This window comes from Magnolia sinica, chromosome 11 (genome assembly GCF_029962835.1).
Source record: "Magnolia sinica isolate HGM2019 chromosome 11, MsV1, whole genome shotgun sequence".
Lineage (NCBI taxonomy): Eukaryota > Viridiplantae > Streptophyta > Magnoliopsida > Magnoliales > Magnoliaceae > Magnolia > Magnolia sinica.
The window spans coordinates 5669540-5940054 of record NC_080583.1 but is presented as its reverse complement, the minus strand read 5'-3'; the positions used below and the strand labels follow the sequence as shown (position 1 = coordinate 5940054).

The 270515-nt window shown below is 40.8% G+C and overlaps 16 protein-coding genes and 1 pseudogene across 23 annotated transcripts; 10 read left to right on the top strand and 7 right to left on the bottom strand.

The window, feature by feature from the left end:
• Window positions 1-1404: 1404 nt before the first annotated feature.
• Window positions 1405-25425, bottom strand: LOC131218663 (ankyrin repeat protein SKIP35-like). The gene is made up of 6 exons (XM_058213336.1): window positions 25331-25425; window positions 14834-14892; window positions 13986-14642; window positions 5994-6426; window positions 4422-5021; window positions 1405-2567 (listed from the first exon to the last, which is right to left on the bottom strand). The coding sequence occupies exons 3-6, from the start codon at window positions 14564-14566 to the stop codon at window positions 2364-2366; spliced, it is 1818 nt and encodes a 605-aa protein (XP_058069319.1). The 5' UTR covers window positions 14567-14642; window positions 14834-14892; window positions 25331-25425; the 3' UTR covers window positions 1405-2363.
• An 11565-nt stretch (window positions 25426-36990) lies between these two features.
• LOC131218250 (la-related protein 6C) lies at window positions 36991-42645 on the bottom strand. Its single transcript, XM_058212927.1, has 10 exons — window positions 41822-42645; window positions 40467-40548; window positions 39597-39691; window positions 39085-39156; window positions 38888-38967; window positions 38729-38810; window positions 38317-38364; window positions 38153-38221; window positions 37618-37761; window positions 36991-37533 (listed from the first exon to the last, which is right to left on the bottom strand). Exons 1-10 carry the CDS (start codon window positions 42137-42139, stop codon window positions 37285-37287), a joined length of 1239 nt encoding a protein of 412 aa, XP_058068910.1. The 5' UTR covers window positions 42140-42645; the 3' UTR covers window positions 36991-37284.
• Window positions 42646-52437: 9792 nt separating this feature from the next.
• LOC131218661 (serpin-ZX-like) lies at window positions 52438-81691 on the top strand. 2 transcript variants are annotated; one of them, XM_058213334.1, is made up of 2 exons: window positions 52438-53105; window positions 80364-81691. In XM_058213334.1, the coding sequence occupies exons 1-2, from the start codon at window positions 52710-52712 to the stop codon at window positions 81153-81155; spliced, it is 1188 nt and encodes a 395-aa protein (XP_058069317.1). In that variant the 5' UTR covers window positions 52438-52709; the 3' UTR covers window positions 81156-81691. The 2 variants fall into 2 exon arrangements, with proteins under 2 accessions (XP_058069317.1, XP_058069316.1); XM_058213333.1 differs by lacking the exon at window positions 80364-81691 and adding an exon at window positions 54105-55266 and having other exon boundaries at window positions 52458-53105.
• LOC131218659 (serpin-ZX-like) lies at window positions 61420-64235 on the top strand. The gene is made up of 2 exons (XM_058213330.1): window positions 61420-62264; window positions 63305-64235. The coding sequence occupies exons 1-2, from the start codon at window positions 61827-61829 to the stop codon at window positions 64085-64087; spliced, it is 1221 nt and encodes a 406-aa protein (XP_058069313.1). The 5' UTR covers window positions 61420-61826; the 3' UTR covers window positions 64088-64235.
• Window positions 72903-73842, bottom strand: LOC131218662 (uncharacterized). Its single transcript, XM_058213335.1, has 2 exons — window positions 73465-73842; window positions 72903-73162 (listed from the first exon to the last, which is right to left on the bottom strand). The coding sequence occupies exons 1-2, from the start codon at window positions 73829-73831 to the stop codon at window positions 73128-73130; spliced, it is 402 nt and encodes a 133-aa protein (XP_058069318.1). The 5' UTR covers window positions 73832-73842; the 3' UTR covers window positions 72903-73127.
• On the top strand, window positions 75347-79080 carry LOC131218658 (serpin-ZX-like). Its single transcript, XM_058213329.1, has 2 exons — window positions 75347-77218; window positions 78226-79080. The coding sequence occupies exons 1-2, from the start codon at window positions 76781-76783 to the stop codon at window positions 79018-79020; spliced, it is 1233 nt and encodes a 410-aa protein (XP_058069312.1). The 5' UTR covers window positions 75347-76780; the 3' UTR covers window positions 79021-79080.
• A 3690-nt stretch (window positions 81692-85381) lies between the features above and the next one.
• On the top strand, window positions 85382-88259 carry LOC131218660 (serpin-ZX-like). The gene is made up of 2 exons (XM_058213332.1): window positions 85382-86165; window positions 87306-88259. Exons 1-2 carry the CDS (start codon window positions 85728-85730, stop codon window positions 88086-88088), a joined length of 1221 nt encoding a protein of 406 aa, XP_058069315.1. The 5' UTR covers window positions 85382-85727; the 3' UTR covers window positions 88089-88259.
• Window positions 88260-89103: 844 nt separating this feature from the next.
• On the top strand, window positions 89104-89688 carry LOC131219132 (serpin-ZXA-like). Its single transcript, XM_058214133.1, has 2 exons — window positions 89104-89317; window positions 89435-89688. Exons 1-2 carry the CDS (start codon window positions 89104-89106, stop codon window positions 89686-89688), a joined length of 468 nt encoding a protein of 155 aa, XP_058070116.1.
• A 300-nt stretch (window positions 89689-89988) lies between these two features.
• On the bottom strand, window positions 89989-91999 carry LOC131218654 (uncharacterized). Its single transcript, XM_058213326.1, has 4 exons — window positions 91325-91999; window positions 91059-91190; window positions 90772-90945; window positions 89989-90348 (listed from the first exon to the last, which is right to left on the bottom strand). Exons 1-4 carry the CDS (start codon window positions 91331-91333, stop codon window positions 90160-90162), a joined length of 504 nt encoding a protein of 167 aa, XP_058069309.1. The 5' UTR covers window positions 91334-91999; the 3' UTR covers window positions 89989-90159.
• Window positions 92000-125038: 33039 nt separating this feature from the next.
• LOC131218653 (serpin-ZXA-like) lies at window positions 125039-154903 on the top strand (annotated as a pseudogene).
• Window positions 154904-160247: 5344 nt separating this feature from the next.
• Window positions 160248-169269, top strand: LOC131218652 (serpin-ZX-like). The gene is made up of 2 exons (XM_058213325.1): window positions 160248-160887; window positions 168257-169269. The coding sequence occupies exons 1-2, from the start codon at window positions 160492-160494 to the stop codon at window positions 169037-169039; spliced, it is 1179 nt and encodes a 392-aa protein (XP_058069308.1). The 5' UTR covers window positions 160248-160491; the 3' UTR covers window positions 169040-169269.
• A 9286-nt stretch (window positions 169270-178555) lies between these two features.
• On the top strand, window positions 178556-182094 carry LOC131219131 (serpin-ZX-like). Its single transcript, XM_058214132.1, has 2 exons — window positions 178556-179172; window positions 181796-182094. The coding sequence occupies exons 1-2, from the start codon at window positions 178677-178679 to the stop codon at window positions 182092-182094; spliced, it is 795 nt and encodes a 264-aa protein (XP_058070115.1). The 5' UTR covers window positions 178556-178676.
• A 128-nt stretch (window positions 182095-182222) lies between these two features.
• Window positions 182223-209770, bottom strand: LOC131218651 (uncharacterized). Of its 5 annotated transcripts, XM_058213320.1 has the most exons (18): window positions 209466-209764; window positions 199048-199121; window positions 196345-196460; window positions 195580-195843; window positions 195392-195489; window positions 193471-193633; window positions 193271-193381; window positions 190009-191265; window positions 189457-189609; window positions 189274-189373; window positions 188717-188811; window positions 188446-188629; window positions 188308-188366; window positions 187672-187743; window positions 183795-183893; window positions 183529-183660; window positions 183248-183421; window positions 182223-182825 (listed from the first exon to the last, which is right to left on the bottom strand). In XM_058213320.1, the coding sequence occupies exons 2-18, from the start codon at window positions 199067-199069 to the stop codon at window positions 182655-182657; spliced, it is 3270 nt and encodes a 1089-aa protein (XP_058069303.1). In that variant the 5' UTR covers window positions 199070-199121; window positions 209466-209764; the 3' UTR covers window positions 182223-182654. The 5 variants fall into 5 exon arrangements, 4 of the variants coding, with proteins under 4 accessions (XP_058069303.1, XP_058069306.1, XP_058069305.1 ...); XM_058213323.1 differs by lacking the exon at window positions 189457-189609 and having other exon boundaries at window positions 209466-209766; XM_058213322.1 differs by lacking the exons at window positions 199048-199121; window positions 209466-209764 and adding an exon at window positions 198732-198954.
• LOC131218657 (large ribosomal subunit protein eL20-like) lies at window positions 191728-193082 on the top strand. The gene is made up of 2 exons (XM_058213328.1): window positions 191728-192098; window positions 192652-193082. Exons 1-2 carry the CDS (start codon window positions 191801-191803, stop codon window positions 192888-192890), a joined length of 537 nt encoding a protein of 178 aa, XP_058069311.1. The 5' UTR covers window positions 191728-191800; the 3' UTR covers window positions 192891-193082.
• Window positions 205768-206210, top strand: LOC131218655 (mitochondrial protein PET191-like). Its single transcript, XM_058213327.1, has one exon. It carries the CDS (start codon window positions 205803-205805, stop codon window positions 206016-206018), a length of 216 nt encoding a protein of 71 aa, XP_058069310.1. The 5' UTR covers window positions 205768-205802; the 3' UTR covers window positions 206019-206210.
• A 2860-nt stretch (window positions 209771-212630) lies between the features above and the next one.
• On the bottom strand, window positions 212631-244462 carry LOC131218650 (uncharacterized). 3 transcript variants are annotated; one of them, XM_058213317.1, is made up of 11 exons: window positions 244304-244444; window positions 242060-242158; window positions 239760-239835; window positions 233924-234025; window positions 231678-231723; window positions 219823-219901; window positions 219338-219698; window positions 217641-217890; window positions 215702-215944; window positions 215505-215624; window positions 212631-213275 (listed from the first exon to the last, which is right to left on the bottom strand). In XM_058213317.1, the coding sequence occupies exons 2-11, from the start codon at window positions 242065-242067 to the stop codon at window positions 212827-212829; spliced, it is 1734 nt and encodes a 577-aa protein (XP_058069300.1). In that variant the 5' UTR covers window positions 242068-242158; window positions 244304-244444; the 3' UTR covers window positions 212631-212826. The 3 variants fall into 3 exon arrangements, with proteins under 3 accessions (XP_058069300.1, XP_058069301.1, XP_058069302.1); XM_058213318.1 differs by lacking the exon at window positions 242060-242158 and having other exon boundaries at window positions 244304-244462; XM_058213319.1 differs by lacking the exons at window positions 242060-242158; window positions 244304-244444 and adding an exon at window positions 243084-243102.
• Window positions 244463-258645: 14183 nt separating this feature from the next.
• Window positions 258646-261241, bottom strand: LOC131218648 (transcription factor HHO2-like). The gene is made up of 5 exons (XM_058213316.1): window positions 261005-261241; window positions 260425-260669; window positions 259984-260344; window positions 259406-259482; window positions 258646-259263 (listed from the first exon to the last, which is right to left on the bottom strand). The coding sequence occupies exons 1-5, from the start codon at window positions 261213-261215 to the stop codon at window positions 258982-258984; spliced, it is 1176 nt and encodes a 391-aa protein (XP_058069299.1). The 5' UTR covers window positions 261216-261241; the 3' UTR covers window positions 258646-258981.
• Window positions 261242-270515: the final 9274 nt, after the last annotated feature.

Sequence of the window (270515 nt, the reverse complement as noted above, 5' to 3'; positions counted from 1 at the left end):
TGTCATTTTGCATTCGATTACCGTTTCAAACTGTACACTCTTATCAAACAGGTCTTAAGTGAGTTCATAGAAAACTAGAGAATCAAAGTCTTAACTGACTTTGATGGATGCATCCAGCTATATCCACTTTGTTGGCCACATGATAACCTTATAAAGCAAACTAAAAGTTAAAGTACTTATAATTAAGACTTCGATACCCACACATCTTTAGGTGTATTGTTCGGATTGTTTTTGTATTGTTCCACATCCTCACTCACATTCATATTCACATTTAGATCCATCTATAGTTTAATACTTAAGAAATCAATTTATATTAAATCATCCGCAATAATAATAATCAACGTTTAAATCATCATTCAACAATAATCAATTCTAGTAAATAGATTTTTCCTAGTTTACTTGGGCATCAAACCTTTTTTCCCACTAACCTTTCCATAGCAAGATCACTGATCGTGTGAGTAGGATTCTTCATTAGAGCTAACCAGAAGGACAGTTTTAAGCATCCAGCCAATCAGCCATCCAATCCATTTATCAATTGGGATCCTGAAGATATGATCTTCCAGTGCAGGCCCACCTTACTTTCAAACGAATGCAACATTGATAACTGAATCGCCCTCAATTTCTAAATCGGTCAGCTCCACAGTCACCACGTGGATAAAAATAATTCGTATTGGTTTTCATACTGTCAGTGTTCTAGCCACTCTTTTGTTGAATGGGAGACATGAGATGGATGTTTGCAAAGTGCATTAAACACACTAGGTCAACTGCTGTATGAACAAAACATCATTTAGGCCTCAAACAACCATTCGAAAGTTGCGTTCAAACAGGCCCTACACAACTTGATGGTGGTCCCCACTTGATATATATTTTATGATAGAAAGAAATTTTTAAAGGACAAGACAATCAAGCTGTTTGGACATTCAGTTTCCATACCTTAGTTATTACTCTTATCCAATAGTTAAGATTCTCTAGCACAAGAAACACGGTGATTGTTGTTTAATGAATTTTACAATTCCATTTACATTCCAAACAAAACCCTATTCATAGAATCCATGTTTCCATGGAACACCGTCTGTCAATGCCAAAGATGGACCCTGACCATTACCAATGCAACAAGACAATCCATCCTCTACGACCACGCTTCCATACAGGAGAAGAATTCGCTGCAGATCTCAACCATGGTCTACTTGGGTTCCCTAGTTCGCAACCGGGCCAGACCGATCCCATGAGTCAACCCCAACTTGGGCAAGTTGGGCCAATTTGATCGAGCCGCTGAGTCAATTGGAACCATTGTGTCATTGGTTCAAGCATATCCCACCATTACAGCCTGCAAATGGATGGGTAAGATGAAGCTGATAACAAAGGAACTGGTTCCAAGCTAACGAAAAAAAAAAAAAGAAGCCAAAGATAAATGGCTGGGATCGTTCAATCAACACAAGTGTTGTGGGTCATTTACAAGATTAACGGTCCAACTAAAGAAAAATTCTAGCTGCAATGTAATGTAGGACAACTCTTGGTCCGTCATAATGGATCTCCTTGAAACTGAAACTAAGAGTATCAGCGGCTAGGATGCACCGGTCACAAGTGCCATCCCCCAACCACCAAAAAAAAAAAAAAAAATTTAAGAAAAAGAAAAAGAAATGCAAAGGCCAACTCTCCCAAAGCAGGATCAGCATCCCATTCTCAGGCACGCCAAAGTGGCACACTTGCAAATGATCTGGGCCACACGGTCTATGCATTGTAGGCCATAAATTATGACAAGCCGGTCATCAGTTGGGCCATGCTTGGATGTTGAATGCAGACCATTGATTAAACTCTGTTGGAGGCATTGACCAGACAATACAATGCCGGGGTGAACTTTTGTAAAGCATAGTGAAGGTTTTCAGTTTCCTCAAGTGGGGCCCACATGGTTCAAAAACAGTTGATAGCATGGGCCTCACCTTGGATGGTCCATATCTATGGGAGATCCTACTTCTTTGAATATCTGGCTTCTTTCTTACTTGAATGTGAACCATTGATGTATTTTCTTTCTTAACCATTTGTTCCTTGGCCACCCGTGTATCCACAATAGAGCCCATGATATCAACGGTTCAGATCACTTTAACTGCAGTACCCACTTATAAAATCTAAAAAAACCCATCCATTGCAGTACAAACTTTCAGCCAAAGCATTGTATGGTACCTCTCTTTCCACCATCTATTTTATTTTTTTTTTGCTGTACACGTCACGCCTGATGAGCAGGCCAGCCAGATTTTTCAGCCAAAAAGCATATGAGGCAGGACCACCTATTGAACAGCTTGGATCGCGACCACATGTGGCCGCTCCGGCACATGTGACAAAGGAAACAAAGTTGCACCCAACTGCTACAGCAAGAACACTGGGATATGACACTCCAGAACTGCGAGGAGATCATTTCTGGTCCGCCAGATGACTTGCTCAATGTTGTCGAAAGATCCTTTTCCGAGCCTCCAAGCAGCCTCCACCAGCTGACCCCGCAACCATTGAGAAAGCAGTGGCCCGCCAGCTTCTATGCATTCTCTGTACAGAGGCAAATATGCGATTGCTACCTGCAAATGCTCAAATAAAAAGCACCATTCACTGATATTGATAAAGAGATGCATGATCACGTATGTGAACAAGCCATGTGGGGCCCACCTGTGATGTGCATGTAGAATCCAAACCATGCATCCGGTGAGCCTACTTATGGGCAATGTACATCCCAGGAACCACCCCTATAAAAAAATCAGGTGGGCATGTCTAAAAGTGTCCCTGTTGTTCCCTTCGTGTGCTTTGACATGTCCCTTCATCCTGGTGGGGAACACCTGATGACTAGGTTGGATGACATAGGCACAACAAGGTGGACCCCACATCCCATCAGAAGCTTCTATCACGGGCGCCGCCTTCCCCCAATGTCCCCATTGTACCCTTTGGTGCATCTGAGATACAGATCAGGCTGGATTTTGGAGATCTACACCCAACATTACGGGAAGAATATAATGGGACAGGTTGGATATCACTAGCACATCATGGGCCCCACAAAGCTCAAACATATGGTTATTACTATACGAATGAATCTATGTGATAATTCCCCTACAAGAAAAGGAGACTAGGCGCTATAGGGTCATCTATATGCTTTGGTGATCCAGATTGTTGATCTGAGGTGTCCCTTTCAGTTGGAACAGTCCTAGCCCTTGATAAAATGTGGACCATTAATATATTTGCTTCTTAACTGTCTATTGGTAAGCCACTGATTAAAGGCTTAGAATCTTCCAATCTAGAAGTTTGGGGCATCCTCAATCCACCATGTTGCCCATCAGATCACGGTCTGGATGACCGGCCCATGTGCCACATATGCAGGGTGTCGAAGCTCGGACCTCTCTAATTCCTCTGTAGAAAATTTGCAGCGAAATTTTCAAAGAGCTCCATCTAATTTGGTTTAACAGATCCTTGATATTTACATAGAATACTTCAACCTCAGTTTGCATCACTCCTCAGTTTGCACAAGTGATGCACATGGTTCAGTGATCACGACCGTTTGTTTGTTGGGCTGCGCTGTAGACAGACTTTCCCCAAAAATCTCCTCCACAGGACAATCCCAACCTTTCAACTTGTGGCTGTAAACAGACTTAAAAAGAATAGAAATGCAGCAAGGGTGCAAATCGACTGAAAACGGGCCCAAGATCGGTGGATAGGATATTCCCATCTGGAAATTTTTTGGAGAATGGTCTCTTCCACGTCGGCTCACATCTGCCAGACAATCTGGCCTGCTGAACCACGGGCCCACTTGTCCAAACTGAAGACCAGTGTATACTGTGTGAATCCTCAGGCTGAGGTTCAGGTAAAAGTGAGGACGCATTCGGGGCAGGGCTGCTTCAGGAGGGGAGAAATCCATTTGTGACTTGGGAAATTTTCTAAATGGTTAGAAATGAATTGATTTCAACAGATATGGTTTTTTATGTTGTTTGTATTATAAAAAATAGCAGTAGAAATCAATTGTCGTTTATTAATGTTTTTCTCAGAAAATGAGTGGATTGATTTTGTCCAAAAAACCATGCGCATTTCCTCTTTTTATTGGTGACACCATCTGACCTTTAAGGGCTCTTTTCGGTTTTCCAGGATAAAAAGTTCTATCCAAACAATGGCAGAGGGAAAACAAATCAATTTCCATGGAAAATATAGCTGCAAATAAACAGTGGATGGATACTTTTTCCCACTTCTCCACGGTTTTAGTTTTCCATGGAGGTTTTCCACATCCGCGCTTTGGAATCTTCCTATCCAAACAGGTGGAATTTCCAAAAATCGTGAAATGGGTCTCTTTTATGTTGTACTGGAAAGAGGGCTGTCTCTTGAAATGAGTTATTTTCTTGCACCCCGAGCCGAATGCAGCTAAGGTAAACATAAAGAGAAGAACACTTTGTTACCTGCAATGACAATGGTAGATCTTGAAGACTCAAAGGCGACAATCCCCGTTTCACAACTCTCATCACGTTCGCATAGTGGTCTTGACCAAACCTCCGCCCACGCAGGAACGCATCCTCAGACCACGTATCATGGAAAAAGGCTCTCAACTCTGGAGAGATGGTTTCATCCTCCGATTTCGCCACACAATCTGCAGCTGCATAAGTCGCTTCCGGATCACGCAAGAAATTCGATCTCATTAGATATCCAATGCCAACAAACGAATCGCTGCTCTGTTCTCCGGCCGCTTTGATCAGCTCTATACACAAAGTAGAAAGGACATGGTGGGGCACGTTGGGTAACAAGTAGTCTATCACCTCAATTCTACTACTTGAAGCTGCTGCCGTGAGTGTCAGGCAAAGATCCATATCAGTGCAGCCCCTCTCGACAAACCATTTGACTACTTGAATGCAGCCCTTCCCCGCTGCTCTCATGAGAGGGCCCAAGAAGTCAGTCGCATTCCCTTCCACCACCAAGCACTCGATCGTGCTAATCTTGCAAAAGCGGGACGCAAAGGCCAGAGCAAGATCCACATCGACATCCAAGTTGTTGCGCTGGGATATCTGAAATCAAGACAGATACAATGAAATCCCAAAGTAACTCTCATTCCACAGAGAAAACATGCAGAAAATGAGAACTAACAAAACCCAAAAGAGGTTTGATAGAATACATCTGGATGTACTACAATATGATAAGTTGGGACTTAGCCTTTGGACCTAAGTCATCTTTCAATGATCTAAACTGTTTACATGGTGGACCACATCTTGAATGGGGCATAGGTAGAGAATATACACTCTTATATTGGAATATTTCAATCCTTATAATATGGACGGTCTTCTAAACTTTTGAATAATAAAAAAGTTGAAATTATCTCAATTTGAGGTCTTTTTTGGGTATACCCCACCCATGGTGAGGACTATCATCTAAATGGTTTGGGTCATTGAAAAGACCCTGATCCAATGGCTGAAGTCCCGGTGTACCCTTTGCAATACGTTGGAATGTATTCTAGCAACCTCAACCCAATATGCACTGATGCATGAAAAATGAGAGTTTTCCGTTGCCAGAAAGAGAGTCCATAGCATAGTTGCGAATGGAGTCCTGCCATGGCTGCTTGTAAGAGTAGGATTTCAAATCCTACTCACATGCTATTTTGGCACATCAGTGTGAGATCCAGGTAGTTCATCAGCTAGGCCCTGCCATGCATGTGCCATGACCTGAAAATCATGCTGGTCCCATCACTGGAGGAGACGTGCATGTTGAATATGGACTGTTGGTTTTTCTTTTACTGTATGACTGGCCGACCTCAATTAGTTGGTATAAGGCTATGATGACGACGATACGAGTGGGAAACCTAATGAACTGATTGTCCTAATTCTCAGGTCACGATAAATACAAACAGCAGACCTGATGAACCCTGATCTCACAAACACATACCCATGTGGGGAGAGAAGCATTCAAAATCCAGCCATTGTATTTGTCATGTGCATGCATCTCTCCTAGTAGCAAGTAAAAAGCTAGTCATGTGCTCTCTTTACCTGCAAGAGAATGCGAACCAGCTCGGTACTACCGAAGCAAGAAGCTTGAAGAACCCAACGGTTAAAATCGTCTGCGCCCCACTCCAACAATATTTCTAGGAAGCCTTGGATTGCACTCGACGTGATTCCAGACACCCGACCAGGATCGATCGCACTGAAGAAGAGTGTGAGAGCAAAGCATGCAGCGTCAAAGGCCTCAGTGAAATCCTTCACCGTGAGGTGGACGCCTATGAGATCCAAAAGTTCTCTGAATGCAGAAAGCTGGAGTTGAAGCTCAATGACCCAGCTGTTCATTACCCTGTCATTGTTTCCCTTGAAATAGGAGTAGAAACCAACACAATTCAAAGCCCATTCCGTAAATCCCTGAATTTTGGCAGCAGCTCCAGACTTCAGAACTGCATTGCCCTCGCGTTCTTCAAGACGCTCGCTTAGCCTACCAGCAAACAGCAATGCAATTAGTGCTTGATTAATCTGCTGGTGCTAGGTCTGATGATTGCACGTGTGTAGATCCCCACCCCTCTATACGGCGCCATGTGTGCCAGGGCAGAATGTCTGTGGAACATCTGTACCGCTCATCACGTGTGCCCCACCTTGTAGATGCCAGGCCCAAAAAATACACCTGCCCATCCACCAGGTGGACATAGTTTCTGAAACAAATGGACCCAGCTTTTTTAGCTGTTCATTTGTCATGTACACTGGCCCATCTGACGAGTGTACCAGGCTGATTTTTGGGGTTTTCAGGTGAGGGTATTTATGTGGTTGAGATCACAATGGACAATTTGGATCTTGCATATGTGTGCGACATTGGCACATGTCATGGCATGTAGAGGGGCTGGAATCTACCCATCCATGGTATTAGCAAACCATAGGTGCTATAAGACATGACTCATGGTCATGGCAATAGTTAATTAATGATAAATGCGTGCATCTGAATATACCATTGCGCCTATCCAATAAAACAGGACATGAGCTTCAAACATGAAGGTGTTGATGGGTTGGCCAGCCCGTTGATCTTCAGGCCTAGCCCATTAGGGACAGGGCTCAGGTATAGACTCACAGGTTTTGTGGGGCCGATTGGACCCAAAAGTTCAGGCATGATTAGCAATTGGGTCAAGTGGGACCAGATAAGACCTGAGGGCCATGATAATAACAACAGATATTACTCCTATATATTTTTATAACATACCATTAATATATATGTTTGTACATATGCATATATTTGTGTGCACACAGCTTCTGTTGACCTACATACACTATTCTTGAACTATGGTAGGCCACAAATTTGAAATTTAGTCACAAAATACGATTATGCATGTTTGATATGGCATAGAATAGGTACAGGTAGGGGTGTCAATGGGTATCCGATGGACCCGATCCGATTGAAACAGGTCCAGGTCCACTTTTTTTGGGCCCATCAAGTAATCAGGTCTGGTTTGGATCTCAGCTCTTGGGGCCCGGTTAAATTTGGGTCCAGTTGGGTTCATGTTGAGCCCGTGAACTAGGACCCAGTTAAAATTGGTCGGATCCAGTTAGTTTTAATGGTGATACTATATATGATATACTTGTTTATTCTAGCAGCAGAATAAGGTTTCCCAAGCCATAGACATGTAAAGTAGTCCATTTACACACCACATGTGTCAAAGTGGCACATGTGTGTGATCTAAAGCCATCCATCAACCGCACCCATGTTAATGTTCTTCTTTGACCCAAACCAACTAGAAACCTAGATCTAAAGACCCAATAGGTAACCGATGGGTACCCAGACCCGATTGGATCTGGGTCTGGATCTCATTCAAGACTCGAACCTAGCTATCCTGGGTTTGATATTATAGAACCTGGCCCATATCTGACCTGCTGACAGCCCTGAAGATGGGGTTGCATTGCATATGGCTCAAGCGCTCAAATATTCTATGTTGAAAAATAAACAGAACAAAACACCATATTATATTCATGAATAATGCAAAATTACTTCAAAACAAAAACAAAAAAACAAAAAACAAAACAAAAAGAAAACCCTAATACTTTAAGTAGATTTGTTTTTGTACACTGATATTCAGGAGTCGAATAACTTTGGCACCCCAAAAAAAACCTAATATTCGAAGTAGATTTATTTTTTATTTTTTATTTTTACAATGATATTCGGGAGTCAAAGAACTTTGGCACCCATACCTGTACTTGTACCTGAGTGACACAGGGAAGAGGTGCTTTCAGGCTGCAAACAATAACTTTCTATAGTGATGTAGGGCCTCATTCACCAATAAACTGGAAAACATCCAGAAAACTTCATGGGCGATGGTGGGTTCACAAGGACCATGGATGAGATTTGTAACCCTTTTTTCTTTTTCTTTTTTCCTTTTTTTGATGAATAATCCACAACCCATCTTTGCAAATAGAAATCTTTGCTTTTTCAAGCTTTCAACATGGCTCCTTTAAGGAGATGGTAGTCAAGAAATTACAAGCAAGTCTCAATACTGCTTCGACATTTGAAGAAAAGAAAAATGAGAAGAGGCCAATTTTTTCATGGAGGCAAGAAGACTCACATGTCTGCAATATTGAAGGAATGGAAATCGACCTTCGATTCTTTTGCATCTAATTTAAGGTCAAGAATCAATGAATTTATACACACACACACACACACACACACACACACACACACATGGAAGACATGTGGACAAGGGTGCCCCAACCTCGTAGATATTCCACTCTATATAGAAGAGTGTCAATTGGTGGTTGTATAGTTCCATAGTAGAGGTCTGATTAGGGTTTTTAACAGTAGGATGTTGACAGGTGCAACTTGTATCCTAGGTCTTCAATGCAAACAACTTTCTTTCTTCTTTTTTCCTTCCAAACCCAATCGAGTCATAAGGGAATAAGTGATACTATCAAAAGGTGCCAGTGGAGTTCTTTGGTAAAGTACCCGTGGAAAGAATTGTAGTATAGTTGCGCAATGCATGAAGGGAAGCGGCAGCAGGTTCGAGTCTGGGAACAGATAAGTGTCTATTTAAAAATGTTTGCCAGTATAAATGGCTAGGAAGCAGGAGAAGGAGAGCGTGTTCAAATTGCAAGTTTGAAGCAGGAGCGGCACCTGATGGAAGGTTCTTGCAACTAAGATTTGGAGCTTGAGCCCCCCCTCTTGCTCCCTTGTCTTCACACGGCTGATTTAGCTCCATAACTTGGACTTGGACATGGAGTCATGGACATGTGAGTCAGCATCAGACACTAACACGATGTGTCAGACACGGGGACCCTGAAAAACTCAATATGCTGACACACGTAGATACAGATACATAATGATATAGGAAAGGTAGTTACTTTATACGCTGACAGCTTATGACCCCTGATAGTTGATACGTAGGCCCTCAGTAATTGTACATGTCGCATACATCAATTCAAATTAAACTGACTGCATTGGGAATGCCACTGTTGTGTTACAGTTCCTAAATCAGATTAGTGGACAAATCCTAACCTTAGTTGCAAATCTTTCTAATTAGGTGTGGCTCTCACTTCGAATCGTGCTTTGGATTTGCGCTCCCACTTCCTATCTATTTATACTTGGAAAACATTTGAAATAAACGCTTCCACACTCTCACACCCAAATCTGTTGCTGCTTCGCTTCACAGTTCATGAAACTATAATCCTAACCTTTAAGTCATCGACACTTGGTTGTCGAAAAATCACCATTGAATATTTCCATTTTTAACCTTCCAATAAATGTCCAACATCCAATAGTCAAATTATCAAATAAGCTTAATGCTTGGTTCATGATGCATTTAAAGTGGGACCCACAATTTGGACAGTTTAATTTGAATTACTTGCGTGCCATGTATGCAATTCTAAGTAATTTCTAGATGCCCATGTATCATCCATCAAACTCTATCAGAGTATCAAAGTTTCACTCTATTGGAAAATGTACTGTTATTATATACGTTTTACCTTGCATACATGAAATTGAAAAATGTATTATCATTAGCATCATAGTCTTGTCCCAGCTAATATAGAAAAATGTACTTATATAACTGAATATAGATTTTCTTATGAACTATACAGGAAAGATATAAATATTTCTAAAAATACAAAAAAGAAAGGATATTTTTTTATCGATAAGAAAGGATGAAAATTTGGTAATGATGAAAATTTTGACTTAATGCAGAATCGGAAAGCACTCGGTGTTTAGTTTTGTTTGTTAACACGGAACATGGAAAGCACTCCGTGTATTTTGGCTGAATTTTTTAAGCAATGATGGTCTAGCTTAATGATGAATGGAGAATGCACTCCGTGTATTCTTTTTAAAAATTTCAAAATTGCCCTGCACTTTCTCCTTTGCATAAAACATAACCCAACTTTTAACATGTGGCACTTCTCTGTGCCCACTATGATTTGTGTTAGATCCACACCGCCCATCAACTTTTTTATATCGTCTTAGATCATGATCCCAAAAAATGAGGCACATCCAAATCTCAAGTCGACCACACCATAGAAAGCAGTGGGAATAGAATGACTACCGTTAAAACCTTCTTAGGGTCCACTGTGAAGTTAATTTGCCATCTAACCTCTTCATAAGGTCACACAAACCTATATGAAGGGAAAACACAAAAATCAGCTTGATCAGAGGCTTATGTGGCCCCAAGAAATTTTTTATGGTAGGCACCCAACTCCCACTATTTCTTGTAGTGTGGCCCACTTAAGCCTTAGACCTGGCTTGTTTCTTGTTCCCTATAATGACATGGAAAAATGAATGGACGGTGTGCATAAAACATATACATCATGGTACGCCCCATAGAGCCCTTTGACAGGACCGTCCATCTCTAGCTAGACCGAGTGGGGGTAGTGCGCAATCCCACCCGCATTTGGGGGGAGCAGATCAGGTGAGACCCGGATCCACCGAGGTGGTGGGACCCCTGACTATGGGCCCACTGTTATGTATGTGACTACAACCACATCGTCCATCCATATTTGATTGTCCATTAAAAACTTCTTGTGGGCCACAAAAGTCTTGGATCAAAATGATATTTGTGTGGTCTCTTCATCTAGGTGTTTGTGTCCTTATCAACAGGTTGGATGGCAAATAAACATTTTGGTGGAATCCATGAAGTTTTTAATGGTGAGGATTAAATCACGACTGTTTCCTATGGTGTGGTCCATATAAAATTTGTGTCAGCTTCATTTTTGGGGCAATGCCTTAAAATAAACTTTCAAAATGGCTGGATGGTGTGGATTTAAGGTATACACATCATTGTGAGCCCCACAGTCAGGGGTCCCACCCACGGTGGTGGATCCGAGATCTCACCTAATTTGCTCTCGAATTATGGGGGTTTAGCGGATTGCATGTTGTGCCACATGCCACCAACCTTGGTCCTAACCATGGGGCCCACCTTGATGTATGTATTATATATCCACTTTGTCCATCCGTTTTTTCAAATCATTTTGAGGCATTATGCAAAAAATGAAGCAAATCCAATTATCAAGTGGATCATACCGGAGGAAATAGTGGTGAATGACCATTAATGGGCCAAGAAAGTTCTAGGCCACATGAGATTTGGATCATCCTCATTTTTGGGATCAATCCCTAAAATGATTTGGAAAAATGGATGGACGGCGTGGATAAAACACATACATTACGATGGGGGCCACACAATACCGTCCAATAGCTAGGGGCTACTGACGTCGTTAGTATGCAATCTGGATCTCCCGAGGTGGGTGGGACCCTAACTGTGAGGCCCACTGTGACGTATGTGACTACGTTCGTGCTATCCATCCATACTGAAAGCTCATTTTTGGGCATGAGCCAAAAAATGAAGCAGATCCAAATCTCTGATGGGCCATAGTACAAGAAAAAGTGGTAAATGACCATTAAAAATTTCTTACGAGCTACAAAAGCTTTGGATTAAGATGATATTTGTGTGGTCTCTTCATCTGGGTGTTTTTTACCTTATCAACATGTTGGTAAATAAACATTTTGATTGAATCCATGAAGATTTCAATGGTAGGGATTCAATCATGATTGTTTCATAAGGGCAAATGTGTCAAATTAACATATTCCAAACAATTCAGACGTTAATTAACAAACAGGTTGTTCTAGATTCAATAATAGTTTTTCGACTTCAGATTCAGACTTTATATTCAAATTTCAGATTCAGACTTCGAACTTCAGATTTGTTTTACCCAATAGAAGTGTCCACACGTGTCAGCATGTATGTCTGACGGGTTGCCAAACACAGCAATTTCTGTCAGACAAGATCGATCTTTCATGAGGTATGTCAAGCTATTGCCTCTTTCATGGGACCAACTAGATCCATGATAACAAATGAAGTGGCCATTCCTGCCGTTGAACCAAAAATCATACACATGCTGAAATTTCCAAGGTCGATGGCAAGGATTGTGGGACTCCCTGAAACTCCATGAGATAGTTCAAGGTAGGGATGCAACTCAGGCGTGTTTGGTTTGGGTTAAACTGAGCCTGACCTGACCTCAAGAGGACCCAACCTGCAATCCAACCCAACCCAAGGTGACTAACCCAAACCCGACTTCCTCTATACTCAACCCTAAACTGACCCAACTAACCCATCCCATCCCGATCCAACACAAATACATATGACTATTCCCTACCCGACCTGAATTTGCTCAACCTGAACCCAACTGGATTTTAAACTGGGTTAGAGTTTTCCAACCCTGAATGAACTCAGGTTGGGTCAGTTGGGTTCAGGTCAACCTAAACCCAATCTGCAGCTCTTAGCCCCCCAACAAAACCACCCCCCCCCCCCCCTTGCGGAAATATTGCTCCATTGTAACAGTACCACCATAAACTTATGGCAGTACTGAGCTTATGGGGCCCACATGTATAAATGACATCCAATATTTGTGATCTCGGCCAATATTATCGATATTGCACCCGCAGGAAGTTGCAGGACTTTTGGATATCGACGATATTATTGCATTATATCGATGATGTATCGACAATAGTATCATCAATACATCAATACCAACAGCACCACTTGGTCTTTTCCCAGAAAAAAATTAAAATTTGATGGGAAAAAAAAAAAAAAAAAAACTTACAAAATCTCATTTTTTGTCAAATCTTTCACTTCTAATCCATTTCTTAGATTTATAAATGATATGAATTAATTTTGAATATAGATGCATCACTTCTATCAAATGATGCATAGTTTAAGACCTTATACAAAGGAAACTTATTATGTGCACTTGTTTTGTGATCTTTTGATTTCGAAGTATGTAATAATGTCTTTTTTAACACCCCCTGAAGTTCCATTGAAAAATTCAACCAAATTCCCAATGTTTCCCAAAAACAGTGAAACATTAAGCGATACATCTGATCCCAAGTGATAACCAATATGTTTCCATATCCCGAGGGTGTGCGATACATTCGTTGACACTGATATTGAAAACATTAATGACATGCAACCCTCCATTAGATGTGCCACCTCAACTTAACCCCAGGGCCCAAAAATCAACTCCAGACATGAATCAGGTGACCCAGAGAACAGGAAATAGGTTGGGAGGGGACCCCACCACCTTGATTTTCACCAGAGCCCACCTGTTGCAAAAATACCTGACTTTTGGACTGAAACTTTATCGAGGCCAGACGAAGGGTCTGAACGAACTGTATTTCATATAAGCAACACGGTAGGCCCCCCAGCAATATTAACAGTTGGCATCCCTACTCAAAGTATTCCTTGGGGTGTGGCCCTCTTGAGTTTTCAATAGGCCCAATTTTTGGGCCTTGGGTTAAAATAAGGTGGATTGGACGCAGTGCACACATCACATGGACCCCGCCATGAGCCTGTATCACTGTTGCAAATGGTGGTGCCGTTGCCACTGGAGCGTGTACCATAAAAGAATAGCTGATTCTGATAGTCCGAGACAATTAGCACACAAATAGAAATTTCAATTGACAACATACTAGCATTTAGCAATACCCAGTTTGATTGACACTCTAGTGGGAAAAAGACTCAAACAACAGGAACTAGAACATACCTTTTGGCCATGATATTGACAGTATCCTGTAAGCTCATTGTCCGGCACCTACAAACCAAGACACATGAAGCAAGAAAGGAGGTCCTAAGCATTGCTCCTCTATAGTCAGTAGCACCACAAGCGATAAGCTTCTTGATTAACTCTAACACACCCTTAAGTTCACGCTCCGTCCGCAGAAGCCAAATGGCATCCAAAGCAACACCCAAAAAGTCATTCAGACCCTGCCTATCTGTAAATGGAATCAGAATTTCCGCAACAAACCAATCACAAGAGCTAACTGCAATCTGAAACCTTCTCCCCAATCCAACACGATCACATTGACCGAGTTTTGTGCCGTCCTGACTGATGACCATTTTCTCTTTCTCACTGCTGCTGAAACCACCAGAAAGTTCAGCACTGTTACAAGAACAGGGCATTTCTGTCGTACAAGTGCTGCTGCTGGATTCCCCTATTTCCAAAACCAGGCACGATGATTTTGGGGGTGCTTCATCATCGATGCAACTATGTGTAAATGAATCTGGAAATGCGTCTGCGGCTAATTCTTGAATCCCGTCTTCCTCCAAAGAAACAATGTCCTCCATTTCCAAATCTATTGCTAGTTTCCCAATTCAAAAGAGCTGCCTGGTAGACAAGCCAGCATAAAGACTATAGCTCTATCTGCATCAAAATAAAAGCTCTTCTTAATACCCATACAACCTCTCTTTTCAACAGGTTATAACCATGAATGAAAAAACCTTCATCAACAATCTTCTTGCAAGGGTCCTAAGTAAATTTTTTTTTAACTCCAAATTTTCTAGTAAGCAGAAAGTTTCTCTCTAACAATCTTCAATTGCACATAATAATCATACCATGGAGAACAACAGAAGAATCCAGTCATCTCAAAACCGTGGTCTGACTGCTTAAAATCCTAAATCAGAAACACTAAATGTTAGAATCCAACAAAAAGAGTATTGAAATCCAAAACAGAATTAAAAAGAAAAGAAAAACCCCAAAAACTTTCCTTGCTAAAGAACATCAAAATCCCCAGCCTTAAACAAATTTTTTTTTATGTAACCGCTCGAAAAGCTCTATATCAGAAACCCCAACAAAGGGGGTCAAAGAAATAAATACAAAAAACAGAAGAAAAAATAATAATAATAATAATAAATACTTTCTATGAAAAAATACAAGCAAAGCCTAAATTCAAGAAATGAATAAAAAATAACTGCGATCAAATACTTCATATTTCAATTACCCTTACAAGGGGCAAAAAAAAATTTCAAAAGATTAAGGCCTGTTTGGGTTCCATTGAGAAGGTATTTCATGAGAAGAACAATTTCTGATGGGTTCTAATCATTACATGCCACATCATATGTTTCTCAGATGAAGAATTGGAAAACTGCAATGAAGAAACAAAAAAAAAGTACAACATTTCATTAGATGGTATATATTCATCTGACTTGGAAAGTAATTGACACAATCCATCATAATTGCTATTCTCACGATATATCTTTTTAATAAAACCAAACAGACTATAAAACATGAAGGAAAAAAATGCGACCAAATAAGTAGGTCCAAGAAAAAAAAAAATGTTTCAGAAAATCTACAGAAACCAACCCAAAATTCCTATTCCATTTGAAAACAGGCAAAACCCAAAACCAATAACAGGAAAAGGAAAAAAAAAATCAACCAAATCACGTCTCTTTAAGCTATCCCTACTGTTGGTGTCAAATTTTAAGTAGGCTCATTTTAGTTTGCTAATAATCCCACCAGTGGGAGTATCGCGCTCTCATTGCCGGTCCAAAGCCCAAATAAAGAAGAGTGGGAGTTTCTCATGAATCCTAACAATCTGACATTTTGACAATAGAGTGGAATGACGGAACAAGATTTGTGTAGCCTACAACTACCCCAATTAGTTGGGATGAGGCTTAGATGACGACAACGATTACGATGATGTGTTAGTTTATTAATATTAAGATGTCACAAGGGTATTTTTGTCATTTCCTATAATGTCTTCAGTACTTTCGGCCCATGAGGCTTATAGGTGGTCCCTACAAAACTATCTCCAAAATTTTGGCTGGCTCAAAGACTGAGACAGGTGATTTCTAAGGTCGTCTCCCCCTTCCAATTTGCTTTTATTGAGGGTAGACATTCCTTATTGCTAATGAATGTTTGGACTCTTGTGCTAGGGAGAAGAGATCGGGCATTCTATGCAAACTCGATCTCCAGAAAGCTTATGACCATGTTGACTGGTCTTTCCTGGATTATATGCTTCAAAAATTGAGTTTTGGTTTTTCTTTTTTTTCTTTTTTTGAAAGATAACTTGTATTAAAGAAGAAACAGGAAGAACAAGAGAGAGAAAACTGCTGAGATAGCAGAAGCTAACTAAGCCTCGAGGAAGGCTAGATCTACATTAAGCCCATCCATATGGGAAACCCATTCAGCAATTAGACATTTAACGGAGGAAGCCACTAAGTGAGAAGGCTTCGATTTGTTGCGGAAACATCGATTGTTTCTTTCTGTCCAAATAGCCCACCAAATTGCCAGAATCGCCATCCGTCATAGCCGAGATTTCAATTTGCCTATTCTTACACAGTGCCAAGCCTTGAGAAGCATATCCACATCTCTAGGGAAACACCAACTGACCTTGAAACAGGAGAGGATGTCTGTCCAAATGGAGCAGGCAAACGGACAGTGGATCAGCAAATGGTCCACTGTTTCTTCCGATTTCAGGCAGCATATGCAAACATTAGTTAAAATCATACCTTTTTTTTAAAAGATGATCTAGAGTAAGAATTTTTCTGTTCCCAGCCAACCACCTGAACACATGCAATTTTGGAGGAACAGCATACTTCCAAATGAAATGAGGGCCCTTAGGAGAGGTGTTGTCGTTAATGATGGAGAGCTGCTTGAAGAGGGATCTGACCGTGAAGACTGAGGACTTGTCTGCTTTCCAAATTAGACAGTCCTTAAACGCCTGATTAGGAGAAGCGTGCTGAACACAATCCAACAGCTCCACAAACTCGTTGATTTCCCAGTCGTCCAAATTCCTTCACCATTGAATAATCCAGACCACTTTGTCTGCCTCGATGGAGTAATTTTCAGCAATGAAACTATTTTTCTTCGCAGCCAGCCGGAATATGTTAGGGAATTTATCTTTTAACGAGATGTCTCCCAGCCAGGTATCCGTCCAGAAGCTAATGCAATCTCCTTTGCCAACTTCAAAGCCTATCTGTTGGAGGACCTCTTCTTTCATACGATAAATGCCTTTCTAGATTGCGGAGGCCCTATACGAGGAAGACTCTTTCGTCCAACACCCTCCTTCCGAGCTCCCATATTTGCCTTTAATGATTTTATTCCACAAGCTATCATTTTATGTACCAAGTCTCCAAATCCATTTCCCTAAGAGAGCCTGATTCATCGTTTTTAAGTCCTTTATGCCAGCTCCTCCGTCTTTAATCTGCTTACAAACCTGTCTCCAATCCATGAGATTGAACCTCTTCTTGTCGTCCCTACCACGCCAGAGAAAATTACGCCTGAGGGAGTCAATGGACTTAAGGACCGCAGCAGGACAACAAAACAAAGACATGAAGTAGGTTGGGAGATTGGAAAGCGCTGGTTTTATCAGCGTGAGCCGACCACCAATAGACGGGTAACGACATTCCACACAGCCAGATGGTGATGGAATCTCTAGATAACCTTGTCCCATTGATGTTTTTAGGCAGGCTGATGCATAAAGGGAGACCCACGTATGTAGCCGGGAAGGTCCCCAAGGAACACCCCATTAGATCGGCCAACTCACTAACCTCCTGATTGTCCAGATTGACCCCATAAATTTTGGATTTGAGCATGTTCACCTTCAGACCCACGACCACTTCAAAACATCTAATAACTGTTCGCAAATTAGAAATTGTTTCACTACTTGCTTTAGAAAAAATAAGGATGTCATCGGCAAACTGCACGTGAGATTGGATCTTGTATCCCTTTCACTTGGACTCCCTTAAGAATACCTTCCATCTGGCCTTTATGGAGCATCAAAGATAAGGCCTCACCGGCTCACCGACAATGAGAAAAAGAAAAGGGGATAGAGGGTCTCCTTGCCTAAGGCCGCGCGAGCTTCTAAAAAATCCTTTCGGCGATCCGTTCAAGAGAATAGAAAACTGCGCTGAGCTGATGCATTCCTTAATCCATCTCCTCCAAGTCTCACCAAAACCCATACGCTTCAGCAAATAAAGAAGAAAGTCCCATTCAACGTGATCGTAGGCCTTTTTCAAGTCCAAGTTGCAGAAAATAAATTTCTTCTTAGAACGATGGCTGGGAATCAAGGCATTCATTTGCAATGAGGGCTCCGTCTATTATCTGTCTACCCAGGATGAAAGCGCACTGGTTGGGAGCGATGATCGAACAAATAACTTTCTGCAACCGATTAGCAAGGACCTTTGCCAAGATTTTATACAGACTTCCAATGAGGCTGATAGGTCCAAACTCTTTAAATTCCGAAGCTCTCGAACACTTGGGAATCAGCGCGATAAAGGTCGCCCCAATGTTTTTAGAGAGTCTCCCTCTTACGTAAATTCATTGAGAAAGGCCATCACCTCTTCTTGAACGAGATCCCAGAAGACTTGGAAGAACTAAATAGGATAACCATCAGGGCTGGGGGCTTTGTCTCCTCATAAGGCAAACACAGCCTTTTTGACTTCTTCCAAGGAGAACGGCAATTCCAAAAAGCCAGCACCTTCTTCACTAATACTCTGGAACGAGAGGTTATCCAGCCGAGGTCTGGACCATCCCTCATTGTGGAGGAGCCCTTGAAAGTAGGAGATAGCTTCGCGAGTGATCGTCTCTCTGTCCTCAATTCAATTGTCGTTTATCACTATGTTGTTGATGCGATTGACCCTTGCATGCATACTAGCAATACTGTGGAAGTTCTTCGTATTCTTGTCTCCTTCCTTGATCCATTTTGATCGAGCTTTTTGCTTCCACGAAATTTCGCCTTCCAAGACTTTGGCTGAGAGGGATTGGATGAGCTGGATTCTCTTCGCTAGGGATTCTTTCGTCATTGGACTGCTTTCGGCATGGATGTCAATCTGTTGTATCTCCAATAGGATCGAATCCATCTCCACTTCAGATTTTCTTCATTCCTCCTTGTTCCACTACCTGAGTTTTTCTTTCAACATCTTAAGTTTGGAGCACAGTCTATGGCCTGCAAATCCATGAGTCTGCAGTTCCTTCCACCACTCAGCCACCATGGACTTAAATCCCGCAACATGAAGCCAAGAAATGTCAAATCGGAAAGGCTTAGGACCTCAGTCTACCTCCTCAGCAGATAAAAGAAGGGGCCAATGATCTGAAGTAGTCCTGGGAAGGACAGACTGAGAGGAGAAAGGCAGAAAGTCCAGCCAATCAGGAGATAGGATAAAACGGTCCAGCCTTGACATAATCGGGGGAGAACCTCCCGTTCGTCCAGGTGAATTGAGAGCCGATTAAAGGAAGATCAACCAAACCGTTACTGTCAATCCAGTCGAAAAAGGCGACCATGTGAGGCTTCATCTTATGCCCAGACGATTTCAATCCCGCGAACCTGATGGAGTTGAAATCTCCTGCGAAGCACACTAGACCATCGAAACCTTGTCGGACAAGAATCAGTTCTTCCCAGAAGTCGTCCCTTAAAGCGTTGTTTGTACGGCCATAAACTGAGCAGATGAGAGAGATCGCAGCCGTAGCATTGTTTCTCAGAATAGCTTAAGTCGAGAAGTTACCTACTATACTCTTTAAGAGAGTCCAAAACACAAATCTCCATGCGAGAAGAATACCCCCTGAACTGCCCGACACATCTTTAGCCACCCATTCAGCGTCCGTCGCCTTCCAAAGCGTTCTCATCAACCGTTCATCAAACGCTTTCACTTTGGTCTCCTGAAGGCAAATGATCTAGGGATTGCATTTGCTACAAGAACTCTTGATAAGTCTTCTTTTTTTGTTTCGACCCCACAACTCGCACATTCCATGAGACTATCTTCATGAGAGAACTACACTTCCCCACAATCCCTTTATTCCTTCTTCAAACCTGAGATTAGATTTGCTTGTTGAGGTGATGACTATCCGCTTCATCTCCCTATTTCTGCCTACCCTTGGAGTACGTTTTTGAGGAGTTCTGTTAGGGTCCAGAGGTCTGCCTCTAGTTTCGACACACTGGAATAGGGCGAGGAAATCCTCCAGGCAATCACCGAACGACAGACCAAGAAGTCTCCCAATGTGTCCCATAGCATCGCGAATCCATTTCTTCCTACGAATCGTCTTGACTAAGGAAGCTCTCTGATCTTTCTCTATTAGCTTTACTGCAGAATTCCCGCTTCTGATATGGAGGGGCTCCGCAATGATCACCTCTGCGCCTGATGGATCTTGGAAAAGAGTTCTGGTTTTTCTTAAAGAGCTTGGATAAGAATTTGTTTGTCTTCTCCCAAATATTTTGTCCTAATCAATGGATCCCCTTTCGGTTATTTCAAAGCATCTAGAGGCCTTCGTCAGGGGGACCCCCTATTCCCTTTTCTTTTTGTTCTAGTGATTGGAGCCCTTAGTGGTATGTCGACCAAGGGCTAGGAGATGGGGCTGTATAGAGGGTTCTCTATTAGAAATCTCCCTTTTCACATTAACCATCTCCAGTTTGTCGACGATACCTTGCTGTTTTGTGATGAAGAGGAGAGAATGGTGACCTTTCCTTAGTATGTCTATTTGCTGGTTCCAAGTAGTCTCGGTTTGAAGGTCAACATGTCGAAATCTGAACTCTTTTGCATTAATCTCTCAACAGAGGTGTGTAATTCCTTTGTGGATTCCTTTGGGTGTAAGGTAGGCTCCCTCCCTACTCTCTATCTTGGTCTTCCTCTGAGCATAGGTAAGCCCCCACTCTTCTTATGACAACATCTTGGAAAGAAGGGAGAGAAAACTTTCATCCTAGAAGTTAAATGTGTTATCTCTAGGGGGCAGAATTAACTCATCTCTTTCGAGGATGCCCATCTTCTTTTTGTCCTTGTTTCAATGCCCCAAATCAATTATTTCCAAAATTGATAGTATACACAGGAAATTTATGTGGCAAGGGAGTAGTGAATCTTTCAAGTTCCCTTTGCATGGAGAAGTATCTCACTCTAATACAAATATACAATCTCTCTCTCTCTCTCTCTCTCTCTCTCTCTCTCTCTCTCTCTCTCTCTCTCTCTCTCTCTCTCTAATATTCTCATTCTTTCCTAGATCTCTTACTCTTATCTCTCATTCTATCTAGCACTCCAAGTCTACAAGGCCAAGTAGACCCAAGTGTTTGTGAAACATGGTTTTCCAAAGATGCATAACAGATTACTTGCTGTCAGTGAAAATGGGAGAGAAGGGCACCACAATCCTACCAATCTATATCGATGCAATTGTTCTCACAGGGGTTGATGAAGAATCAATTAGGAAGTTAAAATCAGGGACGGAATTTGATATTAAAGATTTTGTTCCCTTGACTTACTTTATAGGGACTGAAGTTGCTTGCCCAAAAAAAGGAGATTTTCATATCCAAAAGAAAGTATGCTTTAGAGCTTTCAAAAGATACTGGAAAGCTAGTGGTAAGTCCAATTGGTTCCCCAATGGAAGGCAATAGTGATCATTAGTCCTACCATTTTTTTAAAAGACAACAGGAACTTTCATTGAAAAAGCGCTGAGATAGTGCAAAGAGGAAGCAAGAAAGACAAAAGAAAAAAGGGAAAGAAGGAACCAAAATCACAACAATCAACCCTTGGTGGCAACCCACTCCATAGCAATATCCAAAACATGAGAAGAGACCCAATCCACACTACGAAAAATATTATTGAAACATCTACCATTCCTCTCAGCCCAAATAGCCCATAAACCAACAAGGAGTGAGAAAACTCATTCAATTTCTCGGCCCAGAATTTTCTTGGGAGATTTTCAAATTTTGAGGTTTTTCTTGACATATTATCGGGAAAATCTCACCAAAATAAAATTGATTAAAAATATTTATTGTAAATTAATAAGCAAATTTTAAAGTTAAATAATATTTATATAACAAATTCAATACAACAATAAAAATGTGATATCTTAAAAACCGATATTTTGAAAATATCGCGACAATATCATTAGGTGTATTTTGCATGATCTTAACACGATATTTTCAAAATCTCGATGATATTCGTCACACTACCAGTGGCAAGGTATTCAATAATGGTAATTGTGGCCATAACGACAATAATCGTTACTGTTACAGCCAAAATCTAAAAAACATAATGTAATGAACCATTAAAGGACTGTAATGGCCCATTATGGGCCATTTTTCCATAATGGTTGTTACGGCCCCATAACGTGTAACAATAACCAATGTTACCGGCTGTTGCGACTGTTATGTAACCGTTTTTGGATACCATAGCCTGTGAAGAAGTTGATATGCTTAACGACCCTATTATTTATCATTCTATAGGGGTTATTAGTCAATTCATGCATTCCCCAAGGAAGCTTCACATGGAAGTTGTTCAAAGGATCCTTTGATGCCTCAAGTCCTCTCCTCAAAAGGGCATCTTGTTTTCTGAGCATGATGAACTTGATGTATGGGCTTATTCCAATGCTGATGGGGCCAGCTCCAAGAGATAGGAGATCTACCAGAGGTTATTGCACTTACATTGGACGTAATATAGTCACATAGAAAAGTAAGAAGCAGAATGTTGTGGCGTGATCAAGTCCACAGGCTGAATATCATGCTATGTTACGCATCGTTTGTGAGCTTGTTTGGTTGAAGAACTTTATGAACGAACTTGGTTTCCCCGCTTAGAAGCCTACGGAAGTATTGTGTTGACAACAAAGATGTTATTCATATCCTCTCCAACCATGTGTTTCTTGAATGGACCAAGCATATGTAAATGGACTGCTATTTTGTTAGGGAGAAGGGAGCTAATAAGAAAATAAGTACTCCATTTGGGAAGTCAGAACATCAACTTGCCAATACTTTCATCAAGTCTTTGAGAAGAGATTGCCAAAGAGTTGTAAGCATACCCTACACATGTAAGCTCAAGCTTGGGGATAAGTGTTGGTGTTGTAAATTAATTAGCCTCATTCAATGTTTTAAATATCGACGATATAGGCCGATATATCCCACAATATATTTTGTATCCCACCTGCATGATACAAAACGCATAGGTAGTGCCGATATATCCCACATGTTTGATCCGATGAGCATTTTCAATTTCCAATCCTTTTTTTATTGAAATTATGTTAAGTTAGTGTCAAATGGTTATAAATCCATTGGTTCTTTATGTTTTGCATGAAAAATCATGGAGTTGGAGCTTTAATTTCGATATTCATAGGCTCTTCATGTTCTCCATGTTTTTTCTTTTCGAAATTTTCCTTCAACCAGTCGTCAATTGAGACTAATTTCAAAGTATTTAGGAGTATTTGATGAAATGATCATCACATACACTATAATTTCAAATTTTGGGTGTAGGCGGTTCGATTTTGGAGAAAATTCAAAATTTTCCTAATTTCTCCGAAAATGTTTGCAATGTTGCACTTCAAACATGAAATCAAGCATGTATGAGGGCTGATCTATTGATTTGTTAAGTCCTTGTCAATTTTCAAAAAATAAAAATCATTTTTAATTAAAATTTAATATAAATTTATTAAAATATTTTTTTTTCAAAATTTCCCTTTAACCAGCTATCAATTGAGACTAATTTCAAAGTATTTACGAGTATTCGATGAAATGATCATCACATATACTTCAAATGTTATGCATTTAATTTGAATGTAGTTGCATTAGTTCAGTCAGACAATGCATAACTTAGGACCCTAGACAAAGGAAACTTATTATGTGCACTCCTTTTTTAAGATGTTATGAATTAAAAATGTGTATTAAGGCCTTTTTTAACAATCCTTGAAGTTTCATTGAAAATTTCAACCATTTTCCCGATGTTTCCCAAAAAGTGCGATAAATTACCCAATACAAATTATATATCCCGTGTGATAACCGATGCGTATCTGTATCCCACGGAAGCAATATGTAACGCAATACCGATATTTCAAACACTAGCCTCATGTTAGTTTGGTGATATAAAGATATCTAAAGGTAATATAAAACTCTCGGTTGCAAGAGGGTTTGGTGTTTTTTTCTCAAAAACTTACCTTTTCCCACTTTTTCTTCTCCTCCTCAATACACACAGAAGAAAAGAAAAGAAGAAAAAAAAAACAAATTCAAAGGCGTGAAGAAAAATTAACCCAGTGTTTGATACAAAATACCCAACCCCAAAACTTGCTGATTTGTATGCAAATAAATACAATCAAATAGCATCTATCCATACTTTCAACACAAGAAGAAGAAGAGCAACCAAATTCAGTCAAATTAAAAAATAAAAAATAATAATAATAATTTTTTTTTTAAAAAAAAACATAAATCCATAGTAAACCAACAAGTGGGTCTTAGAAATAAATTCATTCGATACACAAGCCCAAAGAGACTAACTCAAAATTCCTACTCTACATATAAAATACAAGAAAACCCCAAATGAAGTAACAAGAAAATAACACCAGATTCAATAACATGTAATAAATACATCCAATAAATAAAAACAACTATTAAAAATTTCAAACTATCTATAGAAGAACCAAAATTAAAATTTAAAATTTTAAAAATTGACTACAAATGAATTGGCTAAAAAAATTTATAAAAAATAAAATTAAAATTAAAATTTTAAAAAAAAAAACAGCAAGGAATTGGCATAAATCAATGCATGCAAAATCCCAAATCCAAAACTCCTACACATGTCAATATGGGCAAAATCAAAGTCAATAAGATCAACTTAAAAAATCCATTAAGAAAATTTTAAAAGGGGAAAAAATCAAGTTCTATTAACTAAAAAACACATAAGAATCCACAATAACCCACTAAATAAATGCATTATGATAGAAAATCTCCTACTCATGCAAATTTAAGAATAACCCAAATTCAATAAGAAAACAAAGAAAATCTATTCAAAACAAAGGAAAAAAAAAAAAAAAAAGTCCAATCTATTAAAATACACATAAATAAGAAAAAAAAAATACACCCAAAAATGCATTTGATACACAATCCCAAGGAAACCCAAAATTCGAAAACAGGAAATTACAGGAAAAAATCCAACCAATCGCCATGGATTTCAAACTATTAATCGAAACTAACAAAACCCAAATGCAATACCAGGAAAAAAAAAAAAATCAAATCACAGAGCATTGATTCGAACTATTCATTGAAACTAACAAACGCAATCAAATCATTAAAAAAAACCAACAAATTGAAGTAGAAAATGGAAGAACAAAAAAATACCTCCGAATGCATGAAAAGAGCAGTCACTCACCGAAGGAAGAAATCCTTTTTTTGAGAATTTCGGTAGTAGAGAGCCTGCGAGGAAGTACGACTCCGCTGGTGTGGAATGGGAGTTTTTTTATTTTTTTTAATTTTTTGGGGTGTATAATACCGCTCTGAACACATGGGGCCCACTTTCATCAAATCAAACGGTTGATGTTGTTTGACCATCTTCGGATGGAGTTTTAGTAAAAACACCTCAGATTGGATAATCAAAACCGTTAGATATGCAGTCAATACATAGACGGTTAGGAGAAAATATAGATTTGGGTACTGTTCATTCAAAAATAGAGGCCAAATATCATACACTTGGGTCTTCCGATCTTGGAGATAATTTGGTTCCTGGGCCATCCATGATGAGGCCCATCTTATCAATGGTTTAGATCATTTGATAGTGATATAAAATTTTAAAAATGAGAACTGAAAATCCGCACGTTGCTGTACAACTTTTCGGCTTGAGGTTTATTAGAGAGCAGATTCGGTAGGCCGGGGAAGCACCAGCTTCGGTGAAGCGGTGACCGTGGGTCCCACCTTGATGTATTTTTTTGTATATCCACACCGTAAATCTGTTTTTTGATATAATTTTACAATATAATACCGAAATTAATTCAGATAAAACTCCGTGGTGGACCACACCTTGGAAACAGTGGGAATTAAATACTTACCATTAAAAACTTCTTGTGGGCCACGAAAGTTTTGTATCAAGGTGATATTTGTATTTTCCATTAATCCATGTCTTTTTAACCTAATAAACATTTTGGATGGAAAATAAACATTAGAGTGGGCCTTAGAAATTTTTTTAACGGTGGCTTTTCAATCAACATTGTTTCTTGTTTTATGGTCCACATGATATTTGAATCTACCTTAATTTTTGTGTCATGCCATAAAATGATCTGGAAAAATGGATTGGACGGAGTGGATAAAACACATAAATCATGGGGGAGCCCACACAGCACCGAACAGCACCGACGCGAATTAGAGGGCTCAGTACCGAATCCGAGTCCCTCGACATTTATTAATCGTAGACGCGTGTGGAGACCGTCAAATCTACACGCAACAAACACGTATCATTAAGGAATACGTGTGAATGATCAGAGATCTTATCGGACGGATACATATATAAAACCTTGTGGATAAAATATAAAGGCCCTTTCTTACATGTCATTTAAGCTAAAAATGTACAAAAGAGACGGACGGTTGAGACGCATCTATTCGTGTTGAACACGGTGGACCACCTTAGGAATAAAAAAAAGTTGATTCTAGTCCATTAGATCTCAAAAATTATATCAGATGAACAGATCGGATTTCTCAAATGTTTGATTTATTAGCACGTGTTATTGCACGTACATGGAAGGTGTCTGCGCGCGTGTTTCTGCCGGATCTTCCTAGATACGGACAGAAGAGTCCGTTTTACCTCTGTCGCGACTAGGTGTTCAGCATGTGTCTCTCCCCATGGAGCCCACATTCTGTGATAAATTATGATTTCAACCGTCCATATACTCAGGAGTATAATAAATAACATATTTATAAAAAATCAGTGCACAATGATGTTAATGATATTTGATATTCAGAGTTAAATGTAACCCATTGAAAAATATGTTTCTAAACTTTTCAAATCGTATTTTCAGATTAATTTTAAATTTTAGCATTTCTAGCTTATTATAAGTAAAATTTACGGTTTAGATCACCGGATCAACTCATCACGTGGGCCCAATGAGGAGACATACTAGCATCTTGAATCGCGACATAGACAAAAACGCACTCGAGTGCGTGCGTTTTCCGCACAACCGTGAGAAGGGCGATTCGCGCGGGTAAAGATTAAGATGGGATACGCGGCACACACGTGTGGTAGTTCCACGTCATTTTCTTTGGGCGGGGATTGGGGTACCATCCCTACAGGACCTAGATAGCCACGGACGGTCCTGTCCGGGGATCTTTGGGCCCACAGTAATGTCTGTGTTTTATCTACACCGTCCATCCATTTTTTAAAAATCATTTTATACGATGAAACCAAAAATGAGGGAGATCAAATGCTCAAGTTGACCACACTACAGTACAGGATACAGTGAGGATTGAATGCCCACCGTTGAAACCTATTTAGGGCCACCGAAGTTTTTTATGTTTTCCTTTCATACAGATTAAAGTAGCCTTACCCACAGGTTGGATGACAAATAAACATTACGAATGTTTCAAACGGGGGTGGTCACTGTCACCACTGCTTTCCGTAGTATGGTCCACTCCATCTTTCTATCTGCCTTGTTTTTGGGATCATTCACTAGAATGATCTTTCAAAACGGATGTATGGCTTAGATTAAACACGTATATAATAATGGGCCCCACAGTACCTCAGGACATCCGTTTCTAGTTAGGTCTTGGTGGGAAACGGATTGGCTACTCCCCCTGCCACCAGCCAATCGCTGGTGGTCGGTGCTCTGTGAGTCCCACCATGATGTATGTGTTTCATCCATGCCGTCCATCTAATTTTATAGATCATTTTAGTGTATGAGACCAAAAATGACTATTTCCCAATTTCAAGTGGACCACATTACAGGAAAAAGTGTTGAATGAACGTCAACTATTAAAAACTTTTTGAGGCCATAAAAGTTTTGGATCAAGCTAATCTTTGTTTTTTCACTTCATCTATGTATGTATGATCTAATCAACAGATTGGATGTCAAATAAACAGCACAATGGGCCTTAAGAGGATTTTAACCGTGGATATCCAATCACTATTGTTTTCCTGTGGTGTGGTCCACCTGAGATTATATTCATGTAATTTTTTCGAATCAAGTCATAAAATGATCTGTAAAAATGGATGAACAGCACGAATGAAATACATTATGGTGGAGACCACTGAGCACCGACCACCAGCCACCGAGCTAGTGGCAGGGGAGTAGCCAATTCGTTTCCATACCCAGTTAGTGCCATTTGTTTTGCTCGGGGAATACGACTGAAACGGCCCGTCTTTCTAACCCACTCATTATGTGGACCACATTGTAAATAAATATTGATCCAAGCCTGTTTTAATAGCTCATTTTAAGGCATGATATCAAAATTGAAGTATATCCAAAGCTTATAAAATTACAACACGATGAAGAGTGGAAATTCACGATAAAGAGTAGAAATTAAATGTCTACCTAGGGGTGTACATTAGTTGAACCCATTCGAGCTTGGTACAACTCGACTCGGCTTGGCCACTCGCTAACCCCAACTTGAACTCGGCTTGGCTCGGCTCGATCCACGAGCCTGACTGGCCAGCTTGGCTCAATTCAGTCAGCAGTTCGGGCCAATTCAAGCCTTTGCGGTATCTTCTCGAATACGTGAAGTGCACTTTCAATTTCTCATGAAATGTAAAGCGACAACATCAGTATACAAGTATTTCATCAAACACTCAGTAGACAACATAAAAATCAAGATACAAAGGTATATGTTTCATATCCACATCTTCCTTGCCACTAGTTAACACTTCGTTGAGTCATTTCATCAAACACTTGTTGAGCAACATCAATATTAAAATAACTGAGTCATCGAATTAGTTCGATTTGAGTTCGATTTGAGTTGGGGTTCGATCTGAGTCGAGTTGAGCTTGGGCAAGCTCGAACTCGGCTCGAAATTTTTTCGAGCTCAACAAATCAGATCGACTCAGCTCAAACTCAGTTTCGAACTAAGTCAACTCGAGCTTTTTCAAGTCGGGTTGAGCAAGCTAACTGAGCTAACTTGGTTCATGTACACCCCTGTGCCTACCATTGAAATTTTATGAAGGCTATGGAAGTATTGGGTCAAGTTGATATTTATGTTTTCCATTCATCTCTGTTTTTGTGACCTCCCGAACAGAGTGGATGACAAATAAGGGAGTGGAATAGTCGTTATCCCAGTTAACACCTTAGTGGGTATTACTCTAACCGTGGGGCCCACCTTAATGTATTTGTTCTATATTTACTCTATTCAACTGTTTTACATCTCATTTTAGGACGTGATCCCAAACCTTAAGAAGATCCAAATGTTAAGTGGACCAGACCAATAGAATCGGTGATGAATGATCATTGAAAACTCTTTGTAGGCCACAAAAGTTTTGGATCAAGTTGATCTTTGTATTTTTCCTTTGTCTAAGATTACTTGCAATTACTAATAAGTTGGATGGTAAATGAATGTTATTAAAACCTTATAATGGGCCTTTTGGAATTTTTAATAGTGAGGCACTAAATCACCACAATTTCTTCTGGTGTGGTCCACTTGAGATTTCGATCTGCTTAATTTTTTGGACCACATCCTAAAATATCAATAGAAACGGATGGACAGCGTGGATATACAACACATCATAAATGTGGGCCCCACTGTCCCTCGCAGTTGCTTTAGTTCTTTTATATATAATATATTTTACATTTTAAAAATTATAGCCTATTAGCTCAGTTGGTTAGAGCGTGGTGCTAATAATGCCAAGGTCACAGGTTCGAGACCTATATGGGCCATTATTAATATAATATTTTTAAAAATAAATTTTCTATCTTTTCTAAAATTAAAATAATAAAATACTATATTTTAGAAAGATATTTAGGCACCTCTTCCTTCAAATCCCATCTTTTATGCTATTTCCAAATAAGGGCCAGATATTTAGGCACCCCATTGTTTCTTTTTCTTCATTTTTTTCCCTTTTTTTTTTTTTTTCTAAAAATAAAATAACAATTACTATAATTTAGATGTTTTTCCATTTAAACCCCTATTTTGAGCCTTCTCTGCTCAAATTCCATCTTTTATGATATTTCCAAATAAGGGCCTGACATTTCGGAAAGGGTTAAAAGGATTATCCCTTTAACTTTGACTAATGCAAAAGTGATGGAAAGGGTTGTCGGCTACCAAATGACTATTTTGCTCTAAGGAGATCAACAGATAGGAAGTGGATGGGGATGGTCAATTTTGCCTTTGTCATTGATTTTTTTATATTTTTATTCTTTTCTAGTAATAAATGATAATATTATATTTTAGGGATATTTTCATACAAACCCCTATCCTTAGTCAAATTCCTTCTTAGTCCCATCTTTTATAGTATTTTCAAATAAGAGCCTAATTATTACAGTAGGTTATCATCATGGTGGGGCCCAAAATTTTCTATTGGTTCATATAGACCACGCCTGCATTAGGAGGAAAAAAAATGGGGCCACGTGCAACCGGTTGTAGGCATCATGACTCGAATTTTGAGTACCGAACGCACATTCTAGACCTGAGTTCCGTGTTGTGGCTTGTACACCACGTGTACTTAATCAATTGAATATGTTTAACCAGAGGCATCATTCACACACATTACACTGCAACTAATTTTTATTCAAATTCATCTTTAAGAAAGCTACAAGGACACCCATTTAGAGTCTTATTCACATGTCTAAAAATAATAATTAATTTGAATAATTGTAATATCGTATCCAATGTCGTAAATAAAATCAATACCATCATTTCAAGCAAATCATAACTAATCATAAGTAGTCACAAAAGAATAACGAGTGAGGACTAAAATGAATAATTAAGACCAGTCCAAGGTAGTCAATTCTTCTTCTATCAAGTAAGGTTACATGTCCCATGGATCATTCATTGGCTCGGCCACATTTTCTTGTCCTTGTGTCAATGATTCAATCTCGATTATATCTTATGGTTTTTCATCAGTAAAAGATAAGCTAGCCAGGCCTAGTGAGAATTTTCATCATGGTTCATCACATTAAAATTAAAATAGTACAGTAATAAAAATACACAAAATAGCCTTCAAGCAATGCGGATGCATGAATTGAATAAATGTGTTAATGTCATGCAAATGTGTAAATGTATTAATGCATCAAGTGGGATAATTGTCCACTTGTTTTAGTTGGATGACCGTCAACCCACGTCTGCCACTTGGCAAGCATCTACCAGTTTAGAAGGTGTGGCCCAAGCCCACATTCACCTCTTGGGTGCGCTTCCACCAGTATGGTTTGCATGGGCAAGGCCTACATCTAGAGAGATCCCCTATGAAGACATGACCCGTAGCGCGCATGCAAGAGCTCAATGTTTAATTTCAATTATGTAGTTATAAACAAATTTATCACACACACATATATTTAATATTATAGAATAGAAACAACTCAAATTACAAGTAAATTGATGAAATCATCGACTAAATAATTCTTAAATGAGACAAATTAATTCATAATTTAATAACTTGTAACTCAAATAGTTTTAAATTAATTAAACACACAATATTAAAATGAATTAAGAAATTGAATTTATCAGAACATGAACGCTATATTAATTATAACAGAGAGAAACATGTCGAGATCACTCACTTACAATTCGATGATGATGATTCCAAATACTAATCGAAGTAGAAGGAATTAAAAGTCCATAATACAATCATATAAATGAAATCACGTTGTTGATCGTCTTACTTCATATGGTGAGGCCCCCTAATCTAATCAAAGTGGCTGACCACCATCCAACGATATTTAAATAATCTGGACATGCATAGTTACTTAAATCTATAAGTAATGGATCAAATCGGCTCGAATCAACAACCTGTCAATTGAATCGACTTGAATAGAAATTTGAACTATCAATCTTTAGATAATTTTTAACTATGCCGATTAAAATGATACAAATTGAAAGTCGAACCGACAACCTCTAGACTCGATCTGTTTTTTACGAACCGAATCAAAATTTTGTGAATTTTTCTTAATCTCATTTTTAAAGTCTAATAGTTCATGTTGGTTAGATCCAAACTGACCATTGTCCCTCTTGCGATCGATTCTGCGAGTGGTCCATTGATCAATCCGATCTGAAACCTCTATAGTCCACTTTATTCAAAACTACACAATTTTTGCGGCCCACCAGATGGTCAAATCGATCTGATATTCGAAGCTCCAATGTAGTTTGATCGAAGAAATCGAATGTTTTGTGTAGATCTAATCCCACATATGAAGGTGACCCAACACGATTTGTGTAGATCTAATCCCCAATGTAGTTCTCTACTCCAAGTTGCGAAGGTACCTTAGTAGATAATTATGTAATTGTATTGAATATTCCAGACACATTAATACAATGAGCGTTTGACTAATCTAAATCATTCATTCTATTGATTAAGGGAAATAAAATAAATTAAAAAAAAAAGATACATAAAAGGAAAAATAATAAGTTCACCGTAGATTAGTACAGTCCATCAGATGTTCAGATAAGCTCGTTTTATTGAGGTCTTTGCATATTTCAACCTCGGTACCGAATCATATATGTTCATAAGGCCGGAAATAATTCCCCACACAAAAAGCCATTTGACTCTTTGTGCTTTTTTTTTTTTCTATTTTCACTTCGTGCATTAGGGTTTTTTGTTTGTTTAATGTAGGATTTCTTATCTTTCCTCCCCTGTGAAGTAAGATGCATTAGAAATGAGGGAGATAAAATAAGGGAGATAAGACAGTAATCTCTGTCAAATTTAAATAATTTAAATTTGAATAAATTCTATTTTATTACAAAAGTTACGGTAGTTACGGTAAGTGCTCGAAATTAGGTTCATTCCAAAATGTCCAATTTGCCCTTATTGCAATTATATATCTAAAACTATCCAAATCACATGGTTTTGGTGGGTGGTTACCTCCCTTTTAAACAAAAGAAGAAAGAGAAACATGTGAATCTTCAAAGCCTTCCCTGACAAGACTCTTACCTACCCTTTAATACAAATACTGATCAATCACTCAATCTCTACACACGTAGCGCACTTGCACAAGATCTGGACCGTTCATATGTTGGGCACTACTATTGATGGGCCATATGCAAAAAAATCACACCATTCGCATGATTTTGGTTACCATGTAGCTGAAAATCACCAATTTAATATTAATGGTCGCAAATTTTCCTAATTGATTTATTTTAAATTCTGTGGAAGTTGTTTAATTGGTGGATGTGAGCTTACCATCATCCATGGTAGGGCCTAATGAACGAAAGGTCCAGATTCCATGGAAAGATCAATGTTGTATTAGGAGCAGTCAATGATGCTGGCATACAGGTGGGAAGAGAGGGAGAGAAGGAGAGACAGAAGAGGAAATAAATATGGGCATTTTGGTCATATTCAAAATACGTTATACAATCCGTATGCAATTCGTATGGCTAGCTAACGGTAAGAATTTATTTTTACTAACGGCCAAATGTTAGGTGCTTATTTGGAAATACTACAAAGGGTGGGCTTTAGGAGGAATTTGACCAAAGTATAAGGTTTTATATGGGAAAAACCCTATATTTTATATTTTTAAGTTTTTAAAATAAAATTAACACTATCATGTTTTATATTTGTTGGTTTTATGAATTATGATATTTGATTAGTATAAATAAAATAACAGTATAATATTTTTTTTATATATTTTTTATTATTTGTAAGTTTTTTAAATAAAAGTAATACTAATAATGTTTTATTTTTTGTTAGATTTCTAATATTTTGATTAGTTGTATAGTTTGGGGTTTTTATGATAAAATTCATCATTAATTAGGATTTACTAAATAATGCCCCAAGGAATCAGAATTTTCAGGTGATGCTTTTTGAGGGGTGCAATTACTAAATGCTTTGTTTGCACTTTTTCTTTAAAATGTGATAAAGTTGGGAACTATAGGCCAGCGTATTTTTATGACATCCAACCCTCCAACATAATCCCACCACTATGACCACACCAGCAAAAATATGGCTGATTAAATCATCATATAGGGAGAACATGATTTTTGGTGCATTTGTGTGTATGTGTGTGTATTAATGGCGTGGGATGCGCATGCACTTATGGTCGATGCAAATTCATTATACTTGAAGTAACTATATTATGTGAGAATGCAAATACCTATGAATATTATGTTTAGAAATTTTACTTGAAAGAATTTTATTAAATGTTCCAATATGATTTTTAAAAGTTTTGTTTAAGAATACAATGTGTGTGTTAGCTTTTATTTAAGGTGAAAATAAAATATTATGAAAGAAATTGTTTAACAAGGCTGTAAGATTAAAGAATATTTCAAAGGAATGGAGGAAAAGTATCATGATACTTATTTACAGGAATAAAGGAGACATGGAGCTGCACTAAAGGCTTGTTTGGCAGCATGGGTTCTAAAGGATTTGTTGAATTCCTACATCAAGGTTGATTTGCAAAATTTACTCGATATCACTGGTCACAAAATTAATTGGATTTCACAAGACTTAAAATTCACGTTGCCAAACAAGCGCTAACTATCATGGGATTAAACTTATAAGTCATACTACAAAACTTTTGTTAGCCTAATTTGTGAAATAATAGATCATCATATGCAACAAACATATACATATAGGGAACTATTCACATACCCTAATGGTAGTAGTTTCTTTAGAGTGAGCAATTGAATAAAGGTTAATGTGTGAGACGAATATATTAGAAAATCAGTTTCGATTTATGCCAGTGTGGACGTTGGATCACTCTCACGCTGATGGCAGTCTTTGAAGGGTGTTTGTGAGTGTGATTGTAAAGAGGTTTCGTTTGACTAGAATCGCCACTAGCCAGTTAATCAGATTTCACAGTTGGCTAGATCATGTAGAAACGTTAAGATGAAGAATCCGAGGATTCCTTGTCCTAAGCTGACTCCTTGATTTGCAGTTGGAGATTCTAAATAAGGAACTACGGTTACAAAAAAGGAAGATGTTAGGCACCTACTCTGCCCATACAAGCGTACGGTCTATAATGACCTTAGAGATGTGCCTCTTGAGTTTTATGTGATTGTCACGTACCAATCGAATTAATTGAAATTTTTAGCTGATAGCTATAAAGGTAGCCATGCTTTATGGGATTGGATGTTGGTAAGTTAAAGAACAACATGCTCATACGATGAACGTAGTTGAAATGAGGATGTTGAGATGGATGAGTTGCAAGACCATGAAAGATAGAATCAGAAATAAATGCAATTAAGGGAATTAGGAGTAGCAACAGTAAGTACCAATGAGGGAAAGTAATATTAGATGGTTTGGACCTGGTCAAGGAGACCAGGAACTGCAGCTATACATTCTGGTGCAGGTCAATCTTGGCTAGCTTAGGTTTGGGACATGACAATGGTAAAAAAATGTGATATCTTTTTAATAGTATGATTTAGTTGATGAAGGAGAAGAAATGAAGAAAAAGTTGCAGTGATGACACCTTGTGGTAGATATTCCTATTGTAATTTATTTTGTATCCTATTACCAAATAAATCTTAACGGCATCGACAAATCAAGCAAGCTTGTTGGGCTAGCAATAGCTACAAGATTGCGTTCAAAATATGAGGGTGAGTTTCGTGTTGCTTACGAACAACAAATGTCCCTGTTATGTAAGTGTGGGGCCTACAATTGGTTTATCCAAGCTATTGATTTGATATCCCCCATCATGGATGAACCATTCCCAAAAAAATCTCTCAAATTGAAGATCCTAACTAGCAAATCTTTCGTCATTTCTCCATAGAATGTGACTGTTGGTGTCTTTCTACTTAACAATGTATGTGCCAACAATGGAAGGTTAGAGTTGATCAAATGAAGAGATCTTTTGGGCATGGTTCATCCATGATGGGGGCCATCAGATCAATGAATTAGATAAATCAACCATGGGTCCCACATTTACGGATGAGCTACCACAAAGGGAAGCTTGGCCTCTGAATATTTTACTTTCATTTCAAATAACTGAATTGATGCCTTGGGATAGTCTCCCATTCAACTGAATTGCAATTATTAAACTAACAGAGTGAAAGTGACCAAATTGCAGTTTCCTTAGCATTCAAATCCATGATCTGGAGTTCACAATTCAATTCAACTTTGAACTGAGATTTGAGGTCTACTTCTACTCTATGAATTCAGGGAAACATCTTTAGTTCTTCCATTTCTCTTGATTAAATGGATGTTCGCAATTCAATTCACTTTTGCATCCAAACAGAATGCAACCATACATACACACTCCCTTCTGCCATGACTCAGCTGACTCAACTCGACTCGAGTGAGCTGGTTCAACTCATATTACTGATTTTTTTCAAAACTATGCCACTCGAACTAAAGCAACCCACTGGCACTGCACAAAAGCAATAGACGTTTAAATCGGATATGCTGATGGCCTTATTCAATATAAAGCATGCGGCCCTCCCAATGGCTAGATCAGCCCGATTTCTATGCCTGGTGATATTAATGGTGGGACCCACCATTTGCTAGGTTGGATGGTAACATGCTGTTCAGTTTTATTTATGTAATAATTCCTCTACATATGACTATATTTCAAGACTGTATTATTTAAACAGAGCCAATTCTCCCAGCCGAACCCGAACCAGCCAGTCATTGAGTCAACTCAGTTGACAACAACAAAAATGAATTCAATAAAATTTTAAAAATCCGAAGGCTGTATTTGGATGCGACATTCAATCAAACTGCAATAATCAGCTCAATTTAGTGGTTTTGATCAAATTGCAATTATATGTCCTAGTATTCATATCAAGGAACTAGGCTCCGTATTGCAATTGCATTATTTTCAAGTTGCCTTGAAAGAGGAATACTTCCACATTATGAAATCAAAGGAAGGTAACTGCATTTGGGTCATCTCCACTTAATTGAACTGATAAGTGCAGTTCCATTAGACGTGCATCCAAATGCGGCCTAAAGCACAATTCAGCGGAACAAAAAGAAACAGTGATTGATGAATGAAAAATCTTTATTGTGTACATGAGTGTGAGAAATTGTACATCTCACCTTATTAATAGCAAAAAAGAAGAAAGAAGAATAACTCAAAAATAAGTTATTAGCTAGATTTTAATTGGCCAAAGAAGATTTTGAAAAAGAAAATAGTGATCAAGGGACCAAAATTTGTCTCGAACATCTACATAGATAGTATACATCTAGAATTACTTATAGATTCGATGGCCTGATAGCCATTACGAAGTTGCTGTCTGAAGAACCGATTTTGAAGCATCTGGACCCCATCAGTCTACAGGTGAATGAGATAAAGCAGGGCCCACCGGCTTCCCGCGGCCCATGGTGAAACCACGTGTCCCATCTGGCATTCTTGGCCCCCTGGTTGTCTGCTTGCTTGATGCTTCCAACTGGATGAGGTTGCTTGGTTGAGGGGATGAAGCGAGGAGCCCACGGCCATTGTGATTCTGGCCACGCCCGCGGGACTTACCACGGCCTCGAGCCCACCCTCTTTTTGAACTGCTTGTGCTATCATCGGCCTAGGAAGACATGATCAATAACATTATATTTATAAGGCTGTGCTATTACTACGCGAGTTTATATAATATTGCAAAATCACTTACATTGTTCTCAGATGATGGTTGTTCGTTGGTTTGGCGTGGGGTGTCCTCCAATGCTTCGGATGGCAGTGGAGGTACCTCATCGTCTTCAGAATGCCCATCGAAATGGTCGTATTCTGACTTTCTGTTCCTTATAACGGACCTCGGCTGTACATTCGAAGATGGTTTTGAAAATAAATGATTTAAAGTGTACGATGTAAATAAATGGTGGGACGATCAATCAATAAATAAAAGGGCTATTGAATTGGAAATCTTCCATTTGGATGTCGACTGAATCGAACCACAATTTTTTTTTAAAGACCCAAGTCACAAAAAATGAGGAACACATCTCAAATTGCGATTACAGTCACTTCGAGTCCAACCAGAATTGCACGGGCACGAGATTGGGGTTTTGGTTGTCATTACGAATAGAAATGACGCCAGTTCACTATGGCCATTTCCTCCACAATGAATTGAATGAATTGTGATTCAGTTCGGTTGAGCATCCAAACGCACCCAGCAGCCAATGATCGTAATCATGGGCTAGTAAGTAGAATACCGAGCGTCTAAGCAGCAGTCTAACACGGAGGCCTTTCCGCCAGTTCCGTTCGTCATTAAGCTTTTCAACCTGATCAATGTTCAAATACTCTCAAAATCATATAAATATGGAAGAAGCTAGAAAAAGGGCTATTCGATGTTCTAGCAATGCGAGGCAACACTTACCGCTTTCTCCGCCTGCTCGATTGTCTCATACTCCACAAGAGCGTGCAACTTAATTCGAAAAATGGATGCCAATTCAAGAAGATGCAAAGAGTCAGAGAAATCCATGAAACACCAAAACCACGGAACATCTTGATTGGACACATCACTTGTACATTGTATCGGGACAATAGATTTGGTGGGCCACCACAGGGCAAGGCACCAGAATGCACATAAGAAGGGGCGATCATCTCAAAAGAAGGAGAGTCCACATCCAGCAGGAAAAACTCACAACAATCAGATGGTTAGAGTTGTCCAATCACCAAAAACTTTGGCCCGCATGGTGGCTAGCTGATCAATGGTCCCAATTATGCAGGCCGCAATAACATTTCTTTACATATTACAGTAAATTTATTGGATGTGATTGATGCAATACCTTGTTACTGATAAGCACATCGCCTTTAGACGATCTTGAAGCATTGGATTCCTGAGGATGGCATATTCGGATGGTCTTCACGCTGTTCGTAACAAGAGAGCTTCTTGAAATGGATCCAAAACCCATAAATCTAAGCATGAAACAGAGAGAAAATGTGACCTTCCAATGACGCCGAATATTTTTTCAATGTTTTGGTGAGAATAGTCCTCGGGCAAGTTTTCAACCACAACGATACGAGACTGCAATGCACGAAAATTATTTAAATCGCACAGAAGTATTTCAATGAAGTTATGCATGCAAATTACACAATTGCATGTATGCATTGTGCTTTTGGAGGTTTATCACATTAGAATAACCTGCAATTCTTCTTTATCTCTATCAGTGAAGAGGTTTTTCCGTCTTACTTTCTTCCCGTCATCACTCACGACCTACAAGAGAGGATGGTGTTGAAATAAGCCCTTCTGATGCTGCTTGCGAGACTAGGATTTTGAGTCCTACTGTCCCGCATGCGCCGTTGTGTCACATTTATGCGTGATCAAGTACCTCGTTGGGTGGGCCCCACCATTCAAATTTGTTGTGGTCATCAGGTGGGAAACGAGTGTAGACTGATTGCAGACCTTTGAGCTGTTTTAGTTGTCCATCTTTTATAATATACACATGGCTTACCTGATGACCCGACAATGGAAGATACTGGCGAGGTCCACCTGATGAACAACCAGACACATGCAGGAAAGTAGGATTGAAATCTCATGATATTTTCCACCAAATTGAATTGCTTAATGATGAAATGTTGTGAAATTTCATTATATTTGGTGCAACCAAACACACCCCGAAAAAAATGCTCAAGAATTTGAAGAAATCAGCTTACAAGCTTCGAAGATCCCCGAAGTGCTGTTGCCAACATCTGATTGTTACTGATGAGGGACTTCATTTTCTTTGAAGATGCAATGAATGATATGGGAACTGTTACATTATGCATAATAAATCGGTTTGTTATAATTTAGATTCAGACCATAATAATTCCCAAGCAGTTTCCATCATACAAAACACAAGGTCTCAAAAACCACTATTTTGGGGCATAATTGCAGTAATGTTGCATTCAAGACAGAAGAGATGACCAAGGTGGGGTGGACAAACAGACCCCTGATTGCAAATCCATGTGTTTGTGATGGCTCTGAATGATCAAAATTTCAATCTCACTTCAGTCATTTCCACTTTGTTAGAATTGGAATATTACAATTCAATTTAGTTGAGCATCCAAACACAGCTTAAACTACACAACATGCAAAATCTCATAGTTCTGTTCCACAAATGTACATACGTGCCTATGTGTATATAAGATGCTAATCTCACTTTGGTCATTTCTGCTTTGTTGGAATTGAAATATTGCAATTCAATTCAATTGAGCATCCAAACATGACTTAAACTCCAGAATGTGCAAAATTTCACGGTTCTGCTTCTAAATACGTACATATGTACATATTCGGGTATGGATGTGGATATAGGATGCTAATCTCACTTTGGTCATTTCCACTTCGTTTGAATTGAATTATTGCAATTTAATTCAATCAAGCATCCAAACACAGCTTAGACTACAGAACACACAATATCTTATGGTTCTGCTTCTACATGTTTGCATATGCGCAAAGGATGCTGTTTTCTAAGAGGAAATTCTCAATGGAGTAGAAAAGAAGATCCATTTTCTTCAATGGATATCTTGTATACAAATGGTACTCACCGTAGCCTTCGGCATCTTTGTTTATAAGCTTTGTCACTGACTCATTTGCAATCAAACTCGCATCGCTGAATTGATATTCTGCCTGTTACATTCACCATCTTTAGGAAAAAAAAAAAACTGAGAGGAAATGCCAAGGCAAGCAATTACTGCCAGGATAGATTAAAGAGGCAATTTCCAGCGTTACATGCAAATGTAGCACTTGTGCACGAGATCCTAGCCATTCACCAGGAGTAGCCACCATGAAAATGCTTGGCACCAGGCCAGTTCAGTCATCAAGTGGGCCGAACACGGACAGTTGGAAAACGCCCACATGTCTATATCTAATGAACACATGGCCTACCTGATGAGTGGACAAGCCTAATTCGTGGGCCAAGGCTTGTTTGTGGAATGACCCACCTGACGGATGGCCCAGATCTCGCATCACATGTGACAGGTTGGCATACATGTGCCACTCACTCTATCCTACCATAAATTTCTGTAGCATTTCTCCAAAAAAAAAAAAAAAACTCGCTGGTGGTGATATCATGAATGATGGGCTGAAGAAAACCTATGCTTCATAGATTGTGAGATCTGATTTTCCCTTCATGGTTAAATTCATTAACATCCATATTTGAATTTTTGCAGCGATTATATGCACGCCGATATTTTGAATTCGTTCTCTCTCATACAAACAGAGACACCAACAGAGCTCATCAAGAGTCAGAATCTAAGAAAGCTTGATAGGCTAATCACCCCTTCTAAAGCTCCAATACGAGCATTCACCCACTTAATTATATCAATTGATTCATGCGAAGATAGTTTCAGATGACTTCGATGGGAGGACAGAACCCAAGAAAACCAATTCTCATCCCATGAAAATAGAACAGGAAAAAACCAAAGGAAACTCAATTCACAAACTCTTTAATGAGATCTTAAACCAGTGTTTTTTTTTTTTTTTCCATTTGGTTCAGTAATCTGTACGGCAAGGCCACCTTTTGGCGATCGAAATAATCCAATTGATCGATTGGCTGTGGACGATTAAGTAAATCTTATTTTCCTCCACCCATTTTCAGGCCAGTGGTGAGATGGCAAGGATTTTTGGAAAGGCGCATCTCTTTGCAGCATCCGTCCATGGTGAGGTCCAGATCCAAATGTTCTGGACCACTGAAAGGTGGGCCACACATGCACAAGATGGCCACTGTGTCATACCAACCATCATACATTTCCTCATCATTTTTTAAAAAGAAATAAACTGAAAGAAACAGAGAAACTAAGTTCGAAGATTTATAGTAAGAGCTAAGGAAAGTGTCAATAATTCATAAGAAAAACTGAAAAAGAAATGATACCCAATACTGGTTGGGAAGAAACATCGATACCTGTTTTATAATCTTCTGCTTTAGATCGTTGCTGAGGAAATTCTTTGAAGATTGGGGTTCCCCGATGCTCGAATTGGCAATCAGCTGGACAGGTTCTTGCTCCCCGACATAAAACCAATCTGATCCGCCGCCGATGAAATGGAAGCATGGATAGAAGTAGCCCGAAATGGGCATCTGGGTCTGTGTCCTCGGGACAAATTCCGGCGCCTGGGCATTGAATTTGAACGAGACTGTCGTCATCGAGGAAGTGCTCGTCGTAGATTTCATCTCGTTTTCTTTGGATTCCTGAATCTCTTCTTCTCGGTTTGCATGTGCCATCTCTCTCTCTCTCTCTCTCTCTCTCTCTCTCTCTTGTATTTTTTTGTTTTTTTGTGGTGGGAGTGACAGTTATTTTGTAACTGTTTTTTGAGATTGAATCCACGTTTCCCGCCAAAATCTGAGGGAAGACTACATCAGCTTCTCTCTCTATTACACATTACCGTTTGCAATGTGGGGGTTTGACCGGATTTTACAAGGTTGGATTTTGATGAGGGTATTTTGGTCATTTGAGGTTATTGAGGTTTATATTAGTCTTTTTCTCATTCTTCAAGCCCTAAACACACGCAACCCTTACGTGCCAACGTGGCGTATGCATGTCTGATCGGAGACGTTCACCGAGTGGGCCATGTTGTGAATGTTTGTTAGATCTGAATCCAGATAATATACTTATCAGGAAAGTTTTCTAATTTCACAAGCGTGTAGAGCCATACACATCCTCAGGTTGGCACACGAGCAAATATGAAAAGCGTGTGTAAGATCTGAGATTTCATACTGTTGGAAATAACGTTTGGATCTGATATATTAAAAAACATACAAGTTTAGGTGGGCCACAACGTGTAAATTAAATTGATGGTTAAAATATTTTCTAGCCATTCATTAGTTTTGGAATGCTGTGGTTCACCTCAAGTGTAAAATGGCCTGATTTTTTTGTCAGAGGATCTAGACAGTGTACCTCACCTATTGGAAAGCTCAGATCTCACACGTGTCACAATGGGACACATTCGCCCTTGTGTGGATGTGTTTGGCACCGGTGCGCGCGTGGATTAGCTAACCTCTTTCTCAGGTGGGATCCACGTGACCTAACGGGACGGGAAGCGGATTGGCTGGCGTACCACACACCAGCTATATAGCTGATACGGGTACGTGTCGTGCGAATACAACCGCTAATGATACTCGAGATACGAGTTCAAAGGAGATCAAAGTTACATGGGCTCAAAATGATGTATTTATTATATCCACACCGTTTTCGAGATCATTTTAGAGCATAATACAAAAGAATGAATCATATCCAAAGCTCAACTGGACCACACCACAAATAACAGATGGGATAATATTTTTACTGTTAAAATATTACTAGGGCCACCATAATGTTTATTTTCCATCCAATCTGTTCATAAGGTTACAAAGACCCGGATGAAGAGGAAAAACAAATATCATATTGATCCAAAACTTCTATTACCCTAAAAGGATTTTAATGATAGATGTTGAATCTCCCACTAATTTTTGCAGCATGGTCCCACTAATTTTTGCAGCATGGTCTACTTGATTTTTATATTTGTCTTATTTTTCAGGTCTAAGCCTTAATAATTGTCTTATTCTTCAGGTCTAAGCCTTTATAAGAACTCTGACTGGTGTACCACACACCAGCTATATAGCTGCTGTAGGTAAGTGTCTTGCAAAGATGTGCAAAGACGAGTACTGACGCTCAGTACACCTTGAGCTTGGGTTATACTAACAGTTCGAAGGAGATTGTAGTTACGTGGGTCCCATAGTGATGTATTTATTATATCTATATTGTTTATCTATTTTCAGAGATCATTTTAAAATATTATCCACAAAATGAATCATATCCAAAGATTATCTGGACCACACCATAAATAGTAGCGGAGATAATGATTTTTACATTAAACAATTCGCAGTGCCCACCCTAAGGTTTATTTTACATCCAATCTCTGGTCATAAGGTAAGAAAAACCTTAATAAAGAAGAAAAACAAATGTCATATTGATCCAAAACTTCTATAACCACAAAAAAGAATTCAATGGTAGACGTTTAATCCTCAAATGCTTTTTGCAGTGTGTCTACTTGATATTTAGATATGTATTATTTTTAGTGAAAAGGCTTAAGACGAGCTCGCCAAATGGATGGACAGTTTGGATACAACATATACCTCATGATCAAACCCACATAACTTGCCGACGTGAATGCATCAGCTATATAACTGGCATGAGGTACAGCCAATCCGCTTCCTAAAATAATATGAAAAAAATTAATGGACGGTGCAGATAAAACCTGTACTTCATGGTGGGCCCTCAAAGCCCTGCCTGTCCCGAGCTCGGGACCCCAAGCGGATCGGTACTACTTGGCCGTTTCTGGGTAGGAACGGAAAGGGGCTCTGAGGTGCCACCCTGATGTATGGATTTTATCCACACCGTCCATTAAATTTTCCATATCATTTTAAGGGTATAAGACTAAAAATGAGGCAGTTAAAGGCTCATGTGGATCACACAGTAGGGATTAAACACATATCGTTGAAAATTTTTTGAGGGCCAAAGAAGTTTTGGACCAAGCTAATATTTATGTTTCCAATTCATCCAGGTCTATGTGACCTGATGAACAGGTTAGATGGAAATTAACCGTCACGGTGGGTCCTAGGAAGGTTTCAACGGTGTGTTTCATTTGGCAAAATGGATGGATGGTGTGGATAAAACCTATACAACACGGTGGCTTCTCAAAGCCCCAGTCTATTCGTAGCCAGGGTCAGGCGGGGTGTAGCCAATCCGCGTCCATCGTTTTGGTAGAGGGTTATATCGGTCTTTTACTAGTCAAGAGTAATCAAATTCTATACGCATCTTCAAGCGCCAGAAACAAACGCACCCCACGTGATAACCTGGCACATGTATATCAGATCTGAGATGCTCGAGGAAGGTTTCCACGCTCAAAGATCCTTACCTTAACTGAATACATCCGTTCCTTTATGCAGGTGGACCACACATGAAGGAAAGAAATGGATACTTTAAGAAAGATTATAACGAACGGTCTAGATTCAATGTAGATACGTTACTTTCCTGGAGAATTTTCCGAAATGATTTTCTGCGATGGCATACATTTCTATAGGTACCATCTAATGAACGTCTTGGATTTCACATGCATGATCCAGTTTGGTACGTGAGGTGCGTTTGTATTTAGTGCTTGAGGATGGTGGATTATTATCATTCATCTTCAGAGCCGGTTTCACGTTTTCAGTTGGTTGCCCCAAGATCCGCACCGTTCATTCGGTGTGGCCCTCCATGAAATTTAAAATGAATATCTTAGATGGGATCTACGTGGAAGTATAATACAATGCTCCAGCTGAGATTTTGTACAGAAATTTCAGGTTTTCTATTTGTACAAGATGGCCCATTGCTTACTGATCCAAACCGTTGAGATGATAGGTCTCACCTTGATGGCCCATTCCCCAAAAGTCTCCCATACTGAGATTCTAGATGTGTGATAATTAGCCTTTGTCGAATTTGAACTGTTGCTGCATTTTTTTCAACCGTCTATCTGTACGGCCACCTATTGAAGGGGTAAGAATTTTTTCATTTGAGAAAATTTTGATGCATCCGCCGTCCAAATTAGGTCCTATCGTATCATCGGTTTGGATTACTAAAACATGGCCCGGCTTGGAAGAACTGAAAGCCCCAACGGGGGTGGTGTTGTACAAACTACGCAGGTGGCCAAACCCATTGACATGATGGGCTCACCATGGATGGCCCATGCATGGACGGCTTGGATTTCATACCTTGTCCAAATGCAAGGTCTTGGTGAAGGTTTCCAAGCCCCCACGCTCATCCTATGTGCCAACGTGGCACATGCATGCAAGATTGGACCTGTCCATGAGATGAGTCCGGCCTCATAGAGGCCATCGATCAAAAATCAAAGTGACCCGCTGATAAATTGAGTTACGGTTTATAAAATGTTTTCTTAAGACCTCCTTTAAAGGCCGTTTTCTTAAAATGGATTATGACGTCTTGAATAGGCATTTGAGATTATGTTATGGAATAGTGACGCATGAAGGACTAGAGGTCGAGCACCGGAAACCGTTCCGAATCCGAATCCACGTGACTTCCCTAGACTCCCCATGTATATTCATGAATTCACAAAGAGAGGATAAGAGAATAGAAAAATAAATTCTATAGAATTCAAAATTGATCAATGAATTGACTAATTTACACATGCCTTTTATTTCATTTATCTAGAAAAAAATTAAAATTTGTAACGATAAAACATAACGAATTTCTAACTCTAATAAAAATTCTAATTTTATTAAAATTCTTCTAAAACCTAATTTCTAAAAATAAAAATTTCAAATAAACTTTTGTTAGAAGAGTCCTAGCATAATTACGAGTTATTTCTAAAAATGAAGAAAATTTAAAACTCTAAAAATAAAAAAATATTAAAAATTTTGAAATTACTAAAAATAGTAATTTTTTCCTAAAAATTTGTTTTTGAGCTGAAAATACTCGTTTTCTGATGAAACGGACAGATGTGACCCACGATGTAGGTCGATTTACCTCGGATGACTTATTTCAGTAAAGATTAATAGGTTGTGCGCCATGTAACGATACCTGGACCAAAAGTTACGATCAATTTATGGTCCACATTCTTTGGCCCAACCATGCTACGAACGTATCTGTGACACATTTTACATCAACTAGTTATTTTATTAATATCTATCAAATATTTCTTAAAGGAAATTAAAATGGATGGTGATACATCTGAGAAATGTAAGAGTATATAAGATTAATGATAGCACATATAGCATTTATGATGCATGTGCATATTAACACATGTAACACATGAAGTTTTTGAAGATTGATAATGGTACACATAACTAGAGCTCTACATGAGTCAAGTTAGCTCAATCGACTCACTTGACTCAACTCGAAAAAGCTTAACTCGCCTCGACTTGAAATTGGATTTGCTCAGATCAAACCTCAACTTGAATCGACTCGGATCGAATTAGCTCGATGACTAGGTTATTTTGATATTGATGCTGCTCGCCAAGTGTTTGATGAAATGACTCAACAAAATATGACTGCCCTCATATCTTAATTTTGATGTTGCCTGCTGAGTATTTTATGAAATACCTGTAAAGTGTTGTTATTGTTTTACATTTTATGAGAAATTGAATATGCATTCTACATGTTTGAGAAAATGTTGCACATGCTTGAACTTAGCTTGAATTGGCCTGATTTGCTAACTGAACCGAACCGAGCTAGCCAGACAGGCTCGAGGATCGAGTTGAGCTGAGTTCGAGCTAGGGTTATCTACTAGCTGAGTCGAGCCAAGTTGTGCCAAGCTCAATTCGGTTGTACAACTCTGCCCATAACACATGAGAATGCTTAAGCATAGATGATAGCAAATGTGGTGTATTTTGTGATGATTTAGAAGAGCTATTCATGTTTTATCATTGCCATTTTGTTGGCGATGATGCTGCTTCCAAAGTTGGAGCACAAATTTGGCATTCCAATCCAATGGAGAGATAACATTGAGGTGTTATGGATCCTGTTGATGCAGAAATCTGGTTAGCCTTCCCTAAATTTGCAAAGCTGTACAAGAGACAGACATAGAAGACCTTGGCTCATGTAGGGGACCCTCCGATGCCTAAGTCAGAACTTGGGCCTAGTTGAGTAGTGAGGGTTTGGGGCTAGAGATTGTAAGTACCTTTCACCATTAGAGGCACCTTATTTATAGGTGAGGAGAGGCGGTGTCATAGATGGCTCTCATCCCCATTTGATAGTAATTTGATTATAATAGGATTCAGATTGCTTGTGCAGCGGATCTTTTTAGATCATTGGTTAGAATTTCGGGGTGATCCATGTGAAAGTCGGTTTCCGTGATCTTCGATCAAAAATGCGGACAGAGCTGATTGAGGTCAGGATGGGTTCAACTATCCTGAAGTAGTCCAAGCTAGGTCACAGCCGAAGTTGGTGCTGTATTCATCTAAGGATGAGTCTCGCCGACCTAAGGTGAGCTTGTTTCACATTGCAGTTGAATAGCGAAGGTCTCGTCCTTGTGTTTAGAGGTCGAGCTTGGCCTTTCCCCGTACTTATTCAAGGAGGTCGAGCTCGACCTTTCTCCAGTATTGGTCAAGGAGACGAAGGTTTAGCCACAGGATCACATCGATTACTTGTTTGAATTGTTGATCTGGCCCGTCTATAGTATAGGTCGGTCTATTTCCCCATAATAGTCTCTTTGAATGAAATGATTCTAGAGCTTGAATGTGTCTTACTACTTAAGACCGACGTGGTCGAAATTATTATCATATTACAAATAATAATAAAGATTGAAATCATATAAAATTATAACTTATGTGGTAAATTATAATAAAAAAATATAAGGTTTTTTTTCAAAAAAAATAAAATAATAATAAGCCCTCAATCATCCATTTCCCATCCATATGTACCAAGTAATACTACCATATCATAATAATGTTAGTGAATTCTTGTAAAATCTTTTAATAATTTTTGTATTTTTAATTTCTTTTAGTGTACAATCATGTTAGAAAAGTGGCATTTAATTATATAAACCAATAAAAATTTAATTATGTTGGAGCTTCCCATGAGGTCCAGTTGTGTAGGCCCCACAGTGATGTGTATCGGACATACACAGTGCATTTGGTGGATCCCCTTCGGTTATGGGAAACTGTAAAATCATGAATAAAACATCCAAAAGCACTTGTTGGGGCCCACTTGAGTTTTGGATATGGCTGAAACTTGGTGTCACCTCTCATCCAAGTGGGACACATTCAATGAATGGGATGGATTTCTAAACCACGTCTCTGTGAGCCCTATAAACAATCATGAAGATTTTAATGAGTGGATATTCACTCTCAACTATTGTCTATGGTGTGGCCCACTTAAGTCATGAATTAGCCTGATTTTTAGGCCACATTGCCACCATGAAATAAATCATTTGAGTGATGGGGTGGATGTCTGTCATGCATAACAATGGGCCCACAGAGCTCGACCTTAAGGGAGCTTCCCACGAGGTTGTCCTTATACCTTTTGCATGTAAAGAAGGCCAATTGGTTAGACCACAGTTTACAGTCCACTCAGTGGATTACATCCAGCTTCTAAATTGCTTGCGAAATCCAATCCTCCTAATAGGTTGGCCCCACCACAAGGATTGCCTAGTGCAGAAAAAAGACCTATCTAATCATCAATTGATCTGCATTATAGAAAACAATGTGTAACCATTGATAAATAGCAAAATACAAGTATGGTCCACTTGATGGTGGGCCTCTGGCTTAAAAATCAAGTCAATCCATGACTTGTGTGGGCCACACCACATACAAAAGTTGAGAGGGGTTGCCCTTCCATTAAAACATTCATAATCATTTGTTGGGCCCAACGAGATGTGGTTTACAAATCCAACCCATCCATTATGTGTGTCCCACTTGGATGAGGGGTCAGGCCAAGTTTCAGATGCATCCAAATTTTAGGTGGGCCCCACTAAGTGCTTTTATATGTTTTAGGAATGTCATCACATGGTTTTATATGGTATGGCCCACCTAAGTTCGGTATACGGTTGATTTTTGGGATATCCCATAATTTAAAGGGGACCCATCAAATGCATGGTGTTGATGTTCGACACACATTATGGTGGGGCCCACACAGCTACCACACTGAACCATTTCCATATATATATATATATATATATATATATATATGAATGGTAATATATGAATGTAATTTCTTATAAAGAATAAAATAAAATAACTAACCTCTTTTGAAATGATTCTTAGAACTTTCACCGATTTAAAAACATAAAATAAAATCTAAGTAAAAGTTAAAATATAAAAAAATAAGTGTAATTTCAATGGACTAATAAATCATAGGATTTAAATCATAGAATCGAGGATTCATTTGCAAAAAGTTTCAAGGTGGGATTAAAATCATTTCGCTTAAGATTCAACCCAAATCATAAAATCGTAAATGGGGCATTGCCAAATTGGCATATACTATATGCATGATTCTATACTGTTTTTCCAGGGCATTGCTTCTGTTGATGTTCAAATCTGTTCGATTATGCATCATCTCTTACGAGCTGCTGAGTACTTATAATTTAATAGAGAACAAGAAAAGATACTGGGGGCACTGATTAAGGTCGGAGACCCTCCGATGCCTAAGTCAGGTGTATCAACTCACATGGTAGAATCGGGATAGTTGTCTATATCTTTTACCCATGGCAGGGAATGTATCTATAGGCTTCCTAGATGGTTGCAAATATGAGTTGATTTGCTAGAGGGGCTGTATTTTGAAGTCGGACTTTAATTTCAAGAATATATTCGACTTTACCTCGATTGACGTGATTTTCGGTGAAGATGTCGGGAGGTAATTCTACCCGTATACGGAGAGGATTCTTCTTTCTATTCTGAGGTCGGGGTCGATACCCGATGTCAGGGTCGGTATCTGAGGTCCAGGTCGGTACTTGAGGTAGAGATTGGTACATGAGGTCAGGTCGGGGCCCAAAGTGACAACTGAGGCCAAGGTAGAAAGTAGCCCACACCAAAAGTCGGAATAATTGTCCGACCCTCAAGCAATATATAAAGTCACCGCGTCTCGCTGCTCGGCTCATCTGTCTCGTGCATTTGTTTAGCTCCATTTCACTCATGACAGCTTCCGTGAATTTTGTATTTCTTTGGCACCTGATCTTTGTAGGGGTTGGCATGAACTTCCATCCTCATGCAATTGGGTTCTTGTCTTGTCTGTTTGGTTGAGATGAATAGACTCATTCTCAATTCTATGGAACTGAGGGGCACAGGATTTGTACATGTGGGTCCCATTTTTTTGTTATCCAGAAAGAACCTACCAGACTGGAGAATGCCAACCGTTGGATCATTCATCTTTGGCCCCTTTTATTTCCTCTTTCGAATGCAATCCCGACCCCACATTTGCAGGCCACAGATCGAAGTGTGGGGTCCTCCAATCCAGGGGAAGTATCCATGGAACCCAATCTACAGTGGGCCCCATCAAATCAACGGTGTGGACCAGCAAACCAAACGTTTTCTCAGCTTGCTTTTTTAATTCTTGTATTTGGTTTTGTAGCAGTAGATACAATGCTGATATAGTTAATTAACATTTGGCGTGGATTACAACACATCCTAAAATGGCTATCAAACAGTCTTAAAAGCTGTTGGCCGTTACCTGAATTTCATATTGAAAGAATGTAATCCGACCCTCTATCCTGCAGGCCTCACCTTGGATAAACCACTGCCCAGCAATCACGATGTTCGGATGGTCCTAGCCATCCAATCATTTCCAAGGTGTCTATCGGACTTTGGGGGTCCTCTAGTCAGTACCCACATGTGTTGATGTAGGCCTATGGGGTTCACTTGTTAGCAATCTGGCGTAGGGATGAACGTGATGAGGTCGATCACCGTCTTCCTCAAGGATAACTACTCCGAATCCACAGAGCTTCTTTAGACTCCTCACAAAAACTTCTTGAATCCATGAGGAAAGAAAGCAAGAAAATAGAAAAAATTCTAATAAATTTGTAAATTGATTGATGAATGAATTAAACGAGTTCACAACCCTTTAATTAGAGATACCAAGCAATGAGAGAGAAATCAGAATCAAACTACATCTAAAACTCCTAGAATTCACAACTTACTATAAATAGTAAACTTACTATTTATAGACGGTTGTAATGTCTACTAGTGTACAAGGTTTTTGGCCAAAAATAGTAAGTGTATGATGGGCACAACTCCTAAAGCCCAACGGATAAAGATTTATAATCAAACTAAAACTTACTATTTATAGTAAAAACAAAATTAAAATAGGGAAACGACTGTCGATCTGGTGATATTTCGCAAATCTGGCTTGCGCAACCCGGCATAGTGGGTCAAGTGGCTAAAGTAGCTTGTTCTATCCCAAAACAATATATTTTTCTTCCGATAACTCATTCCGGATTGTGAGATACGTCCTATTTTAAGGTCCGACGGTCCGGATCACTTGTCATCGACCGGGCCTTTTCTAATCCATCTTGGCCATGAAACTGTCTGCGACCTGCTGTACATCACAATCACTATTGGGTGGGTCTCATGTGTTTTTCCCTTCATAATCCCTCTTTCCTCCCATACACACGTCGTTATCTATTATCCATTGGGCTTACCTCTAGATGATTTAAACCAGTGATCTAATTCGGGGCTATTTGAGTAGCAGTTACCACTGAACAAACTACAACTGATTTAATGAGCCATTCACAGTTTTACAGTTCGAATTAGTTCATACTTACACACGCATAGCTTAATCTTTGAGACAAGCATATACCTATTAATAGGATTAACCAGGTAGCAGCGCTTCGCGATGCCCACACAGCCACCATCCCGACTTGAGGTCAGGCAGCGGAACAAGCCATCCTTTGCTTGGAGCGATGGAAGGAAGAGGCGGGGCCGGAGCCCAGCCGATAGCATCCTCCACATCCGAAAGCACACAAGGGTGCTGTTGGTCGATAGAGCCATGGACACACAACCACCACTTCAGGGTCATCTTAACCATAGAATCAAAGGGGTGATCAGATCTCTCCCCTCCAATAGTGGTTTGGCAAACTGCTAGACGTAGATTGTTCATCTTCAGCTTTGTGCTAAGGTCCTAAGATTGTACTGATACCATTAAATCCTATGGGCCCACCCATCTAGGCATGATCAATTTCAAGCAAAACTAAGGGCATTTTATAAGGATTTCCCTATTCATTAGTAGTAAGCCGGCCAACTCCCACTGTCTTATTATCTGGTAATTCAGCTTCTGAAAGTTTCATCTCTCTACCAAAACAAGCCTCTGGACAAAGCTCAAACTTCTCCAATGGCTTCTCCTCAGCCAGCCAGCATTCTCAACACTGATTTCTGCCTGCAAATAGCAAAACACGTTGGCCTCAAGGAGATTGAAAAAGGGTTGAATTTCGGGTTCTCTCCGCTATCTGTCCATGTCGTCTTGAGCATGATCGCCACTGGATCGAAAGGACATACATTAGAACAGATGCTTCAGTTCCTGAAATCTGAAAGCATTGAGGAACTCAACTCGCTCTCTTCTCGACTTGTTCATCTCATATCCGCCGATGGAGCTGGCATCGGAGGACCTCATCTATCCTTTACTAATGGCATTTGGGTTGAGCAATCATTTCCTTTGAAACCTGCCTTCAGAGATATTGTAAATTCCATTTACAAAGCAGAAGCGAGGGCGATTGATTTTCGAATGCAGGTGTATAATTTTCACTTCTGTTTTACTGATTTTCCATTTCACATGATCAACTGCTTTCTGAATCATGTTTCTCAAAGATGATGCAGTGTTAGACGCCCTACTAATTTCAAAATATTCGAGTACAATCAATGTTAGAATAGATTAAGATATATCCTTATTTGTTAAAGATGTGTATTTGAGATCTTAACAGATCTCCCATCTTTGTTAACCTCACTGAAATAAACAAGTTACAGTTTCCACAATGTAGTCTCTTATGATTTAGCGATCAAACAGCTGAGCAAGGGGGCCCATTTCCTCGAATTTTAAGAAGGTGAAAGGATTAAGTGGGACCCACTTCCGATGGCTGATCAATCTTTGATTTATTCTGATAGAATTCTCATTCTGGATCATTTCTTGCAATGTAGGTGAACAATCTGGTATTAGAAACTTGTGACCATGGTGGACCCCATGACATGCATCCTACCCATGAGGCATCCCTGACGGCACCATATCAATTGGTGCATGATATGCGGTCCAAAATACAATTTGACCAAGATCACCGTCCATGTCGAATGAACAGCTATTCATCTTCCATCTTCTGTTTTCTGAATTTTACACCACCAGTCAGTACCATACTTAAAAAACTTGAAAATCCGACTCGATATCCAGCTAGCTTGGTCAAGGCCGTAAGTTCGAATCACACCATCAACACTTTTTTTAATTTGAATCTTGACTCGAGTGACTCGGTTCGAGTCATGGCAGGTCGTGTTGAGTCAACTGAGCAGGCAGCCGACTCAACAAGTTAAGCAGATCAAGTCAGACTTCTCAGCAAGTTTCATAGTGACTTGTCTCAATTTCCAGTTGAGTTGAGTTGGCTCAGTTGAGTTCAACTCAAGTCACCAAGTTTTAGAACTATGGTTAGAACAAAGAATTTTCGCACACTGAGAAAACCAGGTGTGCGAAAATCAGTGCCATCCATGATGATAATGATGATGAATGAGTATTATGATGTTGATGAAGGGTGATGAAGTGAGAAAGGAAGTGAACAAATGGGCCGAAGACGCGACCCGTGGGCTTATTGCAGAGCTTCTTCCATCTGGGTCTATTGATGATTCCACCATACTTGTTCTTGCAAATGCACTTTACTTCAAGGGAGCTTGGAACAAGAAGTTCAAAGCATCAAAAACCATTCAAAGGGAATTCTACCTCCTTGATGGAAATAGTGTCCAAGTAGCCTTCATGACCAGCAAGATGAAGCAATTTGTATGCTCGTTTGACGGATTCAAAGTCCTTAAACTCCCTTACCAGAGAGGCCAAGACGAGAGGCAGTTCGCAATGTATTTATTCCTCCCCGATGAGAGGGATGGGCTGAAAGATCTAGTACAAAATTTGAGCTTGGACCCCAAGTTCTTGGATCTGTATACAAGGCTCAGGGAAGTCGAAGTCGGTGAGTTTAGAGTCCCGAGGTTCAAGATCTCATTTGGGTTTGAAGCATCGGAGATCATGAAGGAAATGGGACTGGTTTTACCCTTCTCGGATCGAGGGGAGCTTGATGAGATGGTAGAATACGTGCAGAATTATGAAGTGATCTGCGTCTCCGATGTGTTCCACAAGGCTTGCATCGAGGTTACTGAGGAAGGGACCGAAGCCACTGCGGCGACAGCAGGCCAGCTAAGGAAGTTGTGTTTGTCTATAGATTTGAGGCCCATCGACTTTGTAGCGGATCACCCGTTCATGTTCATGATCAGAGAAGAGGTTAGTGGGGCCATATTGTTCATCGGGAACATGATAAATCCGTCATTGGTTGCATCCTAACCGATCATTAGGAACATTTCTATATATCAGGAGGCTGGAAATAAATAAAGATTCAAGCACTATATGCAATCTCAAGAACTGTGATTTTGTCATTGATCTGTAAGTCAATCAAAGTGTTTCTAATGATGATCAGACCAACTGCAATTCCATGCAATTCAAGCTGGATCGAAGCGATATTTGATTTGAATTTCATGGGCAAATGCAATTCAATTCAATTGAATGCCCAAACATGGCCTTAGCTCAGAAAAGTTGAATGTAGGCAAGAGCATTTGAGGTACACATTTTCATTTGGATTGTGGATTTTAAAGAGTTAAAAGAAAACTTTGAGTTCTGGTTTTGCAATATCAGATTGGTTTGGATGTAATGGGGTGGGCCTCATGTTTAGAGGCTTTTTTTTGTAATGAAATCTTTCTCCTTTGTCTTGGGTTTCAGTGCTGTAATTCACCATAGATCTCCTACTTTGCCTTTTAAAAAAAAAAAAAAAAAAAAAAAAAATTCGAATAAAATATCATACCTTTGTAAAAAACAAACAGACAAACAAACAAACAAAGAAATTCAGATTGTTCCCTTAAAATGCATTAAAAAATGTTCGAAGATGGAGAGGCTGTGATTGTTCCAAACTTGGGGATATCAATTACTTACTCAAAGAATTGGATTTCAGTGGATTAAGAGAATTGTTGAAAAAATGATTGTTTTAAACTTGCCTTTCATATGAAAAATGATTTTTTTGACCCTGTTTCAATTTTTGAAGGCGTTTTATTCTCATCTTCGCTGAAGAACTCATACTATCATATTTCAATGATCCAACTGCTCTCCGAATGCACATGCTCTATACTAGTAATGGTGGAGATGGTGACGATCAAGGTGTGGCCCATCGCAATGTGATCATGGCAACAACATAAATTACAATGTATACTGACCCTTAAAACACTGCTACATGATTTGTATACTACACTAATCATATAACATAATTCAAGAAGACAATTTTCTAAACATCTCAGATCTCACCCACTCAGAAGAATAAGGACCTTTCATCCATTGGATCCCACTATGGACATGTCATAGCCTAAAAATCACAGACTCCAATGTGGACCGTCGCTGACCATTTTCAGTCATCCATTAGGCGATCAGTGATCAGATGTTAAAACCTTCTCAGGATTCGAAACTTTTGGTGATGCCACATCCCTAGAAGGGCCCACCTGACGGTCCAGATCATGTTCACATCCCAAACATGGATAATCAAGGCAAATATCCTAACCTGCAGAAGATCATTCATGCTTCTGTACAACAGTAATGCAGTTCTTTTCATCGATGTTGAGGTTTATGGTTGTGATTAGTAGGCCGATAAAGTGGACGGCCAAGTGAATTCATGGATCGAAAGCTCAACAAACGGCCTAATCAAAGAGCTTCTTCCATCTGGATCTCCCGATAGGTCTACCAAGCTTGTTCTTGCAAATGCAATCAAATTCAAAGGTGCCTGGAGTACGGTGTTTGATGTGTCAAAGACCCAAGACAGAGATTTCTACCTCCTCGACGGAAGCATCAGCCGAGCGGCCTTCATGGCAAGCAACAAGAAGAAGCACTTCCTCCACTCTTTCGACGGATTCAAAGTCCTCAAACTCCCTTACCAACATGCAAACACTGACAGACTATTCTCCATGTATTTCATTCTCCCACACAAGAGAGACGGATTGCCAAACCTCATAAAGAATTTTGATCTCAACTCCGGCTTCTTGGGTCATCATCTTAAGCTCTGGGAAGTTGAAGCAGGCCGGGTTCAGCTCCCACCATTCAAGATCTCATTTGGGTTCGAAGCTTCAGGGATTATAAAGGAATTGGGATTGTATTCACCTTTCTCAGAACAAGGCGAGCTTACAGAGATGGTAGACTATCAAGAACTCTGTCTCAAAGATATTCCACAAGTCATTTGTTGAAGTTCATAAGGAAGGGACTGAAGCCGCTGCTGCCACCGCCGCTCTTGTGGCATACAATTGTAGCAATTCACGTCTACACCAACTGGACTTTGTAGCCGATCACCCGTTCATGTTCATGATCAAAGAAGAGGTTAGTGGGGTTGTGTTATTCATTGGGAATGTGCTCAACTCCTCTATAAGTTCTTGATTTGTTGATGCATCTTTTACATGATGAAATGAAAACTTTCTGAAGTTATCCATTTTGTTCAAAAAAACAAAAAACAAAAAAGAAGCCATAAAGTAAGAGGTGTTGAAAAATTGTATGGGAAATAACCTCAAATGAAAAATAAAAGAAAACTGGAACCTCACACCTGATCAATGCATAAGAAGAAGATTTTGAATCTTTGCTGGGGTGAGGCATGAACATAGTCGCTTGGAAATACACAGAGTTATAGAACCAAAATTGTGATGAAATGACCCAAGCAAAGACATTTTATAGATTTTAATCATGAATGGTCAAAAAATATCTGAGATATCCAAATTATTCATGACAGTTGGTTTCCAGTCTAGTTTTTCTACTGGGCCGGGCTTGCGCGCATATGAACTCGGGTATAGCTTAGCACATTCATGAAATATATATTAGTGGATTCTTATACATACACAAAGAAACAAAAATCACTACACAAAAGACAAAAACCACAGATTCTTCTCCTCTTTTTTTTCCAAAAATTTCTTTATTTTATTTGAAATATTTTCAACAGGAAGCCACTAAATTCTGGTCTTACTAGCACCCTACAAACAATCTTAGACATTATTTTCCTTCTTAAAGCAACACAACTCGGTCATAGATCCCGATACCAATTGGATGCAGATGGGTGAGAAGTCTCGAACACGAGACCTCCCGCTCTGATACCAATTGGATGCAGGACAATTAACCACATGCTCTAAAAGCTCGAATTGTTAGAGCATGGTGAATTAATCCTTTTATCTCATAGCCCAGGCCCCACATCTCATGGGTTAGGACCTCGGCCGAACCCCCCTCGTGGGCCCTAAATCACATGGGTACCGCCTCACCTGGGCCGCTCACCTCGAGTGTGTCCCCGCATCCCACAGGCTACCCCACTCGAGCCCGGTGTGAAATGCGCATTAATCACCCCCGGTGAGAAGTCTCAAACACGAGACCTCACCCTTGGGCCCCGCCCACCCCGAGTGTGCCCTTGCATCCAATAGGTAACCCCACTCAAGACTGGTGTGAAAATGCCCTTGCATTACCAGATCAGAGGCTTAGGTTACAAGAAGGTTGGTTCCTCTAGTAGCATTTCTGGTTGAGAAAAATAAAAATAAAAATAAAAATCCACCATCTGCATGCCCTAAACTTATTCACCTACAAGTAAATGCTATTCAACTATTTGTATGGGTCTATGTGTGTATGCCATCCAACCTATGCATCAAGTGAGTCCCACCATGATAATGATATCCCAAAAAAAATCACATCTATACAATCATTAGGTGGGTCGCACCATAGCAGACAACCAACATGAGGGTTGGGTCGTTCCACTTTCTTGGTGGGGTGACCCTTCTAGATGAGTTGGATTCCACACAACAATCTGTGGCCCCCACAAAATAGAGTTGTATAATAAGCTTATTCTACAATGTTGTAGAGGATCTAGCCAGGCAGTATTATGCGAAGCAATCAAGCGCACAATGTCCATACATGAGGCATATACAATTACATGTATGAGATCTGAACTGTCCATCTATTGTGCCCTACCATGGATAATCTAGAAATCAATGGAAGGATCTGTGCATTGAACTTTGACCCTATTTAGGCTGTTTTTCTTCCATCCACCCATTTGTAATCCTCAAGATTAGTCCGATCAGTAGCCAGGATCACCCGACTGGTGTGATTTTTGGGGAAAGCTCCATCCATTTCAGGGCCCAATAGGTGAAAGGTTAAGATCTCATAGATACATACCAAGTCATGAATGTTTGATAACTAACTTAAAGATGGTATTCATAGAGAATTGAATCCCTCTACAAAGAAATCAATAGTTTTACCTGGCTTGAAACTCAGCTGTCTCAACTCAACTCAGTGAGATTCTGAGTCAAGTCAATTACAAATTCACACTTTGAAACTCGACAAGACTCATCGAGTCAGATAGCTGATGGGATTGACTAAAACCAGATAAATCAATTCAATGGATGTGTTGAGAGATTCCAGTAAATCAAAGATCCAATCAAGTTCTTAAATCGAACTAACCCAACTGGACACGAAATTCATTTGAGCTATAGATGGTGCGAGTAGAAGGAAACACAGGTAAGCATTTCTTATGAGTTGGGTCTTTGATAGGAAGGTTTTTCCCAGCTTAGAACTTGTAGTATCTGAGCTGGGGATGGTTAACAAGTTGCCATTATCAGACATGTAGAAATAATTGTAGTTGATCCTAATAACTAATTAAGTCTGATACATGAAGGAAGTGCCCCACATAGAGCTTGAATGATAGGAACTACATTCATAAGAATTAGTTATCTAATGGTGTGATATGAACCAGTGGAAACTGTTCAATTGGCGCACATGCCTGTAGCTCCTGACCATCCAATTGTTGGGCCACAAACCAAAGTCACATTGACCGAATGATCCTAGCCATTTGATCAGTGGACCTTCTACCATAAACTCATAAACTCTCCTTACTGTCCAATAACAGCTCATTAACCAGATAGGAAGGACAGTCCATGAGGGAAGGCACAATTTGATGGACTTGAATTGCAGTGTAGCACATAGCATCAAGGTCATTACTGTGTGCTGTTGGAAAAGCTTTATTGAACCCACCATGATGTATGTCTTTTATCCACACTGTCCATTTTGCCAACTCATTTTAGGGCATGAGCTCAAAAATGAGTCAGATCAAAATCTCAGGTGGACCACACCACAGGAAACAGTGGTGATTGAATGCCCACTAGTAAAAACTATTCCTAGAACCCAATGTAATGTGTTGGATCAAGTTGATGTTTGTGTTTTTCCTTCATCTAGGTCTGTGTGATCTAATTAATAGGTTGGATGGCAAATAAACATCACAGTGGATCGTAGGAAGTTTTTAATGATGGGCATTCAGATTCGATGGCTAATGCAAAAGGCTAGAGTTTACTTAATGACTTGAGAGAGTGCGTGCAATTGAATGGTTAGGTGGTAGTGGCATGCTCCAAGACGTTCAGTTCAATTCAAGCTGCATTTGGCTTTGGCATGCCCGGCACGTACACATCACACGAATGACCGAATTTGAGCCAAACACTTATGGTGTGGTCCACCTTAGATTTGGATCTATCTCATTTTTGAGTTCATGCCCTAGAAGTAGGTAAAATGGATGAACGGTGTGAACAAAACACGTCATGGGGGGGCCTACAGAGCTTTTCCAGCAACACAGATTACCGATGCCAGTGTTGTGTGCTACACCATGCAATCCGAGTCCATTCAATTGGATAGTCCAGATAGATTGGCATGGACACTAGTTGGAGGCAGTCCCTTTTTTAGGTTATCTAGACAGGATCTCTTAGACCGGAAGGAGATTCGAATTGTTCTTTGGCTTTCTCTCTCTTGAATGCAATCCTTGAATATCCGAATGGCACTAAAGTCTATGCGGAAGAGTGGGCCTTTAGATCTGACGGTCTACACCATATGGGACCTCCACCAAGCCAAGGATGAACGGTCCAGTTCTAGCAGTCCATGTAACTACTACTAGAATAGATGGGTCTAATCACCCTTCTAATTCTACAGTATAAATGGCCTCAAATTATGATCTACGGCTTAGATTGTTTAAGGGACAAGCTAGATAGACAATATTATTCTCTCAATTGAGAGTTTGGATGAGACCAGAGATTATCCCATCTTATCCTTATCTCCTCATCTGAACCTTGTGGGACCCACCCACTAATGATTCCCCACAAGTGGGCCCCACGGGCCTATGTCCAACAATCCCGACCCCACATTTGCAGGCCATTGATCAAAGAGTAGGATCCTTCAATCTGGGGAAGTATCCAGGGAAGCCAATCTATGGTGGGGCCCATCATATCAATGGTTTGAACCAGCAAACCAAACCTTTGCTCAGCTTGCATTTTAAATTCTTTTTATTTGGCTTTGAAGCCGTAGATAGAAACAATGCTGATATTGTTAATTAAAATTTGGCGTGAATTACAATACATCCACATCCTAAAATGGGTATCAAACACTCTTAAAACTTCGATCACATCACCTGAATTTCATATTGGTTGTTGGTGACATAAATTACAGAATGTAATCCCACCGTCCATCCTGCAGGCTCCACCTTGGATAAATCACTGCTCGATGATTATGCTGTTCAGATGATCCTAACCGTCCAATCATTTCCAAGGCAATTTTCGGATTGTTGGGGTCATTCGGTTAGTGCTGATAGGTGTTGGATATGGACCCATGGGGCCCACTTGTGAGCAACCACTACTGGGTGGGTCCATTTGATTTTTTTCCCTTAGTAATCTCTCTTTCCTCTCATATCCTCTTGATTCCTCCCTTTATAAAATAGAAGACGTATTCCCTTGTAACTTAATCTAAATGGAGAGAATATCCAAAAAGAATAAGAAGGAAAAATACATATTGCTAATTAGGCCAGCCTTTAGATGATCTAAACCATTAATTTTAGTCTGTGGGCCATCTTAACCATATAATCAGACTAGTGATCAAATCCTCCCTGCTCCCTTAGTGGTTAGGCGGACCGTTGGACATTGACCGTCCATCTTCAGCTTTGTGCGAAGGTCCCAAGATCATGCGGATACCATCAAATCCGGTGGGCCCACCCATCTAGGCCGATCAATAATAGAACTGCTATGATAATTTCGGGCAAAACCAAGGGCAGTTTGTAAGGCTTCCTCTGTTCATTAGGCACTGTAAGCCGGCCAACTTCTGTCTTATTAGCCGGCAATTCAGCTTCTGAAAATTTCATCTCTCTACCAAAAAAAGCCCCTGGACAGTGCTCAAACTTCTCCAATGGCTTCTCCTCACCCTCTGTTCATAGCTCAAACTTCTCTAATGGCTTCTCCTCAGCCAGCCAGCATTCTCAACACTGATTTCTGTCTGCAAATAGCAAAATGTGTCGGACTCAAGGAGATTGAAAAAGGGTTGAATTTCGTGTTCTCTCCCCTATCTGTCCATGTCGTCTTGAGCATGATCGCCGCTGGATCGAAAGGACATACATTAGAACTGATGCTTCAGTTCCTGAATTCTGAAAGCATTGAGGAACTCAACTCACTTTCTTCCCGACTTGTTCATCTCATATCTGCTGAAGGAGCTGGGATCAGTGGACCCCGTCTATCCTTTGCTAATAGCGTATGGGTCGAGCAATCATTTTCTTTGAAACCCGCCTTCAGAGATATTGTAAATTCCATTCACAAAGCAGAAGCAAGGGCGGTCAAATTTCAAATGAAGGTGCGTAATTTTCACTTCTGTTTTACTGCTTTTCCATTTCACATTATTAACTGCTCTTGTGAATCCTGCTTCTCAAAGATGATGCAGTGCCAAATACTCTACTAGAATTTCAAAATATCTGAGTACAATCAATGTTAGAGTCGATCAGGTAATCGTATTACATTGTAATATTTCCTTATTTGTTAAAGATGTGTATTTGTTAAGATCTATTTCATCTTTTCTATATTTCTATTATTCTCAATGAAATAAACAAGTTACAGTTTTCACAACGTAGTCTGTTATGCTTTAACAATCAAACAGTTGAGCAAGTGAGTTTCACTTTCTCAAATTCTAAGAAGTTGAAAGGATTAAGTGAGACCTACTTCCAATGGCTAATTGATCTTTGATCTACTCTGATTGGATACACATAGTGGATTATTTCTTGCAATGTAGATGAACAATCTGGTGTTAGAAACTTGTGAATTGTGACCATGGTGGACCCCAAGACATGCATCCTACCCATGAGGTATCTCTGATGGCAGCATATCAATCGGTGCATGATATGCTGTCCAAAATACCATTCGGTATATGCCATGCTTCTTCATTATGCCTAACTGGTTCAATCCATGATCACCATCCATGTCGAATGAATTCATCTTCCGTCTTCTGAATTCTGAATTTTACACCAACGGTCAGTGCCGTAGTTTAAAAACTTGAAAATCCAATTCAACTTGATATCCAGCCAGCTTGGTTGAGGTCATGAGTTCGAATCAATCATCAGCACTTCAAAAAAAGTGTCTCGACTCGAGTCAACCAACTAGGCAAGCCGACTCGATGAGTCAAGTAGACCGAGTCAGACTCCTCAGCAATTTTCATAGTGACTAGACTAGATTTGTAGTCGAGTTGACTCGGTGGAGTTCAACTCAAGTCACTGAGTTTTAGAACTGTGGTTGTAACAGAGAATTTTCACACACTGAGAAAACCAAGGTGGTTTGCTAGTGTGCGAAAATCGGTGCCATCCGTAATGATGATAATGAATAAGTATTATAATGTTGATGAAGGGTGATGAAGCGATAAAGGAAGTGAACGCATGGGCCAAAAACGCGACTCATGGGCTTATCACAGAGATTCTTCCTTCGGGGCCTACGTATGAATCCACCGTACTTGTTCTTGCAAATGCACTCTACTTCAAGGGAGCTTGGAACGAGAAGTTCAACGCATCAGAAACCATTCAAAGGGAATTCTACCTGCTCGACGGAAATAGTGTCCAAGTAGCCTTCATTACCAGCAAGATGAAGCAATTCGTATGCTCGTTCGACGGATTCAAAGTCCTTAAACTCCCTTACCAGAGAGGCCAAGACAAGAGGCAGTTCGCAATGTATTTCTTCCTCTCTGATGAGAGGGACGGGCTGCAAGATCTAGTACAAAATTTGACTTTGGACCCCAAGTTCTTGGATCAATATACAAGGCTCTATGAAGTCAAAGTCGGCGAGTTTAGAGTGCCGAGGTTCAAGATCTCATTTGGGTTCGAAGCGTCGGAGATCATGAAGGAAATGGGACTGGTTTTACCCTTCTCAGATCAAGCTGAGATTGATGAGATGGTAGAATACGTGCAGAATCATGGTGTCATCAGAGTCTCTGAGATCTTCCACAAGGCTTGCGTGGAGGTTAATGAGGAAGGGACTGAAGCTGCTGCAGTGACAGCAGCCCGGATGGAGTGGTGTAAGGCTATGACGCCCATCGACTTTGTAGCGGATCACCCATTCATGTTCATGATCAGAGAAGAGGTTAGTGGGGCTGTATTGTTCTGCGGGAACATGATAAATCCATCATTGATAGCTTGATTATCTCTGAACCGATCATTAGGAGCATTTCCATGTATAGTTCTGCTGGAAATAAATATAGATTCGAGCACTATATGCAAGCTCAAGAACTGTTACTTTGTCATTGATCTGTAAGTCAATGAAAGCAGGGCGATGCCATTTATTTCAACGGATGATCAGACCAACTGCAATTCAAGTTGGATCAAAGCGATATTTGATTCGAATTTTGTGGGAAATGCAATTCAATTCAATTCAATAGAACGTGGCCCTAGTTCAGAAAAGTTGAATATAGGCAAGAGCATTTGGGGCACACTTTTACATTTGGATTGTGAATTTTAAAGAGTTGAAAGATAATTTTGAGTTCTGGTTTTGCAATATCAGATTGGTCCCAGTTGGATGTAATGGGTTAGGCCTCATGTTTGGAGGCTTTTGTGTAATGTAATCTTTCCCCTTTGTATTGGGTTTCAATGATGTAATTTGTAATAGATCTCCTTCTTTGGTTTTCTTTCTAATAAAATATCATCACCTTTCAACCAAAATAATAAATAAATCAGATCGGTCCCTTAAAATGGATTACAAAAAAATGTTTGAAGATGGAGAGGCTGTGATTGTTCCAATCTTGTGGACATGAATTACTTGCTCAAGTATTGGATTTCAATGGATTAAGAGAACTGTCGAATAAATGATTGTTTTATACTCGTTTTTCATATGAAAAATGATTTTTTTCAATCATGATTCAAAATTTGAAGCTGTTTCATTCTCTTCTTCGTCGAAGAACTCGTTTCAACGATCCAACTGCACTTTGAATGCGCATGCACTATGCTAGTAATAGCGGAGAGGGTGAGGATCAATGCAAGCTTCCTAATTTGCGGAAGATCATTGGTGCTTCTCTACAACAGCAATGCAATTCTCTTCATTGATGTTGATGATGATGGTCATGATCGCTAGGCTTATGAAGCAGCCCACCAAGTGAATTCGTGGATTGAAAGCTCAACAAACAGCCTGATCAAAGAGCTTCTTCCATCTCAATCTCTTAATAGCTTTACCATGCTTGTTCTTGCAAATGCAATCTACTTCAAAGGTGCCTGGAGTTAGGCATTTTATGTGTCAAAGACCCATGACAGTGCATTCTACCTCCTCGATGTAAGCATCGGCTGAGTGGCCTTCATGACGAGCAGCAAGAACAAGCACTTCCTCCGCTGCTTTGATGGATTCAAAGTCCTCAAACTCCCTTACCAACAAGGAAACACCGGCACTCCCTTACCAACAAGGAAACACCGACCGTCAATTCTCTGTGTATTTCATCCTTTCGCATGAGAGACAGATTGCCAAATCTCATAAAAAATTTTGATTTCGACTCCAGCTTCTTGGGTCATCATATCAAGCTCTGGGAATTTGAAGCCGGCAGGGTTCAGCTCCCACAGTTCAAGATCTCATTTGGGTTCGAAGCTTCAGGGATTATGAAGGAATTGGGGTTATATTCACCTTACTCAGAAGAAGGCGGGCTTACAGAGATGGTAGACTATCACGAACTGTCTCAAAGATATTCCACAAGTCATTTGTTGCAGTTAGTGAGGAAGGGACTGAAGCCGTTGCTTCCACCTTGCTCGTGTGATATACAGTCGTAGCAGTTCACATCAATGGTAGATGGATTTTGTAGCAGACCACCCATTGACAGGGACATCACACGCACATGCACACGTATGCCACCCCGCTACGCACATACGCATGAAGGAGGGCCCCACCGTCGATCTGGATCGATGACGACATCCAGGGATGGGCCCCTAGCCAGAAGATGGAGTTTTAGTTACTTGAAGTGAGCCCGATAATCAAGTAAAACCCATCATGGGAACTCATGATCGAGGCCCAGTAGTCGGATTAAGTTCATATTTTAAGTTTTGATTATTTATATTATTTAGAATATCATGAACGCTTTAGATTTCTTTGGTTAGTTTTTGTTTTGGTTTACTTCATCACCAAGTAATAGGTTGCACACATGGCGTGAGTTTTGAGGCATAGAGTTTTCCCTATAAATAGGCACCCCTTGTAGTTCTTATGATTCATTGAAGTTTAATAAAAATTTCTGCAAGTTTTTTTCTACTATCTGAGTTTTTGAGTTGTGGAAAAATTCAAGCGGATGCGAAGCCCTCCCTTTTCGAAGGGCTAACTACCGTGGTGCGAAGCCACATCTATCTCCATCCGCCCCTACCCTTTTCCATCCATATATCTCACCTTCTACAACTATCCTCGCTTCAAATCCATCAGTTTTGCAGGGGTTTTTTTTTCCCTACAATTAGTTTTTAGAAACTGGCCCTGCAGGAGGGCTGAAACTTCGGCCGAGCACCGCGCATAGCCCGAAGCTCGGAACGCCTTGAAACTTTGGGAGTTTAGAGCCCACCCTTGGACAACCAGGGCCAAGGAATCGGTTTCCGGGTGTGGAACCTGCTCGAACGTGCGCCAGGCCCTGGCCTGTTGTCCGCTCGCAAGAATTCTCCCGGTTCAGGTTTTCTCTTATTTTTCCTTTTTCATACCTATTTTCATAAACCCTAACCCTAGATTGTATTATCCTTAATTTATTTACCTTTTTTCCCACCCTAGGGTTCCTTGAGTTGAAATTAGTGAATCCCTTGGATTAGGGATTGATTACTGTGCATGTGTGGATGATTATTTTTTATCTTTGAGTATTGTTTGGTTCATAATTTTTATTGATCCAGCCCTAACATGTGTAGGCCTGGACCTGCATAGATTCCCCTTAATTGAATGTTTGGATTTTCATGTGGGATATGGAATTTGTGTAATTGTTTCTGAACTAACGTGAACTTAAGCCTGGAATCTTGCACATCAAATTCGAATTTCATGTCCTGCATCACCCATTCATGTTCATGATCAAAGAAGAGGTTAGTGGGATAGTGCCATTCATTGGGAATGGGCTCAACCCCTTGATGAGTTGCTTGACTTGTTAATGCATCTTTTACATGTTGTATGAAAAACCTTTCTACAATTATCCATTTCTTAAACACACACACACACACACATTTTATTCCAAAAAAGAAGCCGTAAAGTAAGAGGAGTTGAAAATTTGTATGGGAAATAACATCAAATGAAAAGTAAAAGAAAATTGGAACCTCAAACCTGATCAATGCATCTGCAGAAGGACGAAGATTTTGAATCTCTACTAGGGTGAGGCATGAACATAGTCACTTGGAAATACGCAAAGTTATAGAGTCGAATTTGTGTTGAAATGACCCAAGCAAAGACATTTTTATAGACTTTATTCACGAATGGTCAAAAAATGTCTGATTGTTTCTAGTCTGGCAATGAAGGGCTGGCCATTAGTAGATATCCGGTCGGGCTTGCGTGCGCATATGAACTTGGGTATAGCTTAGCACATTCATGAAGGATATATGAGTGTATTCTTATACACAAACATTCTTTTCTCCATTCCCATCCAATGTGGGACGTACTTTTTTCACAAAGAAACAACAATCACCACACAAAAAGACTAAAACCACAGATTCTTTTCTCCTCTTTTTTTTATTTTTCAAAAAATTCTTTATTTTATTTGAAATATTTTCAACAGGAAGCCACTGAATTCTGGTATTACTAGCACCCTACAAACAATCTTAGACATTGTTTTCCTCCTCAAAGCAACACAACTCAGTCATAGATCCTGTTGTTCCTCTTCCAAATCCCCCAAAGAATCCCAAAGAAAACAAGGGTCAAGAGAGTGCCAATCCAACCTTTAAAAGGACTGTTGAACCATTCAAGCAGTATTGATCAAATCAAAGCATTACCATCTGATTTTGCCTCCCAATAAATGTGAACAATTGCTTCTAGCTGTGCTGGGAGCATCAGATGGGAGAGCTATTGGGGCATTTCCATCCCTAGATGGGGTCCACCAGATCAGAGGTTAGGTTACAGGAAGGTTGGTCCCTCTGGGATCATTTCTGGTTGACAAAAATAAAAATAAAAATCCACCATCTGCATGCCCTAAACTTATTCACCTGCAAGTAAATGCTATTCAACTGTTTGTGTGGGTCTATGTGTGTATGCCATCCAACCTGCGCCATGATAATGATATCCCTAAAAAATCACATCTATACAATCATTAGGTGGGTCGCACCATAGCAGACAACCAACATGAGGGTTGGGTCATTCCACTTTCTTGGTGGGTTGACCCTTCTAGATGAGTTGGATTCCACACAACAATATGTGGCCCCCACAAAATAGAGTTGTATAATAAGCTTATTCTACAATGTTGTAGAGGATCTAGCCAGGCAGTATTATGCGAAACAATCAAGTGCACAATGTCCATACATGAGGCATATACAATTACATGTATGAGATCTGAACTGTCCATCTATTGTGCACTACCATGGATAATCTAGAAATCAATGGGAGGATCTGTGCATTGAACTTTGACCCTATTTAGGCTGTTTTTCTTCCATCCACCCATTTGTAATCCTCAAGATTAGTCCGATCAGTTGCCAGGATCACCCGACTGGTGTGATTTTTGGGGAAAGCTCCATCCATTTCAGGGCTTAATAGGTGAAAGGTTAAGATCTCATAGATGCATACCAAGTCATGAATGTTTGATAACTAACTTAAAGATGGTATTGGTAGAGAATTGAATCCCTCTACAAAGAAATCAATAGTTTTACCTGGCTTGAAACTCAGCTGTCTCAACTCAACTCAGTGAGATTCTGAATCAAGTCAATTACAAATTCACACTTTCAAACTTGACGAGACTCATCGAGTCGGTTAGCTGATAGGATCGACTAAAACCAGATAAATCAATTCAATGGATGTGTTGAGAGATTCCAGTAAATCAAAGATTCAATCAAGTTCTTACATCGAACTAACCCAACTGGACACGAAGTTCATTTGAGCTATAGACGGTGCGAGTAGAAAGAAACACAAGTAATCAACTAACATTCGAAGCATTTCTTATGAGTTGGGTCTTTGATAGGAAGGTTTTTCCCAGCTTAGAAGTTGCAGTCTGAGCTGGGGATGGTTAGCAAGTTGCCATTATCAGACATGTAGAAATAATTTTAGTTGATCCTAATAACCAAATCTGCTACATGAAGGAAGTGCCTCACATTGAGCTTGAATGATAGAAAGAATTAGTTATTTAATGGTGTGATATGAACCAGTGGAAACTGTTCAATTGGCGCACATGCCCGTAGCTCCTGACCATCCAATTGATGGGCCACTAACCAAAGTCACGTTGACTGAATGATCCTAGCCATTTGATCAGTGGACCTTCTACCATAAACTCATAAACTCTCCTTACTGTCCAAAACCAGGCCATTAACCAGACAGGAAGGACAGTCCAGGAGGGAAGGCACAATTGGATGGACTTGAATTGCATAGTGTAGCACATAGCACCATGGTCATTACTGTGTGCTGTTGGAAATGCTCTATTGAATCCACCATCATGTATGTCTTTTATCCACGCTGTCCATTTTGTCAGCTCATTTTAGGGCATGAGCTCAAAAATGAGGCAGATCGAAATCTCAGGTGGACCACACCACAGGAAACAGTGGTGATTGAATGCCCACTAGTAAAAACTATTCCTAGAACCCAATGTAATGTTTTGGATCAAGTTGATGCTTGTGTTTTTCCTTCATCTAGGTCTGTGCGACCTAATTAATAGGTTGGATGGCAAATAAACATCACAGTGGACCGTAGGAAATTTTTAATGATGGGCATTCACTCACCACTATTTCATGTTGTTTACACCTGACCTAACATCGTCAGATCTGATGGCCAATGCAAAAGGCCATAGTCTACGTAATGACTTGAGAGAGTGCATGCGATTGAATGGTTAGGTGGTAGTGGCATGCTCCAAGACGTTCAGTTCAATTCAAGCTGCATTTGGCTTTGGCATGCCCGGCATGTACACATCACATGAATGACTGAATTTGAGCCAAACACCTATGGTATGGTCCACCTTAGATTTGGATCTGCCTCATTTTTGAGTTCATGCCCTAGAAGGAGTAGGTAAAATGGATGAGCGGTGTGAACAAAACACGTCACGGGGGGGCCTGCAGAGCTTTACCAGCAGCACACATTACCGACGCCAGTGCTGTGTGCTATGAAAACTGAGAGATGCAGAAGATTTTCTGTGTATTTGAGACAACCCAATGGGGTTGAATATATAAAGATTACAACCATCTATACAAGGAAAGAAGTAAACGCAGTATCTCCTATCTATAGAAATAAGATATACAAGGTAACAAGATATACAAGGTATGTGAGGTGTCTAACATCCCCCCTCAAACTAATGCTGGTCATCGACAAGTAATAGTTTGCCAACAAGAAACGAGTGACGTGCAGACGTGAGGGATTTGGTGAGAATGTCAGCAATCTGATCACGGGATGCCACATGTAGAAGAGAAATGAGCCCAGACTGAAATTTCTCACGAATAAAGTGACAGTCAACCTCAATATGCTTCGTTCGTTCATGAAAAACTGGGTTAGAGGTAATCTGAATGGCACTGAGATTATCGACATGGAGTGGAGTAGGATTCGATAGAGGAATGCTCAAGTCTGAAATAAGTCCACGTAACCAGACAAGCTCACTACACGCAGCGGACATCGCCCGATACTCGGCTTCTGTACTCGATTTGGAAATAGTGGGCTGCTTCTTACACTTCCAAGAGATGAGAGAAGTGCCGAGAAAAACACAGTAGCCAGTGATAGATCTTCGCGTGAGAGCGCATCTGGCCCAATCAGCATCCGAATAAGCACGAAGGTCTAAAGTCGCCGTGGAGGAGAAGAACAGAGGTCGATCTAGAGTTCCACGAAGGTACCGTAGGATGCGCAACACCGCAGTCATATGAAGAGTCCGAGGAGCAGAAACAAACTGACTGACGACTTGGACAGCGTAGGCAATATCAGGGCGAGTCATAGTTAAGTAAACCAGACTCCCAACCAAACGACGGTATAAATCGGGCTGTGTAAGTAGATCACCATCATCACGACCATAGTGAACGTTAAGTTCTAAAGGAGTCTGAACCATCTTTTGATCCGTCAGTGATGCTAAGGTGAGAAGATCCTTAATATATTTACGCTGGCTGACCAAAATCTCACGGTTGGAACGTGAAAATTCAAGTCCAAGAAAATATGTAAGATGGCCGAGGTCTTTCATCTTGAATGATGATTGCAGAACTTCCTTTAAAGCCGAAATGCCTGTAGCATCGCTACCAGTCAGTAGGAGGTCATCAACATAAACCAGAACAATAACAATCCCATGAGCAGTGGTGCGCAAAAATAAGGATGGGTCATGACCACTTTGAGTAAAGCCAGCACCCGTAACCACATTGTGAAAGCGTTGGAACCATGCCCGCAGTGCCTGTTTGAGGCCGTACAAGGCTTTCTTTAGGCGGCATACCTTATTGTCAGGAATTAAAGAGCCAGGAGGAGGTTTCAAATATACGGTTTCTTGGAGGTCTCCATGAAGAAAGGCATTTTTCACATCCATCTGAGAGAGTGGCCATGAGCGAACAGAAGATATAGCCAGAAGAGTACGAACAGTTTTCATCTTGGCCGCAGGAGCGAAAGTCTCATCGTAATCAATTTCGTATTCCTGTTTGTATCCCTGAGCGACAAGTCGAGCCTTGTATCGATTCAATGATCCATCAGATTTGAGCTTTACAGAATAAATCCATTTGCTACCAATTAGCTGTTGGTCAGTGGGTCGAGGGACAACCTCCCACGTATGGTTATCATCCAATGCCACAAGTTCTTCTACCATAGCCTTCTTCCAACAATCATGAGTGGCTGCCTGAGAATATGAAGTAGGAATAGAGACGGTATCCAGAGTAGAATTCATGGCAGACATAGAGCATATCAAGCGATCAGGCGCTCGATGTTCACGAGCAGAACGACGTATCGAGGTAGGTTCAGGATCCGCAACAGGTATAGTAGGTTCGGGTTGAGTAATAGGTGGTGGATCTGTACGTGGTCGACGTGAGTATACCTGCAATGGACGAGGGAGAGTACTCGAGGCAAACGGAATTTCAGGAAAGGTGGTTAGACCAGAAGAGTTGAGAGTGTGCGGAGGAGGAAGAGATGAATGAAAGGCAAAATGTTCAAGAAAAACAACATGTCGTGAAACCCAAACACGACGAGAAACATGATCATAACATCGAAAACCTTTTTGAGTTTCCCCAAATCCCAAGTACATACATTTGACCGATTTTGGAGATAGTTTATTACGTTCACGTGAAGCCAGGTGAACATAACAAATACAACCAAACACACGGAGTGTGGAATATGCAGGAGGTAAGCCGGTGAGAACAAAGTAGGGAGATTTACCAATCAGAACTTTGGTTGGCATCCGGTTAATTAAGTAGATTGAATGTAACATGGCTTTCGCCCAGAAAGAACGAGGAACACTCAAAGCTGTCATCAGAGTGTTGGCAGTTTCAACAATATGACGATTTTTCCGTTCAGCCACCCCATTTTGTTGTGGAGTATCAGAACAGGCGGTCTGATGAATAATCCCATGACCTTGAAGAAAGGTACGAAAATCGGTTGAGAGATATTCCCCCCTGAGTCAGAGCGGAGAGTTTAAACTGGAACCCGAAACTGAGTTTCCACTATAGAGTGAAATAACTTGAATTTTTCAAAAACCTGTGACTTTGATTGCAGAAAGTAAATCCAAGTGTACCGTGTAAAATCATCAATGAATATAACATAGTATCGTAACCCAGAGAGGGACATAATTGGTGATGGACCTCAGACATCTGTATGCACAAGTTCAAACATAGAAGATGTTTTCGTAGTACTTAAAGAAAAGGGAATACACTTACTTTTTGAAAGACAACAGGAAGAACAAGAATAATCCAAATCATTTTTATTAAAAGAAATATTCCCTAACATGCCAGATGAAATTAACTGAAGTAACCGATCCGAATGTGGATGACCCAGGCGAAAGTGCCACAGTTTCCATATTTTATTTGCTGAAGTAATATCTGATGAAGATGGAGAAAAGAAACAACGAGCCGGGGTGACAGAAGGATCAAAATCAAGCACGTACAGACGACCATGCCGCCTACCCTTCCCAAGTACCTTCCCCGTTGCCAGATCCTGCACAAAGCAACAGTTGGGAAGAAATATGACTAAGCAGTTATTGGAAGTGAGTTGACCAACTGAAATTAAATTGGAGGAGATGTTAGGGACATGAAACACATCACGAAGAGTGAACTGGCGATGGGCAGAAGGAGAGAAAGTCAATGATCCAATGGACTGAATAGGTAATCTAGTGCCATCTGCAGTAGAAATAGCCTGATTGCCGGTATAGGGACGAATGTCACGAAGATGGGATACATCACCGGTCATATGATTGGAAGCACCCGAATCGAAGAACCATGTAAAAGATGGGGATATACCTGACATACCGGCGGCAGAAAGGGCCTGAACAATTTGTTGGAGCATCGCAGGAGTCAATGGAGATGAAAGACCTTTAGCAGAAGTAGTAGATGCAGACTCACTAACAGATGTCTCGGAAGAAATAGTGGCAGCCGTAGTAGAAAGAGCACGACCACAGCCACGACCACGGCCACCACGTCCATGGCCGAAAGAAGATGCATAAGCTCGCGTATGGCAGTCCTGAATACCATGACCAGTCCGTCGACAATAAGCACACCATTCCTTGCATTGAGCGACAACATGTCCCACCTTGTTGCACCCGCGACAAGTCAAGGGAGAGGAACCAGAACCACGTGTTGGTGGAGTTGTGGACACAGCAAGCACCATATCAGATGAGCCCGGAGTTGAGAGAACTTTCAGTCATTGTTCCTCAGTCAATAAATCATTAATAACCGAATTCAATGAAAGAGTAGTGCTACGGTTCAAGAGAGCATCCCGACAATGCTCAAATTTCGGACGTAGCTTCATAAGGAATTGACGAACTTGCGCACTCTCGCGCATAGTTTGGAATATTTTAAAGTCATAAGGAAATATTGGATCCATCATAGTCATCTCTGTCCAGATTGTGACAATTTTGGAGTAAAATGTTGAATACTGTCGTTACCCTGAGTAAGGGTAACAAGATCCTGTTCCAGACGGTATAACCGGGCCGCATTACTTTATTGATAAATCGACTGGAGATGTTCCCACATCGCCTTAGCAGTGCGATGAGGCGTGAGTCCAACAGCAATGGATCGAATCGAGAATTCAGGTAATAATCCGTCCATTGTTTATTTCCCAATTATCTAATTTGGCGGCATCTGTGGGGATAGTAACAGATTCATCCAGTAGTCCCCACAAACCACGACCTTTGAGGAAGTTCTTAAAATGGATGGCCCATAGAGAATAGTTGGTACCATCAAAACTACAACGTGGGGCTTCTGTACGTGATGAGTCCTTATCCATTGATTGATCTAAAGTAATGGAATACACAGAAGGGTTCAGAGAAAGTTTTAGATGTACCGTATAGCAAGGGATCTGGATCTGGATAGCAAGGGATCTGGATATAGATAAGCAGAGGTTGAATCTGGCCGAACAGGATCTGGACGAGCAGAGTGCGTTGGATCTGAACCTGGATTTGGACGAGCAGAGGCCGAGCAGGGGCTGCCGGACAAGCAAGGGCTGGTCGGACGAGCAGGGATGAGCAGAGGAGCACAGGGACAGAGGCGCAGAGGTGAGCAGAGGCGAGTGGGGACGACCGGACGACGCAGCAGCGTCGGACGAGCAGATCTGAAGCAGAAGGGTCGCAGGATGATACAATAGGGACAGCCGGACGACATAGGGGAGGTCGGATGAGCAGGAATAATGTCCGAACGCAGCAGGGATGGTCGGACGATGCCGCAGGGACGGTCGGACGGTGTGGTTTGGGCGGCCGGACGACGCAGGGGCGGTCGGATGAGCAGAGGCACTTGCCAGACGCAGCAGAGGTGATGAACAGACGACGCAGGGACAGTTTCGGATCAACCTGGCTCTGATACCATGAAAACTGAGAGATGCAGAAGATTTTCTGTGTATTTGAGACAACCCAATGGGGTTGAATATATAGAGATTACAACCATCTATACAAGGAAAGAAGTAAACGCAGTATCTCCTATCTATAGAAACAAGATATACAAGGTAACAAGATATACAAGGTATGTGAGGTGTCTAACATGCTACACCATGCAATCCGAGTCCATCTAGTGGGATAGTCCAGATAGATTGGCATGGACACTAGTTGGAGGCAATCCCTTTTTTAGGTTATCTAGACAGGATCTCCTAGACCGGAAGGAGATTCGAACTGTTGGATCTTTCATCTTTGGCTTTCTCTCTTGAATGCAATCCTTGAATATCCAAATGGCACTGAAAGTCTATGCGGAAGAGTGGGACCTTAGGATCTGACAGTCTACACGATATGGGACCTCCACAAAGCCAAGGATGAACGGTCCAGGTATAGCAGTCTACGTAACCACTACTAGAATAGATGGGTCTAATCACCCCTCTAATTCTATAGTATAAATGGCTGCGAATTATGATTTATGGCTTAGATTGTTTAAGAGACAAGCTAGATGGACAATATTATTATCTCAATTGGGAGTTTGGATGAAATCAGAGATTATCTCGTCTTATCCTTATCTCCTCATCTAAACCTTGTGGAACCCACCCACTAATAATTGCCCACAAGTGGGCCCCACAGGTCTATGTCCAACAAACCCAACCCCACATTTGCAGGCCATTGATCAAAGAGTAGGATCCTTCAATCTAGGGAAGTATCCAGGGAAGCCAATCTATGGTGGGGCCCATCATGTCAATGGTCTGAACCAGCAAACCAAACATTTGCTCAGCTTGCATTTTAAATTCTTTTTATTTGGCTTTGAAGCCGTAGATAGAAACAATGCTGATATTGTTAATTAACATTTGGCGTGAATAACAATACATCCACATCCTAAAATGGGTATCAAACACTCTTAAAACTTCGATCACATCACCTGAATTTCATACCAGTCATTGGTGACATAAATTAGAGAATGTAATCCCACCGTTCATCCTGCAGGCCCCACCTTGGATGAACCACTGCCCGAAGATCATGCTGTTCGGATGATCCTAACCATCCAATCATTTACAAGGTGTTTATCAGATTATTGGGGTCGTCCAGTCAGTGCTGACAGGTAATGGATATGGACCCGTCGGGCCCACTCGTGAGCAACCACTATTGTGTGGGTCCCATATGATTTTTTCCTTAAAGTAATCTCTCTTTCCTACCATATCCTCTTGATTCCTTCCATTATAAAATAGGAGACATTCCTCCTAACTTAATCTAAATGGGGAGAATATCCAAAAAGAATAAAAAGGAAAAATACCTATTGCTAATTAGTCCAGCCTTTAGATGATCAAAATCATTGATTGTAGTCCGTGGGCCATCTTAACCATATAATCAGACTGGTGATCAAATCCTCCCCACTCCCTTGGTGGTTAGGCGGACCATTGGACGTTGACCGCCCATCTTCAGCTTTGTGCGAAGGTCCCAAGATCATGTAGATACCATCAAATCCCGCGGGCCCACCCATCTAGGCCGATCAATAAGAGAACTGCTATGATAAATTCAGGCAAAACCAAGGGCAGTTTGTAAGGCTTCCCCTATTCATTAGGAACTGTAAGCCGGCCAACTCCCAACTGTCTTATTAGCTGGTAATTCAGCTTCTGAAAATTTCATCTCTCTACCAAAATAAGCCTCTGGACAGAGCTCAAACTTCTCCCATGGCTTCTCCTCAGCCTCTGTTCATAGCTCAAACTTCTCTAATGGCTTCTCCTCAGCCAGCCAGCAATCTCAACACTGATTTCTGTCTGCAAATTGCAAAACGTGTCGGACTCAAGGAGATTGAAAAAGGGTTGAATTATGTGTTCTCTCCACTATCTGTCCATGTCGTCTTGAGCATGATCGCCGCTGGCTCGAAAGGACATACATTGGAACAGATGCTTCAATTCCTGAAATCTGAAAGCATTGAGGAACTCAACTCGCTGTCTTCTCGACTTGTTCATCTCATATCCGCCGAAGGAGCTGGCATCGGTGGACCCCATCTATCCTTTGCTAATAGCGTATGGGTCGAGCAATCATTTTCTTTGAAACCCGCCTTCAGAGATATTGTTAATTCCATTCACAAAGCGGAAGCAAGGGCGGTTGATTTTCAAACGAAGGTGCGTAATTTTCACTTCTGTTTTACTGCTTTTCCATTTCACATGATCAACTGCTTTCTGAATCATGTTTCTCAATGATGATGCAGTGCTAGATGCCCCACTAGAATTTCAAAATATCTTAGTACAATCAATGTTAGAATAGATTAAGATATTTCCTTACTTGTTAAAGATGTGTATATGAGATCTTAACAGATATCCCATCTTTTTTAACCTCAGTGAAATAAATAAGTTACAGTTTCCACAATTTAGTCTCTTATGATTTAATGATCAAACAGCTGGGAAAAGGGGGCCCATTTCCTTGAATTCTAAGAAGGTGAAAGGATTAAGTGGGACCCACTTCTAATGGCCGATTGATCTTTGATTTATTCTGATAGAATTCTTATTCTGGATCATTTCTTGCAATGTAGGTGAACAATCTCGTATTAGAAACTTGTGACCATGGTGGATCCCATGACATGCATCCTACCCATGAGGCATCCCTGATGGCACAATATCAATTGGTGCATGATATGCGGTCCAAAATACAATTCGACCATGATCACCATCCATGTCGAATGAACAGCTATTCATCTTCCATCTTCTGTTTTCTGAATTTTACACCACCAGTCAGTACCATCCTTGAAAAACTTGAAAATCCGACTCAATATCCAGCTAGCTTGGTTGAGGCCATGAGTTCGAATCACACCATCAACACTTTTTTTAATTTGAATCTTGATTTGAGTGACTCGGTTCAAGTTATGGCAGGTCCTGTTGAGTCAACCGAGTAGGCAGCTGACTCAACGAGTTAAGCAGATCAAGTCAAACTCCTCAGCAAGTTTCATAGTGACTTGGATCGATTTCCAATTGAGTTGAGTTGAGTTGGCTCAGTTGAGTTCAACTCAAGTCACCAAGTTTTAGAACTATGGTTAGAACAAAGAATTTTCGCACACTGAGAAAACAGAGTTTGTGAAAATTAGTGCCATCCATGATGATACTGATGATGAATGAGTATTATGATGTTGATGAAGGGTGATGAAGTGAGAAAGGAAGTGAACGCATGGGCTGAAGAGGCGACCCGTGGGCTTATCGCAGAGCTTCTTCCATCTGGGTCTATTGATGATTCCACCATACTTGTTCTTGCAAATGCACTCTACTTCAAGGGAGCTTGGAACAAGAAGTTCAAAGCATCAAAAACCATTCAAAGGGAATTCTACCTCCTTGACGGAAATAGTGTCCAAGTAGCCTTCATGACCAGCAAGATGAAGCAATTTGTATGCTTGTTTGACGGATTCAAAGTCCTTAAACTCCCTTACCAGAGAGGCCAAGACGAGAGGCAGTTCGCAATGTATTTCTTCCTCCCCGATGAGAGGAATGGGCTGAAAGATCTAGTACAAAATTTGAGCTTGGACCCCAAGTTCTTGGATCTGTATACAAGGCTCAGGGAAGTCGAAGTCCGTGAGTTTAGAGTCCCGAGGTTCAAGATCTCATTTGGGTTTGAAGCATCGGAGATCATGAAGGAAATGGGACTGGTTTTACCCTTCTCGGATCGAGGGGAGCTTGATGAGATGGTAGAATACGTGCAGAATTATGAAGTGATCTGCGTCTCCAATGTGTTCCACAAGGCTTGCATCGAGGTTACTGAGGAAGGGACCGAAGCCACTGCAGCGACAGCAGGCCAGCTAAGGAAGTCGTGTTTGTCTATAGATTTGAGGCCCATCGACTTTGTAGCGGATCACCCGTTCATGTTCATGATCAGAGAAGAGGTTAGTGGGGCCATATTGTTCATCGGGAACGTGATAAATCCGTCATTGGTTGCATCCTAACCGATCATTAGGAACATTTCTATATATCAGGAGGCTGGAAATAAATAAAGATTCGAGCACCATACGCAATCTCAAGAACTGTGATTTTGTCATTGATCTGTAAGTCAATCAAAGTGTTTCTAATGATGATCAGACCAACTGCAATTCCATGCAATTCAAGCTGGATCGAAGCGATATTTGATTTGAATTTCGTGGGCAAATGCAATTCAATTCAACTGAATGCCCGAACATGGCCTTAGCTCAGAAAAGTTGAATGTAGGCAAGAGCATTTGAGGTACACATTTTCATTTGGATTGTGGATTTTAAAGAGTTAAAAGATAACTTTGAGTTCTGGTTTTGCAATTGGTTTGGATGTAATGGGGTGGGCCTCATGTTTAGAGGCTTTTTTTATTTTGTAATGAAATCTTTTTCCTTTGTCTTGGGTTTCAATGTTGTAATTCACCATAGATCTCCTACTTTGCCTTTTTTTTTTTATTATTTTATTTTAAATTTTAATTTTTAAATTAGAATAAAATATCATTACCTTCATAAAAAAACAAACAAACAAAGAAATTCAGATTGTTCCCTTAAAATGCATTAAAAAATGTTCGAAGATGGAGAGGCTGTGATTGTTCCAAACTTGTGGATATCAATTACTTACTCGAGGAGTTGGATTTCAGTGGATTAAGAGAATTTTCAAAAAAAATGATTGTTTTAAACTTGCCTTTCATATGAAAAATCATTTTTTCAACCCTGTTTCAATTTTTGAAGGTGTTTTATTCTCATCTTCGCTGAAGAACTCATACTATCATATTTCAATGATCCAACTGCTCTCCGAATGCACATGCTCTATACTAGTAATGGTGGAGATGGTGACGATCAAGGTGTGGCCCATCGCAATGTGATCATGGCAACAACATAAATTACAATGTATGCTGACCCTTAAAACACCGCTACATGATTTGTATACTACACTAATCGTATAACATAATTCAAGAAGACAATTTTCTAAACATCTCAGATCTCACCCACTCAGAAGAATAAGGACCTTTCATCCATTGGATCCCACTATGGACATGTCATAGCCTAAAAATCAAAGACTCCAATGTGGACCATCGCAGACCATTTTCAGTCATCCATTACGCGATCAGTGATCAGATGTTAAAACCTTCTTAGGATTAGAAACTTTTGGTGATGCCACATCCCTAGAAAGGCCCACCTGACAGTTGGTCCAGACCATGTTCACATCCCAAACATTGATAATCAAGGCAAATTTCCTGACCTGCAGAAGATCATTCATGCTTCTCTACAACAGTAATGCAGTTCTTTTCATTGATGTTGAGGTTGATGGTTGTGATTATTAGGCTGATAAAGTGGCCCACCAAGTGAATTCATGGATCAAAAGCTCAACAAACGGCCTAATCAAAGAGCTTCTTCCATCTGGATCTCTTGATAGGTCTACCATGCTTGTTCTTGCAAATGCAATCTACTTCAAAGGTGCCTGGAGTACGATGTTTGATGGGTCAAAGACCCAAGACAGAGATTTCTTCCTCCTCGATGGAAGCATCAGCCGAGCGGCCTTCATGGCAAGCAACAAGAAGAAGCACTTCCTCCACTCTTTCGACGGATTCAAAGTCCTCAAACTCCCTTACCAACATGGAAACACTGACAGACGATTCTCCATGTATTTCATTCTCCCACACAAGAGATACGGATTGCCAAACCTCATAAAGAATTTTGATCTCAACTCCGGCTTCTTGGGTCATCATCTTAAGCTCTGGGAAGTTGAAGCTGGCCGAGTTCAGCTCCCACGGTTCAAGATCTCATTTGGGTTGGAAGCTTCAGGGATTATAAAGGAATTGGGATTGTATTCACCTTTCTCAAAACAAGGCGGGCTTACAGAGATGGTAGACTATCAGGAACTCTTCGTCTCAAAGATATTCCACAAGTCATTTGTTGGAGTTAATGAGGAAGGGACTGAAGCCGCTGCTGCCACTGCCGCTCTTGTGGCATACAATTGTAGCAGTTCACGTCTACACCAGATGGACTTTGTAGCCGATCACCCATTCATGTTCATGATCAAAGAAGAGGTTAGTGGGGTTGTGTTATTCATTGGGAATGTGCTCAACCCCTCTTATAAGTTCTTGATTTGTTGATGCATCTTTTGCATGATGAAATGAAAACTTTCTGAAGTTATCCATTTTATTCAAAAAAACAAAAAACAAAAAAGAAGCCGTAAAGTAAGAGGTGTTGAAAAATTGTATGGGAAATAACCTCGAATGGAAAATAAAAGAAAACTGGAACCTCACACATGATCAATGCATCTGCAGAAGGAAGAAGATTTTGAATCTCTGCTGGGGTGAGGCATGAACAATGTCTGATCGTTTCTAGTCGGGCAATGATGGGCTGCTGGCCATTAGTAGATATCTGGTCGGGCTTGCGCGCACATATGAACTTGGATATAGCTTAGCACATTCATGAAGGATATATGAGTGGATTCTTATACATACACATTCTTTTCTCCATTCCCATCCAATGTGAGACTTACTTTTTTCACAAAGAAACAACAATCACTACACAAAAGACTAAAACCACAGATTTTTTTCTCCTCTTTTTTTTTTTTTTCAAAATTTTCTTTATTTTATTTGAAAAATTTTCAACAGGAAGCCACTGAATTCTAGTCTTACTAGCACCCTACAAACAATCTTAGACATTATTTTCCTCCTCAAAGCAAAACAACTCAATCATAGATCTTGTTGTTCCTCTTCCAAATCCCCCAAAGAATCCCAAAGAAAACAAGGGTCAAGATAGTGCCAATCCAACCTTTAAAAGGACTGGTGAACCATTCAAGCAGTTTGATCAAATCAAAGCATTACCCTGTCTGATTTTGCCTCCCGATACATGCGGACAATGCTTCTAGTTGTCCATTTCTATTGGATGGCTGGGAGCATCAGATGGGAAAGCTATTGGGGCATTTCCATCCTAAGATGGGGTCCACCAGATCAGAGGCTTAGGTTACAGGAAGGTTGGTCCCTCTGGTAGCATTTCTGGTTGAGAAAAATAAAAATAAAAATAAAAATCCACCATCTGCATGCCCTAAACTTATTCACCTACAAGTAAATGCCATTCAACTGTTTGTGTGGGTCCATGTGTGTATGCCATCCAACCTGCACATCCAGTGAGTCCCACCATGATAATGATATCCCTAAAAAATCACATCTATACAATCATTAGGTGGGTCGCACCATAGCAGACAGCCCACACGAGGGTTGGGTCATTCCACTTTCTTGGTGGGGTGACCCTTCTAGATGAGTTGGATTCCATACAACAATCTACGGCCCCCACAAAATAGAGTTGTAGAATAAGCTTATTCTACAATGTTGTAGAGGATCCAGCCAGGCAGTATTATGCAAAGCAATCAAGCACACAATGTCCATACATGAGGCATATACAATTACATGTATGAGATCTGAACTGTCCATCTATTGTCCCCTACATGGATAATCTAGAAATCAATGGGAGGATGTGCATTGAACTTTGAACCTATTTAGGCTGTTTTTCTTCCATCCACCCATTTGTAATCTTCAAGATTAGTCCGATCAGTAGCCAGGATCACCCGACCGGTGTGATTTTTGGGGAAAGCTCCATCCATTTCAGGGCCCAATAGGTGAAAGGTTAAGATCTCATAGATACATACCAAGTCATGAATGTTTGATAACTAACTTAAAGATGGTATTGGTAGAGAATTGAATCCCTCTACAAAGAAATCAATAGTTTTACCTGGCTTGAAACTCAGCTGTCTCAACTCAACTCAGTGAGATTCTGAATCAAGTCAATTACAAATTCACACTTTCAAACTCAACGAGACTCATCGAGTCGGTTAGCTGATGGGATCGACTAAAACCAGATAAATCAATTCAATGGATGTGTTGAGAGATTCCAGTAAATCAAAGATTCAATCAAGTTCTTACATCGAACTAACCCAACTGGACGTGAAGTTCATTTGAGCTATAGACGGTGCGAGTAGAAGGAAACACAAGTAATCAACTAACATTCGAAGCATTTCTTATGAGGTGGGTCTTTGATAGGAAGGTTTTTCCCAGCTTAGAAGTTGCAGTATCTTAGCTGGGGATGGTTAGCAAGTTGCCATTATCAGACATGTAGAAATAATTTTAGTTGATCCTAATAACCAAATCTGCTACATGAAGGAAGTGCCTCCCATTGAGCTTGAATGATAGGAAGAATTAGTTATCTAATGGTGTGATATGAACCAGTGGAAACTGTTCAATTGGTGCACATGCCCGTAGCTCCTGACCATCCAATTGATGGGCCACTAACCAAAGTCACATTGACTGGATGATCCTGGCCATTTGATCAGTGGACCTTCTACCATAAACTCATAAACTCTCCTTACTGTCCAATATCAGCTCATTAACCAGACAGGAAGGACAGTCCATGAGGGAAGGCACAATTCGATGGACTTGAATTGCAGTGTAGCACATAGCACCAAGGTCATTACTGTGTGCTGTTGGAAAAGCTTTATTGAACCCGCCATGATGTATGTCTTTTATCCACGCTGTCCATTTTGCCAGCTCATTTTAGGGCGTATGCTCAAAAATGAGGCAGATCGAAATCTCAGGTGGACCACACCACAGGAAACAGTGGTGATTGAATGCCCACTAGTAAAAACTATTCCTAGAACCCAATGTAATGTTTTGGATCAAGTTGATGCTTGTGTTTTTCCTTCATCTAGGTCTGCACGACCTAATTAATAGGTTGGATGGCAAACAAACATCACAGTGGACCGTAGGAAGTTTTTAATGATGGGCATTCACTCACCACTATTTCATGTTGTTTACACCTGACCTGACATCATCAGATCCAATGGCTAATGCAAAAGGCCGTAGTTTACGTAATGACATGAGAGAGGGTGCGATTGAATGGTTAGGTGGTAGTGGCATGCTCCAAGATGCTCAGTTCAATTCAAGCTGCATTTGGCTTTGGCATACTTGGCACGTACACATCACACGAATGACCAAATTTTAGCCAAACACCTATGGTGTGGTCCACCTTAGATTTGGATCTGCCTCATTTTTGAGTTCATGCCCTAGAAGGAGTAGGTAAAATGGATGGACGGTGTAAACAAAACACGTCATGGTGGGGGATATAGAGCTTTTCCAGCAGCACACATTACCGACACCAGTGCTGTGTGCTACACCATGCAATTCGAGTCCATCCAATTAGATAGTCCGGATAGATTGGCATGGACACTAGTTGGAGGCAGTCCCTTTTTTAGGTTATCTAGACAGGATCTCCTAGACCGGAAGGAGATTCGAACTATTGGATCTTTCGTCTTTGGCTTTCTCTCTCTTGAATGCAATCCTTGAATATCCTAATGGCGCTGAAAGTCTATGCGGAAGAGTGGGCCCCTAGGATCTGACGGTGTACATGATATGGGACCTCCACAAAGCCAAGGATGAATGGTCCAGGTCTAGCAATCCACGTAACTACTACTAGAATAGATGGGTCTAATCACCCTTCTAATTCTACAGTATAAATGGCATCAAATTATAATCTATGGCTTAGATTGTTTAAGGGACAAGCTAGATAGACAATATTATTCTCTCAATTGGGAGTTTTGGATGAGACCAGAGATTATCCCATCTTATCCTTATCTCCTCATCTAAACCTTGTGGGACCCACCCACTAATGATTGCCCACAAGTGGGCCCCACGGGCCTATGTCCAACAATCCCGACCCCACATTTGCAGGCCATTGATCAAAGAGTAGGATCCTTCAATCTGGGGAAGTATCCAGGGAAGCCAATCTATGGTGGGGTCCATCATATCAATGGTCTGAACCAGCAAACCAAACCTTTTCTCAGCTTGCATTTTAAATTCTTTTTATTTGGCTTTGAAGCCGTAGATAGAAACAATGCTGATATTGTTAATTAAAATTCGGCGTGAATTACAATACATCCACATCCTAAAATGGGTATCAAACACTCTTAAAACTTCGATCACATCACCTGAATTTCATAGTGGTCATTGGTGACATATATTACACAATGTAATCCCACCATTCATCCTGCAGGCCCCACCTTGGATGAACCACTACCGACGATTTTGTTGTTCAGATGATCCTAACCATCCAATCATTTACAAGGCGTTTTTCGGATTGTTGGGGTTGCTCAGTCAGTGCTGACAGTGTTGGATATGGACCCGTAGGGCCCACTTGTGAGCAACCACTAATATGTGGTCCCATATGATTTTTTCCTTAAGTAATCTCTCTTTCCTCCCATATCCTCGAGAAAGAATAAGAAGGAAAAATACCTATTGCCCATTAGGACAGCCTTTAGATGATCTAAACCATTGATTGCGGTCCGTGGGCCATCTGAACCATATAATCAGGCTGGTGATCAAATCCTCCCCACTCCCTTAGTGGTTAGGCAGACTGTTGGACGTTGACCGTCCATCTTCAGCTTTGTGCGAAGGTCCCAGATCATGCAGATACCATCAAATCCTGTGGGCCCACCCATATAGGCCGATCAATAAGAGAACTGCTATGATAATTTCAGGCAAAGCCAAGGGCAGTTTGTAAGGCTTCCTCTATTCATTAGGAAATGTAAGCCGGCCAACTCCCATCTGTCTTATTAGCTGGTAATTCAGCTTCTGAAAATTTCATCTCTCTACCAAAATAAGCCTCTGGACAGAGCTCAAACTTCTCCAATGGCTTCTCCTCACCCTCTGTTCATAGCTCAAACTTCTCTAATGGCTTCTCCTCAGCCAGCCAGCAATCTCAACACTGATTTCTGTCTGCAAATAGCAAAACGTGTCGGACTCAAGGAGATTAAAAAAGGGTTGAATTTCGTGTTCTCTCCGCTATCTGTCCATGTTGTCTTGAGCATGATCGCCGCTGGATCGAAAGGACATACATTAGAACAGATGCTTCAGTTCCTGAAATCTGAAAGCATTGAGGAAGTCAACTCACTCTCTTCTCGACTTGTTCATCTCATATCCGCAGAAGGAGCTGGCATCGGTGGACCCCGTCTATCCTTTGCTAATAGCGTATGGATCGAGCAATCATTTTCTTTGAAACCCGCCTTCAGAGATATTGTAAATTCCATTTACAAAGCAGAAGCAAGGGCGGTCAATTTTCGAATGAAGGTGCGTAATTTTCACTTCTGTTTTACTGCCTTTCGATTTCACATTATTAACTGCTCTTGTGAATCCTGCTTCTCAAAGATGATGCAGTGCCAAATACACTACTAGAATTTCAAAATATCTGAGTACAATCAATGTTAGAGTAGATCAGGTAATCGTATTACATTGTAATATTTCCTTATTTGTTAAAGATGTGTATCTGCTAAGATCTATTTCATCTTTTCTATATTTCTGTTATTCTCAATGAAATAAACAAGTTACAATTTTCACAATGTAGTCTGTTATGCTTTAACAATCAAACAGTTGAGCAAGTGAGTTTCACTTTCTCAAATTCTAAGAAGTTGAAAGGATTAAGTGAGACCTACTTCCAATGGCTGATTGATCTTTGATCTACTCTGATTGGATACACATACTGGATCATTTCTTGCAATGTAGATGAACAATCTGGTGTTAGAAACTTGTGAATTGTGACCATGGTGGACCCCATGACATGCATCCTACCCATGAGGTATCTCTGATGGCAGTATATCAATCGGTGCATGATATACGGTCCAAAATACCATTCGGTATATGCCATGCTTCTTCATTATGCCTAACTGGTTCAATCCATGATCACCATCCATGTCGAATGAACAGCTTTCATCTTCCATCTTCTGTTTTCTGAATTTTACACCAACGGTCAGTGCCGTAGTTTAAAAACTTGAAAATCCAATTCAACTTGATATCCAGCCAGCTTGGTTGAGGTCATGAGTTCAAATCAATCATCAGCACTTCAAAAAAAGTGTCTCGACTCGAGTCAACCAACTAGGCAAGCCAACTCAATGAGTCAAGCAGACCGAGTCAGACTCAGCAAGTTTCATAGTGACGAGGCTAGATTTCTAGTCGAGTTGACTCGGTTGAGTTCAACTCAAGTCACTGAGTTTTAGAACTGTGTTTGTAACAGAGAATTTTCGCACACTGAGAAAACCAAGGCAGTTTGCTAGTGTGTGAAAATCGGCGCCAGGTCCTTTTTTCCTCGGAAGACCCGAAATGTGAGTTTTGTTTAGAATGATATATATGATTCTTGGTTTTAAAAAAAATAAAAATAAAAATTGGTGCCGTCTGTGATGATGATAATGAATAAGTATTATGATGTTGAAGAAGGGTGATGAAGCAATAAAGGAAGTGAACACATGGGCCGAAAATGTGACTCATGGGCTTATCACAGAGATTCTTCCTTCGGGGCCTACTTATGAATCCACCGTACTTGTTCTTGCAAATGCACTCTACTTCAAAGGAGCTTGGAACGAGAAGTTCAACGCATCAGAAACTATTCAAAGGGAATTCTACCTGCTCGACGGAAATAGCGTCCAAGTAGACTTCATGACCAGCAAGATGAAGCAATTCGTATGCTCGTTCGACGGATTCAAAGTCCTTAAACTCCCTTACCAGAGAGGCCAAGACAAGAGGCAGTTTGCAATGTATTTCTTCCTCCCCGATGAGAGGGACGGGCTGCAAGATCTAGTACAAAATTTGAGTTTGGACCCCCAGTTCTTCGATCGGTATACAATGCTCTATGAAGTCAAAGTCGACGAGTTTAGAGTGCCGAGGTTCAAGATCTCATTTGGGTTCGAAGCGTCGGAGATCATGAAGGAAATGGGACTGGTTTTACCCTTCTCAGATCAAGCTGAGCTTGATGAGATGGTGGAATACGTGCAGAATCATGATGTGATCAGCGTCTCCGAGATCTTCCACAGGGCTTGCGTGGAGGTTAATGAGGAAGGGACTGAAGCTGCTGCAGCGACAGCAGCCCGGAAGGAGTTGCGTATGGCTATGACGCCCATCGACTTTGTAGCGGATCACCCATTCATGTTCATGATCAGAGAAGAGGTTAGTGGGGCCATATTGTTCAGCGGGAACATGATAAATCCCTCATTGATCGCTTGATTATCTCTGAACTGATCATTAGGAGCATTTCCATATATAGTTAGGCTGGAAATAAATATAGATTCGAGCACTATATGCAAGCTCAAGAACTGTTCTTTTGTCATTGATTTGTAAGTCAATGAAAGCAGGGTGACGCCATTTATTTCAAATGATGATCAGACCAACTACAATTCAAGTTGGATCGAAGTGATATTTGATTCAAATTTTGTGGGAAATGCAATTCAATTCAATTCAATTGAACTTCCAAACATGGCCCTAGTTCAGAAAAGTTGAATGTAGGCAAGAGCATTTGGGGTACACTTTTACATTTGTATTGTGAATTTTAAAGAGTTGAAAGATAATTTTGAGTTCTGGTTTTGCAATATCAGATTGGTCCCAGTTGGATGTAATGGGTTAGGCCTCATGTTTAGTGGCTTTTGTGTAATGTAATCTTTCCGCTTTGTATTGGGTTTCAATGATGTAATTTGCAATAGATCTCCTTCTTTGGCTTTCTTTCTAATAAAATATCATCACCTTTCAACCAAAATAAAAAATAAAAAATCAAATTGGTCCCTTAAAATAGATTACAAAAAATGTTTGAAGATGGAGAGGCTGTGATCTTCAAGTATTGGATTTCTATGGATTAAGAGAACTGTAGAAAAAATGATTGTTTTATACTCATTTTCCATATGAAAAATGATTTTTTTCAATCATGATTCAAAATTTGAAGCCATTTCACTCTTCTTTGTGGAAGAACTCTGAGCATTATGTTTCAACAATCCAACTGCACTCTGAATGCGCATGCACTATGCTAGTAATAGTGGAGAGGGTGAGGATCAATGCAAGCCTCCTAATCTGTGGAAGATCATTGGTGCTTCTCTACAACAGCAATGCAATTCTTTTCATTGATGTTGATGATGATGGTCATGATCACTAGGCTTATGAAGCAGCCCACCAAGTGAATTCATGGATTGAAAGCTCAACAAACAGCCTGATCAAAGAGCTTCTTCCATCTCAATCTCTTAATAGCTTTACCATGCTTGTTCTTGCAAATGCAATCTACTTCAAAGGTGCCTGGAGTTCGGCATTTGATGTGTCAAAGACCCAAGACAGTGCATTCTACCTCCTCGATGTAAGCATCGGCCGAGTGGCCTTCATGATGAGCAACAAGAAGAAGCACTTCCTCCACTGCGTCGATGGATTCAAAGTCCTCAAACTCCCTTACCAAGAAGGAAACACCAACAGTCAAAGTCCTCAAACTCCCTTACCAACAAGGAAGCACCGACAGTCAATTCTCCGTGTATTTCATCCTCCCACATTAGAGACGGATTGCCAAATCTCATAAAGAATTTTGATTTCGACTCCAGCTTCTTGGGTCATCATATCAAGCTCTGGGAAGTTGAAGCCCGGCAGGGTTCAACTCCCACGGTTCAAGATCTCATTTCGTTTCAAAGCTTCAGGGATTATGAAGGAATTGGGGTTATATTCACCTTACTCGGAACAAGGTGGGCTTACAGAGATGGTAGACTATCACGAACTGTCTCAGAGATATTCCACTAGTCATTTGTTGCAGTTAGTGAGGAAGGGACTGAAGCCGCTGCTTCCACCGCTGCTCGTGTGATATACAGTTGTAGCCGTTCACATCAACGTCAGTTGGATTTTGTAGCAGACCACCCATTCATTTTCATGATCAAAGAAGAGATTAGTGGGGTAGTGCTGTTCATTGTGAGTGTGCTGTAATTATCCATTTCTTAAACACACACACACACACACACACACACACACACACACACACACACAAAGACACAGAGAAGCCACAAAGCAGGAGACATTCTCTCTCGCTGCAGCGCTACAAAAGCTAAGAAAAGGGAACAAGAGAAGGCAAGCCACACGAGCCAAGGATGACCAAAATCCCCCCTTCAACATCTCCATTGAAATTGAAAATGAGTGGCCGCTGAATTCTAGTCTTGCTAGCACCCTTCTAACAATCTTAGACATGATTTTCCTCCTCACAGCAACACCACTGTGTCATACATCATGTTGTTCCCCTTCCAAATCCCATATGAATCCCGAAGAAAACACAAGTCATCGACTAACATACCAAGCATTCCTTATGAGTCGGGTCTTGACGGAAGGCTTTTCCCAGCTTAGAAGTTGTATCTGAGCCGGGGATGGTTAGCAAGTTGCCATTATCAGACATGTAGAAATAATTGTAGTTGATTCTAGTAACCAAGTCTGCCAAATGAGGGAAGTGCCCCACATTGAGCTTGAATGATAGTACCTACATATATTCACAATAAAAACCAGTTATCTAATGGTGTGATATGAGCCAGTAAACACTGTCCAATTGTCACACATGACCATAGCTCCTGCCTCTTGACCATCCAATTGATGGCCCGTAAGCCAAAGATCACACCGACTGAATGATCCTAACCATTTGATCCATGGACCTTCTGCCATAAACTCTCCTTACCGTCCAAAAACAGGCCATTAACTAGATAGGGAGGACCTTCCAGGAGGTAGCCCACAATTGGATGGTCCAGATAGATTGGCATGGACACCAGTTGTAGGTAGAGATGGGTCTGAATCTGATTTCTGTATGAATGCGTGTAAATATGTATGCATTGATTGTATGCATATTGAGTACCGCATGCACTGAAACAGATAACGAATACAGGAAAGATGATAAGGGATAGATGAATACTCTGAGTAGAAAGGAGATGCAATCGTCGAACTGTTTCTCGATCCGATCCACTTCCATTTCACATCTCGTCTTGATAGCAGGAACAGCACCACCACTGCACAGCGTCTGCTGTATGGAGTAGAAATCAAGAGCCAACCCAAGAATGCTCTTGATCCGGCTTGCAATCAATGCCCACTGCAAATAGACGACAAACGTCACTTTACATCTTTTCGCACTTCAATCACATCAACAATGGAAACAAAAACTCAAAACAATCCAAATGCCTATTAGCAGTAAAAGACAATTACCAACTTATCAGGAGCCACGAAGCACTGCCGTTGGATAGACAAGACGTAGGCCTCGAGCACTTCTATGACTTCATCAAGAGAGCCTGCAGATGCCATACCTTTGCAGAGTTCAAGCCATGCACTGTGGAACACCTGCTTATTTTATTGTGATCAGCTCAGCTACAAAGAATTCCAATTCTACTTTTGATATGATTTGAGAGGTGAAAATCTTTCAAAAAATTTAAAAAAAATAAAAAAGAGTTGAGACGCGAAATGTTTACATTTACCCTATCCATGACATACTGATGGAATGCATCCACAAAATGGAGAAGCTTCTGCTTAACCAGCAAGCGATGCTTATGGTTGATCCTTGTGGTCCCTCCACCCTGAGAAGGCACAGAACATGCAGTTTCAGGTACTATATGGATCGGCTAGTGAGAAATTGCATGGTGCGGGTGCAAAACACATGCACCCCTTGAAATTGTGTAATTTTCAAGTCGTTTAAGATGTGGACCCTGCTCATTGGCTAAAAAATAAGCAAGGCTGGAAATCATGCAGGCATTGGTCTCACGTGTATTGTCTTGAAGTGTGTGCCTACTCAAGTACCTTGTTTGAGTATTTCATCAAATTACTGAAATTCCAAGCGGTCATTCACACATCCTCAAGGGAAAGGAGAGCGGTGAAAAAGGGGGAGAGAAAATTGGAATGAGCTGGGGAGAGGAGTGCCACATAAACAGCCCTCTGTCTGAACGTTCAATATGAGGCATTCGTTACTAAATCTTGCTCCAGAGTTTTTTTTTTTTTGAAATTATTTGCAGAGGAAATTTAAACCGTGACCGAAGTTAGGAAGTCGACTGCAGCATATTCAAAAGAATTATCGGGTCATGACGCATCAAAACGTGAATAGAGTTCTGATGCACCTGTTCTATATGAGTTGGGCCGATGGTTTCACGATCCAGGCCATTCATTTGACTGGCCCATGTTGGTGTGGGATGCCTAGAAAACCTTCCAGAATGGAAAAAACGACAAATTAACAGTTGAAAGAAAATACAGAATCGGCCTGGAATAAAGGCCAAAGATTGGATCTCTAGTGACTACTCACTGGGGCCATCAGGTCGATGTCTGGAGTCTGGACCGCCAAACCAATGGCCCACTTCTACGGGATCGGCACATCAGGGCATTAATTACATCTTGATGCATCGGGACCTAATAATTATTCTCCTTATTGCATGGTCTTTTTTTAGGTGATTAGTTCTCCTTGGGCTTGCCTTAGAGTACTTTTCTGGGTGGCTAGTTCTCCTTGGACGACCTCGTTGAATGGTCTTTTTCGATTAGTTAGTTCTCCTTGGGTGTACCTTTGAGTACTTTTCCGGGTGGCTAGTTTTCCTTGGGCGACCTCGTTACATAGTCTTTTCCGGGTGACTAGTTCTTCTTGGGCATACCTTTGAGTACTTTTCCAAGTAGCTAGTTCTCCTTAGACGACTTTCTATCAACTGGATGTGCATCCCCAAGTCTGTGAGCATATGCATGCATCCATGCATTTAAATAAGATTATCTTGTGTGATTTATTTAATAAATGCGTATATGATAAATTTATCTGATTTCCATGATAATCATTGTGTAATATTTGTTATACACTGTTCCTAATAACTATGCTTAATTATCTTTATGATATGATAAATCTTGAGGGCTATACCTCTCTGGATAGCCATTGACGCTATCAAACCCTACACTGTGCATGAGACGCAGATGACGCGCATGCTAGTATTCATATGGAATAGGAGGAGCTAGATGATGCGAATCTCTATTCCTTATTTCATTTATATTTAATTTACACTGTTATGTATCTTAAAAACTTAAGACATTGATTTGTATAAGTTTTTGGATAATCACTTGAAATCTTTGTAATGTATATTTGGACTCCCTCTTATACTTGATTTAATTATATTCCGCTAGTTTACTAACTCTGATAAAGTAAAAAAATGTATGTGAAATTTGAGTTACAATTAAAGGTTAATGCTCGGGTTTTTGGAACACGAGTAATGTACTCGGGTTTCAGGAATCGGAGTGTTACAAGATGGTATCAGAGAGAGTCTAGACAAACCTTGCCTTTGGGAAACAAACTTATATAGACCTTAAATGTCTTAAGTTAGGCATTTAGAATAACAAACTTCAACCTAAGTGAATTTCCCCCTAACTTAGAAAAGTTTGAGTGTGTAGAGACTCGAACATAAGTCTCTATTATGAACTATCAGGGAAATTGTCTGGACTCAGAAACCAAACCTAAGTCCCCCTAGGAAACTATTAGGAAAGTCATTTAAATTTATTTAGAATTCCCTTAGAGTTAGGGAAAATTGTGAGCACAGAGACGCAAAATTTTAGGCTCCTTTGAAATTCCTAGATTTAGCTATTTAAATTTTAGAAACTAAATTTAGATACCATGAGAGAATAAACAAACCACTACGGTGTATATTAGATCAACAAGAATATTCCTTAAATTAGATATCCAATGAACACTTGTAGAAATCTAGGATCTAAAATTTTCACATGATGTTCCTTTGTTGAAATATATTGTCACAACACTCAGTGAGTGGAACCAACTTAGGCATCGTAGGAAAATCTTAACCCATCACATTGTGCATTAGATCAAAGTTAAGCAGTCTCTTGACTCAGGGAAACATACTAGGAATTACAATTCAAATTCCAACACGTATCTCTAGTTAGAGATAATGTTCCTTACCAATTCTAGCACTTAAAGTAATTAGAGATAGGATTATAGAATGTTGAGTGAATTTTCAACCTTAGACTGGGCATACGGGGGGCAGGATTTGAAAAACTAGATGAATTTAACAAAATTTCAAATTTAGATTTCATGTAGAAATTCTAGTCCTGAAGTTTTTTAGGTAATGCGTTACATAACTTGAATGCACGATGAAAGAGCGAAGGTCATCTAGGTCTATTTCACATAGATGTCGTGTACTCCTATTGTAGAAATAGAAAATTTCATGATATCCCTCAGGAGTCGGAATTAATTAGGACCACAAACTGATGGAGTCATATTTTAAGCAAAGCATAGGCAGTTTGATCCAAATTCTATATCCTAGAAAATTTTCAATGATCTCAATGCCTTGATCAAGTAGAAGATAAAAAATTATCAGGATTAGGAAATGATACTGGCAATTCCACTGTTTTGTGCAAGCAGAGGATTGACGTATCGGGCTCAAACTTAGTACAACAATCAATTCGTGTTAGCCTAAACACTGAAAATAGAAAATCATATTGTACCTTTAGGATAACCTTACCACTTATACTGTAGTAATTGGGATGTGCACCATCGAATCTCGAGAGCAAGATTCTTCTTTAAGGGGGGTAAATTGTAACGACCCCAGTTCTGGTAGCTAGTGGTATATGGTTGTACACACAAACAACCTTTGTAGGAAAATAATGAATGCTTAAAATCACCATAAATTATATTATCATCATCCCTAATCATGGTAGAAGTACTAAATTTCAGGTACAGAATTCTTTTTAAGGGGGTAGATTGTAACACCCTGTGCTTTTGAGTACTCGGGTGTTACAAAATATAAGCCAATCCAACCCTTGGATTGTTTGAATGGTTAGGATGCCGGGAGTTAGTAATTAGACGTTCATGCGGTGTAACCCACTTAAAAGTTAAAATTTCTTTAAGATTTAGGTACATGACTTATAGAGATTACTCCATCGCAAGGAAGAACCTGTTTTGAAAGTAGGTCCTACCATTTTAACTTAAGGCAATAGTAATAATAATAAATAAATAAATAAATTACAATATGGAAAACGTTGTAATAACCACAATTCATAGAATAAGTGGTCCGACCATTTGAACGACTCCCAAGACAATTGAGATCCAAGCTAGAATTAATTTGACTACCGCATCAATATAAACCAGCAAAATAAGACAAAATCGCTTGGGGTGACCTGCCAAAGCTTCAAATCTGCCTCACTTTTATCCTAATACCTTAAAATGATTTATTAAAACATATAGATGGAGTGGATTAATCAAATACATCACAGTGGACCCCACAAAGTGAATGGTGTACACCAAGGGTAGTGCTCCCGCAGCACACGTCAACACGGTCAATCCGTGTTGACCTGATGAAAACCAAAAAAAGGAGAATTCTCTCATTCATTTTCCCGCCAACGACGAATTTGAAATCGGGCCCACCAATTGAGTTCGGAGCAGTGATCTGAACCGTTCATCATGTAATTCATGAAATTTTGATCAGATCCTAAAATTTATATAAATTTTTACCCATGTATGAGAGTACAACGTTGAGCACAAGGGTCCGACACACGCACAGGCATCCTAACGGGCAGCGTGCATTCAATCTAGGTTTGGCCCACTGTCTGGACTCATTATAGAAATCCAAACCGTTCATCTTATAGCTGGATCAACTCTGATCAAACCCATATAGTTCGGACTTCGGATCACATGTGGGTGCTCACAGGTGTGGCGTGCAGCACACTTCCGAAAATAGAAATCCGTTTTCCTTCTTAGCTGGCAGCCCATGTGCGAGATTCTCCTTCAATCGTAACCCTCAGTGCAAGTCAATCCTAGCCATCCATCCCTCTCCGCACTTTAGGCTTTCATCTCTTTACAAGAGTCGCTGCAACCTATAGTCTTGGAAGCCACCAAGAAATGGTGGTCATTCGTCCTAATGGTGGATCCCACAAGGTCTTTGAGACCCATCTGAACCATCCACAGGTATCGCACCACCGGTTTAGCCATCGAACAAAGATCCACCATTGGTGACTAGATCATCTTCCTCGTTAAGCTGAAGAAACCCATCATCTTGTAGTGGTCCTCTTTGTCTGATCCAAGCTCTCCATTAGGTGGCCCAGTGCCCCAGAAGTCGATCCATGCAGTCCGATCACAACCATGCTATTAGAATACAATAAAATCATCTCATATCTTGTTGGCTTATACAACTAAACCTAAAACTAATCTACCGATTAGTTGGATAGAAGCCTATAAAATAGGATTAGAAAAGCCTTATAAAAGGCTGCCTTTTAGGGCATCCTTTCCGAAAATGGAAAGGATAGAGAGAGAGGAAAGAAAGCGCCGCTTTTCCTGCCACATTGGGTTGGGTTGCGACTCGGAGTGAGTCATGCGTTCGGACTGAGTCTGGGCCGAGTCTAGGGCTCCTCCTGGTCATTCCAATAGAGAAAGATCAAAGAAAAGCAGGAAGAATGGAAGAAGGAAAAGAAGAAGGGAAGAAAACGTGAAAGAGAGAGGAGAAGCGTGGTCCAGGTTGCTGCCGAGTCAAGTAAATCCAACTCACAGTAATCGAGCCCAGCACTGCTTCTGGTCTCCTTAACAGAGCAAGAAAAGAGAGGGAGAAGAAGAAGATGGGGAAAAAGAAAACGAGAGAGAGAGAGAGAGAGGAGGGGGGGGGATCGAGTCAGGGTTGCCGCACCAGGTGACTCGGACCGGATCTGGTCGGGTTTTCCTCCGAGTCTGCTAGTCGGGCCAAGTCCAGGGAGCTGGCATATCGGTTGGGAAAGAAGAGACAAAGAAAGGAAGAAGAGAGAGATAGAATAGAAGAAAAGAAAGGAAGAGAGAGCCAGGGGCTACCGCGTCGGGTTGACTCGCCTGAGTCATTGGTCGAGTCAGACTGGGTTGAGTTGTGGGCTGAGTGCTGTTTGAGTCTGGTTCGCGATAGAGGTGCGGCTGGACATTCCAGTAAGGTAGGATGAAGAGGAAAAGAAAATGAAGAAGAAAGGAAGGGAATAATGAGTTGCCGAGTCAGATTCGGGTTGAGCTGAGTCAACTCAGTAACTGCTGAATCTGACCCATTCCTGGGGCATTACCCATCCAATAAACAAGGTTAGGAGTTGAGCTCAGGTTCAGTAGAATCGGCGTTTCAGCATACGGGCTTAGTTCGAATTCAGGCTACGTCGGGTTGTTACTGAGTTATCTCGGTGAGACCCAATGAGTTAGCCTCTAAAGGATATTTTGGGTCTGCCTCTGTCCACGTACGGGGCTGGACGTGCAGTAAGGAAACAACAAAGGGAGATGAAGGAAGGGAGGAAGAATGGTGAGTCGAGTTGACTCAACCGAGTCAACGCAGGTGAGCTGTTTTCATTCTCTTCATAAATCAGATTTTTTGTCATTAATTACTTTCATTATTAAAATCATTTAAAATAAGAGATTAATATCTATTACTATTGTCGAATATTATAATTGATGTTATAAATTTATATTAGATAGTTATACTAAGTAGTGTTATTATCATCATCAATTATAACCTCTACTACTCATTTTCATCCGTTGCACAGCTTAGATTTTAGAATTCCTAAAATGGCTAACCTTAAACGTAGGTTTGAGATCAAAACTTGAGGTTAGATCTTAACCATGGATGTGGATGGAACTTAGATCTAACCCATTCGATTTGGATTCATGCATTGGGGCATTCATGCCGCGACCATTTAATTTAAAGGTAAGGATCACCCTTCAAGCTTTTCTACATCTTGATAGTTAGCATAGCTCGTTTATTTCATCTCTTGCCTAATATAATACTCAGTGAAATTGATGGTTTCTATTTGAGTAATTCTTTATAATGTTTGATGGTTAGATTTATATTCAAATATGAACATGTGATAGGTCTCAAATATTCAACTGTATATGTGTAATTACTTTTGATAATGTGCTTGACTTGTTTTGCCACTTGCTGTTATTTAATGGTGTTTGTGGAAGTCCTTGATCTAGTGACCTTTCTGCCAAATAGATTAAATGGAATTTTCTTGTCGTGGACTTACCATCTTATGGATTATTTATGCATTTGTGGCTTTGATTGGTTATTTGCCCTCTGCGGCTTTGATAGGTTATTTGCCCGTTATGGCTTTGATTGGTTATTTGACTTATGCGGCTTTGATGAATTATTATTAAATAACCTTTTGATGGTAAGTTCCACTCGCCAAACTGTGATTGGCTACTAGTTGTGTAGGTCACTTTTAAACATCATATTTGTTAATCTCATGAGTCAGGGATGGTGGAATGAGACACTATGCCTGAGCAGTCAGCCTATGCTGGGTGACAAACTCCCCATAGTGACCTTTGTGCTTTCTTAAAATGATTGTTTGAAATTGGAATGATAATGGTTGGGCTAATCATGCATTTTCATGGCATATGGTCTTTTTCGAGTAGCTAGTTCTCCTTGGGCGTACCTTTGAGTACTTCTTCGGGTGACTAGTTCTCATTGGGCGACCTCCTTGCATGGTCTTTTCTGGGTTACTAGTTCTCGTTGGGCGTACTTTTGAGTACTTTTTCGGGTGGCTAGTTTTCCTTAGGCGACCTCGTTGAATGGTCTTTTTCAGGTAGCTAGTTCTCCTTGGACGTACCTTTAAGTACTTTTTCAGGTGGCTAGTTCTCATTGGGTGACCTCGTTGCATAGTCTTTTCTGGGTGACTAGTTCTCCTTGGGCGTACCTTTGAGTACTTTTCTGGGTGGCTAGTTCTCCTCGTGCTACTTTTTACCAGCTGGATATGCATCCCCAGGTCTGTGAGCATATGCATGCATCCATGCATTTAAACAAGATTATCTTATATAATTTATTTAATGAATGCGTATCTGATGAACCTTATCTGATTTTCATGATAATCATTGTGTAATATTTGTTACACATTGTTCCTAATAACTATGCTTAATTATCTTGATGATATGATAAATATTGGGGGTTATATGTTAAGGGTCAAATATTGCATATTAGACCTCAGTTATTGCATGGTTTTACGAACATGATAATGTCTAACGTTCTATTTTAATCCTGTTTGTATTGCAAGGTGCATTTAGGAGCTTGGATTGAAAAAGGGTACTTAAAGCATGGAGTTAACGCCTAGAAATCACCAAGGTAAGGGATAGACCCCAGGGGACTGAGATCGAAAAATGTACACACCAATATCCGAGAAAATCAAGTCATGATTGCGTCCAAAGGGGTTTGAAAGTAGTCCTGAATGCAAGATCACAGGGTTCTCACCATACATTTGGCTCAAAACTTTATATCTAGCCCGAGAACCCTAAATTAACTATACATGTCGAATTTCAGCCCTTGGATCCCTGTGGAAGTGGCCCAACGGTCAGATCAGCCCATGAATTATCGATCTGGGGCTCACCTGATATGTGGATATACTTCAATTTTGGTCTCAACCTGTCATGCCCCAAATCCGGAGATCGGATTCACAGGAATTCCGATCGCCAAATCTGGTGCCAACAGCTTCCGTAGTACCTCATTCTCGGCCCCCAATACCCATACACCAGATTTCGATCCTGGGATCCTACAAGAAGGATTTTCCAACGTACATTTATCTCGTAAGAAGCATAACCATAAGTTTACCCAAATCACAAAGGCAACATCATCATCACATATCAACTAATATAATCATTTGAATACAATATTGAAAGGGAAATACGTATATTTAAAATCAAAGCTCCAGAGGTCCGCTGCATTCTCCAAGCTTAACGCTACTGTAACCTAGTGTCACCTGCAAGAATCTATCGTGTATAAGCTTATAGAAAACTTAATGGGTGGTGAAAGTGTGTGCGCAAGGCAAGTGTCAAGTAAGAATATTAGAGTAAGCAGAAATACTGACAAGCCCATAAATCATACAATATCAGAATAATGCGAAACATGCTGATAGGCCCATAAATACCATCATCCTTATTCAGGCTATGCGATGCAAAAATATAACAAACCAATATCATATACTGAGTAAGCAATGTAGATCAACTATGCAAATGAGGAGTCATAAGGAGCTATATATATCAGATGCCAAGAATACAATGCAATATGCAATCCCTGATGAGTTCACAAATATCGTCAGCCATATCTAGGCTATGCAGAAACATAATAACTTAAAATGCCATATGCCGCAGATGTAATGCAATATGTGGTACGAATGGAATGAACATGCTGGAGTGTAAAGTTGGGGTGATAGTACATAGTATCACAGGCTACGGGGTCTACTACAAAGGACTTCTATCCAAACTAGTCTCATACCTAAATTTGGATAGTCAAACTCAAAGTGGTAAACTCCTGATCTCAGGTTAGTCACGCGCCTCAACCAAAATCCTAACCATTGCGAAGGTACATGTAACAAATAGTTGCGCACCACCAGCCCGAGTGGATAGTGACTGAATGAATGAATATGTAACTCCTGCTCAATAAGTCTACATATCAGTATGGTTCCTCTCTGGGATCATCACTGGGGTTTAGTACACTCCAAACTGGCTACCGCCCTTGCAGGCAGCGCAGCCCAACGAGTGAAAAAGACCTCACTACCCGCCTGCCAGCAGTATACCAATGCCTACCCGGCTCGTCAATAGCGGACCCATTTAGGAGCTGGTCAAACTCAGCCTAGCTTATAGCCCCCTCACTCGGGCGGATAAGGCCACACCCCCTCCCAACCGACCACGACACAGTGTGAGACGCGGCCTACTGGTATACGGCCCTCATGCGCTCATATATATCCACTCGGTTTCGATGTTGGGGCGTCCTCTGGTACCAAGAGGGTTTAGGAATTTTCACCCAAGGCCATTTATGGCAGCCCGATACTAATAACAAATTTTCGGTGTCCCATCTGACTATACACGTTATGCCTTTGGTGGCTACGACCTTGATGTCACTAGGGCGTACAGTAATCACAACATACAATGTAAGATGCATGAGTCATACAATCCAGTCATGCATCAATCATGCACATACTGTGCGCTCATGTGAGATAACCTCCGCCTATCAGGGAGTCTCATAACAACCTGCCCAATGACGTATGTAATGGTCAACCATATCTCATAACAAACATACAGATGATGCGTATGGGCATGTATCATGATGTTATACTATCACATACTCATAATCGGTATCAATAACCGACATCAATAATCGGCCTCGACAATGTGGACATTTAACCAATATTGCCCTTAATGAATGACCCACATAAAGCCTAACATATAGTGGACCCATGGCCTCACATAAGGACCTAATATACAACACAACGGGCCTCACTCAAGAGCTAAATACACATCACGATGGGCCTCTCACATGGGCCTCATATACATCACAATGGATTCCATCGCCTGGCCCTCAAATGCATCACAATGGGCCTCATCACATAGACCTCATATTCATCACTTAGGCCTTAAACACGGGCTACATATACATGACACAGGTCGAATACACACCACAATGAGCCTCAGCTTTGAGTTACATATACATCACATTGGGCCTCGACAATCGGCCTTGATATCTGACCTCGACAATCGGCCTATACAATCGGTCTCAACAATCGGAATCGGCAATCGGCCATAACAATCGGAATCGATCGATAATCGAAATCGACAATCGGTCACGATAATCAGCCTCAATCGCTAATTGGCAATCGACCACGACAATTGAAATCAATCGATAATCAGAATTGGCAATCGGCCACGATAATCGGAATCGATCAATAATCGGCCTCGATGATCGGAATCGGCCACAACAATCGGAATCGGCCTCGATAATTGGAATCGGCAATCAGCCACAAAAATCAGAATCGGCCTCTATAATTGGAATCGACAATCGACCATAACAATCGGAATCGGCCTCGATACTCTACCTCGACAATCAGAATCGGCCTATACAATCGGCCTCGACAAATTGGAATTGGCCTCGATACTTGACCTCGATAATCAGAATCGACCTATACAATCAGCCTCGACAAATCAGAATCGGCCTTGATACTCGACGTCGACAATCGGAATCGGCCTATACAATCGGCCTCGACAAATCAGAATCGGCCTCGATACTCAACCTCGACAATCAGAATCGGCTTATACATTCGGCCTCGACAATCGGAATCGACCTATACAATTGGCCTCAACAAATTAAAATTGGCCTCGATACTCGGCCTCGACAAATTAAAATCGGCCTCGATACTCGGCCTCGACAATTGGAATCGGCCTATACAATCGGCATCAACAATCGGAATCGGTCTATATAATCAGCCTCGACAAATTGGAATCAGACTATACAATCGGGCTCGACAAATCGGAATCAACCTTGATAATTGGAATTGGCCTTGACAATTGGCCGAACAAGGCCTAAAGGAAGGTCACAATGTAGACATTAAACCATCATTGCTTATTAATGTGGCCATTTAACCAACATTGCTCCCAAAGAGTGGCCCACATAGAGCAAAACATAAAATGGGCCCATGGCCTCACACAAGGACCTAATATACATCATAATGGGCCTCATACAAAGGCTACATATACATCACTATGGTCCACATCATATGGTCCTAATACACGTCACGGTGAGCCGCATCACATGGGCCTTGAATACATCACAAAGGGTGTCACTCACGGGCCTCATACACAACACGTGGGCCCTGCTCCTGGGCCGTAAATACACAACATGTGGGTCCTACACGTGAGTCTTGTATGCATCAAATGGGCCACGTATTTGGATCTCGAATACATCAAATGGGCCACGCGTCATGGGCCTAATACACATCACAATGGGCCGCACGATAAGGGCCTAATACACATCATAATGTCCCTCGTGTTCATCAAGTCGGGCCTCATCATATGGGCCTCATACATATCAAATGGGCCATATCACATGGACCGCACTAGTAGGCCTCATATACATCAAGTCGGCCACACCATCGCTAAAAATTGAATCCTATCGCAAGATCATCTGGACCATACTACAAATAGCAATGGTAATAATGATTGCCACAATTAAATACCAATGGGCCACCATAGTTTTTATTTTCCATCCAGTCTAGCGTAAGATTGCAAAGACCTAAATATAGAGGAAAAACAAATATCATATAGGTCCAGAACCTTAAAAAAAATCTCAAAGGTTTTCAATGGTGGGCGTTCATTTCACTGTTTTCTGCAGTGTGGTCCACTTGATATAGATCTGGCTTATTTTTAGTCTCAGGCCCAAGGACTAGCTCACCAAATGCATGGACGGTTTGGATAAAACACATGCGGCATGGTGGGTCCACGTCCAATCTGATGGACGGCTGCATATAGAATACATGGATCAAAAGGGGCCCACCGTCCCACCATATGGACGGTGTGGATAAGACCCATACATCACGTGTGGCCCCTCAAAATTGGATGGATGGTAAGGATATAGCACACGCATCATGGTGGGACCGTGCATGGCACGTTAGATGGATGAACGGTAGGGATACAACACACGCATCATGGTGGGGCTGCTCCAATGGATGGACGGTTTGGATGCAATGCACCCATTGGTGGTGGGGTGCTGACCGTCCAGCAGATGGATGGTCCTGAATCCACCAAATGGATGGACAGTGTGGATATAATCATACATCACGGTGGGTTCCACCTGTCGAGATTGCTAGACGGTGTGGATGAGACCCACACATATGGTGCGGCCCATCCATCACCGTCCAAAAATGGACGGCTGTAATGCAACACATTGCCAGCGGTGGGTCCCGGCGATCTGGTGTATAGTGTATTTGACCTCTGTGATATATATATATATATATATATATATATATATATATATATATATATATATATACTATATATATAATGCATATATGTATGCGTGGGTGTGTGAAACTATGTGGGTGGCAGCATCCAGCGTCCTTGGGCGCTGGACTGCCTGGATAAAGGAAGTACACCCCACTTGTGGGCCCCACATGGATGTTTTGGATGGCCCTACGAAATATGTCGGCCCCACGTCAGGTGGGCCACACTCTTGGATCAAGCTGATATTTGTGTTTTTCCTTCATTTGGGCCTGTCCAAATGGATTGCCATGTGGGCCACTCAATGGATGGCATGGATAAAATACATATTTCATGGTGGGCCACACACACACACACCATCCATACAAGAGAGAGAGAGAGAGAGAGAGAGAGAGAGAGAGGAACCCTGCCACTATGGGCCCATCTCTACATTGCATACATTAAGATGGGTCCCACATATGTGGGCCCTCAAATCACAAAATCAACAAGTAAAAGCACCTACCTTTGATCTCCTCTTCCTTCTTCCGCCTATAGCCTTTAGAGATCCAAGGGAACGATTTCAACAATCTATATGATCTTTGGATGATGGAGATGGGAGATAGAAAGTGGGCCACAAAAAGCTCTCTCCCATGGAGCTTGTTTGGACATGGGTTGCTCCCATGGGAGTTACTTGGAATGAGAGAGAAATGAGAGAGAGAGGAGTGGTGAGGTGGAGTGATGGGATGAGAGTGAGTGATGGAGTGATGGGAAGTGATGGATGGGTATACTTGTATAAGGGAAAGAGTTGACTTCAGGTAAGGTTGTGTAAGAGAGGGATGGGTTGGGTTGCTTGTACTTGATTGATGAATTGATGTGACTTTTCGTAGAGATTCTCTCGGAATTGCAGTGTGCAGTGTTTTCCTCAAACTGAACGTGGGCCCACATCTCCTGGCTCGAGTATCGTCTCGGCGTGCGAGAAACAGTGCCGGAACCGCGGCGACGGCGCGGTCGTATTGGTACAAGTCTTGGGTTGAGCTGACTCTGGAATACGGGATACGACTCAGGGTCGCGTTCAACTACCGATTACAGGTCGTGAGTCGCCAGAATTCGACCAGGAGGACCACAAAGGCCTATGGAACGGTATGGGCTAGGATATGAGTTTTACACAACCCATTAAATGAGGTGGCAAAACGGATGGACAGAGCAGATTTATCATCTACATCACAAGTGGACCCAACTGGCAGTGCCAGTGCACTTAACGTGCATTGGACCGGATCGCTCGGTCAAAGTCGGTTTGACCGACTTTCCAAAGCTGGGAGAGAATCTCTCTCTCTTTCTCTCTCTCTCTCTCTCTCTCTCCTCCTTTTGTCCGTTTGAGCGATCTTCCGCTGGGAAGATGTGTGGCCCACCTTCATCATCCGGACAGATGATCTAAGCCATTCAACGTGCTCGGGAGGCAAAATCGACCAAACCCATGCCAATCATGTGGACCCATGCACATGTACAAACTCACAAAGTCGTGTAAATATGCACTATGTCGGTTAGTAATGTGGCCCACCAAGAACTCAGATCTAATGCAAATCTTCAACAATGGCCTAAACCGACCCTACGGAGCTAATGGACGACTCTGATGAGATGGAAAATCACTGTAAGTGGGCCCCACTAACACCACCGACTCCAATATCGAACGGCGTCCGGACGCTACCCGATTTTTGCGGTCGTTGTATGACCATGGCAATGATCAGATGGCCGATCTGGATCGTCCATCGTTTAGGCCATCCAAATACGTCCCAGGGGACGTTCTTGCTTTGGAAAGAAAGCAAGGAAAGTGGGGCTATCTTGATTGTTTTCTTAACTGCGTAAACAACCTTGTGCATAAAGAGCTGCGTAAGCTTTCACCCATTGCCTATCGTGCGTGCGTAAAGACTCCGGCACCACCCTTGCTATGCAGAGTCGGTTCTCCACCGACCTTCCATTGCTATAAGAAGAGAGGGAGAGAGGGTGTGGAGATCAAATCATTCCTAAGACGTGAAGCGTGGACGTGTGGAAAGAGAGAGAAGTGGCCGGCAACACCATCATTCTTCCCTTGTTTTGTTTCTTTTCTTACATGTATTTCTTTAGTTTGATCATCACTATGATCAGCTAAACCTCTTAGCTAAGGCTAAGAGGTGAAGCTTGTAGCATGATGGGTAGTTTTCTACGACTTTAATTTATGTTTATGAACAGATTTTGATTCTAGTTTGATTATAAGAAATGCTTTTAGTTTTTAATGGTTTATTGTGACTTAAATTATAATAGATCTACGATAGCTTTGAGTATTTCCTTTTCATTATTTTGATTGTGAAGTTAGGAAGCCCTGTTGTTCACCATTGCCCCTTGGACATGGTTGGATGATGGAATCCTTCTTAACATTCATACATCTCTTAGATTGGATGTGGATTAGTTTAATTCTATTGTTTACTTTGTCTCATGGGCATGGTTTTGTGATGGAATCAATTCTAATTCTCATACCTTTCATCTCTTGAAAACTAGATCAAAAGAAGTTTAGATTGAGTTTTAATAGATTATCTTCCAACTGGATGAAGACGGGACTCTAAGTCCAGTTGAGTTCATGAATCAAGCGTAGATCTCCCCGATCTCTACAAGTAGATCTTTAGCACCCTAATTTCCCACCTTTAAATTTTACAAGTTTTAATTTAATCATTCACCATTATTCTCTTTAATCCTTCTGATTTAGATTTCATCTTATTCTAGTTCTAGTTTTAGTTACTTTCAGATTACGTACAAAGTTCAGTCCCTGTGGATTCGACCTCGGTCTTACCAAGATTATTACTACATCGCAACCCTATACTTGGGGTGTGAACATTATACCTCATTGGATAGCCATTGACGCTATCAAACCGTACTCAGTGTGCAGGAGATGCAGATGACGCACATGCTAGTGTTCATATGGAATAGAAGGACCCAGATGATCTTGCAACTCTCTATTATTGATTTCATTTGTATTTAATTTATACTGTTATGTATCTTAAAAACTTAAGACATTGATTTGTATAAGTTTTTGGATTACCACTTGAAATCTTGGTAATGTATATTTGGACTCCCTCTTATACTTGATTTAATTATATTCCACTAGTTTACTAACTCTGATAAAAAAAAAAAAATACACGTAAAATTTGAGTTATAGTTAAAGGTTAACACTCAGGTTTTTGGAACACGAGTAGTGTACTCGAGTTTTGGGAACCGGGGTGTTACAACTCAATTTCCAGTTTGCCTCGCTCAAGTTCATGTTAGCCTCGCTCAATTTTCAGTTTGCCTCACTCAATTTCGAGTTTGCCTCACTCAATTTCAAGTTTGTCTCGCTTAATTTCGAGTTTGCCTTGCTGAATTTCCAGCTCCGTAGATTCGGAGTAGTTATCCCTTTGGGACGTGTTTGGTCCACGGATTTGAATGGTATTTAATTGTATTAGAAAGGATTAACACCATTATTGCTCAATGATTGCATGTTTAGAAATACTATGGTATTGTAGCCATCCAACCCATGTTTGGGATAAAAAAAATTGCTACTGGAAAACATTGGATCAAGTAAAATCATGTTTGGTGGACCACGAAATTGCAATCAACGGACCAAATTCACAGCAGATGTTGTTCACATGTACACACATATAACTAAAATGTCACATATAAACGGTGTATATGGATGAAGGACATGGATAAATGCATGCATCAATGTGGGGCTCACATGTGTAATGGATTTCAAAATCCACGGAAATCCTACATGGACCAAATGCAATTCCATGGGACTAAATGTAATTCCATCCCAACTAATCCCAACCTTTCCCATCCTCTCCAAATGATGGATGGAATTGCATGGGACAAAATGCAATTCTATCCCACTTAACCCTATTTAATACCTTGCGAAACACCCCCTTGAGCAAGACAGGTTTAGGGAATGAGAGGTTTTGAGGGATTTGGGTTTCAAAGGAAGAATTTTGGTAAATAGAAGGCCTAAAGATTAAAAGTATTTAGGGAAATGGGGTTTGGTAGGGAGGATTGGATGCAGGGAATGGGCTTAGAGGGAGGTTTTTGGGTTTTAAGGAAGAGGGATTGGGAAAATTTAAAAATGGGAGTGTTTGGAAGCTTAAAAAAGGGCTAAAAGTGCTAAAAGGGGCCCCACAAAACTCAGGTCCCGTCCGGGTCGCGTTGAGTTAGAGGTGGCCTCGCTGCTTACCATGCTACGGTTATAATCCGTAGCAATAAGCAAACAATTTCTCCACCGATGACTTTCAAAAGCAGGGGTATTTTCGTCCTCTGTCTATCCGTACGTAAAAGATTTACACTGAGAATGTAAGCTTGAATGGCTCAGAAAAAACGCTGGGTAAAAGGTGGCATCCACAGTGGTCAATTTCTCAATCTTTTAATAATTTTTGTTTTTTTAATCCTTTTTTAGTGTACAATCATATTAGAAAAGTGGCATTTAATTATATAAACCAATAATAAGTTAATTATGTTGTAGCTTCCCATGAAGTCGAGTTGTGTGGGCCCCACAGTGATGTGCATCGGACATACACAGTGCATTTGGTGGATCCCCTTCTGTTATGGGAAATTGTAAAATCATGAATAAAACATCCAAAAGCACTTCTTGGGCCCACTTGAGTTTTGGATACGGCTGAAACTTGGTGTCACATCTCATCCAAGTGGGATTTCTAAACCACGTCTTTGTGAGCCATATAAACGATCATGAAGATTTTAATGGGTGGATATTCTCTCTGAACTGTTGTCTATGGTGTGGCCCACATAAATCATGAATTAGCCTGATTTTTAGGCGATATGGCCCACTATGAAATGGTGCATTTGAGTGATGGGGTGGATGTCTGTCACGCATAACAATGGGCCCACAGAGCTCGACCTTAAGGGAAGCTTCCCATGAGGTCGTCCTTATACCTTTTGCATGTAAAAAGTCCAATTGGTTAGACGGTTAGACCACAGTTTACAGTCCACTCAGTGGATTACATCCACCTTGTAAATTGCTTGTGATATCCAATCCTCCTAATAGGTTGGCCCCACTACAAGGATTGCCTAGTGCAGAAATAAGCCCTATCTAATCATCAAGTGATTTGCAATATAGAAAACAATGTATAGCCATTGATATATAGCAAAATACAAGTATGGTCTACTTGATCAGTGAATGGGATTGATTTTTGCATGAAGTGTTCCTCATGGTGGGGCCAATCTATTGAACAGATAGTGTTCCTCATGCACTCAGCAACTTAGAAGTTATCCACCGGGTGGACCTTAACCTATGGTTCAACCGACTGAACTTAAGACTATATATATATATATATATAATTTCTTATAAAGAATAAAATAAAATCTAGCTAAAAGTTAAAATATTTAAAAAATAAGTGTAATTTCAATTGAATCATAAATCATAGGATTTAAATCATAGAATCAAAGGATTCATTTTGAAAAAGAGTTTCTAAGGGGGGATTAAAATCATTTTGCTTAAGATTCAACCCAAATCATAAAATGGCAAATGGGGCATTGCCCAACTCGCATACACTCTCATACGTATGATTCTATACTGTTTTTCAGCTCATTGTTTCTATTGATGCTCAAATCTGGTCGAACTTGCCTCACCTCTTACGATGTCATGCCCCAGACTCGGTAACCGGATTCACAAGGAACCAGATGGCCGGTTCTGGCCGCAACAGCCTCCGTAGTACCCCATTCTCGGCTCCTGAAGCAGGTTCCGATCCTGGGATCCTACAAGGAGGATTTCCATAACAATATAACCATTTCCAATACGAGCATACCCAAGATCACAATAAGTAAATCTGAGAATAAAAAAGGCACTTATCACAAAATCCACTAAGAATTTGAACTTTTACAAGTTTACATGAGGTCCAAAAGGACATACATAAGATAATAGAAGAAAGAAAGGAAGGATGCAATACTGGGTCCTCAAGCTCAGCTCTAATCCAAACTCTGCCACTGCAACACCTGCCTAGGATCTCCTGCATGCATCAATCGTGCATAAGCTTATAGAAGCTTAGAGGGTGGTGTAAGTGTGTGATAATAGTGCACAGAAGAATAATAGGAGATACAGGAAGGAGACATGCTCAATGAGAATATCACTAGCCTTACCAAGGCTTATCATGAATATGATGCAATGAGTACTGGACACCATACCAAGGCAATGCATGAAGGGGCTTACATAACCAATACTAATGCGATGCAAGTAATGCCAGTGCTCATAACCAAACTGTATGTCAAGTATATTTCCAATCATAAGGAAATCACCGGGGTCCATTACACTGCTGGATGACTGCCGCTCTACAGACCCCGCACAGTCAAACGAGCGTAAGAGACCTCACTACCCGCCTGTGGACAACCAATCACTAGCAAGGCCTGACGGTAGCGGACCCATTCACGAGCTGGTCAGACTCAGCCTAGCAATGCCCTCTTACATCAGGCGAGTAAGGCCACACCCCTATCCAACCGACTACACGACAGTGGGAGTCGCGGCCTAATAGTATAAGGCCCTCGTGCGCTCATATATTCCACTCGGTCACGGCGTTGGAGCAGATCCTTGGTACCATGGAAGTTTTGAGAATTTCACCCATGGGCATCCTATGCACCCAGTATGCTCAAGTAACATTTTCGGTGTCCAAACATGGCCATCCATGATGTATCTATGGAGGCTACAACCCTGATGAAGCAAGGGTGATAATGCTCATATTATGCAATGCCAGATACATGAATCACACAATCAACTATGCATCAATTCCAAGCATGCAACATGCTCAAGAGGGAATATTACGTCCCTCGGGAAGACAGCATGCAATGCCCAATGGCACAATCATAACCACACACACAGTGTCATCCAAGCATACAATGATGCACATAGGTCATGAAGATGGGTCTAGGCGCATCATGCGGCGATATACAAAGTAAATTACATTCCTCCTATCCAAGAAGGAACCAAGACTAGGTACTTAGACAATATCCATAAGGAATCCCACCTCTAGTGGGGGCCCATTTACCTGGGGTAGCCCATAAGACTAAGCATACAACTACGGGTCTAAGTAATACAGAAAATGAGCCTAGCAACTGTCTAAGATAAGTATCCAATCACTTTTAAATACAACCAGACCTAGAGGGGTCCATAATGGGGACATTTAACCACCATTCCCCAAAAAGGCATATCTACCATGAACTATATGGATAAAAGGCCCAAGGCCTACATTTAAGATAAAAATAAAAGTAACCACATACATATATTCCTCATAATAGGCCATAAAAAGATATAATACCACTTTTAACAACATGGGCTCTAAGAGGAGAATTAAGGCCCAAGGCCCAATTCCCAATGGCCATAGAATCCATGCATTAAGTTGGACTTGGTGGGCAGCCCGCGTACACAATATACGGCCCAAAAATAGGTTTAAGTTTGGATGAAATGGGCCCCACTACATCAGCCCAATAATTAGTAATTTAAGTAGGCAACCGAGGGCCCAATACTATCCTTACCTCAGCCCACAAGTCCATCAAAATGGTGGAAGTCGGCCCAATGTATGGTTGGGCCAAGCTGGGATGTCCCTGCCCAATCTGGGCTCACTAGATGTCCCAAAATTCTGATCTTAAGATGGTGGTCCTCATAAGATCACTAAAAGTGACCCAAAAGAATGCACTGATTAAGCCCAAGGATTATAAGAAAGCATAAGCATGTAACACGTACACAAGTTCTCAATATGGTGAGCCCCACAGCCAAATAAAGTTGTAACCATAAAATTGTACATCGAAGGCTCTTTGATAAACTTTTGGCTCATTTGACTTCCTGGGCCTGCTAAGGTCCAGAAATTAGTTGAGTATGTGGAAATAATCTCATGAAGGCCAACTATACTCACCGGGGGACCCTACCAGATGGAGAGTGTGTATATATCATGAAAAGATCAAGTGGGCCTGCTACTGGATTGTGAGTCCAACAGCAACCCAAGGCAGAGAGTGCTTCCACAATCGGGCAATCGAAGGCTTGGACGGCCTGGACCAAACATGCATTAAGGTAGATTCCACATACATGCACATTGAGCCTTAAATAAATGACCTAAAGTCTATGGTGGGCCTTTAACCACCCATAGAGAAACCTATGAGCTTAACTTAGGATCACCCAAGAGGACATCCAACCTCAACTGGTTTCCAAGAGGTAGCTCACCACTACCCATATAATGAAAGATCTAAGGCCTAAGCAAGGTGTGGACTAGTAGGCCATACACCAAGCCCAACTCATAAGCCATATAGTGGGCCCTCAAGTAAGGTTTGGGCCCAACCACAAAGGTCATAATTCTACATATTGTGGTGGGCTTCATGGGCAGCCCAATAATTCATTTACATGGGCAAGTTTCACATTTAACACAAGCGAGTTGGGCCTCACTTTTGGCCTAAGTACAAGGTCAGTTTAGTGGGCAGCCAAGGGCCTGACTTCTTGTGTATCATTGCCCCTAAGCCCATCACAATAGATAGGAGAGTATAGGCCCAAGATCAATGGGCCTATCCAAAAGAACTGAGTCCACAAGGCCTACTTGCTAACACAAACATGCATATACTATATCACATAATGGGCCCTAAAGAAATGGCCCAAAACAAAAGTCATCCAATTCATACATTATGGTGGGCTTGAGGGCAGCCCATAAACCCAAGAATACACATAGGCAAGGCCTATACTGACAGTGTGGGCCTTGCCACATCAGCCCAAAGACTTAGCAAGGCCCTCCACACTATACATTTATGTGGGCCTCGCAAGTCAGCCCATAATTAAGCATTTCATGAGGGCATCACGGCTAATAAATACACACGGTCAGCCTGTAGACGGCTCGTTGGGCCCGTGAAACAATAAGGTCAGGCCCTACACGATCTTGGGCTCAAGAAATAGGTTTCCAGCCCATTGGGTCTATAAACTTTCAAAAATCTGGTTAAGGCTAACCCCCAACATCACCACAAAGGTGAGCCTTAAGAGCCACTAATTACGGCCAAAAATATCTAAGGAAATAAGGCAAGGAGTGTGTGCAATACTCCCTTAAATCTGGTGGGCCACAACAACTCCAAAACAATCCACTATGGAGCAAATTTGGGCCCCTTGTTGGAATTCCAGCCCACCCACTTCCTGGGCCTGCTGGAATCCAGAAATTTATTTAATTCAGATGGGTTACTGGCCCATGGTGACCCACACATATCACAGTGGGTCCCACCAGATGAGAGGGGAATACACAACACACATTAGAAGTGGGCCATGCCGCTGGAATACAGGCCCAGCAACCGCCCAAGGTAGGGGCTTCCCGTGGTGGGTAGTCCTACGGGCCTGAGTATCTGGCCCAAAACTGACCCAAGTTTGCAGCCCCACCACGATCAGTACAGGGGCCCGATGGCCATGAAAATTTACAAGATGGTCCTCCCATAGGTGGACCACGAATCCTCAAAATTTTGTGATTTTTGGACGATCATAAGTATTTTAATTAATTTAAATAAATCAGACCATTAAGAAAATCTGGTGAATCGGGACACCTAGACGTGGTGAGCCATTCCAGCACTTGTCACGGTGTACACAGGGCTCCATTGGCCCCAAAAATTTGTAGGTGAGTCCCACCATGGGTGGACCACCTCTCTGTAAATTTTCATGATTTTAGGATACTCAGAAGTATTTAAATTAATTTAAAGAATACAATCTATCCAGGGTGAAATATTGCTGGAATATAACTGTCCTGAATTTGGGCCATCCAATGGGTGGGTTCTGGGCCTCCAAAATTCCTGAAATTTGAACCCAAGGTCCCTCATCAAGCCTAAAACAAGTTGGCATCCAGAAATATGGCCCACCTTCTTAGAAATTATTTTTTTAATATTATTTTTATGGGACTATGCTGCTGGACTGCACAAACAGAAATTTCTGGCAGTCCAGTATGTTGGCCCACCCTTTTGGGTGCCCAAATAGGATTCCTTGGCCCTGAAATTTTGTGGATAGGTCCTACTATGGGTGGGACACCTCCCTACAAAAATTTAGGATTTTTGGGATAGTAAAAATATTTTATTTAACTCATGCAATTTATGGACAGCAAGGTCCAGATTTTTATTTTCCTGCTGCAGCAATGCTGTTGTCCCTGACTTTAGCACCCCATTTGAGTGGGCCCAGGTCTATGTAAGTTTGGAAAAATACAAGGCCAACCTTCCTATACAAGTATACATTAAGGTGGGGTCCACAAAGGTGGCCCAGCATTTCAAAATCAGGTTGATATTTATGAGTTTCCAGCAAACAGTGTAGCTGGACAGTCCAGAAAAATCTGGACCGTCCACCCTCCTTGGCCCACCCTTTTGGGTGATCAAATAGGGACATTTGAAGCTGAGGTTTAGCATACTTTTAGGTGGGGTCCATACCTCAAAGAGAAGTCTAAGAAATCAGGAAAAATGAGACCACAAACAAGGCCTACAACACATACATTACAGCATAAAAAAAATTCCAGCAATCTGGACAGCAACATGTTGCTGTCTAGATCAGCCCAAAAATTTAATAAATGGGAAATAAATCATAGATTCCATAAGGTGGGGTCCACCCTGATGTGTCACACAACTCCTAGGCCCAGCACCTCCCCAAGAAAATCCATAAAATCAGGCCCAAAGGCTTTCCAAATCAAGCAGCAAAACTAGGCAGCAGTGTTGGGCCTGGGTGTCCAACAACTTGGGCCTGGATGTCCCAAAATTTAAAAATTCTGGTTGCATGGCACATCAGGTGGGCCACATAATCATTACATCCAAACCATAGAAAGTGGAGAAGAGAGGAATAAAGGAAATCTCATCAAGATGGGGTCCATGGAGAATGGCCCCATCAAGATCACATGCATGCAAGTGATGGCTAAAAAGACCTTATCCAAGGAGTGGTGGACCTTCACCATTGATGTGGTGAGTCCTACACTCTCCATATGAAGCAACAAAAGATCTATGACAATAAGAATCATGCAATCTATCCTACATGCTCACCCACTTTTTGGATCTTCAAGATTCTTCAACCACCATGCTCCTTAAGCTTCAAGGAAAGAGGTTCAATGGTGATGATGGATCTTTGATGGTTAGATCTAGGGGAGAAGAAGAGGATAGAGGGCTGGAAAAATTCAGCAATGGAGGACATTTGCAAAGAGGAGAAGAGAGAAATGAAGAAAGAGAGAGGGAGATGAGAGAGTTTCTAAGGTTGAAATGATTGCTTTCTTAGAAAAAGATGAATTTTTGAAAAGAGAAATAATCATTGCTCATGGGATAAGGTGGCTCATCATTGCCTAGAGAAGCTAATCTCATCATGGTTTTCTTGAGAAAAGAAGCCATCATTGCTAGGCTAAAGGTGGCTTACATGGGGAATAGTGCACATGGAGAAATGTGCAATCAGGTGGGTCCCACCAAAAATGCAATCAACGGTCCAAATAATGCGCGGCCCATAACTTTTGATGGACATGCCGGATTTACGCATGAGACACGACGCTGGAACCGCGGCGATGATGCGGTCGCAATAGCATAGGTCTTGGGTCAATCCGAGTCGGGTCTACGTGACTAAACTCGAGGGTGACCGCAATCACTATCCGAAGGTCGCGGGTCGCCGAAATTTGATCAGTAGGACCGCGGGACCAAAATACACGAGATGCATACTCACACACACACATGCGAACTCGGGTCAGGTCTCACAATCCTCCCCACCAACAAAGAAATTTCGTCCTCGAAATTGATAAAATTGAGACAATAAAATGCATAAGCATCCTCATATATATCAATCGTCAATCAAAAGAAGGAAATGCAAGAAATACAAGCAATCAATCATCAAACAAATAAGGATAACGCTCTTTAATCTCAGCCCAATAACTAGGAGATCTGCACGGTCTACCATAACGTGCCTCAAAAGGAGCCATGCAGTCTCACTATCTCCTCAATAAACACCTTGCAAGCCGATCCATAGACCAAGAAGCACACACTGGAATGAAATGAGCCAACTTCGTTAAACGATCAACGATAACCTAGATGGTATCGTGCCCGTGCTGAGTCCTCGACAAACCTGCGATGAAATCCATCAATATGTGCTCCCATTTCCATTCTGAAACACTCAACAGCTGCAAGGGACTAGGGGTCTCAGATGATCGGCCTTAACACGCTGGCAAGCATCACACTCGGCCACAAAACTAGCGACTAGGAAAAAAAAAATACTGCTTGACAACAAAACAAGCCAACAAGCTCAACATCGGCAATACAAAACTATTCAGCGGGCAAGAACATCTCACTAACCAAAATGGAACACGATAATATCATCGGCCTAACACAGCGATCTTTCCAAAAAATGATACCGAGAATCCTCTACGGCAGACTCTAATAGCAATCTGATCGAACAAAAACCCTTGGATACAAAAGGGGTACGATGCACCAAAACACAGGACATACATACGGAGACAAAAAAAATACCCATAACGACTCCCCTAATAACTAAGGGTCCTTCGAAGTCGCCCAAAATCAAGCTTGAGGTGGCTAGGGAGGTGTCTGTCCCCTCTGCATCTGCGGTCTCTGCTGTTGTGGAGGTCTACACTGCAGTCTCGGCTGCTGTCGAGGTCTCGGTGGTGGGAGCTACTGTCGCTGCTGCAAGGGAAGATGGCACTCGCGCCTCTGATGCCCTGTCTGCCCACATCCATAGCAAATGCCAGTAAATGCCCTAGAAGAAGAAGCTGCTGCATGCGATGCTGATGCTCTGGCGGCTCGATAGGCTACGCACCTCTGCTGCTGTCGACGCTGCCGAGAGCTACCGGAGGGGGCCTGCCTCTTCCGGCCTCTCCTCTGATCACGATCCCTCTGCGAACTGGTCCACTTGGCCTCGCCCTGAAGTAGAAATATCGCTAACGGAGCTTGCTGCAGAGTCGAATCTCGCAAAAGGGGACTCGCACGCTCCTGTTCTGCCTGACCAGGCATCTCAGGAACGGGTTGACGAGTCTGAAGAACATCAGAGACGACCTGCATCAACTGCTGGAGATGCTCAGCTCCTACAGGAATCGTCAGATAAGCGAGGGTAGCATTGGCCTCTGGCGGATGCACAGGTATGGCGGGAGCCTCAGGAATAAGTACAATGGGCTCTAGAGGGGAAACAGGAATCTCAGGTGGTGGAGTAAAAGTCACTCGGACCGCCGGAGCAGAAAGAGAACCATGTCCATGGGCACCACGGCCACGGGCGTCACAATCATGGGCACCTCGACTAGACGACATGGTCTACAGAAAGAACAAAGGTAATGGAAACCTAGGAATTAGAATCCTTGAAGGCTCAAACGGAATGAGGGAAATGCACTCGGGACACTACTTATCCTAAGATTGCAGCAGATATGTGATGTTATCCTTAGTTATTCCAAAATTACTTGCTATGCTCTGATACCAACTCCTGTCACGCCCCAGACTCGGTAACCGGATTCACAAGGAACCCGATGGCCGATTCTGGCCGCAACAGCCTCCGTAGTACCCCATTCTCGGCTCCTGAAGCAGGTTCCGATCCTGGGATCCTACAAGGAGGATTTCCATAACAATATAACCATTTCCAATACGAGCATACCCAAGATCACAATAAGTAAATCTGAGAATAAAAAAGGCACTTATCACAAAATCCACTAAGAATTTGAACTTTTACAAGTTTACATGAGGTCCAAAAGGACATACATAAGATAATAGAAGAAAGAAAGGAAGGATGCAATACTGGGTCCTCAAGCTCAGCTCTAATCCAAACTCTGCCACCTACCTAGAGTCTCCTGCATGCATCAATCGTGCATAAGCTTATAGAAGCTTAGAGGGCGGTGAAAGTGTGGGTCATTGATGCACAAAAGAATAGCAGGAGGTACGAGGAAAGAACATGCTCAATGAGAATATTACTATCCTTACCAAGGCTTATCATGAATACCATGCAATGAGTACTGGGAGCCATACCAAGGCAATGCATGAAGGGGCTTGCACGACCAATGCTAATGCGATGCAAGTAATGCCAGTGCTCATAACCAAACCATATGTCAAGTATATTTCCAATCATAAGGAAATCACCGGGGTCCATTACACTACTAAATGAATGCCGCTCTACAGACCTCGCACAGTCAAACGAGCATAAGGGACCTCACTACCCGCCTGTGGACAGCCAATCACCAACAAGTCCTGAAGGTAGCAGACCCATTTATGAACTGGTCAGACTCATCTTAGCAATGCCTCTTCACACCAGGTAGGTAAAGCCACACCCCTATCCAACCGACTACACGACAGTGGGAGTCGCGGCCTAAAAGTATAAGGCCCTCATGCGCTCATAGTTTTTACTCGGTCATGGTGTTGGAGCAGATCCTTGGTACCATGGAAGTTTTGGGAATTTCACCCATTGGCATCCTATGCACCCGGTATGCTTAAGTAATATTTCTGGTGTCCACTCATACGGTCATCCACGAATATTCTTGTGGAGGCGAGACCCTGATGAAGCAAGGGTGATAATGCTCATATTATGCAATGCCGATACATGAATCACACAATCAACTATGCATCAATTCCAAGCATGCAACATGCTCAAGAGGGAATATTACGTCCCTCGGGAAGACAACAGCATGCAATGCCCAATGGCACAATCATAACCACACACACCGTGTCATCCAAGCATACAATGATGCACATAGGTCATGAAGATGGGTCTAGGCGCATCATGCGGCGATATACAAAGTAAATTACATTCCTCCTATCCAAGAAGGAACCAAGACTAGGTACTTAGACAATATCCATAAGGAATCCCACCTCTAGTGGGGGCCCATTTACAGGGTAGCCCATAAGACTAAGCATACAACTACGGGTCTAAGTAATATAGAAATGAGCTTAGCAATTGTCTAAGATAAGTATCCAATCACTTTTAAATACAACCGGACCTAGAGGGGTCCATAATGGGGACATTTAACCACCATTCCCCAAAAAGGCATATCTACCATGAACTATATGGATAAAAGGCCCAAGGCCTACATTTAAGATAAAAATAAAAGTAACCACATACATATATTCCTCATAATAGGCCATAAAAAGATATAATACCACTTTTAACAACATGGGCTCTAAGAGGAGAATTAAGGCCCAAGGCCCAATTCCCAATGGCCATAGAATCCATGCATTAAGTTGGACTTGGTGGGCAGCCCGCGTACACAATATACGGCCCAAAAATAGGTTTAAGTTTGGATGAAATGGGCCCCACTACATCAGCCCAATAATTAGTAATTTAAGTAAGCAACCGAGGGCCCAATACTATCCTTACCTCAGCCCACAAGTCCATCAAAATGGTGGAAGTCGGCCCAATGTATGGTTGGGCCAAGCTGGGATGTCCCTGCCCAATCTGGGCTCACTAGATGTCCCAAAATTCTGATCTTAAGATGGTGGTCCTCATAAGATCACTAAAAGTGACCCAAAAGAATGCACTGATTAAGCCCAAGGATTATAAGAAAGCATAAGCATGTAACACGTACACAAGTTCTCAATATGGTGAGCCCCACAGCCAAATAAAGTTGTAACCATAAAATTATACATCGAAGGCCCTTTGATAAACTTTTGGCTCATTTGACTTCCTGGGCCTGCTAAGGTCCAGAAATTAGTTGAGTATGTGGAAATAATCTCATGAAGGCCAACTATACTCACCGGGGGACCCTACCAGATGGAGAGTGTGTATATATTATGAAAAGATCAAGTGGGCCTGCTACTGGATTGTGAGTCCAACAGCAACCCAAGGCAGAGAGTGCTTCCACAATCGGGCAATCGAAGGCTTGGACGGCCTGGACCAAACATGCATTAAGGTAGATTCCACATACATGCACATTGAGCCTTAAATAAATGACCTAAAGTCTATGGTGGGCCTTTAACCACCCATAGAGAAACCTATGAGCTTACCTTAGGATCACCCAGGAGGACATCCAACCTCAACTGGTTTCCAGGAGGTAGCTCACCACTACCCATATAATGAAAGATCTAAGGCCTAAGCAAGGTGTGGACTAGTAGGCCATACACCAAGCCCAACTCATAAGCCATATAGTGGGCCCTCAAGTAAGGTTTGGGCCCAACCACAAAGGTCATAATTCTACATATTGTGGTGGGCTTCATGCGCAGCCCAATAATTCATTTACATGGGCAAGTTTCACATTTAACACAAGCGAGTTGGGCCTCACTTTTGGCCTAAGTACAAGGTCAGTTTAGTGGGCAGCCAAGGGCCTGACTTCTTGTGTATCATTGCCCCTAAGCCCATCACAATAGATAGGAGAGTATAGGCCCAAGATCAATGGGCCTATCCAAAAGAACTGAGTCCACAAGGCCTACTTGCTAACACAAACATGCATATACTATATCACATAATGGGCCCTAAAGAAATGGCCCAAAACAAAAGTCATCCAATTCATACATTATGGTGGGCTTGAGGGCAGCCCATAAACCCAAGAATACACATAGGCAAGGCCTATACTGACAGTGTGGGCCTTGCCACATCAGCCCAAAGACTTAGCAAGGCCCTCCACACTATACATTTATGTGGGCCTCGCAAGTCAGCCCATAATTAAGCATTTCATGAGGGCATCACGGCTAATAAATACACACGGTCAGCCTGTAGACGGCTCGTTGGGCCCGTGAAACAATAAGGTCAGGCCCTACACGATCTTGGGCTCAAGAAATAGGTTTCCAGCCCATTGGGTCTATAAACTTTCAAAAATCTGGTTAAGGCTAACCCCCAACATCACCACAAAGGTGAGCCTTAAGAGCCACTAATTACGGCCAAAAATATCTAAGGAAATAAGGCAAGGAGTGTGTGCAATACTCCCTTAAATCTGGTGGGCCACAACAACTCCAAAACAATCCACTATGGAGCAAATTTGGGCCCCTTGTTGGAATTCCAGCCCACCCACTTCCCTGGGCCTGCTGGAATCCAGAAATTTATTTAATTCAGATGGGTTACTGGCCCATGGTGACCCACACATATCACAGTGGGTCCCACCAGATGAGAGGGGAATACACAACACACATTAGAAGTGGGCCATGCCGCTGGAATACAGGCCCAGCAACCGCCCAAGGTAGGGGCTTCCCGTGGTGGGTAGTCCTACGGGCCTGAGTATCTGGCCCAAAACTGACCCAAGTTTGCAGCCCCACCACGATCAGTACAGGGGCCCGATGGCCATGAAAATTTACAAGATGGTCCTCCCATAGGTGGACCACGAATCCTCAAAATTTTGTGATTTTTGGACGATCATAAGTATTTTAATTAATTTAAATAAATCAGACCATTAAGAAAATCTGGTGAATCGGGACACCTAGACGTGGTGAGCCATTCCAGCACTTGTCACGGTGTACACAGGGCTCCATTGGCCCCAAAAATTTGTAGGTGAGTCCCACCATGGGTGGACCACCTCTCTGTAAATTTTCATGATTTTAAGATACTCAGAAGTATTTAAATTAATTTAAAGAATACAATCTATCCAGGGTGAAATATTGCTGGAATATAACTGTCCTGAATTTGGGCCATCCAATGGGTGGGTTCTGGGCCTCCAAAATTCCTGAAATTTGAACCCAAGGTCCCTCATCAAGCCTAAAACAAGTTGGCATCCAGAAATATGGCCCACCTTCTTAGAAATTATTTTTTTAATATTATTTTTATGGGACTATGCTGCTGGACTGCACAACAGAAATTTCTGGCAGTCCAGTATGTTGGCCCACCCTTTTGGGTGCCCAAATAGGATTCCTTGGCCCTGAAATTTTGTGGATAGGTCCTACTATGGGTGGGACACCTCCCTACAAAAATTTAGGATTTTTGGGATAGTAAAAATATTTTATTTAACTCATGCAATTTATGGACAGCAAGGTCCAGATTTTTATTTTCCTGCTGCAGCAATGCTGTTGTCCCTGACTTTAGCACCCCATTTGAGTGGGCCCAGGTCTATGTAAGTTTGGAAAAATACAAGGCCAACCTTCCTATACAAGTATACATTAAGGTGGGGTCCACAAAGGTGGCCCAGCATTTCAAAATCAGGTTGATATTTATGAGTTTCCAGCAAACAGTGTAGCTGGACAGTCCAGAAAAATCTGGACCGTCCACCCTCCTTGGCCCACCCTTTTGGGTGATCAAATAGGGACATTTGAAGCTGAGGTTTAGCATACTTTTAGGTGGGGTCCATACCTCAAAGAGAAGTCTAAGAAATCAGGAAAAATGAGACCACAAACAAGGCCTACAACACATACATTACAGCATAAAAAATTCCAGCAATCTGGACAGCAACATGTTGCTGTCTAGATCAGCCCAAAAATTTAATAAATGGGAAATAAATCATAGATTCCATAAGGTGGGGTCCACCCTGATGTGTCACACAACTCCTAGGCCCAGCACCTCCCCAAGAAAATCCATAAAATCAGGCCCAAAGGCTTTCCAAATCAAGCAGCAAAACTAGGCAGCACAGTTGGGCCTGGGTGTCCAACAACTTGGGCCTGGATGTCCCAAAATTTAAAAATTCTGGTTGCATGGCACATCAGGTGGGCCACATAATCATTACATCCAAACCATAGAAAGTGGAGAAGAGAGGAATAAAGGAAATCTCATCAAGATGGGGTCCATGGAGAATGGCCCCATCAAGATCACATGCATGCAAGTGATGGCTAAAAAGACCTTATCCAAGGAGTGGTGGACCTTCACCATTGATGTGGTGAGTCCTACACTCTCCATATGAAGCAACAAAAGATCTATGACAATAAGAATCATGCAATCTATCCTACATGCTCACCCACTTTTTGGATCTTCAAGATTCTTCAACCACCATGCTCCTTAAGCTTCAAGGAAAGAGGTTCAATGGTGATGATGGATCTTTGATGGTTAGATCTAGGGGAGAAGAAGAGGATAGAGGGCTGGAAAAATTCAGCAATGGAGGACATTTGCAAAGAGGAGAAGAGAGAAATGAAGAAAGAGAGAGGGAGATGAGAGAGTTTCTAAGGTTGAAATGATTGCTTTCTTAGAAAAAGATGAATTTTTGAAAAGAGAAATAATCATTGCTCATGGGATAAGGTGGCTCATCATTGCCTAGAGAAGCTAATCTCATCATGGTTTTCTTGAGAAAAGAAGCCATCATTGCTAGGCTAAAGGTGGCTTACATGGGGAATAGTGCACATGGAGAAATGTGCAATCAGGTGGGTCCCACCAAAAATGCAATCAACGGTCCAAATAATGCGCGGCCCATAACTTTTGATGGACATGCCGGATTTACGCATGAGACACGACGCTGGAACCGCGGCGATGATGCGGTCGCAATAGCATAGGTCTTGGGTCAATCCGAGTCGGGTCTACGTGACTAAACTCGAGGGTGACCGCAATCACTATCCGAAGGTCGCGGGTCGCCGAAATTTGATCAGTAGGACCGCGGGACCAAAATACACGAGATGCATACTTACACACACACATGCGAACTCGGGTCAGGTCTCACATACGAGTCGCTGAGTACCTGCAATTTAATGGAGAACAAGAGAAGACGGTAAGGGCGTTGATTAAGGCCGGGGACACTCCGATGCCTAAGTCAGGCATATGGATTCGTGTAGTAGAATCTGGATAGTTGATTGTACCTTTTACCCATGACAGGAGATGTATTTATAGGCTTTACAGGTGGTTTGCATATTTGAGTTGATTTGCTTGAGAGGCTGTATTTTGGAGTTGGACTCTAATTTCAAGAATACATCTGACTTTAATTCAATCGACCTGATTTTCGACGGAGATCTCGAGAGGTAATCCTACCCGTATATGGAGAAAATTCTTCTTTCTATTCCGAGGCCGAGGTCAGTACCTGGGGTCGAGGTCAGTACCTCAAGTAGAGATTGGTACCCGGTACTTGAGGTCGAGGTCAGTACCTCAGGTCGGGTCGGTACCTTAGGTCGGGTCGGAGACCAAAGTGACAACGGACGCTGAGGTAGAAAGTTGCCGACACAAGAGGTTGGAGTGATTTTCCGGCCCTCAAGCAATATATAAAGTCACCGAGTCTTACCGCTCGACTCATCTGTCTTATGCATTCGTTTAGCTCCATTTCACCCGTAACAGCTTACATGAATTTTGTATTTCTTTGGCACGTGATCTTTGTAGGGGTTGGCATGAACTTCCATCCTCATACAATTGCGTTCTGTCTTGTCTGTTTGGTTGAGATGAATAGACTCATTCTCAATTCTATGGAATTGAGGGGCACCGGATTTGTACATGTGGATCCCATTTTTTGGTTATCCAGAGAAAACCTACCAGACTGGAGAATGCTAACCCTTGGATCTTTTATCTTTGGCCCATTTTTTTTCGAATGCAATCCCGACCCACGTTTGCAGGCCACTGATCGACGTTGGGGGTCCTCTAATCAGGGGGAAGTATCCGTGGAACCCAATCTACAGTGGGGCCCATCAAATCAATGGTGTGGACCGGCAAACCAAACATTTGCTCTCCTTGCATTTTTATTTCCTGTATTTGGTTTTGTAGCAGTAGATCTATACAATGCTGATATAGTTAATTAACATTTGGCGTGGATTACAACACATCCTAAAATGGATATCAAACAGTCTTAAAAGCTGTTGACCGTTACCTGAATTTCATATTGACAGAATGTAATCCGACTCTCTATCTAGCACGCCCCACCTTGGATAAACCACTGCCCAGCAATCATGATGTTCTGATGGTCCTAACCATCCAATCATTTCGAAGGTGTCTATCGGATTGTTGGGGTCCTCTAGTCAGTACCCACATGTTGATATAGGCCCGTGGAAATCACTTGTGAGCAATCACTATTGGGTGGGTCTCATGTGTTTTTCCCTTCGTAATCCCTCTTTCCTCCCATATACTCGTTGTTATCTATTATCCATTGGGCATACCTCTAGATGATTTAAACCATTGATCTAATTTGGAGTTATTCGAGTAGCAGTTACCATCGAACAAACTATAACTGATTTCATGCGGAATTCGCAGTTTCACAGTTTGAATTAGTTCATACTTACACACGCATAGCTTAATCTTTGAGACGAGCGTATGACTACTAATAGGATCAACTAGGTAGCAGCCCTTCGCGATGCCCACATGGCTGCTGTCCCGACTCGAGGTCAGGCAACAGAACAAGCCGTTCTTCGCTCGGAGCAACGGAAGGAAGAGACGGTAGCCGGAGCCCGGCCGATAGCATCCTCCACATCCGAAAGCACACACGGGTGCTGTTGGTCGATAGAGCCATGGACACACAACCACCGCTTTATGGTCATCTTAACCATAGAATTAAAGGGGTGATTAGATCTCTCCCCTCCAATAGTGGTTAGTCAAACTGCTAGACATAGATTGTACTGATACCATTAAATCCTATGGGCCCACCCATCTAGGCATGATCAATTTCAAGCAAAACTACAGGCAATTTATAAGGATTTCCCTATTCATTAGTAGTAAGCCGGCCAACTCCCCGTCTTATTATCTGGTAATTCAGCTTCTGAAATTTTCATCTCTCTACTAAAACAAGCCTCTGGACAAAGCTCAAACTTCTCCAATGGCTTCTCCTCAGCCAGCCAGCATTCTCAACACTGATTTCTGTCTGCAAATAGCAAAACACGTTGGCCTCAAGGAGATTGAAAAAGGGTTGAATTTCGTGTTCTCTCCGCTATCTGTCCATGTCGTCTTGAGCATGATCGCCACTGGATCAAAAGGACATACATTAAAACATATGCTTCAGTTCCTGAAATCTAAAAGCATTGAGGAACTCAACTCGCTCTCTTCTCGACTTGTTCATCTCATATCCGCCGATGGAGATGGCATCGGAGGACCTCGTCTATCTTTTGCTAATGGCGTTTGGGTCGAGCAATCATTTCCTTTGAAACCTGCCTTCAGAGATATTGTAAATTCCATTTACACAGCGGAAGCGAGGGCGACCAATTTTCGAATGCAGGTGTGTAATTTTCACTTCTGTTTTACTGATTTTCCATTTCACATGATCAACTGCTTTCTGAATCATGTTTCTCAAAGATGATGCAGTGCTAGACGCTCTACTAGAATTTCAAAATATTCGAGTACAATCAATGTTAGAATAGATTAAGATATTTCCTTATTTGTTAAAAATGTGTATTTGAGATCTTAACAGATCTCCCATCTTTGTTAACCTCACTGAAATAAACAAGTTACAGTTTCCACAATGTAGCGATCAAACAGCTGAGTAAGTGGGCCCATTTCCTCGAATTTTAAGAAGGTGAAAGGATTAAGTGGGACCCACTTCCGATGGCCGATCAATCTTTGATTCATTCTTATAGAATTCTCATTCTGGATCATTTCTTGCAATGTAGGTGAACAATCTGGTATTAGAAACTTGTGACCATGGTGGACCCCATGACATGCATCCTACCCATGAGGCATCCCTGATGGCACCATATCAATTGGTGCATGATATGCGGTCAAAAATACAATTTGACCATGATCACCATCCATGTCGAATGAACAGCTATTCATCTTCCATCTTCTGTTTTCTGAATTTTACACCACCAGTCAGTACCATACTTAATAAACTTGAAAATCCGACTCGATATCCAGCTAGCTTGGTTGAGGCCATAAGTTCGAATCACACCATCAACACTTTTTTTAATTTGAATCTTGACTCGAGTTACTCGGTTCGAGTCATGGCAGGTCGTGTTGAGTCAACCGAGTAGGCAGCCGACTCAACAAGTTAAGCAGATCAAGTCAGACTTCTCAGCAAGTTTCATAGTGACTTGGCTCGATTTCCAGTTGAGTTGGCTCAGTTGAGTTCAACTCAAGTCACCAAGTTTTAGAACTGTGGTTAGAACAAAGAATTTTCGCACACTGAGAAAACCAAATGTGCAAAAATCGGTGCCATCCATGATGATAATGATGATGAATGAGTATTATGATGTTGATGAAGGGTGATGAAGTGAGGAAGTGAACACACGGGCCGAAGACGCGACCCGTGGGCTTATCGCAGAGCTTCTTCCATCTGGGTCTATTGATGATTCTACCATACTTGTTCTTGCAAATGCAATCTACTTCAAGGGAGCTTGGAACAAGTAGTTCAAAGCATCGAAAACCATTCAAAGGGAATTCTACCTCCTTAATGGAAATAGCGTCCAAGTAGCCTTCATGACCAGTAAGATGAAGCAATTTGTATGCTCGTTTGATGGATTCGAAGTCCTTAAACTCCCTTACCAGAGAGGCCAAGAGGAGAGGCAGTTCACAATGTATTTATTCCTCCCTGATGAGAGGGACGGGCTGAAAGATCTAGTACAAAATTTGACCTTGGACTCCAAGTTCTTGGATCTGTATACAAGGCTCGGGGAAGTCGAAGTCGGTGAGTTTAGAGTCCCGAGGTTCAAGATCTCATTTGCGTTTGAAGCATCGAAGATCATGAAGGAAATGGGACTGGTTTTACCCTTCTCGGATCGAGGGGAGCTTGATGAGATGGTAGAATACGTGCAGAATTATGAAGTGATCTGCGTCTCCGATGTGTTCCACAAGGCTTGCATCGAGGTTACTGAGGAAGGGACGGAAGCCACTGCGGTGACGGCAGGCCAGCTAAGGAAGTTGTGTTTGTCCATAGATTTGAGGCCCATCGACTTTGTAGCGGATCACCCGTTCATGTTCATGATCAGAGAAGAGGTTAGTGGGGCTATATTGTGTTGGACGTAGGCCGGTGGGGCCCACTGGTGAGCAATCACTAGTGGGTGGGTCCCATAAGTGTAGGCATCTTCCGGCCTTTTTCCTTTTCTGTTATATTTCAAATTCAAAATTGAATTTGATTTATGATAGGAGATAGGGATAAGACCGGATGATATGGTCTCATCCAAACTCCCCTCATTTCCTATAAAAAGGCATGCGCTCTCTCTCGCATAAACCTACGGAGATATACAAAATACTGAGAGTATACGGAGAGAGAAACATTGTGCACGAGAGTCTGTCCATCTTAGCTTGTCCTTGGGACGATCTGATCCATAGATCGCAATCCGGGACCACTATATACCGTAGGATCAGAGGTGTGAATAGTTCCATCTGCTTCAGTAGTAGATAGGCGGGCCGTTGGAGCACCGTTCTTCTGCTTTATAAAGGTTCCAAACATCGTGTAGACCGTCAGATCTTGAGGGCTCACCTTACGCGCTTCCCAACAGTGGTATCAGAGCAAATTTAACGGCGGATCTCCGATTATATTCATCTAAAAAGGTAAGTGACCCAACCTTTTTTTTTTTTGGATTGGAATCTATGACTTACGAATGGTATTGGATCAGTGTATGTATGGTGGATTAGATTTTGGAAACACGCATGAGGATACATGTAGTATATGCATGTATCCTGGCTTTAAAATCTAATCGGCATAAATGTATACACGTATGCCATATGCCTGTAAGCCCGATTAAGTTTCCATACACATTATGCATCATACCACATGCGTGTACATCACAGTCATACCACATGCGTGTACATCAAAATAAAATACAGCAATAGTTGTTGTTGTTGTATTGAACTATCCCACTCAATATAGAGCCGGTGATGTACCTCACCATACATGAATGATTGGTTGATGTACATACACCTGTGTTGGCTTCTGTACATATACGTGTCACGTGTGTTGGCTGACGTGTCACATGTGATGGCTGATGTACATGTACGTGTGTTGGCTCATGTGCACGTATAACACATGTGATTGGCTGGTGTACCGCTTGCCATAAATGATAGCACACTTGGGAATCAGATTGGCTAGTGTACATCAGTGACGTACACAACTAAGACACGTTATGTGTTTTATTTACGTTGATAGAAATAGAAGTTGTATTCACATGGGTTACTTGATATGTACCATGATATGTACTGTATCCAATCTGACCATCCAATTAGAACCACAACATCATGTTGGTGGTCCACTGAATAAGATGGCCCATTCACGTTAATATGTGCATTGAAGTGCATTCACAAGTGCATGTGAATGTGGGCCCTATGGACCATGATCATAGCACATTAACGTGTTCTTTTTTGAGTCTTTAAAGGAAACATATATATTATTGCATGGACCATGATCAGACCGACAGGATACAAAAGCATAGCTATTGCGGATTGGCTGATGTGAATAAAACCAGCCATTTAGTTGTTGTATTCAAATACACTGCCAGAAATATAGCTGCCGTATGAAGAAGAAACAGTTTGGCTGCTGTTCAATCACACCAGCTATATTAACGTCAGCAACATATGTAGGTCTGATCACATGGTATAAGTTGTATCAAAACGGTCAAAAGATACACATGTTATTCTATATACATGTTGTTTTATACACATGGTACACATGTTGGCTGTAGATGTAATAGTACATGCAATAGCTAATCTGTACACACGGTAAACATGTTGGCTGTACAAGCATTAGCTACTGTACACGTGTTAGCTACCGTACACGTGTGTACACGTGTTGGCTAATCTGAAAGTACATGTGTTAGCTACTGTACACGTGTGTACAAGTGTTGGCTAATATGCAAGTACACGTGTTAGCTACTGTAAACGTGTATGTACGTGTTGGCTAATCTGCAAGTGTACACATATTATATTGGGTCATAGCTTCTGCTATACACATGTGTACACGTGTTGTACACGTGTTGACTGATGTACCAGTGTTTAGCAGAAGTTACCATGGCTTTTGTACACATGGCTTTTGTACACATGTTAACACGTATACATATGTGCAGATCTGTTGAAGGATGATGGACTCATATCAAAAGAATGTTGTTTCTTTTATTATTTTCTTCTTCACTATTGATCTAGAGCTCATTAGTGAACGAAACGATCATCAACTATGATGATCAATGTTGATGAAAGGATCCATCATCAACAATGATCATTATCGATAATGATCAGATCCATCACTAATAGTCATGATCACAGGTGAAGATTGTACTCTCTCGATATCTTAGCACTTCATTTTTCCTTCTGATGATGATGTTTATATATGAGAAAATATTTGGCTTGATGTGTTTAGATCTAAGCCCCATATTATTTATTTTGTTTTCATTGGAAATTGTAAAACTTAGTGCTTAGATACTCCCTATACACAAATAAATGTTGTGCATAACCTGAGTGGGAGTTTATTCTCCTACACCAAATGATGCATGCAACCATGTAATGGAAGGTTGCACGTTATATAAATTTATTCTTATAAAAGCATTAAATCTCATCTTAATTAGAGAACTTGATTGTTCTACACTGCCCATATGGGTATGTGGACTTTCAGATCTCATTAAGATGTGTTAACTGTTTTTATACTTTGAAATTTTATATAACACGTAGAAATGCTGATGATTAGTGTCAATACCTTAGATCATAGCTAAGTAGTGATACTCATGCAATGTAGAGATGGCCACCAAAACGTTAATCGCTGAACAACTAAAAGGACAACATTTCGACGGCAACAACTACGAAGACTGGTCCCGAGCAGTGCGATGCCTTCTGGACGAGGACGACATATCTCACACACTCGATGTAGTTCAAAAGGAACCCATCCTGGCTGAAAATGGAAATTTACAAGAACATAGGGTTGCGATGACTCGCTATAATAAGTGGCGAAAACAAAATCGTTCAGCCCGTAATGTCCTTCTTAGCACTATGCACAAAGAACTCATACCTACGTATGAAGTGCATGAAACCGCTAAGGGAATCTGGGAAGCACTGACAGATGCCTATGCGCAGAAGTCAGATGCGAGAATTAGGGCAATGGAATTGGAATTCCAGGAGTACAGGATGCCTATCGGCTGTCCCATCAAAGATTATATTCGTAAGATGGAGCAAATGATAGGTGCCCTTAGGAATGTTGGGTGCAAATTGACTGAAAATCAGAAGATTATAGCCATACACCGTTCCTTGCCTGAATCTTGGGCCCAAATCAAAAGAATTCTGAACCATACTGATTCTATCACAACGTTCAAAGGCTTTTGTGGCCACTTAGTACGTGAGGTTGAAATGAATGCAATTCAGCCAGGTTCGGCCAAGGCCTTTGCAGCAGAGACCCATAAGCGAAAAGCTAATAATAAACGGTTCAAAGCTCGCAAGAAGGCGAAGAAGAATAATCAAGAACAGAAGACCACAACACCTCCTTCAAATCTCAAGAAGGGGAATGGAAAGAAGAAGCAGAAAAAGACAAAAATAATCTGCTTTGTCTGTGGAAATTTCGGCCATTATGCTCGGCAGTGTGCCCACATTTCTCAGTTACAAGAGACTTTGTATGTGGGCGTTTGTTCTGAAATCTTTTCCGTTGATACTATATCTAACAAATGGATTTTAGATTCAGGCGCAACAAAGCACGTGACACAGAGTCGTCGAGGACTCGAGGAATTCCAGCCTGTAGCTAAAGGAAGTTACAAGCTGTACATGGGCAATAACGCTGTTGAAGACGTACTAGGGATTGGCGTTCTCCATCTCCGTACACGCATAGGGCAAACAATAATCCTTCGTGATACTCTTTTTGCACCGGGGATGCGTCGGAATTTAATTTCTGTTTCTAGATTATTATTTGATGGTTTTGATATTCGATTTTCTGGGACTAGAGTTTCTTTGAGACTGAATAACCTCATCTTTGCATGGGGAAATTTAATTTCAGATTTATTTATTCTAGACGTAGATTGTGATAATGCCCATATTGCTTTATCTGCTATGTCGAATAAAAATGTAGAATCTGAATCTCAAAAATGGTACGCGAGGTTAGGTCACATCGGAAAGGATCGTATGACAAGACTAGTACGATCTGGTCTGTTAGACTCCTTATCCAAAGTTAATTTGCCATTTTGTGAACATTGTGTGTCCGGGAAGACATCGAAGAAACCATTTCCCAAAGCGGCTAGGTCTAAGGGCACACTAGAGATAATCCATTCAGATATCTGTGGACCATTTAATGTACATGCCAGAAACGGATGTCAATACTTTGTCACTTTCATTGACGATTACTCGCGCTATGGATATATGTATCTCATCTCACACAAATCTGAGGCTTTTGATTGTTTTCTTAAATATAAAGCTGAGGTGGAAAATCAGCTTGAGAAAAAGATTAAAACCCTTCGATCTGATAGAGGTGGCGAGTATACATCTGAAACGTTTAAATCATATTGTGAAAACGTTGGAATTGTTCGGCAGTACACAATGGCTTACACTCCACAACAAAATGGTGTTGCAGAGAGAAGGAATAGGACACTATTGGACATGGTTAGATCGATGATGGCACAAGCCAATCTCTCTACCACATTCTGGGGAGACGCACTGTTAACAGCCGTCTACGTCCTTAATAGAGTCCCATCCAAATCCATTCCTAAGACTCCATATGAGATGTGGTCTAGGAGGCCTCTTTCTTTAACCCACCTACGCCCTTGGGGATCATTGGCATATGTTTTGCTACCTAGTCAACATAGAGGTAAACTTGATAGTAAAACCATTGAATGCGTGTTCATTAGGTACCCTATGCATTCAAAGGGATACGTTCTAGTTTATGAGGACCATGGACGATGGATTGAGATAGAATCCCGAGACGTGACCTTCGTTGAAGATAGATACCCAAGCTGAATGAAGCAAAAGGTTCCAATAGAACTTTTTGAAATACCCGATGTATCTCAGGAGAGTGGGAGTTCTGCTCCTCAAGATGAAGATGCTCCTATAGTTCACCAGGACAGTGGGAGGACATCTCAGCAGGCTCCTGAGTTACGTCGAAGCGAAAGAGGATTGATTCCCCGAAGATACTTCGATATTGAGGGGCAAACATTCTCTTGCATTGCAGTTGATGATGATGAACCTGATTTGTATCAGGATGCATTATTATTTTCTAACTCGGCTGATTGAGTGAATGCTATGGATGAAGAAATCGCTTCTATGGAGAAGAATAAAGTCTGAAAACTTATTGATCCGCCTTCCAATCGCAAAGCGATAGGTAATAAATGGGTACTTAAGATCAAAAGAAAGGCAGATGGTACATTGGACAAGTATAAAGCACGATTAGTTGCTAAAGGTTTTACACAACAAGAAGGCATTGATTACGAGGAGACCTTTTCACCTGTTACAAAGTTCTCCTCAATCCGCATGATCTTGTCCATTGTCGCAAGCTTAAACTTAGAGTTATATCAAATGGATATAAAGACCGCTTTCTTAAATGGTGACTTGGATGAAGAGATATATATGCAACAGCCCATGGGTTATGTGGACAAAAAACATCCAAAGAAAGTCTGCAAGTTGTTAAAATCTATCTATGGGCTGAAGCAATCTTCAAGACAGTGGTACATGAGGTTCCACTTGGCCATCACCACTTTTGGATTCACGATGAGTGAAGAAGATCATTGTGTATACATAAAACGGTTTGGAAGATCTTTTCTGATACTATCTCTATATGTAGACGATATCCTGTTAGCTGGTAATGACATGCAATTGTTAATATTGACTAAAGATTGGCTATTCTCGAACTTTGAGATGAAAGACCTCGGTGAAGCCAACTTTATTCTTGGGGTAAAAATCATCAGGGATCGCCCTAAGAAATTTTTAGGCTTGTCTCAAGCAACCTATATACAAAAGATCTTAGGGCGGTTCAGGATGAAAAATTCAAAAGCTGTTGAAACCCCTATGGATAAAGCTACCAAGCTAGACAGGAAATCGTGTCCCCAGACTGAAGCCGAGAAATTGGCTATGTCCTCAGTACCTTATGCGAGTGCAGTAGGGAGCTTAATGTATGCTATGCTTTGCACTAGACCGGATATTAGCTATGCAGTTGGCATAGTCAGCCGTTATTAGAGTAACCAGGGACAGTCTCATTGGCAAGCCATCAAACGTATATTCTGCTATCTCAGAGGAACAAAAGACCTACTGTTGTGTTATGAAGGCACAAGCCTCGAGCTAAAAGGATATTCAGATGCTGCTTGGGGTAATGACGCCGACTAGGGAAAGTCTACTTCAGGATACGTATTCTTACTCGGAGGAGGAGCTATCTCATGGTCGAGTAAGAAACAGACATCCACAACTCTTTCATCTATGGAGGCCGAGTACATTGCATGTTGTGCTGCAGTTCAGGAGTGTGTATGGGTTCGCAGATTTCTATTGAGTCTGGGTGTTGTACCGAGTGTTCGTCAGCCTATATCGCTGAAGATAGACAATACTTCTGCCATTGACTTGGCAAAGGACCCTAAACACCACCAGAAATCTAAGCACATTGAGATCAAGTATCATTACGTCCGTGATCAAGTGAGAGATAAGAAGGTCGCCCTCAGCTACATTCCTACTAAGGAGATGATGGCTGATCCCATGATGAAACCTATAGCTAGAGATCTATTTCAGGTTCACGTCAGGCAGATGGGATTGAGGAAAGCTTGACTGATGTACTTGTTTTGTAGTACCTTTGATCTTTCATTAATAAATATTATATCCCTTTTATTCAGTATTGAACACTAATATAACTAGGTATGAAGATCATCAGCATTTACCTTGAAATCATGTAGGATTTCTATTTTTTATCGGCAGGCCGGTCACCCACTCGCACGAGTTGACCAACCTTGAATGTACAAGAGAGGTACATTTGGGGCTATGTTTATACATTGAGGTATGAACTTCCCTTTATTGTGAATAATAAAGGATGAGGATATGAGTGAGTCGTATCCGCCTACAATCTTATAAAGATTGAAGATGAGACTGATAAAGTCGAATAACATAATCGCACCATTCCGTTACATGCGATCAATGTTATGGCCTGAAATTAAAGCCAGGTTATGAGGTTATGAGATGAGTCGTACCTTATGTAGAATAACCTGCGTATTGTAGACCCGACATTCACCTAGTATTGTCTACTTTACGACGTGGATTGTAGCCACGTGCTGGGACCTATTACCTACAGATTGCTTTGATTCGATCCAATCATTGCAACGTGCGACTAGCCAGTCCCATATGTGACTCTTTGTGTCCTTAGCTACCCTCCTCTTGTGTATATGAGGATGAGATTAAGTGTTGCTACTTTAGTGTACGATGACGAAAGGTCCTTGATTGGCCAGACTCAGTTACGCTAGGAAAGCAGCTTGATTAATTCCAAATTACACATCTGCGTGGGGAAGATCCCGTGACAGCTACACCATGTTTCTAGAACTATAAATACGCACTTGAAGACTTATCCGCCGGCAGTATCGAGTTGTTTTTTATTAGACTTTTGCAAACATTATTTTTCTTAAAAAGCATATATATAAGTATTGCTTTGAATTAGTTTTATTCGAAGTTTGTGAAAAATCAAGTCTTCATAATAACTCGATAAGTTGGATAAGTGCGTATGTTGGCCGAGTACTCCAGTTCGGGAGTTAACTCCATCCGGTGTGGTCATGCGGACTAGGACAGGCATTGCAAAGCTTGGGTTATTGAGTACTAGTCAGGTGGTCACTTAGTACTTAAACACCTGTGAGAAGATTATGGTGATCCAGCTGGTCCCACGCCTCTGATTCTTTTGATCGCGATGTTTGATCTTTGATTGTTATTAGGCGAGTTAAATGGACAAATTTATGTGCCTATCCCACAATGTGATTGAGTGGGAGATGTTGGACGTAGGCCGGTGGGGCCCACTGGTGAGCAATCACTAGTGGGTGGGTCCCATAAGTGTAGGCATCTTCCAGCCTTTTTCCTTTTCTGTTATATTTCAAATTCAAAATTGAATTTGATTTATGATAGGAGATAGGGATAAAACCGGGTGATATGGTCTCATCCAAACTCCCCTCCTTTCCTATAAAAAGGCATGCGCTCTCTCTCGCATAAACCTACGGAGATATACAAAATACTGAGAGTATACGGAGAGAGAAACATTGTGCTTGAGAGTCTGTCCATCTTAGCTTGTCCTTGGGACGATCTGATCCATATATCGCAATCCGGGACCACTATATACCGTAGGATCAGAGGTGTGAATAGTTCCATCTGCTCCAGTAGTAGATAGGCGGGCCGTTGGAGCACCGTTCTTCTGCTTTGTAAAGGTTCCAAACATCGTGTAGACCGTCAGATCTTGAGGGCTCACCTTCCGCGCTTCCCAACATATTGTTCATCGGGAACGTGATAAATCCGTCATTGGTTGCATCCTAACCGATCATTAGGAACATTTCTATATATCAGGAGGCTGGAAATAAATAAAGATTCGAGCACTATACGCAATCTCAAGAACTGTGATTTTGTCATTGATCTGTTAGTCAATCAAAGTGTTTCTAATGATGATTAGACCAACTGCAATTCCATGCAATTCAAGCTGGATCGAAGCGATATTTGATTTGAATTTCGTGGGCAAATGCAATTCAATTCAACTGAATGCCCAAACATGGCCTTAGCTCAGAAAAGTTGAATGTAGGCAAGAGCATTTGAGGTACACATTTTCATTTGGATTGTGGATTTTAAAGAGTTAAAAGATAACTTTGAGTTCTGGTTTTGCAATATCAGATTGGTTTGGATGTAATGGGGTGGGCCTCATGTTTAGAGGCTTTTTTTTTGTAATGAAATCTTTCTCCTTTGTCTTGGGTTTCAATATTGTAATTCACCATAGATCTCCTACTTTGCCTCTTTTTTTTCTTCTTTATATATATATATATATATATATATATATATATATATATATATATATATATATATATATAAATTGAATAAAATATCATTACCTTCATAAAAAACAAACAAACAAACAAACAAAGAAATTCAGATTGTTCCCTTAAAATGCATTAAAAAATGTTCGAAGATGGAGAGGCTGTCATTGTTCCAAACTTGTGGATATCAATTACTTACTCGAAGAATTGGATTTCAGTGGATTAAGAGAATTGTCGAAAAAATGATTGTTTTAAACTTGCCTTTCATATGAAAAATGATTTTTTCAACCCTGTTTCAATTTTTGAAGGCGTTTTATTCTCATCTTCGCTGAAGAACTCATACTATCATATTTCAATGATCCAACTGCTCTCCGAATGCACATGCTCTATACCAGTAATGGTGGAGATGGTGACGATCAAGGTGTGGCCCATCGCAATATGATCATGGCAACAACATAAATTACAATGTATACTGACCCTTAAAACACCGCTACATGATTTGTATACTACACTAATCATATAACATAATTCAAGAAGACAATTTTCTATACATCTCAGATCTCACCCACTCAGAGGAATAAGGACCTTTCATCCATTGGATCCCACTATGGACATGTCATAGCCTAAAAATCACATACTCCAATGTGGACCATCGTCGACCATTTTCAGTCATCCATTAGGCAATCAGTGATCAGATGTTAAAAGCTTCTTAGGATTAGAAACTTTTGGTGATGCCACATGTCACACCCCAAACTCAGAAATCGGGCTCACAAAATTTTTGATCGCCGAATCCGGCGCCGACTGCCTCCGTAATGCCTCATTCTCGGCTCCCAATACTCATACGCCAGATTCTGATCGTGGGATTCTAGAAGGAGGATTTTCAGTATGAATTTTTTTTTGTAATGGAGCATAACCGCAAGCATAACCAAGTCACAAAACGACATCACCACATATCCACTATATCAAAAACTTTTGAGTACAATGTGGAAAGGGAAATACAAGGTGATCAAAAGCTCCAAAATAATCCGATACACACTCCTGCCTCAGCGCTGCTGTGATCCAACGACACCTGTACGTAACGGTCGTGCATAAGCTTACAAAAACTTAGAGGGTGGTATAAGTGTGTGCGCAAGGCAAGTACTAAGTATACAAAATCAGAGTACTGCGTAAATATGCGGGTAACTCCATGAATAGAATCAGTCGTACCAAGGCTATGTGATGCAAGGCATGAATGCTATCAACCATACAAAGACCATGCGATGCAAGACCTATGTAGCCAAATGTCATATGCGAGATGCAAAGCAAGCATGTCAGTCCTCATCAAGTACACAAATCAGTACAGTTTCTCTCTGGGATATCACCGGGGTCTAATACAATTCACACGGACTGCCGCCTCCCTAGCCGCATAGCCCAATAAGTGGAATAGACCACACTATCAGCCTGACCAGTAGTCTGCCAATACCTACCCGGCTCGTCAATAGCGGACTCATTTGCGAGCTGGTCAAACTCAACCTAGCTTACAACCCCCTCACTCGGGCAGATAAGGCCATATCATCTTCCAACCGACCAAGACACAGTGGGAGACGCGGCCTACTAGTATTCGACACTCCTGCGCTCGTGTATCTACTTAGTCTAGACATTGGAGCATCTCCTTGCACCAAAAAGGAACTTTCACCTAAGGACATCCTAAGTGCCCACAGTGCTAGAACCAAGTATTTTCGGTATCCGATACGGCCATCCACGATGTGCCTGTGGAGGCCATGGCCCTGATGTCGCTAGGGCGTACAATGATCATGACACATAAATGTGAGATGCATGAATCACGCTATCCAGTCATGCAACAATTCTGCGCGTACCACGCACTTATGTGGGTAACTCGTATTAGTGAGTCCCATAAATAATTTGCCCAATGGCATATGTTATAATCAGTCACTATTCATATCAAGCATACATATGATGTGTATGACATGAGTCATGGAATTATACTAAGCATGTTATAAAGTGATGAACTATCCTCACAATGAAGATGGGCCTAGATGGCCTACACACAACAAGTATGGGTCTATCAATAGGCCCTAGGGAGAATTATAATGCGGACGTTTAACTAACATTATTCTTACAATGTGGACGTCAAACCATCATTGCTCCTAAGGCACGGCCCGTCATAAACATCATTACACAAACCATGGTGGAATCACACATTGCAAAGGGCCTTATATACGTCCCATTGGGCCTCGACCCATGGGCCCCAAATACATTAAATAGGCCGCATCACATGGGCCTCATGTAATCAAGGTGGGCCTCAACAACGGGCCTCATACATCACATCGGGCCTAATCAAATGGACCGAAGCAATGGGCTGAATCAAATGGGCCAAGTCGAATGGGCTGAGTTGAATGGGCCGAGTCGAATGGGCTGAACACAATTCATCTATTTTTAGAAATCAATATATATATGTGTGTGTGTGTGTGTGTGTGTGTGTGTGTGTGTGTGTGTGTAAAAAAATGAATCATATCAAAATATCAACTGGAACATACCATATATAATCGTAGTGATAATGATTTCCACAGTTAAATTTCAGTGGGCCCCATCATAGGGTTTATTTCCCATCCAGTCTATTCATAAAGTTACAAAGACCTGGATTTAGAGGAAAAATAAATATCATATTAGTCCAAACCTTGTAGCGTAAGGGTTTCAATGGTGGACGTTCAAATCCACCGTTTTCTACAATGTGGTCCACTTGATCCTAGATCTGTCTTATTTTTAACCTCAAGCCTTAAGACGAGCTTGCCAAAGGGTTAGATGGTTTGGATGCAACACATGCATCATGGTGGGTCCCATAGGGATGGACAGCATGGATAAAGCACATACCTCATGGTGGGGGCCACACTAATGAAAGGTGTGGAACACATACATCCATGGGTCCCACGTGGGGCCCACCATAATGTTTATTTTCCATATAATCTGTTGATAAGGTCACCAGACCCAGATGAAGAGGAAAAACAAATTTCATAATGATTCAAAACTTCGGTGACCCAACAGGGTCTCAATGGTAGACGTTCAATCATCACTGTTTCCTGTGACGTGGGCCACCTGAGCATTAGTACGGCTAGATTTTTAGGGTGGGGCTCACAGCTAAAAGGGGCCCACCATATGCATGGTGTGATGTTCAACACACATCACGTGGGGCCCACAGCTGGGACCACATCCCTGCCACATCACGTGGGGCCCACAGCTGGGACCACATCCCTGCCTCCAGGGAGCCGCAGCAGCGGAGGACGCTGCTGCAGCGTCCTCTGGACGTCAGCAGCAGCAGCCCTACTGCATACTTTTTTTTTCCTCAGGTGTTTCCGTGGTACAGCCCGCATCCAGAGAATCCGACCCAGCCGTTACATTCTATGGCTCAAGACTGCCTGAATGAGCCCAATATTCGATGTATTTTGGTGCATAGAAACATCAGAGCAGGCCCTTAATGGATTTAAACAGTAACAATCATTGTTTTCTAAGCTATGGCCCGCCAGAAAATTAGATTGGCTTCATTTTTTAGCTCAATGCCTAAAATGAGCTAGGGAATGGGATAGACGGTGTGGATTAAATCCATACATCAAGGTGGGGCCTGTATGAGCGGTCCACCCAAGTCTTGTAATCAAACTGATATTTTTGTTTCACTAGACAATACACCACACCTTCAATTCGCACTTCAGTAACGTCCAGCATCCAGGGAAGCTGGATGGTTTTGGATAAAACACATAGTAAGGTGGGCCCCACCATCAGATGTGCTATCCAGGTGGGCCACCATATGCATGAATGGTGTGGATAAGACATACACCAAGGTGGGGTACATCCGAGTAGGCCACACAGCCACATCATCACATGAAAAAAAATGAAAAAGAGAGGGAGAGAGAGACACACACGTGCGATGGAGGGACCCCAACACTATGTGCAATCCCTTCCATGCATTCAATCGTACATGAAGTGGGGTCCCATTACATGTGAGCCCACCGATCAAAATCAACGGTGGAGATCCTTTCTCCACCAAAATACAATGGTCTAGATGACCCTATTCATGCAAGGAAAATAAACATCATGATGGGGTACATGGAGAATGGCCCCATCATGGAATGATCATGAGAATTAAGGTGGGCCATCGACCACACCTAGGGTCCAAAGTGAGATCCATATCATCAATCGGTAGGCCTCACTTGGCCCATCATCAAAGCATTAAATCTAGGCCTACAAAGCACCCACTGTTCGATCTTCTTGGTCCGATGGAACGCCACTCTTCCTATGTCTTACTTTAATGGAAGGTGATAAGAGCTAAAGGTCTAGGATGATGGATTTTTGGGATAGGAAGTGGGCCACACAACTCACTCTTTTCTCTCCTTAGAGTGCTTAGACGTGCACTCCTTTGCTTGCTTAGAAAATGTGAAGAAAAAGAGAGATAGAAGGGGTAGTTGTAAGAGAGGTGATGGATGTGAGGTGATAGTTGTACTTGACATATACAAGTATATAAGAGAGAGGGTGAGAGAGAGTTAACTTTGGGGTTGCTCTTGTACTTGACATGAGGTGATTGATTGATTGATTGAGTGATTGATTGATGGGACATGTTGTAGAGATTCTCTTAGGATAGCAAAACGCATGGTGTTTTCTTCCAACTAATCACGAGCCCACATCTCCTGCCCAGGGTATCGAATCGGTGTGCAAAACACGGCGTTGGAACCACAGCGACGGTGCGGTCGCAATGGTATAAGTCTCGGATTAAGCCGACTCAAATCTATAGGATATGACTTAGGATCACGCGCAAACATCGATTATATGTCACGGGTTGTCGGAATTCGACAAGAAGGATCGTGGGAGTCAACGGAATAGTACGGACTACAATACAGGTCTTATAACTGTCCCTACCTAATAAAAATTTCGTTCTCAAAATTTACACTACCATCGCAACTAAACATAACTCACAAGGGAATAGAAAACATAATATCATATATAATCAAAATACAATACAATATATACTCAGCGCTCTCAAATCTCAGCCTCGCGCTCCCAAGATACCTCATCCATACTATGATGGCCCAACTGCACCTTCACCAAGAGAATGACCTTGGTCCGGAGGACCTGCTCCTTCCGATTGAGGATACTAGCTGGCTACTCAACGTAAGAAGCGTCCTCACGAACCTCTAACGGCTATCAATCAATAACGGGAACGATGTTTGACCCACACTTCCTCAACATAGAGACATGGAAAATATTGTAGACGACAGACAACTGAGGTGACAAGTCAAGCCGATAGGCCACGTGTCACGCCCCAAACTCGGAAACCGAGCTCACAAAATTCTCGATCGTCGAATCCGGCGCCGACAGCCTCCGTAGAACCACATTCTCGGCTCCCAACGCCCATTCGCCAGGTTCCGATCCTGGGATGATACAAGGAGGATTTTCAACATCAGTTTGATTCGTAATAAGCATAACCAAAGGCATAACCCACATACAACAACCAAAAACTCCATCACATTTCCACTATGATCAAAAAATTTATAAGTACAATAAGCATAAAGGGAAATACAATGAAGATAGACCAAAAGCTCCAAAATGATCTGCTAAGTGCTCCTGCCTCAGCGCTGCTGCGATCCAACGTCACCTGCACGCAACGGTCGTGTATAAGCTTATAGAAAGCTTAGAAGGTGGTGAAAGTGTATGCTCAGGGTGGTAATGCAGTTATGCAATATCAGAGTAATGCAGAACATGCTGATGAATGCCAAGAATACCATTAGCCGTACCAAGGCCATGCGGTGCAAAGAATGATGTCGGCCATACCAAGGCCATGCAATGTAAAATGCAATTCAAGCATACAAATCATCATCTAAGTCCACATATCAATACAGCTCAAAATCTGGAATATCACCGGGGTCTAGTACACTCCAAGCCAGATTGCCGCCCCATCGCATGCAATAAGGTGTGTGGAAAAGACCTCACTATCCGCCTGTCAATATCGGGCTCAGCTCGTCAATAGCGGAGCCATTCCTCGAGCTGGTTAGACTTAGCCTAGCATTGCCCCTTACTCTCGGGCAGGTAAGGCCGCACCCCCTTCCAACTGACCACGACACAATGGAAAGCTCAACCGTCTGGTAATCGGCACTCAGCGCTCATGGACCCACTCGGTCTAGACGTTAGAGCAACCTCTTGGTACCATAAGGGTTTAAGGACTTTCACCCAGGGATATCTTTCACACCCCATGTAGAACAGTATTTTCGGTATCCAATCCTGCCAACCACGATATGTCTGTAAAGGCTACGACCCTGATGTTGCTAGGGCGTACAGTAACCATATCACACAATGTGAATGCATGAATCACACTATCCAGTCATGCAACAATCCTGCGCGTATCGTGCGCTCATGTAAGGCAACACCCCCTGTACGGGAGCCCCTAAATAATCTGCCCGAAGGCATATGCTATGATCGGTCATTTCTCATATCAAGCATATATATGATGCATATGATCATGAATCATGGAACTAAACATGTTATATGGGATGGATGATGTTCATAACAAAGATGGGCCTAGACGACCTACACATAACACGTACGGCCTATAATGAGCCCTAGGGTGAGTCATAATGTGGACATTTAACCAACACTATACTTGCAATATAGACGTCAAACCACCATTGCTCCCAAGGCATAGCCCAACGTAAACATCATTACATAACCCGTGTTGGGATCACACATTGCAATGGACCTTAGGTACATCCCATTGGGCCATAAATACATCAAATGGGCCAAATCACATGGGCCTTATATTCATTAAGTGGGCCATATCAATGGACCGCACCAATGGGCCTTATGTACATTGCAATGGGTTATAACCCTGGGCCTTAGAGTGCATCAAATGGGCCTACTCACATGGGCTTTATATGTATCAAATGGGCCTTGCCAATTGGGCCCTATACGTGCATCAAATAGGCCTCAACCCATTGGCCCCATTACATCTTAATGGGCCTCGACCCATGGGCCCCTAATGCATCAAATGGGCCTCGACCCATGGGCCTTACATATAAATCAAAGTGGGCCTTAACCATGGGCCACAAGTACTGAGATAAGCCGCCCACCACCATTATATTATATATGATATAATATATAATATATATACAGTACATATAATATTATATATAATATAATATTATATATATATACACACACGCACACACCACACACGCACGCACTCAATAGGCCCACCATCCCTGGACGGTGCGGATAAAACACTTACATCACTGCTGGCTACATCACTGTGGGCTCCATGTGGGGCCCACCATAATGTTGAGATACCATCCAACCCGTTGGTAAGGTCAAGTAGGCATAGATGAAGGGTGAAAACAAATTTCACCCTGATCCAAAACTTCTGTGGGCCCAAAAAGGGTTTCAAAGGTAGAGGTTCAATCCCACTATTTCATACGGTGTGGGCCACCTGAGTCTTGGATGGCGTTGGAATTTGGAGGGGGCCCACTTCTGGGAATGGCCCACCTCATGAACGGGTTGGATGACAAATAACATCAAGGTGGGGCCCATAGCTACAGCCGTGGGTGGCTGGCGGTCTGTCCGCTGGACGCTGGCGCGCAGGCAGCGCCTGCTGCCCTTTCTGACACAGCAGCATTGCTGCTGTGTTAAGATTTTATTATTATTATTTTTTTTATTTCAGTTTTCCCGCGGTTTTCGCAGGTGGGGTCCATATTTTGACAATCCACTCCGTCCAATGGCCTTCCATGGCTCAACACGAGCAAAACAAGTCCAATATTGGACATATTTTGGCATATAATAATTTCAGGGAAGGCTTCAATGGTGAAAACCACCATTTGATATGGTGTGGCCTGCCAGAACCTCGGATTGACTCTGTATTTCGGTTCAACGCCTAAAATGGGATTGAGAAGGGAATGGACGGCGTGGATTGAATACATGCATCAAGGTGGGGCCTACATGAGTGGACCATCCTCATTGGCTTGGAACCAAGCTATTTTGGTTTCTTTCCAGCAAACGTCCAGCGTCCCTGGACGCTGGACTTACCATATTCGTTGGAGGTGGGCCCTGCTTAGGTGGGCCACCAAGTGATGGATGGCATGGGTACTACACATATAAGGTGGGCCCCACTTAAAAATGGTTTGGGTAAAATACCTACCTCATGGTGGGATCCATTCAAGTGGGCCACACAACCTCATTATCATCACAAAAATAAAATAAAATAAAAGAGAGATAGATAGAGAGTGAGACCCGCGTGATGGAGGGACCCCGGCACTATGGGCCCTCCCTTACACTAAATCATACATCAGGTTGGTCCCATTACATGTGGGTCCATGAAATCGAAATCCAACGGTGGAGATCCCTTCTCCACTAAAATAGACGGTCTAGATGACCTTAAGTATGCAAGAAAATAAACATCATGATGGGGTCCATGGATAATGGCCCCATCATGGAATGATCATGATGATCCAAGTGGGCCATCGGCCACATCTTAGGGTCCAAAGTGAGATCCAAACCATTGATCGGTTGGCCTCACTTGGCCCATCTTAAAAATATCAAAAACTACCCTATCAAGGCACCCACCGCTTGATCTTCTTGATTCCTTGGCTTCCTTAACTCCTTGTGCTCCTCTTTGATGGAGGAAGATGAGAAATGGATGGTTGAGATGAGAGATCTAAGGATGGAAAGATGGGCCACACTTGCATTTTCTCACCATTGGAGGGCTCATACGTAAGGGATTTTCTTGCTTATGGGAGAGTTGGAAAATGAGAGAGACTTATAAAGGGAGAGAGAGAGAGAGGGAGTGATGGGTGATGGAGTGATGGATGTGGTGGTGATGGGTGTAAGAAGCTTTTTTGACTTTTTTGGAAAAAGTTGTAAGAGAGGTATGGGTTTGTGTAAGAACTTTTTGACTTTGGGGCTTGCTTGGAAAGGGTGAAAGGTGATGTGTACTTAACATGATGGGATTGATGGGATTGATTGATTGATGTGACACCTTGTAGAGATTCTCTCAGAATTCGCACGCGCGGCGTTTTCCTCGCACCGAACGCTGGCCCACATCTCCCAACCAAGGTATCGCCTCGGCGTGCAAGTCGCGGCATCGGAACCGCGGCGACGATGCGGTCACTAAGGTATAAGTCTTGGGTTAAGCCGACTCGGGTTGACGGCATGAGGATCAGGGTCGCGCGCAAATACCGGATAAGGGTCGAAGGTTGCCTGAATTCGACCGGGAAGACCGCGGAAGCCTATGGAACGGTACGGTCTAGGATACGGGGCTTACACCACGGCGCCAACGAGCCCGGTGATCTCGAAAGGTCTTATGAATCTCGGGGCAAACTTGCCCTTCGTTCCAAATCGAACCACACCCTTCATGGGTGAGACCTTGAGATACACATAGTCCCCAACGGTAAACTCCAAGGGACGACATCGATAATCAGCAAAACTCTTCTACCAGCTTTGAGCTGTGCGCATCCTCTGCCTGATGACATCGATAGCCTCTGACGTCTGCTGCATAAGCTCGGGACCTAGGAGACGCCACTCTCCAACCTTGGTCCAATAACTCAAAGATCTGCACGGCCTGCCGTATAATGCCTCAAAAGGAGTCATGCCAATGGTCGCCTGATAACTATTGTTGTATGCAAACTCAGCCAATCGCAGGTGCTCGTTCCAACTACCCAAAAAGTTGATCGCACATGCTCTGAGCATATCCTCAAAGATCTGGTTGACTCTCTCAGTCTGGTCATCGGTCTACGGACGGTACATAGTGCTGAGCTGCAAATCAGTCCCCATTGCTCTCTGGAAGCTCTCCCAAAACTGAGAAGTGAACTTCGGGTCTTTGTTTGAAACGATCGACACAGGAACACCGTACAATCTCACGATATCATCAACAAACAGGTTGGCGAGCCGATCTACAAGTCAGGTCTCACAAATCATAAGAAAATATGCCGACTTCGTCAGACGGTCCATGACAACCCAGATGGTGTCATGACCGCACTGTGTCCTTGGCAAGCCCATAATAAAATCTGTCGACACGTGTTCCCACTTTCACATCAGGACACTCAACGGCTGCAATAGACCAGAGGGTCTCTGATGATCGGCCTTGACATTCTGGTACGTGTCACACTCAGCCACAAACCTGGTGATCTGGTGCTTCATCCCTGCCCAAAAATACTGACGCCTTACATCGCGATACATCTTCGTCGAGCCAGGGTGAATAGAGAACCACGATCGATGTGCCTCGGTCATAAGATATCTGCGTAACTCAGGAATATCCAGGACACATAATCGTCCTCTGAAGCAAAGTCTACCATCAGAACCAATCTGTCAGTCTGACTGACTCTCAGATGCTGCCTCTACCCGATAACTCTGTACCGACTATCTGCCTGCCGAGCCTCGATCACCCTTGCGACAAGACAGGGTTGAATCGACAGGCTTGATAACTGCACAATAGAAGACTGCAAGCTGATCTCGAAGTCAAAAGCCGACACATCCTTAAGCATCCTCCACTCCTTAATTATCATGTGCGCCACCAGGCCTCGTGGCTGACGGCTGAGGCATCTGCCACCACGTTCTCCTTGTCCGGGTGGTACTGGAGATCAAAATCATAGTCCTTCAGGAGCTTCATTCAACGCCTCTGCCTCATGTTTAGCTCAGTCTGAGAGAATAGATACTTCAAGCACTTGTGGTCGGAGAAGAGCTCGAACCTCACCCTATAGAGATAGTGCCTCCACACCTTCAATACGAAAACAACTACTGTCAGCTCCAAATCATGCATGGGGTAGTTCAGCTCATGGACCTTGTGTTGGCGAGACGCATAAGCCACCGGCTTCCCGTGCTGCATCAGGACAGCACCCAAGCTAACTCGTGAGGCATCTGTAAATACAACAAATCCATCACTCCCAGAGGGAAGAGTGAGGACAGGAGCAGACGTGAGGCGGTCCTTCAGCTCCATAAATGCCTACTCACAAGCATCACTCTAAATGAACTCGGCACCCTTCCGGGTCAACCTGGTTAACGAGGTTGCAATACGAGAGAATCCCTCAATGAAACGTCGGTAGTAACCCGTCAAACCAAGAAAATTGCGGATCTCAGATACGTTCGTGGGTTAGCCCCACTGACGCACAGCATCAATCTTCGAGGGGTCCATGGCAACACCCTGCCTTATCACCACATGACCAAGGAACTTCACTTTCTCCTGCCAGAACTCGCACTTCTCCAGCTTCGCGTAAAGCTGGTGTGCATGGAGGGTCTACAAGGTAATCTCCAGATGCCGCTCATGCTCCTCACGGGTCCTCGAATATATCAGAATGTCATCGATGAACACCACAACAAACTGGTCGAGATATGGACGAAAGACCTCGTTCATCAACTGCATGAATACTGCGGGTGCATTGGTCAATCTAAAGGACATGACCTGAAACTCAAAATGACCATAGCGCGTCCTAAAGGCTGTCTTTTGGATATCCTCATCTCGGACCCGAACCTGATGATAACCGGACCACAAGTTTATCTTCGAAAAGAACTGCGCCTCCTGCAACTGATCAAACAAATCATTGATCCTCGGAAGTGGGTACTTCTTGATCGTGACATTGTTGAACTCGTCGTAATCTACGCAAAGCCTCAACGAGCCATCCTTCTTCTTCACGAAGAGTACCGATGCTCTCCACGGCTAATTGCTCGGACAGATAAAGCCTAAATCACGTAACTCGTCCAACTGCTTCTGCAGTTCCCGTAACTCCAACAGTACCATACGATATGGGGCCTTCGAAATAGGCGTGGTATCGGGCACGAGATCAATCTGGAACTCGGTGTGCCGATGAGGTGGTAACCCCAAAATCTCCTGGAACACATCAAAAAAACCCCAAATGACCAGTAACTGGTCGATACTCAAAGCAACTAACTCCTCAATGCCACACGATAACATGCAGGAAAGCTGCTCTCCTCTGGGCTCGGCAACAAACTGGAACTCTGGCACGCCGGGTATACAGAACGTGACTGTCCTCGCTGAACAGTCCAATATAGCGTGGTACTCGGTGAGCTAATTCATGCCCAAGATGACATCAAACTCAGACATCGGCAATTCGAACAGATCGACAGGCAAAAAGATATCCCCAATCAGAATAGGGCAAGACGAGCAAAATCGGTCTATCACTGCAGTCTTCCCTAAGGGCGTCGACACCGACAAACCCTCGCAGGCAGACTCCATCGGCAAACCGGTCGATCGGCGAAAAACATCAGCCACAAAGGAATGCGATGCAGAATCAAACAATACACGTGCAATGCATGGGAAAACAGGAAGAGTACCCTCGACGACCCCTCTTGATGACTGAGGGTCCTGCTAAGTGACATAAAATCTGCCCTCGGGAGGTGTCGATCCCCTCTGAGGTCTCTACTGCTGCTGCTGCCGCTGTGGCGGCCTGATCTGCTGCCTTTGCAGCTGCGAGGGAGGTCCCGGAGGCTAGTGTTGCGGTCGCTGCTACTATTGTGGGGGCTGTCGCGAAGGCTGATACGGTGCCCTCGGCTGCTGCTCATGCGGATGGGGACACTCGTGCCTACGATGTCTTGTCTTACTGCACCCAAAGCAAGTACTTGAAAATGGTCCCGGTGGTGGTGCGGGGGGTGCCACTAGTGCTCGGAATGCTGGGCGGGTCATGCGTCGCTGCTGTGGATGATATTGTTGCTGCTGCGAGCTACCAGATGACGCCTTCCTCTTCTGATCTCCTCTCTAGTTACGGGCCCTCTGCAAACCGACCCAATTTACCTCCTAGATTTGGGCCCTCTCCATAATCTGCTCAAATGTCGGAAGCATATGTCCGACCACACCGCTCCTGAGGTAGGACGCAAGCAGTTCTCAAAACAGCGAGCCTTCCGCCCCTCATCATCAACAAGGTACATCGCGAATCTCGATAGCATGACGAAACGTGCCTCATATTAGGACGTAGTCATATCCCCCTGGACCAGAGTCCCAAACTCTAATGCGCTCTGTTGTCGCGCATGCTCGAGAAAGAACTTCCGGTCAAACCGGTCTACAATGTCCTCCCAAGTCCACTTGAAATCGGCTGCTGCCGCTCAGGCGACAGATGCCCACCAATGCTGGGCCTCTCCCTAGAGAAGAAATACGGTTAATGGGACTCGTTGCTGGGTCGTACATCTTATGGTGTCGAATATCTTCTTCACCTCCAAGCACCATATCTCTGCTACAATAGGGTCTGGCTCGCCCCGAAAACGCGAGGGATCGTGTTGTTGGAAGTCTTTGAGAAGGGCGCTCGCACGCTCCTGCTCTGCCTCAGCTAGCTTAACAGTAGGACGCCTACTCTGCCCCTGAAAAATAACGGTCATCGCCTGTAGCATCTGCTGCAGCTGGGTGGCACTCACAAGTACGGTCGGATCCGCACCGGTCTCAGGTAGAGGAGTGGCATCCTCAGGCTAGAAAGCAGGAATATCCGGTGGTGGAGTAGGAATCGCAAGTGGTAGAGCGGGAGTCGCAAGTGGTGGAGCGTGATTCGCTCGGGTCGCTCTTCTAGGCAGCATGTCCTATAGGAAGGAACAAGGGCCTATCAGCCTTGAGAATTCTCGAAGGCATAAACGTTAAGGGTCTATATCGAAAAATCCTAAGTTATTCAAACTCAGAACCTATTCATTCTAAGTTCATAGTAGATATGTGATGTGATCCTCAGGTATTCCCAAGTTATGCTCTGATACCAACTTCTATCACGCCCCAAACTCAGAAATCGGGCTCACAAAATTTTCGATCGTCGAATCTGGCATCGACAGCCTCTGTAGTGGCCCATTCTCGGATCCCAGCACTCATATGACAGATTCCGATCCTGAGATCCTAAAAGGAGGATTTTCAGCATGATTTTTTTTGTAATGCAACATAACCGCAAGCATAACTAAGTCACAAAACAACATTACCACATATCCACTATATCAAAAACTTTTGAGTATAATGCAGAAAGGAAAATATAAGGTGATCAAAAGCTCCAAAATAATTTAATATGCACTCCTACCTCAGCGTTGCGGTGATCCAACGACACATGCACACAACGGTCGTGCATAAGCTTACAAAAGCTTAGAGGGTAGTGTAAGTGCATATGCAAGGCAAGTGCCAAGTATACAAAATCAGAGTAATGCTAAAATATGCAAGTAAGTTCATGAATACAATCAGTCATATCAAGGCTATGTGATGCTAGGCATGAATGCTATCGGCCATACCAAGATCATGCGATACAAGGCCTATGTAGCCAAATGTCATATGCGAGATGCAAAGCAAGCATGCCAGTCCTCATCAAGTACAGTACAGTTTCTCTCTGAGATATCACCAGGGTCTAATACACTTCACAGTGATTGCCGCCTTCCCAGCCACATAGCCCAGTAAGTGGAATAATTCATACTATCCGCCTGACCAGTAGTCTGTCAATATCTACCTGGCTCGTCGATAGCAAACTCATTTGTGAGCTGGTCAAACTTAGCCTATCTTACAACTCCCTCACTAGGGCAGATAAAGTCACACCCCCTTCCAACCCACCATAACACAGTGGGAGATGCGGCTTACTGGTATTCAGCACTCCTGCGCTCATGTATCCACTCGGTCTAGACGTTGGAGCATCTCCTGGTACCAAAAAGGTTCTGAGACTTTCACCTAAGGACATCCTAAGTGCCCACAGTTCTAGAACTAAGTATTTTCGGCATCCGATACGGCCATCCACGATGTGCCTATGGAGGCCATGGCCCTGATGTCACTAAGGCGTACAATGATCACGACACACAAATGTGAGATGCATGAATCACGTTATCCAGTCATGCAACAATCCTGCATGTACCATGCGCTCATGTGGGTAACTCCTATCAGTGAATCCCATAAATAATCTACCCAATGGCATACGCTATGATCAGTCACTATTCATATCAAGCATACATATGATTCGTATGGCATGAGTTATAGAATTATACTAAGCATGTTATAAAGTGATGAACTATCCTCACAACGAAGATGGGCCTAGATGGCCTACACACAACATGTATGAGCCTATTAATAGGCCCTAGGGAGAATTATAATACGGACGTTTAACCAACATTATTCTTACAATGTGGACGTCAAACCATCATTGCTCCCAAGGCACGGCCCGTCATAAACGTCATTACACAAACTATGGTGAAATCACATATTGCAAAGGGCCTTATATACATCCCATTGGGCCTTGACCCATGGGCCCCAAATACATCACATGGGCCGCATCACATGGGCCTCATGTATATCAAGGTGGGCCTCAACAATGGGCCTCATACATTGGGCCTAATCAAATGAATCGAAGCAATGGGCCGAATCAAATGGGCCAAGTCGAATGGGCCGAGTTGAATGGGCCGAATACAATTCATCTATTTTTAGAAATCAATATGTATATGTATAAAGAAATGAATCATATCAAAAGATCAACTGGACGATACCATATATAACCGTAGTGATAATGATTTCCACAGTTAAATTTCAATGGGCCCTATCATAGGGTTTATTTCCCATCCAGTCTATTCATAAAGTTACAAAGACCTGGATTTAAAGGAAAAAGAAATATCATATTAGTCCAAACCCTGCAGCCCAAGGGTTTCAATGGTGGACGTTCAAACCCACTGTTTTCTACAATGTGGTCCACTTGATCCTAGATCTGTCTTATTTTTAACCTCAAGCCTTAAGACGAGCTTGCCAAAGGGTTGGACAGTTTGGATGCAACACATGCATCATGGTGGGTCCCATAGGGATGGACAACATGGATAAAGCACATACCTCATGGTGGGGGCCACACTAATGGAAGGTGTGGAACACATACATCAATGGGTCCCACGTGGGGCCCACCATAATATTTATTTTCCATATAATCTGTTGATAAGGTCACCAGACCCGGATGAAGAGGAAAAACAAATTTCATAATGATTCAAAACTTCGGTGACCCAACAGGGTCTCAATGGTAGACGTTCAATCATCACTGTTTCCTGTGACGTGGACCATCTGAGCATTGAGTACGGCTAGATTTTTGGGGTGGGGCTCACAACTAAAAGGGGCCCACCATATGCACGGTGTGATGTTCAACACACATCACGTAGGGCCCACGGCTGGGACCACGTCCCTACCTCCAAGGAGCCGCAACAATAGCTCTGGACGTCAGCAGTAGTAGCCCTGCTGCATACTTTTTTTTCTCAGGTGTTTCCGTGGTACAGCCCGCATCCGGACAATCCGACCCAACCGTTACATTCTATGGCTCAAGACAGCCTAAATGAGCCCAATATTTATGTTTTTTGGTATAGAAACATCAGAGTAGACCCTTAACGGATTTAAATGGTAACAATCATTATTTTCTAAGCTATGGCCCACCAGAAAATTGGATTGCCTTCATTTTTCAGCTCAACGCGTAAAATGAGCTAGGGAATGGGATGGATGGTGTGGATTAAATCCATACATCAAGGTGGGGCATGTATGAGCGGTCCACCCAAGTCTTGTAATCAAACTGATATTTTTGTTTCACTGGACGGTACACCACACCGTCAGTTCGCACTTCACTGACGTCCAGCATCCAGGGACACTAGACGGTTTTGGATACAACACATATTGAGGTGGGCCCAACCTTCAGACATGCTGTCCAGGTGGGCCACCATATGCATGGATGGTGTGGATAAGACATACACCAAGGTGGGGTCTATTCGAGTGGGCCACACAGCCACATCATCACGTGAAAAAAATGAAAAACAGAGGGAGAGAGAGACACACACACACACGTGCGATGAAGGGACCCCGACACTATGGGCCCTCCCTCATTCAATCGTACATTCAGTGGGTCCCATTACATGTGGGCCCACCGATTAAAATCAACAGTGGAGATCCTTTCTCCACCAAAATGCAATGGTCTAGATGACCATATTCATGCAAGGAAAATAAACAACATGATGGGATATATGGAGAATGGCCTCATCATGGAATGATCATGAGAATCAAGGTGGGTCATCGACCACACCTAGGGTGCAAAGTGAGATTCATACCATCAATCGGTAGGCCTCACTTGGCCCATCATCAAAGCATTAAATCTAGGCCTATAAAGCACCTACCGTTCGATCTTCTTGGTCCGATGAAACGTCAATCTTCTTGTGTCTCACTTTGATGGAAGGTGATGAGAGTTGAAGGGCTAGGATGATGGATTTTTGGGATAGGAAGTGGGCCACACAACTAACTCTTTTGTCTCCTTAGAGTGCTTGGACGTGCACTCCTTTGCTTGCTTGGAAAATGTGAAAAGAAAGAGAGAGAGAATGGGTGGTTGTAAGAGAGGTAATGAATGTAAGGTGATAGTTGTACTTGACATATATGGGTGTGTAGGAGAGAGTTGACTTTAGGGTTGCTCTTGTACTTAACATGAGGTGATTGATTGATTGATTAGGTAATTGATTGATAGGACATGTTGTAGAGATTCTCTTGAGATAGCAAACGGGCGGTGTTTTCCTCGAACTGAACGCGGGCCCACATCTCCTGGCCAGGGTATCGATTCAATGTGCAAGACACGGCGTTGGAACCGTGGCAATGGTGCGGTCTCAATGGTACAAGTATCGGATTAAGCCAACTCAAATCTACAGGATATGACTTAGGATCGCGCGTAAACATCGATTATAAGTGGCGGGTTGCCGGAATTCGACGGGAAGGATCGCGGGAGTCGACGGAACAGTACAGATTAGGATATAGGTCTTACACCACATCCTTAAAAGGGCCCACCTGACTATTGGTCCAAACCATGTTCACATCCCAAACATGGATAATCAAGGCAAATTTCCTAACCTGCAGAAGATCATTCATGCTTCTCTACAACAGTAATGCAGTTCTTTTCATTGATGTTGAGGTTGATGGTTGTGATTATTAGGCTAATAAAGTGGCCCGCCAAGTGAATTCATGGATCGAAAGCTCAAAAAACGGCCTAATCAAAGAGCTTCTTCCATCTGGATCTCTTGATAGGTCTACCATGCTTGTTCTTGCAAATGCAATCTACTTCAAAGGTGCCTGGAGTACGATGTTTGACGGGTCAAAGACCCAAGACAGAGATTTCTACCTCCTCGATGGAAGCATCCGCCGAGCGGCCTTCATGGCAAGCAACAATAAGAAGCACTTCCTCCGCTCTTTCGACGGATTCAAAGTCCTCAAACTCCCATACCAACATGGAAACACTGACAGACGATTCTCCATGTATTTCATCCTCCCACACGAGAGACGGATTGCCAAACCTCATAAAGAATTTTGATCTCAACTCCAGCTTCTTGGGTCATCATCTTAAGCTCTGGGAAGTTGAAGCTGGCCGGGTTCAGCTCCCACGGTTCAAGATCTCATTTGGGTTGGAAGCTTTAGGGATTATAAAGGAATTGGGATTGTATTCACCTTTCTCAAAACAAGGCGGGCTTACAAAGATGGTAGACTATCAAGAACTCTTCGTCTCCAAGATATTCCACAAGTCATTTGTTGGAGTTGATGAGGAAGGGACTGAAGCTGCTGCTGCCACCGCCGCTATTGTGGCATACAATTGTAGCAGTTCACGTCTACGTACATGGACTTTGTAGCCGATCACCCGTTCATGTTCATGATCAAAGAAGAGGCTAGTGGGGTTGTGTTATTCATTGGGAATGTGCTCAACCCCTCTATAAGTTCTTGATTTGTTGATGCATCTTTTACATGATGAAATGAAAACTTTCTGAAGTTATCCATTTTATTCAAAAAAACAAAAAACAAAAAAGAAGCGATATAGTAAGAGGTGTAGAAAAATTGTATGGGAAATAACCTCGAATGGAAAATAAAAGAAAACTGGAACCTCACACATGATCAATGCATCCGAAGAAGGAAGAAGATTTTGAATCTCTGCGGGGGTGAGGCATGAACAACGTCTGATCATTTCTAGTCTGGCAATGACGGGCTGCTGGCCATTAGCAGATATCTGGTCGGGCTTGCGCGCACATATGAACTTGGATATAGCTTAGCACATTCATGAAGGATATATGAGTGGATTCTTATACATACATATTCTTTTCTCCATTCCCATCCAATGTGGGACTTACTTTTTTCACAAAGAAACAACAAACACTACACAAAAGACTAAAACCACAGATTCTTTTCTCCCCTTTTTTTTTTTTTCCAAAATTTTCTTTATTTTATTTGAAATATTTTCAACAGGAAGCCACTGAATTCTGGTCTTACTAGCACCCTACAAACAATCTTAGACATTATTTTCCTCCTCAAAGCAACACAACTCAATCATAGATCCTGTTGTTCCTCTTCCAAATCCCCCTAAGAATCCCAAAGAAAACAAGGATCAAGATAGTGCCAATCCAACCTTTAAAAGGACTGTTGAACCATTCAAGCAGTATTGATCAAATCAAAGCATTACCCTGTCTGATTTTGCCTCCCGATACATGTGGACAATTGCTTCTAGTTGTCCATTTCCATTGGATGGCTGGGAGCATCAGATGGGAAAGCTATTGGGGCATTTCCATCCTAAGATGGGGTCCACCAGATCAGAGGCTTAGGTTACAGGAAGGTTGGTCCCTCTGGTAGCATTTCTGGTTGAGAAAAATAAAAATCCACCATCTGCATGCCCTAAACTTATTCACCTACAAGTAAATGCCATTCAACTGTTTGTGTGGGTCCATGTGTGTATGCCATCCAACCTGCACATCAAGTGAGTCCCACCATGATAATGATATCCCTAAAAAATTACATCTATACAATCATTAGGTGGGTCGCACCATAGCAGACAACCCACATGAGGGTTGGGTCATTCCACTTTCTTGGTGGGGTGACCCTTCTAGATGAGTTGGATTCCATGCAACAATCTGTGGCCCCCCACAAAATAGAGTTGTAGAATAAGCTTATCCTACAATCTTGTAGAGGATCCAGCCAGGCAGTATCATGCGAAGCAATCAAGCACACAATGTCCATACATGAGGCATATACAATTACATGTATGAGATCTGAACTGTCCATCTATTGTCCCCTACATGGATAATCTAGAAATCAATGGGAGGATCTGTGCATTGAACTTTGACCCTATTTAGGTTGTTTTTCTTCCATCCATCCATTTGTAATCCTCAAGATTAGTCCGACCAGTATCCAGGATCACCCGACTGGTGTGATTTTTGGGGAAAGCTCCATCCATTTCAGGGCCCAATAGGTGAAAGTTTAAGATCTCATAGATACATAACAAGTCATGAATGTTTGATAACTAACTTAAAGATGGTATTGGTAGAGAATTGAATCCCTCTACAAAGAAATCAATAGTTTTACCTGGCTTGAAACTCAGCTGTCTCAACTCAACTCAGTGAGATTCTGAGTCAAGTCAATTACAAATTCACAGTTTGAAACTCGACAAGACTCATCGAGTCGGTTAGCTGATGGGATTGACTAAAGCCAGATAAATCAATTCAATGGATGTGTTGACAGATTCCAGTAAATCAAAGATTCAATCAAGTCCTTAAATCAAACTAACCGAACTGGACACGAAGTTCATTTGAGCTATAGATGGTGCAAGTAGAAGGAAACACAAGTAATCAACTAACATTCGAAGCATTTCTTACAAGTTGGGTCTTTGATGGGAAGGTTTTTCCCAGCTTAGAAGTTGCAGTGTCTGGGCTGGGGATGGTTAGCAAGTTGCCATTATCAGATATGTAGAAATAATTGTAGTTGATCCTAGTAACCAAGTCTACCACATGAAGGAAGTGCCCTACATAGAGCTTGAATGATAGGACCTACATTCATAAGAATTAGTTATCTAATGGTGTGATATGAACCAGTGAAAACTGTTCAATTGGTGCACATGTCTGTAGCTCCTGACCATCCTATTGATGGGCCACAAACCAAAGTCACATTGACTGAATGATCCTAGCCATTTGATCAGTGGACCTTCTACCATAAACTCATAAACTCTCCTTACTGTCCAATAACAGGTCATTAACCAGACAGGAAAGACAGTCCATGAGGGAAGGCACAATTCGATGGACTTGAATTGCAGTGTAGCGCATAGCACCAAGGTCATTACTGTGTGCTGTTGGAAAAGCTTTATTGAACCCACCATGATGTTTGTCTTTTATCCACGCTGTCCATTTTGCCAGCTCAATTTAGGGCATGAGCTCAAAAATGAGGTAGATCGAAATCTCAGGTGGGCCACATCACAGGAAACAGTGGTGATTGAATGCCCACTAGTAGAAACTATTCCTAGAACCCAATGTAATGTTTTGGATCTAGTTGATGTTTGTGTTTTTCCTTCATCGAGGTCTGTGTGACCTAATTAATAGGTTGGATGGCAAATAAACATCACAGTGGACTGTAGGAAGTTTTTAATGGTGGCCACTCACTCACCACTGTTTCATGTTGTTTACACCTGACCTGACATCATCAGATCCAATGGCTAATGCAAAAGGCCGTAGTTTACATAATGACCTGAGAGAGTGGGTACGATTGAATGGTTAGGTGGTAGTGGCATGCTCCAAGACGCTCAGTTCAATTCAAGCTGCATTTGGCTTTGGCATGCCCCGCACATACACATCACACGAATGACCAAATTTTAGCCAAACACCTATGGTGCGGTCCACCTTAGATTTGGATCTACCTCATTTTTGAGTTCATGCCCTAGGAGTAGGTAAAATGGATGAATGGTGTAAACAAAACACGTCATGGTGGGGTCTATAGAGCTTTTCCAGCAGCACACATTACCGACGCCAGTGCTGTGTGCTACACCATGCAATCCAAGTCCATCCAATTGGATAGTCCGGATAGATTGGCATGGACACTAGTTGGAGGCAGTCCCTTTTTTAGGTTATCTAGACAGGATCTCCTAGACCGGAAGGAGATTCGAACTGTTGGATCTTTCATCTTTGGCTTTCTCTCTCTTGAATGCAATCCTTGAATATCCTAATGGCACTGAAAGTCTATGCGAGAGAGTGGGCCCTAAGGATCTAACGGTCTACACGATATGGGACCTCCACAAAGCCAAGGCTGAATGGTCCAGGTCTAGCAGTCCACGTAACTACTACTAGAATAGATGAATCACCCTTCTAATTCTACAGTACAAATGGCCTCAAATTATAATCTACAGCTTAGATTGTTTAAGGGACAAGCTAGATAGACAGTATTATTCTCTCAATTGGGAGTTTGATAAGACCAGAGATTATCCCATCTTATCCTTATCTCCTCATCTAAACCTTGTGGGACCCACCCAGTAATGATTGCCCACAAGTGGGCCCCATAGGCCAATGTCCAACAATCCCGACCCCAAATTTGCAGGCCATTGATCAGAGAGTAGGATCCTTCAATCTGGGGAAGTATCCAGGGAAGCCAATCTATGGTGGGGCCCATCATATCAATGGTCTGAACCAGCAAACCAAGCCTTTGCTCAACTTGCATTTTAAATTCTTTTTATTTGGCTTTGAAGCCGTAGATAGAAACAATGCTGATATTGTTAATTAAAATTTGGCGTGAATTACAGTACATCCACATTCTAAAATGGGTATCAAACACTCTTAAAACTTCGATCACATCACCTGAATTTCATACTGGTAGTTGGTGACATAAATTACAGAATGTAATCCCACCGTCCATCCTGCAGGCTCCACCTTGGATAAATCACTGCCTGACTATTATGTTGTTCAGATGATCCTAACCATCTAATCATTTCCAAGGCATTTTTTGGGTTGTTGAGGTCTCGGTCAGTGCTGATAGGTGTTGAGATGGACCCATGGAGCCCACTTGTGAGCAACCACTACTGGGTGGGTCCCATTTGATTTTTTTTTCCCTTAGTAATCTCTCTTTCCTCTCATATCCTCTTAATTCCTCCCTTTATAAAATGGGAGACGTATTCCTTGTAACTTAATCTAAATGGAGAGAATATCCAAAAAGAATAAGAAGGAAAAATACCTATTGCTAATTAGGCCAGCCTTTAGATGATCTAAACCATTAATTGTAGTCTGTGGGCCATCTTAACCATATAATCAGACTAGTGATCAAATCCTCCCTACTCCCTTAGTGGTTAGGTGGACTGTTGGGCATTGACCGTCCATCTTCAGCTTTGTGTGAAGGTCCCAAGATCATGCAGATACCATCAAATCATGTGGGCCTACCCATCTAGGCCGGTCAATAAGGGTGTGTTTGGACGGGCAAATCCCATGGGATTGGATTGTATTAGGGTAGATTGCACCCTTTTCGAGAAATTAATGGTTGCGTCAGTGGATTGCTTACAATCCCATGGGATTGCTATATCCAGCGAGTCACATGCTGGGATGTTTGGACGGGCGGACAGGATTTTCCCTATCCAGCCCTTGTCGTGTTTGGACGGGCATGGGATTGCAACCTATCCCATATGATACATGAGAATCGTTCCCATTGGTGTGACCAATAGGAATCTTTGCTCAGATCTGTATTTAGTATTTATGGTTTAAATATGGGTTTGCACCTGATAGACGGAGTGGATTTACATGCATATACACAATGGGCTCCACATGAGTTTTATATCATCAACCAGGAAACAGGTGCGCATCTCCGCGGGATTTCGCATGTAGCAGCGAAATACCCCCAATATCCAACAAGGAAATCCCAAATCCAACACAAAATCCATCCAAATCCACCCTCCAATCCCATCATTCTTTACTCCTACGCCGCCCATACCTCAATACGGACGCTGTTGGATTCAAGAAATCTATCCACCCTAATACCACCTACTCCAGCGCATGATGCCCGTCCAAACATGCCTATATGATTTTTTTTCCTCAAGTAATCTCTCTTTCCTCCCATATCCTCTTGATTCCTCTCTTTATAAAATAGGAGACTTTCCTCCTAACTTAATCTAAATGGAGAGAATATCCAAAAAGAAAAAGGAAAAATACCTATTGCTAATTAGGCCAGCCTTTAGATGATCTAAACCATTAATTGTAGTTTGTGGGCCATCTTAACCATATAATCAGACTAGTGATCAAATCCTCCCTGCTCCCTTAGTGGTTAGGTGGACTGTTGGACATTGACCGTCCATCTTCAGCTTTGTGCGAAGGTCCCAAGTTCATGCAAATACCATCAAATCCTGTGGGCCAACCCATCTAGGCCGATCAATAAGAGAACTGCTACGATAATTTCAGGCAAAACCAAGGGCAGTTTGTAAGGCTTCATCTATTCATTAGGCACTGCAAGCCGGCCAACTTCTGTCTTATTAGCTGGTAATTCAGCTTCTGAAAATTTCATCTCTCTGCCAAAACAAGCCTCTGGACAGAGCTCAAACTTCTCCAAGGGCTTCTCCTCAGCCTCTGTTCATAGCTCAAACTTCTCTAATGGCTTCTCCTCAGCCAGCCAGCATTCTCAACACTGATTTCTGTCTGCAAATAGCAAAACGTGTCGGACTAAAGGAGATTGAAAAAGGGTTGAACTTCGTGTTCTCTCCGCTATCTGTCCATGTCGTCTTGAGCATGATCGCCACTGGATCGAAAGGACATACATTAGAACAGATGCTTCAGTTCCTGAAATCTGAAAGCATTGAGGAACTCAACTCGCTTTCTTCTCGACTTGTTCATCTCATATCCACCGAAGGAGCTGGCATCGGTGGACCCCATCTATCATTTGCTAATAGCGTATGGGTCGAGCAATCATTTTCTTTGAAACCCACCTTCAGAGATATTGTAAATTCCATTCACAAAGCGGAAGCAAGGGCGGTCGATTTTCAAACGAAGGTGCGTAATTTTCACTTCTGTTTTACTGCTTTTCCATTTCACTTTATTAACTGCTCTTGTGAATCTTGCTCCTCAAAGATGATGCAGTGCCGAACACTCTACTAGAATTTCAAAATATCTGAGTACAATCAATGTTAGAGTAGATCAGGTAATCGTATTACATTGTAATATTTCCTTATTTGTTAAAGATGTGTATCTGGTAAGATCTATTTCATCTTTTCTATATTTCTATTATTCTGGATCAAATAAATGTTGGGTTTTTTTTTCAAAATAAGAAGAAAAAATATTTTAATTTATAAAGGATTTTGGTAAAAGAAGGGTCGTGGCTTTGGTGATTGTTGGTGTGAATGGTGATGCCTCTTGGAAAAGGAAGCATTTTTTGAATTTGAAATGAAGGGATGCCATTGTTGAAAAGAAATCACCATTGATGAAAAGACACTACGGAAGAAAATGTCTTTTCATAAAAAGGGCCGTAAGCATTTCTTGTGATTCTATATAAACCCATCTTTGGGTCAATCCGAATTCACAATTCCAACAATCTGCTCTCCATCTTCTTCTTCTTCACCATTTTCGTTTTTGGAAGGTTTTTTGAAAGATACAGTTTTTTAGGCGCTAAACTATAAATAATTGGGCAGTAAATTAAAAACAGTTTTCAGGGGGTAAATTGTAACAGCATAGAAATTAGGGTTGTATGCTGTAAAAGTATGTTCGGGGTACGGTTTTCGATTTTGCAGGCTGAAACCCACATTTCTCCAGTCTTGGAGAAGAGGCTTATTGTATCCTGGAGGCACATTTGTTGTAACCCTCTTACAAATTGGTTTAATCGCCAGTAGGGTGCGAATATCGCCTCAAAGATAGTGACATCATAATGCACCTTAAGCCTTCTTTAAGTGATTTATTTTTTATTTTTCCGCCTCAACAATAACAATTTTAAGGCGATGTTATGGCGTGGTCCTTAATTTTTTGTTGGGACCTGCCGGAATGTGTAGTTTCATCTTCAAATTTGAATGAATTTCTCGTGGCAAGAGTCCACTTAAAAAAAAAAAAAAAATAAAGGTGATATTATGTCCTCTTCTATGAGTCATTCTGACTTTGTTCGAATTGTGCCGTTCGACGGCTGAAATTTTCTTTAATGGCAATCGATGGTTCATCTCTTCTTCATATCACTAAAGCCGGATCATGTGCTCACTCAAGATCCTCCTTCACCACCATCTGACAATGATACGTTAGAACAAATTCAGAAAAGACAAAGTTGGGAGCGTAACGACTACCTATGCAAAGGTCATATCTTCAATGCTCTTTCTGATTCGTTATACATTATTTACCATCAAAAGAAGACTGCTAAGGATCTGTGACAGACATTGCTCACTAAATACACATTAGAGGACGAAGGCAACAAAAAATTTCTTGTAAGTCAGTTTTTAGAATTCAAAATGTTGGATAAAAAACCTGTCCTTGATCAAGTACATAAGTTACAGGTCATCATCCAATAGATTATTGTCGATGGCACTAATCTCGATGAATCCTTCCAAGTATCCACCATTATTGCTAAACTTTCACCTAAATAGAAAGATACTAGAAAATCATTGAAATAGAAAAAATAGAAAATGTCCTTGGAGGACCTCCTAATGTTTCTTCGAATAGAAGAAGAATCTAGACTCTGTGACAAAAATAAAGAACAACAGGAGGCCCTAAATAACGCTAATATAGTCAAGAATAGTGTGAATCAGGAATTAGGGAAGTCACCTTTCAAGAAAGATGATAGGCTCAAATCTAATAACCAAGGGTTCAAAAAGAACACATCCAAGAAGGGTCCATGCCTCTTTTGCAAAATCTATGATCAATTTAAGAAAGACCGCCGAAAATACAGAAAAAAAAAATACGAGAAAAGAAACGGCAAGTCAATATAACGGAAGAAATGAATCTCGCAGCTGTCGTCTCTGTAGTTAATATGCTAAATGAGGATGTTGAATGGTGGGTATATTCTAGCACTACTAGACATGTTTGTAGAAATTACAACATGTTCAATTCCTACGAATTAGTGGGGGGTAATCAAGAACTATATATGGGGAATGCCTCCATATGCAAGGTTGTAGGAAAAGGGAAGGTATGTCTTAATCTAACTTCCGAAAAAGTCCTTACTCTAAACGATGTGCTGCATGTACCAGATATTAGGAGAAATCTTATATCAACTAGTCCACTGACTAAGTTTGGATTCAGACTCCTATTTGAATGCAATAAATTAGTTATGTCTAAAAATGGGGTATATGTAAGGAAAGGCTATGTATCCAATGGAATGTTCAAATTAAACCTTATAAATGAAAATTCTTCTTCCGTTTATATCCTTGATTCACATGATGTTTGGCATGCTAGATTAGGACATATTAGTTATCATAGAATAGATAATATGTTTAATTTTAATTTAATTCACAAGTATACAAAACCTAATAACAAATGTAGTATTTGTGTACAATCCAAAATAACTAGAAGACCATTTCCAATGGTGGAAAGAAAATCTCAACTCCTAGACCTAGTTCATAGTGACATATGTGAAATGAGTAGCTTAATAACAAGAGGGGAAAAGAGGTACTTCATAACCTTTATAGATAATTTCTCCCGTTATACATTAGTATACCTATTGAAGAATAAAGATGAGGCATTACAAAAATTCAAGATATACAAGGCAGAAGTTGAGAACTAATTATACCGAAAGATTAAAATTCTAAGGTCGAACAGGGGAGGAGAATATCTATCTTTAGAATTCTCGAAGTTTTACAATACTCATTGTATAATTCACCAAATTACAGCTCTCTATTCACCCCAACAAAATGGGATAGTAAAACGGAAAAACGGGTCTCTCATAGACATGGTAAACTCTATGCTCAATAATGCAGGTTTAAGTTTAAGATTTTGAGGCGAAGCTCTATTGATTGTCTGTCATATCTTTAATAGGATACCTCACTCTAAGACTTGTAAGACTCCATATGAACTATAGAAGAATAGGATTCCTAACATCTCATACTTTAAGGTATGGGGTTGTAGAGCCGTAGTTAAGCTTACTGATCTTAAAAGGCTCAAGATGGGGTTGAGATCTCTTGAATATATTTTCATAGGATATGCACAAAATAGTAAAGCTTATAGGTTTCTAGTTGTAGAATCTAATCATACGATCCCGATAAACATTATAATAGAATCTAGAAATATCGAGTTTTATAAAAATTCATTCTCCTCTATAATTAGAAAAGAGACAAGACCTTAAGATCCTAGTACAAGCAGTAGTTCTCAAATACCTGATCAAGATATCGGCAGTCTCGATAAAGAGGACATAAAACCTAGAAGGACCAAGAAGATCAGAAAATGTACGTCTTTCGGATCCGACTTCTACCTTCTCCTAATAGAAAGAGATAAAAATAACATAACAAAAGAAACCATGTTGATATATAACATAGATTCGGTAACAATAGATGATGCCCTTAGATCTCAGGATGCTTCTTTTTGGAAGGAAGCTATAAATGATGAGATGGATTCTATATTGCAAAATAGAACATGGAAACATGTGGATCTGCCCCCAGGATCAAAACCAATAAGCTGTAAATGAATTTTAAAAAGAAAATTAAGAGCAGATGGAACTACAGAAAAGTTTAAGGCTAGATTAGTGGATAAAGGATTTACACAGAAAGAATGTATTGATTTTTTCGATACCTATGCTCCAGTAGCAAGGATATCAACTATCCGAGTTTTAATTGCTCTAGCATCCATTCATAAGTTAGAAATTCATCAGATGGATTTAAAGACAGCTTTTTTAAATGGTGACATCGAGAAAGAGGTTTATATGGAGCAAGCAGAAGGTTTTATAATTCTAGGACAGGAAAATAATGTGTATAAATTGATCAAGTCGCTATATAGACTTAAACAAGCACCTAAGCAATGGCATGAAAAATTCGATAAAATATTCACCTCATATGGCTTTAAGATTAATGAATCTGTTAAATGTGTGTATCTTCGAAATTCTCTAATAATAAAAGAGTAATTATATGTCTCTATATAGATGATATGCTAATATTTAGTGCATGTTTAGAAGTTATAAATAACACTAAAAGATTCTTATCATCTAGTTTTGACATGAAAGATATCGGTGAAGCTAATGTGAATTTAGGTATCAAGCTATTAAGAAACAATGGTGGTATAACTCTATCTCAATTACATTATATTGAAAAGATACTTAAAAAGTTTGATCACTATGATTAGAACGTAGTTTCTACTCCTTTTGATTTTAATATCAAGTTAATAAAAAATGAAGGTCGTAGTGTATCTTAGTTTGAGTTTTCTAAAGTGATTAGCAGTCTTATGTATGCTATGATTTCTACTCGACCTGATATTGCTTTTACAGTAGGTAAATTGAGTAAGTTTACAAGTAATCTAAGTTTAGATCATTGGTGGACTAAGATACGTAGATTGAAGGAAAAGGGTATTTTTTTAATTCACCGGATTCCTAGGGAAGGAACGGTCCAGCCGATGGATTGGCTAAGGCAGCGGCAATGCAGCAGCTTCAGTCCACTCTCTTTTCTGTCGCTGACCTCCCAGTTCATGTTAGGGGCCTTTACAAATTAGACAAGATGGGTTTGGGCTCAATTAGGGAGACCAATTGATAGGGGCTTGCATGTTGTTCAAGTTATACAGGTTTTTTTTCCCGAGCTTTCCTAGCTAGTTTTTGTCCCAGGGAGGCCGTTTTGTTGTATATCTTTGGCTTTTGAAATATATATACACACCCTGTCTTTTGAAAAAAAAAAGTTTAGATCATTGGAATACTGTCTTTAGAGTACTCAAATACTTGAGAAAAACAATTAACTATGGTTTACATTTTTTTGGTTACCCTAGTGTACTTGAAGGGTATAGTGATGCAAGTTGGGTTATTGATTCTAATGAATCCAAGTCTACCAGTGAATGAATTTTTACACTTGGAGGAGCTGTCATTTCTTGGGAATCCAAGAAACAAACTTGTATATTTCACTCTACCATGAAATCTTAATTCATACCTTTGGCAGCTAGTAGTAAAGAGGTAGAATGGTTAAGAAACCTATTATTAGAAATACCATTATTGGTAAGGCCATTACCACCGGTCTCTATCTACTGTAATAGTGAAGTGACACTATTAAAGGCATATAACAAGACTTATAATGAAAAATCCAGACATATTAGTCTAAGGCATAGTTTTGTGTAGCAACTACTTGGTGACGGTGTTATAACAATACAATATGTACGATCTATCTAGAATCTAGCGAACCCGTTCACCAAGGGACTAGCAAGGGATGTTGTCGGTAGAACATCAAGAGGAATGGGACTTAAGCTAATTTCACAGACACCGGATGAGGGAAACTCAACCTAAGTTAATAGGTTCAATGGGCAAAGTACCTCACAAGAAGTGGCTGAAGCAGCACTGTACGTTTTCTATCTGTCTCATTCCTGGATGTATGTATAGTGTTGTGTACCTATAATGATAAAAAGGAGGATGAGTTGCTGCTCTTAATGAGTTCTTTCAAGGGTGCTATAGTTAAAGGGCATTCATAAGGACTCACCTATATGAGTATTGGAAGTGGGGTCGCTTCCTGATGTTCGAGAGTTTTTGGTTACTCTCATGAACTCATGAATCAGGACAGAGCATAAGCCGTTAATGTGTTATAATTTTAAAACACATGACAATTGAAATATATGTGTATGTAACATGTCTGGTTGTGTCATATAGAATATTTAGTTCAAGACCATGGTCACTAAGGATTCTGATTCAACTTTGATTTATTTACACTAAGTGAAGGTTCAAGTCCATAAGACACCTTCTCCTATGCATATATTTTCCTTACATACCCTGACCTCTGTATTTTGAAAAATAGTGGGGGATTGTTGGGTTTTTTTCAAAATAAGACGAAAAAATGTTTTAATTTATAAAGGATTTTGGGAAAAGAAGGGTTGTGGCTTTGGTGATTGTTGGTGTAAATGGTGATGTCTCTTGGAAAAGTTAGTATTTTTTGAATTTGAAATGGAGGGATGCCATTGTTGGAAAGACACCACTATTGACGAAAAGACACCATGGAAAAAGATGTCTTTTTATGAAAAGGGCCTTAAGCATCTTTTGTGATTCTATATAAACCTATCTTTGGGTCAATCCGAATTCACAATTCCAATAATCTCCTCTCTATCTTCTTCTTCTTCACCATTTTTGTTTTTGGAAGGTTTTTTGAAAGATACAGTTTTTTAGGCGCTAAAATGTAAATAATTTTTGGGCAGTAAATTACAAATAATTTCAGGGGGTAAATTGTAACAGCACGGAAGTCAGGGTTATATGCTGTAAAAGTGTGTTCAGGGTGCGGTTTTCAGTTTTGCAGGTCGAAACCCACATTTATCCTGTCTTGGAAAAGAGCCTTATTGTATCCTGGAGGCGGATTTGTTGTAACCCTCTTGCAAATTGGTCTAATCACCAGTAGGGTGCGAATATCACCTTAAAGATAGCGACATCATAACGCGCCTTAAGCCTATCTTTAAGTGATTTATTTTCTATTTTTCCGCCTCAACAATAACAATAAATAAGTTACAGTTTTCACAATGTAGTCTGTTATGCTTTAACAATCAAACAGTTGAGCAAGTGAGTTTCACTTTCTCAAATTCTAAGAAGTTGAAAGGATTAAGTGAGACCTACTCCCAATGGCTGATTGATCTTTGATCTACTCTGATTGTTTACATATACTGGATCATTTCTTGCAATGTAGATGAACAATCTGGTGTTAGAAACTTGTGAATTGTGACCATGGTGGACCCCATGACATGCATCCTACCCATGAGGTATCTCTGATGGCAGCATATCAATCGGTGCATGATATGCTGCCCAAAATACCATTCGGTATATGCCATGCTTCTTCATTATGCCTAACTGGTTCAATCCATGATCACCATCCATGTCGAATGGACAGCTTTCATCTTCCATCTCCTGTTTTCTGAATTTTACACCAACGTGCCGTAGTTTAAAAACTTGAAAATCCAATTCAACTTGATATCCAGCCAGCTTGGTTGAGGTCATGAGTTCGAATCGATCATCAGCACTTCAAAAAAAGTGTCTCGACTCGAGTCAACCAACTAGGCAAGCCGACTCGATGAGTCAAGTAGACCGAGTCAGACTCCTCAGCAAGTTTCACAGTGACTAGGCTAGATTTCCAGTCGAGTTGACTCGGTTGAGTTCAACTCAAGTCACTGAGTTTTAGAACTGTGGTTGTAACAGAGAATTTTCACACACTGAGAAAACCAAGGTAGTTTGCTAGTGTGCCAAAATCGGGGCCATCTGTGACGATGATAATGAATAAGTATTATGATGTTGATGAAGGGTGATGAAGCAATAAAGGATGTGAACGCATGGGCCGAAAACGCGACTCATGGGCTTATCACAGAGATTCTTCCTTCGGGGCCTACTTATGAATCCACCGTACTTGTTCTTGCAAATGCACTCTACTTCAAGGGAGCTTGGAACGAGAAGTTCAACGCATCAGAAACCATTCAAAGGGAATTCTACCTGCTCGACGGAAATAGCGTCCAAGTAGCCTTCATGACCAGCAAGATGAAGCAATTCATACGCTTGTTCGACGGATTCAAAGTCCTTAAACTCCCTTACCAGAGAGGCCAAGACAAAAGGCAGTTCGCAATGTATTTCTTCCTCCCCGATGAGAGGGACGGGCTGCAAGATCTAGTACAAAATTTGAGTTTGGACCCCAAGTTCTTGGATCAATATACAAGGCTCTATGAAGTCAAAGTCGGCGAGTTTAAAGTGCCGAGGTTCAAGATCTCATTTGGGTTCGAAGCATCGGAGATCATGAAGGAAATGGGACTGGTTTTACCCTTCTCAGATCAAGCTGAGCTTGATGAGATGGTAGAATACGTGCAGAATCATGGTGTGATCAGAGTCTCCGAGATCTTCCACAAGGCTTGCGTGGAGGTTAATGAGGAAGGGACTGAAGCTGCTGCAGTGACAGCAGCCCGGATGGAGTGGCGTATGGCTATGACGCCCATTGAATTTGTAGCGGATCACCCATTCATGTTCATGATCAGAGAAGAGGTTAGTGGGGCTGTATTGTTCAGCGGGAACATGATAAATCCGTCGTTGATAGCTTGATTATCTCTGAACCGATCATTAGGAGCATTTCCATGTATAGTTCTGCTGGAAATAAATACAGATTCGAGCACTATATGCAAGCTCAAGAACTGTTACTTTGTCATTGATCTGTAAGTCAATGAAAGCAGGGTGATGCCATTTATTTCAAATGATGATCAGACCAACTACAATTCAAGTTGGATCGAAGCGATATTTGATTCGAATTTTGTGGGAAATGCAATTCCATTCAATTCAATAGGACGTCCAAACTTGGCCCTAGTTCAGAAAAGTTGAATGTAGGCAAGAGCATTTGGGGTACACTTTTACATTTGGATTGTGAATTTTAAAGAGTTGAAAGATAATTTTGAGTTCTGGTTTTGCAATATCAGATTGGTCCCAGTTGGATGTAATGGGTTAGGCCTCATGTTTAGAGGCTTTTGTGTAATGTAATCTTTCCATTGGGTTTCAATGATGTAATTTGTAATAGATCACCTTCTTTGGCTTTCTTTCTAATAAAATATCATCATCTTTCAACCAAAATAATAAATAAATCAGATCGGTCCCTTAAAATGGATTACAAAAAAAATGTTTGAAGATGGAGAGGCTGTGATCGTTCCAATCTTGTGGACATCAATTACTTGCTCAAGTATTGGATTTCAATGGATTAAGAGAACTGTCGAATAAATGATTGTTTTATACTCGTTTTCCATATGAAAAATGATTTGTTTCGATCATGATTCAAAATTTGAAGCCGTTTCATTCTCTTCTTCGTCGAAGAACTCTGAGCATTATGTTTCAACTATCCAACTGCACTTGAATGCGCATGCACTATGCTAGTAATAGCGGAGAGGGTGAGGATCAATGCAAGCTTCCTAATTTGCGGAAGATCATTGGTGCTTCTCTACAACAGCAATGCAATTCTTTTCATTGCTGTTGATGATGATGGTCATGATCGCTAGGCTTATGAAGCAGCCCACCCAGTGAATTCGTGGATTGAAAGCTCAGCAAACAGCCTGATCAAAGAGCTTCTTCCATCTCAATCTCTTAATAGCTTTACCATGCTTGTTCTTGCAAATGCAATCTACTTCAAAGGTGCCTGGAGTTAGGCATTTTATGTGTCAAAGACCCAAGACAGTGCATTCTACCTCCTCGATGAAAGCATCGGCTGAGTGGCCTCCATGACGAGCAGCAAGAAGCACTTCCTCCGCTGCTTCAATGGATTCAAAGTCCTCAAACTCCCTTACCAACAAGGAAACACCGACAGTCGATTCTCCGTGCATTTCATCCTCTCACACGGGAGACAGATTGCCAAATCTCATAAAGAATTTTGATTTCGACTCCAGCTTCTTGGGTCATCATATCAAGCTCTGGGAATTTGAAGCCGGCAGGGTTCAGCTCCCACAGTTCAAGATCTCATTTGGGTTCGAAGCTTCAGGGATTATGAAGGAATTGGGGTTATATTCACCATACTCAGAAGAAGGCAGGCTTACAGAGATGGTAGACTATCACGAACTGTCTCAGAGATATTCCACAAGTCATTTGTTACAGTTAGTGAGGAAGGGACTGAAGCCGCTGCTCGTGTGATATACAGTCGTGGCAGCTCACATCAACGTCAGATGGATTTTGTAGCAGACCACCCATTGACAATGGGGAAATCACGTTCACATGTACACGCACGCCACCACGCTACGCAGCACGCATGAAGGAGGGCTCCACCGTTGATCTGGATCGATGACGACGTCCAGGGATGGCCCCTTAACTAGAAGATGGAGTTTTAGTTCCTTGGAGTGGGCCCGATAATCAAGTAAAACCCATCATGGGATCTCATGATAGGGGCCTACTAGTCGGATTAAGTTCATATTTTAAGTTTTGATTATTTATGTTATTTAGAATATCATGAATATTTTAGATTTTTTTTATTAGTTTTTGTTTTAGTTTACTTCATCACCAAGTAATAGTTGCATACATGGCGTGAGTTTTGGAGTATAGGGTTTTCCCCATAAATAGGTGTTCACTCCTCAAGTATAGGGTTGTGATGTAGTAATAAACTCGGTGAGACCGAGGTCGAATCCACAGGGACTGAAACTTGTACGTTTCTTGAAACTAGGTAGAAATAGAACTAGCCTAAGATATAATCAAAATCAAATGTAAATTTAAGGAATAATTGTGGAATAATTATCTAAAACTTAAGGAATTCAGAGAAGGGAAACTAGGGATTCAGACGAGGGAAACTAGGGATTCAGAGGATCCACTTGTAGGGATTAGGGAGATCTTTTGCCTGCATCAGGAATCATGGAAATCAAACTGAACTTACTTGATCTGGTTTTCAAGAGATGAAAGGTATATGAATTAGAATGGATTCCATCATCTAACCATGTCCAGGAGACAAAGCAAATAACAGGATTAAACTAATTACCAACCAATCAAAAGTACATAAAAGTTAGGAAGGGTACGATCATCCAACCATCCCCAAGAGACGATGGTGAACAACGGGGCTTCCTGACGTCATAAACATCCAAAAAGAAAGAAAAAGAGATATTCAAAGCCGTTGCAGACCCATTGTAATTTCAGTCACAACAGACCATTAAAGACTAAAAAAACATTCCATTAATACAAATCAACTTCAGTTCATGAATTTAAATGAAAAGCAGGAAATAGTATCTCCCATCTCGCCACAAGCTTCACCTCTTAGCCCTAGCTAAGAGGATTAGCTACACATGAATGGGCTGATTAAACAACAAAATAAAAATAAAAAAAAGAAAAGAAAAGAACAAGAAGGAAAGAGAGAGAAAACCCAGCCGCTGCTTCCAATCCTCCAACCGAGCACCCTGTACTCTCACCCGCACCTTCCCATTCTCTCTCTGCTCCACGACCAGGCACCAAGCTCCTTTTTTTTTCTCCTCCTCCAGCCATCCTCCCTTCTCTCCTTTTATCCTTCCTACCGATGGAGAGTGCGAAAGACCCCTTTACGCACAGCAGCATGCACAGCAGTCATATTCCAACTAGGAGTAGGATTTCATTCCTGCGCATCCTGTTTTTACACAGGGACGATCGGATGCTGATTCCATGCGTACATGCGTATGGGTCTGAAAAAAACACCATGTGTCCGGTCTTGTCTACCTCCTGGGATGAATGAACGGTCCAGATGGACGGGCCGACCCCTGGTATGATCACGGAATGGCCCTGATTGGCCGGGGGCGTGCGGGCTGCGTAAACAGGGCCTGAGACTATCGGCGCTGGACTCTCGGTGGGGCCCACTTACCTTGTCGTTTGAGAAATCCAAACCATCCATTAAATTCCTCTCGAAATTTCAGTCAGGAAGGGTTTCTTCTACTTGGGTTTAGTGCGGTCCATCAAATCGCATCTCTCCACCGTCTGCCTTCATTTTTGGCGATCAACAGCCGGCCTCCGATGTCTCTTGAAATTCCGCCATCTAGGCGAGGATGATAGGGGGCAAGGGCTTCTGATGGACGGTCTGGATCAGTCCATTGAATCATGGAGGTGGCCCACAAGAAAGAGCCGGAAGCTCTGTTGCGTTCGCAGGGAAGGAATTGAGTTGGAGAGGGAGAGCTCGGTTAGCACTTGCTGACCGAGGTGTGTATTTCTGGTGTGCGTCCGGTGCACCTGTGTAATGTGTACATGCACTCCCTGTATGGGTCCCACAGAGATGTTTGTGAGAAATCTACTCCGTCCATCTAGTTCTTCACCTGATTCAAGGCATTGAGACCGAAGATGAGGTGTATCCATAGATCAGGTGGGCCCCAGATCAGTGATTTGTGGGCTGATCTGTCCGTTGGGCCACTTTCACAGTGATCCAAGAGCTGAAATTTTACGTGTACGGTTCATTTATGGTCCTCAGGCCACGTATAAAGTTTCGAGCTGAATGGATGGTGGGAACGCTGTGATCTTGCATTCTGCTTAACTTTCAGGCCACTTGAGCTTCAGTTTCTCGATTTTCGCGGACCCCTGGTGTATAATTCCGTCGCTTTTGGTCTTCTAGAGTCCGTTCCTTGCCTTGGTAATTCTGGAGCGTCAAATCCATGCATTTACCACCCTTTTTCAGTCTAGGCTCTTAAACACACCCTGCATTACAAACACGATTAAATCAGCCATTAAACGGTATTATGTTTGTAGATCCAAGTAATAACTGGGGTCTAATATGCAATATTTGACCCTCAACAATAGGCACCCCCTGTAGTTCTTATGATTCATTGAAGTTTAATAAAAATTCCTGCAAGTTTTTTCTATTATCTGAGTTTCTGAGTTGTGAAAAAATTCAAGCGGGTGCAAAGCCCTCCCTTTTCACAGGGCTAACTACCGTGGTGCGAAGCCACATCTATCCCCATCTGTCCCTACTATTTTCCATCTATATATCTCACCTTCTACAGCCATCCTCGCCTCGAATCCATCAGTTTTGCAGCGGTTTTTTTCCCCTACAGATAGTTTCCAGAATCTGGCCCTACAAGAGGGCTGAAAATTCGGCAGAGTACCACGTATAGCCCGAAGCTCGGATCGCCTTGAAATTTTGGGGGTTTGGAGCCCACCCTTAGCCAACCAGGGCTAAGGAATCGGTTTCTGGGTGTGGGATACGCTCGCATGTGCGTCAGGCCCTGGCCCGCTGTCCGCTCGCGGGAGTTCTCCCGGGTTCATGTTTTCTCTTATTTTCCCTTTTTCATACCTATTTTCATAAACCCTAACCCTAAATTGCATTATCCTTAATTTATTTGAATTTTTTCCCACCCTAGGGTTTATTGAGTTGAAATTAGTGAATTCCTTAGATTAAGGATTGATTACTGTGCATGTGTGGATGATTATTTTTTATCTTTGAGTATTATTTGGTTCATAATTTTTATTGATCTAGGCATAACATATGTAGGCCTGGACTCGCATAGATTCCTCTTAATTGAATGTTTGGACTTTCATGTGAGATATGCAATTTGTGTAATTGTTTTTGAACTAACGTGATTTTAAGCCTGAAATCTCGCACATCATATTTGAATTTCATGTCCTGCATCACCCATTCATGTTCATGATTAAAGAAGAGGTTAGTGGGGTAGTGCCATTCATTGGGAATGGGCTCAACCCCTTGACGAGTTGCTTGACTTGTTAATGCATCTTTTACATGTTGCAAGAAAAACCTTTATGCAATTATCCATTTCTTAAACACACACACACACACACACAGACATTTTATTCCAAAAAAGAAGCCGTAAAGTAAGAGGTGTTGAAAATTTCTATGGGAAATAACCTCGAATGAAAAATAAAAGAAAATTGGAACCTCACACCTCATTAATGCATCTGCAGTAGGAAGAAGATTTTGAATCTCTGCTAGGGTGAGGCATGAACATAGTCGCTTGGAAATACGCAGAGTCATAGAGTCGAATTTGTGTTGAAATGACCCAAGCAAAGACATTTGAATTTGTGTTGAAATGACCCAAGCAAAGACATTTTTATAGACTTTATTCACGAATGGTCAAAAAATGTCTGATTGTTTCTAGTTTGGCAATGACGGGCTGGCCATTAGTAGATATCCGGTTGGGCTTGCGCGCGCATATGAACCTGGGTATAGCTTAGCACATTCATGAAGGATATATGAGTGGATTCTTATACATACACATTCTTTTCTCCATTCCCATCCAATGTGGGACGTACTTTTTTCACCAAGAAACAACAATCACTACAGAAAAAGACTAAAACCACAGATTCTTTTATCGTCTCTCTTCTTTTTTTTCAAAAAATTCTTTATTTCATTTGAAATATTTTCCACAGGAAGCCACTGAATTCTGGTATTACTGGCACCCTACAAACAATCTTAGACATTATTTTCCTCCTCAAAGCAACACAACTCAGTCATAGATCCTGTTGTTCCTCTTCCAAATCCCCCAAAGAATCCCAAAGAAAACAAGGGTCAAGTGAGTGCCAATCCAACCTTTAAAAGGACTGTTGAGCCATTCAAGCAGTATTGATCAAATCAAAGCATTACCGTCTGATTTTGCCTCCCAATAAATGTGAACAATTGCTTCTAGCTGTGCATTTCCATTGGATGGCTGGGAGCATCAGATGGGAGAGCTGTAGGGGCATTTCCATCCCTAGATGGGGTCCACCAGATCAGAGGCTTAGGTTACAGGAAGGTTGGTCCCTCTGGTATCATTTCTGGTTGAGAAAAATAAAAATAAAAATCTACCATCTGCATGCCCTAAACTTATTCACCTGCAAGTAAATGCTATTCAACTGTTTGTGTGGGTCTATGTGTGTGTGCCATCCAACCTGCTCATCAAGTGAGTCCCACCATGATAATGATATCCCTAAAAAATCACATCTATACAATCATTAGGTGGGTCGCACCATAGCAGACAACCAACATGGGGGTTGGGTCATTCCACTTTCTTGGTGGGGTGACCCTTCTAGATGAGTTGGATTCCACACAACAATCTGTGGCCCCCCACAAAATAGAGTTGTATAATAAGCTTATTCTACAATGTTGTAGAGGATCTAGCCAGGCAGTATTATGCGAAACAATCAAGCGCACAATGTCCATACATGAGGCATATACAATTACATGTATGAGATCTGAACTGTCCATCTATTGTGCCCTACGATTAATAATCTAGAAATCAACGGGAGGATCTGTGCATTGAACTTTGACCCTATTTAGGCTGTTTTTCTTCCATCCACCCATTTGTAATCCTCAACATTAGTCCGATCAGCAGCCAGGATCACCCGACCGGTGTGATTTTTGGGGAAAGCTCCATCCATTTCAGGGCCCAATAGGTGAAAGGTTAAGATCTCATAGATACATACCGAGTCATGAATGTTTGATAACTAACTTAAAGATGGTATTGGGAGAGATTTGAATCCCTCTACAAAGAAATCAATAGTTTTACCTGGCTTGAAACTCAGCTGTCTCAACTCAACTCAGTGAGATTCTGAATCAAGTCAATTACAAATTCACACTTTCAAACTTGACGAGACTCATCGAGTCCGTTAGCTGATGGGATCGACTAAAACCAGATAAATCAATTCAATGGATGTGTTGAGAGATTCCAGTAAATCAAAGATTCAATCAAGTTCTTACATCAAACTAACCCAACTGGACGCGAAGTTCATTTGAGCTATAGATGGCGCGAGTAGAAGGAAACACAAGTAATCAACTAACATTCGAAGCATTTCTTATGAGTTGGGTCTTTGATAGGAAGGTTTTTACCAGCTTAGAAGTTGCAGTATCTGAGCTGGGGATGGTTAACAAGTTGCCATTATCAGACATGTAGAAATAATTTTAGTTGATCCTAATAACCAAATCTGCTACATGAAGGAAGTGCCTCACATTGAGCTTGAATAATAGGAAGAATTAGTTATCTAATTGTGTGATATGAACCAGTGGAAACTGTTCAATTGGCGCACATGCCCGTAGCTCCTGACCATCCAATCGATGGGCCACTAACCAAAGTCACATTGACTGAATGATCCTGGCCATTTGATCAGTGGACCTTCTACCATAAACTCATAAACTCTCCTTACTGTCCAAAACCAGGCCATTAACCAGACAGGAAGGACAGTCCAAGAGGGAAGGCACAATTGGATGGACTTGAATTGCATGGTGTAGCACATAGCACCAAGGTCATTACTGTGTGCTGTTGGAAAAGCTCTATTGAATCCACCATGATGTATGTCTTTTATCCACGCTGTCCATTTTCCCAGCTCATTTTATGGCATGAGCTCAAAAATGAGGCAGATCGAAATCTCAGGTGGACCACACCACAGGAAACAGAGGCGATTGAATGCCCACTAGTAAAAACTATTCTTAGAACCCAATGTAATGTTTTGGATCAAGTTGATGGTTGTGTTTTTCCTTCATCTAGGTCTGCACAACCTAATTAATAGGTTGGATGGCAAATAAACATCACAGTGGACCGTAGGAAGTTTTTAATGATGGGCATTCACTCACCACTATTTCATGTTGTTTACACCTGACCTGACATCATCAGATCCGATGGCTAATGCAAAAGGCCATAGTTTACATAATGACCCGAGAGAGTGCGTGCAATTGAATGGTTAGGTGGTAGTGGCATGCTCCAAGACGTTCAGTTCAATTCAAGCTGCATTTGGCTTTGGCTTGCCGGGCACATACACATCACACGAATGACTGAATTTGAGCCAAACACCTATGGCGTGGCCCACCTTAGATTTGGATCTGCCTCATTTTTGAGTTCATGCCCTAGGAGTAGGTAAAATGGATGAAGTGTGAACAAAACACGTCATGAGGGGGCCTATAGAGCTTTTCCAGCAGCACACATTACTGACGCCAGTGCTGTGTGCTACACCATGCAATCCGAGTCCATCCAATTGGATAGTCCGGATAGATTGGCATGGGCACTAGTTGGAGGCAGACCCTTTTAAGGTTATCTAGACAGGATCTCCTTGACTGGGAGGAGATTCGAACTGTTGGATGGGTCTAATCACCCCTCTAATTCTACAACATAAATGACCTTGAATTATGATCTACGGCTAAGATTGTTTAAGGGACAAGCTAAATGGACAATTTTATTCTCTCAATTGGGAGTTCAGATGAGACCAGAGATTATCCAGTCTATCCTTATCTCCTCATCTAAATCTTATGAGACCCACCCACTAGTGATTACTCACAAGTCCTATGTCCAACAATCCTGACCGCACATTTGTAGGCCATGGATCAAAGAGTAGGATCTTTCAATATGGAGAAGTACCCAGGGAAGCTAATCTATGGTGGGGCCCATCATATCAATGGTCTGAACCAGCAAACCAAACCTTTGCTCAGCTTGCATTTTAAATTCTTTTTATTTGGCTTTCAAGCCGTTGAAACAATGCTGAAATGCTGATATTGTTAATTAACATTTGGCGTGAATTACAATACATCCACATCCTAAAATGGGTATCAAACACTCTTAAAACTTCGATCGCATCACCTGAATTTCATACTGGTCATTGGTGACATAAATTACAGAATGTAATCCCACCGTTCATCCTGCAGGCCCCACCTTGGATGAACCACTGCCGACGATTATGTTGTTCAGATGACCCTAACCATCCAATCATTTACAAGGCATTTTTCGGATTGTTGGGGTTGCTCGGTCAGTGCTGACAGTTGTTGGATATGGACCCGTGGAGCCCACTTGTGAGCACCACTAATGTGTGGGTCCCATATGATTTTTTACTTAAGTAATCTCTCTTTCCTCCCATATCCTCTTGATTCATCCCTTTATAAAATAGGAGACTTTCCTCCTAACTTAACCTAAATGGAGAGAATATCCAAAAAGAATAAGAAGGAAAAATACCTATTGCTAATGAGGCCAGCCTTTAGATGATCTAAACCATTAATTGTAGTTTGTGGGCCATCTTAACCATATAATCAGACTAGTGATCAAATCCTCCCTGCTCCCTTAGTGGTTAGGTGGACTGTTGGACATTGACCGTCCATCTTCAGCTTTGTGCGAAGGTCCCAAGATCATGTAGATACCATCAAATCCTGTGGGCCCACCCATCTAGGCCGATCAATAAGGCTTCATCTATTCATTAGGCACTGCAAGCCGGCCAACTTCTGTCTTATTAGCTGGTAATTCAGCTTCTGAAAATTTCATCTCTCTGCCAAAACAAGCCTCTGGACAGAGCTCAAACTTCTCCAATGGCTTCTCCTCAGCCTCTGTTCATAGCTCAAACTTCTCTAATGGCTTCTCCTCAGCCAGCCAGCATTCTCAACACTGATTTCTGTCTGCAAATAGCAAAACGTGTCGGACTAAAGGAGATTGAAAAAGGGTTGAATTTCGTGTTCTCTCCGCTATCTGTCCATGTCGTCTTGAGCATGATCGCCGCTGGATCGAAAGGACATACATTAGAACAGATGCTTCAGTTCCTGAAATCTGAAAGCATTGAGGAACTCAACTCGCTTTCTTCTCGACTTGTTCATTTCATATCCGCCGAAGGAGCTGGCATCGGTGGACCCCATCTATCCTTTGCTAATAGCGTATGGGTCGAGCAATCATTTTCTTTGAAACCCGCCTTCAGAGATATTGTAAATTCCATTCACAAAGCGGAAGCAAGGGCGGTCGATTTTCAAATGAAGGTGCTTAATTTTCACTTCTGTTTTACTGCTTTTCGATTTCACATTATTAACTGCTCTTGTGAATCCTGCTTCTCAAAGATTTTTTTTTTTTTTTTTTTTTTACATCATTAATTAATTAAGGCTAAAGAAACTCAAAGATGATGCAGTGCCAAACACTCTACTAGAATTTCAATATCTGAGTACAATCAATGTTAGAGTAGATCACGTAATCGTATTATATTGTAATATTTCCTTATTTGTTAAGGATGTGTATCTGTTAAGATCTATTTCATCTTTTCTATATTTCTATTATTCTCAATAAAATAAACAAGTTACAGTTTTCACACCGTAGTCTGTTATGCTTTAACAATCAAACAGTTGAGCAAGTGAGTTTCACTTTCTCAAATTCTAAGAAGTTGAAAGGATTAAGTGAGACCTACTTCCAATGGCTGATTGATCTTTGATCTACTCTGATTGGATACACATACTGGATCATTTCTTGCAATGTAGATGAACAATCTGGTGTTAGAAACTTGTGAATTGTGACCATGGTGGACCCCATGACATGCATCCTACCCATGAGGTATCTCTGATGGCAACATATCAATCGGTGCATGATATGCTGTCCAAAATACCATTCGGTATATGCCATGCTTCTTCATTATGCCTAACTGGTTCAATCCATGATCACCATCCATGTCGAATGGACAGCTTTCATCTTCCATCTTCTGTTTTCTGAATTTTACATATCTTCTTGTGTAGTTTAAAAACTTGAAAATTACCGGATAACGTGTGAGGTAATATCCGAATCCCGATTCTGACTTCAAAAGCTTTCGAACCACAGGAAAGAAAGAAAATGAAATAAATTCTAATAAATTAAATTGATTAACCGATTAATAAAAACGAGTTAAACCCTTTAAAAGGGATCCAACAATGGAAAAAAATTAGTCAAATCCTCAAATCCTAGAATAATTAATAAAAGTAAATTAATTTATGAGGGTTTGAGCTAAGTCCAGGGTTTTGAAAAAATGTAAGGTCTTTTGGCTTCACCAAACCGTTCTCCTAATTATTCAAAGCTCTTTTCACGTTGAACTCCAAAGCCCGACGGATGAAGAGTTATAACAAATAAAATTATATTTATATAAAAACAAATTAAAACAGAAACGTCGCAATGGGTTTTCTTCCCTCCCCCGGTGAGAGGGGGGTTGGAAATGAAAAATTTATTTTAAGGGGATAAATGGATTGAAGAAAGGGCCCGAAAACGGGCGACCATTTGGGCACACAAAAATCTTCCTTTTCCCGGGGGTATTGAATCCCCGACTTGGTTTTGCAAATCCCAACTTCAAGGGCTGGGAAGAGAAGTAACGATCAGACCCTAAAGGGGGTTTTATGCTAGGGAAATCCAAAAGTTTGACCGGGAGATGCCTTTTTGCGGGTTAAAAAATTTTTACCGAAAAACAAGCACTAGGACTTTCATAACTTGCTCAGAGAATGGGACTGAACTGAACTCTCCAGCAGCCCCAAAAATTCTTGGCTTTATCAAATTTTTGGGTCAAAAAATTTTTCAAGATCCTTTGGGTTGAAAAATTAAGTAGAAAAAAGGGGTTTTTCAGGTTGATTTAAAAAGGTTGGTGGAATTAAAGGGGAAATGGGAAGGCCAAAAGAGGCCGGAATGAACCCCCGAGGAGAGGGCCCAAATTGACTTTGAGGGACCCCAAGTTTTGGACAAAAAAGGTTATTCCAAATTTTCGGGGAAAATGATTAAATTCATTTTTGAACTCGAGCATTAAAGGGGTTTCCAATAATATTTGGGTGGAAAAAAATATAGATTCAGCCCTTACAACCGAATTTTATTTGGGAGATGAAGGTCATGAACAGGCATGGGGCCCCAATTTAAAATTGAGTAACAAACACCATTCAAAGTTTTATCAAGGATATTTTCCAAATTTTTGGGGAAATGAATTCAAATTATTCCTTGAATTAAACCCATGGGCCCTTTCGGGAAAAATTGTTGGGTAGGAAGAAGATTTTGTCTTAATTTGTAAATTTTGGGGGTGAATTTAAAGAGTTGAAAAAATTTTGATTTCGGTTTTGAATTCAATTGGGGTCCCATTATTAAGGGTTAAAGGCCCTAGTTTGAAAGTTTTTGGGAAAATTTGGGGTAATTTTCCCTTTGAGGGGTTTTAAAAGAGTAATTTTAAAGTTCGGTTTCAAATTATTGGTAAGGGAAAGGGTTAAGGGAACTGGAAAAAATTTTTTTTAAAATTTTTCATATAAAAAAATTTGGGAATTTTTCAAAATTTCAATTCAAAAATTTGAACCTTTTCATTTTTTTCCAAAAATTTTGCATTTATTTTTTCCCAACAACCAAAACTGCACCGAAGCGCAGCACTTGCTATAAGGGAGAGGGGAGGACAAGCAAGCCCAATTTCAAATCATTGGGTTTTTAAAAGAAGCAATTCTTTTCTTGAGTTAATTGGTGGCTTATGAAGCGGCCCACCAAGTGAATTTGTGGTTAAACCAAAAAACCTGAAAAACCTTCCATCAACTCTAAAGTTTCCATGTTGTTCTTGCAAAGCTCACTTAAAGGTCCTGGAGCGGATTTGAGTGCCAAAGACCCAAGAAGTGATTTACCTTCTCATGGAGCATAGCTGAGTGGCCTTCATATATACAAAAGAACATTCCTTGTGTTAATGGACAAGTTAAACCCCTTCCAAAAGGAAACAGACATACTCCTGCTTTACCTCCAAGGGGCGAGCCAAATCTCATAAAGAATTTTGATTTCGACTCCAGCTTCTTGGGTCATCATATCAAGCTCTGGGAAGTTGAAGCCGGCAGGGTTCAGCTCCCACGGTTCAAGATCTCATTTGGGTTTGAAGCTTCAGGGATTATGAAGGAATTGGGGTTACATTCACCTTACTCAGAACAAGGCGGGCTTACAGAGATGGTAGACTATCACGAACTGTCTCAGAGATATTCCACAAGTCATTTGTTGCAGTAAGGGAGGAAGGGACTGAACTGCTCGTGTGATATACAGTCGTAGCAGTTCACATCAACGTCAGATGGATTTTGTAGCAGAACACCCATTCATGTTCATGATCAAAGAAGAGGTTAGTGGGGTAGTGCTGTTCATTGGGAATGTGCTCAACCCCTTGCCAAGTTGCTTGATTTGTTAATGCATCTTTTACATGTTGCAACAAAAACCTTTCTGCAATTATCCATTTCTTAAACACACACACACACACACACACACACACATAAAAAGACACAAAGAAGCCACAAAGCAGGAGACATTCTCTCGCTGCACCACTACATGGGAAAACAAGGAAAGGCAAGGCACGCAAGCCAAGGACGACCAAAATCGCCCCCTTCCACATCTCCATTGAAATTGAAAATGAGAGGCCGCTGAATTCTAGTCTTGCTAGCACCCGTCTAACAATCTTAGACATGATTCTCCTCCTCACGGCAACACCAGTGTCATATATCATGTTGTTCCCCTTCCAAATCCCATAAAGAATCCTGACGAAAACACAAGTCATCAACTAACATACCAAGGATTCCTTATGAGTCGGGTCTTGACGGGAAGGCTTTTCCCAGCTTAGAAGTTGTATCTGAGCCAGGGATGGTTAGCAAGTTGCCATTATCAGACATGTAGAAATAATTGTAGTTGATCCTAGTAACCAAGTCTGCCAAATGAGGGAAGTGCCCCACATTGAGCTTGAATGATAGTACCTACATATATTCACAATAAGAACCAGTTATCTATGGTGTGATATGAGCCAGTAAACACTGTCCAATTGTTACACATGACCATAGCTCCTGCCTCTTGACCATCCAATTGATGGGCCGTAAGCCAAAGATCACACCAACTGAATGATCCTAACCATTTGATCCGTGGACCTTCTGCCATAAACTCTCCTTCCCGTCCAAAAACAGGCCATTAACTAGATAGGGAGGACCTTCCAGGAGGTAGCCCACAATTGGATGGTCCAGATTGATTGGCATGGACACCAGTTGTAGGTAGAGATGGGTCTGAATCTGATTTCTGTATGAATGCGTGTAAATATGTATGCATTGATTGTATGCATATTGAGTACCGCATGCACTGAGACAGATCACGAATACAGGAAAGATGATAAGGGATAGATGAATACTCTGAGTAGAAAGGAGATGCAATCGTCGAACTGTTTCTCGATCCGATCCACTTCCATTTCACATCTCGTCTTGATAGCAGGAACCGCACCACCGCTGCACAGCGTCTGCTGTATGGAGTAGAAATCAAGAGCCAACCCAAGAATGCTCTTGATCCGGCTCGCAATCAATGCCCACTGCAAATAGACGACAAACGTCACTTTACATCTTTTTGCACTTCAATCACATCAACAATGGAAACAAAAAACAATCCAAATGCCTATTAGCAGTTAAAGACAATTACCAACTTATCAGGAGCCACGAAGCACTGCCGTTGGATAGACAAGAGGTAGGCCTCGTGCACTTCTATGACTTCATCAAGAGAGCCTGCAGATGCCATACCTTTGCAGAGTTCAAGCCATGCACTGTGGAACACCTGCTTATTTTATTGTGATCAGCTCAGCTACAAAGAATTCCAATTCTACTTTTGATATGATTTGAGAGGTGAAAATCTTTCAAAAAATTTTAAAAAAAGAAAAAAGAGTTGAGATGTGAAATGTTTGTATTTACCCTATCCATGACATACTGATGGAATGCATCCACAAAATGGAGAAGCTTCTGCTCAACCAGCAAGTGATGCTTATGGTTGATCCTTGTGGTCCCTCCACCCTGAGAAGGCACAGAACATGCAGTTTCAGAACTATATGGATCGACTAGTGAGGAATTGCATGGTGTGGGTGCAAAACACATGCACTCCTTGAAATTGTGTAATTTTCAAGTCGTTTAAGATGTGGACCCTGCTCATTGGCTAAAAAAAAAGCAAGGCTGGACATCATGCAGGCATTGGTCTCACATGTATTGTCTTGTAGTGTGAGCCTACATAAAGTACATTGTTTGAGTATTTCATCAAATTACTGAAATTCCAAGCGGTCATTCACACATCCTCAAGGGAAAGGGGAGTGGTGAAAAAGGGGGAGAGAAAATTGGAATGAGCTGGGGAGAGGAGTGCCACATAAACAGCCCTCTGTCTGAATGTTCAATATGAGGCATTCGTTGCTAAATCTTGCTCCAGAGTTTTTTTTTTTTTTCAGAAATTATTGTTCCAGAGGAAATTTAAACCGTGACCGAAGTTAGGAAGTTGACTGCAGCACATTTAAAAGAATTATCGGGTCATGACGCATCAAAACGTGAATAGAGTTCTGATGCACCTGTTCTATATGAGTTGGGCCCATGGTTTCACGATCCAGGCCATTGATTTGACTGGCCCATGTGGATGAGGGATGCCTAGAAAACCTTCCAGACTGGAAAAAAACGACAAATTGACAGTTGAAAGAAAATACAGAATCAGCAAGGAATAAAGGCCAAAGATTGGATCTCTAGTGACTACTCATTGGGGCCATCAGGTCGATGTCTGGAGTCTGGACCGCCGAACCAATGGCCCCACTTCTACGGGATTGGCACATCAGGGCATTAATTACATCCTGATGCATCAGGACCCGATAATTATTCAAACAATAACAAAGTAATGTAGCAGCTAATGAACACCAATCAACTAATAATCCAAAGAAAATTGTCTAACAATAGCAAACGTAACTCTAAGGTAGAAGCTGGATAAATGGAATAAGTTTCACCAGATGCAAATTCCCCAAGCAATGGTAAATGAGACAATGAAAATGTTCATTCTACAAAATGACAAGAAAAAAAACTTATTGCAGCAATATTTTGTGCAGCAGCGCAGTTATTAGGGTCACAGATGAAAATAATATATAGTAAGAATCATTCAAATAACAATCTTTTGCTATAGTTAAGACCACTAGAAGATTATTGTTTTACAACCAAGCTATTCGATGCATCTTCATTAATTGCTGCAATGCATAACTTCCAACATTGGAAGGTTAATGATCATAAAGGCTATTTATAAGGGTATTGGTGTTACTTTCCTCAGATTTTGTATCGTATATGTCTGAAACAAAAGGAAAGAAAGAAAGATCCCAGCAAATGCTAGGAGTAGAGACCGAGTCCGGGTTACCTGACTCGAATCAATTCGATCTGTATGTGGCCTGATCCGATCCGAGTCCAACTCAGTCGGAAAAACCGAGTCAGATCGGATTGGGCAAGGTTCAGATATCCTTGCCGTTATTTTCGGTGTGGTTTATTTGAGCTTTAAATGTGATTTTATTTTTTTTCAAATGCTCTAAGATGATCACGAAAAATGGATAATCGGTATGGATATAATAAATACATCATTGTGAGGGCCATGTAACTTTGATTTCATTTGAGCTGTTCGTACAACTCGGAGCTCGAGGCGCATTTGCGCTCTTCTTCGCGCGACACGTATCTACTACAGCTAGTGTCAGTGGCATGTTTCACTTTCACACGCAACTGGAAGTACAGCTGCGAAACGGATTGGCTACTCCCCTGCCACAGCCCCGTGGTAGTTGTCGGTGCTCTGAGGGCCCCACCATGATGTATGTGTTTCATCCATTCCGTTCATCCATTTTTAAAGATAATTATAGGGCTATGTACCAAAAATTAGAGGGATATAAATCTCAGGTGGACCACACCACAGGAAAACAATAGTAATTGGATATCCACCATTTAAATCCTCCTAAGGCCTAGTGTACTGTTTATTTGACATCCAATCTATTGATTAGGTCATACAGACCCAGATGAAGGGAAAAAACAAAGATCAGATTGATTCTAAACTTTTATGCCCCCAGATAGCTTTTAATGGTCAATTGTCATTGAACACTGTTTCCTGTAATGTGGTCCATCTGAGATTGGGATGTGACTAATTTTTAATATCTTACCATAAAATGATCTAATAAAATAGATTTACGGAGTGGATGAAACAAGTACATCATTGTGGGGCCCACAGAGCACCGACCACTGGTGGCAGGGGGAGTAGCCAATCCTTTTACGAGCTAGTTGGTCTGTTTCACTTTCACACGCAAATGGTTACATTCCCGTTAAAATATCATTATCATTTTTTGGGCCCACCGAGGTGTGGTTCACAAATCAAGACCATCCATTATGTGTGTCCCACTTGGATGAAGAGTCAGACCAAGTTTTAGAAGCATCCAAATTTTAGGTGGGCCCCACCAAGTGCTTTTATATGTTTTAAGAACATCTTCACATGATTTTAGATGGTATGGCCTAACTGAGTTCCGTATACGGCTGATTTTTAGGATATCCCATAATTTAAAGGAGACCTACCAAATGTACAGTGTTGATGTTCGACACATATCACGGTAGGGCCCACACAGCTCGACCTCACGGGAAGTTCCCACTTCCCATGTTTGTGCAGCACAGTGATCGATGCCACCTCGAGCATTGAGCATGGCAGAGGGATTGGCTACTCCACCTTCCACCATCCAATGGTGGATAGTCGGTGTTCCGTGGACCTCAGCATGATGTCTTTATTTCATCCATGCCGTCCATCTATTTTTCTATACCATTTTATGATATTAAAGTAAAAATGAGGTATATCCCAATCTCAAGTGGACAACATTACAGTAAATAGTGTTGAATGAACATTATGCGGATCGGGTCGGATCGGATCGAATCGGATCCATTCGGATCGGATTTCGAGATCCAATCGGATCGGATTAACCATTAATCCGAACTCGATCCGATGAACGGTCGGATCTGACTGATCCTACTCAATCCGCACCGATCCAAGCCGTTGGTTTGGTTCGGAACGGGTAGGATCAGATCTGATCAGGTCGGATCCACCGGATTGGGTCAGATATGCCCAGCTCTAGCTAGGAGGCCTATATCTTTCCATACTTTGCTCAAAAAAGTGAGGAGGAGGAGGAGGAGAAGCAGAAGGAGAAGCAAAAGCAGGAGCAAAAGAAGAAGAAGAAGAAGAAGAAGAAGATCATCAGATATCTATATGCTGAAGCAAATGCAGTTGCTGGATTTGATTGGCCCCAAAATCTCAGGGTGCGGAGGCATGGTTATGTAAGTAGTATTTTAGTATTTTTTTATAATTGAACATTCTTTAACATACTTTATCAATTCTTAAACATAATGTAAATTTTATTTTTGAAAGGTGAAATTTTATTCGAAAAGAGCAGAGAAACAGCAACAAACTAGAACAGAAAAGGAAAAACAACAGAAACTCAGAACTAAAACAAAACAGGAAAAAACCCAAAAACCCCTAAAAACATAATGTAATTTAACTCCTAAAATATAAAATATTTAGCTAAGGTTGAGCCATATCTGACATGAATCCTGCAACCACACCCATGTCGTGTCGAATCCAACAAGGTTACTCTGAGGGATTTGAAAGATTCAGGTGTCATAGATGGGAAATATAAGAAAGAATCATCAGAAATGAATTGCATGAATTCAACTACCATCCTACTGGGAAAGAAAAAAAGTGATGAATGTTTCATGAGATTATCCTATCAGATGATGCTGAGAAAATTAATGAAGCAAGAACCTTCCACATCCACCTCCGAGCTTTGTCAAGAACAAATTTTGCACGCTTCACCTTCAACAAGAAACCCATCACCTATAGGGAACATGAAAATTGTCAAAAATATCAGGAGGAAATTAGATCATCAATTCATCATCATCATCAAAGCCGTATCCCAACTAATTGGGGTCAGCTACATGATCCTGTTATGACATTCCACTCCATCACAGACCATATCAGGAGGAAATTAGATCAGAGGAACTATAGGGGACAGCCTCAGGAAACACTTTTATGCGGCCCACAGTTCTGTGATTCAAATCATCGATCTTATGATCTCCATCTCATGGATGGGGGATATGCCTCCACATTTGAAGTTCCCAACCTTTATTTCTTTGGCCTGCTTTTTTAACATCCACTGTTGCTGTCCTTTTTCCTCAAATAGAACACTGGTTGAAGGGATGGATCATCCAATCTGGATGAGTCTGGGCCACCTTCCATACATAATGGGGCTCATTGGATACAATGTGGATCACCATACCATGGCCCCCAAATGTGCAGAATAGAAAGCAGCAATAAATCATAGGTTTGCTGGACACTGGACCAAAATTCCTCATCAGATGCTGACCCTTGTAAAACTGTGAATCTAAAAGGAAAACCTACCTGATTATACTTCTTAATTGCCTCCAGGTTAGCAATAAGCTCGAGGGGCCAAGAAACCTGTTGCATCCCTGGAAACAGTGAGAAACAACACTGCTGACAACAAAACAAACAAACCAACTAGTGAATAAGTGCATTCCTTGTATGTGAATTTCAGCGTGTCCAGGGCATCAATCCCAAAACAGTGGGTGCGACCTCTTCGGGGAGTTGAGATATTGCTTGTTGTACGTTCTTCATCATCTGAGGCATGAGGTTTTAGGATTGACACAACCAAAGAATCCTCCGCACTTAGAAGCATGCCATCAGCAGAATTTCTGATCGACTCCTGTAGCCATGAAGCATCACTAATCTAAATATAAAACAAGAAAAATGAATGCACCTTTGCACGAGAGAAATTTCAATTTAGCTACACCTGTAGTACGGTATTCAATTCAAAATCATCATCCCAAGATTCTCCCTTGTCTAGCTTATCAAAAAGCACAGTCAAGAACTGCTGAAGAAGGTCACCTGAAAGATGGGTTCAAGTTCGCAAATTAAATAAATATTGAGCTAGAATAGTATTAGTATGTGGATGTGTTTTCCATCGTTTCTTAAATGGCAGTGACTCATCTCCCTTATATGCAGCATATCTAAACCATCCAAAATTTGAGCCCAAATGAACATATGCCAAAAATCACACCGATCGGGCAATCCTAATCCAATTTGTGGACATCAAATGGATGACTAAAAACTACATGGTCAGCCGGTTGAAATTCAACGACCACGATCAGACAGTTAAAATTGTCAGTGATCAGAGGATTGTGCCATGCTCCATCCCACAGTGGGGCCTATCATCTGGCAGCTTGCATTGACGGACGTGCATGCTACATGTCTGATGAGGCACCACCATCTATCAAAACACAGTACACAGTTTAGCCCAACATCATCGTCTTATGAACAAAACCACAGTTCAAGATAACCAAGAAATACCTGAACCTAACAAGTAAATAGCCCGTAACACAATGAGTTCATCCATCAATCTCCATCCATTCATCAGCTTTGACAAGATATGCCTACCAACATAATTCACCTAGGATGCACAACCCTGTGAACTGAGTCCACAATATATAGATTATAGTGAAAAGAAAACGGAGCTGAATTCAATCTATCAACCTGTTTCTTTATGTATATAAGAAGGCATTCCTGGATAATAACTAGAGGAAGTGGTGTAGCCTTTGGGCTGAAACTCTGAACCCAATTGAGAACTCTTGATGCAAGGGTGCTGTTTTTCTGGAAAGGCAAAAGTTCCAAAACTGGTACGTCCTCCTGTTCCATATAATCTGATTTTTAGAACCACACTTAGAAGCATGGTTTAAAATACCAGTTTCCGTGAGCAGCTCGATCAATGTGGAGTTTGGTAGAATTCCTGATATCAATACAACTCAGACAAGTTCCACTAAGTTGAACCCCCTTTGTTATATGACTGTATCAAACAACACATACGACATGCACTGTGTGACCTATTCAATATGGAAGAGTCATGTGCTGATTCGTCTGATTCAGGTCAAGCTCCTTCCTCTTTTCTGAATCAGGCCCTTGAATCATCTCGTCTGGGGCTGATACCAAGCCAAGTCAGACTATCTACCTGGCATCGGAAGATATTTTAAACCATGCTGAGAAATGCTAGCTAGACAAACATTCCAGTCAACAGAAGCCTAACCATACCTGAAAACAAGGAAGAAGAGTTGGAAAAGGAAATAACGCTTCTGTAGTCTTTATGTCATCCTCCAAACGAAGATGCTGATATTCACCAAATTGAAAACCGAAAGTAGAGTTTGTCCCTTTGAATATTCCTTTAGGTAATCCACTGATTTCGTTGTTAGTGTTAATATCATTCCCGCCAAAAATAGCCTCTCGCAGATTGTCATCATTTAAAGGGGGAAGGTAGAAGTTTCTAGATAAGTTCAGTTCATCCCAGGAATCCTTGTTCTTAGAAAGGAAATCTCTAGATACAGTAATGGCGGGGTTTTCAGGGCAGAATGATTGAGCAAGATGCATTTCATCTATACCGCCATTATTATCTATCATCCACTTTTGACCAACGAAATTTACAGCCTTGACCACTTCTTTTATCTCCACAGAGAAATCCAAATCCTTCATTGCGCCCTTCGAATCACCTTTAACCAATTCAATATCTGCTTGACTACTTCTTTGTAATATTGTGTCAACCAAAAACTTGCACCAAATATTCTCCGAACCAATTGAAGCAGGCATGGCCTCGCCATCTTCATTTTCCAGCTTCTCCGTCTCCATGTAAGACTTGCATATTTCTGCTATTTTGGGATTCCATGGATACTCCTGCCGGAAGTATTGAAAGACATGACTGCCATATTCTATCAGACCTGTCAAAGATACACAGAAGACCTCTGACAAGGTTAACCCTCCCATTCCTTGTGCATGATACATCTCTCCTGAATAAGCATCAGATTCATCACGAAAGAAACCATCATCCTTGGACCTTGGATCTTCAAAATCTGTAAAGCTCAAATCTTCAGGTTTGACACCTGCTGGATGTCTATCGGCGGTTAACCGAGAGCTGGACATTAAACATTTTGATGTGCCAGAAACAGGCATCTCGTAGTCGTTACCCCTGTCCGGTATTTCTGCAGAGTCCCCTGGAACATACCGCATCAGCTGCAATGATTTCCCTGCAGAGACAATGGCCCTGGCCATGTCCTTTAAAAATAGAGGACAGACTACAATGTCCATATCATTCTGATCTTTTCCCCCTCCAGAACTAGATGGACGGACGGGTTCCCTGTCACCTGTCTCTCTCTTATCATTCTTCATGGAATCATCATCACCAGTAATCAGTGAGATTCCAGGACCTGACTTTCCGTGTTGCAGTGATCTCAAAAGATAACTCTTCTCCCAGAATGCTGGCTGATCTATGGCAATTGCATTGTTTGTGTGGAAGAACAACTGGAAAGAAAGAGAATTTAGACAACAACAAAAAAATGCAGTATTAGAAAGACAGTGAATCAAGCATAAACTTCTGATTGTTGGCAATAATCTAGTAGGAAAATTGCTGAAAAGGAATCAATGTGTTCTAAGAATTATGATAGAACTATAATTTTGCTAGATTTCATAAATTACTAGTCTTCATTAATTATGCAAGAGGATTACTATATATGGAAAGCCCGAAGAATACAAGGGGGTTATAGGGTGCTGCTCCTCAGCAGACTTACAGTTTGCTGAGATGCAGGTTTCATATATGTGGGCACCATGGTTTAATGATCCAGAATGTTGATCTGATGGGTCCAACCAAGTGAGGGATGCCCCGAAAAATCTCCCAGGTAAGAAGATGCCAACCTTCAATCAGTGGCCTGAAAATAGGTTTCAAAAAATACAGCCATGGTCTACATTCATCAGAAAACAGGTAAGAGAAAGAAGGGTTTTCCCATAGGGGAAAAGATTTCTAGGGTTTCTGAGATCTATCATCCTCCCAACTACAGAAATGGTGCCCTTCAGGTTCCATCAGCATCAGGTGGTTGGGAGAGCTCTCCCTTCGGCGACCGATGAGCATCCGAAGATTTACCGGATGAAACTGTGGGCCACGAATGAGGTTCGCGCGAAATCCAAGTTCTGGTACTTTCTTAGGAAACTCAAGAAGGTTAAAAAGAGTAATGGGCAAGTGCTTGCCATCAATGAGATTTTTGAGAGGAATCCCACCACTGTCGAGAACTATGGAATTTGGTTGCGGTACCAGAGCAGAACTGGTTACCACAATATGTACAAGGAATACCGGGACACCACTCTTAGGGCCTGTTTGATTTTCCAGTGCACTGGTAAATACCGGGCAAAAGAGTAATAATTCTTTCCCTGTGTATTTACAAGGCACCTGATTTGACTGCTTACTTTTTTGACATGGAAATCGAAAACATTACAAAATATATATGGGTCCCACTGTGATGCATTTCGCTTATCCACACCGTTCATCCATTATGCCTTTTGAATTTATAGTATGAGCAAAAAAATGAGGTATATCCAAAACTCAAGTGGACCACACCATACGAAAACAGGAATCGAATACTTACCGTTAAAAACTTTGTGAGGCCACTATTTCTTTTGGTGTAGGCCACCTGAGTGTTGGATCATCCTCATTTTTTGGCTCATGCCTCAAAATATTGTGGTAAAACATATGGACGGAATTGATATATCATATACATTACCTTGCGGTTCAAAATTTTTAAATAGCTATCTGAACTAGTTCCCAATGCAGAAGTTTCCCTGGATTTTCAAACGGATGAAATGGTAATAATTACCCATTTCCTGGGTATTTACCTAGGCTCTTGGAAATCAAACATGCCCTTAATGCTGCCATTGAGCAGATGTATGACGAGATGGCTTCTCACCACAGGGTAAGGTCTCCTTGCATTCAGATCATCAAGACAGCTACCATACCTGACACGCTTTGCAAGAGAGAGAATACCAAGCAATTTCATGATTCCAAAATCAAGTTCCCGTTGATGTTCAAGAAGGTTAGGCCACCAACTAGGAAGCTTAAGACAACATTCAAGGCATCGAGGCCTAATTTGTTCATGTAATTCTGATCAATGATGTCTGCGACTTTGTGTTGCCAGATCAGATTCGTTGAAACTATTAGAAAGTTGAGATGCTTCCAAGTTATTTGGGATTTTGGTCTCTATGGCATAAGCTTTTCTTTATTAGTTTTTATATTTTAGAAATTTTAAGTGTGGTTTAAGACATGATGGTGAAGGATATTAACTTGTTTTTTATTTCTAAAAGAAGAAAGAAAGAAGGGGAATCATCTGATCAGAAAGTTTGTTGGCATCACACATCCACAGTGGGTTCATCATATCAACAGTTCATGAGACCATGGACCCCACATAAATGAAATCCTGCAACTCAGCAAACGACATTTCATAACCACTCAAAACCTTATATTCCTCAGAAAAAAAATCACCTCCTCAAATGGATCATCGAGTGTCCCATCATAAAGCCAAGAATCGAGCCCCTCTATGTATGGAAGTAAACTTCCGACAAACAACACCAGAAGCATATGGTATGCTTCCTCCTGAAATTAGCAGGACCACTTTGAATTAGAATCACATAAAACCAAAGAACCACAAACAGACATACAGAGCGGCAAAATATTTCTCGAACCTCACCACCTCGCACAGGACAAACTTCATCCAACTGCTTATAAAGATGGTTGAGAATATGAACTGACATCTCACCAGCTGGGACAACAGTTTCAGATTCAAAGTAAGCGCTAGGAATTGCCCCGTGCACAACCTGCAGTAGATATTCTGCCCCAAAGCAAAGACTGCAAATTGGAGGAACATTGTAAGAGAGATGCAGAGCTCGTAAAAGAGCAAAATGCTAATAAGGTCGTGGTTCGAATGCCAAAAAAATACTCGTCACAGTAAAGAACATCCGCCACTCCCCATATTGCATTCACCAAAATCATGACAAGAAACAAATGATAACATGGGATCAAATATATTCCAGCATGGGCCAAAGGCAAAGAATCAGGCTCCTTGAAATTATCTAAAGCAGCATCTCAATAACATCCACACTACTTCCACAATTGCTTTCACTGCAGTGGTTGAATGTTTCTACCTTGAAATCAAGATATAGGCTTCAAAAGGTCTGCAGGGGAAGTGATAATATTTGGAAAATGAACAATATAAGGGAACTCCCTTTAATCAACCAACAAAATGAACTGGGGTGCATCTGTGATTGTGTAGAAGGTGTGCTTCTGTAAACATAGGCCATCCATGATAGGTAGCCCTACAATGGATGGGTCAGATTGATTCATCAGCTTGCCACCCTGCTCTACCATATCAGGGATCTTGACAAAAAAAAAAGGTTATTTTGAGTTTGCAAAATTTTATTGTCATTGGTACAAAGATTTAAATTCTTGTAATTTTTTCAATCAATGTAATCTACTCGCGAAAAGGAAAAGTTCTATTTCTAATTCAATCTTACTCCGGAAACAGTGTACTGGGAAATGCTAATTCCAGACACATCATCTTCAAGTCCAGAGACAAACAGACACACATCACAAGGCATATGCATGTGAGATCCAGCACATTCATATGGTGAGTCCCATGGTGAATCTTCCTTAAAACTCTAGCCAATTCATTTGTGAGGTGTGAAACACATGTAAGAAGAAATGGCATGGTTAGAAAAAATGATAATCAATGGTCTACGCCCAATGTGCACATATTGCCCACATGAATGGTAGGATGACCTAATTTCTAAGATTAGACACATGCACTGAGGGGACCGTCTGGGATCTTGCACATAGATGCCACATTGACATGTGTGATGTGTTTTCTGTGGCACTTCAAAATGACGATTTGGAATTAGCATTGCTCATAGTGAACCACATGCCTTCTAGAGTAGCTCTATGCAAAACAAAATAAGACAACACAGTATCTTACGATTTTTCTGGTGTCTGCTTAGTGAATCAAGACGTGTAATGGTCATAAAAAAAAGTAATATCCCATGCCACATGATAACAGTTGTAATATATCAAATATCACGCTGCCTTTTGTTCCTCACAGATCTGAATATCAATGTAAAACAGAATACACTGAAATCTACAAGAGAACAAAACCAGAACATGAGATAAAGATATCCGAGAAAAGGACATGGAAAAATGTAATCACAATTATAAACCCACAATAAAAGCATGGGAAATTGTATTGAGGATTCCTCACTCTCTTTTTTTCACATGTGTGCAATCCAAACAGTGAAAAATAGTGATTTTGTGTAAAATGTAATAATGATTTCTCTTTAAAGAGAAATCCTCAATAAATGCTAGAGACGGTTCCTCACCATTTTTTGCAATCCGAACAGTGGAAAACAATGATTTTGTGGAAAAAGGTAGTCATGATTTCCAAACCACAATAAATGCAATGGAAACAGAATTGGGAAATCCTCACTGATTCTAGCAATCCAAACTATGGAAAATTGTGATTTTCTGCAAAAACAAATTCTTTTCCCACTGATTCCTCCTATCCATGAAAGAGAGAATTGATAATGGTTCTTTAGACAATCAAGTCAAAGATTGAACCTTGATAAAGCGTTCGCTAGTCCAAGGAGAGTGAGTGTAGCTTTTGTATCAGATCCAACCGACACCGTTTCCTTCTTTAGTGCAACACTTCGCAGCCTCTTTTCCTCGAAAGAGTATTAAATCAAGAATTGCAGAAAACAAGAATTTACTAAAACTTGCTGCATATATTACAGGAGGAATATGAATACCTTGAGCCAAATAGAAACAGAATTTGCAAAAGCCCTCAGGGTAGGAGGAGATCTTACAGAAGAGATCTCCACCTTCTTGACAAAACTTTCTACTAAATGTAAGCACGTCGCACTGTATACAAATTGGCTGAGAATTCCAATGAGACTTGTTTGTGAAAGGTGAGGTACATATATCCCTTTCTTAACGTGGAATCTTTGTTCACTGTCTTCCCAGTAAAACAATGGACTCGAAAATCCTTGTAGCATTTGCAAAACACCTTGTACCTATAAAAGAATGCATTATAAAGAGCATGAATGAGCATTTTTTTGGTTATCAGCTTCCTGGCACATGGATTACATATTTTAAGAGAGGAGTTATATAATCCTCGAGCCAATAATATCCAGAGTATACTCAGGTTTGTACAAATGGGGCCATGTTTTAATCATCCAAATGGTAGATCTGTTGGCCCCACTATGGATGGACCATATAAGAAAAATCTCCTTGGTAGGAGAATCCATACTTCCATTTTGTGGTCTGAAAATACAGTTAAGAAGAGAAATACAGAGATAGTCAAATTTCAAGCCAAAAAAGGGTCCCAAGATTATAGGAAGTATCTTCAGATCTTGATGATTTTTGGGACACGGTCCATCTGTTGAGGGCACACCAAACCAATGCTCTGGATCACAGAACCACTGGACCTCATTTGCACAAACTGAAAATCGAAGTATGATGCGCAAATCCTCCAGTCAAGGTCCTTTAATTCCACATTCAAGACATAAGCATACCAGCTCATGCTCAGTAGTCCTTAAATTGGAGATGGGTGCTGCAAAAGGAAGGCCGTTTGAAAAGGTGCTATAAAGCTTATCAATCAAACTTTGAGGAGCTTCAGTCTTTGGTCCATCTGTAGGATCAGAGAGTCAGAATATATATACATATATAAGAACACAGAATTCATTATCTCATTCAAAGGAAACATTCCTGACAAAACTTCCTTCCCATGCAGCAAAAGTAAGAATCTAATGCATGGGAGATATTAAGATAACAACATATCTGAAACTCAAAATGATATCCCAATTTGAAGTACGGTTTTTCTAACATTTGCACAGAACCGGGATATCCTGTTCCCGTGCACTGCAAAGTAGTAGCACGTGTAACAGGTTTCAAAAACACAGGATTCATTATCTCATTCCAAGGAAACATGCCTGACAAAACTTCCTTCCCATGCAGCATAAGTAAGAATCTAATGCACTGGAGATATTTAGATAACGATATATCTGAAACTCAAAATGATATCCCAATTTGAAGTAGGATTTTTATAACATTTGCACAGAACAGGGTTATCATGTTGCTGTGAACTGCAAAGTAGTAGCACATGTAACAAGTTTCCAGTTATCCAGAATGTTAGCTCTACTGTAGATGGGCCCCTGCACAAAAGCACATAGATGGGAGAATTCTAACCATCTGACTAATGGAAATTTTCCCATTCTATCATAAAAAATAATGGATATTTGGGTTCAATAGTAAAAAATCCTTCTACAATGAATGGTTCCATCTGAAGACCACGTGCCACATGTTCAGTTTTTTTGCACACACCTCATGAATACTGAATACAACTAAAGAGCGATAAATGGGTTCCATAAGGGGTGCAGATCCTACGGGGACTAAGGGCATACAAATGGAACAGCCTCCTCATCGGCAAGATGAGAATCCATGTGACCTTCTTACAAGTCCTGATATGTGTTAATCTTTCATTAAAAAAAAAAAAAAGTCTTGATATGTGTCACACTGGAGGTGTCAATGGGACAATTGTGTTTCAAAATTTATTTATTTTTAATTTTAAAGATCACCATATGATAGTTTGAATAAAGTCAAGATAGACGGCTATGAACGTGTTTTACTTTTATCTCATGAGTTAAAAGCTGAGTCAATTAGCATTCGCTTGGACAAATCTCTTGAGCATAGAACTTACTAAAAGTGCTCATATGATGCCAAGATTGCTACTTTAACCAACCTGAAGTTATGGTTTGACACTCTTATTGTTGATGAAGTTGCAATTTAAATTGGTATTTAGATTGCAGATCGTCATCATTATCATCATCATCTAAGCATTATCCCATTCAATTGGGGTTGATTACCTGAATCTTGTTCCACTTGGATTCATGACATGGAAGTTATGGCTTAAGTTTGATGCTGGTTGTCAACATGATGCAACCCTTCTTTATCCGGACTTGGTACCGGCAATGAGAGCACAAAACTCCCACACGCACAATGTAAGAGACTATTACATAGGTTGATCACAATCAAGCGCTATCTAGTCTATTACATAGGTTTATGCAATCAACGAGTTTTGTATTTAGACTGCAGATCATACATTGATTTACGCAATAAGAGGCATATAACTTTGATTAATACAATAGCATGCATATAACAGAATACCATGCATGTAAGATGGATAATAATAGCTTTCATCATTTCATATGTAAATTACAACATCGATTTGGAAATATAACTATACATCATATACTTGTATCGTATGTACAAATCCTACTCCCAAAGTACCGTGGCTTAGGTTCTTAATAATTGGATCGGAGGCAACACCACATCTACTGTTCAAGTGAATCAAGTCACAGAAGGGATGTCCTGCGGAAAGCGTAACCCCAACCAAAGTGAAAGCCACCACAATGTGAAAAGGGCTACCTGGACAACCAGAGTGGAGCTGCCATATTGTCTTAGGGTGGAAAGGTTTACCCAAGTAACCAAAGTGCAGCCACCATATCCTCTCCAAGAGGAAAAGGGCTACTAGAAAGGGCGACCTGGAAATAGAGGCCAAGGTGAGTGCTACCACAGAGTGGGCCACTGCGGATGTCAGCTGCGAAGCGTGGTGGGATTGGTATGTTACGATCCCAATGGTTTAGGTATATTGGTTAGGTTCTTAACACAACATTACAACGACAAATGAAGAGTGACATCAACAACTAGTTAGCAACTAGTTGATGGTGATACCACCTCAAGTTGGATTGATATCATTGTCAATGTATCTAGTGTTACTACCACCTCATTAAACCATAGCAGACTCAAGACATGGAGCTTTTTCATAGCATTGATCAAAATCATAAAGTCTTGACAAGGAAATGCAAAGGCCACTCATTTTCGAGTGGGATTAGAAAACTACCCATGGACGAATTTGCAGAATCCGAATCAGTTCAGGCAGGCCCTGCCATGTATGTTGAATGTAGACCGCTGATCAATTTTCTAACTTTTATTTTGTCTTCATGTGTGTGCCCACCTAATGAGGCCAGCCTGATTTTTGGGCCAGGACACATGCATGGTGGGGCTCACCTGGTGAACTGCCCAGATCACACACATGATAAATGTGTGCCTACTTGTCCAGCAAATAGACCTTAGCAAGGTTCCAACAAGAGGCATATATAAGGTGGAAACTTTCACATTCTATGAGGGAATAACAAGGAAAAGTTAACAGCTAATACCACTGAAGACGGGATTTCCCATCTAAATAATCTGCAGACAGCTTTCAATAAAACAGAAAATCATTTGACATAGCCTGCAAAAGGGGGAAAAAAAAAAAACTATTAATCAACAAATGGAAAGCTCATTTCATAACTATCGTTACCATTATCATTGTTACTTTGTTATTATTGCCAGAGAATATCTAATGCTAAGTGTTAAGATCTAAGTTATTTGCCAAGCACTCAATTTCCATACACATGGCACCAGTGTTTGAAATGTCGTTATTATGTTACGTATCGCATCCTTGGGATACAGATACGTATTGGTTATTGCACTGGATATATCGTTTGTATCGGGTAATTTATCTCACCTTTTGGGAAACATTGGGAAAATGGTTGAATTTTCAATGAAACTTCAGGGATTGTTTAAAAAAAACTTTAATACACACTTTTTAAATCATAACATCTCAAAAAAGAAGTGCACATAATAGGTTTCCTTTGTATAGGGTCCTAAGCTATGCGTTGTCTGACTGAACTGTTGCAACTATATTCAAATTGAATGCATAACATTTAGAGTGTATGTGATTATCATTTCATCAAACACTTCTATATACTTCGAAATTAGCTTCAATTGATAGTTGGTTGAAGGAAAATTTCAATATATATATATATATATATATATATATATATATATATATATATATATATATATATATATATATATATAATAATAATTTTTAATTAAAATTTATTTTTATTTTTTGAAAATTGACAAGGACTAAACAAATCAGTATAGCATCCCTCATACATGCTTGATTTCATGTTTGGAGTGCAATATTGTGAACAATTTGGAAGAAATTGAGAAAATTTTGAAATTTCTCCAATTTTTCACAAATCAGACCACCTACACTCAAATTTCGAAACTAGAGTGTATGTGATTATCATTTCATCAAATACTCCTAAATACTTCGAAATTAGTCTCAATTGATAGCTGGTTGAAGGAAATTTTCAAAAAAAAAAAAATTGGAAAAAATGAAGAACCAATGGATATCGAAATAACAGCTCCAACTCCATGTTTCAAAAAAAAAAAAAACATGGAGAACATGAAGAACCAATGGATATCAAAATCAAAGCTCCAACTCCATAATTTTTCATGCAAAATATGAAGAACCAATGGATATATAACCATTTGACATTGATTTAACATAATTTCAACAAAAAATGGATCAAAAATTAAAAATGCTCACCAGATCGAACATGTGGGATATATCAGCACTACCTATGTGTTTCGTATATCGCATAGGTGGGATACAAGATATATCGTGGGATATATCAACCGATATTGTCGATATTTAAAACATTGCATGGCACACATGTACAATATTTAGACAGTTCATCTATTGATCCCTGTTGTGGACGAGCAATACACCAAAAAATTAGGTGCACAAATGGCACATATCTATGAGATTTAGACAGTTCATCTATTGTTCCCTACTGTGCACAGGCCTTACACCAAAATTCACACAAATCAAATGATCCTAGCCACGATCAGAAGTTTCTTGCCCCTTGAATGTCAACCACTTGTTAGAAAAAGTAAACTAGTAAAGTGCTCATGATCGACAAGTTTCAATAAAGAGGCATGATCATTCCTAACTTATTCTTGATGTGCCCTCAAGACACTATATTCTTGCATTGTAAACTTTGCTAGAGTCATCTAGGAGCACTTCTTTGATCTTTTCCAATGCATTGTTGGGTGATGCCAAGCTCGATCGGGGGAGTTCTTCCTTGCTTTGAATGAATGGGGCCTAGGTTAGAAGGGGAGAATTATTTGGAGAATTTTGCTTCTTGCCACTCTATGGTCGCTTTGACTGAGAGAAATGAGAGGTACTTCACAACCATCACCAACTTCTAGATGAAGTGTTCAGGAATGAAAAATTGGATGTTATTCTTGGACCATGCTTCTAAAGCCCTTTGTATCCTGGTCAATTGCTTCTTCTTTTTTCAATTCCTGCCAGTCTTCTTTGTAGTTTATTAAGAGGATTTCTTGTCCAGTCCTAATACAATTTGGCATGATCTTTAAAACAAAACTATTGGTTGGACTATTTTTCTGCATGTTTGTAATCCTGAAGAGTTTTCAATCAATGGCTCCGATAACTCGACTGGTGCAATTTTTGGGGCATTCCACATCAACATTGCAGCCCAAGAAGGATTTTTCCCTCCCTCCATCCCTCCTTCAATGGCTCCAATAACTCGAGAGATGTAACTTTTGGGGAATGCCCTATCGACGGCATGGCCCAAGCTCCCTTTCTGATTGTTCGATTCAATGGAGAAGAAATAACCAAAGTGTGGAGGTGCACCATTTTTGTTTAAGGCCCTCTTTGAGATTAGTGGAAGAGAAAAAGAAATTTGTCGAAATCACGTGGAAGTGGAAGATGAGATCTCTAAGTGTGGAAACCAAAATAGTTTCACCCTTTTTTATGGTTCACTTCCACGAAAAGTAAAATCAAGGGGAAAAAAAAGTTGTTCAAAAGGTCCCCAAGGATCAACAGTGGCAAAAGCCATAAATTGGTGGAAAATGTTGGGTGCTAAAACCCCTTAATGGGCGCGAAAGCAACCTCAAAACGAATCAAATAAGCAGAGAACGAAAAAGAACAAACAAACACAGAGAACACAAAGATCGTACGTGGAAAAAACCACGGCACAAAACGACAATCAATCCACTATAATAAAAAAAGTTAGAAGATATGGAACAACTTACAGTAGAAAACCCTAACTTTTCCCTTCAAAACCCTCTTGGGCTCTCAAGCTCTATTCGTCCTAACCCTAATCGTGTAATTACTAGAGTATTTATACACCCTGTACCCGATTAGAAACAAAACTCGGACTTAAGCATTCCGATCGATCGGACCAAATATAACCTTCAATCAGACCGAACAAAACCAACATTCCTCAGTCGGACAGAGTGTCGAACCGAAATCATGCAAAAATCACTACAAACAAAGGGGCAAAACCAGAATTTTCGGTCGAACCGAAATAGGCTTTGTTTAAATCGAAAATGCCTTCTGCAACAAACTAAAGGCACTCGATCAACAATCTCCACCGTGGCTTTAATCCTTCAACTCTACTGCTCCAAGTTGCTATCACCATCTCTAATCATCTTCAATAATAACACCATCATTGTCGCTTCTCTTGCACACTCCGTCTTCATTTCTTTTTTGCTAAGCCTAGAGAAGTCAAGCAAAACTTGAACTTCTCTACAAGAACAACCTTCATAAGCATGTCCATCGGATTCTCACTAGTGTGAATGTTCTTAAGACTAACACCTCATTCCTTTAGCATCTGCCAGATAAGATGATGACGAACATTAATGTGTTTAGTCTGGAAACGATACACCGAGTTCTTCGCTAAATTGATAGCGCTCTTACTATCACAATGCACAGGCACAACTTTCTGCTAAAGCCCCAACTTGTCCATCATCCCTTTTAACCAAACGGCTTCTTTAAATGCTTCCGTCACTACCATATATTCAGCTTCAGTTGTGAAACGTGCAATCACAAACTGAAGCTTCGACATCCAACTGATAGCTCCAACCGCTAACACAAACGAGTAACCAGAAGTCGACCTTCTATTATCCACATTTGCTACATAATCCGTATCCACATATCCTACAAGTTTCTCCATTAAATTTTTGAATGTCAAGACGTAGTCCGTCGTACCTTGTATGTAATGAAGTAACCATTTCATTACTTCCCAATGTTACTTATCGGGGTTTAATATGTATCTACTCAAAACATTAACCACATGTAAAATATCTGGTCTAGTACAGACCATGACATACATAAAATTGCCAACCGCGCTCGAATAGGGCACACGAGACATATACCGCTTTTCTTCATTTGATGCAGGGCATAGCTCCGAAGAAAGTTGAAAGTCAGCAGCGTGGGATGTGCTAACAGGTTTAGCCTTTTCCAGTCTAAACTTGAGCAAGACCTTAAAATACTCCTCTTGAGACAACCATAGCCTGCTCATTTCCCTGTCTCTATGTATATCGATGCCGAGAATCTTCTTTGCAGCCCCTGGATCTTTCATCTCAAATATCCTGAATAACCGAGCATTCAATATGTTGATTTTAGACATGTTATGGCAGGCGATGAGCATTTCATCAACATACAACACCAGAATGATGAATTCTCTATCACTCGGTGCTCTAAAATAGACACAATAATCGAATTCACTTCTGATAAAGCGCTGACTCAATATGAACAAATCAAATTTCTTGCACCACTGCCTAGGCGACTGTTACAAGCCGTACAACAACCTCTTTAACCTGCAAACCATATTCTCATTTCCCTGCACCTCAAACCCTTGAGGTTGTTTCATGTTAGATCTACTCTTCTAGTTCCCCATGTAGAAACGCAGTCTTCACATCTAACTATTCTAGTTTCATATTGTATTAGGCGACCAAAGCTAATACAAATCTGACAGATACTTACTTCACCACTGGCGCGAATATCTCACTGAAGTCAACACCCTCCTTCTGAGCATAACCCTTCATTACCAATCTAGCATTATACTTATCCAATTTCTTTTGGTAAATCCACTTGCAACCGATCGATTTACGCCTAATGGGTAACTCCACCATCTCCCACATTTCATTCTTGTATAGAGAGTCCATCTCATCATACATCGCTGTTATCCACTACTCAGCATCTTCGTCTTCAAGTGCTTCCTAAAAAGTAGATAGATCTTTATCATCTATAATGAGAGCAAACGCAATGTTTGAGTCATCCTTGTATCTAAGCAGTAACCTGCAATCCCTTTGTGAATTTCTCCTAACAGGTGGTGCAGCCACCTCTTCCTGTACCTCTACCTGCGGCTCAGCTTCTTCAAATGTTTCACCTTTGTCTGTTTCAACATCATTCACTGATTTTTCCATTCCCTTGTACTCATCCTTCTGAAACAAGGAACCTTTATCGAACTTGACGTTATGGCTAAATATGATTTTTCATGAAACCCGATCATACAATCTGTATCCTTTCACCCCATCACCATAGCCGAAAAAAGTACACTTCTTAGCCCTTTGGTCTAACTTATCTCTCTCAACCGACGGTACATGAGACTAAGCATCACAACTAAATATCCACAGCCCCGAGTAATCAACTACCTGACCACTCCATACTTCTTTTGGAAATTTACAATCAATGGTTATAGAGGGAAATCAATTCACTAAATAGCAAGCTGTACCTCTACTTAGCCGACTGTTATAGGCCGTACAACAACTTTTTTAACCTACAAACCATGTTCTCCTTTCCCTACACCTCGAACCCTTCAGGTTGCTTCATGAAGATCTGCTCTTCTAGTTCCCCATGTAAAAACGTAGTCTTCACATCTAACTGTTCCAGTTTCAGAATGTATTGGGCAACCAAAGCCAATACAAATCTGATAGATACTTGTTTTATCACTGGCACGAATATCTCACCGAAGTCAACACCCTCCTTCTGAGCACAACCCTTCACTACCAATCTGGCATTGTACTTATCCAGTTTCTTCCGTTAAATCCACTTGCAACCAATCAATTTATGCCCAATAGGTAGCTCCACCATTTCCCAGATTTCATTCTTGTACAGAGAGTATATCTCATCATGCATCGTTGTCATCCGCTTCTCAGCATCTCTGTCTTCGAATGCTTCCTAAAAAGTAGACATGCCTTCCTCATCTGTAACAAGAGTAAACACAACGTTTGAGTCATCCTTGTATCTCAACTGTAACCTGCGATCCCTTGGTGAATTTCTCCTGACAGGTGCTGCAACCACCTCTTCCTGTACCTCTACCTGTGACTCAGCTTCTTCAAATGTTTTACTTTTGTCTGTTTCAACATCAATAACTAATTTTTCCACTTCCTTGTACTCATCCTTTCGAAACAAGAAACCTTCACCGAACTTGACGTCCTGGCTAAATATGATTTTTCATGTATCCATTCACTCCATCACCATAGCCGACAAGCGTACACTTATTAGCCCTTTGGTCTAGCTTATCTCTCTCAATGGATGGTACATGAGAGTAAGCATCACAACCAAATATCCGCAGCCCTGAGTAATCAACTACCTGACCACTCCATACTTCTTTTGGAATTTTACAATCAATGGTTTTAGAGGGAGACCGATTCACTAAATAGCAAGCCGTATACACAGCCTCATCCCATAGCTCCTTGCTCAACCCAGAATTACTCAACATACTCCGGGCCCTTTCCAAAAGAGTTAGATACATACGTTCAGCTACAACATTCTACTCTGATGTATGCCTCATTGTGTTGTGCCTCACTATCCCCTCAGTCTTCAAATATTGATTAAATTCCCTATAAGTAAATTCACCGCTGTTGTTTGTCCTCAGAATTTTCACCAATCACCTAGTCTGTTTTTCAACCAATGCTTTCCACATCTTGAAATGGCGACCCTCCTCCAAAACAACATGCGATGGCTAGGGGTGTACACGAACCGAGCTAGCTCAGTTAGCTCGCTCGACTCGACTCAAAAAGGCTCGATTCGACTCGGTTCGAAGTTGAGTTCGAGCTGATTTTTTGAGCTTGAAAAGGAGTTTGAGCCGAGTTCGAGCTGGCCCCAGCTCAACTTGACTCCGATCGAACCCAGCTCGAATCGAACTAGTTCGGTGACTCGGTTACTTTGGTATTGATTTTGCTCACCAAGTGTTTGATAAAATGACTCAAGCAAGTGTGGCTAGTGGCAAGGAATGTATGTATAGGGGGTTTAGATTCGGGAATGGTGAAGTCGTGCAAAGGCCTCGCCATGGAACTTGTCAAGTGCTTCAGCGAAACCGACTGTGTTAAGGTCGAGAAGCGCTCATACAGGGATTGTGCTGGAGAAAAAAGTCCATCCATATCAAGCGAGTGTGTTGGCCTAAGGGAGACATATTTCAATTGCAAGAGAGGCCAAGTTGACATGCGAGCTCGAATATGCGAAAACAAGGGGTATTAGGCAGAGTACTATGCAAATGTAACTGCATCACGGCGGCTGGTGTCTATGGAATACTTTTTTGGGAGTTTTATGTACAGCCAGATAATGTAACTTGTTTTCTTTTTTGTTTTTCTTAATGTGACTACTGCACCAATTGCTAAAACTGGAGATGTTAACTTTTGAGTCCTTTGCTTAGTTGGGGCTTGTTTGGATTTTTTTTTTAAAAGGTATGTATATGAAACCAACACCCTTTTTTTCTTGATTTTTATGTTGCTTAGAAGGTGTTTGATAAAATACCTGTAAAACCATTGCTACTGTCTCAAATACAGTGAGATTTTGAAGGTACAGTTCAGGTGTTTGTGAAAATGTTGCAATGGCGAACTCAGCTCGATCTTGGCTCGAACTCAGCTCGAATTGGCCCGAGCTGCTGACCGAACCGAACCCAGCCGAGCCGAGTTTGAGCTAAGGTCAGCTAGTGGCCGAGCCAAGTCGAGCTGAGGCCAGCTCGACTCGGTTCGACTCGATGTACACCCTTAGCGATGGCCCCCACACATTCGAATGCACATAGTCAAGCTGACCTTTACTAACATGTTTCTTGGTTTTAAAGCTTAACCTTAATTGTTTCTCATATATGCAATGCGCACATATATCTAAATCAAAACTTTTAAAATGAGGAATTAAACAATGATAAAGAAGTACCTTCATACTGTGCTCACTCATGTGATGTAGGCACGCATGGCACAAACGTGCCAACGTGGACTCCACTATAGGCGTTGTAACTCCACCCAATATAGTATTACCGATCAACTTATAAAGATTTCCACTCATATGTGCTTTCATAACAATAAGTGCCCCTTTTGAAAACTTTAGGACACTTTCATAACCGGCAAACTTGCACCCAAGTACATATAGAACTCCTAGAGAGATCAGATCCTATTTCAAATTAAGAACGCACCTCACATCGATCAGAGTACGCTCCATCCCATCCTGATGTGAATCAAACCACTTCCAACCATCTTATAAGCATGAACATTGCACATAAGAACCAGGCCACCATCATACTCACTATATGTTGTGAACCAACACCGATGAGGACACATATGGTATGATGCCCCCGTATCCAAAATCCACTCATGATAGAAGTGACCGGCCTTTGACACTGACAACACGTCACCACCACTCGTTCCTTGACCAGATTCCGCTGAATTGGCTTCCTTTGGCGAAGCATCTGATTTCTCTTCCTTCTGAGTTTTGGGATATTGACAGTCCTTCATATATCTCATCCTTTGACAATTCCAACACTTCAACTCACCTTTGTGTTTCAACTTGGATGTATATCACGACTTCCCATTTTCTCGCTCAGACGGTCTTCCCCAAGCAAACAATGCATTCGTAGAAGTACCTCTGCATTTACTCTTCCTTCCCAACTACTTCGATTGAAAGGCTGAGATAACAGTCTCGACGTCTAAGGTATCCCTACCATATCATAAAGTATTGACCAGATACTTGTACGACTCCGGAGAGAGACGTTAACAAAATTAGGATTGTCTTCTCCATCAATCTTCACATCCACACTTGTCAACTTGCGAACCGGTTTGTTGAAGGCGTTAATGTGCTCAGGGAGATACGACCCTTTTGTCATACTCAAGAGTATAAAATCATCTCTTCTGATATAGATGATTAGTAGGCGACTTGATCATGTAAATGCTCTCCAACTTCACCCATAAGCTTGCGGTAGTTGTTTCATCAATGACAATATAAAGGATTACATCGGCCAAGCACAATTGAATTGCATTAATCGTCCTCTAAGCAAGTTCATCCCAATCATCTTCCTTCATAGATTCCAGACGTTTCGCTTTCCCAAGGAGTGCATGCTGCAGCCCTTGCTAAACTAGGAGGCTTTCATCTTCAACCTCCATAGTTCAAAGTTGTTTTTACCTGTGAAATTTTGTTTCGAACTTCACATTCGACCCCATCGATGTCATGTTTCCAGATTCAATCTAATAACCCAACCTTTAGTCTCGGATACCACTTGTTGGGCGTTGAAACCCCTTAATGGGCACGGAAGCAACCTCATAACGAATCAAACAATCAATAGAGAACAAAAAAGAACAAGCAAACACGGAGTACACAGAGATTTTACATGGAAAACCCTTGTGGGAAAAAGTCACAGCACAAAGCCACAATCAATCCAGTATAATCAAAAAGTTACAAGAGATGAAACAACTTATAGTAGAAAACCCTAGCTTCTCCCTTCAAAACCCTATTTGGCTCTCAAGCTCTATTCGTCTTAACCCTAATCGCGTAATTACAAGGGTGTTTATACACCCTATACCCGATTAGAAACAAAACTCACACTTACGCATTCCGATCGGTCAAACCGGATATAACCTTCATTCGGACCGAACAAAACCGACATTCCTCAGTCAGACTGAGTGTCAAACCGAAATTGTGCAAAACATCACAGCGAGCAAAGGGACAAAACCAGAATTTTCAATTGAATCGAGACAGGCTTCGGTCGAACCAAAAATGCCTTCTGCAACTGATTAAAGGCACTCGATCAACGGAAAAGGCCCCAAACACCCAAATCCTGGATCAAAATCATTCCCAATAAAATTGAAGAAAGAAAAATCCAGACTTCCAATTACTTAAGAATCCCTGAAAGATAAGGGTTTGAAAATCCCCAAAAATTTACAGCAGCAAAAATCACAAATCAGTTTTTTTTTTTTTTTTTTTTAAAAACATTGAAAAATCACAAGTCAGTTGAAAAAGAAAAAAGAAAGGGGGTAAAAACCAAACCTCTGATCACACTTAATTGCAACAGATTGCAACCCAAAATGAAGAAAGAAAAAAGAGAAGGAAGAAACTCAAAACCTCTGACAAAAATCATCCACGAAACCATTTCAAGCAACAGATAACCAACAGCACAGAACCCAGAGTGACAGACAGGCAGATGCAAGCAGGCGCACTCACACCGAGTAGGGTTTTTGCGTTTCAAGCAACTGCTTGTCTGCATAGTGCACTGGCAGATTTCCATGGAAATCTCTCATAGCTTTCCATTCCATGGAAAGCTGTTTTCCTGAGCTGCAAGCAAAGGGCAGAATTACATTTCCCAACAGAACTCGCAAGTGTATGAAACGGCTTCTGCCATTCCCAAACAGGCCCTAAAATGGCAACAAAAGACCAATTCAATTCAGTCTTTTTTCTTCAGGGTGCGATTGGCTGCACCCAATATCATGAAATTTCGTGATATTCTGCATCAAATTAGACTGATTAATCGTGAAATTTCATGATACTTGGTGCAACCAAACGCCCTCACTGTTTTATCGAATAGAATTGAACTGCATTCCAATTCAATTCAATTCAAAATACACAAGCAGAGTTGGGGGAAAATTTACAAAGATGGCTGCAACATATCTATTATAATGCCTATGAAGAAAATCGAAAATCTTCGTAAAGAGAAATTACCTTTGAATGAGATGGCATTTTTTGCCGCAGAGAGAGATGAAAGGGCTTTGGGATTGATTTGGAATTTGTAGAAGAGCGCGAAAAAGAAATAGTGGGGTGTTTATTTGTTGCTCTGGCCGATTATGACACTAGATACACAGCCGCAATTGGAAATTGTACACGTGTCAAACTAAACCGACCAAATTGTCGAACCGACTGTGGCAAATCCTAACCTCTGATTCGTCCAATAAATGTCCAACAATCTGATGGTCAGATAACCACACGTGGCCCACCTTCGAATCGAACGGCTGTCTCCTCCTCTTCTCCTTCCTCTTCTCCTTTTTTTCCCCTGTATAGTGTTGGCCGGCCGCGGAAACGGATTGGCTACTCCCCCTGCCACCAGCCAGTGGCTGATGGTCGGTGCTCTGTGGACCCCACCATGATGTATGTGTTTCATCCATGCCGTCCATCTATTTTTCTAGATCATTTTATGGGATGAGACCAAAAATGAGGTATATCCCAATCTCAAGTGGACCACATTACAGGAAAAAGTGTTGAATGAATATCTACCATCAAAAACGTTTTGGGGCCATAAAAGTTTTAGATTAAGCTGATCTTTGTTCTTACTTTCCATCTGGATCTTTATGACCTAATCAACAGATTGGATGTCAAATAAACAGTACAGTGGGCCTTAGGAGGATTTTAATGGTGGATATCCAATCACTATTGTTTTCCTGTGGTGTGGTCCACTTGAGATTTATATCCCTCTCATTTTTGGGACCAAGCCCTAAAATGTTCTGAAAAAATGGATGAACAGAATGTATGAAACACATAATTATGGTAGGGCCCACATAGCAACGACCATCAGCCACCGGGCTGGTGGCAGGGGGAGTAGCCAATCCGCTCGCGCCGGCCGACGGGAGCGTCCTGAAAAGCCAAAGGAGGAGGAAAGGAAGGAGAGTTATTTGATACTCGGAAGAGTATGAGACTTGATACCCAGGCACTGCGAAATTCCACACGTGTTGTATATTAGTGCTATACACACCGACCAAATTGTGCAACCCGCAGTCCACAGATTGCATCCCTAGTGTCAGATTGGTTGAACAATACTAGCCGTTGATTTCGTGGAAACTTGTTTCTTGAATTAGGGCACTTGGATTGTTTTTCATTTTTTACTGTCCAATAAATGTCCAACAATCTTATGTCCATATAATAAAATACAATTGATCAAATATGAACAGTTTAATCTGAATTTATTTCATGAACAGTTTGGATGACACGTACACATCATTGTCAGCTCCGGTAAAGTTTCAAAAGTAGACATTTATGTTCACAATATTTTGTTAATGTGGCCCACCTGAATTTTGAATCTTACTGATTTTTGAAATCTTGTCCTTTTGTGGCCTTTTAAAACATATGGACGGAGTGGATTTGTCATGGGCATCTCTGTTGGGCCCACATAGCCCCGGGCTTTGAATTACTTGTCTGCCGCACGCTTGCAAACTTCCATCCAAGTGCCTCTGTAACATACATACATCACACTCTACCAGAGTACCACGTGGGGACTAATCCTCTTCACACGTGGCAGTGGACTGATACCCAACTATTTAGGCCATCCAAACTGTGGGTCCCAGTGTTTATGGAGCATATCTCTAAAATCATCCTCATAAAGCAATCCTAACCATCCAATTGATGGCTATCACTTAGATGGTCAAATGTAAGATAGTGAGTGGTCCAAATATGAAGGGAAAATGATATCTCTGCAATTTTTTTTGGCAATGCTCCATCGGTAGTTGGTTCAGCGATAGGGAGGGCCTGGATTTCCATATAACATGCCACGTGTACCTAAAGAGTCACCACCATTTTTAAATGCAGAATCAATACAAGAGAGCCTGGCTAAGGGGAAATAGGTCCGGTTCGGACCTGTTTGGGGTCAGCCAAAGCCCCGCCCTATGTTATGTGTTCTCGCCCATTACCTACTAAACCCAACACGACCCGGACGCGGTCTGGCTGGTGACCCCAACACTAGCCAGCTAGCTGGTGTGAAAGCTTTGTGGCCCCACCATCAGTGGGGACTTACCATTGAAAGCTTTTTGGGACGCGTTATTTCTTTTTGGATCCTTACTCTTGATATGGTGGTAGACTCTCTGGAGTTTCAACTCCTGGTCAAGGGTTCGAGCATCCATGGGTGGTGAAATCCTACTACGCGTGTGCATGCGTATGTAAAAATAATAATAATAATAAATTGAAAGCTTCGTGGGTACATAGAAGCTTTGGATAAATCTGGTATTTGTTTTTTTCCCTTCATCCATGTGTGACCTTATCAACAGGTTGGATAGCAAATAGACATTATAGGGGTGGACGTTCAATCAATACTGTTTTCCTATGGTGTGGTCCACCTGTGATTTGGATCTGCATAGATAAAATAAGCTGGTGTGGACAGTTCCATACTAAAAAATAAAATCATTTATATTTTTCTTCTTTATTTTGTTCGGGATTTTGGGAAGACTCATATGGGCTAACCCATTGATAACCAACATGAGTGGGTCAGGTTGTATACCGTTCAACCCATGCCCCACCCATCTACTTAAACTGGTCACATTTCTAGCCCGAACCAACCCGCTACTCATTTAGCTTGGCCCGAACCCACCTCAAACGCTGGTTGGACACTTAACTGGTCAACCTAACCCATTGCCACTCCCAAGCCTGGCCAAATTCTGATTGGATTACATCATTTTAACCAACTGTCGATAATCAAAGAACATAGTCATCCGAATCAGTGGGCCACAATTTGGATGAGAAGCCGCACAAATATAATTTGAATAGGATGATCGTAGCCATCCATTCGTGGATTTATATTATTTTATTTTATCAGTCTATATAACTGCAAAGCTAGTGATGGAATGGTTAGAAACATCCGATTGGTGGGAAGTCCTTATCATGCATCTCATTTGGACCGGCATCAACCACCACAAGCCCATCATGCTCTGCATGTATAAGAAATGCTCACATACAATTGGTTGGACCGCTAATCTACCATCCAATGAGCTTTCTTCCTGCCAATTTAAAAAACTCCAGATGATTATTTTATTTGAATTCTTCTTTCAGGGAGAAAAAAAATAAAAATAAAAATCCATAATACCTAGAGTTTGGACCCAAAACTCAAAACAGAGTATAAATGCCGCATGAAACTCGAAAATATACATTTCTTGGTTTTTTTAGGACATGGACCTCAAAATATACATCTTTTGATCTTTTAAGGATGAACAGATCTACTATTTTTCTTAGTAATCTGCGTCATACCTCAACAACAACAACATGTTAAATGTGCAACAAATGCAGAACTTTAAAAGCACGCGATGTTCAAACACTCACCCGGAATCTAATCCGAGTCCGACGAAATGTCGGAATGAGGATCCAATGCCGCCACCATCTTAGACAACGCCTCCCCCATATCAGTTACGTCGTCACTCTGAAAGCCCCATCTCCGCACCAACTCAGCCCCAGGAGCTCCTCTATTGATCCCAAATCTGCGAAGGTCAGACAACCTTCTTTGAACATATGGCAGGACAGCACTGCTTGACCGCAGCCTTGCAGCCATGGGAATCGAACTGATGTCAAGTGATCCCCTTGATCGGGGCCCAGGAACTGGACTGCCTGACAACTCCCCATATTGGCCCACATAATTTCCAAATATTGAAGGGAAAGGCAGAGGTATTGGTAGAGGACAGAGAGATGCTGAGAGATGTGAGAACAGCGGTCTGGTCGATGCGCTTTGGTATGCATCATTAACTGAATCCTTCACTTGAGAAATTGAAGCCCGGCAACTTCCTGCAAGAAAAATGTATCACCGAGTAGAATCAAGTATCGGGATTTGTATAAACAGCATGACTATACGAACAAGCTAAACTACAAAAATATACGGAACAGATGATCGTAGGGCTGCCGATGGGCTGGCTGACCCACCCATCAGGCTCCTAAAAGACAGCCTGACATTTACCAGGCTCAGAGTCAATATTACCTGAATTACCAACCCTCTACATTCTCCATTCAAAATCCCGCATTCCAGATTATGGGTCATTTGTGATCTAGATCGCTATTTTTACTAATCCAAAATTATGGTTCTATACTCCCAGTCCCAGCATAGATTAACTTGTAATGTCAATCTATATTCATAACATATAGACTTATATTTTGATTCATATATAAATTAAAATGCATGTGGGACCTATGTATAATAATGTTCATTATTTCCTATATAAATTATTAGAGCTTTGTTAAGCCCCAGGCTTGTGCAATAAAGCTCATGCATGCACCACACGTGTCAGCATGGCATAATAGGTCCAGGAACCAATCAATGTAACCACTATATTGATGTTCTAGCCCAAAAGTGGGTTGATCCACTAGTCAGGTGGGCCACAGGTTGCAAAACGAATGAACAGCTCTGAAAAACTCGGCTGAAGCTTTCAAAGCCATCTACCTGTTTCCAGTATTGGGGCCCACATGATGATCAAACAAGATTTTACTTCTGGGAAAACATGTAGAAGGTTGGACCAACCTGATGGATGGATTAGAACCGGCATGTGTCATGCTGGCACATGTGTGGCACGTACACTAGATTTATTGCACACATGCGTGCCCTTCGGAGACCTCAAATTAAAATATCAATTCGTATATAAAACTATACCTAAACACCCAATATATATACATATATATATAGGAGCGACCCGCATGATCCTAGCCCTAGCATACCACACATGGAGGAAGCAGGGTACCGCATTCCCATTCCCATACCATGTGCTGGAGAGACCCACAATTCAGGTAACTCTGCTAGGAATATATTTTTAGGCATGGGCAGGGCATGCACCTTTTTTCGGGCCTGACAAATAAACCAGGACAGGGTCGAGATTTAATGGCATTTTCTGTTGAGGCCCGGACCACATCTCACCTGTTGAGAGCCCTAAATGAGCGGAAGTCGTCAGATCAGAAAACAGACCGGATGAAAGTCCAAGTTGTAGGTTTTGATTTGGTAAACCTACCTTAGGTGAGAAATAGGACAAGCAATTTATGCTAAAATAGGTAACTGGATGCTAGTTTTTTATAAGTTCATAAGAGATTCATGCACTTCAACACAATTTCCACAATTTCTCTGGATCTCACAGGTTTTATTTAGTAACTGTGGTATGTTATATAAACGTTCAGGAAGTAAAATATGATAACATTTTCTTTCAGACCAGACCAATGAATCTAAAGGGGTGTTTGGATGGAGTAAAGCCTTTTTTTCTTTTTTTCTTTTTTTTGAAGAGTTGGATGGAGGAAAACTAAAACATGGATATGAAAAAGTAACCTTGAATCCTTAAGAAACGAAAAACTATGGGTTCTGATTTTCCTTCTGTTGTTTGTTTTTTTATTCAACTTTTACATGGATTTCACATATGGTCACCTCAAACCATCACCTCGTGCGTCTTGTCTTCTATGCCTGGGAAATCAATTCAAAGTTTTTTTTTTTTTTTTTGTGGGAAATAATGTCCACATTTGTCAGGAAAAAATCTGGAAATGGAAATCTGTTTCTAAGGCTACTTTTTCCTTTGCTTTTGCTTTTTCTTTTTCTTTTTCTTTTTCTTGTCCCTCAAATGGAGGAAAAGTGGGTTTTCCACTGAAACCAATTTCATTTCCCATGGTTTCCACTTTCGCAAATACCAGGGTGTTTGGATGGAGGAAAACTAAAACATGGATGCAGACATCTAACTTGGAATCCTATAACTCAAAAGTCATGGATTCCAATTTTCCTTCCATTGTTTGTTTGGATTCCGATTTTACATGGATTGCATGTACCACTACCTCGAACGGTCACTCTGTGTCTTCACAGCCCACAAATTGATATAATGTATATTTGGGGGGAAAATGAATATCCACAGTTTTTTTTGGAAAATCTGGGAAATGTAAATCAGTTTCCAAGGCTACTTCCCAGGTTTTCCATACCCCCAAGAAAATTATGAAGACGCACAGCTCAAGAAAGCACAAACATAGGATATACCAGCACCAATGAGAAAGACTTACCTGAATGAAGGGCTCCATGAATAACTGTGGACTCTACTGCCAACACGTCTTTAACGTCCTCTGCAACATCAGCTGTCAAAGAACACAGACTCCCTTGGATTGATCCTAGCCTCTGTCCCCCTGAACGCAAAAACAAATAACTTTACTGACCTTGAAATTCAAACCCGATAAAGTCGAGCCACTGATCAGTACAATACCAGTCAATGCAGGAGCAGGCATCGCTACATCAAGAATCGCCACCATATTTTGCCTAGCTTGATCTGCTAACATATGCACCAACCCGCTAACATCAACAGCACCGGCAACATAATTGGAATCAACAGTGGGCCTATTCAAGTCCATTCGGAAGGGAAGAGTTATGGAGTGTAATGCAGCAGCATAAACCGCACTGGAGTGGAAAGGCTTTGCATCATCAATGCAAAGGAAGGAAGATGCCTTACCTGTAACAACAGGAGATCATTTTAGAGAAAGGGAGAAATGAGAATGAAGACCAACATAAAATTCATGGTGCTATACCATGGTTTTAAGACCTGGAGATTTGGATCAATTTATTCAGCCCTGAGTCGAGTCATGACTTTCTTTTTTTCCAGATGAGTCGCATCAGACTTGTCTGAATCTTAAAACCATGTACTCTACTGGTCAATTCGAAAACCAATGCAAGTGCCATATGCGACATATTTAAACTTAACCATGCTAACGTTATTGCAAAAAATATGCAACTTAAATTAGTATTAGTTATATCGCAACACCACCAACACAATTTTGGGATGTCTACATGGCATAGATATAAACATGTATAACATATATTTAGTTTTAACCACTAGAGTCCTCAAAATCATTATAAAAGCCGAGCAAAGTATGCCTTTTATGTGATACAACACTCAAACTGCCACCAAGAATCCATTTTAAAAATTACAGCAACACTAGGATGCAAAATATCGCTCTTGAGCATCATATCAGCCCGTTGAACAATACAATACACTGACTTGATATTATGGGTGCATTCTACACTTTGCTCAATGCATTGATTTTGGTTTTCTTTTCCTTCAAATAAAAATATGAACAAAGAAAAGATTTTAAAAATAAATAAATAAATAAACTGTGAGTGCATGCTTCTGTGTTTGTGTGGATGCGTGTACCTGAGGGCATGGTGGTGTGTTGAATATGCTTTCCACAAAAAAGGTTAAACTCACTCTGGTTAGCATTTTTGGAGCAAGGAATACCGCAGAACGTTCCATATAGGAGAACTTGTATCAATCCACAAATACTTCCTCAAGTTATGGGAACACATTCTTCTATTCGAGAGAAGTGATCCAACTAACACCATCAATTTACAAAAGGACTATTCCATATGAAACAATCTGCGTAGGGGATTAAAAAACCTCATTGTCATCACCATCACCATAGACTTTTCCCCCCAGAAATTTGGGGTAGTCGAACCTTTAGATTGTCAAAAAATTTACAATCAGCCGCCCTCCAGGAATTGGCCTTCCTACCTCCAGCCAACTACTATATGCATGCCCCAAAAGGCAAGCTAACAAAGTAGGCTCTTGGAGGGATAGCAGCCAGTAGGGCTGCAACTTGGGTTCAGGTCAACCCAAACCCGGTTGACCCAACCAGTGTTCATGTAGGGTTGGGTTGGGTTCAGGCTGGAAAATACCAACCCGATTTGAAATCAGGGTGGGTTCAGGTTGAGCAAATTCACATCAGGTTAGATCAGGTTGGGAATAATCACATGTATTTGGGTCTGGTTTGGGTCGGGTTCGGTCGGGTTGCATGTTGGGTCCTCTTGAGTTCTGGTCAGGTTCAGGTTGACCCTCAACCCGACCCAACCTGCCCAAATTGCACCCCTAGTTGCCGGGCAAACCATCATGAACAAAGCAAATGTCATGCTCGAGTAGCTGGCTGCTCAAAATAGCAGGGAAACTGCATGCATGATGGCAATTGACATGAATCACATGGCAACATGGTCAGGCCCCACACTGCAACCTGACATAACTATTGCATATTAACCACAATGGCAAATTTGCAAGCAGTGAATGTCTAGAGAATACAGTGCCAAGACAAGCTTGTTAAGCATGAGATAACAAAACCATGTCATTCCACAAATATTTCCAAAGTTGCAGAGATTCATACTTGTACTCAGGGAAGGCAATCCAATTGGCACTATTAGTTTAGAAAAAGATGACAGTGTTGCAAAGGAGACGGCATCATGAAGAGCTCCTGAAATGGACTTCTTCTGGCTTATAGTGTTCATGTAGGAGTCTGAACCCCTTGCAGAATAAAGCAACACAGGAGTGTTACTGTATTCATCTGCAATATTCTCTAAGAATTCAGCAGCTACGCTGGAAAAACCTCCTGAGTCATCAACAATGAATTGGATGCCCTGTAAAAGCAGCATCGAATTCAAAAACAAAGAAAAAATAATAAGTAGAGGGAGTTAGGGACCATATTCAAATCCATGTTGAGGACCACAATAGTTCTTAGTTGGAGTACAAGATAATTTTGAAACCCTTGTTGCACAAAGTATTAAAAAACTGTTTTACTTTTTTTGTTTTGAAAGATAAAATGTATAGCATTTTCTAAATCTTCTATTGTTAAATGGATGACAACAAGAGATGTCTGAAATATAGGCGTATCGTGTATGTAAGGTTAGGGTAAGACCTGGGCATGGATAAATGAAAATGAACAGTAGAGAGAGAGAGAGAGAGAGAGAGAGAGAGAGAGAGATGTGTGAATATATGGTTGGGCAATTCCTTAGTTCACATGAAGGTAGAGGAAAGGGTCAGGTGGTTGAAAGGTGAGGAATAACATAAGCAAGGACCTCGGTCAACCCAATCGGTAACTGGGATCAATGTTGTCAAAACGTTATCATATCATAAATCATAATGAGGGCTGAATCGTATCAAATCACAAAGCGTATCATAAATTGTAAGATTTTTTATGATTTTCTTAAAATTTTGAAAAATAAAAAATCCAAATCTAAATAAATCAGAAAAAAAAAAAAAACTCATCAATCCTCCTTTTTCCATCAATATGCACAAAAAATACCTTGTCATGATAGTTTTAAAGGATTCAAATCTTTCCTAATCTTTTTGTCTTTCAAGAAATTTCCCTTCAAAGACATACAAGGATCCTTTAATAATTATTTTCTTGCTACCTTTCTTGAATGTAGAATCACATTGGAAAAGCAGGATTTAATTTTGTAAACCAACGAAAAAAGATATTTTGGTTTTTAACCATCTTTCCACAATATATACAAGCCAATAAGATCATGACCATCCACGAAAACATTCTAGATAAGTCATACATCAATTGGGTGTCTCAACCAATTAAGAAGAAATCATTTTTAAAAAAAACTCCATGATTTAATGTTGAAGAGTGTCTGTGTGTGTGTGTAATTTAGTCTCTTATAAAGAACAAAATAAAATAATTTATCTTTTTTAAATGATTCTTGAAGCCCCCACCAAATTAAAAAAATAAAATAAAGGCCAAGTAAAGCTTAAAATAGTAGAGAATAAGTATAATTTGAATCGTAAATCAGGATTTGAATCGTAAGTCACAGGATTCAAATCATAAAATCGTAAGATTCATACAAAGAGGGATTCGAAGTGGGATACAAATCATTTTGCTTAAGATTCAACTAAAATCGTAAATCGTAAAGCATAGGATTTTGACAACACTGACTGGGATTTTCATCAAAACAAGTTACATGCTTCCATTCTCAAGGAACCCCAACAACATATGAGCTCCATAGCTATGAGTTAAAATGGTTTTAATGGCATGGATCACATCCTTCTGTGTGAAGGAACAAATGCAACAAATATGAGTACCTGAATATGGTCACATTCCTCAACAAAGAAACGCAGTCTCTCGTTCATCTCTTCTCCCTGTATACCCCCTGATAAAACATCCCTCCCAATTCCATAATTGTCAAATTCATGAACATCTGCCCACGACCCATTTAATTCATATAGGCTTCGAGGATGATAATGCACTTTTGAAAAATCTGTCCAGAACTGAACACCATTTTCTAGGGATTCAACTAGTTCTTTATCTTGGACTTGGCCACGAGGATCATCTGTCTCAATGCCATTACCAGGACCAGTTGATTTCCCCTGTCCTTCATATAAGCTTTCTAGAAATAGATTCTTTTTACGAGGTTCAGATATATGCCTGGAAACATTACCAGTCCTGCACATTGATGCAAAGAAGTGAGCTAATAATGATACACACGACTGCACACGGAAGGAAAAAGCCAATCCCTAGATAGAAGAAAGAAGCATGGTGTAGAAGAAAAAATATGAAAACATCTCACCATGTGACAACACCTGAAGGATCAGATGATGGAATCTCATCATACAATGAACCGCCAGAACTTTGTGAACCAAGGGATCCTGAAAATGAAATGCAACATACCTTATTAAAGCAGAAGAAGAATGGACCATATGAACAACCGTGTCCATTGACATAAACAATTTGACAAGATGGCATGACAATTTTATTTTATTATAAGGGTGAATCTTTAGTTTACAATTTTATTTTATTATTATAATAATAATTTTTTAATTTCTTTTTGGAAAGGCAGCTGAACTTTGATCAAAGAAAGAAAACCAAACGAGCCAACACAGATCTACAAACCAAAAGAATATGGACAACGATAGATCATCCTAGAAAGAGAACAGAATCAGGAGCCCCTGAACCAATAAAAGACAAACAATAACAGCCAACGAAAACTTTCAGAACTTGTGCCCAGGAAATAGCCCAATTTCGGGCTCTCTCGAAAACCTCCTGCTACTGACCAAAAGCATTATGGAATACCCTGTTGTTCCACCCTTTCAAGATTGCCCAAAGACTTGCCAGCAGACCAACCCTCCAAAGAGTACCCCTTCCTTTTCCTTTGCAGGTCCCCTTCCAAGCCAAAAAAAAAACTGCATACAGTACCCAGCATCATTCATTGGACCTCAAAGAGCTGAGTGGATTGCCACCAAATTCCGATCACATAATTGCAATGCATGAACAGGTGATCGACCGGCTCTTCTCATAAGCAAAGGATATAAATGTTTGGAATAGTCCAATTACTGTTCCTTAAGTGGTTAACTGTGAGAACTGAGAACTATCTCCCCCTACAAGCCAACCGAAGGCACCACCCCTAGAGGAGCAGGGATGCTCCAAATGAAAGCCAAAGAGGGTTGAGAAGAGACATCAAGGGATCTGAAGAGGTTTGCATAGAAGGATTTAACAGAAAACTTCCTACAAGTATTGAGAATCCATCTCCACAAGTCTCCTTCTCCCTCTCTGGGGTTCTTACAACTAGAAGACCCATCAGATTTGCAAAATCCACAGTTTGCTCTTCTGAGAGACCCTGACAGAAGTGGGGAGACCAACCCTCGGCTTCCAGAGAAGCTAAAAACCGGAGAGATCAAGCAGCCCTTATCTTCGATAATAGAATAGAGATGACAAAAAGCCTGACTCAGAGACATGGAAATCAATCCAAACATCCTCCCAAAGAGCCAGCCACCTTTTGACAAAACTCTTCTTTCACCCCCATGAGGTCTCTCCATATGTGAGACATTCTATAACACAACTTGTAGTGTGCCATCAACACCCACCCACCCCCAGCTCACGGTGCTTGCCCATAATCGCCCATCTGCACAGATCTTCCCTTCTGAATTGCCATATCCACTTTCATAACAATGATGTATTCATAAGCTTTAAAGATCTAAAACCTGCCCCTCCCATACGTTTTGGTTTGCACACTTCTGACTGTTCCAACAAAAAAGTATTTGTGCTTATCACGCTACAGCCTGCAGTAAGAAATCTCTCTGAAGCTTTTCCAATCTCTTAATCATGTTCGCTGGCCATTTAAACAGGGACATGAAGTATACAGGTAAATTTGCCAGTGCAGAATTAATGAGGATTGTGCAGCTGCCAAACAACAAGTGTTCATGCTTTCATCCCGAAAGCTTCCTTTCCATTCTCCACACTGCCAAATTCCACAAACGCATTAGGGCTTGCCAACACAAAGGAGGCAACCAAATACCCAACATCTCACTTTTGGTTAGATTGATCGCAACCGAGATAAAACTTCGAAGCATCTGACAATGATGGACAAATTATCCACCTACTGACAGTTTGCATCCCAGAATAAGATAGTATGATCGACACACTGAAGGTGAGAGACTGGGAGAGTCTTGTGCTGTCCACGCTAAATCCCAATATGAGCCCAACCTCGTTAGCTTTTGTCAGCATCTTACTGAAAGCCTCCACCATAATAAGAAACAAAAAAGGCAATAATGGATCGCCTTATCTCAACCCCCTTGACCCTTTGAAAAAGCCTTTTGGGTGCCATTTATCAAGAAGTAAGCCGAGCTAACACATTCGTGTATCCCAACTCCATTTGATATCAAATCTCATTTTTGCATCATGTAAGGGAATCTTAATCAACATTATCGTATGCCTTCTGCAAATCAAGCTTGCATTTAACAACCGGTCTTCCCTCCCTAAACCTGGAATCGATGCATTAATTTGCAACAAGGACCCCATCAGTAATTCCATGAATGAGAGCCTCTTGCACAAAAGAAATAACTTGACCCAACACCATTCTCAATCTCATGGCAAGGATTTTTGCCGTGATTTTATAGGGCCCCCCAAAAAGACTGATCAGTCTAAAATCCTTTCTAAAATTCTTGAGGATCATGTCACTGGTTCAACTCTATCCAGCTCAAATTAATTCTTATGTATCTAAAATTTAAAAAGAAAGTAGTAGACCAGTTGACTCGCGTAGTCAACTAAAGTGGTAAGGATTGTGAATGATTTCTTGAGGAGGTCATTGTTTTGACTCAACCCAGCTTGAATGACTTCTTATATATCTAAATTTTAGGAAGGAAGCGGTTGGCCAATTGATCCAGCTGAACTGGGCGGTCCAAAAGGTTTCTTTCCCAAAAACAGGCCTCTTTTAGTAACCCAACCCATAATATCACACGGTTTTGGTCGATTCAGCATTTTTGGTCCAACCACTTTTAAGATGATGCGTGTTTTCCTTTTGAAGCAGTGTTGTAGTTAAATCCTAAATCATTTTTTCTATGTGATTGACCCAAATACAGGATTTGAATCACAAAATGCTTGCAACATGGGTCTATACAAAATTGAAGCAATATATTCCAATGCCAATACTCAGCTAATTCAGAACATCAAGAATTAGATGCCTTGATTTAGGAGAAGATGGATGAAAAATATGAAAACACATATACTAGAGAGGAAAGAAAGTCAGATTAGATTGCATACTAAAAACATTCAAGGAAATAACTAGGATTAAGTTTCATCATTATCTCTAGATATTTACCCCTATATTTGAATGGTCAGGAGATCTCAACTTGACTCTATCAGATTTCATCGAGACACCAAAAACCTCAATTTAGTGACCACTAGTTCAACACTCGGTTGACTCGGTCAACTTTACTCTTGGTTGCTTTAGTGGTTAGGTTGCTTGGTTTTCGAGTTGCAAGCAGCTTACGATTTGACCCCAAAACAAAAACTCAACTCTACTTTCCACTAGTCTACAATATTCATAATTTTAAATATTAAAATATTATAGCGTCTTGGTGTTCAACTTATCCGAGTTACTTAACATACTCGACTGACGGGCTTTCAAGTCGAGTTGAGTATTAATTGCGTTGATCAAAGACACTAATGAGAAAGCTAAATTGCCTTCATCCTCACATGGGTATGATCTTGATCAAATATGATCCGGAGGTCATTGCTAAGCTAGATTGTCATCTAGATTGACATAGGTACACAGTGTTCTAGAAATATACACAATTCGCATTACAAGTGGAAGCATCTAGGTAATATACCCATTGTGTCAATGAAGCACAGTAAAGAATCAGACCTAATGGATGGAGATCTATTTATCACTGATCGAGTCCGATCTGTTTTATGCTTTCTTTATAGAATTGAATATCAATTGGAGGGAGTTGCTAAAAATAGAGGGGCAAAGTCTAAGCAGTTAACTGGTAACACTCTTTCAAATCAATAAGAACTCTCTTTTTTGTTTTTTTGAAGGAAGATGGAATTTATTAGAAGACCCATCAGCAATAGCCAGATGGGGAAAAAATACAAAAGCCAAAAGCCGCAAACTACACAAAAGGGACCACTACATTAACCAGAGACAGCTGTAGAAATGGCTAACCACTTAGAAACCGTGTAGAAATAAAAAGAGTTACAGAATCGTATTCTGTTTCTCTTGCCCCAAATGACCCACCATAAAGCTGGTAATGTGATATGCCGAGAAGATATCTCCCTCTCTTACCCCTGCCTGCCCCATGCCACACCCGTAGGAGGTCCCTAACCGAACCTAGCATAACCCAATGCTCCTCAAAGATGGCGATAAAATGCTCCCAAACTTTTATCGTGAAGGGACAAGAAATGAAGAGATGATCAATGGTTTCAGTGTCTTGCTCGCAAAGACGGTACATATTAGGAATGACCAATGATCTCTTCTGAAGATTATCTATTGTGAGGGCCCTTTTCTAACCCACCAACCAACAAGGTATTCCAAAACGGTAACAGTGGCCGTAACCAACGTTACCATTATGATACGGGCCGTAACGGCCGTTACAGCCCCCGTATCAGCCGTTACGGCCGGTTTTTGTTTTTTTTTTTTTGAAAAAACTGTTACTGGAACATTACGGGGCTGTTATGGCCCATTTTTCTGTAACAATCGTTTCAACCCCGTAACACGTGACGGTTATGACCGTTACGTAACCAATTTTGAATACCTTGCCAACCAAGTGAAAGCAGCAACCTTTGGGGGCACACTGTAAAACTAAAAGTAGTAAGCATGCCTCTCTTGGTTTGTACTGCCTCCGGGGCAAAGCATCCCTGGCTGACGGGCGAGAAGGGAGATAAACTCACCGACTTTGCTATCTGACAGGTTTCTTCTACACGAAGGGGACCAACAAATGGATGAGCAGCTAGAGGAAAAGTAGTTTGCCATTCTAAGACCCCCACTTGGCGCGAGATGGACCGAGTTAGGGAGCTCAACACATAGCGAAGAGTCCCCAAACCAAATGTCTTTCCAAAACTTTGTCCTGGAGTCGTCCCTCATGGAAAGGGAGATAGCGCAATTAAAAGCCCCTCGAAGAGTGACCATCAACTTCCAGATATGAGAAGCTCTGTACAAGGATGATCTTCTATCACCCAACCCTCTTCCTTAAGACCATATTTACTAGCAACAATTTCCCGCCAAAACCCCCTTCGTCCATTCTAAACTGAAAAACCACTTCCCAAGGAGAGCTAAGTTCATGAAAGAGAGATCGCGAGCCTCCGCACCACCATGGTTAACTAGCCCACACACCTCCTCCCAACTTACAAGGTGGAACTTGCTATCTTCAGCTAAACCTCTCCAAAGGAGATCCCTTCTCAACTTGTCCAATCTAGCACGCACAAATTGAGGGAGCTTGAATAAAATAAAGACAGAAGTTCAGCAGCATGTTGGAGACAGCTGCCTTGATTAGGGATAACCTACCGCCTAAGGAAAGATAGCAACTATTCTACCTGGATAATTTCCTTTCAATCCCCTCTATCACCTTATCTCAAAGGTGTTTGGCGGGCTTCCCTACGCATAGAAGGAGCCCCAAATAAGTGGAAGGGAGGGAGCCCACCTTACGTTACACCCAAACAACGATGTGAACTTTGAGGTCTCCTCTTTCGATAAATGGATGCCCAACATTTTGCTCTTACCTACATTAATCTTGAGGCCAGAGACCACCACAAAGCATAACACCACTTTCCGCAAATCATTGACCATGTCTTCATCAGCATCACAGAAGATAATCACGTCATCAGCAAAATGGAGATGAGATGTCTGATCCCCCAAAGTGACCACCTTGAAACCACTAGATCGTACTCTTGGCCCCTAGCGAGCATACGGCCGAATGCTTCCGCAATCACGAGAAAGAGATAAAGGGAGAGCAGATCTCCTTGCTTTAGACCCCTAGAAACCTTGAAGTAGCCTTTCGGGGAGCTGCTAAGAAGAACCGGAAAAATAGGAGATCTCACGCACGCCTGTATCTACATCATTTCTCCCAACAACCCAACCTGCCTAGCATGCAGTTTAGAAATTCCAAGTCGACATGGTCGTATGCCTTTTCCATGTCAATCTTGCAAATGATTACAAGCTTCTTGTCCTTGAAACATGACTCTAAGCACTAATGGGCTATTAGCGCACTGTCTAGAATGTCTCCCCTCCACAAAGCCGCCTAATTCGAGGAAATTACACTTCCCAATAGACCTTTGAACCCTCAAAGCGAGCACCTTAGCCAATATTTTATAAGGACTTCCAATTAGGCTTATGACTCTGAAATCTTCCAAGCCCTCCACTCCTATCTTAGGGATTAGCACAACGAAAGAAGCTCCAAGTTCAGCTGGTTTCCAGCCCTTCTCGAAGAATTCCTTTACGAACCCAATAATATCTATTTTGACCACATTCCAAAACATTTGGAAGAAGGCAAGAGGAAAACCATCTAGGCTTGGGGGATTATCCCTCTCCAAGCTGACGATAGCAGCCTTGATTTCTTCATCATAAACGGGCTTTTCCAGCAGCCTAGCTACCTTTTCTAAAAAGCGATCGAAGTGCAAGTAATCAAGATGCAACACATCCACCACTCTTTGGATAAGAGCATCTAATAGAAGTCCAAAACTGTCACATACTTCCTCTTTCTTTTACAACCTTGTCCCATCCACGACTAAAGAGCACATTATGTTATATCTAGCTCTCTTCGAGGCTATGTTGTGAAAGAATTGTGTGTTCTTGTCACCTTCATTCAACCATAGGGCCTGTGAACATTTTCCCCACATGATCTCCACCTAGAGGAATGTAGAATAGTCAATTGTGAGAAATCTTCACCTCTCTTTTTCCTCACTGGATAGGACGTCCCCCTCTTCCTTCAGGTCGAGAGCATGAATCTCGTCGAGGATCTCAGCCAACACTGCTTCTCTAGCCCCGAACACTTCGTTTTTCCAAGTTTTCAACTTTTCTATTAATAGCTTCAGCTTCTTATGCAATAAAAAACCAGCAAAACCATCAACCTAGAAGGACTGCCACCAACTCTTCACAAGGTTAGTGAATTCTTCTGTCTCTAGCCATGCCAACTATCAGTCCCAACTTCAAGCAGAATGAGTATATGATCAGAGGAAATTCTCGAAAGCCCTTTCGATTGAACCATTGGGTATCTATCCATCCAATCTGGAGAAGCAATTTGCCCATTCGTGACATCACAGGAGCACTCTGCCCAGTAGACCAAGTAAAGATGGCTCCAAACATCGGAACGTCAATAAGATCGTATCCCTGTATCCATTCGGAAAAGTCCGTCATGCTTCTAGATATACGAGACCCATTTAATTTCTCATAGGGGAATCGAGTTGCATTGAAGTCTCCTCCAATGCACTAGGGAATCGCCCATTTCGAAGAAATGGCCTTTAACACCTCCCAGAACCTAGATCTCTCATCTGCCTCATAGGGGCAATAAATGGTCATGAACAACCAATTGAACCCAATAGCTAATTTGCAAAGAACCACTGATACTGAAAACTCATCGCACCAATTGTCCTCCCTTCTCTAGATGCCCAAATCCTAGGCTACCAAGATGCCCCTTGAGGAGCCCGCCACATCCAAACAGACAAACTCCTAAGACATCTACCCCCATAGAGAGTCTAAAACCATGGTGTGTCATTACGGGGCCATTACGTAAAGGTAGCGATGGTGACCATTACAGGTTACGAGATCGTAATAGCCGTTATAGAAAAATGGCCCATAACAGTTGTTACAGCCTCCCATAACGACCCCATAATAGTCCATTATGAGGTCGATATAGGTTTTTCGGGTCCTTTTTTCAATTTTATTTTATTTTTAAGAGATCGTAACAGCCATTACAACCCGTATCGTAAAGGTAACAGTGACCGTTATGACCACCATTACCGTTACAAAACACCTTGTCCAAACGGCGTTGTCAAATGAAGAAAACTTAGTCTCTTGCAGTGTGATGATCTGAGTCGTCCATTTCTTACACACTTAATCTAGGTGCGCTTCTCCCTGCTCCCTATCCCCCCTAATGTTCCACTAATTGAGGACAATCATTGAGAAATTGACCTCGCTTTTCTTCCCCTAATCAGCCCGCTAACCTTGATCCCTAGTCGTAATTTATTATGCTTTCAAGCCTCAACGGTTCCCTTTAGACTACTCGGGCTGTGGATCGGCAGTTGCCTATAGCCCAAGCAGCCTTATTGTTCAATGAATCGGTACAGGGCGCCCACATCTTCATCACAAGCTTGAAAAGACATACCGAGCTTCCTCCCCACCCTGTCGATCACATCCTTGGTTCAGTCCAAGCCCTCTTCAAAAATAAAACTTTCCCAAAACCTCCATCGACTGGGACCATCGCCTCGAGAAGCTGAGTCTCACCGCATACTGGAAACACCACCCTTTCATTTGTGACTTGCAACAAAGTGAAATGCAGCATATCCATAATGTCGATGCCCAAATTCCCTGCCCCTTCTCCCAGAGGAGGCTCAACATAGGCTATAACGATCACCCTGGATTCCTCGACATCCTCAACCTGAGGAGATTCTGACTACTAATATGGAGAGATCTCCCTCCTAGAAGTAGCCCTCTGTCTCCCCCTGGGAAGATGAGAAATCTCCATGACCACGGCTTCCAAGATGAGGATGGGCGAAGTTCTCACTACTTAGGAGAATGGCTCTCAAGCCACCTTTACTGTATGGTTGGAGAAGTCACTTCTCAGGAGTGAAATACCTTGAGTCTAATTCCCTTGCACATGTCAAAGACACAACATGAACCCGGGACGAGACGTGTGCCTCAGCTACTAAAGGTGTAAGAGCAGTAACTGCACAAGTTTGTGTGTCTGATGGATGTGAAGCATCGGTAGCAAAAGTGTCACTACACATTAAAAGGCACCAACCTTCTTTTACGTTGACAACTGAAAGTGATAGGGGGACGCATGTCACCAACTTAGAGAGAGGGAGAGCAAATTGTCTCGAGGCGAGCACCCGTCAACCCCTCAAGGGAGGGGCAAGAGGCTCAGAACCAAGCTGCAACCGCCAATCCATGAACACCTTCCGAGTCACTCCAAGGCAGGGGCCTATCCTTCGATTCAGATTGAACTATTGTCCGACCCTTCTTTCGACGCCTCATGTGAAAAGATCTTCGAAGCACGTGTGGCTAACTCACCCACATGCGAGGCCTCTCCAGAATCCTCAAAGCTAACAAGCCGCGTGCCTATGTTGTTCAATGTTCATGCGAAGCACCTCACCCCATCCGACAACTATGGATGCGCCAGTTGCTCATCTACCCTATGTGGTCTTCTCTAAGAAGGGCATGATAATGTCCCTCCTCTAGGTACTTCGTTGGACCAAAGTAATTGTGCTCCACCCTCCCGAGAGCAACCTTCTTACAGGAAAGGATGTTGAAACCCTTCATGTTGCTTCCAAGCATCCCCCACCTACATGGAAATCCACATGCCTCTTTCGTTACCTTGAGCTAGAGATGGATCTCTTTCACTCTGAGAGTCCCAAACCTTGGCACCGGCAGAGCTCTGTTTTGCCTAATGCAAATGTGAGCGGCACTTGGGTCTTCACCTACCTCAAAGGCTTCATGATGGCCAACAGCTCCCTAGTTCATTCTCCAATGGCAACAAAGACGTCCTTGTTCCACACCTTGAGGGATCCCCCATATCAGGAACCATGCCACCTCTCTTCCTAGAATAGACCCATCCTCCCATTTCCTGATAGAACAAATCGGGCCATCATTGAATCTCATCCTAGCCATGACTAGTTGGTTATGATCTGTACCTAGTTTCACCGAGATCCAAATTTTGTTCGCCTTCCGTGGTTTGAGCTTGTAATCCCATTCCTGCAACCAACAGCAAGCTCTCAGCCACAACCTAATTTGAGATAACATCACCCCTTCCTTTGTCTCCGCCACCACAGACCATTGGAGTAGAGGTAAAGCATTCTCAATCACCTTCATATCAACGTGAACCTTCACACCCACGGTTGATTGCTTCTTCCAGACCCACCTTCCATGAATCGACACACCTGCCTCCCCGCGTCCTCCATCGCTTCTCTCCAGCATTACAATGCTCAGAGCCACCCCCTACAAGAGCCTCCTTAAAGGATCTTGATTTGTCCAACATGGCATCAACTCCCCTGGCCCTCCCAATAGAAACCACATCCCTACTAGTTTCCCCTTCCTTTTCCTCCCTCTACCCTGTGCTAGCTTCCCTATCTTTTCGGACTCCTTACTCTCCCTTTTGCCTTCTTGCTTCATTTCCCCCTCCTTGTTTACCTCTTTCGGGCCAAACTTTGCCCTCTGCGCAAGCAGCTTTCTCCCTACAAAGCTTTCGCCATTCAATAACCTGATTACCGCTTCCAGCTCCTCCGTCTTCATATGAACAAAAGGAAACCCCCAAGGGATCCCCGACCCCTGAAGATGAGGAATCACCACCTCCAACACCTCATCGGCCCTCCCAAAGACCTTAGCGAAGTTAATGGGTAGCCACCCTGCGGGATAGCCCTTCACAAAGAGAGTTGGAAGAACCTTGAGAGTGGATTTAGCCTCCCCCTTTCAACCAATTCCAAACCCATTTTTCCTACCAACCCAAATCCGTCCAACATCTTCGACATCTTTGCTTCTATCCCCCTATTACGTTGAAGTCGTTGCCCTCAATCCCCTTATGTTTCTCATTCCCCAAGGCTAGGTTATCTCCATCATCATCACTGCCCTTTCTGAGCATTCCTTTCCAGTAGACAATCTCGGAGCTTGTGGACCTCCAAGTTGCCTTGTTATCTCCCCTCACCGTTAATCCCCCTCTCAAGCTTCCCCTTATGTTATCGCTCGATCTGCTTCTCACTACTCTACTCCCAACTCGCAACGATTTTGGGGATCTTGATGGTTCTCGGGGCCTCAATCTCCCAACTCATGACCCGCTCCCTAAGATGGTCGAAGTTGGACTGTTCGAATGCAGCCGAAGTTGCAGATGCAGAGCCAAGTAGTAGATCAGGAGGATATGGTTTGGGGAGCGGGAAGGGGCATTGAAAGGAAGAGGGCTTTAGATTCTTGGTAGGATGGGACTCACCTCTAACACGGGGTTACATGAATCCCCTGCAACCCCAAGCTCTGTAGGGCTCACCGTGATGTTTGTTTTATATCCACCGGTTAAAAACTCTAAACTCAATTCCAATTAAAATTGAAGAGGGGTATAGTTCTCCACAATCAATGTCATGATTCTCTTGATGAGTAGTCCCATTTATTTATGGGCAGTCCCATTTATTGCCTCTATAACTCTGGTAACTCCTTTCTTCTGAGATTCCCAGCATGACAACATCAAAGACCAGCTTTCCAAAAGCTACTACTAAGATAAGTCATAATTCGAAACAAGCCTATTATCAGGGTGCACTTCATGATTTCAAACTAAAAATGAACAACTACAATTTGCATTGGGAAACGAATTGTAAAGCAAAGCTACTAAGATATTCAAGAGAGTTCCATGGGTCCTGAAATTGCTTATGATGGGCCCCTCCCAAATCTTTCCCTTCCCAAGAAAGGCCAATTACAATAATAGTTAGATATTAATGTATTGTAAACTGTGAATACATCTTTTCCTCTCAACTACATCACAGATAAACAAACTCTAAACGTTTATACCCATGAAGGGTCTCAGCTCCTGGAACTTCAATTCCAGCTTCCATGTCTGTTTACATGTTGCAAATTGGTCCAGAAGATATGATACAGTTAAGTACCAGTAGCATGATTCTCGAGAGAATTAAAACAAAGCAAATACAACAATAAATAAGAGTTTTGCATCCAACCATGTTAATGTGACAACAACATACTAATAGTCTAACCAAAGGCCAAATGATAAGAAATGACATCATCGGTTGGTCCCAAAATCAGATTAGGAAACTTCATCATCATCATCATCATCTAAGCCTTATCCCAACTAATTGGGGTCAGCTTCATGCATATATGAAATTATAATTCATGAAAGGAGAAATAGCATCATCTGACTCAGCATATAGTACTCACAAACAATATTGAACATGGTAGAAAGAAACTATTATCTTAGTCAATGACTAAAAAAGAAGGAAAATCACCTTGGAAACCAATTGATACCAAACGAGGGGTGTATGTAAGAATACCCTGCATTGATTCTAAGGTGTGAGTATACAACATCCGTGAAAACTTTGATATTAGAAAATGATAACTAGAATGCATTTCAATGAAGTTATTGCGTATGGAACTCACACCATCTCTCTACAGACTTCTCTGTTAGAACTTGATTGTTTGAATGCTTCTTGCTTTTTCTTTTTCTTTTTCTTTTTTGGGGCTTTTTGGTTGTTAATCAAACTCGGGAAAAAGTGACTTTTTAACAATTTTTTCCTCATTTTTTACTCTCCAGTATTTAAAAGGTTAATCATAAAACTTCATGAGAAACATAATACCTGTAAAACCTCAATAGCATAATTCAGAAGTACAAAAAGAAAAACATTGAATGTTTGCTAGATCATCCAAGAATTTCATACAACTAGGCTGTCTTCATACCTATACCTAATCCACAATCACCTTCTTCCCCTACAGGTATCATCATGCAGATTATTAAGACCGCAGCAGGCTGTAGTTTGGTGAGTTATGGGAGTATGGATCTGACTAAGACAAATTGTGCAAATCACAACTCCTAGTTTTATTCACTGGCTGTCCTTAAACCTTGCTTTATCCCTTCAGCTAGCCCCTTGGGATAATTTGGTTTTCATTTCTTCTACTAAAGTTTTCAATTAATAAAACTACAGCATCCTCATTCTCTTCAACAAGCATGTGTTCTTGCAATTAGTGATTTGTTGTCTGGAACATGAAAGCCAACCTATATGTTTAATGTCAGGCACGACAGAACCCTCATGAGTAACCATCTATAAGCCTATGACCTTTACCCAGTACCTCAAGAAAGAGAGCACACATGGTATGGCATCTTTTTATGTTCCAAAGCCTCATGGTTCTCACTCCCTCAAGTTGTCGGGCACCTTTTTGTCTCTAAACATGCTGGGAATCTTACACCCATCCATCTGGAATGAAAATGTGGCATTCACCTTTGTATTCAGGATCTATTACTCAGTAAAGATCATGTAATGGAAAGTTAACTCCGCCACTGTGAATTTTTGTTTATCATTACAAGTCCCAAGCCCAGATAGAGGGTTGTGCGAGATAGGCAGCCAGTGTAAAACTTCTGCCATATCTTTTCTCATGAATCCTAACACGATGTTTCAAGCTCATGCTAAGGCATTCCCTAGAAGAGATGCTGCAACAGCGACTGATGGTTTCTGAGAATATGGTCCTTGTGGAGTGGGATGGCAAAACAGGATTAATGTAGCCAACCCCAGTTAATTGGGATAGGGCTGGATGATCTATGTCATCATCTCATGGATCGGAAGACTATTTCAGACAGAACTTATATGAAGAACAATGGATGAAAATAACCAGCACTCATTTTAACTTTTCTTCAATAGGTAGCCATTGAATGAAACACAGAATTTAATTGCTGTCTCTAACGATAACGACATTATAACCAGGAAATGTCCACTTGGGACCCTTGTGATATAGAAAACATAGAATTTCATAACTGTCACTAACAATAAAGACATTATAGGATGAAAACGAGATACAACAGCAGGCCAACACTATGCATCTGTTATTTTGTTGCAAAAAATCACCAATCAAAATAAGGCAATAGCCATTAATACAGAGTTGAAGATATTGGGAATATGTGGCCTAGCAGGGGTATTTCAGTAATTTCCAGCACAAAGGATGTTGTCTGAAAGTCGAAATTGGATGAGCGGTTCTTGTGGATCAAGAAGATTATAAATAATAGTGATGGGTTATCGACTTATTTCTATTCCTGAACAAAAATAAAATAAAATCTGTAGGAGAGACATCCAGGATGCTAGACCTATCAATTCAAATTAGATTAATAAATCCCGTGTCCATTAATTGGGATAAGGCTTAGATGAGGATGAGGATGAGGATGAATAAATCCCATGTCAATGTTCACTAAAGGCTAATAATGGGTTCCTCAATAGCTATCAATGGTATGGGAATTACAAATCATCTATTGCAGGGAATTACAAAAGTCTAATCAATAATGAGACCATGGACAAAACTATGTCACAAAGACAAGAATAAGATAAGACATTGGGAGAACAATAACACTTCCCATGCGATGACGATAGATCGAAAAGTCAGGCCTATGAAACAATGGAGTGCATGCAATTTCCTAATAAGATAAACGATAGATAACATTCATTCATCCATTTAATGAAATTTGTCGGCATTCAATATCAAAATAGCCCACCTGTTGTGTTTCACCAGCACGATAAAGGACATCCATATCCAAAGATGGATTCTTGTAGATGGAATCTCCACTGGGCTCCTCAGCCAAACCAAGCAACTCATCCTTCAAACATCATCAAGTTAACAAATGATTCAAGAAAAAGGAGTACATAGAAATATAAAGTAACAGCAGTCCATAACTGGTGTTCCTGCATGAAAATAGCTACTTATTCAGGGTTAAAGGAATATGATGATGGAACTAGAGGATGTTGTACTCTCTAAATATGCAATTGTTGATCTCAATCCAAACACCTTGGTGAATGACAAAAGGAAAATACTGACAATCATAATCGATATCGATAGGTGTACAGCATGGAGCAGTAAAATGTAGAATGTACAGTACTTCACAGTTCCACGCATTGTGTCAATGAATGTGATATGGTCCTACGCAGGCCCACTTAGATGAGTCATGAGGATTTTTGCTTCTGTTCTTAACGGTATTTTTGTGATTTTTTTTTTTTTTTTTTTTTTTTGGGGGGGGGTGGGGGGGGCGCTCTCTCCACCTCTGTTCTTTCTCCTTCTACTCTTTTACATGGTATCAGAGCCGCATTGTCTTTGATCCAACCTTTTCTTCTTCAATCTTTTGTTAGTTCTTGTTTTTTTTTAATCCCTTTGTGTCTCATGATTGTGCTGAGATCTTCTTAACATACCTAGAGTTTCTTCTTTGTTTCTTTTGTGTGTCAGGCCTCTTGTAATGGTTTGTGGGCACGTGGGTGAATGAAGATAATAGCTTCTTGAAGGATATCACCTCGGGTGTGATTATTGCAAACATGTGGGCTGTGTTGCCCATGTTGGATGTTCTATTCGCGATCATACTCATTCATGGCCAGTTGGAGGTAGTGGACATGTGGGCTGATTTCTCGGTCTAGGTTGACATGTGGATTGTGTGAAGTATCCAAGTGCGGTGCTCATCAATTACACTAGGTCAGCATGTTAGTGAAGTGGTCTCTCTTTATTTGTTATGGAGATAAAAATGGATCCAAAATCTGGATTTATAAATCCATGGGATTTTTTACGGGTCTAGATAACCTTTATTAAGTTAAATGGGAAAATTAAAATATCTTACCACAAAGAAACATGGTGAAGACTCCAGTACTTATGACCAATGGATCCAGGAAAATGCTCAAAATGACCTAGTCATGGATAGTGTGAACGAACCCTCTAAAAGTGCAAATGTCATGTTTTTTGATCGGCAAAGGAAGTGTAGGATGCATTGCGAGAGATGTATTCATCCAATAAAAACATCTCTCGCCTTATCAATTATATGAAGAAATATTTGAGATCCAACAAGGAAATAAATCATTGGGTGAATACTGAATACTATTCCAAACTTGAAGGAATGTGGGAAGAGTTGAATGCCTATCAGCCTCTGACTACCGACTTGGAGAAGCTACGTCTACAACATGAAGACTTCCATGTGGCCAAGTTCTTATCAAGATTGAAATGTGAATATGAACCAACTCGTGCATAGGTTTTGGGTGGCAAAGATGTGCATCTCTAAATGAGGTGTATGCTTGCCACCACCATGTATCTTTTAGGCTCTACAAGTGGAGTTAATGACAACTCAGCTCTAGCATTGTCCTCTGGTCAGAATCGTGGTAGTAGTTGTGGTAGAAGAAGTTGTCGTGGCGACAAGGAGGCGGCCGTTGCAAAGGTCGCAGACCTAAGAACTACATGCATTATGGGGCTCCCCAATCATTATGTTGAAAAATGCAAGGACCTCAATGAGAAGCCTATACGAGCTAATCAAGCTTCCCACATTGGAGGGAGCAGTAGGCCTCAAGGTAAACTCTACATCTACAGCTCCACAAGCACGTACAACTTATGAAATAATTACTTTGACTAAGAATAATCATGTTGCTGAACAATCTACAAAATTAGTCTATTTCTATTGCTTCTACAGCTACTTTCACCCCTATGGTTAGATTTGTGACCTCAGGTATGGCTTATTTAGGATCTAAGTCCCCGACTCCATAGGTCATCGACTCTGGAGCATTCGACCATATGAAAGGTGACCAGTGTGTCCATTGATAGGTCACTAAAATGTTCATTTGTAACCAGTGTTCGAAATATCGGTATCACGTTATGTATCACACCCTTGGGATACGGATACGTATCGGTTATCACATGGGATATATCAATCATATCGCGTAATGTATCATTATTGTTGGAAACATGTGAAAACATTGGGAAATTGGTCGATTTTTTCAATGAAACTTCAGTGATATTTTAAAAATACATCAATACACACTTACAAATCAAAACATTACAAAATACAAGTACACATAATAGGTTTTCTTTGTATGGGATCCTAATCTATGCGTTGTCCAAATGGATTGATGCAAGTATATTCAAAGCCTATTCATATAATTTATAAATGTAAGAAGATACGTGGAAACACAAGCAATACATTCAAAAGCAAAAGAAGAATCACTAGATCGGGTTACATACATGATACATGTTTGATTTTATATTTGGATACAAGGATTGCAATCAATTTGCGAGAAATTGGGATTTTTTTTATTTTTTCAATTTTTCGCAACTCGGCCCATCTCCTTCAAATCTCGAAATTGAAGCTCCCAATCTATGATTTTTCATGCATGGATTTATAACAATTTGACATTGATTTAAAATGATTTACAAAAAAGGGGGAAAAAAATGATCTAAAAACGAAAATGCTCACCGGATCTAACATGGGATATCTCCCACTACTTTGTACGTTTTGTATCGCATGGGTGGTATACAAGATATATCTTGGGATATATCGGCCGATATTGTCAATACCTAAAACACTGTCTGTAACTAATAGACGATACCCAATCCAAAGTATGTAGAATGGGTACCATTCACACAAGTCCTTTCTTTCATTATCATTTATTTTGGTTGTTCCAAAATTTCCTATAAGCATTTTATCTGTTAGTAAACTTACCAAATCTCTTAAATGTTGTGTCACTTTCTATCATTCACATTGTGTCTTCCAGGACCTAAAGATAAAGAGGAAGATTGGTAGAGGACATGAACATGACGGATTGTACTGTTTTGATCATGATGTTGTAGGTGCAACAACATGAAAAGATATCTCACCTTATAAATGGCTTTGTCGTCTAAGACATCCATCATTGGGGATTCTTAAGAGAGTCATTCCTCCCTTGTCATCGATGTCATGTCTAGCATATGATGTATATGAGTTGAGTAAGCATCACTGAGCTACTTTTCCACCACGTGAGGAAAAGCGTCATTTAGTTACTTTTCCACCACGCGAGGAAAAGCATCATTTAGTTACTTTCTCTTTAGTTCATTCAGATATTTGGGGACTAATTAAAATATCTAGTAGGTCCGAATTTAAATATTTTGTTACATTTATTGATGATTTTTCGAGAATGACAACGCTTTATTTAATGAAAAATAGATCTAAATTAATTTTTTATTTTTAAGACTTTCTACATGGAAGTGCAAAATTAGTTTAATTCAAAGGTATTTGTGTTTTGGTCTAATAATACCAAGTAGCACATGTCCCAAGCTTTTAGTCAATTTTATTCTTAAACAAGTATCCTACATCAGACATCATATACACACACCCCACAACAAAATGGAGTTGCAGAACTAAAAAATTATCACCTCCTTGAGGAACTCATGCTTTATTAATTCACATAAATGTTCCTAAGAGTTTTTAGAGTGATGCCATACTTACAGCATATTTTCTGATAAATTGGATGCACTCGTATATTTTAAAGCGTCAATCACCTCATCAAATGTTATTCTCAAATACTTTGTTTCATTTGCCCCCTAAAGCTTTTGGATGTGTATGTTTTGTCCATCCATTAGAGTCTAGCCATAATAAATTTGACCCCTGAGTAATTAAATGTATTTTTCTTAAATATTCTCGCACATAAAAAGGTTATCGTTGTTATAATCCGTCACTTTAAAAATAATATGTATATAAAGATGTTACTTTTTTTTAGTCTACTCCTTTTTTTCAAAGATTTTTTTAGCCTACCTTGTTCCTATCAAAAGACAACAATTCCCTTGCTATAAAAACCATGCCTATGCTTGTTGCAGTTAACAAAGACATCATCCAACCTCCATCCTCTACTTCCTCTTCCATTCCCACTATTCTCAGTTGAAAGTCTACTCGCAACAAAAACTGGACAAATAGTATAGTCAATCATGGCGTGCCGTCCACCATATCTTCTTCCGAAGTGAATTCACTAGATAAATTTGTGTTCCTATTACCCTAAGAAAAGGTAAGCGTGCATGGACCAGTAATCCCATCACTAAATATATTTCCTTTCATTGCTTCTCCAAATTTTTGTAACTTTCCCTTGTCTTTGTCTTCTCACTTTATTCCCCACTCACAAGTCATATGAGGAAGCATTGTTACATAAGGTGGAAGCAGGCTATCGAATAAGTGATAGATGCACGTCATCAGAATGACACTTGGGAACTCACCACCCTTTCGACTGATAAACAAACTGTTGGTTGTAAATGGGCTACACAATCAAGTTTCATCATGATGATACGGTTGAACGGTTGAAGGCTTGTCTAGTCGCTAAAGGGTATACTCAAACACTTGGTGAGCATTACAGTGAAACCTTCTCTCCTGTGGCTAAGTTGAACTCCATCCGGGTTGTACTGTCTGTAGTTGTTAATCATGGATGGCCCATCTTCCAACTTGACGTAATAACTGCCTTCCTTTGTTGTGATATTATAAAAGGAAGTTTGTGGCTTGTGGCTAAGTCTCCACCAGAATCGAAACTGTTTGGGATGTCATGAGAAACACAAATGCTATAGTCTTCTTCACTTTCACTTTCCCTTGAAATGGACACAGCTATTGGGACCACAATGTCCATTTTCACAGGCCTCTTTTACCTTGGTATGTTATATTTTACCTACCTGTATGAAGGGGGTAATGCCCTCAATTTTTTATGGTGGTTGAGAAAGAAGGGCACCCAAAGCAACCTCATTCTAGAACTTTTGAGGCTAATAAATTTTTTATGGTGGTTGAGAAAGAAGGGCACCCAAAGCAACCTCATTCTATAACTTTTGTGGCTAATAAACATCATGACCAGATGGATGCACCACAATCGGAAACGTACATGAAGATGAAGATACTCCATCAATTGCCTAACTTGAAGCTAATTTGGTTTCTTGACATGTTGAGAAAAATGCTATTGAACTTTTTTTCCGGTGTACTGATATCAAAACTTCCACATCCTCAAATAGCAATTTTATTTGTCATCATTTTTTCCCTTGGATTTGTTGCAAGTTTTCCACGAACAACATTGAATCTCATCAAACTCACAGGGAAGTAGGCGTGCACACAAAAAGCAAAAAAGAAAAAGAAACAAAAATAAATTAAATTAAATTACCGCCCATTGTACGTGGACAACCAGAATTAGTGAAGCATAGAGCAACACACACACACACACACACACACACACACACACACACACAGAGGACAAGAAACAATGAAACCAATGCATTCGTTGTACTAATCGTAAGTCCTGTTGGTAACAACACCCCTTCTAGAGAGGGTCTAGGGCTCAAGTCCCATTGATGTAATTTCCCACACTTGGTTACTCCCACAGTCCCACCAATGGTATCCCATAATTCCCGATGTGCCGAGTAAATAAGGAACATGCAGGAGAACTAGAAGAAGCTCCCGGCTTATTTAGCATGGAATCAGAACCATGACAACGCAGCTCAACTCGGGTCATATTCTCATATATAAAACCATGGGATTAAACCAAACAAAATTAAGGCTTTGGGCATAAAATAAGAAGTGAAATTGAATTTACCTGGAAGTTCCAAAAGTGAGAGCCGATGTAGTTTGAAAACCCACCAACTTGGATAGTCACAATTTCCCTCATTCCTCTGTCCAAATGCAGTTTGGGTCAGTAATATTTTAAAAGGTTGTCAAATTTAAAATGGAATTTTAGAGGAAACATTGAAAAGTTATCAACTCATTCCCTACAAAAGATCGTATCAACTGTAAGCATCTTCCAGTTATTTTTTTATCAGAAATGGTGACAAGCTGCATAATTTAGGGAGCAAAAAACCTTTTATATGGTGTGAGCATTAAGCTATATATAATTATACTTCGAGCGGCTCAAAACCAAGTTTAAAATTTCTCGAGAAAAAAGAAAGATCTATGTGATGCAGCAAGAAGGAACTGAACATCGAATGAATGGGGAAACAATACATACATATTCAGTGATCAATTCCTTCAAAGATTGGGACAGGATGGAGAATGAAGCCCATATAAAGGACAGTTGGATGTTTCCAATCACCCTATAGTTACTGGAACTAGAAAAGACTTTAAATAAAAATAATCCTTCTTAAAAGAAAACTACCATTTTTTTAACATGAAATTCAATTAGATAAGATAGTTTCATACATATTACCCCTTTCCTTTATATCAGCTACAGATTTTCTCTTGAATACTCTAGAATGAACTGTGTAGAAAACACCTGCTCCCACTTTCTATTGGAACATACTTGCAAGTCCTTATTTAACTCAATGTAACATATAGCAAGTTCTAAAAGAACCAACTACTACCGATTCCAACTTTCATTGAACACTCTATGTACTCAACCATATGACTTTATAGGGTTTTACGATTAGTATGGAAACTCAAAGCATGTGTTACAGTTTGTATAAGCCCAAAAAGGAAGCACTTGATCAGGCTGTGGGCCCCATAGTCCAATCCTTTTTGTATAACCCTCCAATTGGACTCATGGGCCCCATGGTCCAATAAGACTACTAAATTTTCATTTAGTTAATCTTAGGAGGGTTCAAAAATTAATTGGATGTCAATTCTTCTATCAGACAGAATTTGTTGGGAGGGGGTCCAAAGGCCAAACGATGATGGGGGCATAGGAGTTGGTCAATTGTAAAGAGAAAGTGGGATCTTTCCAGCATATGGTGGTGAAGGTTTGAGGAAGAGCCTTCTTCTTCACAGTCGAAGGTTATCTAAAGGAAGTAGTGGCAATACAGGAGGTGGTTGGGTTCCCAGCATTCTCTCCTAGAAATGAGGGTCAAAGGTGTGGAGAGATATTGGCAGAGCAGGAAAGAGAGATGAGGATCATGGGAGGACTCTCTTGCGAAGAATGGGAGGTGTCTGGTTTCTTATTGGGAAGGAAGATAGATCAGGGTTCTGGAAAGATGTGTAGTTAGATGATGCTCCTCCAGCCATTTGTTGTTAAGCTCTATATTTGTTATCCATGAACAAGGACCCAAAGTGTTGGACTATCATGATTTTGTAGGGGCTCCATTTGTAGAAGATCACCCTTAGAAGGAATGTGTTGGATGAGGAATTAAGTATAAAAACCTTATGGGCAAGCTCAATGAGGTGTTTACTGATTCAAATGTGGAGGATGAGAAAATCTATAAGTGGCATTAGTATGGTAAATTCTCATCAAACCCTTCTTTAAGATAATTAGACCTCATGTAGGGCTACGATGTGTGCGCCAAAGTGTGAGGGCCTTTTATCCCAAATATATTTACCCTTTGTAGGACAGATCAGGAGAAGGTAGATAACCTACTCCTTCACTTTGGTGTAGCAATGGCCTTATGAGATCACTTTGCGACTCAAGGTGGCATGAGGTGGATGATTAATGCATCCCTACATGAGATCATTGAGAGATAGATGTTCAGGCCGTTTCAGGCCAGGGGATATGGAGATGAAATCCAACGATCATATGCCTACTACTTTTATGATTTTTTTAATGCATGTCCACCAAATGAATCCTGAGTTAGAAAGGTGGACCCACCTGCCCGTTTTGTTTTGAACATTTTTAAAGCTAGATGCCTGGTGAAACTTCTCATTCCAACAGAACTAATAGCTACCAGCTGGAACATGTTTAGTAGAGAGATGGAGAGAGAGACGGAGCAAAATATCTATACTAAATTACAGTCTGGTGGATTAAAGGGGGTGAACTCTGTTTCTGTAAGGGGGAGACTAAGGCAACATTATGGAGCACAGAATCACAAAACCTTTTTGTTAAGAAAAACGCAAAGAATAAACTGTAGGGAAGATGAAAAGGAGCAGCCAATGATGAGTAACATTCACTATTCCAATTCTGGCGAGCCTCCTAACCTCTTCATTGCCCTCCTTCAGAACAGCAAACAGTTGAGCTCCCATCTTATTCGAGAAAGGTTTGGATTCAGCCATACGATATATGAGCCACCGAGGGCCCTAATTTGAGTCCATCATCCATTGGTTAGTTACACTTGAGTCACCCTCCATGTGAGATTTTCATATAGAGAAGAAGAATAGATGCAAAGGCCTTCTCTAAAGCAATGGGGTCTCCTTCCACAACGGAACTCAACAATGCTAAATAACTATAAAAATTAAATAAAAGTAATATTTACATTCTCGACAGGATGATGGTTGTGTAAGAAAAGGCTAGTTCGCTTTTTACATATATCCACTTTATCATGTTCAGCATTATCTATTTGTATTTTATATGACTGTAGAATTTAATATTTCTCGAAATTTAGTATCTTAGGATTATTGGAGTTTAGGTAGCAAATTCATTAGGGCATTGTGGAGATTCATATTTAAAGCAAGTTTGCTGTTTAAAACAAGGTAGATCCCCTTGGTGTGGTTGTTCTTTTGTCTTTAATTCCGAATTACTGGTTCGTCATCGTCATCTTATTCTTCTTCAAACAATGCGGCGTCAACTTTTAATTGATAAATTGGCAAATGTTTTACATATGGTTGCCCAACAGACATCCTTGCTCTTTCACCTCAGCTTTGGAACTAACCATTGCAAAGGGTCTCGACCAGTACTAACCCCAGACCAACTGCCACACATGGATGGTCAGGCTAGAGTAGCTGGCCACACAAAATAGCAGGGATCCCAATCGTCACGCCTTACCCTACTGCCCACTATATGCGCAGGAATACATGCAATCTCATGTACAGATGTACTCCCAATAGTTGATAACTGTCGCCATGATACATGTGGCATGTATCATTTATATCTCAGGAAAAGGAGATCAAAACATGACACGTACTTCCTAAGTGTTGGGTTTTACAAACCGAATGGAAACAACTGAAACCTTTTGACTCAAATCCATGAACAATCAAAACCTTTGGGAGAAAAAACATTTCTTACCAAAATTTGGAAAAGAGCCCAAACAGCTGAATGGCCCAAACAATCTCCAAAGTAGTGTTGTAAGTATTTTATTCTCACTCAGTCATTCTCCTTGCCATGTTTAATCCAATGTAATAACTGTAAAACCAGCTTTAAATTCTTTAGGAGGCATTTCTATGAACAGTTGTCTCACTAGAAGCAACTATTAGCTATTTTTCTTCCGCTAATATCTTGAAACTGGCACTAGACTCCTGTGTTAGTTTAGCACCATTTAAAGAAATGGCGGAAACTCAAATTCTTCACATGTGACACTGATGTTCCAGCTATCCTGACCATCCAAACTGTGGGTCCCATTGTGAATGGAGCGTGCCTCTAAAATCACAATGATCAATCCCGACCATCCAACAAATGGCTATCAAATGGATGGTTGAAAGTAAAATTGTGGGTCGCCCAAACTCAAAGCGAAAAATCAGATGGTTAATATTATCTTCTCAGCAATTTTTCAGTCATGCTCCATCCACAATTGGGTCGGCAATTCGGACAGTCTACATTTCCATACAACTGCGCCATGTGCACAGTTGAAGAGTCACCACCAGTTTTTAAACGGTGTGAAACAAACATAGGAGTCTTAACCCTTTGAAACTGATCTCATAACTTCAAGAGGACTTTCTACAAACACGATATGAAAATTAGATTCAACAAAATTTCTCCAATACATCCCAACACATTACAATAAGATGTGTGGGGACTATAGCCATTGGATTTGGGTTTTTTCCATTGACTCAAACAGTTTATTTGACAGGGCTCAACTTGGACGCGGGATTCACAAAAAAAACTCTGATTGAATATTTCAACCGTTTGATTATACAAAGGTTATGCTGACCATTCGTGTTCAACGCAAAGAGACATTATCAAATGGACGAAATAATATAATTCAGAGCTTTTATCTGTTGATCTTCCACCCTGATGAGTGAGACTCATCATATGAACGGTTCGTACCATTGGAAGATGACAAGATTCAAAGACTAAAAAGTAAAATATCACATTGCAATACGTCGGAATGTATTCGAGCAAGCCTCTAGTTTTCAACAGAATTATTACTGAAAAGTATTCCAAGGCATTTGCTTTGAGGAAAACAGAATAACTAATTAGATAAGATATCGAATGCTCTTTGAGGCATTTATACAAACACGTGATGGAAGATAATCCAACGACCAACGACCAACGACCGAAGCTTTTACCTTTTTTTGCCGAAAGATAGAGAAGGTAGAGAATTCAACTGTCGTCGATTTTTCTAATAACTGAGAAAACAGAGAGAGAGAGAGAGAGAGAGAGAGAGAGAGAGAGAGCTGAAAGCGGGAGAGAGGGCGGGAATGATGCAGCCGGTTCCCCTGTTTTTCTTCTGAGGAAGGGGGAGTTATTTGATACTCTGAGAAGTAGGACGCTTGATACGCGAGCACTCGGAAATTGTATAGATGGCCTACAATAACTCAAAATAAACTGTCTACTTTTTTCAAACAACTGTCTATAATCCACGTGATCAGAATCAGATTATTTAGTAAATTATAACCTCTGAATCGTCGACACTTGTTTGTTGATAAGGGACCATTGGATATTCATCATTTCTAACCGTCCAATAAATGTCCACTAATCCGTTAGCCAGATGGTAATATAAGTTTGATTTCTTATTCATGATTCATGTAAGATGGGACCCATAATTTGGACATATATTTTTCATTAATTATAATCCAGGTGTGCAATTTCTGAGTAAGTTTTAGGCGCCTGCGTATCATTTACGCACTCTGCCAGAGCATTGAACTTTTTCCCTTGGGCAGATACGCCGGCTCTGATATGTCGCGGTGGATCAGAAGGTAAGTTAATCGTCCATTGGTTGATACATAGGTTAGATCTGATCCGTCCATCTGGTGTATCCAGTTATTAGGTCCATTTTTGTTGAAAATAGAAACGTCAAATTATATATCGTTTTCTTTTTTTAAATGTGTTTAATATACCGTCCATTTAAACCGACCTAGATATTGTCATGCCTTCGATTTAATTTCCAGCTGGTAGCGGCTCTTTTGCAAGTGACACGTGCCTCAGATTGCATGCTGCAAACGTGACACGTGTTTATGCTAATCCGAACAAGGAAGTGTGATGTACCCACTTCCATTGCATAAAATTTCGTCCATTCGGATAAATGAAGCTTAAAAATAAATTCATTTTTTAAATGAAAATACAAATGCAACACCAATAAGTGATAAAATTAAATTTTACCAAATAGGCATAGCCATATTAAAATAAAAAATATTTAGAGAGAGAGAGAGAGAAAATTTTTGAATTTTGAAATAATTTATTTTTTAATACAATAATTGTTTGGGTTTAGCTCCTTCGGTGGAAGTTCGACTTGGCTATAAGTTAGGTCTTCTTGGGTTGAGTGTATGACGCAGGGAGGAACGTGATGAGGATAGCTACTCTGAATCCACGGAGCTTCTCTAAACTCCTCACAAGACTTCTCGAATCCACAGAGAAAGAAAGCAGAAAATAGAAATAAATTATAATAAATTCGAAATTAATTAATTGATGAATAAAAACGAGTTCACAACCCTTTAAATAAAGGTACCAAGCAATGGGAAAGAAATCAGAATCAAACTACAACTCAAACTCCTAGAATCCGCGACTTACTATAAATAGTAAACTTACTATTTATAGATGGTTGTGATGTATACTAGTGTGCAAGGTTTTCAGCCAAAAATAGTAAGTATCCTATTTGGCTTCACCAAACCATTCTCCTAATTATTCTAAGGTCTTTTCACGTTGGGCGCAACTCCTGAAGTCCAACGGATGATGAGTTATAATCAAACTAAAACTTACTATTTATAGTAAAAATGAAATTAAAATAAGGAAACGACTGTCGATCCAGGGGTTTTTCGCAATTCCAAGCTGCGCAACCCCGCGTAGCAGGGTTGGTTGGCTAAAGTAGCTCGTTCTACCCCAAAATCATATATTTTACGTCAGATAACTCATTCCGAGTTGCGAGATATGCCCGATCTAAGGTCCTACGGTCTGGATCACTTCTGTCATCGACCGTGCCTTTTCTGATCCATTTTGGCCATGAAACTGTCCGCGACCCGCTCTACATCAGTGTACTTAGGTTGACCCTAAACCTAACCCAACCTACCTGTATTTTTATTTTTATGACATTTTAGATACCACCATATAAGTTACTTTTTTTAACCTATAGCAGTAGGTTAGTAAATTATTCGAGATAAGTAAAGTTTGATTTATTGTCAATTATAAATGTTATAGATAGTTTTTCTATTTATAGTTACTTAATCACTTTAGTTTAATAAGTATAAATCAAAATAAGGTCACTCCTATCCCTATAGGATTTTTACTTAAGACCATCATTGAAATCTTAGGCCCATTATGATGATTATATATGCCATCAAAACTAGTCATAAGGTCATTCCTACCCCATGAGATCATATGAAAAAATTAATAGACAGTTGGATATTAAAAAATATATATATAAATAAAAATAAAAATTGTAGGGCCTCATGACTATTCAATAGTAGAGGTTCAATACTATTGTGTTAGGTAGTGTAGCTCACTTGTGAACGTTGGATCCCAGGTGGGGGATTGACTCACTTTTCAAGGGTTGCCTCTCTCTCTCGAGCTTTTGGAGTTAAGATGGTATTATGTTTGACCAGAGTCATTACTAACCAATTACTTCGATTATATAGTCGATTATACTCCATATAAACGCTTGGAATTGAGAATATAAAGGTCATTGGCCATGAGATGACTTTTGAGTCTGCTTATAGAAATTTTAAATAAGGGATCACGGTTACAAAGATGGAAGGCATGAGGCACCCGCGCTGTCCGTATGAGCATACGATCTTTACTTCACAAGATCTAATTAATTTTCTGATAAATATGATTAATTCTTATACATAAAAAGATTGAAATGTAATGCAATGATAATGATGACTAATCAATATAAATTTCTGATAGGTAGTATTCGATTATATTGGCAAGTTGCATGAGTATACGTTTGAATGGACTGAGTGAAGAGTGCAACGTATGTAGAAATGTGATGTGTAGAATGTTATTTTGATACATATGACAAAACGACGGCTAATTGGTTGGGTTTCTGATGGGTAGGCTTTGATTTTATCGGTAAGCCATTGAGCATATGCTCGTTAATTAGATATAAGAAAACGATGAAATGCAATGCAGTAATGATATATTTGAGGAGCTGGTGGGTTGAGAAGAGAACGAGTATTATAGTGATGATGTGTTTGAGGAGCATGCGGGTTGAGAAGATAATGAGTGTTGCATAATGCTAATGCTCTGGCTTAGATACATTTGATTGAAGCTTGAACGGTTAGATAGACATTATTATCAAAAAGGCTATATCGAGTGACTCGAATTATGACTTTTGAGGCTCATGAGATTCAAACTTTGGCCAAGCTAGACTAGACCACGGCTGAAATATCTTTCTCTCACTCTTACTCTCTTTGGTGGAGGGATAAGATGACTAGTTAGCTAAATCTATAAGGGATGAAGAGGCTTTGAGATTGGAGTGGATGCTTGGATGTAATGGAAATGCTTGGAATGAGAAGGGAACGGAGCTATTTATAGCTCCCAAACTCGGTTTTGTTGTAATTCCTACAAAGTCTAGGGGCAACATATAATTAGATTATTTGGATTTGATATTGTCACGTGGCATCATCTCATGGATTGGATGAGATGGGAAAATGATAAATTTGAGAAAGGAGATGAGCATCGGAGTAAAAATACACACCAACCGTACACTAAAGGCCTTTTTGACTTTCCAAATCCCATGTAAATGCCTACTGAATAAGTAATCATTATTCCTCCATCCTATTTGAAAATGCAATTACAATTCTATTTCGAAAATCAGTTCAAAAGAATTGGTTTAAATTGTGGGCCCCACTGTGACATATATAATGTATCTACATTGTTCATCCATTTTAACGTAACATTTAAAGGCATGAGCCGAAAAAATGAGGTTAATCAAACACTCAAGTGGCCTACACCAAAGGAAACAGTGGCACTGATAAATTTTTAACGGTAGATGTTTGATTCCCTAAATCCTGCGGTGTGGTTTACTTGAGTTTGGATCAACCTCATTTTTTTGGTCATGTTCTAAATTCAGCTGGCATAACTGATGGATGGTGTGGATAAGCCATAAACATCAAGGTGGTGCCTACATATAGTTAGCAATGTCCTCAGTTTAGAACTCAAAAAAGTAAGCATCAAATCAAGCATTACTAATGATGCTGTAATCATTAAAGGAAATAATTATTACTCATTTGCAATATATTTACAAAGGGTTTGAAAAATCAAATAGGCCCTAAAGGGTTGTAAAAGAGAGACTCCATATATTTGAGGGACACCATCCCAAAGAGGGAGAGTGCCGTGTGGCTAGCGTCAAGTTGATTGCCACTATTCCACACTTAGAACTTCTCTTTCGGCGGACCACTTCCCTCATTCACGTGGAAGCTCTGATGTGAAGGACATTGCATTGATATTGTGCATTGTACTTTGATTGAGCTTTTAATTTTAGATTGAATTTGGGCTTAACTAAGTAAGTTGATTGAGTTATTAGACTACACAAGCTGTCAAAATGAGTTGACTTTGTGAGTTGATTCATCAAATTGACTCAAGGCTCTAGGGTTTTATGGTTATAGGGTTTAGGATTTGATGTAGAGCGGGTCGCGGACAGTTTCATGGCCAAGATGGATCAGAAAAGGCCCGGTCGACGACAGAAGTGATCCGGGTCGCAATCCGGAATGAGTTAGCTGACGTAAAATATATGATTTTGGGGTAGAACGAGCTACTTTAGCCAACCAACCCAGCTACGCAGGGTTACGCCGCCCGGAATTGTGAAAAACCCCTTGATTGACGGTCGTTTCCCTGTTTTAATTTCGTTTTTACTATAAATAGTAAGTTTTAGTTTGATTATAACTCTTCATCCGTTGGGCTTTAGGAGTTGCGCCCAACGTGAAAAGAGCTTAAAATAATTAGGGGAACGGTTTGGTGAAGCCAAATAGGACACTTACTATTTTTGGCCGAAAACCTTGCGCACTAGTAGACATCACGACCGTCTATAAATAGTAAGTTTACTATTTATAGTAAGTCGCGGATTCTAGGAGTTTGAGTTGTAGTTTGATTATGATTTCTTTCCCATTGCTTGATACCCTTATTTAAAGGGTTGTGAACTCGATCAATTATTCATCAATCAATTTCGAATTTATTAGAATTTATTTCTATTTTCTGCTTTCTTTCCTCGTGGATTCGAGAAGTCTCTGTGAGGAGTCCAGAGAAGTTCCGTGGATTCGGAATAGTTATCCTCTTGAGGAAGACGGTGCTCGACCTCACGTCCTCCCCTGCGTCAGGATTAGGTTGATTGGGTTGACTGAGTAGAGTTGGGTTGAGTTTAGGATTTAGGTTTTTAGGGTTAGGATTTAGGATTTCGGTTTTTGGTTGACCATCCATTAGTTCAAACTCAATCACCTAATCGACTCGAGGTGAGATGTCTACACCACTCTTGTGTTGCATCCACCTCATACTTCGGCCCACAACTTAAAATGAGATAGTAGAAATGGATAGGGTAGATTTCTCAAAAGCACTATGGTGGGATACCTAGTTTTTGAACTGCTCCATGCTAAAGTGGAGCTTAATAATACGTTTTCAAGCTGCGTGACCTACTTAAGTTTTGGATCTTCATTATATCTGGATACATAGTTTAAAATGAGCTGAAAAACTGGTGGACATAGTGGATTTCTCAAAAACATCATGGTGGGTGATATAACAATGGGCATAGTTACAATAATGGGTGATCAATATCATTGTTGCATGTTTTGTGGCCCACTTGAGTATTGGATCTACCTCATATTTAGGCCCACCCCCTACAATGATATAAATAAAATGATTGACGGGATAGGTTTCTCAAAAACATCACAAGGTGTATTTCCCAACATTGCACATCTATTCATCAAGCTCCTGCACACTAATCATAGTGACCCGGTGTAAGTGACTTTTTGGGTAGTATCCAAACAGATACTTAACACAAGGTCGGCGGTATCCAAACGGGCCCTGAATACCCAAATCATGGGCTCCACTTTAGATGGCTTGTAAACAAAAAATTAGTATGTTTCATTTTCTAATGTGGCCTATTGGTAGACTCTTAATAGACAGTCAAATGAGAAATAGTCAATGGTCCAAATTCAACAAACAAATTCCCAGTAATCAGAGATAAGGATCATCTGATCAATCTCAATTTTGTATAAAGACCCATCTATAATGGTTCACCCAAATGTGAATGGTCTAGTTTGCATCATGACACGGCACATATACAATTTCTTAGTGCTGGCGTTTGAACCATTACCCTCTGCCAGAGTACCAAATAGCTCCCCAGTAAATAAAGCCAACCATCATTTTCATTAAATTTCACACCAGCAGTTACTATTCAGCATCACCAAATACAAGATCAATCATACTCTGGCCAAGTGTAATGAATGATAGACAGAAATCACTTAGGAATTCACATCAAACAGTTCAAATCATGGGTCCCACTTTAGATGTATCAAGAACAAAAAAAGAAATCACTTATTTGATTATCAGACGGTTGGAATGATGGAAATTTATTGAAAAAAATAAAATACAAATCCAATGGTCTAAATTGAACAAAACAAGTGCCCCAGAGTCGGAGGTTTGAATAAATGGACCGATGTAATTTTGGGATTGGCAGTAATGGGTTATGAAGTTTATTCTGTTTAATTTGAGTTACATGCATGCCACTTGAACAATTTCTACTGCATGTGTATCAAGTAGTCATATTCCACCAGAGTATCAAATAGCCTAAAAATTACCCACACCCTTACTTTGTTGTAGAAAATTGGTGATCCATTTACATTGGTAGATGGAAAATGGCTCAAAAATCACACTAAAAATGTAACACCGACTATTCAAATTGGACAGTTAAAATAAAAAATTGTGACCAGTCAAAAATTCAAATGCTAATCAGATGGTTGCTATCACACACTCAAGTCTGAATTTTGGGTTATATACTTCCATGCCCAATAGGCTATTAATATGGATGATGGAAATGTCACAAGCATTTTGGTGGTAAACTCCAATCCAGACCATCAAAGTTGTGAGGCAGCTTGTGAATGGAGCATATTAATATGATCAAGTAGATCCAACGGTCTTAGATATATAATTGATGGCCATCAAATGGATGGCTAGTGAATAGTCCAAATTCTAAAGACAAAATCAAATGGTTACTATCATACGCTTGGTGAAATTTTTGGGGTATGGTCCATCTACAATCAGGTAAAAAAATTCGACAACGTTCCAGATCATGCAATGAATGCAGCAGGAAGAGTTACCGTATCTTTAAAAATCTTGACAATTAATCATCACTGGAGTAGGGGTAGCACTGGGCTAGGCTGCTCAGCCCAGCTCGGGTGGCCTAACACGTAGGGTTAGGACTTGGGCCATTTAAACTTGGTCCAAGGGCTAGGGTAGGGCTGAAAATCTAGGTTCAATGCAGGACCAATGATGATGGGCCAACTTCGCCCAACTCATTTTCTGGGTGTATAGTATATAGTACATAGGTATTAGCAACAGAGATGGTAAAGCCATATACTGGTGCAAAATAGTAATACTGATAACTTTGTTACTCTGGTAGTATGATGGATGATACACAGGCACTCATAACCCGTTTAAATTGTAGACCTTACTTTAGATGGTGTCTATATATATATGTGTGTGTGTGTGTGTGGGGTGCGGTGAGCCGAGCAATTGGAAGCTGCTTTGGATGACAAGGCCTCGGAAGCCGCTTTGGATGACGAGGCCTCGAATTGATATCACGCGATTGTGACTGTCTATCTTTATCAGCCAACTCCCCTGTTTCCTTCCATAACTGATCATAGTACGAATGGATGACTGACCCTTACCTTATGGTATGGGTGGGTCACAGATGTCCTTCAGAAAAGATTGATACGTGGCCATTCATTCACAAGTTTTTGACGCCCAGACTCTTACGGGAGGCAGCAGTGGGGAATTTTCCACAATGGGGGTACGTGATTCTGAAATGTTGCTGAATCGGATCGACCTGCACTATGAGCAAGTTGTGCGAAAAACCACTTCTTTTTTAGGGTTCCGCAACTTAGTCGAAATGGGGTTCTACCGGGAAACCATGGATTTTTGAGTTTTCACCATTGGTTACGGGTCGAGAACTAACTAAAATAACTAGTATTTTATTGGGAATAACTAGTATTTTATTGGGTCGAATTATTGGCGGATTCTATGATCCATATCCCAATAGGATGCTTTTACTTTTTTTGGTGTCATTCCTTTTCCTTACTATTTAGGATACCTATATTGCCCGCCCAATTGTAGTCCAAGCCAACCGTGGAGCATATCCTATGCCTCAACGTTTACAAGTCATCTGCACACCGGGGGTATGTGGGCCCCACCGTGTTGCCTGTTGTACATCTATCCCATCTTTCAGATGCACCATTCCATGATGGGGCTTAAAAATCAACTCAATCCATGACTCTTGTAGGCCACGCCACATACAACAGTAGAGAGGGGTTATCTTCCCATTAAAACATTCATAATCATGTATTGGGCCCATTGAGATGTGGTTCATAAATCCAGCCCATCCATTATGTGTGTCCCAATTGGATGAGGGGTTAGACCAAGTTTCAGATGCATTCAAATTTTAAGTGGGCCCCACCAAGCACTTTTATATGTTTTTAGGCATGTCTTCATATGATTTTAGATGATATGGCCCACCTGAGTTACATATACGGCTAATTTTTGGGATATCCTATAACTTAAAGGGGACCCATTAAATGCACGGTGTTGATGTTCAACAAGCATCACGGTGGGGCCCACACAGCTTGACTTGATGGGAAGTTCCCATGAGCTCGACAACACAACCATTTCCACACACACACACACACACACAAGCTATGATGTATGTCGAACATTAACACGGTGCATTTTATGGGTTCCCTTTAGGTTATGGCATATGCCAAAAATCAGCCATATATGGAACTAAGGTGTATCATGCTATTTAAAACCATGTGAAGACATGCCTAAAACATATAAAAGTACTTGGTGGGGCTCATCTGAGTTTTGGATGCAATTAAAACTTGGTGTGACCCTTCATCCAAGTGGGACATACACAATGGATGGGCGGATTTGTGAATCTCATTTCAATAGGCCCAATACATTATTATGAATGTTTTAATGGGAGGATAACCCCTCTCAACTGTTATATGTAGTGTGGCCCACCCAAGTCATGAATTGACTTGATTTTTAAGCCCGTGGCCCACCATGGAATGGTGCATCCAACCGATGGAGTAGATGTTCGACACACATCAAGGTGGGGCCCACATAGCTCAACCATTCTCATGAGGTGGACCTTATAATACTATTTCCTCTCTCTCTCTCTCTCTCTCTCTCTCTCTCTCTCTCTCTATATATATATATATATATATTGATGTACTTATTTAAGTTCATGGATACAGTGAATAATTAAGTGAGGCATACACATGGTTGATGATTAATCTTATTTAATACATGTATAAAGTTAATTATTTGAAATAACATGATAGTTCGTGAACATGCACTTATCAATTAAACACCAACAATACATGTAGCATACATATAACTCATTATTGAGCCTATTGTGGGCCACCTTGGCACCAACCTAACCCTAACCCTAGCCCAACCTAACCTTTTAAGGGCTAAAGAGGCTAAGGCCAGAGCCTCTTTAGCCGATTAGGGCTTTGGCCAAGCTAGGCTGGGGTAACCCAACCCATTGATACTCTACCTTTGAGTCTATTCCTAGCAAAAGTATCATAGCATAATAAATTGGAGAAAAATGTTTTAAAGTTCTGGGAGAGTATGATAGTTGATGTACATGCACTTAGAAACTATGCCGGTGGTATGCAAGTAACTTAAATTAAATGTCCAAATCATAGGCTCTACTTTAGATATGGCTTGTAAACCAAAATTTAAGACGTTTCATTTTCTAACTTGGCCCCATTGATGGACTCTTAATGGACAGTCAATGGTCCAAATTCAACAAACAAATTCCCAATAATTAGAGGTTAGGATCATTTGATCTATCTCAATTTTGGATAAAGACCAATGTATCATGGTTCACCCAAATTTGGACGGTTTAGTTTGCATCATCTCATGGCATATATACCATTTCTTAGTGCTTGTGTATCAACCATCACCCTCTAGCAGAGTATCAAATGAATCCCCAGTAAATAAGTCCGTCCATCATTTTCATTAAATTTCACGCCAGCAGTTAATATTCAGCATCATCCAATACATGTGATCATCGTACTCTGCCCAATGGATGATAGACAGTCAGAAATAACTTAGGAATTCACATCAAACGGTTCAAATCATGGGTCCCACTTTAGATGTATGCAGAACCAAAAAGTTACACTAACTCGATTATCAGACCATCAGGTTGGTTGAGATTTATTGAAAAATTTTAAAAAGAAAAAATCCAACGGTCTTATTTAAATGAACAAGTGCCTTGGAATCGGAGGTTCGAATAAATAGACCAATGTAATTTTGGGTATGTGACTTGGCGCTCCGCAGTTTATACGGTTTGATTTGAGTTAATGCATGCCATGTGCATATTTTCCGACTGCATGTGTATCATACTCCGTCAGAGTATAAAATAATTCCACTGAGCTTTATTCTCTCTTCATGAGAGTGACTCTTTTGTCATGTATTCTGAAAATGGGAGTTTCTAAATCATCCACATAAACATGGGCTTAAATTATTAGTAGTGAGATGTGATTTGGATGTTTGGGTATTTCATTAAATTCAATTATGCGGCGACTGAGGTATTGAATGAGATTACTGAAACGTTTGAATGATTAATTGAACTTTAGGATTCGAACACAAAACCTTCCTCTTTGATACCATGTCAAACAACCAATTTCTCTAAAAGCTTGAGCCTTTAGAAGACGCTGTATCAATGTATATTAAGAGACTTTAATGAACCAAACATTGGTTTGCAGTTTGGGTGGAATTCAAGATGCACTTCGAATGATGGTAAATGAATGGAATTGAATTGTTGCAATTGAACCAGATTGAACATCCAAACACATCCTTGGAGAAATGAAACTCGAGCCCATGTGCTGCAACTTGAGGAAGTGGAAACTACGGTGGATTTGATCAAAGGATGAGTGAAAAGCGCATGAGGATGAACAAAATATTAGTTTTGCTGAGACATTTTATTTAAGTAGGAAGTTGGGAGATTGCGAGGCTTTTCTGCTTTCAAATGCACAAATCCGCTCTCGTAATCAACCTGCGCTTTTTATAATCTCTGAGTTGATTTTGGACCATTTTGAAAGGCCTTTTCAATTGATCAAAATATTTAATGTTATATATTTAAATACTTAAACATAAAAGATAGAAAGATAGTGACATGAAACCCTAACCCTACCTTTTCCTCTCTCATCTTTCTTCTCTCTCTCATTCTCTATTTCATCTCTACACAATCTACATGTATAAAAAGCTGTGGGCCCCGCAAGTAAGGGTCAGGCAATGATAAAACTAAGACTTCCACTGAAAATCTAATTTTTCAACTGGAATTTTCTCATAATTGTGACCATCACTTCAGGCTCACGACACCGTGCATTGAGCTTTCCAATGACATTTAGATCACGTCGATCCAATTTGGCTGTCCACGCGAATGGATGTCCAGAAACTGTTTTCTTGTAGAATGTTGCTGAAATTTTCTTAACTGCTCCTCCAATTTTGTAAATTTCAATTAGATAATTTTCCTCCAAAATTCAACTATGTTGAAATTACCCTTAGTCACATCTTCTCCTTTCTGCCATTATAACTGAATTTGTGACTAAAATTACCATCTCTTCTTTAAATTTGAATTTCGAATGATGGAATTTTCTTAAATGATTTTCCTTCTCTTTTGGTTTATTCCCCATCCTATCATCTCATCCACTAATTCTCATTAAATTCCATATATTTGTGATTATGAGATTTTTTTTTTTTTCAAATTACATAGATGTCAGCATTGCATTTATAAATACCCCTTCATTGATTTGAAAATGGGCTCCTGATCTCCAAAAAAAATTCAAATCCTGATTTGATTCACACATTCAGATCCTAAAGAGATTTTTAAAGAAGATTAGCAGGTTCCAAAGGTGAAGATGGAGAGAAGAAGCCAAGTAATTGAAGAATCTTGCTTGGAAGTATCTAAGAAGTACTACTTGAAACAAAAGGCCTGAGAATTGGCTCTGGTAATTCTTCCACAACAAGTTGAGTGTAACTGAAGATTGGAGACATCTGCATCAAAGATAAAAGGAGATCAAATGCAGATTTTTTTCCATCCATTGATGAGTATCTCTTTCTTTTTCTCTTGTGATTTTGTGTGTTCTTTTTTATTCGCTGAGTCGACATGATTTTCGTGAACGAATGCATGAATTGATTGTTAAGATCTGAATTGTATTTCATTACTGAGCGGAGATCAAACCGTCGGTGAAGAGAGGTGCCTAACACCCCTTCATTTCGAAGGCTGATTCAAGAGCACAATCTATCTTCATCAAATTGGCATAGGATAAGAAATGGGCCCACCAGGGCGGCATCAATGGATCTTGAGCAGGTTCCATTCTCTTTTGGGGAAAAGAGGATTCTCTTGGTGCCTGATGATCCAAACCTTCATGAATGATTAGGAAGCTGAAACACTCGCTCAATTTGGAAGCAACTGAAGACAACGCTGCATGTTTTCCCCCCAAGAAAACCACAAAACTCAGCAGCGTAATCTGGAGAACCTGAAGAGCAAACTCATTTTCATTGCCAATGTAAGTCAGGAATAGACCATTTGAATGCATCAGCATGTCAGACCAGGTTGGGATGGAAATCATTACCTGTAGATTGACGACCAGCGACGCATTCATCACACGAGTAAAATTGTGAAGATGATCGCACAAGCATGTTGACTGTCCCTGCAATAAGGAACAACCAAGTTGGGGTGGGTCATGGTGGTCTATCGAACCAAGCAGCAATTCGAATCACATCAAATCCCAATCTTCTCTTCAAGAAGAAAACTACCTTGTAGCGAGATCGATGACATTGTAGCCTGTGCACATCTCATCTACCGCATCCATTTCTTGCTATGGTAACTATCCTTACATCCAAGTCCTGTAAGAAAACAAGAACTTCATACTATAGCTGAGTTGTAGACTCTCTCCTATGAACCATCAGTGCATTTTTGCAACAGCCAGGACAGAGGTTTTATGACTTCCCACCATGCTAGATTCCCATCATTGCATCTTCATGCTGTAATCAACATTCATGCTGCTGTAAAAAATCACAACCATGAATTCACCCTACGGAGGTTTCGAAAGTAGCTCATGTTTAAGTGTAAATCAGTTCTGTGAAACAAATCAAACTAATAGAATGTTAAAGAAATCCGCCCATCCTACAATCTTCAATGATAGAAGAGAAACATAGACATGAGTTTATTTTAATCTGGGTGAAGATCATTCAAATTCCATCCCCCTATCTTCGCATCACAAGGAACCAATCACAGACAACCTCCCAAAGCTCGAAGAGAAAGAAACACAATGCCAGGAAAACAACCCACACGAGCAAAAGAACTGCAACCAGAGTAACATCACAAAGTTGGGACAGTTTGATTTCTATGCAACCCCTCTCTCTACTAATGGTATGAGAGTAGTCTCACGAATGTACTATTATGATGTTGAAATTGGAAAAAGAGGGTGTATGCATTGAGAAGAGTGTGTAAATATCAGTTCCCAAAGAAGAAAACCATTGAGGATTGCTTATATAATTCAAGGAATCGAAAGATTATTGAAGAATCAGAAGTTCGAAGCTAGAATGAGACACCCAAATGATCAAATCGATGGACAACGATTACTAGAGAATTGCAATCTAAGTTTCCAAGAATGTCATCATCAAAGAGTCCAATTGAAAGGAGAAGAATGAAAGATCAAAGAAAAGAAATAGCCAGTGAGAAGCAAGGACAAGATATTGCAGCTATAATGGGCTGCGATTTCATTCTTCATTCGAATTATAAAGCTCTGATAAGAAATGGGTATTGGTCGAAGTCCAACAAACACAATGATAAGAAATGGGTATTGGTGTAAGTCCAAAAAACACAACGCATACTGAATTTCTAGTGAATTTTATCTGAGATTTGTACAGTGAATCAAACTATAAAAAAACAAACACATCATTTACCAATGAAAAACAAAGACAAGCACTCACAGCTACAACAGGTTGCAATTTCGGTCTTCAATCGAATTACAAAAGCTCAGATGAGATATGGGCATTGGCCGAAGTTCAACGAACACAATGCACATCAAATTTCTGATGAATTCAATCCGAAACAGTGATCCGAACTACCAAACATCAACTCAGCTTCAGACCAGCGTTCCGTCACAGCCACATGAAACTCACCAGAAAGAAACAGGAAAAAGAACCAGAATTTAGATATCTAGTCATCGACTGTAGCTTGGAATTTCACAGATTGCTAAAAATTCAAGCCTCGGCTTTGGAAACGGAACTGTATATATTCAAAACCAGATTATGTATCGGGAAATGTTGGTCTTTTTCTGGTAGATGTTACACGATGCTCCTTATACAACAGCTTAAACCAGTAAATAAAACAAAAGCAAAACCGAACCTATCTATCAAAACCTCCAAAATTTCACGGGCGAAAGCTCCATACTCCGTTCATTGAAAGATTCTCTCTCAAGATCCTAATGTATAGTGTATTATTCTACTCCTGAGTCCCGACTCCCCCAGTATAGTATCTGCAAAACTCAAGTGATCTATCTATGCATCTGCAAAACCATCATTCTGTGTTTTCGTCAACTGATCTTTGAAGGTGGCCTCTCCAACCATAGCTCTCCGACTTCTCATCTTCATCTTCGCCACTGTCACCCCCCGTAGCTGAGATTGCTCGGGCAGCACCGGCTAACTGAAGCGGGCCTTGTGGAGAGTTCGATTGGGAAGTGATCGGCTTTGATGAGTGGTAATTGTTGCGGGGGACCCACACTCCTCCCATCATGGCGACCTGCTGATTCGTCACGGCTGCCCCAGCAGCCGGAAGTCTACGGGTATGCAACCGGTACTTCTGAAAAACACAAGGACCAGCTTTTCATCATCATCTCATCCAAAAACTGAATAAAATGGGAGGAAGAGAAAATTAAAGATCATAATTTAAAATTTAAAATTTAAAAAAAAAAAAAAGAAAAAAAAAAGAAGAAAAAACTGACCTGCAAATGGCTCTTCACTTCATCATTGGTCAGTCCGTCCACCTTCATCAATTCCCTGATCTGCTTGGGAGTGGCCACTGTGCCAAAAAACAAATAAAAAATCAGATGCATGGTAAAATCATCACACAATTCACCAATTTAATAATTTCAAATTCTGTAGATTCAAGCAGCCATTCCACAAGACATAAAAGAACCCAACTCAGACATGTCATGCCAAATTCAAGAACAATTATTGTTCTTCCGATCTGATTGGTTTTAGTCACATCCATTTTCTTGAAAATCCAAAACATCCCAATTGACAAAAAGAAATTAAGATTTACAGTTTCACCAATCATTGGAATCCTATTTTCGCAAACTCAAGTAATTACAACAAAAACCCAAATCAAATAAATTAAAACAAAAAATATATAATTTCCATTTTCAGAAAAAAAAAAGGAAATTTATTTCAAATTGAGCATTTGTTTTCCATTTCTGAAGATTCATCAATTCAAGAAAAACCCATCTCAAGTATATCAAATCTACAATCCAACAGTAATTAATTTCAAATTTTATTTGATTTTTTAAAATTCTATTCTAACCTTGCGAACCGCCTAGCTGCTGCAGTGCACTGACGAACCGGCGGTGTAATTCTGGTGACCAGCACCGCCTGGCCTTCCTCGGCGGCTGCGAGTTTGATTGGGCAGTTGCTGATGGGGACACCATATCCTTGCCACTGCTCTTCGAATTCAAACTACCACCACCTGATTCGACATTCGGGCTCTTAATTTCTGAAGAAAAAAGAGAGAGGTTCGGTGCCGGCACCGCCGCCTCCTCTGCCTTCCTCCGACTGACCAGAGACCCTGATAATCCCTTAAATGGCATAAATGCCCCTCCCCCACTCTTATAATTACATCCCGGAAATAGATTTTTGTCTATAGTCTGATTGTGTTCTTTCTCTTTCTGACATTAAAAAAAATATATATATCAGCAAATTACTAAATTAAAAATAAAAAATTCCAATTAAATGAAAATTTCATTACCTTTTTCATATCTGTTAATTGATTTTTCTTATTGTTATGGTTATTATCATTATCAGGACTATTATTATTACTCCAGAGCTGAGCGGAGCTCATCCAGTTCATCTTATCTCCGCCATCCTTTTCCATTTTTAAGCCTCCATCTTCACCGATTTTACTTCTAACAGGCATGAATTCCTCCAAAATAGGCCTGTCGTTCTCATTCTCACTCCTGCATTGCTTTTCCTCCTTTTTCATAGCTTCGATCGCTGCAAAAACATCATCACACAAAAAGAAAAACAAGACCCAGTTGTCAAAATCCAGCAAAAATTAAAACCAAATTATCAAAATCCAGAAAAAATCAAGACCATTTTTTTAAAACCAAGCAAAAACCAAAACTCATCTATCAAAATTTTTATAAAATTAAAAATAAAGACCCATTTGGCAAAACCACGCAAAAACCAAATATATCAAAATCCAGAAAGAAAATAGAATCCATCCATCAAAACCCGGGAAAAAGTAAGACCCATATGTCAAAATCCATCAAAAATCAAAACCCAACTCCCAAAAATGAAATTTTCAAAAAGCGAAACAAAAATCTCACCATCATTTAAGAGAATCATGCAGAGAGGAAGCTCGCGTTTAAAAACGTCGATCTTCCTCCGCTCTTCTTCCAAGCATTTCACGTACTCTTCCAGCTTCGACAGCTTCTTCCCGAAATCTCCCATCGACGAAACCTCTCTCAGAAATCCGACGATCGTCTTCGTTGTAAAACTCGGCTCAAAACCCAAGCTCAAACCCGAAGACGATCCCATTCTCTCTCTCTCTCTCTCTCTCTCTCGATCGAGCAAGAGAGCGGGATTTATACCGGTGGACCGGTAATGTACACCGCCGGAGCACAGATTGAAATCGTACTCTCGCTATATACAGCAGATCGCAACCGTTAAAGTGGCTGATCTCAACATGAATGGGCCATGTCCAAAAAAATTCTCTCTCGTTTCCAATCCTAGGTAGCTGATCCAGTGTCGCTGGACCCTGGTGGCATCAGAGGTACCTTTTTGGAATTAACTGCTCATGTTGGAATTTCAACGGTCACGATTATCCGATTGTTGTAATTACTGTCTTCCAGCCCTAACTCTTTACAGGTTTGGATCATAATACAAACTCTTAAAGATTCTAAGGTGTACAGTTTTGAGTGCTACTGATATGTATAATACCATTTATGATATAAAAGAACCGGACCGAAAAAAAACCGGAATCTGGAATCCAAAAAGCGGTTTTTAGCTAAAACCGGGTGATGGGCATTAAAAAATTAAAAGATTCGGTTGGAAGTAGTGAAATGAAACGCTGGTTTTTTTCGACGGCTTATGTCACCGTCGCGTCGTCGCATATAAAGGCAAAACACCCTAAATAAAATATTCAATCCACACCGTTGATACATTAGTCCATGAATTTCTCAGACGTTGATTTGATAAATCACCCTAATTCAATAAAATTTATAACAATATATAAACATAGAGTTTCATAATCATTTGAGTCAACTCGAACATGAGTCCAGTCGATCGAACAAGGGTTGAGTTGACTTATACTCAGCAGAGCATGAATCGAGTCAACTCGAACTTGCTCAAGCATGAGTTGAATCCATGACATATATAAACTTATACTGATTTGACTTAATAAGTATCAGTCACTTAAAGGCCTGTTTGGCCAGGCGGATTGAGAGGGATTAGTAGGGATGGGATGGTAAAATACCGAGATATGCCGAATGAGCCAAATGACCGGGTGAACTTGTCCCGGGATATATTAAACCCATGGATCTTAAACCAATCCATTGACATCACCATTATTACCTTAAAATTGATCCCATCTTTCCTATTCCCGTTCAATTATGTCTGACGCATGTTTGGATAGATGGATTGAAGGGTAAAATCCCGATATATACCCGGCGCGCCAAATAGACTGGGTGAACTTGTCCCAGGATATATCAATCCCATGGATCTTAAACCAATCCACTAACACTACCATCATTACCTTAAAATACATCTCATCCCTCCTAATTCCTCTTAATTTGCTCAGCCAAACAGGCCCTTAAGCACTTGTGTATATCTATATAAGTATTCAAATATAGAATTTCAACGTTGAAATGCAAAACATTTATCACGAAACATTATTTTTCTTTTTTTCTTTTTCTTTCACAGGCGCACACACACTCATGCCATAGTGGGATATCACTATCTATGAATACTCAAACCCTTGACCGGCTATCGAAACTCTTGAGAGTCTACCACCCAAGTACGAGTAAGCTATGTATTCATATTGATTTGACTTGACTTAATAGGTATTGGTGATAAGCTATGTATTTATATTGATTTGACTTGACTTAATAGGTATTGGTGAGTTAATTTTATTTATTTATTTATTATTTCTTTTTAAACACTCATGTAATTTTATATAAGTATTTGAAATTAAAATTTTAATGTTGAAACACAAAACATCTATCACTGAGTTATGCATTCCTATCTAGGTAGTTTGAATCATGGTTTATGATATTATCTTCTATACTTTTAATCTTTTTGTATGTTTTGACTCTAATGCTTAAATCTATGTTTCTAAATGATTCTTTTACTTTTCCATGAATTTATTATTTTTAATGTAAGATATAATATTATTAAAGAGTTTTGTTAATGACTTCATATGCAGTGTCTGAATTTCTGTTTATATTCTAAGTTGGATGGTGGGGATCATCTGCATATATAATGTGAATTTATGTTTATACTCCATCCCATGGCCCACCCTTTGGATGGGCCCGATTGGTGTGTATGCATGCCATGTGCAAGATATGTGAGTTGCCACAATTTAGTGTATTGTGTCAGCCGCACAATGTAATATTTTAATTTTGAATTATTTTTGGGTTCCTCGCAAGATTCTTTCGAGTAGGTAAGCACAGGAAAAAGCAGGGATTATTTTAAATCTCAAATAGAAAAACACTCCACGGGAGCATTCTGAGTTACAGCTCTAGTAATTGCGATGGGACACTTAAACAGTCCAATCCATTGATCTAGACCGTTCATCAGTTCCATCGTACGTTTCATAGGCCATAATTAAAAATCAAAGTGATAGAGAGAATTTTAACCATTCGATCAACATCATTAAACATGGACGGTCAAGATCATTTAAACAAAAATATGCCCAGTCAACAATTTGGTCTATCTATATGTTAGGGACCACCTTGGATTGCTCTAGTTTCTAAAGAATCACTTTTTCTAGGAAATCATAGCCATCCCATTCATAGCTTGGAAAGATGATGGCTGTAGAAAGAAAGGCCAAATCAAATATGGTTTAGATAATCTGATCAATGTGATTTTTACAAGGTAAATCATGAATTTCGTTACGAACTTAAAGGACGGTTCAGATGAATTTACTAGACTGTCCAAGTGAATCTATGCAACTAGGAGCACTATAAGATATGATGCTCTGGAGCACTGGAGCATTTTCCTGTGTAATAATATTAAAGTTGTTTTTCTATTGATTTTGTGAATCTGACTTTTGGGGCCTTTCGGTTTTACTCTTTACTTTTTTTGGCTTTTCCCTTTTTACCCTCAAATCTTTCTTGATGTCAGAAATTATAAGAATATTGCCGGTTGAGAAATGTTAAGGGGCACGTGGACAGTCTAATCATTTAATCTGGACCGTGCGTTGGGCTTAGGAGACCCTTCAAGGGCCATCTTGAAATAATCAGATTGATTGGATGGTTAATTTTGATTATAAAATAATACATCCCACAGTCAATGTGAACCATTCATTTGCTGGGTCCCATCTTGAGCTACTTATGGTATAAAAAATTGCTTAGATCATCTAGTCAATGTAGTTTTTTAACATGGTGGGCCCCACCATTTCTATTAATAGGCCAACATGTTATTTAACAACGAAGTACAGTTAAAATAATTGGAGTTCCGAAACTGAGTTGGTTGTACTCGTTTTCCCCCCATGTAGCACATGATGCTTTTAAATTTATTGTAAGTAAGGGTAATTAAGTCATTAAAAGTACGAGAATAATGCAACGATGAGCACTATATTTTCAGTGTGGTGAATTTTCTATGGCCCACAAATTAACGTGGGTAGGAATTTCAAGTTACATTGCTTGTGATATATAGTAGAAATATATCAAACAATGCCACGTCACTGTATTGAACGGTTGATAAAAGAGGAACTATATATATATATATATATATATATATATATATATATATATATATATATATATATGGGAAAAGGTACAATGCGCTCGAGCTGATTTTAACATCTCATGAGGTTGAGCTGTGTGGGCCCCACCGTGATGCGTTTCGAACATCAACACCGTGCATTTGATGCGTCCCCTTTAAATTATAGGATATCCCAAAAATCATCCGTATACGGAACTCAGGTGGGCCATACCATCTAAAATCATGTGAAGACATGCCTAAAATATATAAAATCACTTGATGGGGCCCACCTGAAATTTGAATATGTCTAAACTTGGTCTGAACCCTCAACCAAGTGGGACACACATAATGGATAGACTGGATTTATGAACCACATCTCGGTGGGCCCAACAAATGATTATGAATGTTTTAATGGAGGGTAGCCCCTCTCAACTTTTGTATGTGGTGTGGCCCACGTAAGTCACTGATTGACTTGATTTTTAAGACCTGGGCCCATGATGGAATGGTGCATCTGGCTGATGGGGTAGATGTTCAAAACGCATCACGGTGGGGCCCACACAGCTCGACCTCATGGGACGTTAAAATCAGCTTAAGCGCATTGTACCTTTTCCCTATATATATATATATATATATATATATATATATATATATATATATATATATATATATATATATACACGCACACGAGGTACTGCTCCACATGAACGGTTCAGATTTTGAATACTTGAACCCTTGACCGGGTGTTGAAACTCCTGAGAGTACTCTACCACTGGGGCAAGAGTAAGGATCCAAGATGCAAGAGGAATTGTGAAAGAGTGGTTATGGAATACATGGCAGAGGAACTCAAACAGTGTTGAATGGCTGTAGTAACAGTCAAAATGCGAGAATGATCCAGATGGTCGGATTAAAATTATAAATAGCAAAGGTGTTGTTAGAGAAGATGTCTTAAATCTTCTGGGTTGCTTGACTGGTCGAGCGGGTCGCTAGGCTAGTCGATGTCATCTCGACTCAAAATCCAGCGAGCACAGATTTTTGGTGTCTGGGCCGCTCGACCAGTCGAGGACTCGCCTCGACCAGTTGAAGTTACGCAGATTCGAGTCTGGATCTTGTGCGGACAGCAGAAATCTGAGGCGATTTCGCAATGGTGCAAAAGGGAAGTTTCATAAGCTATAAATAGGGATCCCTAGGGTTATTTTAAAGTATTTTAAGGTTTCCTAAAGGTATTTTAAAGGGTTCTAGGGTTATCAAATGGTGTAGCAAGGGTGAGATTTGAAGTTGTTCGAATCGGGTAAGTCTTCTCTCTTTGTAATTGATGCTTTCATAGTGGAATTTTGTCGCTACGTTAAATCTGTGTGTTCTCTTATGTTTGCTTTGTGTCATTATATTACTATCCTAGATTTAGATCTGTGTGATTCGCAGGCCAAAATCCCAACAAGTGATATGAAAGCAGTCGTTGGGGCACAAATCTAAATATGAAGGATTAGTAATAATGTAAAGCACTAGGTATGAGATTGAGAAGTACTCAGGGAAAAATAATTTTGAGTTATGGAATATCAGGATGATGAGTTCCTTAATCAAGTAAGGCAAAGGTGGTGCTCTTGAGGAGCGGAAGTCTACTATAACTGATGATGATTGGAATACTTTTGATAAGAAGGTATTATCATCGATCCGTTTATCTCATGGATGAAGTTCTCTACAAAATCATGAGGGAGAAAACTGCTGCTAAGCTATGGGCGAAGTTAGAGGATGTCTATGCGAAAAAATCCTAAGAAAATCGCCTATACTTGAAGCGACAGTGGTATAACTTCAATATGACAGAGGGTGGAGATCTGGAGGCTCACATCAGCAACTTTAATAAAGTAGTTTGCAAATTGCTAGATATGGAGGAAGTTATGAAAGATGAAGAACAAGCATGTATGCTACTAAATTCTCTTTCGGCATTGTATGAGTCATTCAAGGACACTATGTGCAGCACGAATAAAACTCTGAGTGTCGACACCGTTATCTCAGCCCTTCAAGGGAAGGCCATGAGAAAGCTCAACATCGACATCTTCTGATGTACTGTTTATAAGGGGGTAGGAATTCTGAAAAAGTTACAGGTTCTTCAGGTTCTAGATTCAAATCCAAGGGTAAGGGCAAAGGAAAGGTAAATTGCTAGAATTGTGGGAAGGAAGGACATGTGAAGAAAGATTGTGAAAATTCTAAATCTAAGAGACAAGATTCTGAGGCTTCATATAGGGAGGCCAATGCTGTCATATCAGATGGATTAAGTGGATGTGATGGTAATATTTTGTCTGTGTCTACTATCAGGCGGCTATACGATGATCGTAAAGATGAGTGGATGTTAGACACAGGAGTGTCTTTTCACATAACTCCTCATCGGAGTTGGTTCACCAGCTACAGGGAGTGCGATGGTGGACAAGTATTTATGAGCAATGACATTGCCTGTAATGTTGTGGTTGTTGGTTCGGTGCGCATTAGGATGTTTGATGGGGTGGAGCGTACCTTGACTGATGTTTGGCACGTTCCTGATTTGAAGAAGAATCTGATTTCTCTTGGTGTACTTGAGGCAAAAGGATGCAAGTACACATGTATTGATGGTGCTCTTAAGGTATCTAAGGGGGCACGGGTAATCATGAAAGAGCAACGACTCGGTAACTTGTACAGGTTGATCGGGAGCACTTCAAAAGGTGAAGTTGCAATGGATGTAACGGATTCCACCTCTGCACGTGTGTGACATGTTGAGCATGGCCACATGAGTGGGCAGGGCAGGAAAGCTGAGACATGCGGACAGGGATACAGAGTAGGTGGAGTAGTCACCTGTGAGAAGAATCACACGGCATGATCACAGGATATTGACGAGGTACATGAACGACTCCAATATCGTAGGGGATTTATCTTCTATTCAGATGACTCTAGGTGATCTTGGTGTTGAGAAGTGAAAGGTGACTAAGGGCGATGTGATGGATTTATTGTATCAGACCGACATATGGGAGCGGGTGGATCTTCCAGTGGGCCGGAGAGCGGTTGGATGCAGGTGGATCTTCAGGAGGATACAACATAGATACAGGGTGAGGTTGGTAGCGAATGGTTATGCTTAGAGAGAAGGAATCGGCTTCTCAGAGATATTCGCACCGACGGTATAGTAGGTGTCTATTAAATCCGTGATTGGCGCTTGTTGGCTAATGTGATCTTGAGCTGGAAGGATGGATGTGGAGTCTGCACTTCTGTAAGGGAAAGTGAAGAGCGGACCTACATGAAGCAACCAGAGAAGTTCGAAGTTAAATGGGGTGAGAAAAGACTTTGTAGGAGGTCGTGGTTCGACCTGTCACCTAGGTAGTGGTTTGATTCCTTTATGGTGAGTCAGGAATTGATGACATGTAGATCACCAATTATGACATGTCTGAAATCAATGTACTGAAGACTTAGTTAAGTGGGACATTCAAGATGAAGGATTGGGGGGCTGCAAAGATGGTTCTCGGCATTGAGACTGAAAGAGGAGTAATCACAAGAGGAATACCTTATGTGTAGGTATTAATCAAGGATATGATGGGCCAGGTAAAGCCGGAGATGGCTCTCTACGTGTGTCTCCTCAAGTTTTCCTCAGGACATATCCCAAAATAGATGAGGAAAAGCAGGATATCTTATAAACCTTATTCGAATGCGGTTGACAGTATATGCCAGGGTCTGGATTAGATCGTTATTTCACAGGCTATCAGTGTTGTGAGCAAGTACCCCGGCAAGCAATATTGGGGTAGCGGTGATATGGTAAGAAGACTACGTCTTTCCTTTTGAGAAGACAGGAACAAAGGTGGTTGGGCATGTGGACTCAGATCTGGCAAGCATGTTTACCTAGATCGTTCCTGTAGAGAAGTTCAAGCTCTGTGTAACTTCTCTGAGCTTGGTGATGGCAGAAAAGAAGGACGGAGTGTGCATGAGAAGCTATGATGTGATGCAGAGATAAGAGAAGAGGTCAAGGAGCTACATGTTTAAAGATTGAAGACATGGTGGAGATTGTTTTCAGAGAAGATGTCTTAAATCTTCTGGGTTGCTCGACTGGTCGAGCGGGTCACTAGGCTAGTCAAGGTCATCTTGACTCGAAGTATAGCGAGCACAAATTTTTGGTGTCCGGGCCGCTCGACCAGTCGAGGGGATGGCTCGACCGGTCGCTGAGGTCTTTCGACCAGTCAAGGACTCGACTCGACCAGTCGAGGTTACGCAGATTTGAGTCCGGATCTTGAGCGGACTGCGGAAATCTGAGGCGGTTTCTCAAGGGTGTGAAAGGGAAGTTTCCTAAACTATAAATAGGGGTCCCTAGGGCTATTCTAAAGTATTCTAAGGCTTCCTAAAGGTATTCTCAATGGTTCTAGGGTTATCAAAGGGTGTAGCAAGGGTGAGATTCGAGGTTGTTCGAATCGGGTAAGTCCTCTCTCTTTGTAATTGATGCTTTCACAGTGGAATTCTGTCGCTTTGTGCCATGGTTTTTTTCCAAAAGGGTTTTTCAAGTTAAATCTGCGTGTTATCTTGTGTTTGCTTGGTGCCATTGTATTGCTATCCTATATCTAGATCTATGTGATTCCGCAGGCCAAAATCCCAACAAAAGGAATTCAGCGGAAAGAATTCGTTTTTTACCAACCCAATCAAACCAAATAACTATTTTCAATTATCAGTCAATTTATATTTCATAGTATAATTATTTACTTTTCCTGCTAAGTAAATTAAATTTCTTAATGTAATTCTTTACTTTCAACCCGATGTTTACATTATGTAGTATAATCCATGGCGTTAATCAAGTAACTGGTAATCTTATTTGTAATTTGATTATACGCTTGTATATTGAATCTAGTTCTTCTACGTTAAGGTATTTAGCTGTTTTCCGCGATTGACTAATCGACTGTGCCTCTTATCATTTTCATTTATTGGCATTGAAAAATACTTTCATATAAAAGTCAAAGGTGTGGTAACCTATCATTAGAGGACGAATCCTAACTTCTGAATATTGTATGATCTTATTTACACATTGAACGAGTGGCTGAATATATGATCGATCTCATCAGATATCGGTCATACACTACTTATTTGCCTATCTTGGCTTGGGGTTATAGTTGTTCGGTTTGAATTGAGTCGAAATACCAATTCTGACATACCCGCATAAATATTATCGAAAATTGACCACCAACAATTCTAATAGCCTAAATTTAAAATCCAATAATCTCATTAATGAGATCTGCCTTTTCAATGGCTCATGTGCCCTAAAGTGTTAAAGGAAAATACATATGTGCTTATGATGCATAAACTTATGATAAGGATAGTGAGTTCGTTGGCTTCCAATAATAAAAACGAGTTATATAGTGCTGTAACATAAAAGGTCAAATCCAATTCGTTATCAAAGTATACATAATGTATCATTGGATAATCAGAGCCTTTTATCTTGTGGGCCATTACACGAATAAGCTACATCTCATAAATCAAGATAGCTGACGGTTGCATTAAGCAAATATGTAACATTCAAAAATAAATAGTCAATATATCAGTCCACATTCATTTACTACCTCGTAACAAATGGACGATTAGATTTTGATCTTATCTTATGCTCACAGACCTTTTTATTATAAGAATCATTTATCTAGAATATAAGAAGAGAATCTTACGTACTGTAATTGTTTTACTACGAAGAGAAATGGATGGCGGAGGAATGTTGGACGTGATATACGCACTTTGTTATCGTACAATAGGATTTTAACACGTGTCAATCGTAACCTAATAGTGCTGTCGAAGATGCTTTTTTCCTCAACCAAGAGAATCGTTTCTTTCAAAGGTCATGATGTTGCCGGTTTCCTTCAACGAGTTATTTGATACTCTAGCGGCGTATGAAGTTTCATATACAAGCACTCCAAAATTGCATATGTGGAT

Bases quoted from the DNA above. Each gene is read 5' to 3' on its own strand.
- LOC131218658 (XM_058213329.1), top strand. From the start codon at position 76,781: ATGGCTTCTCCTCAGCCTCTGTTCATAGCTCAAACTTCTCTAATGGCT. The intron at 77,219-78,225 runs GTGCGTAATTTT...ATGTTGATGAAG, and splicing joins CGGTTGATTTTCAAACGAAG to GGTGATGAAGTGAGAAAGGA.
- LOC131218652 (XM_058213325.1), top strand. From the start codon at position 160,492: ATGGCTTCTCCTCAGCCAGCCAGCATTCTCAACACTGATTTCTGTCTG. The intron at 160,888-168,256 runs GTGCGTAATTTT...ATGTTGATGAAG, and splicing joins CGGTCGATTTTCAAACGAAG to GGTGATGAAGCAATAAAGGA.
- LOC131218654 (XM_058213326.1), bottom strand. The intron at 90,946-91,058 runs GTAATTGTCTTT...GTCTATTTGCAG, and splicing joins TCGTGGCTCCTGATAAGTTG to TGGGCATTGATTGCAAGCCG. The intron at 90,349-90,771 runs GTATTCATCTAT...GAATATATGTAG, and splicing joins GCATCTCCTTTCTACTCAGA to GTACTATCATTCAAGCTCAA.
- LOC131218657 (XM_058213328.1), top strand. From the start codon at position 191,801: ATGGTGCCCTTCAGGTTCCATCAGCATCAGGTGGTTGGGAGAGCTCTC. The intron at 192,099-192,651 runs CTCTTAGGGCCT...AAATCAAACATG, and splicing joins CAAGGAATACCGGGACACCA to CCCTTAATGCTGCCATTGAG.
- LOC131218651 (XM_058213320.1), bottom strand. From the start codon at position 199,069: ATGGGAAATCCCGTCTTCAGTG. The intron at 188,812-189,273 runs GTATTTCTTGGT...CCCATCTTTCAG, and splicing joins TATTTACTTGTTAGGTTCAG to GTGACCTTCTTCAGCAGTTC. The intron at 183,422-183,528 runs GTAATTGTCTTT...GTCTATTTGCAG, and splicing joins TCGTGGCTCCTGATAAGTTG to TGGGCATTGATTGCGAGCCG.
- LOC131218650 (XM_058213317.1), bottom strand. The intron at 217,891-219,337 runs GTACTCATATTT...CTGCTTTTACAG, and splicing joins AGGAATGTGACCATATTCAG to GGCATCCAATTCATTGTTGA. The intron at 213,276-215,504 runs GTAAGTCTTTCT...TTTTTCTTGCAG, and splicing joins TCATGGAGCCCTTCATTCAG to GAAGTTGCCGGGCTTCAATT.
- LOC131218655 (XM_058213327.1), top strand. From the start codon at position 205,803: ATGGTGAAGTCGTGCAAAGGCCTCGCCATGGAACTTGTCAAGTGCTTC.
- LOC131218661 (XM_058213333.1), top strand. From the start codon at position 52,710: ATGGCTTCTCCTCAGCCAGCCAGCATTCTCAACACTGATTTCTGCCTG. The intron at 53,106-54,104 runs GTGTATAATTTT...ATGTTGATGAAG, and splicing joins CGATTGATTTTCGAATGCAG to GGTGATGAAGTGAGAAAGGA.
- LOC131218660 (XM_058213332.1), top strand. From the start codon at position 85,728: ATGGCTTCTCCTCACCCTCTGTTCATAGCTCAAACTTCTCTAATGGCT. The intron at 86,166-87,305 runs GTGCGTAATTTT...ATGTTGAAGAAG, and splicing joins CGGTCAATTTTCGAATGAAG to GGTGATGAAGCAATAAAGGA.
- LOC131218659 (XM_058213330.1), top strand. From the start codon at position 61,827: ATGGCTTCTCCTCACCCTCTGTTCATAGCTCAAACTTCTCTAATGGCT. The intron at 62,265-63,304 runs GTGCGTAATTTT...ATGTTGATGAAG, and splicing joins CGGTCAAATTTCAAATGAAG to GGTGATGAAGCGATAAAGGA.
- LOC131219131 (XM_058214132.1), top strand. From the start codon at position 178,677: ATGGCTTCTCCTCAGCCTCTGTTCATAGCTCAAACTTCTCTAATGGCT. The intron at 179,173-181,795 runs GTGAATCCTGCT...TTAATGGACAAG, and splicing joins TCACATTATTAACTGCTCTT to TTAAACCCCTTCCAAAAGGA.
- LOC131219132 (XM_058214133.1), top strand. From the start codon at position 89,104: ATGCTTGTTCTTGCAAATGCAATCTACTTCAAAGGTGCCTGGAGTTCG. The intron at 89,318-89,434 runs GTCCTCAAACTC...TTTCGACTCCAG, and splicing joins AGGAAACACCAACAGTCAAA to CTTCTTGGGTCATCATATCA.
- LOC131218648 (XM_058213316.1), bottom strand. From the start codon at position 261,215: ATGGGATCGTCTTCGGGTTTGAGCTTGGGTTTTGAGCCGAGTTTTACA. The intron at 260,670-261,004 runs GTGAGATTTTTG...ATGTTTTTGCAG, and splicing joins CATGATTCTCTTAAATGATG to CGATCGAAGCTATGAAAAAG. The intron at 259,264-259,405 runs GTCAGTTTTTTC...TGTGTTTTTCAG, and splicing joins AAGTGAAGAGCCATTTGCAG to AAGTACCGGTTGCATACCCG.
- LOC131218663 (XM_058213336.1), bottom strand. From the start codon at position 14,566: ATGGAGGACATTGTTTCTTTGGAGGAAGACGGGATTCAAGAATTAGCC. The intron at 6,427-13,985 runs GTATGTTCTAGT...GTTTGCTGGTAG, and splicing joins GTCAATATCATGGCCAAAAG to GCTAAGCGAGCGTCTTGAAG. The intron at 5,022-5,993 runs GTAAAGAGAGCA...TCTTGATTTCAG, and splicing joins TGGTTCGCATTCTCTTGCAG to ATATCCCAGCGCAACAACTT.
- LOC131218662 (XM_058213335.1), bottom strand. From the start codon at position 73,831: ATGGTGCTTGCTGTGTCCACAACTCCACCAACACGTGGTTCTGGTTCC. The intron at 73,163-73,464 runs GTATATCCCCAT...TGCTTTGTGCAG, and splicing joins TTCTGCCGCCGGTATGTCAG to GATCTGGCAACGGGGAAGGT.
- LOC131218250 (XM_058212927.1), bottom strand. From the start codon at position 42,139: ATGGCACATGCAAACCGAGAAGAAGAGATTCAGGAATCCAAAGAAAAC. The intron at 40,549-41,821 runs GTATCGATGTTT...TGAATGTAACAG, and splicing joins AGCAGAAGATTATAAAACAG to GCAGAATATCAATTCAGCGA. The intron at 38,811-38,887 runs GTCACATTTTCT...TGTTACGAACAG, and splicing joins ATATTCGGCGTCATTGGAAG to CGTGAAGACCATCCGAATAT.